The 288358-nt window shown below is 43.8% G+C and overlaps 3 protein-coding genes and 1 pseudogene across 7 annotated transcripts in view; 1 reads left to right on the top strand and 3 right to left on the bottom strand.

The window, feature by feature from the left end:
- The window catches only part of LOC143963465 (uncharacterized), a 106122-nt gene extending 91262 nt beyond the window's left edge, over positions 1-14860 (top strand). For all 4 annotated transcript variants that reach the window (XM_077473096.1, XM_077473097.1, XM_077473095.1 and 1 more), the window contains 3 exons: positions 652-804; positions 2129-2189; positions 10986-14860. In XM_077473096.1, the coding sequence (XP_077329222.1) occupies positions 652-804; positions 2129-2189; positions 10986-11431 (660 nt within the window). In that variant the 3' untranslated portion in view covers positions 11432-14860. The remainder of the gene's footprint in view (positions 1-651; positions 805-2128; positions 2190-10985) is intronic.
- Positions 14861-15924: 1064 nt separating this feature from the next.
- LOC143964360 (synaptotagmin-4-like) lies at positions 15925-116896 on the bottom strand. Of its 2 annotated transcripts, none has more exons than XM_077474077.1 (5): positions 91900-92807; positions 55685-56538; positions 32161-32323; positions 21288-21454; positions 15925-19180 (listed from the first exon to the last, which is right to left on the bottom strand). In XM_077474077.1, exons 1-5 carry the CDS (start codon positions 92066-92068, stop codon positions 19031-19033), a joined length of 1503 nt encoding a protein of 500 aa, XP_077330203.1. In that variant the 5' UTR covers positions 92069-92807; the 3' UTR covers positions 15925-19030. The 2 variants fall into 2 exon arrangements, with proteins under 2 accessions (XP_077330203.1, XP_077330204.1); XM_077474078.1 differs by lacking the exon at positions 91900-92807 and adding an exon at positions 116636-116896 and having other exon boundaries at positions 15926-19180.
- On the bottom strand, positions 63818-63907 carry LOC143964660 (U2 spliceosomal RNA; annotated as a pseudogene).
- A 34396-nt stretch (positions 116897-151292) lies between the features above and the next one.
- Positions 151293-260027, bottom strand: ARID3B (AT-rich interaction domain 3B). Its single transcript, XM_077470578.1, has 9 exons — positions 259934-260027; positions 249526-250068; positions 224137-224202; positions 217113-217185; positions 192214-192397; positions 190952-191196; positions 177754-178011; positions 172392-172478; positions 151293-157582 (listed from the first exon to the last, which is right to left on the bottom strand). The coding sequence occupies exons 1-9, from the start codon at positions 259967-259969 to the stop codon at positions 157431-157433; spliced, it is 1644 nt and encodes a 547-aa protein (XP_077326704.1). The 5' UTR covers positions 259970-260027; the 3' UTR covers positions 151293-157430.
- Positions 260028-288358: the final 28331 nt, after the last annotated feature.

Raw genomic sequence — 288358 nt, 5'->3', positions numbered from 1 at the left:
GGTTTGTCTAACATATCAGAGCTTCTTTACAGATGTGGTCAGCATACCTCCCAACTTTTTGAGATGGGAATGAGGGACACCTATCAGCAAAAAGTATGCAGGCATAGGACACACCCCTCACCACTCCCCCTTAAAGGAGAATTGTACAAAAAAAACATTTGTTAAACCCATAAATGCTTTTTTTTACCACTAATATTCCTTTATATTGGCTTTTGGAATTTACAAAGGCAGCAATTTAGAAATCAGATAGAAGGTTTAGCGCTGGAAAACACTTTGTGATAGATAAAAAGTGCATTTTATATACAACTATATAAATCAGATCAAAATGAGGGACAAATGAGGAGGGATGAGGGACAGAGGGACATTGCTCCAAATCAGGGACAGTCCCTCCAAATCAGGGACAGTTGAATGCTTGCATTCTTTATCCAGGTGAGCTGTCTGATCAGAAACTTTCTCAGATTCTACAGTCTCAGATGTTTTCCGATGTGTCTATTTTCTATAGAGAAAAGGAAACAAAACTATCCACCATGCATGTACCTAGAAGATCTCTTCGTATCTTGTTGGGGAGGAGGCAATATGAGGACAGGCAGATGTCTTTACTTTTGTTATATATTGTATGTATTTACAATCTTAGGATCTGATTTCTTTCAGAATGTGCTAAATTCTGTCAAAGCACACAAAGAGCATCAGGAGAATGTTGTCAAGGAGAAAAGGCAACAGGAAGAACAGCAAAACCTGCATGGAGAATCAGAGGAAAAAGATGTCAAGAAATTACAGACACAATTGAAAGAGCAACAGGAAAACGTACAATCCATCATTCTGTCTTTTTTTTTGTCTATACTATATTGTACTGTAGCATTAGGGTTTATTCACATATGTATTCGGCCAGGGCTGTCTTTAAGGCAGAGCAAAAGGGGTAGCTGCCCCGGGCCCAGTCATTGTTGTGGGGCCCAGAGCAGTTGCCCCTTGAGCCTACACTGCCTGAAAATAGTTGACAAGTGGATTCAGGAGGGCCCAAGAAAATGTTTGCCCAGGGTCCAGTCCATATTAAAGACAGCCTTGTATTCGGCCTTGTATACCATGAAGAGCTATGTGTCTATGTTTTTGTACTTGCAGCAAGGTGCTTGCAAGCAGCTCATATTGGGGAATGGAAGCACATGGCTGTAGGCGAGCGTGTACGGCAACCATGCATCTCACTGCAATTACAAAAACAAACACATGGCTTCTCACACTATGCAGGGCTGAAAGCCCTACTACTCCAAAAAAAATTCCTTGCAAAATATATTTCTCTATATACCTTATTTCCTTGTCCTTTGGGCAGCTTTTTAACTTCAACAGTTTAAACATTTAATATTTACCGTATTTATTGTTGTTTAACAAGCACTTTTTCTCCCCTGAAGAGGGAAAATCGTGGGTGCGTGTTATACACCGATCCCTACTGTCTCTGAGGGAAGTGGAGCGAGTGCCTCTGAATTACATAGAGCCGCAATCTTCTGTGTACCCGGTGCTCCGTCACTCAGCCACGCCTCCTGGCCCCACATTGGGCCACTGTTCTGTCTATGATATGAGCAGGGCCAGGAGGCGTGGCTTTGAGTGATGAAGCACCGGGTACCCAGTAGATCGCGGCTCTTCCCTCGCAGACAGCAGGGATAATCCAACACTGGTGAGGCTGCAATGATGGGAAAGGTGAGGCTGCAGACGGGCACTGAGCAGCATGCATTGTTGGACAATTTAATGGCTGCAGATGAGCACTGATCAGGCTGCATTGTTGGGCAATTTAATGGCTGCAGATGAGCACTGATCAGGCTGCATTGTTGGGCAATTTAATGGCTGCAGATGGGCACTGAGCAGGGTGCATTGATGAGCTGTGACCCTAATTTTGCTTCAAAGTTCTTTAATTAAAATGGAAGTTGTTTTCCTTAAACTACCTAAAATTGGGGTGCGTGTTATACGCCTGTGCGTGTTATAAACCGATAAATATGGTGAATCCTAGCAATATGTTTATTTTTCCTCCCTTTGTAAAATAATTATACTGCAATACTAGGAAGAGTACAATTTCTTTATTATCAAGATTAGTCAAAATTAACTTGTTAAATGAATTTGCATTAATATTTTATTATTTTTTCAGATATCCACAATGTCTTCTGAAATCAAAATGCTGCGAGAAAAAAATGAATCTCTAATGAAAGGTTTGTACAAGCCTCAGCTTTGCTGGGAAAACAAAAAAAGATGTAGGAGGCCGGGAGCAGACAAAATAGACTAGGGGCACGATCACATGAATCAGGAAGTGGTCAGTTTTGAGTATATATTGTGCTGCAAATAGTTATGTGTATGAATTTTAGTTCCAAAACACCCACCTTCAGATTCTGTTTTTACAATGGCATTTCTTTCAGAGCACTTCTCTTAAAACTCAATTCAACAAAAGCCTTCCCATAAGATTATACATTATATTATATTTTTATATTATTATTTAATATTATTATATTTCCCCCTTCATGACCAGGTAATTTTTACTATTCAGCATTGCACTACTTTAGGCTGGGTTCACACTAGTGCGAATTGGATGCAGGTTTTTACTGCATCCAATTCGCACAGCAGAAGATTGTGACTGGCTCTCTATGGAGCCGGTTTACATATCTCCACAGCAGCTCTGGTGCAATTTGCACAGGAGCCCTGTGCGTCTTTTTCTCAGTTTCAGGTACGAATTCAGCCAAAAATTCGTGTTGAAATAGGACCTGAAACGGTGAACGAGGATGCACCGGACTCCTGCTGTGAGCCCCTGCCTGCTCATATGTGAACACAGCCTAAAAGAGAAACTGCAGTCTGCTCACGTAATTTGTAATAACAACATCTTTGCCATTCTGAAGCTTCACTCTAACCACTTTGCATATTATTTTATATATATATTGTGATTCTGTACCTGCCACAAATGTTGCAGAAATCTCCCTCCACCAAGTCTGGCTGCATCCATTTTAAGCTGCTGCCTGTTCACTTCCTAAATTTAAACAAACACAGAGGCATGCCTCCAGCTCTGCAGCCCTGCAGCTCTGATTGGCCCTCTTATGACTCATCCCTCCTCCCTTCCAGGCAAACTCTCAGGGGAGTTAGAGAGAGATATGTGCATGATGTCATAAGCCTAGGCTTTTTACCAGACAAGAAACAGGAAGAGGGCTGCATAAGGTATTTGCTGGTAGAAAAAAATGTTTTACTATCCAAAGTTAAAACAACAACAACATTAATAATTAACAGACGGAAAGTTGAAAAAATTACTGAAGGTCTGCTTTAACCACTTGAGCTCTGGAATGTTTTACCCCCTTTCTGACCAGGCCATTTTTTGCGATATACAGCACTGTGTTACTTTAACTGACAATCGCGCTGTTGTACGTCACTGTACCCAAATACAATTTTTGTCTTTTTTCCCCACAAATAGAGCTTTCTCTGTGGTTTTAATTTTTGCGCTATAAATAAAAAAAGACCGGCAATTAAAAAAAAAATATATATATATATATTTTTTTTTTACTTTCTGCTATAAAACATACCCAATAAAAAATGTAAAAATTACAATTTCTTTATCATTTTATCTATTGTGCTACATATTTTTGGTAAAAAAATCCCATTAAGCATATATTGATTTGTTTGCGCAAAAGTTATAGCGTCTACAAACTGGAATATTTTTTTCTTCCTAGTAATGCCAGTGATCACCGACTTATATAGTTACATAGTTAGTCAGGTTGAAAAAAAACACAAGTCCATCAAGTTCAACCCAAAAAAAATAAAAAAAATACAATCTCATACAAACCTACACCCACCGTTGATCTAGAGGAAGGCAAAAAAACCCTCAGTAAAGCATGCTCCAATTTGCTACAACAGAGGGGAAAAATCCTTCCTGATCCCCCTCGATCAACTTTACCTATAAATGTTAATATCCAGTTATGTTATGTACATTTATGAAAGAATCCAGGCCTTTTTTAAAGCAATCAACCAAACTGGCCAGAACCACCTTTGGAGGGAATCTATTCCACATTTCCACAGCTCTTACTGTGAAGAAACCTTTCCGTATTTGGAGATTAAATCTTTTTTCCTCTAGACTTAAAGAGTGCCCCCTTGTCCTCTGTGATGACTTTAAAGTGAATAACTCAACACCAAGTTGACGATATGGACCACTTATGTATTTGTACATGCTGATCATATCCCCCTTTAAGCTCTTCTTCTCAAAAGGGAATAGATTCAGTTCCTCTAATCTTTCCTCATAGCTGAGCTCCTTCATGCCTCTTATCAGTTTGGTTACCCTTCCCTGCATTTCCTCCAGTTCCTTGATATCCTTTTTGAGAACTGGTGACCAAAACTGAACTGCATATTCCAGATGAGGTCTTACTAATGATTTGTACAGGGGCAAAATTACCGTATTTTTCGGACCGTAAGACGCACCTGACCATAAGGCGCACCTAGGTTTTAGAGGTTGAAAAAGGAAAAAAATATTCTGAACAAAATGGTGTACTAAAATATTTTTCAGTGCCCATGAAATGCAGAGTAAAACCATTACCATAGAAATGCAGAGTGACCATGCCATAGAAATGCAGAGTGACACCATTACCATAGAAATGCAGAGTGACCATGCCATAGAAATGCAGAGTGACACCATTAACATAGAAATGCAGATTGACCATTGCCTTACCCGATGTTATCCCATCGGCCTGCCTATTCCTCCTGTCCTTGGTCCACCCTCCTCCTCCTCCCCGGTCATCATTCCTGGGCTCCCCAAGGGACAGCTGGCACTTCTCCCTCCTCCATCAGGCCCATAATGGCCTGTTTTCTGTGTCGTCCGGCACCCACGGGGGATGGGAAGTCTGTCCCCACTCTCTCTTCCGGTGGTGACGGCGGAAGGCAATGCAATCCATGGCAGGGGGCGGTGCCGGCGGCGGGGGGTGGTGCCAGCGGGGGCGGTGCCTTTGGTATATTCGTACCATAAGACGCAGGGACATTTTCCCCCATATTTCTGTGGGAAAAAAGTGTGCCTTATGGTCCGAAAAATACGGTATATCTTTCTCTCTGGAGTCCATACCTCTTTAATACAAGAAAGGATTTTACAAGCTTTGGAAACCTCAGCTTGGCATTGCATGATATTATTTGAGCTTATGATCCACCAACAATTCTCCCAGTTGTACTCTCCCTAGTATGTATGATGCATGCATATTCTTAGCCCCCAAGTGCATAACTTTACATTTGTCTACATTAAACCTCATTTACCACTCAGTTTCCCAATTAGACAGAGCATTGAGGTTGGCTTATAAATTGGAGACATCTTGTAAGGACGTTATTCCACTGCATAGCTTGGTGTCATCTGCAAAGACTGAAATGTTACTTTTGATCCCAGACCCAATATCATTTATAAAGATATTAAAAAGTAAGGGTCCCAGCACTGAACCTTGGGGTACACCAATGATAACCTTAGACTATTCAGAGTAAGAATCATTAACCACTACTCTGTGAATTCGGTCTTTTAGCCAGTTTTCTGTCCATTTACAAACTGATATTCCCAAGCCTATAGACTTTACCTTACACATGTGCCGTGTGTGGGGGACTGTGTCAAACGATTTTGCAAAGTCCAGATATACCATGTCCACTGCCACCCCTCTGTACAAGGTTTTACTTACCTCCTCATAAAAAGAGGGACTGCGATATTGCAGTGGCCAAATCAGACACTAACTGACACTTTTTGGGGACCAGTGACACTAATACAGTGATTAGTGATAAAAAAAATAATATGCAATGTCACTGTACTAATGACACTGACTGAGAAGAAGTTAACATCTGGGGCGATCAAAGGGTTAAATGTGTGCCTAGGTTATGCTTACTCACTATTGGGGGAGGGGGGGGGGGTGCTTTGACTAGGCAAGGTCCTGCTTAGCAGAAACACAGGATCAATACCTTTCCATCTGACATAATGACAACCTGCCTTGTTTACATAGGCAGATTGTCATTATGCCTCTCCTGTGTAATCGGTGGATGCCGGCAGACATCGAGGCTGCGGTATCTGCTGCTGGGCTCCCACTGTGTATAATCACAGTGGCATCAGGTTGCTGGCAGCTTTCTTTTGGGGGTATTACCACTGTTTTTTTTTTAACCCATCCATAAAACAGTTTCATTTCTGGCACGTGTTGGAAATGTAACATTACCATTGGTTGTGCTCTCAACCAAACTGTCAAGCCAACCAATGGCTGGTGTCTAAACTGATCACATGTGCAGCATCATGGTAGTTGTCGATTAAACAGAGGCAAAGCTTCCTTGGCTGAAAACGATAGGGGGGTTTACTTTAACTTTAAATAAATGAAAAAACTGAACATTTTGAAAAAAATATATATATATTTTACTTTCTGCTATAAAGTACAAAATATCTAACTTCTTCATACGTTTAGGCCAATTATATTCTGCTACATGTCTTTGGTAAAGAGAAAAAAAAACTCCAATACATGTATATTGATTGGTTTGCATGGAAGTTATAGTGTCTACAAATGATGGTATTGTGTATATATACTGAAATTTTTATTTATTTTTATACTGGTAATAGCAGTGATCAGCAACCTATAGTGAGACTGTGATAGTGCGGTGGGCGGGAACTGACTAACACTGACATCACCAGTGATACTAATACAGTGATCAGTGCTAATACTATACACTGTCACTGTACTAATGACATTGGCTGGGAAAGGGGTTAACATCGAGGGGCAATCAAAGGGTTAACAGTGTGCCTAACAATGTGTAATGTTTGTAATGTGTACTGCTTTTACTAATGGTGAACTGATTTTTCTCTCTGCTTTGCATGGAGAAAAAAACAGCCACATCGCTGCTCCATGACAGAGCTCTGTGTTGTTAGTAAACACAGGGTTCTGTTTGCTAAGCCGATCAGCAGGCCATGGCCATAAGTCATTGGCTGGGACCAACTGTATGTAACCAAAAACATTTTTTTATCTATCCGTCTTTCACTTTCAAAGTAATACAATATAATCCAAATAAATTCACTCCCTTATGATAGAGAAAATATCTTACGCTATCTTACATAAATCGGTGTCATACATAACTATACTATAAAAAATCCAAATAAACATTAATAAAATTGTATAAAGAAAAATACAAAATAATAAAGAAACAAAGCTAAAATAAACACCCAGGGTTGTCCTTGTATGAAAATAATATATCTATAAAGTATACATATAAGGCCACTCTTTAAAAGTCCTGATGAACCCTGTGAAAATCTTCTCAATACTGTGCACACCACATCACATGTTCAAGTGTCCCCAGCTCCCAGTAGGACACTCACCAGATTACGTTGCCTCACATTCTCATGTTCAGCATAATGCGCTTTATCTCTTTATTAAATTCATTCCACCACCGGGACTCTCCAGATCAAGTTGTTCATATGCACAACAGCTATGACCATAAAAAAGGGAAAAACAAAGGAACTCCGAAAGTGTATATGTTAAAAACATCATTTATTTCTGATCTGCCTCAAATTACACTCACAAGTCACAAATCTTTATAGCCTTAATACTGTGTAAAGTCGCTACAATGACTGGATAGGCTTAAGCCGCGTACACACGAGCGGACTTTTCAACGTCCAAAGTCCGACGGACTGAGTCCGTCAGACTATTCGATCGTGTGTGGGCTGCAACGGACTTTTGACTCGCCAAAGTCCGAAGGACTTTAGAATATGGAACATGCTTCAAATTTTCCCGACGGAACTCCGCCGGACCCGGGTCCCTTCGAAAACTCCGTTCGTGTGTGTGCTATTCCGACGGACTAAAACCGACGCTAGGGCAGCTATTGGCTACTGGCTATGAACTTCCGTATTCGAATCCAGTCGTACGTCATCACGTTCGAATCCGTCGGAGTTTAGTGTGATTGTGTGTGGCCAAGTCCGCTCCGCCGAAAAGTCCGTCAGAACTCCATCGGAACTCCGGCAGAACTCCGACGGAACTCCTTCGGAAGTCTGTCGGACATAAGTCCTCTCGTGTGTACGGGGCTTTAGTCTATCTAGTCACTGTCCAAGGATTCCAGATGACTTCGTATCCCCGCACATAGTCTTGATGACAAAACTCATCGGGACGTGACTGTATGGCAAGCGGAAGTAACACAACACATTCTACTGGAAGTGATGATCCAGGAGTGGTGGTGGTGTGATGGAGCAGTGGTTGGGTCCAGTCACTGTTATTACTTTTTTTGTCCAGAAAAAGCTCATTTTGTGAGTTCCTGTTATTCTTTTCTCATCACCCCCCTGTCTGATGAGAGAACATTTACTGGATAGAGAATTCAGACTCTTAGTTATTCTAGCTGGCATACACAGAAGAGGCTTTTTCTAGTAAATCAGTATAGCAGCAATCAGTTTGTAGTTGCTTTTACTAGGAGGGATTTTACTTTGAAAAATTAAACACGAATGATAGGTTCACTTTAAACAAACTTATTCTAAGAATCTATGTAGGCTGCCATGCTGAACTAACCTATTGAAGATGTTAGTTGGTTTTTATACTAATTTAAGAGCTTCAAGTTAGTGACCCACAACAAATATGTAAACTAGAAGTTCAGACTTTTATTTCTGAATTTTCTAGCAGCATGCCTGTTTTAGGTCAGTGATTTAGAGCAGTATTTCTCAACCTTTTCTCAATCAAGGCACCTTTTAAAGTTATGGATAGTCTTGAGGCATCCCATTCTAAAATCTAAAATGTATTCTGATAGTTTTACATAATGCAGCAACATTAATACATGTATGAGTCCCAACGTTAAAGGTGATTTAGTCTTCCAAAGCAATTACACATTTGCAAACTGGTAATGACTATTGTTCTCTTCTCCCTCAATTTTTCTCCATCACTTAGCTGAGACCCCAAAGCTGATGGAGAGAGGCAAGGGCAGGTCAAATAAGGATAATATGAAGTGGTGTCACTAGGGTTGGTGCGAAAAAAAATGGTGTCACCCCCCACCAACTATAGTCCCCCCCTTAGTACAGAACCCCCTCCACTAACTACAGACCCCCCTCCCACAGTATAGATCCCCCCACTAAGTACAGACCACCCTCCATCAATATAGATCCCCCTGCCTCAGTATAAACCTCCCCCCTCAGTACAGACACTCCTTCAGTGCAGACCCCTCCATCTGTAAAGACACCTCCACCTCGGTGCAAACCCCCCATCTGTACAGACACCCCCACCTCAGTACAAACACCCCCACCTCTGTGCAGACCCCCCATCTATCAGTACACACACCCACACCTCAGTGCAGATCCCCCATCTATCAGTACACACACCCCCACCTCAGTGCAGACCCCCCAGCATTACAGACACCCCCTCAGTGCAGACCTCCCAGTGCAGACCCCATCAGTACAGACACCCCCCCAGCAGTACAGACCCCCCTCAGTTCTCAGTAACAGACCCCCCGTCAGTACAGACCCCCGGCAGTACAGACCCCCCCCTCAGTGCAGTCACACCCCGCGGTGCAGGCACCACCCTCTGTGCAGACAGACCCCCCAGTGCAGACCCCCCAGCAGTATAGACACTCCCCTAACAGACCTCAGTCAGAACAGAAGATACACACACAGCGATGTGCATCCCTTGAGCTGGGGCTCCTCCTCCTCTGTTGATGTAAACAGAGAGGAGGGGGAGGTGGCTTCATTCCACTCCACTGAGGGACACAGCCTCGGCGCGAGACACAGGGCAGCAGACAGTGTTAGCGGTGGTGCTACCCACTGGTGTCACCCCTCTGGCGGGTGTCACCGGGGTGCGACCCGCACCCGCCTAGCAACGCCACTGATAATATGCAGGAAACTGACATCCTCCTTATCGAATGATGATGTCATTGGTCATTAGGTGGTTGGCAGCTAGAAGGTTGTAATGGTGTACACAATGAAAACCTGTGGCTTTGGGTAACTAAAAGGCAGATTTCAACCACCCACCGCCTTGTATACAATTCTTGGGCAATTTTTAGGCATTTGCCAAGACACCCCTGAAGAAACCTCAAGGCAACCCAGGGTTCCTGGGCACCCGGTTGAAAAAGGCTGATTTAGCAAGCCAGTTGTTCTGGAAATGTTATAGCTTGGCAAATCCTATCCTTATACTGATTAGTGGCTCCAAATGAATATCTACTGCAGTAGAGAACAGACTCAAAAGAAGTGGAGTTCCACCCTCACAGTCTTTTATTGATAATAAAAAACATTTGGAGTGAATTTTTTTTTTTAACTTACCAGAAGTGCCTTGTTGCTAGGTGGTGACTCCTAATCTGCCACTTCCGGCTCTGCGGTGCTCATCACTTTCTCCCTCGCCTGTGCTCCTGGGAAATGTGAGTCATCATTTCCCAGGAGTCAGTGGGCAGGACCGTGTGAAAAATTTGCGTTATTTCCCAAGAGGAAATTATGCTATTTAATCTATCTATGCTGCCATAATGATGGGGCGGGACCTTCCTCCGTCGCTGCCTGTTGTTATAGCAACTTGCTAAACAATCGGTGCAACTGCTGTCGAAGCATCGCACATGGGCGTGATCAAGATGCAACTCTCGATTGGTTATCCAGGAAGAGGTTGCAATTGGGCTTCATATGCCCACACTCATCATGGCAACAGCCAGAAGAGGATCAGATAAATCGTAAGATTAAAAAATGATTACCATCCACTAGCATATACACATATAGTTTATGTGTGTTATTAATGCAGTGTGAGGGGATGCCTGGAAAAAAAATTTAAAACATTTTGGTGCCCGGAACTCCGCTTTAAGTATGTTTTTGTTCATAACAATGCTGATTATGATAATGTTGGTCTTTAAAAAGTACTAATACCATTTGATTGATAATTTGTGAGTAGAATAATATAATTTTGCCTAAAATGGATTTTGATGAAATTTATTAGTGTATTTGCACTTACATTGGTTAGGTCAATGTGTATTGGTATTATGAAAGTTTTCATTTCATTCATTAAATGGTCTGATGATATCGGTCATTTTCTTTGCAGCTAAGCTGCGTTTCCAGCAACAGGTTCAGCAGATAAGGAGCATATCCCAACCAGGAGGTGAAAAAGAGCCAAGAGATCCCATTGTACCACGCTTATCTAGAGATACCAATGCCTCTCATAAAGAGAATGAACTTGAATCAAGCAGCCAAGGATCATCAACACCAGTGGCTGGAACTCAAACCCCAGAGAGATCCTGGGCAGGTTCTCAACAAAGCTCCAGATCTCCAACTCCTATAAATACAAATAATGCAACATCACCACTGAGACTTCACTTTCCTGGAACTATGGGCAGGAACTGGAGGAATTCCATGGAGGGATCTTTACTGAGTCCAAGGAGTAATGCTGACAGTGAGGGTCCCATGACTCCAAGGGCTTCCACGCTGCTCTCTCCAAGGCCATATCAGCCTTGGAATAGTAAAACATTGCAAAAATTTGGAGAATCCTAACATCACATAGACAGTTAACTTATTCATAAACTCACACATTTTGCAATTTGAGAGATATGCTACAATTTATAACACAGATACCTATTTATTTATACAATTAACCTTAAAAGTTTCTTTTGTTTCCCAGTGTAGCTGAAATAATCCCCCAAAGACTTATTTATGTTAAACACTCTGAGCCAGGGACACAGTAATTAAATCCTGCATGCTATATAACAGTTAGTAAGGCACTAATAGGAAAAGTAAATGATGTGAAATTTGAATGTGTATATATATATTTACAGTGAGGCAGAGTGCAACTAGGTGGTCAGTGTTATGAACTATTTATGGCCATTCCTATGTAAGCCAATATTAGAAGCAAGCATCGTAACTGATCTAAGCATTGCATGTGAACACTGGGCAGTGTAGGGTTCTTACCCAAGGAAGTGTATGCATGTGCAAGAGCTGGAAGTGCCTTATATTGCTTACAGAGATTTTGCTACACATTGGAAAATGTTTTACATTTTGTGGAGAAAACACAATTATCTTCTTGTAAACCCTCACATATACCCAGTGAAGTGACTAGCCTCAGATGATACACAAAAATCTTCCTACATAAGTTTTGTGTTGTATATCTGCAGTCTTCTCCTTTCTACACCCTTTCAAAAGTGCAGAATGTTTTAAAAAATCTTTCTTCCTCTGCCAGCAGTACATAGATTAGGATGGACAAACTGCAGCTAAACTGTGTGGGAGCTGATTGGAGGAAAGGGACACACCCCTTTCCACATATACAAAGGAACATGCAGAGCTGTATTCTGGATAGACAAGCTGTGTGCTTATCTCCCCTCCCAGACACAAATTTTTAGCTCATGTTACCTCATGTGTCTGAGAACTTGTCAGAAGTGATTCATGCTGATAACAGAGAAATGACGCACCAGAGAGAAACAACACTTAGAGCTTTGGAGAGAGACAAGTAAACACTACAAATATATGTTCTTAGTTAAAATTTCATGAATGGGGTTTACAACCACTTTAGGAGAAGTTTTTTAACAGTTATTGAAGTTAGGGGAAAAGGAGACCTCTGCTACCCCTATCATATACCTATATATCTCTATGTACCTATCTATCGATAAGGATACCTGCCAGGTTGCCTACTTACAGTTTATTATAAAAAAAAACAATCAAACAACACAAAAATATATTAATCTGACAGCCAGTTGCAACATACATTTGCTCACTTGGCTAAGCCATATTAATGTATGGATGTTAGTAATAAGTTGAGTAATTTCCGCTAAACAGTTGGAAGCTCTCAATTTCACTCATTACAATATGCGTGAAAAAATATTTTTTCTTTATTTAGAAGGTGTGGGCTTTTTGCGGTGTATTTAGACTAGATTTTTTCACAAAGTGTTATGTACACAGTATTTGTGTTTTTGTGGTGTGTATTTGATTGTTAATTGTGTACTGATGATTTTTAATTTAACTTTTTAAACTGTTTGTTCTCCTTTCTGTAAAAAAAAAAAAAAAAAAAAATTTAAAAGAATAAGGTTAAGGAGGTTTCAAGACTAAGACAATGCCAGGATAGCTAAAAGCAACTTTCATGACCCTTAGGAGCCATTTAAAACCCATTGCACTCTGAAAAACCATCAAAATTAAATTTAATTTCACCTTCTTCATTGATCCCAATGCATGTCACCAATATTTCTTAGGGAGATGAAAATGTTCAGTTATGAAGGGGTTAACCTGCCAAATACCCCAAACATCAGCTTGTCAAAGAAACAATAGCAAATGCTACAATGGTAGTCAGCACTATGTCTCTAAGATCTCTAAGCCAGGAATCTGCATCTGACTGTAGATTGTTGCCTGATGCATCTGCCAACAGCTGAACCAAGAAATTATTCTCATTTCTTTTCAGAAGAGTGGGCAAGGGTTAGAAACTTCTAACTATTTTTTTTTTGTTGCTGCATATGCCATCCAGTCCCTTGATAGCTGCACCCTCAGTTTCTTGCCTAGGCATCAAAGAGACAAAAAGTAGGGGAAAATACCCTCAATGGGGGACAGAAATAAAAACCTGAAAGAAGTTAAAGGCTAAATGCAGTCAAAATCGCATACAGAAAAATCAGCACAAGGAACGCAACTTACAGTTGGTAGGAGGTGTACCTTGTGTTTATTCCTCTTCTGCTAGCGAAAATCTTTCTCTGTCATGCCCCCACCCCCCCCCCCCCCCCCCCCGCCGTAATCTTCTGGTGCAGTCGGGGATTAAATCAACAAAGGAGTTGACGAAAACGCGCTGTGACTTGGCAGCAACCAGGCTCATGTATACTGATCCAATTTGCTCCAGTGAAGGGAAAAAAAAAACCTTCCTGATCCCCCAAGAGTCAATTGGATTTTACCTGGATCAACTTTGCCTATAAATATTAGTATCCACTTATATTATGTGCATTTAGGAAAGAATCCAGGTCAGCTACTCATGAGAGGGAGTCTATTCCACATTTTCACAACTCTTACTGTGAAGAAGCCTTTCGGTATTTGAAGATTAAATATATTTTGCTCTATATGTAAAGATTGCCCCCTTGTCCTCTGTGATGACTTTAAGGTGAAAACTCTACACTTGCAGAACAATATGAGAGCAACGATTTTTCTGTTTGGCACAATATTGGTCACAGATTTACATATTATTTTTCACTGGTTTATTTCAAAGGCTGTATTTTATGTGGGTTGAATTTTCCACATAGTTAAAAGGCCTGGCTCACAGTCTCTGCTCTAATTCATCCTAAAAAAGTGTTCTATCGGAGTGAAGTCAGGACTTCAGTCAAGTTCCTCCACCCCAAACTCACTCATCCATGTATTTATGAGTCTTGCTTTGTGCATTGGTGCGCAGTCATGTTGAAGCAGGAAGGGACCATCCCCAAACTGTTCCCACAAAGTTGGGAGCATGAAATTGTCCAAAATGTCTTGGTATGCTGACGCCTTAAGAGTTCCATTCACCCAAACTAAGGGGCCAAGCCCAACCCCTAAAAAAACAACCCAGCACCATAATCCCCCTCCACCAAATCATTTCGACCATGCAAAAATCAAGGTCCATAAAGACATTAAGACATGGATGAATGAGTTTGGGGTGGAGGAACTTGACTGGCCTGCGCAGAGTCCTGATCTCAACTTCACAGAACACCTTTGGGATGAATTAGAGCGGAGTCTGCGAGTTTGGCATACTCCAACATAAGTGTCTGACCTCACAAATGGACTTCTGGTCAAACATTCTAATAGACATACTCCTAAACCATGTGGACAGCCTTCCCAGAAGAGTTGAAGCGTTTATAGCTGCAAAGGGTGGACCAACTCAATGTTGAACCCTACGGACCAAGACTGGGATGCCATTAACGTTCATGTGCATGTAATACTTTTGGTAATATAGTATATATACTGTGTGTGTGTGTGTGTGTGTGTGTATGTATGTATGTATGTGTGTATATATATATATATATATATATATATTACACACACACACACACACACACTATCTCACAAACGTGAGTACACCCCTCACATTTTTGTAAATATTTTCTTCTAACTTTTCATGTGACAACACCAAAGCAATGACACTTTGCTACAATGTAAAATAGTGAGTGTACAGCTTGTATAACAGTGTAACTCAACACACAGCCATTAATGTCTAAACCGCTGGCAACAAAAGTGAGTACACCCCTAAGTAAAAATGGGCCCAAAGTATCAATATTTTGTGTGGCCATCATTATTTTCCAGCACTGCCTTAACCTTCTTGGGCATGGAGTTCACCAGAGCTTCACAGGTTGCCACTGCCACTCCTCCATGACGATATCACAGAGCTGGTGGATGTTAGAGACCTTGTGCTCCTCCACCTTCCGTTTGAGGATGCCTTACAGATGCTCAATAGGGTTTAGGTCTGAAGACATGCTTGGCTTGTCCATCACCCTTAGCCTCTTTAGCAAGGCAGTGGTTGTCTTGGAGGTGTGTTTGGGGTCGTTATGTTGGAATACTGCCCTGCGGCCCAGACTCTCAAGGGAGGGGATCATGCTTTGCTTCAGTATGTCACAGTACATGTTGGCATTCATGGTTCCCTCAATGAACTGTAGCTCACCAGTGCCGGCAGCACTCATGCAGCCCCAGACCATGACACTCCCACCACCATGCTTGACTGTAGGCAAGACACACTTGTCTTTGTACTCCTCACCTGGTTTCTGCCATACACGCTTAACACCATCTGAACTAAATAAGTTTAACTTGGTACCATCAGACCACAGAACATGGTTCCAGTAATCTATGTCCCTAGTCTGCTTGTCTTCAGCAAACAGTTTTCAGGCTTTCTTGTGCATCATCTTTAGAAGAGGCTTCCTTCTGGGACGACAGCCATGCAGACCAATTTGCTGCAGTGTGTGGCATATGGTCTGCTATTTCCAAGCCTGTAGACTTTACCTTACACATGAGCCGTGTGAGGGAACTGGGTCAAACGCTTTTGCAAAATCCAAGTATACCACGGTTACAGCCACCCCTCTGTCCAAGGTTTTACTTACCTCCTCATAAAAAGAAATCAGGTTTGTTTGACAATTTCTGTCTTTCATGAGCTAATGCTGTCTTAAAATATTATGCATTAAGTGTATTATGCCATTATTTCACTGTTTGTTAAATGACTATGTCATTTTTTGCGATACGACACTGCTTTGCTTTAACAGACAATTGTGCGGTCCTGCGACACTGTACCCAAACAAAATTGATGTCTTTTTTTTTTCTCACAAATAGAGCTTTATTTTGGTGGTATTTTATAACCTCTGCGGTTTTTCTTTTGTTTTTTTGCACTATAAACACAAAAAGAGCAACAAATTTGAAAAAAAAAAAACAATATTTGTTATTTCTGCTATAATACATATCCCAAAAAATAAATAAGAACACTAAATTTATTCACCAGTTTAGACCAATATGTATTCTTATACATATTTTTGGTTAAAAAAAAGAAAAAAAATCGCAATAAGCGTATATTGATTGCATTGCATTTGCGCAAAAGTTATAGCGTCTACAAACTATGGGATGGATTTATGGACTTATTATTTTTCTTTTTACTGGTAATGGCGGCGATCTGTGATTTTTAGCAGGACTGCGAAATTGCGGTGGAAAATTTGACCCAAAGTGACACTTTTTGGGGACCAGTGACATTACAGTGATCAGTGCTAAAAAAACAAAAAAATACACTGATCAATGTATAAATGACACTGGAAGGGAAGAGGGGCGATCAAGGGGGTTAAACTGTGTACCCTGAGTGTGTTCTAACTGTGTGGGGGGTGGGCTTACTGGGACAACACAGAGATAGCTGTTCCTGACCACTAGGAACAGCCAATCCCAGTGCTGTCCCCTGTCAGAACGGGGATCCGCCTTGTTTACATAGGCAGATCCCCGTTCTGCCTCTCTTTACTGCAATCGTGGGTGGCTGGCCAGCATCGAATCTGCCGGACCCACAAGCTAGAGCCTGCACTCGCTGTATCTCATGCAAGGACCAAGGTACAGGTACGTCGGTTCATGCAGACGGGCCGCCCTGTATAGTGGCTGGTCCAGAAGTGGTTATAGAAGAAGTCCAGCCTCCTTCAGAAAAAATGAAAAGTCAGCAGCTACAAATACTGTAGCTGCTGACTTTTAATATTAGGACACTTACCTGTCCAGGGATCCCGCAATGTCAACATCCCAGACAATTTTTGCAGCGGGTGATGCTGCCGCCATTGCTTCTAAGGGAAACCAGCAGTGAAGCCTTGTGGGGGGGGGGGGGGGGTCGGGCAGATAAGCATAGCTCCCACATTTGGAGCTCTGCTTTAATAGAATATGCTGTCAAAAGGATCAAAATACTGTGCTGTATTTTGTATTTATCTCCTGTTCAAACGTATGAGACAGAAAGCTAAATAAAAATATAATCATAAACAGCATTCTACTGGTAGTGAGCAGTACAGGTACCCTAATGGAGCGAATGTATTAAACCATCGATAGGAAGAACTCTTTCCTTTATTCGCTGTAACTGGAATCTTTGTTTCATGTTTCTGATGTATTGTGGAAGCTTATAGAACTAATATACACAAGGCCCAATATTTTCAATAGGCTGAATGATCACGTTACAAGAAAAAAAAAAAAGACTATTAATTATGTAAATGGACACAATATTGTCCGTATTATGGCAGAACATGTCATATACAGAACAATTATATTTATAGCAATAGATTGTTACCCTAAAACAGTGCAGGGGGTCCCGTACTTACAAACATCCGACTTACAAACGACTCCTACTTACAAACGGATGGAGATAACAGGAAGTGAGAGGAAATCTACCCCTAGGAAGGGAAATTCTCTCCTGTTAAGCCCCATACACACTATCAGATTATCTGCTGAGTTTTTCATTCAGATTTACCAAAACCATATAATATGAGGACAAACCTTAGGAGTTTTAATGTGTATGCAATCAGGCAGGCCCTTCTACTACATGGGTTTGGTAAATCTGAAGGAAAAACTCAGCAGATAATCTGATAGTGTGTATGGGGCTTAAGAGTTAATATGGGAAAAAGGTGTCTCCACTGATGCTTTATCCAATACTTATTTCCCTAACAGCCCAAATTTTTCAAAATCCAATTATCATTGGGACAGAAAGTGAGGTGAAATCTTCTGTACAGGGGCACAGACAGCTAAACAAATGTTACAGGGGTGATAACCCTTCCCTATGTTATCCAAAAAGCTTAAAAATAGTTGATTTTTTGGGCTGGAGCTACACTTAAAAATGTACCTGTTCCGACTTACAAACCGATTCAACTTAAGAACAAACCTACAGTCCAATCTTGTTTGTAACCCAGGGACCTCCTGTATATAGTTTTACTGAGTTTAGTGCATAAAATATTTCTGTTATGTATATTTTTACATGATGGCTTTACAAATATACATGTTATATACAGTATATACAAATAAACGCAGGCACCAATTGTGAGCATAAGCACTTATGTAAAGCAAAGTCCCCAATTGGCGCATAGCCATTGGATGATGTTATGTTAAATTGATATTATTACATTATGTGATCCAAGAGGTTCGCCTAGAACAACATATCTGCAGGAATTGGTATTAGAATAGCTTAGTTATATATTCATAAATATAAATTCACAAGATTTCCTAAAGGAAAATACCAGAAAATAAGCATACTGTCTTATAGCTAGCAGCAAATTAAATTACTAAATACAACCAACTAACACTTTTAACTACATTTCTTGCAATGGGTGGGCATCACATTTGGGGTCCAGTACATGTCATCCTCATATTTTTGTGTCTATGTTGACTCTGTTTCCTTTATCATGCTCCTTATCAGCACAGCTTACTGGGAGCCCACATTGGCCCACATTAGAGCTGTGTCCTTCCTCTTAGTAATTCTAGTGCTGTAACATGCTGACTAGGAGAAGAATTTTAATAAGAGAATAAAAATACAGAATGCACCAGATGTTTTTTTTTTTTCACTTTTCTGAAAAGATTATGTAGCCAGTGTAGACCCAATAAAAATCTGTGAAGTTCTTCTTTAATGTCTCCACTCTTATGAATTGATGGATTCATCCATGTTATGGTCTCCAAAGTCCACTAGGATACATCTGCCTGCAGCACATGCCAGCGGGAACATTCCACAGGTGATTTGTTACACATCTCCTGCCAGTGAGCCATACCAGCCTCGGGTGACCCAGCACCAATTAATACACGTCCAAGAATTTGGGCACGATTATAAATTCGACCCTGGGAAAGTACAAAATTGGCAATTACATTTTATAAAAGGTTAAGAACACCATGTCTCTGCTTTTCATTCTTTCCTCAAGACTGTACATATTGAAGAGGAGGTGACCCCCTGACATTTTTTTTTGGGGGGAGGAGTGGGTACAGGCACCGAGCTCCCACTTCCTCCCTCCCTGCAATCTTCTGGGACACGTCACAGGTCCCGGATGATTACCCGGCCATTCACAGCATGCAGCATGGCTCGCACATGCGCAGTGCGCGCCAAGCTAGACGCCCACAGTTAGAATGCCGGCTCCTCGGTAAGGAGGGAGAGAGGGCTCCCTGCACCCGCATCTCTGGACCATGGGACAGATGAGTGTCTGATTATTAAAAGTCAGCAGCTACACTTTTTTATAGCTGCTGACTGTTAAATGGGTGGAACTCCGCTTTAAGATCATGCAAGATCTCCCTGTGGGAATTGAGGTCTTTAGAACTGTACGCAGTGTTCTAAATGAGGTCTAACTGAACATCTATATAGGGGAATCAGGAGGACAGAGGTTGGGATTCCACTATATTAGTTAGTTAGACCTCATTTAGAATACTGTGTCCAGTTCTGGAGACCTCACTTACAAAAAGATATTGATAAAATAGAAAAGGTGCCGAGAGAAACAACAGAAATTAGGCAAGTTTTGAGGGATAAAATATATCAAGAGAGATTGCAGGAACTCAATATGTAAAAACCTTATACAGTAATTTTTTTAACCAAATTAGTTGTTGCTTGGAACAGAGTTCCATCAGAGGTAGTAAGTCAATCTACAATAGGTACATTTAAACCTCAAACATAGCTCTATACTCAGACAAAAACAATGTATAAAGTAAAAAAAATCAAAAAGGGTCAGACTCAAAAAAATCACTTGGTCTCTTTTTTACACTTTTCTGAAACTCTTCTGTTTCAATGGGGTTGATTTACTAAAATAGGAGAGTGCAAAATCTGGTGCAACTCTGCATAGAAACCAATCAGCTTCCAGGATTTTTTTTGACAAAGCTTAATTGAACAAGCTGAAGTTAGCAGCTGCACCCAATTTTTCACCAGTTTTAGAAAATCAACCCCTGTGTAACATATGGAAAGCAGGAAGCTGCACACCGATGATGTTAGATCACATCCAACTTTATTAAAGCCGGACAAAGTACACTGCAGCCCCACCAACATGTGCTTGATCTGGGATCATGGGTGTGTGACTTAAGCTGGCCGGCCAAAGATGGTTCAAATCCCGGCCGGTTCAGCAAGGACCAGCTGAGATTCAAACCATGTATAGACAGGCTGACTGTACCCAAGTTAATCGAACAACTTGGGTACAACCAGCCTGTCGGATTTACATGTGATTATTGCTATCAGCTTTTATAGCCGCTAGCAGTAATCACTGTGTTCTCCCAGCTGGGACAGGATCGTAGTTGCAGGAAAGAAAAACGACAGACTAAAGAACATTGTAGAAATTCAGTTGAGGGCTTTCCACATGAGTGGCAGTTTCTACTGCCCTCCAGCGTGTTGGATCAGTTTTCAGAGGGCAGTAGAGTAGCAGCTGCCAAGCACTGAGGAGGTGATGCTGTCACTTCCCAGATGCCCATTTTTTATTTCATCCCAAAGGGGATTTTGCATACAAATACTGTGCCACAACCATGAGTCAACATAGCTGGCTCATGGTTGTACCACAGTCCCATTGACTTCAATGGGCGAGTCTGACAGATGCTGGCAACTGTCAAATTCTGCATGCTAAATTGAATTCGCTGTGGCTACAAAGCAAAGCATCACAACTGTGACATATGTGTATTACATTTCCTGGATGCAGTTTACACATTTAGGGGGGCAGTAAAAATGCAGATTAACTGCCCGTTTTTACCAATACATTGCCAACCAGGTGAAATGTCTCTTACTGCTATGTTTTTCACTAATTGATTTCTTTGGACCCTCAAAAATGCTAATTCAGCAAGACAAAAAATTTACATTAAAATATCAGCCACAAGGCTGCCAGGTTTAAAGTACTGTAAATGGACAGAGATATAATAGATAGAAATTGTGAATACCTTTGTTTAAAAACATTTACAAAAACCCTTCAAAGGATTGATCACCCACCTGCATAATTAGGAACTCCAGACACAGACTTTGACTCTGCATGGCTTCCAGAGGAGCATCAAAGAGGAACGGAGCATTCCACACAGGGGAGGAGCCTGACACTGTCCGGGTCTCCTTTATAGCTACTACCTCCTTGTCTTGGATCAGTCGTATGCTCACAAAGTGGTCTAGAGTTGGAGACAGATTACATGAGGAACAAAATGGAAAGTGAGGGTGGAGATGACAATTAAAGTGTATCTATGGTAAAAATGAAAAATTATTTATTAATTTCCACATTCTAATTAAATTTATTCCTAGCCTACCCCTGTTATTCTGAAAGAGCTTGAATTTTGTAAACTTGTGAGGATCCCCACACATTTACTTCCCTGAATTCTGTGACACATATTCACTATGCCGTGTGAGAAGGTATTGCTATGTCACAGAATTCACATAGGAGGAGTTTCAGGAGGCAACATGGAACCATGGGATATGTAGTCCTTAGAAATTGAAAGTATATCACAGAGAAGAATCTGAAAAGCATACTGGGAATGTAGGAAGGTGTGGAAAAAGATGGCCAGCAGACAGGCAGCACTCACAACTTGAAAAGAGATTTTTCAAGTTAGATAATATTGAATTGTCAAAATGAATGTTTGTATTGTTATTGCAATATTGATGTTTTAAAATTAAAGTATGTGCTGTAACCATAGAACTCTTTTAGGAAATGACTATTATTAGTACTATATGTTAGTAGTTAGTCACATTTAAGTAGACTTATTCTGTTAAAGCGTAAGTTCACACTATTTCTCCGCTTCCAATTTGCATGACAAGAGATTGTGACTGGGTCTCAATGGAGCCAGTTCGCACAGCTCTGGGACAGTGGCGGAGCGCATTGCATAGGAGTCCTGTGCATCTTCTGGTCTGTTTCAGGTCCAAATTCTGACAAAAATTCGGACCGAAATCAGACCTGAAACGGTGAACGGGGACGCATCGAACCCCTGCTGTGAGTCACGCCACATGGAGATGTGAACCCAGCCCTAAAAAAATAATAAATGCACAATTTTTGCAGGTAAAAAATTCGCATTTTTTTTCCTCTAATGAGCCTGCAGAGCATTGCACCCAGGATTTGCAGGTACAATGTCCAGCTCCTGTAGACTCTCAGCTTAGCTGTCTGCTCATACCTCATATGGGCAGAGATTTTCCTGAGAGCAGGAAGAATCAACTACTAGGACATTCACCAGTGCCCTTACAACTTATTGAAAACTACAAACCATCAGCCTCAATGGATGATGGTACTTGTAGGCATTAACCACTTCAATACCAGGCACTTTTACAGCCTTCCTGCCCAGGCCAATTTTCAGCTTTCAGTGCTGTCGCACTTTGAATGACAATTGCGTGGTCATGCAACACTGTACACAAAAGATTTTTTTTTATTTACAAATAGAGCTTTATTTGATGCCATTTGTTGATATTTTGCTTAACAAATGAAAAAAAAAGAGTGAAAGTTTTGAAAAAAAAAATTCTTAGCTTTTGTAAACTTTTGCAAAAGAGTAATTTTGTTCTTCACTGATGTGTGCAGCTGAGGCTGCACTGATGGGCACTGATGAGGCTGCGTTGATGGGCACTGATGATGCTGCACTGATGGGCACTGTTGGGGCTGCACTGATGATCAGGGCACTGATTATCAGTGTAAAGAATGTGCTGAGAGCCTTGCCGCTTATGGCACTCCTTTCCTCATACAGACACAGTGCGTGAGGAAAGAAATGCCAATGACTGGCAAGTCTGTTTACATGTGATCAGCTGTGATTGGACACAGCTGATCACATGGTGAAGGGCCGCTGTGATTGGCCCTTTACAGTGAACTGTGATCAGCTGTGTTCAAAGAACACTACGGTCACAGAGCGTGGCCAATGCTTGTCCCTGGGGTCAGGCAGGGGGCAGGGCTCTGGGAGAACATCCATGGACGCCCTCCCAGAACTAGAGATCCGAGCTAGTCTTTCATTTATAGTGTGGTATTAAAGTGGTTAATTCACAGGAAACTGATGTGGCCGTATGGGCGGAGTCACACATGGCCACGTTGTTTTTAAATTGTGACAGCAGGTTCAAGGGGAAGATCCCCAGCCCACTGTCACAGAAAGGGGGGTAACAGGGGGGGAGCTGCAGATGCTGGAACATGTTACATGTTCCACCGTAAGGCCCCTTTCACACCAGTGAACCGTCAGGTCCGCCTGTCCGTTTTTCGGGCAGACCCGATCAGACCACCCATTGTTTTCTATGGAGCAGCAGATGTCAGCGGATATGTGTCTGCTGACACCCGCCAGCATCTGATCCGCTAAAAACAGATGGATGGAGATACTTTCGCTCTTCGTCCAGTGTATCGGATGACAGTTAGATGGAAACGGACCACCAGTCCGTTTCCATACAACCGCCCCCCATAGAGAACAGTGACCTGTCATCCAGCTGATTAGCAGGGATCAGCAAAGAGATCCCCCCACTGAGCAGTAGGATACACTTGACAGATTCCGCTCCATCTGAAAGGGGCATAAAAACGGGTGGAACATGTTACATGTTCCAAAAGTGAACTTATCCTTTAAGATGTCTCCAACATTACACAACAACAAGTCCAATTGAATGAGACCAAGTCCTGGGAGATATATCATGACCGGGATAAATGACAACCTTCACAGACATTATTGGCTGCTATTATTAGCGACTGAAACAAATTTTATTATACCACGACCAAGCTGCACAAATGACCATTACAGTCACATTAAATGCAGCACTCAGAACTAAAGGCATTTTTTCCCATTTTGATTAGATTAATGGTGGGTTATAACCCCTGTCAGCTTGTTTTTTTTCCATCTGTGACCTATTGGGAACATTTCCCTACACTTCCTCTCCCATAGCCAAAACAAGGAGTGAGAAGAAAATCCCTCCAAAATGAGGGAATCCCTGATTGTCATCAGGGTCACCAAATCTAGTGTCCCCATTGAAAGATTTCCCCTCTGTGCCTGTTGAAGTGACAACTATGTAAACAGGATATAATAGTGTGGATCTCCCTAACAAGGACATAGACAGCAATAAAAACTTGACACGTTTTAATCCCTCTCAATGCGATCCAAATCAAAAAAATGTTTTGCCTTTAGACTGTAACCCTGCTGGCAGATTTCATTATCACCTGTAAACTAGATAAGCAGGATTGTCTTAACCACTTGACCACTGGGCACTTAAACACCCTTAATAACCAGACCAATTTTCAGCTTTCGGTGCTCTCACATTTTGAATGACAATTACTCAGTCATGCAACACTGGACCTATATGAAATTTTTGTCCTTTTTTTCACACAAATGGAGCTTTCTTTTGGTGGTATTTAATCACCGCTCGTTTTTTTTTTTTTTTGTGCTATAAAAGAAAAAATACAGAAAATTCTGTAAAAAAATGAATTTTTCTTTGTTTCGGTTATAAAATTTAGCAGATTGGTAATTTTTTCTTCATAAATTTTGGCCAAAATTTATACTACTACATATCTTTGGTAAAAATAAGTACAAATTGGTGGATATTATTTGGTCTTTGTGAAAGTTATAGAGTCCACAAGCTATGGTGCCAATATCTGAAAATTGATCACACCTGAAGTACTGATTGCCTATTTCAATTCTTGAGACCCTAACATGCCAGAAAAGTACAAATACCCCCCAAATGACCCCTTTTTGGAAATAAGACATCCCAAGGTATTTAGTAAGAGGCATGATGAGTTTTTTGAAGTTTAAATTTTTTCCCACAATTCTTTGCAAAATCAAGATTTTTTTTACTTTTTTTTTTTTTCACAAAATTTGGCATATTATCAGTTTATTTCTCACACACAACATATGCATACCACAAATTACACCCCAAAACACATTCTGCTATTACTCCCGAGTACGGCGATACCACATGTGTGAGACTTTTACACAGTGTGGCCACATACAGAGGTCTAACATGCAGGGAGCGCCATCAGGCGTTCTGGAGCACCCAGGACAATTCTGACATTTCTCTCCTACATGTAAAAATCATCATTTATTTGCTAGAAAATGACATAGAATCCTAAAAAATGATATATGCTTTTTTAGCAAAGACCCTGGAGAATACAATGGTGGTCGTTGCAACTTTTTATCTCGCACGGTATTTGCGCAGCAATTTTTTCGAATGCTTTTTTTTGGAAAAAAAAATGTTTTGTCCTTATAAAAAAATAAAAACACAGTAAAGTTAGCCCAATTTTTGCATAATGTGAAAGATGAAGTTAGACCGAGTAAATAGATACCTAACATGTCACTCTTTAAAATTTCACACGCTCGTGGAATGGCGCCAAAGGTCGCTACTTAAAAATCCCCATAGGCGACGATTACATTTTTTTTTACTGGTTATATTTTTTGAGTTACAGAGGAGGTCTAGGGCTAGAATTATTGCTCTCGCTCTAACGTTCACAGCGATACCTCACATGTGTGGTTTGAACACCATTTTCATATGTGGGCGGGACTTACATATGCGTTCGCTTCTGCATGCGAGCACATGGGGACAGGGCGCTTTAAACATTTTTTTTTTTTATTGTTCATTTTACTTTATTTATTTTAGTTTGACATTTTTTTCCCCAAAAATACATTTTTTGATCACTTTTATTCCCATTACAAGGAATGTAAACATCCCTTGTAATAGGAATATGGCATGACAGGACCTCTTTAGAGTGAGATATGGGGTCAATAAGACCCAGCATCTCACCTCTAAGCTGGGAAGCCTGAAAAAAAAAAGAAAAAAGAAAAGATTCTGGCTTTGATCGTATTGGCGAGTCGGTAGAAGCACCGGAGAGCGGCGGGAGGGAGGGATGTCTATGGCTAGGTATTGCTGGGTATCACCGACTATGGCTGGGTATCTCCGAGTATGGCTGGGTATCTCAGAGTATGGCGTTGCAGAGTATTGAGTTGCAGAGCATTGCAGGATATTGGCGGGTGTTGCAGAGCATTGCAGAGTGTTGCAGGGTATTGGCGGGTGTTGCAGACATTGCAGTGTTGCAGGGTATTGGCGGGTGTTGTAGAGCATTGCAGAGTGTTGCAGGGTATTGGCGGGTGTTGCAGAGCATTGCAGAGTGTTGCAGGGTATTGGTGGGTGTTGCAGAGCATTGCAGTGTTGCAGGGTATTGGTGGGTGTTGCAGAGCATTGCAGAGTGTTGCAGGGTATTGGCGGGTGTTGCAGAGCATTGCAGAGTGTTTCAGGGTATTGGCGGGTGTTGCAGAGCATTGCAGAGTGTTGCAGGGTATTGGCGGGTGTTGCAGAGCATTGCAGAGTGTTGCAGGGTATTGGCGGGTGTTGCAGAGTGTTGCAGGGTATTGGCGGGTGTTGCAGAGCATTGCAGAGTGTTGCAGGGTATTGGCGGGTGTTGCAGAGTGTTGCAGGGTATTGGCAGGTGTTGCAGAGCATTGCAGAGTGTTGCAGGGTATTGGCGGGTGTTGCAGAGTGTTGCAGAGTATTGGCGGGTGTTGCAGAGCATTGCAGAGTGTTGCAGGGTATTGGTGGGTGTTGCAGAGTGTTGCAGGGTATTGGCGGGTGTTGCAGAGTGTTGCAGAGTGTTGCAGGGTGTTGCAGGGTGTTGGCGGGTTTTGCAGAGCATTGCAGAGTGTTGCAGGATATTGGCGGGTGTTGCAGAGCATTGCAGAGTGTTGCAGGGTATTGGCGGGTGTTGCAGAGTGTTGCAGGGTATTGGTGGGTGTTGCAGAGCATTGCAGAGTGTTGCAGGGTATTGGCGGGTGTTGCAGAGTGTTGCCGGGTATTGGCGGGTGTTGCAGAGTATTGGCGGGTGTTGCAGAACATTGCAGAGTGTTGCAGAGTATTGGCGGGTGTTGTAGAGCATTGCAGAGTGTTGCAGGGTATTGGCGGGTGTTGCAGAGTGTTGCAGGGTATTGGCGGGTGTTGCAGAGCATTGCCGAGTGTTGCAGGGTATTGCAGAGTATTGCAGAGTAATGCAGAGTATTGCAGAGTATTGCAGAGTAATGCAGAGTATTGCAGAGTAATGCAGAGTATTGCAGAGTATTGCAGAGTAATGCAGAGTAATGCAGGGTATTGCAGAGTAATGGCAGGGAATTGAGGGGTTACATTTCGGTGAGCAGCGATGTGGGCACTGCAGATGCAGCCCCCAGCGCTGCTGACACCGATCTCTTCCCCCTCCGCTGTACCGATCGGTACAGAGAGGGGGAGGGAGGAACCGGCGTCATAACATGACGCCGGTTTGTTTACAAGTGATCACTCCGTCATTTGACGGAGCGATCACGTGGTAAACTACTGCGATGATCGGCCATTTACCGTGATCCGTGATGCTCACGTGATCCGTGATGGTCACGGATGCTCTCGAGTGCGCGCCCCAGGGGGCGCGCGAGAGCGGAATTCTGGGAGGACGTCATATGACGGCCTCCCAGAGTTAAACAACCACCCTGTAGCCGTCATTCGGCTATGGGCCGGTTGTTAAGTGGTTAAAGTTTAAACCATTTAAGTTCTCTAGGCCTGTATGTATTGTATGTGACTGCACATTCCCCCCACATTTGTCCCCTACTTGTACATCTATAAAAAAAAAAAAAAGAGAAATAAACATTTGTGTTTACAGAGCACACCTTCTCCTGTCTTATACGCATCTGTCCAAGATCCAGTAAAATATCACTCACTAGATCACCAAGCCGCTTGTCAAAGTATTCCCAATCAAGCCCATGCATGCGCTCTGCAATGCTATGAACTTCTGAGTACTAGATTGTATGGAATTGATAAATGTAGGGATCTGCTGCCCTCTACTGTCTGTAAGTGGCTCTTAAATTTCAGAGAGATTATTTATGTACATCACTTCCTGTTTTTGTGTGTCTGGGACAAAACCCTAGAAGGAGGAAGTAGATAGGCCTACATCTGCCCATAGCTTCTTGAATGTGTATCTAGACACTTGTGACAGACTTCAATCTTTCCAATTGTTATTATCTCACATGCTTAGTGTCACATAGCTTGGTCTGGGCTACTGTATGTCTGTAGTGATCACCTTCCTGTAGCGCTGATAATTTTTGCCTACTAATGTAATGTTGATGTTTTACAATGTAAGCCTATGGACAATTCTATAGCTTAGTATTTGGCGCCATCTAGCGGCCAAACACAGGTAGTGAACTGAAAAGAATATTGCTTTCACAGGGCACAAAGACTGAATACAGGAAGTGACTGTTATTTATTTTGGAAGGTTGACCTTTACCTAGGATGCTTGGTGACCTACTCATGGACACCCTCTTTGACAGTGCATGATGGGTAGGACATAAAAGGAGCCTGAGTGGCCATTTTAGGTCTCTTCTGAATGCATGGCCTGCCTGTGAGGAGGCCTCCCAGAAGAAGCGGCCTACAGCCATTGCAGAGCGCATCTCCAACCTTTTGTGTGAGTGACCTGACGGTGCCAGAGACAAATTGACCAGATTGGAGAGATCCAGAGACACTCGTTTGAGCATCGGAGGGCCGGGTTCACCCAGCATATCGGAAGCTACCGACCTTCTCAGGTCGGATACCAAGACCTGAAGGGGAGGAAGGATTCGAGAGTTGGAGAGATCAGGCCATGCAAGCTCTAGAAGACTGGAATGCGCCAAAGCTAGTGGGAAGACAGCGAATTAGTGAAAGCCTGTGGAGCCCAGTAGCCGATGTCATCAGAAACTTTAGAAGGGGAAAACCAGATTGTGAAGCCAAGGATTACATCAAAGCCCTTTATGCCGTTTATGGAAGAGTAGAAAAACTATCTGATCTGATGTATCAGTTTGAGCATACCCATCAGATCCTACACCAGATCATTTTGAAGAAGGGCATTGATCCCAGGGAGGTGGACAAAACCAGGTTGGACTGGGCTCTACAAGGAGCTAGGCCAAATCATCCCATTGCTCTCCGATTACTTCTGAAAGGCACCGAAAAGGCCCCTTCTTACTCAGAATTGATCCGGCTGGTGAGAGAAGAAGAGGCTATCCTAGACGAGAAGGATAAAGAGCCTCACAGGGACCATTATGAAGAAAGAGAAGGTTATAGCACAATTAGTACAGGTGGAAGAAAGTGATGAGGAATATGAGTGGGGGGAACACCTCAAGAGTCCTATTGTGCAGTCCACCCCAAGGGTTACCTTGGAACAAGCCATATTTCAACTGGCACAATCACAGGCTGATTTACAAAAAACCTTCTGTGGGTTTCAGCAGAAAGTTGATAAGGTGATGAAAACCCAAGCTGATATACAAAAGTCACTCTCGGAAGTGAAACACGCTGTATCCACCTCTACGGTTGGAAGGGACGTTACCCTTCCCCCAGCTCCGAAGTGCTATCAATGTGGGGAAAAGCAGAAAAGTAACAGCGCTCTCTGCAGGGACAACTCAATCTATACACCAGGTCCACTCACAGGTGCCTAGGCTCAATGTGTCCCAACACACTCCAATGCAACAATAGTAAGAAAAGCCAGCAACAATGTAATCCTTGAAGTGTCGTTTATTGGTACATCAGAGTGACAATAAAACAATAAAGCTGATGCGTTTCGGCAAAAGCCTTAGTCGTAGCTGAATCAATGTGGGGAAGTAGGACATTTTAGATAGTGTTTGGAAGAACACTAGAAGAACACGAAGAGCACCTGGAGAAGGTCCTGGAGAGACTTCACGATGGAGGCCTGAAACTCTCAATGGAAAAATGCCAATTCTACCAACCCTCAGTGAACTACTTGGGGCACATTGTGTCTGAAGGAGTGGCAACAGATCCCAAGAAGCCTGAAGCTGTCATTTCTTGGCCCAGACCTACAAATGTGACTGAACTTAGATCATTCCTAGGTTTCGGTTCATACTACAGGAGGTTCATAGAAGGGTTTGCTGAGATAGCTCACCCACTCACTGAGCATCTGAAGAACCAGGAAGAAGCTGGTACAGACACAGACAAGCATGGGAAGCTTGGAGAGGGACCTAGAAAGAAGAGTCCATTCAGGACCAGTGGACTCCACAATGTGAAGAAGCCTTCCGACAGCTGAAGTGGAGCCTTACCCCTGCTCTGGTCTTGGCCTATGCAGACCCCGCCAAACCCTACGAACTGCATGTGGATGCGAGCCAAGACGGGCTAGGTGGAGTGCTCTACCAAGAATCTGAGGCCCATTGCCTATGTGAGCAGAAGTCTAATTCCTGCTGAAAGGAATTACCCTACTCACAAACTTGAATTTCTGGCTTTGAAGTGGGCAGTGGTGGACAAGTTGAAAGATTATCTCTACGGAGCGGAGTTCGTGGTCAAGACGGACAACAACCCCCTCACATATTTACTCACCACCAGGGGCGGGCTGACAACTCATGGGGCCCCCGGGCAATAGGAGATTATGGGGCCCCTGGGCAATCAGACATTATGGGGCCACACAGTATACACAAACGCACACACACACAGTATGCACAGACATGTTTCTATTGGCTGAGAAGGTACTGGAGAGGTGGGGTAGCTATAATCTAAGGATTTTTAGACCAAAAGGATGTTGGTAAGGGACATTTCAGAGACAGATGTAAAAAAAAAAAAAAAAAAACACACAGATTTTTACATACTGTCCCTGGTTTTACTGAGGCTGGCAACCCTGATGGGGCCCCCAGAGTTTGTTCATCCTTCATCGCTGTTCTCACCGACACAAGGTACACGAATAAAACAAGTCACACATGCTATCTATGTGTCGGTGGTGCTGCTGAACCAATGCCGACTCCTGCCTGAATTCTCTCACTCTCACTGGTTCGGGAAGTGTCCTCCTCCTCTTCCCCAGTCTCTGTCTCTCTCTCTCCGCATGGGACCAGCCCGCACACTCCATCAACCCCCCCTGTCCTCCCAGAAGCCTCTCATGGGGCCCCCTACTGAATGGCCAGTCCGCTCCTGGTCCCCGCACATATACCCCCCTTACCTGAGGACAGGACGAAGACAGCGGAGAGCAGACAGAGCACAGAGCCCAGTGTCCAGCCACATTACAGGGAACACCCTCTTCAGGAGAGCCGTGCATGCCAAGCCCCGCCCCTCCTCTTCCCCCTGACCATCGAGATCCCTTCCCCAGCTCCACATCCCGATCCCCACAGGCAAACTAAAGCTTCCATGCTGCTCCCTCTCTGCTATGGGGGTGCAGGGTGGAAGTTTTAGTTTGCTAGCTGGAGGGACAGACAGGTCTTTTAAAAATCTGAATCTCTAGCGAGTGGCTGGAGATCTGGATTTTGACCCCCCCACCCCACCCTGAGCGGCTGCCTGACCTGCCTATTGCTAGCACCGGCCCTGGGTAAGTAATCATATTTGCTATTTTTTTTAAATAAAAAAGTTAAACCTTTACAATCACTTAAAATTTACAATGAAGAGCATTAAAAGGAAGCAGGCGGCAGTCTTCGACTATGTTCCAGTGTGTTGATTTTGTATGCTCTCAATTAATTTGATTAGATTACTGGTTAATTTCACTGGAGGGGAATCCCTTCTGTTCACAGAGGTTATGGGTGGAGGCACTGCCAACTTTATTATCAAACCCCTTCCCTTCCACTTAGCAAGGATTCTGGTTCTCTAATTTACATACATGCTCAATGCAATATCCTGTTAGGGGAGGGCCATTTGTTATAATGCCACACCCCCACCAAACAGAGAACGACATAAGATTGCAAAATTCATGCGTAGGCCCAGTCGGCAAGATTTTTTTCGACAGGCAGCTCTAGGCAGTGAAATGTCAGAAGATCAGGACAGATACTTATAAGACTGGGTGGGGTTGCTGTGGTATAATTGTAACTGCTCCTTTGATGCAGTTACACTTTAGCCCATACAAATATATAACAGTAATTAAAAATTTTGTGATCTCATTGCCCCTTCATTCGTGAATGCAGTTCTTAATAATGTGGCCTTTTACCTGGTGCTCCAGGAATACGCGTAAGTTTGCCCAAGCTTTCTGCCTTCTGTACCATCACTTTGATACGACTGGCCAGTGACTGATGCTGCAGGAGGACCAGTATCTGTCCTGGATATTTGAAGGTGGACGTAGGAGAGGAAAACACATCCATAGTGCTCAAACTCTGATCAAAGAAAAGGAAGTCACAGGCTTTTATTATTAAGTGAAGTAATCCCCCATCAAAATGGAAAACTGCAGAACAATGCAAAATATTGTTAATGTATCTTGAGTACAAACATCCAGCAGGCCTTTATACATTCCAGAAAAAAGTCAAATTCATCAACTAAACCCTTCCCTAGGTGAATTTTAAACTCAGATTTTACAACAGTAAGAGCCAGTTACAATTGTTTTGTTTTTGTAAAATGTACACCTTATCTTAATGTGCAAGAAAATTAAAGTTAATCAAAAAAAAAATTAAGGTTTTCATATTGGCTATATAAAATGTTACATAGTTGGTAAGGCTGAAAAAAACAAAACACCAGTCCATCCAGTTCAACCTGTGGTGTGTGAGTGTCCTTGTGTTTATGTCAACAGTACATTGTACAGTGCCTTGCGAAAGTATTCGGCCCCCTTGAACTTTTCAACCTTTTGCCACATTTCAGGTTTCAAACATAAAGATATAAAATTTTAATTTTTTGTGAAGAATCACCAACAAGTGGGACACAATTGTGAAGTGGAACGAAATCCATTGGATATTTTAAACTTTTTTAGCAAATAAAAAACTGAAAAGTGGTGCGTGCAAAATTATTCGGCCCCTTTACTTTCAGTGCAGCAAACTCACTCCAGAAGTTCGGCGAGGATCTCTGAATGATCCAGTGTTGTCCTAAATGACTGATGGTGATAAATAGAATGCACCTGTGTGTAATCAAGTCTCTGTATAAATGCACCTGCTCTGTGATAGTCTCAGGGTTCTGTTGAAAGCGCAGAGAGCATCATGAAAACCAAGGAACACACCAGGCAGGTCTGTAATACTGTTGTGGAGAAGTTTAAAGCCAGATTTGGATACAAAAAGATTTCCCAAGCTTTAAACATCCCAAGGAGCACTGTGCAAGCGATCATTTTGAAATGGAAGGAGTATCAGACCACTGCAAATCTATCAAGACCTGGCCGTCTCTCTAAACTTTCAGCTCAGACAAGGAGAAGACTGATCAGAGATGCAGCCAAGAGGCCCATGATCACTCTGGATGAACTGCAGAGAACTAAAGCTGAGGTGGGAGAGTCTGTCCATAGGACAACAATCAGTCGTACACTGCACAAATCTGGCCTTTATGGAAGAGTGGCAAGAAGAAAGCCATTTCTCAAAGATATCCATAAAAAGTCTCGTCTAAAAGTTTGCCACAAGCCACCTGGGAGACACACCAAACATGTGGAAGAAGGTGCTCTGGTCAGATGAAACCAAAATCGAACTTTTTGCCCACAATGCAAAACGATATGTTTGGCGTAAAAGCAACACAGCTCATCACCCTCAACACACCATCCCCACTGTCAAACATGGTGATGGCAGCATCATGGTTTGGGCCTGCTTTTCTTCAGCAGGGACAGGGAAGATGGTTAAAATTGAGGGGAAGATGGATGCAGCCAAATACAGGACCATTCTGGATGAAAACCTGTTGGAGTCTGCAAAAGACCTGCAACTGGGACGGAGATTTATCTTCCAACAAGACAATGATCCCAAACATATAGCAAAATCTACAAAGGAATGGTTCATAAATAAACGTATCCAGGTGTTAGAATGGCCAAGTCAAAGTCCAGACCTGAATCCAATCGAGAATCTGTGGAAAGAGCTGAAAACTGCTGTTCACAAACGCTCTCCATCCAACCTCACTGAGCTCGAGCTGTTTTGCAAGGAAGAATGGGCAAGAATTTCAGTCTCTCGATGTGCAAAACTGATAGAGACATACCCTAAGCGACTTGCAGCTGTAATCGCAGCAAAAGGTGGCTCTACAAAGTATTAACGCAAGGGGGCCAAATAATTTTGCACGCCCCACTTTTCATTTTTTTATTAGTTAAAAAAGTTTCAAAAATCCAATAGATTTCGTTCCACTTCACAATTGTGTCCCACTTGTTGGTGATTCTTCACAAAAAATTTAAATTTTATATCTTTATGTTTGAAGCCTGAAATGTGTCAAAAGGTTGAAAAGTTCAAGGGGGCCGAATACTTTCGCAAGGCACTGTATATCCCTGTATGTTGTGATTGGTAAAGTGCCCATTTAATAGTGATTGACGCTTCCTGTTGATACCACTGCTTGTGGAAGGGAATTCTGCATCCTTACAACTCTGACAGTAAAGAATCCTCTACGCAGTTTAAGGTTAAACCGCTTCTCTTCCAATTTCAGTGAATTGTCACGTGTCTTTTTAAACTCCCTTTCATTGAAACTTTTTTTCCCTATGCTAGGGTTACCAGTAAGGTATATGTACATCACTAGCATATCCCCTCTCAAGCGTCTTTTTTCCAGCAAGAATAAGTTCAATGCGTCTGGTCTTTCCCCATAGCTGAGATCCTCTAGTCCCTTTATTAGCTTTGTTGCCCTTCTCTAGACTCTCCAGTTCCAGAGCTTCCTTCTTGAGGACTGGTGCCCAGAACTGGACGGCATACTCAAGATACGGCCGGACCAGAGTCTTGTAGAGTGGGAGAATTGTCATTTTATCTCTGAAGTGAATTCCCTAATGCATGCCGATATTCTGCTGGCTTTGCATGTAGCAGCTTGGCATTATATGCCATTGCTGAACCTATCATCTACTAGGACCCCCCAGATCCTTTTTCATCCTAGATTCCCCCAGAGGTTCTCCCCTAGTGAGTAACTTATATTCATATTTTTAGCACCCAAATGCATTACTTTACATTTTTCAACATTAAACCAAATTTTTCATGTAGTTGCCCACCCCATTATTTTATTTAGGTCTTCTTGTAAGGTTTCCACATCCTGCACTGAGTTTATTGCCCTGCTTAATTCTGTATCAAGCAAATACTGAGATTGAACGGTTTATCCCATCCTCTATATAATTTACAAATAAATTAAACAGAATTGGTCCCAGGACAGATCCTTGGGGGACCCCACTTACCACAACGGACTATTCAGAGTAATCGCTATTTATCATCACCCCTAGGACCCGCTCCTGTTGCATAGTTTTCAGTCCAAGTACTCGCCCTATGATCCATGCAGATAGACCTCAGTTTGTAAAGTAAACATTTGTGGGGAACTGTATCAAATGCCTTTGCAAAATCCAGATACACCACATCAACAGTCCTACCTTTATTTAGATGGCAGCTCACTTCTTCATAGAACGTTAATAGATTGGCTGGCAAAAATTATTCTTCATGAATCTGTGCTGATTGCCTCTAATGATACCGTTTTCATTACTAAAATCTTGGATATAGTCCCTTATCATCCCCTCCAATAGCTTGCAGACTATTGATGTTAGGCTAACTCGCCTGTAGTTCCCGGGGATGTATCTCAGCCCTTTTTTAAATATTGGTACAACGTTGGCTTTTCTCCAATCAGCTGGTACCATCCCAGTCAGTAAACTGACCATACAATTAGGAACAATGGTCTAGCTATCATCTGACTGAGATCCTTAAAGACCCTCGGTGTAAGCAGCTGGTCCTGATGACTTATTTATGTAGGTTTTAAAGTCTATTTCTGAAACGGTCTTCTGTTAGCCATAAGAGTACATTTTGTGACGTGTTATTGCCATTACAGTCTTGGTTACTATATCCCCCCATTTCCTTTGTGAAAACTGAGAAGAATGCATTTAAAACTTTTGCCTTCTGCCTACACAAGTTGGGGTGGGTGTAAGGCGGGGAGGGGGAGGGGGTTGTTCAACAGTTATTTTTGCAATTTGTTAATGTGCATACAGTGTCTCAGGAACCAAATATAGGAAAATGTATATCTGTTGAAAAGGTGCCGCACACAGTGTTTGATGTACTCCAGTTCTATTATACATTATATTTTTCACTAGACCTAAAGATATGTGTCCTAATGAGGCAAGGTTATGCTCCCTACACAGCACCATGGCAACTATAAAATTTCTCACGTGGAATGTGAGGGGCCTGCGCGAGAAAATTAAGCGCTCGGCTGCCCTTGCATTCCTCAAAAAACAATGTGCTGACGTAGTGGTGCTGGTCAAGACACATGTTGAGGGCAGACTCCAAATGGCCCTTCGCCGCCCCTGGGTTGGGTGGGCATACCACTCCACCTACACGACTCATGCTAGGGGTGTCTCATTATTGATAGCCAAATCGGTACATGTTGAACTCTGTGAACTCCTAACTGATCCCAACTGCCGGTATGTATTTCTTCATGCTAAGCTCTACGGTGAAGCGTTCCTTCTCATGGCTTTCTACATACCTCCTCCCTTTAGTGTAACAGTGCTCCTAGATGGCTTTACCTTTATGTCCCGTAACCCCACGATACCGGCGATCTGGTTAGGTGACTTTAACACAACACTATGTCTGGCCTTGGATAGACTACAGACGTCGCAGGCAACAGTAGCAAGTGCTGATGCGACTAAATTCTCTAAACTCATCTACACCTTTCACCTTGTAGACACATGGAGGCACAACTTCCCATACACTCGAGCCTATTCCTGTTTCTCTCCTACTCACAACTCTATGTCCCGCATAGATTTCATTCTTGCATCCCACACCCTAGCTCCACGGATCCTGGAAACAGCGTTTTGCCCCAGGTTACTATCTGACCACAGTCCGTATTGGACCACCCTTAGCATCCCCATTGATAAACCACCAAGACCATGGCGATTGAACCCGTTCTGGCTCTCACTGCTTCCAGGGGATGATGGGCTCATCACCCAATGGAAGCAATACTTCTTGGAAAATGATCACACAGCATCTGTTGCTGCAATATGGAATTCATTTAAAATGTACGCCCGTACTACCCTGATCTCACACATAAACAAAATCAAAACAGATTCCGCTGGAGTGTTCGACAGGGCAATAGCGGAGCTAGTCTCCACTGAACGGGAATACGTGGCCAATCCCACCCCAGCGACAGCGGCCCAGCTTAAAATGCAGACTAGAGTGGTGACTCAACTCCAGTATACGAAAGCTCGTCAAAAGCTCTTCTTTACTAAGCAGAAACTCTTTGAATATGGTGAAAAGGCAGGCAAGCTCCTCGCTTACCTAGTGCATAGCTAAGACAGGCCCCCAGTTGTCATTACCCTATATGGCCCGGGGGGAGTCAGATCACGGACCCACGCAGTGTTACCTCTAAGTTCAGAGAGTTTTTTGCGGATCTATATAAAACAACAGTGACAGACCCGACAGACGTACAGACCACTTTCCTTCACAGCATTACCTTCCCCCAGTTGACGAAAGAACAAACAGATTCACTTGAGGCACCCCTTACCATGGAAGAAATAGACGCCGCGATCTCCAGCTTTGCTAGATCCAAATCCCCTGGATCTGATGGCCTCCCTGTTGAATTTGACTCCCAATTTATAGAATTACTAACTCCCAAACTGCTTGCACTATTTAATCACCTATTTGAAACCTTCACCCTGCCCCCCTCCATGCGGGAAGCGACAATAGTCCTCATCCCCAAACCTGGGAAGGACCCAGGCTACCCCCAATCCTATTGTCCTATTTCCCTACTGCAAGTAGATATAAAAATACTAGCTAAAGTACTGTCCCTTCGATTAAACCAAGTCATTCTGTCCCTCATACATGTAAATCAAGCAGGCTTTATGCCAGGCCGCAACACATCCTTTAATCTATGCAAACTGTATATTCACCTGCAGGCTACGCACGCAGAAGTTGAGTCACGGTTGGTGGTGACACTGGACACAGCAAAGGCGTTCGACTCGGTGGAATGGAGCTATCTCTGGAGCTGCTTGGAGGGATATGGCCTTGGACCACGTTTCATCAAGTGGGTTCAACTGCTGTATCAGGCGCCCATGGCCCGGGTGGTGGCCAATGGCCGGCCGTCTCGAATGTTTGGCCTCAGCAGAGGCACGAGACAAGGCTGCCCTCTTTCGCCACTATTATACGCCCTGGCCGCGGAACCCTTGGCCATGTCCATCCGAGCTAACCCGGAGATCAGGGGACTGAGCTATGGCGCCCTAACCGAAAAGATCAGCATGTATGCTGAGGACACACTGCTATACCTAGCGGACTCGGGCCCCTCTCTGCAGGCGGCTCTTCAGACAATCGAGAGATTTGGGACCTTTTCTGGGTTAAAAATCAATTGGGGGAAGTCCCAAATTCTTCCACTTGACAGCTTCCCAACGACTGAATTTGGGGACAGTCTGCCATTACAACGAGTCAGTGTCATTAAGTATCTGGGGGTGTGTGTCTCCAGATCACCGGCGGACTATACACATTTAAATTTAAGCCCTCTAATTTCCCACGTTCAATCCAAACTGCGGGCCTGGGCCCGTCTGCCGCTGGGGATTTGGGGTCAGATAAATCTTATTAAAATGGTCCTTTTACCTAAGATACTCTATATCCTCTGGCACTCCCCGGTGTACTTACCTCTGAAGCATTTTAAGTCCCTTGAGGCCCTGCTCAAACCCTTTGTGTGGGGAACCAACAGACACAAATTAGCTTGGCAGGCGCTTAAAAGCCCCACGGACCTAGGGGGCACTGCCCTTCTTGATTTTAATCTCTATTATATCGTGTCACATTTATCCCAACTGTATCATAGTGACAAGACGGACAAGGAGCGGTTTCTCCAACCGTTCTGCCTGAGATGGGCTTGACGCACTGGGGACTCAATTTACACACTGGCGATGGGCTCTAGCGGTGCGGGTCACGGGGACAACAGACAGACCTTGCTATACCATTACAGACGCATTTGGGACTTAGCTTCTGCCAAGCTAGGGATACCACTCTATAATGATTATACTCCATTGTGGTACAATAAAACTTTGTCGGAATTTCTAAGACTTCCCGATACAGACCTTTGGTTTACTTATGGTATTCTCTATATGCACCAATTGTTTGTCGACGGAACCTTTAAAACCTTTGCCACGCTTAGCGCAGAATTTTCACTTCCCAGATCCATGCTCTTTCGATTTCTACAGATGAGACATGCAGCTCGGGCTCAGTTTTTGGAATCAGCACCACAGTCTACCCCTAATGCACTCATGGCCATAATCAGAGCTCTGATCCCCGTAAATTAACCTCGTCCTTCTACGACATGCTTACTACCCCAGTTTCCACCAAATTGGCATACAAACTCAAACCTCGTTGGGAAAGGGTGATAGGCCCTCTGGAGGATGTGGAATGGGAGGAGTCTTTGGAATCCTGTAAAGCTGTCTCACCCAAACTCACTGACAGACTGACTCAAATTTATATTATCCACCAGGCATATCTCACCCCTCTGCGGGTTGCCAGATATAGAAGCTCTCAATCTACCCTCTGTCAGATGTGTGGGAAGGAGGTGGGTACATTCTTTCATTTAATATGGTCGTGTCCCAAAATACAAGGCCTCTGGGCGCAAGTTATCACCTTTCTACATGATCACATGGGCTCTCCGGTCACATTGGACCCAAAACAATGCTTACTTGGGGTGCTTCCGGATACCACAGACAAATACACAAACACATTCCTGCATGAGACATTGTTCTCAGTGCGGAAAGTTATTGCCCGGAATTGGATGCGTCTCATAACCTGGCGAAGTGGAAGGTGGAGGTCGATAATAATTTACCATATAAAAAGGTTATGTATATTAACAGAAAATGCCCGACCAAGTATGACAAAATATGGGATCGTTGGTAACGAGACCCCGACACCTGCATGTAAGAAACCTTGAATCTATGTTGCCAGATGAGTAGTTTGCCCCTCACTGGGAGTATAGCCAGAGGTATGGAAGACCCATATGGTTGGCACCGGTTATCACCCTATACCTACTCTTGTCCTCTTCTACATACGCTGTTACTCGAGATTCCGGTTTTGAAATTTCTGTACTTTACTCACTGTACACCCTTCTGATATCAGTGACACGTAGGATATATGTAATAATGTGTATACGCTTCTTGCCTGTTTTCCCCCAATTTTGGTTTTTATTTTATTTTTTTGTATGTATGTGTGTGTATGTGTGTATGTATGTATGTATGTATGTATGTATGTATGTATGTGTATGTGTATGTGTATGTGTATGTGTATATATATATATATATATATATATATATATATATATATATATATATATATATATATATATAAAGTTAGTTAGAAGGAGGGGGAGGGGGTGGAAGAAGTAAGGGGATAAAAAAGAAAAAATAATTATAAAGTAAATATAAAGATACTTGAGAGATGTACTTATAAGCTGTTGTGCCTTACCTCGCGATTGTACTTAGTGTACTCTTGGTGCTTGTAAATTTTTGTTTGTTATACCTCAATAAAAACTTTTGCTTTAAAAAAAAAAAAAACTTTTGCCTTCTCTTGTCTTTTGTAACCAAATTTCCTTCATCATCCTTTATGGGGCCAATATATTCTGGTCTCACTTTCTTACTGTTTATATATTTAAATTATTTCTTGGTGTTTATTTTTTACTCTGCTCCACTATTTGCCTTTCGTGGTCTATTTTAGCTGCCCTGAGTGTGCTCTTACACTTCTTATTGCATTATTTGTATTGTTGGAATGCTGACAATGACCCCTCAGCCTTGTATTGTTTTAAAGGCTTTTTCTTTTACTTTTAAGTGTGGCCACCCAGGATTTATTTTAGCTCTTTTAAACGTATTTTCTTTTGGAATGCACTGGCCAATACCTTTATATAGTATGCTCTTAAAGCGGAGTTCCACCCAAAAATGGAACTTCCACTTTTTGGAGTCCCCCCCCCCCCTCCAGTGTCACATTTGGCACCTTTCAGGGAGGAGGAGGGAGCAGATACCTGTCTAATCCAGGTATTTGCTCCCACTTCCGGGCATAGATAGCCACAGTATCCTTGGATATCTACACCATGTCCGGCGCCTCCTCCTTCCCCCTGCTGTCTTCTGGAAGACACACAGGTCCCAGAAGACAGCAGGGACCAGTGGAATCATGCATGCGCAGTAGGGAACCAGGCTGTGAAGCCGAAAGGCTTCACTTCCTAATTCCCTTACCGAAGATGGCAGCTCCTCCACCCTAGAGCCAAGGGACAGATCCGCTTCAGGTGTCGACATTGTGGGTGCCCTGGACAGGTAAGTGTCCATATTTTAAAAGTCAGCAGCTGCAGTATTGGTAGCTGCTGACTTAAAAAAAAAAAAAAAAACTTTGGCGGAACTCCACTTTAAAGCACTGTTAAATAGCAGTATTGTTAATTTCTTAATAACATTCCTGCAGATAGATTCCTTTCCAGCCAGTGCTGCCACCAATCATGTAGACTTCAAAATAAATAATGAAGAACAATTATTTTGCCATCTGTGTCCAATTGGGGAGATTTCCCTTCACTTCTCATACCATAGCCACAAAAAGAATAGAGAGAAAATTGTCACCAGGGTCACCAGAACTAGTGTCCCCATGGGAAGATTTCTCCTCCCTTCCTGTTCCGGTAACATCTCAAAATTTGGGATTTTTTCTTTTCACTTGTGGTAAACAAGACAAATAGAGCCTGTAAATCTCCCTAACAGGGACAAAATCAGAAATAAAAAAACATGACAGGTGTTCTAATCCCGCTCAACTCTCTATTCAAAATGTAAAAAAATGCCTTCAGTTATACTTTCAAATATCTGGATCAAGTCATCGGGATTTAGTTCTTTGAAAACTGTTTCATCTTTTCTGAATAATTTTTTTGTATAAAAGTGGTTTTGATTTTTTTTTTGTATAACTGAATAACAACAGAATTTTCTTTAAAAAAAAAAGAACAGACTCTTTATCAGGCTTTTATTTCTATGCTCCCAATGTTGTCACTAGGACAAGGCAAATTATGGAAAATGTCTCCATGACAGTTACAACTTTTCAGAGTGGGAAACGCTTGATCCTCCATCACACTGGGCAAGAAGTGAGGGGAAATCTCCCCTTGGTTACATAAACATTACTATAATATAATGGAACTTCATAAACAGTGAAAACAATGGGCAAACAAATGTACAAAAAAAAATGTGAAGAATTGAATAAACATTGTTCAAAAGTAAATCTTCCTTTATGCTTGTGGTCATTTGTCCAAAGGCTTATGCACACAGGCACTGAGGGGCTCCTACACTGAAGAATCCATAGTGCAAAGTACATAAATGTGTCCCTGCACCTGCAAAGCTTATATTTCTAGAAAGTTGCTTTTAGATTACAACCTATGAAATGCATAATATCTATGGGCATGTTGTGTGAAATTATGTTTTCTATTGTGCTCCGTTGTATTTATTTCCATAGATTGCGTAAATATAAAATGTGTCCTGAAGATGGCAGCATAACCTGCTGTCAGTAGCAGTATGCAGTATACATAATGTTTACAAGTCATACCCGTAAAACAGAATGCTATCCAATATCTAAATACATATACCTGCCCTGTTTTACTTTGCAAAAAATGTATAATTCTGTCCAGTCACTCTTCTGATTCATACAGCTCTGCTAACCATATAAAAATGGGTGACGCCACTATTTACAACTTGCATACTCATGCCCCGTCATTATCTTTAGCAAGCTTACTGAAAAGTAAATAAGCATCACTTGATTTGTAAAGGTCGTCCATAACCCCTTCTCTCTATCGCAGCCTATCTAACCCCCCTAATCCAGCTCCTAAGTGCCTGAAAATATATTAGACAGCTCTGTGTAATGTCTAATTTTAATAAAAAGATAGATCAATTATAATTGTTTAAATCCATACATAACTGAAATACCTGATAGGTTTTGATACGTTTGTCTGGAGTTCTGCTTACTGCTCACGTTCACATTGGGCTAAATTGACATGTCAAATCGCCGGCAAAGGCACCGTCCGAACTCGGTGCAATGTCGACTTTGCGGTGCCGCACGATTCCCAAAAGTAGTGCCTGCACTACTTTTGGCAACTTCGGGGGCTATTTGAATAGACATCTGTGCAGGAACCCGCACAGATGTCTGTCAAATTGCCCCCGAAGTTGGACTGCATTGCCGGTTCGAGATTGTGCAAGTTCAGCTGAATGTGAACCTCAATGTGAACCTTACTTCCAAAAGTATGAGACTAATGTAGCACCCTATAGTGTGCTACTAATGTGAGTGTAGATAAATGTATGTGTTGACTCATAGTTAACTTGTGAGTCTTAATTGGGTTATGGGTTTACTGCAGGTCAGGCTGGATGACTCACAGAGGCAGGCATCTGTTCCCTCCCCCTGGTTCTGGAAGTTTGGAGAAATTTCTAGCAGCTAGAGGGTAGAGGCCAAGAGGTTGATCTGCATACTTAGGGGAGCTTGGCCAATCCCTAGGCAGTGGGCCTGGCAGGGTGGCTGATCCAGCCCTTAAATATGGTCATAGAGTCATGCCAGCAGGGGAGTCGGTGGAAAATGGAAGTGCTGAGGAGGCACTAGTCCTAAGGGGCTTTTGCAATTTTATCTTTAAAAGACGGTCAGTGTCCAGAAAGGAAGACATGTCAAAATTGTGCATATATGGAAGAAGTTGTCCCTGGTTATTGTTTAAGTCAAACTGAGCATCCCATAATTCCTATTCCCCATCCAAGTGATTACCCTTAATAAAAAAAACAAGAAAAAAACAAGCTCAAAAGACTGTTCCTTGTGTCTGGAGAAAGTGTGGAAAATACGTGTTGCCTCACTGTGCAGGAGTGGGGAAATCAGTCATCTGCAACCCCCGCGGGGGTAGTGCTACATTCATTTTGAACACTGGGGCAAAGGGTGTGCAGGGTTGCCTATAGGGACCAATATAGTTTTAAATTACATTCTTTAGCCCTTTAAATATAAACCATTGAGAATTACTTTCTATTTTGTTTTGCTTAGCAAGCCAGATCTTTGCTAGTAAATTAAGTTGATTGTCATTCTGCACTTTTGTAAAGCTAATATGCATTTGCTTCTGCTCAACTGGCCTATCTAGAGCTGATAGAAAATGCTTGAGTACTACTTCAATGTGGTTCTAAAGTTTTATGCTGCGTACACACGATCGGAATATTGGCCAGCAAAAGACAGATGAGTGCTTTTCATCGGAAAATGTGACCGTGTGTATGCTCTATCGGAATTTAGCTGGCCGAATTCCCGCCAACAAAAATTTTAGAGTATCCTCTCAATTTTTCAGACGGAAAAGCATTCTATTGGAAATTCCGATCGTGTGTATGCAATTGCGACACGCAAAAACTCACGCATGCTCAGATTCAACTAGGAGATGGAAGCTATTGGCTACTGCAAATTGAATTTCCTTTTTCTAGTCTCGCCGAAGGGGTTAAAACACTTAACACTTCAGACACTAAAACACTAAAACACTTCAGACACTTCAAAAGCGCTGCCTTTTCATTGCAAACCGCCCCAAAGATGCTGCTTGCAGGACATTCTAACAACCCGCAAGTGCACCGCCCCAGTGTGAAAGCACTCGGACTTTCACATTCGGGCGGCTTGGGAGGCAGTTTTCAGGCACTTTATAGAAGATATTTCTAGTGTAAAATACCTGAAAACTGCCTCAGTATGAAAAAGGTCTAAAGGTTTTTTTATTACCATAACCTCTTCGCGTCCATGCTATAGCCGAAAGACAGCTACAGCGCAGGCCTAAATTGCCAGGAGGGTTTCCATGTACGTCCCTCCCATGCTCGCACTGCTTGCGCACCCCCTGTGGGGCGTGGGCTCTGATCAGAGTAGGGGGCCAATCCTGGCCCCTTTCCACGTGATCAGCTGTTAGCCAATGACAGCTGATCACGTGATGTAAACAGAAGCCTGTAATTGGCTTTTTTTCCCCCTCATGCTGATAGCGTGAGTAGAAAAAAAGAAAACAGATTACCGGCTTCTGTAAACGGGACATCGGTCCCGCACACAGAGTTACTTATGCCTCATCATTGCCCATAAGTACTGCTAAGCAGTGCCCACCAGTGCTGCCAATCAGTGCTGCCTATCAGTGTCATCTACCAGTGCCTATTAGTGCCCATCAGTGCCACCTCATCAGTGGCCATCAGTGCCGCCTCATCATTACCCATCAGTGCCACCTCATCAGTGCACATCAATAAAGGAGAAAAATTACCTGTTTTCAAAATGTTATAACTATGAAAAAAAATGTTGTTTGTTTGGCAAAAAATATAAACCATAGTAGTAATTAAATGCCACCAAAAGAAAGCTCTATTTATGTGAAAAAAAATGATAAAAATTTCATATGGGTTCAGTGTAGCATGTCCGTGCAATTGTCATTCAAAGAGCAACAGTGCTGAAAACTGAAAATTGGCCTGGGCAGGAAGGGAGTTTAAAGGAGTTGTAAAGTCTCAGTGTTTTGTACCCGAATACATTCTAAGCATTAAGGTGAAACACCTTCCATGCTGCAGCAGCCCTCCAGAGCCCCCCTTTTACTTACCTGAACCCGATCTTTCCATCGACAAGAATGAACATAGCAGCTCCAGCCGCTGTCTCGGGTCCTCATTGGATAGAGCACAAGTGCCCCCATGGAATGCGGCTCTTCGTGGGGCACTCAATGTAAGGAGGAGCCAGGAGTGCCACTGGGGGACCCCAGAAGAGGAGGATCTGGGCCACTCTGTGCAAAACCCTTGAACAGAGCAGGTAAGTAACATGTTTGTCATTAAAAAACAAAACAAAAACAAATATTTAGCATAACTTTAAGTGCCCAGTAAGCAAGTAGTTATTGCATTCTCTGCATTGGGGTAGAAAAAAACCTCCCTGCTAACTGTCCTATCCACTCGCATCCCTAAACACTTACCTGGTTCCTGCCACTGATGCAGTGCTGCCTCATCTCCAGCACCGCTCCTCTCTAGTATAGCGGAATACTATACTATTAAGAAATACTCAGGCAAACATACTTTTTACTGATTTAAAGATGAGGTACTGCCAAAGCTCTTTTGGCCATACTGTACTTCTGCTATGGATCACAGGAGTACAATAGTTTTTCACTCCTGTGACCCAGATTCAGCCAACAGCAGGCTAAAGCTCGCTGTCAACAGACATCACAGAGCCAGTTCAGGCTCTGCAGGGATCCTGACAATAACCCACTTTATAGACACCTATATCTGGAAGGGACCTTTTTTCAAGAGCACTGAGCCCAGTAAACTTGAAAAGAATGCTGCTCTAGTTAAAAAGGTGTCCAAACTGGCTGATCAGTCAGTTAATCATTAATTTTTTGTCTGAAGGTTTTCATTTGGCCTTTTTTAAGGTGCTAGGGTGTGTATAGATTTACAATTTAAGGTCTGCTGCTGAAATGAATAATGTTTTGTTTTCTTTATTATTTGGGTATGTATTTGTGGTTTGTTAGGTGGTAATAGGGAGGACAATCCCATGTTAGGGTCATAAAAGAAAAGACTAGTGTAGGGATTTGCTGTCCTGGGGTTATTGGGAAAAGATCCTGGAAGGAGGAAAGGGAGAGAGAGAGAAGGTCTCAGCTACATGTCCTCTCCCTGCTACTAATACAAGATCAGAAAAGACAATTATTCAAGTATTTCTATGTTCTAATAGGCAGCTGCCCATTGCTTTTGATTATATTGTTGAGTTCTTGTGACAAACACAGTAACTCTGTCCTATTACTATCTCACATGCCCAGTGCTAGATAACTAGGACTGCATTCCAGACTGATTGGGTAACAGTTGGAGGGTCACCTCATCACAGAAAATCATCAGGTCTATAATACAAAGACAGATGCTGCATCATTGCCAGGGGCCCCTGCAATATGACTTTTATGCAATATTCACCTGGAGTTCTCTATAAATAACTATATATACCCGGTATATGTGCACAATTCCACCAGTATTCCTAGCTGGCCCGTTGCTGATATCTGCTTGTACATTGAATGTATGTACTGCTATTATTCTTTTCTTATATAAAGCTTGCATTATTTCTATACTGGTGTGCGCCTATATGTTGGTTGTGATAGTTCTTCTGCTTCCAATTACTCTGATTTGATTACTGAATAATTTCAAAGGAAGCAAATCCCCCCCCTGTTCACAGAGGCCCTGTCCTGGCCAACTTTATTATCAAACCAACTCTCCCACTTAGGAAAGGCTCTGGTTCTCTTATTTACCTAGAGGTTTAGTGCAATATCATGTTTTGGGAGGGCCATTTCTCATTACCACCCCAAAAAGAGAGCTACACTAGAAAAGTGGGTTTATTAGATGGTCACCACTATCATTCAAATTTATATATTAATAAAGGGTTATTGTGACTTAAATTAACTTGTTCCTCTGGGGCTGCTTTGCTGGTTTTTCTGGTTTCTGATTCAGGTGACAAGCTGCCCGGTGTGACTGGGAAGATTTGGCTGAGAAATGTGGCTTTTGTTGAGTAGAACATCAATAAGCTGAACGATGGATTGTTGGTACAGCGTACGGCAGCAAACAGTTGGCCAAATAATGTATGCTTTCACCTTTATATACAATCCTGTCACTGGATAGCTTCAGTAGTTGCCTCAGGACTACCCGCTGAAATAACCTCAGGAATGTCTTGACTCCAGGTACCATAGGATCATCAGACCTGTTCCTCTGTCCACTTTTCCACTTTTTTTGCTTTATTTCCAATCACTCACCACTGCGAGTGGATAGCGGGTGGTAGGCTGTAATTTGGTCAGTGTAAGGTTACTTTGCTTAGGTCTACGGGTTGCAGGGAAAAAAAATACCTAGATTTCCCCATCAACACAGTCAGTGGGAACTATTGTGTTCTCCCGGTGAGGGGGGAGGCATCCCTGCCGGGAGAACACAGTGACTATTGCTACATGTCAGCTTTGTAAAAACGGGCTGGGACCAGGTAGGACGACCTTCTTTACAAGGGGTGTGCTGTGAGGGAAAGGGAGGGGGGCTGTTTGTGTACAGGGAGGGGCCAGAGCCTTGTGTGTTTACAGGTTTGTGTATGTGAGGGACTGCCATGTATACAGGTTTGTGTATGTGAGGGGCTGCCATATATACAGTTTTGTGTATGTGAGAGCAGTGGCGGCTGGTGCTCAAAATTTTTGGGGGGCCCCAAAAAATTAAAAAGAACATCAAATGCAGCCACTGTGCCCATCAAACACTGCCACTGTGCCCATCAAACGCAGCAACTGTGCCATCAAACGCAGCCACTGTGCCAAACGCTGTCACTGTATCCATCAAACGCAGCCACTGTGCCGATCAAAAACACAGCCACTGTGCCCAAACGCAGCCAGTGTGCCCATCAAATGCTGCCAGTGTACCCATCAAATGCTGACAGTGTGACCCCTGCCTGCCCGCCGTCTGCCCGGCACTTACCCTGTCTTTGTGGGGCATTGGGTGACGGCGACCAATGGGGTCCTTCATGCATCCCCTGCCATCCTCATTTCCCGTCCTCGCCTCCTGATAGGCGTCCAATAGTGGAGCCTGTTGTTTCAGCCAATCAGGTGACAGGTAACAGACCAGAGCACTTGATTGGCAGAGAGGTGGTTCAGTGTTATGAAAGCGAATATTCATTCACTTTTCTAACACAATTGGGTGTACTGCGAGTGCAGATTCGGTAGGATGGCCCAAGGGCAAGCCCTGGGGAATGTTGTTGGTCAGGCTCGGGGGAGGGGGGGCCCAGGCCTAAAGCTGTGTAAGGGTCAAAAAAAATTCTGATGGCTGCCCTGTTTACAGGATGAAAACCTCTCATATTGGAAATAACTTCTGCAACTGAGTACCTGGGTTGCCAACCGCCAGTAAATTTACTGATAGTTTGTAAAAAGCAACGATTTTCTTACAACTGCCAGTAAATATCGGGGCTCATAATTTCATATTTGTTGACTTTTTAAGTGGAAATCAAGCAAATTACTTTGTTATAAGTATTGTCAGTGTTTCCATATCATGCTTATACTGTTCAAATATTCACTGTGTTTGTTTTCAATAGGAGTTCTGTAATTTCTCAGGTTGCCAGTAAAAAAAGTGCTCCGCTAGTAAATGTTTTGTCAGTAAAAAATGCTGCAGGAGGTTGTCAACCCTGCTGAGTACCTGGAAGCACACGGAGGAGTTGTTGCATTGACACACAGATATACAAATAAAGTATTTGGCAGGCATCTAGCCCAACCTAGCAATGTCTGCATATGTATTATTTAACCTTTTGGTTATCAGAACCATAAACCATATAACCCTCTTAATCCCAGAACTTTTTTAATTCTAAGATGTCACAAATATACCTTTAAATGTTTGTATCCTACTCTAACTTATTTTTTATTTATTGCCGCTAATTAGAAAAAAATTGTCAAAATAAAAAAACAAAAGCATTTTCATCTCCATTCTTTTAACAAACACTTACCTGACTTGCGCATCCCCAGGAATAAGCCTGAAATATAACCCTAAAGGCTTTTTGATTGATATCACATAATTGTGATTTTTGTGAAAAGTAGCAGAATTGAAAAATGTAAAGTGATTGTAAAGGTTAATTTTTAATTTTTTTTTAAAATAGCAAACGTCATGCTTACCTGCCCAGGGCAAGGGTTTTGCATATAGCAGCCCTGTTCCTCCTTTTTTGGGGTCCCCTGGTGGTGCTCCTGCCCCCTCCTCCTCATCGAGTGCCCCTACAGAAAACTGCTTTCCTTGGGGGCACTTGTGCGGGCACGTTCCCGAGTCCTGCTGCTGCGTCCATTGACACATACAGCAGGACTAGGCCCCACCCCTGGCTCCCGTGTCACTGGATTTGATTGACAGCAGCGGGAGCCAATTCTTCCTGCTGTTATCAATCTGTCCAATGAGAACCAGAGACAGCGGCTGACAATGCTGTGCTTGTCCCCAGTTGCTGGAACGATCATGTTCAGGTAAGGAAAAGGGGAGCTCTGGGGGGGGCTGCTGCTGCACAGGAGGTTTTTCACCGTAATGAATAGAATGCATTAAGGTGAAAAAATCACAAGGGTTTACAACTCCTTTAAAGTAAGCAATTGAATTTTAATTAGGAGAGATTTTTTTTTTTTACTTTTAGGTGAATGCAGGAAAAAAGAATCTGTTTGCATAAACTTTTTTTTTTCAATTAACTTTTTCTAAATAAATGTTTTCAGGGAGAGTCTTGTTCTGCTCTGGCTTTGCAGCAAAAAAAAAAAAAAAAATATATATATATATATATATATTTCTCCTAGTGATCTATTGCTGGCTGTAATCAGTCAATTAATCACCATAACAATTTAAAAGCATTGTGTGCAGTATATAGTCCCTGATATGGAGTACTTCTATGGAGTGCTCTTTAGCAGGGTCCAAAACCCAGGAGCTGATCGATTCAATCTCTAGGTTTGCCTGTGCGCCCTTATGGACTGCAGATGTCACTGACAGCTAGGGGTTCCAGGGCTAAAGCCTACCAGGACTGCCCAAAGCTAATATGACCAGCTCTGTGACAAACAGAAACTGTCCCAGCACCATTTTAAAATGGCACCTGGGACCCAAATGGTTAAAGGAACCTCTCATGAGAAAAACATGGAGACTGCAATTGCCTGCCTCTAACAATGCTGGTATGGCTATGATGATCCTCTGTCTTTAGCACTTTGAAATCACTGATTAAAAATAAGCAAGCGTCCAAAGAAGTTGTAACTCATAATTTAATTACCCCTTACTCCACCTCCATATTACCTTCCAGCTTATGCTTATGGTTTAGGTCTTCGGCCCATAGTACAGTATCTCACAAAAATGTGTACACCCCTCACATTTGTGTAAATATTTTATTATTATTTCCATGTGACAACACTGAATAAATGACACTTTGCTACAATGTAAAGTAGTGAGTGTACAGCTTGTATAACAGTGTAAATTTGCTGTCCCCTCAAAATAACTCAACACGCAGCCATTAATGTCTAAACCACTGGCAACAAAAGTGAGTACACCCCTAAGTGAAAATGTCCAAAGTGGGTCCAAAGTGTCAATATTTTGTGTGGCCACCATTATTTTCCAGCACTGCCTTAACCCTCTTGAACATGGAGTTCACTAGAGCTTCACAGGTTGCCACTGGAGTCCTCTTCCACTCCTCCATGATGACATCACAGAGCTGGTGGATGTTAGAGACTTTGCGTTCTTCCACCTTCTGTTTGAGGATGCCCCACAGATGCTCATTAGGGTTTAGGTCTGGAGACATGCTTGGTCAGTCCATCACCTTTATCCTTTATCCTGGCATTCATGGTTCCCTCAATGAACTGTAGCTCTCAAGTGTTGGCAGCACTCGTGCAGCCCACCATGACACTCCCACCACCATGTTTGACTGTAGGCAAGACATGCTTGTCTTTGTACTCCTCACCTGGTTGCCGCCACACACGCTTGACACAATCTGAACCAAATAAGTTTATCTTGGTCTTGTCAGACCACAGGACATGGTTCCAGTAATCCATGCCCTTAGTCATGGTACTTGTTTTCAGCAAACTGTTTGCAGGCTTTCTTGTGTATCATCTTTAGAAGAAGCTTCCTTCTGGGACCACAGCCATGCAGATCAATTTGATCCAGTGTGCGTCGTATGGTCTGAGCACAGACAGGCTGCCCCCCCACCCCTTCAACCTCTGCAGCAATGCTGGCAGCACTCATTCGTCTATTTCCCAAAGACAACCTCTGGATATGATGCTGAGCACATGCACTCAACTTCTTTGGTCGACCATGGCAAGGCCTGTTTTGAGTGGAACCTGTCCCGGTTGTATACCCGCATATAGAAAAAAAAAAAAAACACACAAAAAAATAAAACCCCGTAAGGCAAAGGCTTAATGAGTATGCACCTCATACTAGCTCATTATGAAATACCTTAGAACGAGGAACCCGTATCGCATTGTGGGCCACGCAGAGGGAGCTGACATTTTGCCCTCTGCGTTTCTTCTGGGTTTGTGGCTCCGACGCTGAGAGTCGCCGGAGCCATGATGATGTCACTCCCAGGCATGCAGCCACTCACTTCAGGTTTAAGAGATATTCATTTTACCTACAGGTAAGTATACAACTGCTTTAAACCGCTGTATGGTTTTGGCCACCCTGCTGCAGCTCAGTTTCAGGGCCTTGGTAATCTTCTTATAGCCTAGGACATCCTTATGTAGAGCAACAATTCTTTTTTTCAGATCCTCAGAGAGTTCTTTGCCATGAGGTGCCATGTTGAACTTCCAGTGACCAGTATGAGAGAGTGAGAGCAATAACACCAAATTTAACACACCTGCTCCCCATTCACACCTGAGACCTTGTAAGAATAAAGCCACGTACACACGTAGCCGTCTGTCCGATGTACTTAGTCTGGCGGACTTCCCGCCAGACTGTCCGTCGGACTTTCCGAACGGGCTACTTGCCCACACACGGCACTTTTTCAGCGGACTAATACGGAGTACTAAGTCCGCCGTACTATCCGCCCTACTTTTGAAATGAACGGACTCGCCCACACATGCGGAGGAAAGTGCGCTCATTTCGAGCGCGCCTCCAGGTAGGCGGGGCCCGCAAAGGATACGTCGCTGGCCCCGCCGCCTGGTATGGACTTAAAGGGGAACCACCTACGCCGAAAAAAATCGGCGTGGGGTTCCCCCCAAAGTCCGCAACAGACCCTTGTCCGAGCACGCTACCCGGCCAGCCAGGAAAGGAGGGGCGAGCGCCCCCCCTCCTGAGCCGTACCAGGCCGCGTGCCCTCAACATGGGGGGTGCCTTGGGGAAGGGGGGCCGCGTGGCCCCCCACCCCAAAGCACCTTGTCCCCATGTTGATGAGGACAAGGGCCTCTTCCCGACAACCCTGGCCGTTGGTTGTCGGGGTCTGCGGGCGGGGGCTTATCGGAATCCGGGAGCCCCCTTCAATAAGGGGGCCCCCGGATACCGGCCCCCCACCCTATGTGAATGAGTATGGGGTACAATGTACCCCTACCCATTCACCTGTAAAATAAAGTACAAAAAAACACAACACACAAGATAAAATAATTTATTGCACAGCTCCGGGGGTCTTCCGTCTTCGGGGGTCTTCTCGCCGGACTCCTCCGCTATCTTCTTGTAGCTCTTTTACTAGCGAAGGAGCCCGGCATTCTTCTTCGTCGCCGCGGCCTCTTCTTCCGACTTCAGGGGTCTTGTACCCCTCTTCGGTTCTTCTGCCGGACCACCGCGCCTTCTTATAGCGCTTTTACAGGCGGCCGCCGCTTTTACAGGTGGCCGCCGCTGCCGCCGCCTTCCGTTCTTCTTCTTCTTCTTCTTCTCCTGGAGATGTTGACTCGACGTTCTCTCCGGCCGCAATGCCAGGGACAAGCTGCGCTGCGACTTATATAGGGACAAGGGGCGGTGTCACATGGGTTGATGTCACATGGGTTGGTGTCACATGGTGGCCCCGCCCCCTTACGATGTCACAGTCCTGGAGGATGCTGGGACTGTCGCCATGTGACATCAACCCATGTGACACCGCCCCTTGTCCCTATATAAGTCGCAGCGCAGCGCGTCCCTGGCATTGCAGCCGGAGAGAACGTCGAGTCAACATCTCCAGGAGAAGAAGAAGAAGAAGAAGAAGAACGGAAGGCGGCGGCGGCGACAGAAGACCGGGCCACCGCCTTTAAAAGAGCTATAAGAAGGCACGGTGGCCCGGCAGAAGAACCGAAGAGGGGGACAAGACCCCCGAAGTCGGAAGAAGAGGCCGCGGCGACGAAGAAGAATGCCGGGCTCCTCCGCTAGTAAAAGAGCTACAAGAAGATAGCGGAGGAGTCCGGCGAGAAGACCCCCGAAGACGGAAGATCCCCGGAGCTGTGCAATAAACTATTTTATCTTGTGTGTTGTGTTTTTTTTTTTTTGTACTTTATTTTACAGGTGAATGGGTAGGGGTACATTGTACCCCATACTCATTCACATAGGGTGGGGGGCCGGTATCCGGGGGCCCCCTTATTAAAGGGGGCTCCCGGATTCCGATAAGCCCCCCGCCCGCAGACCCCGACAACCAATGGCCAGGGTTGTCGGGAAGAGGCCCTTGTCCTCATCAACATGGGGACAAGGTGCTTTGGGGTGGGGGGGCCGCGCGGCCCCCCCTTCCCCAAGGCACCCCCCATGTTGAGGGCACGCTGCCTGGTACGGCTCAGGAGGGGGGGGGGCGCTCGCTCGCCCCTCCTTTCCTGGCCAGCCGGGTAGCGTGCTCGGACAAGGGTCTGTTGTGGACTTTGGGGGGACCCCCACGCCGATTTTTTTCGGTATTGGGGTTCCCCTTTAAGTCCATACCAGGCGGCGGGGCCAGCGATGTCTCCTTCGCGGGCCCCGCCTACCTGGAGACCCGCTCGAAATGAGCGGACTTTTCTCCGGGCGGGAAAAGTGCGTTAATTTCAAAAGTACGGCGGGCTGGCATACACACGGCCGGATTGTCCACCGAAATGCGAGTCCGGTGGGAAGATTGGAGTGTAAAACTACATTCTAAGTCCGCCGTACTTTCGGGTCAAAAAAGTATGCCGGAGGCTACACACGGGGGGATTGTTTGGCGGACTTGAGTTTGCCGGACTTTTCCACCCGGTTGTTTGATCGTGTGTACGCGGCATAACAAGTCACATGACACCGGGGAGGGAAAATGGCTAATTGGGCCCAATTTGGGCATTTTCACGAAGGGGTGTACTCACTTTTGTTGCCAGCGGTTTAGACATTAATAGCTGTGTGTTGAGTTATTTTGAGGGGACAGCAAATTTTCACTGTTATACAAGCTGTACACTCACTACTTTACATTGCAGCAAAGTATCATTTCTCTGTGTTGTCACATGAAAAGATATAATAAAATATTTACAAAAATGTGAGGGGTGTACTCACTTTTGTGAGATACTGTAGTTCCCTATATATAGCTCAACAGAAACGTATTTCTTATGCCGTGTGCACACGATCGGACTTTCTGGCAGAAAAAGACAGACGGAATCATTTCATCGGATATTATGATCGTGTGTGGTCTTCAGCAGACTTTTTTTTAATGAAAATTGTGACGGACCTAGAACTAGAACATGTTTTAAATCTTTCCGACAGAATCAATTACTGTCGAGAAAACCGTTCGTCTGTATGCTGTTCCGACGGACCAAAAACGACACAAGGGCAGCTATTGGCTACTGGCTATTGAAATTCCTTTTTCTAGTCCTGTCATACGTGTTTTACGTCACGCGTTCTAAACGATCAGACTTTGGTGTGTTTGTGTGTAGGCAAGTCTGTTTCAGCGGTTCTCCGTTGGAAAAATCAGAGTTTATTCTAAAGGAAAAAGCGGTCGTGTGTACACGGCATTACTGTTATCCGTTATTCTTCAACACTCCCACTTTCTTCATTGCTACTCTTACTATTCAAAATTGTGTTACTATTCATAATTTTGCTATGGAGCAAGTTTGGGCAAGTAACCAAGTATGTCTGGTAAATGTGAGATTTCTGATTTATAGTCTAGCTAGCACTTACCATGACTAATGTTCTACTAAACCAGCATGCTTACTATTACAGGTGTGTGTATATGCCTGCAGTGTTTAGTAGCTACACTGATGTATTTGTAGTTCACCCAGGTATTCAGCAGCATGTTAATTAATAAATGCTATACAAGAGATGGACTGACCTTCTTAAGCTTTGCCTTGGTAATTGACAGATCCCTTGTAAAATCAGATGCTGCTTGACAGTTGCAGTCGACCTGGGAACAGGGGAAAAGTACTTCACCAATGAAACCTTCCCTCTGAGTGTTCCGATCCCGTGAATATACTGCTAGCCTCAGGGTCCGTTCTTTCAGATTCTCCGGACTGTATCTGAAGAAAGCAAACTTTTGTCCTCTATCTGAATCTTCTGTTGGCCCATACTGTGGCTCCAGAAATCCAGGAAGAAGATAGGCTCTGACAAATGAGTCTTTCTTGCGATGCAATCTTTTTGGAAGATTGGAGAAGCCAGTTACAGTTAGAGTAAGAGCTTCTTCACTCAGTGAGTAATATAAGGTAAAGTGCACAAGTGGCTGAACCTTCTGCTTACCCCCTGTGAATCCATCAGGTTCAGTACAAGAGAATGGCATCTTCACCAAACTGGCACGATCACCCTCTGAAGTACCATCCCCAAAAACAGTGCTCCTGCGCTTCAAAACATGCTTGGTCTTTCTTGGTAGCTGGTAAAGACTGGGCAGAGAAGCTCTAACGTGAATAGATCTGTCAGATATAGAATTTTGGTCATGTTGAACTGCTTGTGCATCATCACCTTTGGGTGTAATGTTCCCATCCAGAGTCTTGTATTGATTGTATACTGACACTGAAATAGACCTTTCTGAGTTATTAGACAGCTCGAGGCTTTTACTGTCCTGCAGTACAGAGTCATTTTCATGATTGCTTGTAGATTGCTGCCTTCGTCTCTTGTGCCAACAGATGGCACAGCCCAACAGAAGACAGAAGCACAGCAGGGCCAGTCCAGCTCCCAGGAGTACCTGCAAATGGACTAAGCCAAAAAAAAAAGGAGTTTTTTTATAAAAGAAAACTTGATACAAGAACGGTATTTCAGATTTATTTTTTTGTCTACTGCCTTTTGCCTTTTTATGTATACATTAGCATTAGTTCTTTGGATTTTTAATCACTAACTTTCACTAGTTGCTTACTAAGGACTGCTACCATCAAATCTCAACATAAAAGAATTCAGAATTCTAAATAGACAGATGAGGAAAATGCTAGTAGTAGCAGACTTTTTTCTGCGCCTGAGGTTGTCTGTAGATGATGACCACAGCATGCAATTTAGAGAGCCGGTCACATGACTTGGATGCAGGGAAACCCGCATCCAATTCGCATCAGTGTGAACCCAGCACTAAAGAATTACAGTATTGCCAGGAGTTAGTGGGAGTTGGACTATTCAAATTGCTGGACATTTTGTGTAACTAAGTCTTTGTACTAAATAAAGAATAACTTGGTCAACGCATAGTAAATGAATTTGAAAATGCTCAAATAAATATTTCATAAAATGAAAATGTGGATAATTTAGCCAAATAGGGCAAAGTTAGGGACAACAGGTGCCATTGAGTGTCAAGCATGAACATAAAAAAAAATCAAAAAACTGCTATTGCGTGAGCCAAGGTCAGGGCTGGATTGGGAATAAAAACTAACCCTGGAAATATTTTCATACCAGCCCCATAGCATTATTATACCAGCCCAACAGCATAACATGACAGAGGCTGTGTGGACATGGTACAGGAGATATCAGAGGCTGTGCAGAGATGGTACAGGAGGAGGTCATAGGCTGTGCGGACATGGTATAGGAGGTGGTCATAGGCTGTGCGGCTATGGTATAGGAGGTTGTCATAGGCTGTGTGGACATGGTACAGGAGATGGTCATAGGTTGTGCGGACATGGTATAGGCTGTGCAGCCATGGTACAGGAGGTGGTCATAGGCTGTGTGGACATGGTACAGGAGGTGGTCATAGGTTGTGCGGACATGGTATAGGCTGTGCAGCCATGGTACAGGAGGTGGTCATAGGCTGTGCAGACATGGTACATAAGGTGGTCATCGGCTGTGTGGACATGGTACAGATGTCATAGACTATGTGGACATGGTGTAGGAGTTGGTCATAGGCTGTGTGGACAGGGTACAGGAGATGTCAGAGGCTGTGCGGATATAGTACAGCAGGTGATCGATCATAGCCTGTGCAGTCAAGATACAGGAGGTGGTCATAGGCTGTGTGGACATGGTACAGCAGGTGGTCATAGCCTGAGCAGTCATGGTACAGGAGGTGGTAATAGGCTGTGCAGACATGGTACAGGAGAGTAGCAGGAGGTGTAGGAGGCTGTGGAGGGGTCCAGTCTTAGTATTACCCAGCCATGATGTGGAGAGGTGCATGCCATCACCGAGACGAGTGTCTTACATTTAAAAATGGTGCTGCCTGGTGCCATTACTTCACTGCGCATGCGCCCGCCTGCCTGAAAATGTCCGAGAGTGTACAGGCTTTCCTGAGCACAACTAGCTTCAGAGCAGCACCTATAGCCATATTTTTATGGGAGCCGCTGCAGTCACAGCTCAAAGCAGCCCCAGGGCAGGCGACCTCCTGGCCTATTGGGAAAATTCCTGATATCCTGGTAGGCCAGTTTGGCCCTGGCCAAGGCCCATGAGAAGTAATGTAAACTCGTCTAAATAACAAAGACCTTAAAATTATATCTTTTTAGTAGTGGTCAGGATCATGTATTTCTTTATCTTTTTTTAAACTTTATTCATAAGATATGAATACTGTAGAAATACAATAAAAACAAAGCAACTCAAGGTTTCACATAAGAGATATACAATACAGTACAATCATCCAAATGAGAGAACTGTAAAACATATATCCAAAAACTAGTCATCTGAAAACATTGAAGTTGAGTATAAATTAAAAAAAAACACGCAAGCAATAGCTTGCGAGTAGAAGAGGAGAGAGTTGGGACTTTAAATGAAGCCAATCGTTTGCAAGACGACACATAAATGGTGGGTAAATAAACTGTTTAATGATTCACATACAAACAATGGTATCAAACAATGTCCTATTAACACTTGGCAAGACATCTAGAATGAGTAATAGCACTGATAAACAGTGATCAACATACAGATTACTAATATCGAATGACAAGACTGGTAAGATAGGTAATAACACTGGTACAAATATCATTGCTGGATAAAATCAAGGGACCACCAATGTCGGAAAGGATAGTCAATTATTGCGCGGTAATGCCTGCCTGATCACTGGCCTCAAAATTCCTGTATTAAGGAATAATCCATATATGCAATAAGACTGATGAATAGAAGATGTCTGGAAGCTCAATGCGTTTCATGGTTCTAGACCACTCATCAGGAGCAGACACGTCCTGTTTATATAATTTAAAGGATATAATAAATAAAAATGATTAGTGTAGGTACAGAAGGAGCAGATAAAACCCCCTGAAAGATCAAAGTACTCACTAGGATAAGCAAGATGGTGGTGGAAGGCCATGAGTGGTAGGCCATTCAAAGACATTGCAACCGGGAACTGAGGCGGGCGCCCCCGTCACAGCGTCAAACACAGGCACCCATCAAGGAGACACAAGACCACAAGGCACCCTAGAGATAAAGGTGGTGGGTGAACCATGGAAGAGAAATGTATGTGGATGGGTAGAAAGGGAGTTATTGATGTTGAGTTAGTGAATATGGTAAGTAAAGGCATATTAGGCAGATTTCTAAACTGGGTTCTAAGTGCTCCTTGCCTATCTGATTCTATGTTGAGAATATTACGTGTGGGTCATATACCTAGGTCACAGTGTGGTGCGGGCTGGTCAAGGGGGCAACCTATGCCCTAATGAGGGGTGAGTGGCAAGTACTTGTGGAAGAGAATAAGTGGGCACAATTGAGGGAGAGTCATGGGAGGGAGCAGAGTTTTGGGGTAAGAAGGAGAAGATAGAAAGAAGAGAAGAGGAAGAGAGGTGGTGGAGGGTGGGGAGAGGGGGCTGCAGGTCTGCTATTCTCCACAGGGTTCCAGAGAGAGAGAGACACAGAATTCAAAAGCACATTACAACAAAGGTACCCAAAAGTTTCCATCATGTTGAGATTAGATGACAGTTGAAAACTCCTGTAAATGTGTCTCTGTAGACTTAAAATATGACCATGGTATAAAGGTGGACCTGAATTTCTTCTCTAGTGTTTTTAAACATAACCGTTAAGTCTCCCTTTTGATAAATGTATCAATTTTAACCAAAATTGTTTAGTTGGATTGCCGGTTTTCTTCCATTGCAATGGCATGCATGGTCTCACCGCATTGAGGAGATGTATCAGTAAGGAGGCTTTACACTTGGAGATGGGCCTGTCTGTCATTTAAAGGAGGCACAAGACTGGGATGCTTCGCTTTTTGCATGAAAACCAGATATTGTTACATTTTAATAAAATTAATTGCCCGAGTCACCATTATTCTTTGCTAAAAAATTTATTCAAGTCTTTTCTGTAGAGTTCTATTAAGCTTTGAAATATGCAAACCTCAATGGTAGAGCAGCTGACAAATGTAATGAAAGGATCTAATAAAGTTACCAACCAGAAACCAGATGAGATTTTGGGGAAAGACCACAAAGTAGTGCTGTTTGTGGTAAAAGCATTAAAAATGGCACCAATGTGACAGACTTCAGCAAATATGAAATACAAAAGAAAAGAAAGGTGGCACAAACACATACCAAATGTGAAGGGGAAATGATACTTCTTACTGGTGTTATTGCACATTTTATTCTCCAAATCTAATATTAGACTCTCTTTCACATAAGCTAAAGTCATATGCTGCAAGTACTGAGCAAAAAGCTATAAGCAAGAGAGAGACTGGAAAGGGAAAATCTTTTTTTCATGGTACTCTTTGGCATACATCTGCATCTTTAACCCCTTCACACCTAAGAAAAACAGTAAGTAAAACAAATCTTGATGCCTAACCACAATTTTGCAACTTTTACATGTGTTAGTAAAATCGTACATATTATCACAACTACTTTGTGCATCCAGTGGAATGATAGCCTTTTTTTTCAGGACAAATTGGGCTTTCATTTGGTAGTAAATGGTAATTGATATCGCCTGATTTTTTTTTTTTAAAAAAAGGAACGTTTATTGAGCATACAAAATACATAGGATAACAGTAACACATATGGGGTGCAACATACACCAAATATACGGATATAAAACAGCTGCTAACAATACCACAGGCTGAAAAACACAAGGAGGGGGGGGTTCTTTGTTTACAGATTGCACGTTACATAAAAAACAAGGGGCAATATAGTGTGTTCAGATATGGGGGGAAAAGAGGAACTCAGAGGTTGGGAATCATATGCCGAGCCATAATACATTCTACTCAAAATAATTTGCAGAGAGAAGCAGGAAATCATTATTATGAGGGCGGGGAGCCCAACTACAACCACGGTGACAGCCGAACTCGCCGGGCCGAACCCGGATAGGTGTAAAGAGGCGTACAGACCACAGACTACACTAGTCGGTACATGAATCTGAGTCCCCCATCCATTTATCCCACAGCTTGGCAAACTTGCTCGGGCAGCCTCTATGCATATACAGCAGTTTTTTATAGGGGAGAGTGGCATTGACAGCCGCCTTCCATTGTCGGGCGGTGGGGGGCGCAGAGCGCAACCAGGTGCGGGCTATCTGCAGTCTGGCTAGGTATAGGGTCTCCTGTAGAAAAACGGTCGGGATTCTTGCCTCCTCGGATACGAGGAGAATCCCCAGCAAACATTGGCGGGGGCATAGCGTCAGAGGGGAGCCCATTTGGTCATGAAGGAAGTCAACAATTTGCTTCCAGTAAACCTGCAACTCAGGACAGGACCAAAGGAGATGGTAGAACGTGGCCTGAGGATCACCACATTTAGGACATGCTGGATCATAGCCAGGTCTAAACTTGGACAGCCGCCCAGGGGTCAGGTATGACCTATGTAGCATGTAGAGGTGTGTAAGTCTGTCAGAGAGTTTCGGGGAGACCAGCTTAGGGGTGTCAAGTGCAGTTTCCCAGTCCGCGTCCTCGATAACCCCCACGTCGGCCTCCCATCTAGCCTTAAGTCGGTAGGCGCGGGCAGTCGCCCCAGGCGTGAGCAGGTTGGTGTAAAAAAAAGAAATCAGTTTCTTAGGGTCATCACCTAGCACGGCTGTTGCTATCGGAGGTGTTTCAAGCCTGGGGATATGGGAGCCAAACTGAGAGCTGAGGGCATGGCGGAGTTGAAGATACCTAAAAAACATTCTATTAGGGAGGTTGAAGTCAGCTCTGAGGGCCTGGAAGGGTCTGACAGAGCCATTGGTAATAACCTGGGACAGAAAGATAACGCCCCCGGCTAGCCACACAGAGCGGTCGGGGATCGTAGAGAGTTCGGGAAGTAGGGGATTGTCCCAAAGGGGGGTGTGGGAGTGAAACCTAGGGGCCCCAGTAATGGACGTGGCCTGCTGCCAAATCAAACAGTGGTGGGACAACATGTCTCTCATCGGGACGGAAGGTCCCCCGGAGCCACGCATAAGGAGACGGAGCGGGTGTACGACCAGAGTGTAGTATGGGGAGCATACCAGTGAGGCATAGCGATCTTTGTCAATCTGATTGAAATAGTAGAAATGGGACAGTTGAGCGGCCAGATAATAATAGTGCAGGTCTGGTAGGGCGGTGCCGCCCAGGTGGGTAGGACATTTCAAAACACTCCATGAGAGCTTGTGTCGAGACGAACCCCAAACAAACGTGTTTAAGATGGCCTCCAAGGATTTGAAGGTTCTGAGAGGGATGCGCAGGGGAGCATGCCAAAACACATAGAGCAGCTTGGGGAGAAGAATCATTTTGACCAAGTTTACACGGCCCATCACCCCAAGGGGGAGACGGGACCAAATCTGGGTTTTATATCGCCTGATTTTTAAAAAAAAAATTTTTTACCATCAAAGGAAAACTGGCCCAAAATAGTGAAAAAAACTGTTTTTTTTTTTAAATGTAGCTGTGCTCTTGTTACTACCATAACCTACCCCTAAAGAACAACCGCAGTGATACCACCTATGTGTATGTTATTTGTTGTTTGTACGTGTAGTACAGTCCCAAAACAATAGTGCACATTTTGCTTTTTTTCTATCCTACCTAAAACACACTGACACTAATTTAAAAACTGACCATGACCTTTGACCCAAACACTAACCCTGGGACTGACCCAGATCAAACATTTATCTAGGTCTTTTTTTTTATTTTTATTGAAAAGCCTGTGGCGTGCAAAACACACCCAAAAACTTCCACCCGGTGCCAAAAAAAATGCACACACATAAAGAGTGAACACAAAAACGGGTTTACCACTGTCCTCCACGAGGAAGGACCTTACCCTGATCCCCCGGGGCGTTAGGCTTCAGATGGGGACTGAGGTACCATACTAGGTCCATCTGGCCAAAACCAGACGACCACCTTTCTCTGGAAAGTCTGCCTAAACAGACCCACCCAAGTACTCGGTTGGGGCTCCCCCGAAGGGAGACCCCCCAGAGAGAGAGGGCGAGCAAAGCCAAAAGGCCTATGTCCACCCCCTCCCAAGACTTTCAGGGTTGGCCCGAGGACCGACACCCTACTCATCACACGTGACAAAACGTGACAAACCAAACATAAAAAAACAAAAAAGTGACAAACAAGGGATAAATTAAAAGAAAGTGGGGAGAAAGAAGTGGGAGAGTGAGTGAAAGTGACCATTGTGAAATACAATGGCCGGTCCTCCGGCCAGGAATCAAAATTTCCCCTGGTCCTAGCCAAAAGGCCGGGCCCAAGAGGCAGGTGTGAAAAACGTGTGTTGTGGTGAAGTTACCATGGTGCCAAACGTCAAAGTGATTTCTCACAGTGAGTGTAAGGCACCCCTGAACTGCCACTTCAGAGGCACATCACCACAGGCTTTTCAAAAGCATCCCTGACCCACAGCCCCCACCCCAGGCAGGAAGGCATGAAGATCTGGGAGCTTAGTGAGAGCCCTTTGCCATCAGGCCCCACCCTCACTCCCATCACTCCTACCTAATTACATTCGGGAAGTACTGGCGTTCCCCCGGTGGGAGAAAGGGGAACCAGCATTCCCTCCCGAAAATCTGACCAGAACTAGAGCTGCCCCAATCCAGGCCAGAAGGCCAGGGTCCCGACCCTTCAGCGCCGACCAGTGGTTCTCCATCCCCATCAGAAGGCTTACCTTTCGGCTACGAACCGCTCCAGGTTACCTTCACGCCAGCAGGTTTTGCATAGCAACTGCCACCCCTGCTCCACCTCATCGTAGAGCAGGGATGGAAGCAAGCGCCACCTCCTGTCAACTGATAAGAACAGATACTACACTTGATCTTAGCCAAACGGCCAAGAAGAAGAACATTTATCTAGGTCTGGTGTAGGCACTGGTGCAGCAAGCTGCACACGAAGCCTCTTTTGCCAGCAATCGACTCCCTCGCCATCAGCAGAGCAGTGCAGGGAGAGGTCAGTGAGACACGCATTCCGATTTCAGAATTCCCCATGCCGCACCTGCACTGAGGGGGAGGCACTGTGCCCCACACGTTGTAAAAGATGGGAAACATTGTTTGGTTCTCTAACATTGCTGTAGCTGCGATCGTCAGCTTTTGTGATAGGAAAGAGATTGGGTGCAGTTCTGCTGGGGGGGGGGGCAGTCCCTGTTTCCAGGAGGAGGACTGTCATTGGCCACTGCTAAAGCCAATAACAGTCATGCTAGCCCCATCCACCATCTGAAGGTAGATGTTTCGCTTGGTTGCCACTAGCAATCTCAGTAAGAATGGATTTCACTGTGAGAAAACCACAATCAGGTGACAATTTGTGGAATTACCGTTGAGCTTCTGGGAACTTTGTTGAAATTATTCCTGAACTTTTGCATCACTTACTACTGAACCCCTGCACTCTGTGTCCCTTTAAGCCAGAGGCAGTATTCAGAGCAATGAAAATCACACCCAACTTTTCGTGTGGAGCAGAGCTCCGCACTTTTGCTCAGTTGCGGGGGCCCAACCTATGATCCTGCACACAGGCCGACTGCTTTTAGAAAATGCCCCTGACCTAAGCTTATCATCAAGCATCCATTCCAGATGCTTATGTCTGACATCACATACATCCCATACAAACAAGTGGGCTGGATGCGAGAGATGGATCAGCAGGATGAGTGTGCCAGAACAGGCAGATGTGTCTCATCTCTGTTTCCTTTCACCACTCTGGTACATAGATGAGAAGAGGGTACAGTGGTGGGGAAAATGAGCAGAAGAGGTTCAGAGGTGGGACAGATGAGCGGGGGGGGGGGTTCAGTGTTGGGTCAGATGAGCAGGGGGGTTCAGTATTGGGCCAGATGAGTAGGGGGGTTCAGTGTTGGGCCAGATGAGCAGGGGGTTTAGTGTTGGGCCAGATGAGCAGGGGGTCTAGTGTTGGGCCAGATGAGCAGGGGATTCTTTGGTGGGACAGAAAAGCAGGGGGGTAGAGCAGTGAGGCAGATGTGAAAGGCGGTGTATTGGTGAGACAGATGAGCAGGGGGTTACAGTGGTGGGACAGAAGAGCAAGGGGGTACAGTGGAGGGAGGGATGAGAAGGGGGTTCAGCAATGGGGCAGAAAATCAGGGGGGTACAGTGATGGGGCAGATGAGCAGGGGATTACAGTGGTAGGACAGATGAGCAGGGGGGGTTCAGTGTTGGACCAGATGAGCAGGGGGTTGCAGTGGTGGGAAAGATGAGTGGGGGGTTCAGTGTTGGGGCAGAGGACAAAGGAGGTACATTGGTGGGATAGATGAGCAGGGGGTTACAGTGGTGGGGCAGAAGAGCAGGGGGTACATTGATGTGCAGGAGGTACCGTGGTGGGGCAGATGAGCAGATGGTTTAGCAGTGAGACAGAAGAGCATTGGGGTACAGCAGTGGAGCAGATGTGCAGGGAGGTATAGTGGTGGGGCAGATGAGCAGGGGGGTACAGAGGTGGGGCAGATGTGCAGGTGGTTACAGTGGTGGGGCAGATGAGCAGGGGGGACAGTGATCTGAGGTGTGAAGGTGCATGAATCGGGGCTCATCGGAGGTGTGGAGTTGCAGGAATTGGGGCTGATCTGAGGCATGAGAGTACAGGATGTTAATTTCTCACTACAAAAGTAGTTTACAGCATTTACTTTATAAAAAATCATTTTCGTGATTGAGTGTGAAGTTGACATTTTTTTTGTTATAAAATCGGCATGCTCAATTTCTTTGAAAACATTTTTCGGCACACTGTGCTCAAAAGGTTGCCTACCCCTGATCTAGGTATTTATTTTTTATTTTTTTATTATTGTTGTTATTTTTTTTTCTCTCTGCAAGGATCGAGAAAGATACAATGTATCTTTCCTCTCCATTCACAGAGAGGGAAACACAGGGACGGGCTTCACAGTGATTGATCTCTGTGATAGCCAATCAGAGGTTATCACAGTAATCAGGTGGTGACCCAGAATCTAAATTTCTGGGTCCCAAACATTAGTACGGGACCCAAGTCTCTCAGTAAAACTCCGGTTTCTGTGTTGGATGAGCTCCCAGCACAAAGACAGATACATAGATATGCGCCCCCATGGAAGAAAAAGCCCAGTCCAGTGAGGCCGCATATCTGCATACTGTCGGCGTCAAGGGTTTAATTAGATACTCTTTTGGCTAGTTAAAGTGTATGTTACCCTAAATATTTTTTTCTATGTGTGTGTTTACATATGTTCACTTAATAAATCATAGTCTTTATCATTTTTATGTAATTCTTCCATCTGAAGTACCTTAATGGTCCTGCCACTCACCTTTCTTCCATGTTCTAAATTCACCACACAAATCACGGAATCTGATATGTGTTAGCATGGTCAGTTTTCATCATTTGGCTGGCCATTCAGAAGTGCAGGACACTGCACGAACACACAGCATGTCTGTATTAGGTAGTTTGCTCAGCCACCAGTTTGCCCAGCTAACCAATTATAGCCTTCTTCTGGCACACACCCCCTCCCAATCACAGTCTGCCTCTTAAACAAGCACCCTGTTCAAGCAGTGCCTGCAGACTATGGAATACAGGCACACTGTGTGTCTGCACAGTATTCTGTAATCCTCTCCCCCACTATCAGGAAAAAGATATGCATGACAGAACTTTTTAACCTTAAAAGGTAAGAAACTAAGAAAAACAGTAATGTGATTGCATAGTTCTAACTGTATTAGACAGTGTCCATAACATTGTATGTTCACAAATACAAAGGCCTTATTCACACAGGTGAGAAGATCAGGCATTTTCTTGGTGTTATTGAAGCTCACTGAATACACTTACAGCAGACCAGGGCTCAAGTCCCATGGGAACGCATGGGAATGGAGTTTCTGTACTTTTTCCACAACAGGAACTCAGTTCCCGTTACCAGCCGTGTCCTGCAAGACTTTGAAGTATGTGAGCTGTGTGGCAGGTGCTACACAAGCAGCCGCCGACACAGCTCGCAATAGTAAGTGGCGCACACCTGACCATTCAGGCTTTGCCAGTAGGGGGCCCCATGACAGCTTCCTCTTCGATCTACCTGTCAATCACAGCTAGCTGACGGGTAGATCAGGTCTCCGCTGCTAAGAGATTGTATTTAGTCAGACCTCTCGTGATGCGCTCCTCCGCGCCGGCCCCTCCTGATTTTCTGTCTCATCCCCCCCCCCAGTCTCCTGCATACTTGCTCTGTGTGTCCCGCTGAATCCCCCCTTCCTCTATCTTCAGTGCCATATGATGAGAGAACCCAGAGGAGGAGTACAGCTATTCTGCTCACAGGACATGCAGGGAAAGAGGTGAGCTGAGGGAGGAACATCAGTTTGGGATGGTAAGCTGAGCACAATACCTAGCAAAGTTTAATGCCAGGAGGGAAGTTTATGTGGAAATATGTGAAGGGTTGGAATAGCAGCGAGTGTGTGTTGGAGCCCTGCAGAGTTTGCAGCCCCCCAAACTAACATACATCTCCTAAGCAGGAACACATCACTATCTCCCCAACATTCTGTCCAGATAATGTGCAGTTAATTTATGACCTTTCCGTGTAACCCTGTGTTATCCAAACTCTGTTCAATGAAAAGTGTAAACTCACCACATAAACACTCTATCTACAAAATAACATTCCCCAATAAAGATCAGAACATGATGTTCACATTTGCATGGAAGCAAACTTGAATGAATGCTGATTATTCAGAGAATTACCGTATTTATGTTTATTGAGGATTGTTTTGTTTTGTTTTTTTATGTACTAACAGTTAAGCTTCATACACACAATACGAAAATTGGATGAAAAATACCACTTTTGAAGCTTTCGTACATATGAGCGTATCATTTTTATTTTTTTTGGTGGGCGAGTGGATCTTGGGTGGGAGTTCCCACACTTTTTTCCCCAGGACTTGACCCCTGCAGCAGGCTGTGTAGTACACATGTAAAATTTTAATCACTTTCATGTCACTTTGGTTTTGATCTGGTTGTTAACATTTGGCAATTGTTGGCAGCTCAAAATGCTTGACAAATGCCTTAATATATGTCAATAAAAGCATGCCTTAAATAGCATTTATGGTGTGTTTTGGATGCATTTGGCATGTGCTTTCAGGGTGTTAAGGACAGACTCCAGAAAAAAACAAGCATCTGGGAAATACAAGAGAACAATAATAGAGGAGTCAGGGCAGCAATTTTCTGTCTGTATTGTGGCAGCACACCAGTATTATAATAAATGCAGCTATGCTTATTCATGCAGTGGAGCAGCACCCTGAGCTGCGTGACCCCCTCTTTCACAGCTACAGTACAGTGATGCATACAGAAAAAGAAACCTTTGAGCAAGTTTTCAGGTGTGTATTTACTGGAGAATGGGAAAGCATTTCTTTCAAAAGAGAAGCCTAAACAAAGTGAGTTAAAAGGATTACCGATTATTTTCTTTTGTACATCACCACTATATTTCTTCCCATTTTCTTTTTTTTTATCTTCTTTAACATCAAACTAACACTTGTTCTTGTGAGAATTTGTATTGGTGCTTAAATTCTTAACTTTTAACTGTATACATTTATATTACTATGTATGGAAACAAAGATATCTATATCCAATTATAAGAATAGCTGTCATAACTAAGAATCTTTGGGCATCAGCCTTCCGAAACCAGGTATCCAACAGCTTCAAGTCAATTTTCCCTTTAAATGGTCATCCTTCAGGTACCAATATACCCAAAGACCTAAACATTTATAAACTAAACGTAAACCCCTATTACTGACTATCAAATGTGACCTAGTGTCGTGGTCAGAAGGTACTTTCACTTGGTTTAGCCACACTAGCACACTCAAAATGATCATACTCCCCAGACTGACATACCGCTTCCAAACCCCATATCAATGCTCTTACCTTCAGGATTCATCTGCAAACTATGGAACCAAAAATGGTCCAGAATGACCCTTTTCCATACTATACAATGCCAAATTTAAAGAAGGCATGTGACTCCCATAGCTCATTAGATATTAGGAAGCACCCCACCTAGCACAGCTGTTAGAGTGGTGTATTCCATCATCTTTTAAACAATGGTTCACCATAGAACAGAATTTCACTAACCTCTCCTATGAGGACTTGCATGTCTACATGCAGACTTAACCAGCCACCTCAAAAAAACACCTGCAAATAAACCCAACCTGGACAATATCCCAAAAACACTTCTCACACAAGATCTCCTCATAGCTCTTACCTCTCACCCCAATTTTGGGAACATCAGCCTTCACACCCATGCACCTAGATGTCCCTTTCCTGTCCACATCTTAAATGAGCATATCCAGGGTGTTGCACTTTGCCACTCAAAGTCAATGCACGACTTACACAGAACTCAAAGCCACATTTGGCTTCTCCATGGATAACTAGAAAGTATTCCAACTCAACTCACACTCTTTTCACAATTTACATCCATTATCAAGACAAGCTCAATACACATTGAGCCCAGCTACAGCCACTCCATTTGAAAAGTTGTGCCTGGAGCCAACTCCACTGAAACATACCCTATCTCTCGCCCAAAACAATTCTACAAAACACAAAGGCCCAGCCAATCATATATATATCTGGGAAAAAGACCTTGGCCGTACATTCATTCAAAACTAAATTAATATAATTCTACAGTTTGCAGAAGAATTATCAATATCTAATAAAATACAAGAGTCCAGGTGAAAACTGCTTACCTAAAATCTACTCTTAAAACTCCCCGCATTGTTGGCACTGTGAATACCACAAGGAATACTCCTAAACATATTTTGGGAAGGCCCCCTAATTCAGCACTACTGGCAATCATTTCAACAAGCCACAAAATGATATGTTCAATTGAACAATGACCCTCTGGGCCTTTAATTCCATATAAACCATCTTTACATTAGAGGTACAAAATCCATTGCTGATACATCTGCTGAACACTACAAAAGCATCTATTCCAGTGCTCTGGAAACAAACCTCCCCACCTGCTTTGTTTATCCAGAATCAATTAGATGATGCACATGGAGGCTATCACAGCCTCACACTACCACAGGAAGGAAAAAATGTAAGAAAACTTAGTATTATTGGAGGGACTTCCTATACTCTCCCATATTTCACATGGACGACATGGTCCCCCTCTACATACAGTATGCCTAAATTCATCCAAAGTTTTGAAATTGACACCCCATACTAATTTGAACCCTGGTGAGACATTTTTCCCATGCTCTCCCCCACTTTGCCCCTTCCCTAATTTGATCTACCCCCCCCCCCCCCCCCCACCTCCACACACACACACTCCTCTTCCTGACAAATGCTGTGGCTCTTCTTTGTAGAAAATACCTTAATCCTATCTTTGATTCATTTACTGCTGCTTACCTGATCATTTACGTTTGGCGTTATTCAGTCTGCAAACATGGAAGCTGTATATGTGATAATGCCTTTGTAAACCTCTATTTATAAAATTAAAAAATGTCAGTAAAGTGTAACTCTGGAAAACAAATTGTTACTTGTGATGTGTACAAACATGTTGCCTCTAATGTAAAATAAAATATAAAATGCAGCGTTATCAAAGCATACAATCTAATTTCATGTGAACCAACACTGAAAAGTCACATCATTTGCTAGAAATACACTACTATATATAATCTTATAATATTTGTTACAGTTCTTAACATAATATTCATGAAAGTCCTTAAAAGTGTTATAAAAATTCACATCCTTCATGTTCAAATTTGTTAATCGCCTGGAACTTAATGTGTCAAAACCAGGAGATCCTCTCAGTCATGTACCTATGAAAATCCTATGAATCCTATGAAAAACAGTGCATAAACTTCTAAAATCGCTGTGACCAATCAAAATGTGCTTCCCCACTCGTTTAGATACAGACTCACCTTTTTGTCCTAACCTAAACAAACTTATAATAGCTGGGTTGGACACGCAAGCATTTTTTGTAAAACATGGATCTAATCAGGACTCTTCCCCTTCTTGTAAGCACACACTCAGAGACAGGAAGATATAAATAACAACTATATATTATAAAACCATCCAACTAATTTATTTAAAAAACACAATAAAACTACATTACAAGTAAAATGTATTACAATCCATACACACATCCAGCCAAGCACCCTAAAGTGCTGGGTTCTAACAAGTGCATTTTCAATCTCTGCCTATCATATTGAGATAAGTGATTAGTAAGTTGCCCCTAATTAACGTATGTTTATCCCCGGGTTCGGGTCACTGATCTGTACTATAAAAATCATTTGTTTCATTTGAGCTACAATGTACAGCTAGGGTTGTACTTTGGGCAGTGCAACTACGAGAGCTGCATATCTCGTACACATAAGACATACTGTTTTTTATTCACTTGTGCTCTACCATTGCTCATTCATAGAACACCTTTTGTATTGTTTCATAGAGAAGAGCAAGGCAGACGGGACAACACCTCTGGATTTATATGCTAACTGACGTATAAAATTCCACAAGAGAAACAGTCTTTTGTTAAACTTGACTTCATGCAGGTGGTCCAGTGCTATCTTAGCACATTCACTGCCTCATAGTCAACATACATACAATTACCACTCAACATCATACTCACTGCCACCATACCCACATCACGCTGCATACACTCACACTCCTCCATGGCCACAGTGGAGCAACCCTAAATAAACCTATCATCCACCACATTAAAAACTCCCTTAGTTTATCCACCATATTCCAGTGACAAGCCTCAAGTCTAATTGAGCCGATGGAGGCTATTTAATGCAGGGAAGTTATCTCAGTCCTGCCACTCTGTCCGCCTCACCCTCAGAACCAGTCTACCATAATTTATAAGGTACTGCAATGCAGCAACACACTTCTTTCCCTACAATGACAACACTCCCTCATCATTCTGTATCTATGAAAACACTTCTTGCCTTGCGATGACAACACTCACTCACCATCTTGGATCTTTAAAAGAGCAGCATTGTCATCCTAGAACACTACTTCTTAACACATCATCCACCTTCATCTCTTATTTCTGTATCTCCATCTCCTTGCTATATAAATGTTGTAGGAAAAGGTGTAGCTGTGGTCATTATGCAAAACCTTGTACTTTTTACACTTTCCCTCAAACACTATTGTGTATTCAAAGTAAGTCAAAATTCAGTAACATCGCATAGTGAAAATCCATTTTACAAGGTAAAATGCAACATTAGAATCCCATTCGTTGCAAAAACTACAAAGCATATTAGTACAATTGAAAAAATACTTTTTGCTGCAAAAAAACATTGTTTTATTAAGTAAAGATTGCCAGATTGAATACAAGGGATGGTAGCAGAAAAAAAAAACTGGGTCATTTAAAAATAATGCCCTGGATGCTAAACTATCTTTTAGGTGACATGATGTAATTGGGAAACTTCTTCCTAACACTCCAAGCCTTCTATGTGCTTCCTACAGAGGGCCAGGAAACATTCCCCAGGTCATGGATTCCTCAAAGCTGTATCCCTCTGGTGCAAAAAATTCTGGAGATCACAAGCCAGATAGCAAGCAATTGTGCTGCGAGTTTGAAAATGACTCGCTAAGCAGTTGCTAGTGTAGCAATACCCAGGAAGGGGCTGCTTAAGTATGTTCGGTCCGTTACTCTGCCTCTCAACCCTAATAACAGCTTCAGCCCCCTCTGGCACCCCTGGCATTAGTGTAAGTGCAATGACCAATGAGAAACACACACGTAATTGTGAAACACAGAAATTGTCTTTAATATAGCTCTCAATTCCAGAGGCACACTTTAATGGTAAATAAAGCACAACATGACACTTTAAATTAGATTGGTTACCGTTTCTCAGATTGGCTCTATGAACCCAGGCAGGAGGAGAGCAGAGGAATGACTCCCTTTGTGTCAGGCCTCTCTCTACTGTCCCCTGACAGCACAGGCCCAACTTTACACACCTATATCAGCAAGTAATGGCTTAACTTTATCTATAAACTGTCCCACACACCCAATGCATATGCAGAGCCCTAAATATGTGTGTGCAGATCCCTATGGCACTAACAGCTTCAGTCTTTTTGAAGAAAAGATAAGCTTTGTGTCACAAATGTCACGTCTACCCCAATGCAGGCGGTCAGACACTATAGCTATGGGTGTAGTAGAAGTAGGGTGAGGTCAGGTTACAGAAAGCCCTGAATAAGAAAAAGCAGGAGGCTCAATGGGCATGGGCCGGACCTGTACAACTGATGCAGTGGTGATCGAGCCACATCTCTAAGAGCAGCGACTGTCTGAATCGCATCACCAGAAAGTCCGGAATAAGAAAAAAAAACAGGAAGTTCAATGGCCATTGGCTGGACTGGCATAACTGATGCAGTGGCCGACTGGGCCGCATCGACAGGTTTAGTGACTGCCTGAATCCCATCACTAGGTGTAGTGACTATCTGAACTGCATCACAAGGTGTAGCGACTCTCTGATTCGCATCACCAGGTGTAGCCACTGTCTGAATCACATCACCAGGTGTAGCAATTGTCTGAATCACATTAAACCAGGTGTAGCGACTATCTGAATCGCATCACCAGGTGTAGCGACTGTCTGAATCACATCACCAGGTGTAGCAACAGTGGAACTTGTGGACAGGTTAGCCTAGCTGTGCATCCAAGGGAGTTTAGCGACAGGCAAAGGTAGGGGTAATCCAGGGGACTTGACTTCTAAGGACTTAAAGGAAGTTTTCAAACAGGGCTTAAGGCTACAAGACAATGGATAAGCTTGGTTTCTAGGAGGAGAGGGTTCAAGCTGTGGCAATTAGCTGGAGAGGTGGACCTGTAGAGACTTCAATAGATTTGTCAGTGTCTTTTGTTATAAGAGTCATATAAAGGCACATGGTTATGTAAACTGTAGTCACATTTGGAAACGTTGTCATGATCAGGATCTAAATAGGACTGTAATAAAGGCACGTGACTGGTAGTGGCCACACAAGAGTTATACATGAGCAGCTGTTCAGTGATTTTAATGCAATTCTGGATGCAGGTCTGGGACCAGGAACCATTCTCCTCTGCAGCCCAGTCTATGAGCGGGTTGTGAATTTTAAGCCAGGGATATCCCAAGATAAGGGGATAAGCAGGAGATCAGGTAGAAGCCAATTTTCTCCCTGTGAAATTCCCCAATAGTCAGGGCAGGGCCGGATTAATAGCATCATGTGCTTGGTGCTGAGGATTTTGGTGGGCCTTTTATTGGGCACCCTTCTGCTTTCCAAGAGCCTGTGCTGGCATGCGCCTAAACTCAAAAGTGCACAGCCACACAGGCATAACACTAGGAAAGCCTGGCATTTGACTTGCCAAGTTTCTGTAAGGGCCATGCATTGGTGTGCACTCTGAGCTGAAAGAGTGCAGCTGCGCAGGCCTAACACTATGGAAGCCCCAGACTTCTTTAAGAGCCCTGTATTGGCATGCCCCCGGCTTCTGTTAGGACTGCTCATGCAGTGCCCATTAACAATCCCACCACTCTGCCCAGGCGGTGCATGTGGAATTCAGGGCCCATCAGGGGAGATCTCTTCCCGTTGACCCATTGCTTTCCATGTCATTTTTGGGTGGCTGGGCCTATATTGAGGTAGGGGCCTGGAGCTGCAGCTCCAATAGCCCCTACGTTAATCCAGCCCTGAGTCAGGGTAATAGGTACCGTACACAAGGTCACCAGACCCATGGACAAGGGAGAATTATCAACGGCCAAGACTGAGAAGGGTCTGTGCACCTTAGTCACCAGAATCTGTATACTGTATGCTAGGCCCCTCTCAATAAAATTGCTAGCAGCACCAGAATCAATGAAAGCTGAGAGGTGATAAGAAAACTTGGCAGAGCTATGTTGTGCAGGAACAAATAAGCCATCTCTGAGGAAACAGACACAGTATGATCTATAAAAGTAGACCCCACCCGCACTAGATTCTTGGCATTTCTTTTCTTATTAGTACAGTCATCGGCAACGTGGCCGTGGTTGCCACAATATAAGCAGAGCCCCCGAGTTCTCCTTCTAACCTTTTCCCCAGGGGATAAATGGGTAGCCCCAATTTGCATGGGCTCATCCACCTGGAGAGGTTGAGAGGGCTCAGGAAAAGAAGAATAGGTGGGCAGCGTACTGGGGGGGGGGGGGGGGCAAAGAAACAAACCTCTCTGTATGCCTTTCCCGTAAACGCTTGTTAATACGCATAGCTTCTTGCTTGGTTTCATTCAATGACTTCGGTTCAGGGTAGTAAACTGGGGAGTCTTTGATGGAATCTGATAAGCCTAACCTGAACTGGCTTCTTAGAGCTGGGTCATTCCACCTTGAGTCAGGTGCCCAGCAGCGGAAATCAGAACAGTATTGTTCAGCGGTGCGTTTAGCTTGACATAATGACCTACGGTTAGCTTCAGCTGAATGGGCACGGTCAGGATCATAATACAGTACACCTAATGCCGCGTACACACGACTGGACTTTCACGGACCAGGTCCGACTGTCCTCCCGATGGACTTTCTGAATGAACGGACTTGGACACACACAATCACACCAAAGTCTGACGGATTTGAACGTGATGATGTATGACTGGACTAGAATAAGGAAGTTCATAGCCAGTAGCCAATAGCTGCCCTAGCGTCTGTTTTTGTCCGTTGGACTAGCATACACACGAACGGATTTCTCGATAGGAACTGGGTCTGGCGGAGTTCTGGCCAAAAAATTTGATTCTATTTCTAAAGTCTGTCAGATTTTTGGACAGCAAAGTTCCGATGGAGCCCACACATGATCAAACTGTCCGACGGATTCGTTCCGTCGGACCTTTGCTGTCGAAAAGTCCAGTCATGTGTACGCGACATAACACTTTGAAAGAGGCTTCAACTGACCCTCTGACTAGGTCATCTACGGGGAAACTAAACACCCAAAACTGGGGACCCCCCTGCAAACGTGATAATCAGGCTGACCCACTGTGCTTCAGAACAAGAGGAGTGTGGCTTATGCCGCGTACACACGAGCGGACTGTATGGCGTACTTAGTCCGTCATACAATCCGACGGACAGTCCGTCATACTTTCGACTGAACGGACTTGACCACACACGGATGCACAAACAGTCTGTCGAAAGCTTGCGCGATGACGTGTACAGCACGTACGACGGGACTAGAAATAGGAAGTCGAATACATAGCAAAGCACCCTTCCGCCGTGTAAATCCTTTCTGGGCATGCGCCATTCTTAGTCCGTCGAACTAGCCTACTGACGAGCGGATTGTCCGCTGAAACCAAAGTACGACGGACAGAATTTCGAAAAATCCGAAATACTTAGTACGCCAGACTGCACGCTGAAAAAGTCAGCTGAAGCCCACACACGAGCGGACTGTCCGCTGAAATGTGTTTCGACGGACTAAGTACGCCATACAGTCCGCCTGTGTGTACGCGGCATTAAGCTTAAAGTATAGCATACAAATATTTTAAAAGTTGGAAAACACATGGGGGTCACCAGAAAAATGATTAGGCTAGTTAACTTTGGGCTCTGGCTCCCGCGTTACTGCTGGAGGTGTGTTTATATGCAAAGACAATTCCAGGACTTGGCATGTCAGTTTGCACATTTCCTCAGCAAATAATTCAGGAAATAGTCCAATATCCGATCCAATAATAGTTCAGGTAAAAGGCAGGCAGAGTTCAGGGAATAGTCCAATATCCGATCCAGGTCATACACAGGAAAATCCAGATTAACAAAGCAGAGCAGACAAACAAGGGGCTTGATCAGGAACAATGCAGGTATACTGTCTCTATAACAAGCAAGGGATAGAGTGTTTGGGTTGCTTATATCAGGTGACTGACCAGATCAATCACCTTCCAGGTGAACACAGACAGGGGAAATGCAACAGCCAACTGGATGCTGGAATAAGTAGCAGGATCACTGAGTGATCCTGACACTTTGGTGTCTTCAGCTAGCCACTTTTGTTGGTGTACTTTAACTCCTGGGTAGCAGGCCCAAACAACACGACTGGTCCAGATTATCAAGTGAAACAGGCAGGGTTTTGTTCAACAAGGTGAGAGGACAATGGTGTCTGTATACATTGTCCCAGAAATGGGTAGCCTTATCCTTTATCCCTGTGGTACTACAAGTGTCAGCAAAATGATGACCAGCAACGATTTCTGTATACAGAGTTCAAATAACTCTTTCTGTAGTGCAGCGTCTGTTCCCTGCAGATGGGAAAAAATTCCCTCTCACCCAATCCTGCGTTCAAGGCCCTAAGGAATGTCCTGGAACAGGCAGCCTCTTGGCATCCCAAATGGTCACCTCACACTGGAACGATTCACCGTTGGTTTAGGTGCGCCTCGATATGCACCTGGGGTCCCCCTGTCTGAGGCTGGATGTGCCGACTGGCGTTGGGGACCAGAATCGCACAGAGAGATTATCTGAGAGACAGCACCTCTCCCTCAGGTCTGGTCTCTTTACTCCCTCTTCGCTGACTGAACTTTTTTTTAGGACACAAAATGGAGTCTTTTACTTTCCTGTTAGCAGAGCATCCTGGGCTTTTTGTAGTTCCTTCCTGAATACCAGCCTATAGAACCACTTTGTGAGGGAACTGCATGTCCCAGAATCCATTGCAGCTGCTCCCTGCAGCTTAGTACAGTGTCTCTGATTGGCTGCTGTAACTGTGCCTTTAATTGGCGTATTTCTTCCTGCTAATATAAGCACAAGAAAGGCTACTGAATGCACAGCTCTGTGTGTGTCAGCTCATATTACAACAGACTCCGTCAGTGAACAGGGAGAAAGAGGGGGGGGGGTGAAAATCCCCCTTACAGCTCTCCCAAACAAACTGGAAAGCCTGTGTACATTGGTCCAGCCAGCTTGGTGGGGTTGTGGGTTATAAAGTGAGACACCCGCTACACTAGACTTGCCAGGCTTTACAAGTTTGGTGCAAAATTGCACCAAGTCTGCATTGCAAGACTCCAGATCTACTTTCTTTGCAAACATTCTGCAAGTCTGCTGCAAGTTCTGGTTCAGTTATGTTGTGCAATAGTCATCCCACAACATGGGGTCACTGACTTGCAAAGCTCTTGCTGTAAACTCACTACTGAAACTTTGCTCTTGCTAGAGACTTGCCATATAAATTTGCTGCAAATTGGAAAAGTGTCAACAAGAACTTGCGCGTCAAGTGCTCTGCAAGTGTACAACATGCCAGTGAAAATGTGCAGCAATTTAACAAGACTTACAATTTAACACTGCCACAAATACAGTCGGCAAAAAAGTATTTAGTCAGCCACCAATTGTGCAAGTTCTCCCACTTAAAAAGATGAGAGAGGCCTGTAATTGTCATCATAGGTATACCTCAACTATGAAAGACAAAATGTGGAAACAAATCCAGACAATCACATTGTCTGATTTTTGACAGAATTTATTTGCAAATTATGGTGGAAAATTAGTATCTGGTCATCTACAAACAAGCAAGATTTCTGGCTCTCACAGACCTGTATCTTCTTTGTTTAAGAGGCTCCTCTGTCCTCCACTTATTACCTGTATTAATGGTACCTGTTTGAACTTGTTATCAGTATAAAAGACACCTGTCCACAACGTCAAACAGTCACACTCCAAACTCCACTATTTTTTTTCTATTGAAAAAAGCCTATGGCGTGCAAAACACACCCCAAAAAACTTCCACCCGGTGCCAAAAAAAGTGGACACACATCAAGAGTGACACACAAAAACGTGCAACGGGTGTCTGCTGTCCTCCACAAGGAAGGACCTTTCCCTGATTCCCCGGGGCGTTAGGCTCCAGACGGGGACTGAGGTACCAGATTCATGGCCCATCCAGCCGAAGCCGGACGACCGCCTTTCTCCAGAAGGTATGCCAAAACAGACCCACCCAGGTACTAGGGAATAGGGACTCCCCCGAAGGGAGAACCCCCAAAGAGAGGGCAAACCAAGCCAGAAGGCCTATGTCCACCCTCCCACAAGACTTTCAGGATAGGTCCGAGGACTTACACCCTACTCATCAAACGTGCAGTGACAACACAAAACGTGACAAACCACACATATAAAATAAATACTCATTACCTGTATTAATTGCACCTGTTTGAACTTGTTATCAGTATAAAAGACACCTGTTCACAACCTCAAACAGTCACACTCCAAACTCCACTATGGTGAAGACCAAAGAGCCGTCGAAGGACACCAGAAACAAAATTGTAGACCTGCACCAGGCTGGGAAGACTGAATCTGCAATAGGCAAGCAGCTTGGTGTGAAGAAATCAACTGTGGGAGCAATAATTAGAAAATGGAAGACATACAAGACCACTGATAATCTCCCTCAATCTGGGGCTCCACGCAAGATCTCACCCCGTGAGGTCAAAATGATCACAGGAACAGTGAGCAAAAATCCCAGAACCACACAGGGGGGACCTAGTGAATGACCGGCAGAGAGCTGGGACCAACGTAACAAAGGCTACCATCAGTAACACACTACGCCGCCAGGGACTCAGATCCTGCAGTGCCAGACATGTCCCCCTGCTTAAGCCAGTACATGTCTGGGCCCATCTGAGGTTTGCATTTGAATGATCCCGAAGGGGATTAGGAGAATGTCATATGGTCAGATAAAATCAAAGTAAAACTGTTTGATAGAAACAACTCGTCATGTTTGGAGGAGAGAGAATGCAACCAAAGAACACCATACCTACTATGAAGCATGGGGGTGGAAACATCCTGCTTTGGGGCTGTTTCTCTGCAAAGGGAATAGGGATGGGCCTTTTGTTCCAAGTCGAACATGAGTTTGACTCGAACATTGGCTGTTCGCCAGTTTGTCGAACAGCGAACAATTTTGGGTGTTCCACGGCTTTCAAATTTGCTGCGAACACCCAAAATTGTTCGCTGTTCGACAAACTGGCGAACAGCCAATGTTCGAGTCAAACTCATGTTCGACTTGGAACAAAAAGCCCATCCCTATTCCCTTTGCAGAGAAACAGCCCCAAAGCAGGATGTTTCCACCCCCATGCTTCATACCTTTTTAAAGGTCTATGGGAGAAATCAAAAGTGCTAATTTTAAAGGCTTATATGCATGGTATTGCCATAAAAAGTGTTTGGGGACCTGGGTGGAGAAGAGCGGAGGAAGAAGAAGATGGAGAAGAACACCAAAGGAAGAACAGAAGAAAGAAGTTGGAAGAAGCTGAAAGAAGAAAAAAATAATAAAATACTTGTCAAAAACCGTCTCTTGTGTTTTTTAACCCTTTTGACACTTTTTTTGTGAAATGGTAGGGGTACATTTGTACTCCATTACCAATTCACATGGGGGGGTCGGATCTGGGGGTCCCCTTATTAAAGGGGGCTTCCAGATTCCGATAAGCCCCCTGCTCGCAGACCCCCACAACCACCGGGCAAGGGTTGAGGGGATGAAGCCCTTCTCCCCATCAACATGGGGACAAGGTGCTTTGGGGTGGGCCGCTACCCCAAAGCACCCTTCCAATGTTGAGGGCATGTGGTTTGGTATGGTTCAGGAGGGAGGCGCTCTCTCGTCCCCTCCCTTTTTTCCTGCGGCCTGCCAGGTTGCGTGCTGGGATAAGGGTCTAGTATGTATTTTAAGGGGGACCCCCACGCATTTTTATTTTTTATTTTGGTTCCCCTGTGGGGAAATTCCATGCCGTTTTTATCAATGAACTGTTATGTGTATTGTCGGACCGACAATTCATTATAGCCGGGAGTAGTTTTAAATTACTTTTTTCCTTTAGAAATGTCATTTTGCTGTCAGACGGTTCTAAACATGGGAAACATGCACCCCTTTACAGGCATACTTTAGACACCCCCCAGGTACAACATTTTAAGGAATATTACACTTTTATTGTTTCACTTTAAGCATCATTAAAATCACTGCTCTTGGAAAAACAGAAGTTTTTAAAACTTTTTTTTTTTGCATTGATACATGTCCCCTGGGACAGGACCCTGGTTACCAAACACTTTTTATGACAATACCATGCATATAAGCCTTTAAAATTAGCACCTTTGATTATTCATGTTTGTGTACCATAGACTTTAACGATGTTCGCGTGTTTGAACTAATTTTTTGAATGTTCGCATGCTCTGGATGCGAACCGAACAGGGGAGTGTTCGGCTCATCCTTAAAAGGGAACAGGACGACTGATCCATGTACATGAAAGAATGAATGGGGCCATGTATCATGAGATTTTGAGAGCAAACATCCTCCCTATCAGCAAGGCCATTGAAGATTAAACGTGGCTGGGTCTTTCAGCATGACAATGAGCAGGTGCGTTACATCAGAGGGGGGCGGGTCAGGTGACGGGTGGCCCCGCCCTCCTAATATAAGAAACGTCAGCGCTGGGATCACCGCAGTGTCTCCGCAGTGGAGACAGAAGACGGGTGCATGTATGGACAGCGCTGGACTGAAAATCACCCGTTGCTGGATCAGATCAGCCATCGCTGGACCCCGGAGAGATGATCATCCGTCGCTGGATAGCAAGAGTGGATTACCACCGCTGGAATCTTTTTTTTTTTTTAATAAAGGAATTTTTCAAAAGTGTGTTTGTCTTATTTAACCATTTTTACACTTTCTTTGTGAAATGGTAGGGGTACTTTTGTACCCCCTTACCATTTAAAATGGGGGGGGGACCGGGATCTGGCCCGCAGACCCCCACAACCACCAGCCAGGGTTGTGGGGATGAGGCCCTTGTCCACATCAACATCACAGACCCCCAAAGCATCCTCCCAATGTTTGATGCGGATTTCCCCTTAATATCCATACCAGACCTGAAGGGCCTGGTAATTGAATTTAGGGGAACCCCCACGCTTTTTTTTTATCAATGAATGAATTGTTGGCTAATACAGAGAACATTCATTGAGTGTTCTCTGTATTACGGGAGCCGATAATGGAAAGTGATTTTAAAAGACTTTTTTTCCTTGCGAAATGACACTTTGTGCAGGGAAAGTTCTAAGCACGGGAAACATGCGCCCCTTCACAGGCATACTATAGACACCCCCCGGTACGAAATTTAAAGGAATATTACACTTTTATTGTTTCACTTTAATCATTATTAAAATCACTGCTCCTGAAAAAACAACCGTTTTTAAAACTTTTTTTTGCATTGATCCATGTCCCCTGGGGCAGGACCCAGCTCCCCAAAAACTTTTTAGGACAGTAACTTGCATATTAACCTTTAAAATTAGCACTTTAGATTGTGAACGTTCGAGTCCCATAGACTTTAATAGGGTTCTAAAGTTCACACGAAGTTTAGGTCTGTTCGCAGGTTCTGGTGCAAACCGAACAGGGGGGTGTTCGGCTCATCCTTAGTGGCAAGTTATCCTTGAAATCTGGGAAGCACAATAGTGTGGATATTGTTTGGATCCATTTGAATAGCACATCTAACCTCTAAAGTCCACAAATTGATGAGCCCATATCAAACAATAATGGAAAATCTTCCTTTCCATATTTAGGCCTTGTTTTGAGAAAATGCTTCACTATGGATGTTAACAGAACAAATGCCTTATCAGCCACAATCACATAAGAGAAGGTAACACAAATAAATGCCTTCCATTTGCAATTTTAAACCTTCATTCTATTATCCTCTTTTCAATAGGAGAATTTCTGAAAACCTAGGAGTCAGCGACCTTAAAATTATAATTGCTATCCACAATTCCCATCAGCACAGTGGATACATTTTTATTGTAGTTCTTAAATTTGGAGCCACTATTTCAGGCCATTTGAATGTGAATGTGTTTGCCAACCAGCACTACAATACAGTGGCAAAAGCCGCAGCTATTTTCAGACTCTTTATTTCCATCCATAGTTCCTCTATTGGCCCTGGCATTACAGTACCCTTCAGCAGGCTTCAAACAAAATCACGTATTTTTGCAAAAGAAAAAAAAAGCAAATGCAATATTATATTACAATATTTTCTGACTTTCCATTCCTTTTCTGCTTTACTAAAAAAAATTTTTTTTCCATGGGCCTGTTGGAGAGAGATTGTAACACTTCTTGCTCTGAAGAGAAAGGAAAACATTCCAGCTCAGACAGCAATTGAACACAATAGATCCTCTTAGGCCCTGTGCACACGACCGGTTTTCCGCTGAAACTGTCTTGCGTACACACGATCACACCAAAGTCCAATCGCCAAGAATGTGGTGACGTACAACACATATGACAGGACTAGAATAAGGAAGTTCAATAGCCAGTAGCCAATAGCTTCCATCTCATACATTCTTCAGAGCATGCGCCGTTTTTGGTACGTCGGAACAGCATACAGACGAGCGGTTTTCCCCATAGGAATTGGTTCCGTTGGAAATATTTAGAACATGTTCTATTTCTAGGTCCATCAGAATTTTTGAAAAAAAAAGTTAGATGAAGCATATACACAATCGGAATATACGATGAAAAGCTTCCGTCAGATTTTTTTCTGTTGGACATTCTGCTTGTGTGTACGCGGCATTATACCTTATTTTAATCTATCAAACTTAATGGGTCTAGCCTAAGACCAGCTAGGAAAATAGGTGATAAATTAAAATGACTTACCTAAGCGTTAACAGGAGACAATCCTCTGGAGAATCCAGATGCCTCGTATTGGTTATGGATCATATCAACTGGAGTCTCAGGATCACCAAAGTATCAAAAGTTAACACTCTCATGTAGGCATAATAATAAAACTTCTGGGGATAACTGTGCAACTAATGGTACAGGGTATGAAAGTGCCCTTTGTTATTTCTCTGGGGCACAGTCCTATGCACCCAGCACTGCCACAGTACCCTTTTATTCTTCTGTTCAATCCAAAATCATTTTCAGCTGGGCCAAGCCAAGCATCAGCTGATATTATAGTGTAAGAATGAATAATATTCTCATAAAAAGATGATCGTGTATGTAAGCGAATTAAAAAAACAAATAGAGTGAAAATATAACAAAAAACACTACAGGAATCACTAAATTCACTTCCACTTTAAATTGTTTTATGAGGCCATTTTGAAAGTTTCATGTAGTACCTTTTAGCACAACCGTTTTGGATAGAGTAATAAAATATTAGAGCCCCTGTCAGGTTTGTACTGATATCTGAAAGAGGCAGGGTCGCCATCGAGGGGGGTCAGCCTATACAAATGTAAGTGGCTCGGGCATCCTGAGGTGCCCAGACGCCCAGGCCCCAGCCATGGCTGGAGTCCCCCCAGGCTGCTTTGGCTGTTGTGCGGAGCTACTTTCCAGGTTTGGCCTGGCCAATTCAACAAGGAAAGAAGGGGGTAGGCGGAGGCAGAGAGGAGACTCTGGAAATGTGATCTGTAGGCTGTAGCAATTTAAAAAAAAAACTTTCCCCAGCCAAGCAGACTAGTTCTTCACATTTGAGTGCTGGTGTAGTAAGTACATTACAGTCCCGGCCTCTTTTATATTAATCCGCCGGGCAGGTTGGGACTGTAATGTACTTGTCTGGCACAGGAAATTACTACACCGGCATCTGAAAGTGAGGAAATAGTCCGCTTGACTGGGGAAAGTTTTTTGCTGGATTGGGCCATCTTTGCTGAATATATGGGGATATGTCTTTTTACTAGATTTGGCTGTCTCTTTTGCTGAATATATGGGGATGTCTCTTTTCTGGATTGGCCCATCCCCTTGCTGAATATATGGGCATGTCTCTTTGCTGGATTGGGCCATCTATTTGCCACATATGTGGAGATGTCTCTCTGCTGAATTGGGCTGTTTCTTTGCTGAATATATGGGGATGTCTCTTTGCTGGATTGGGCCACATCTTTCCAGAACATATGGGGATACAAGCACTGATGACTTGAAATACACTTTTAATTTTCATACATTCAATTTCAAAAATAAAAGTAGGTGCACTGAAGGACTTGGTGGGCTAGCCAGTGGGCGGATTTGGTGGGAAGGCCAGTGGGCGAGCCCTAGGGAATGTTGGCAGTCAGTCCCTGAGGGTGTAAGCCTAAAGCCATGTAAGGTGCCCCAAAATTTATGATGGCTGCCCTGGAAAGAGAAGTAGAGTAAGAGAAGACTTTTTCTGTCTCAGATTTTCTTCTCTATGTTCTGTGTTCCATTCCTATTATGTGAGGCCTGTAAACCCTATGAATAAAGTTCTCTTCACACTTCTTACAGTGTGCAATTTGTGTGTGCAGGGGGGAAGCAGAAGAAATGTGCAAAGCTCCCACACTACTATTTAGAGAAAATATATTAATAGACCAGCTAATGTAAGGCAGCATTCTCATGCAAACAACATTATAATGTAGAAGTATCAGCCAAATGATCAAACAACCTGCAAAGGACAACTTGAGGATCAATTATTGATTACAATAGAAACTCTAAGAACAGTAAAGTACAAACAACTACTTGTATTTCCCTTGGGGCAACACCTCTCTCACAAGGAGGTAGACTGTTTCTGATAGTCCAGATGGCCAGCTGGAGGGTTCCTGGGGTCTGTTCCACAGGAAAGTGGCATGAAGAGCCTCTGGTATGGACCAGGGTTAATTTCGGTCGACTAAAACAACTAAAACATTTTAGTAGACTAAATGAATATTATTTTAGTCGACTAAAATACGACTAAAACTAAAACAACTCGTATTACAAAACCTTTCAAGCACAGGTGGCCTCTCACTTTGTGGCCGCCTTCAATGCAATACTGGAGGGTCATCACATGCCACAGGATCTTTTGCAGGCTAGCATCACCGTGATCCCCAAGCCGGAGAAGGATCCACTTCTCTGTGCGAGTTATAGGCCTATCTCGTTATTGAATTGTGACCTGAAGTTGTTCACCAAAATTTTGGCCACAAGGCTGGGGACAGTTCTACAGCGTATAGTCCCCCTGGACCAGGTGGGCTTTATACGCAATAGGGAGGCCCGAGACAACACGGTCAGGACAATAAATGTTATTGCTAGAGCCAAACAACTAAACACTCCATTCATCCTTTTGTCTACGGATGCCGAAAAGGCATTCGACAGGGTGAACTGGACTTTTCTCCTAGCTACTCTGAGACGCCTTGGGATGCTGGGCCCCATTCTGTCCTGGATCTCGGCGATTTACTCTACCCCTACAGCTTCGGTCAGGGTGAATGGGGTCACCTCAAAATCCTTTAATATACACAATGGAACAAGGCAGGGATGTCCGCTCTCCCCGCTTCTTTTCATACTCTCGTTGGAACCCCTATTGCAACATATTCGGCTTAACCCTGACATCAAGGGGCTAGAAACAAGCTCGTACCACCATAAAATCGCTGCGTATGCGGACGACCTTTTGTTCTATATTTCCGATCCACATACCTCTCTCCCGATTCTCCTATCGGAGATTCACCGATATGGCGATCTATCGGACTTCAAAATCAACCTTCAAAAATCAGAGGCACTTAATGTCTCCCTCCCTCCTAGCCACTGGAATCGCCTTAGTGGCAACTTTCCCTTTCGCAAGGCCCCCCAAGCAATCAAGTATTTAGGTACCAAAATTCCCTCGGATCCGAGACTTATCTACCAACTCAACTTTCAGCCTTTGCTACATAGTATTTCTCTGGATTTAGACAGATGGAGGAATCTGGCGGTTTCCTGGTTTGGTAGATGCAATGTCTTAAAGATGAATGTTATGCCACGCTTGCTTTACCTCTTACAGACATTGCCAGTGGGGATCCCGCATGGCTTCTTTGGCAAGATACGCTCGCTCTTTATAAAGTACGTCTGGCAGGGTGGGCCGGCGCGGCTTAAGGGTTCGCTACTACAGAGATTGAAACTTAGAGGGGGGGTTGGGCTCCCTGACCCTGCCCTGTATCACACAGCAGTCCATATGAATAGAGTTGTGGACTGGTGCAGACATTCGCCCCAAAAATTGTGGTTACGACTAGAGTCTATGTCGATTCCCCTGGCGGGGCTACCCTGGAGTGGGTCCCCTTTTTCCAGATTCTCCTCGCCGCACCCTTTAATCGAACCCACCATGAGAGCGCTCCACACATATTTCAGAATTGCGGGAACGGCCAGCTCCCCATCCCCGTTGACGCCCATAATAGGGCACCCGGACTTCCCACCAGGAGTATCGGACAGATCATTTAGACTCCAACCGGATCAGAGTTTGGTCAGGGCCTCTACTTTTCTCGACTCCTCGGGGTGGGTTGACCCGCCAAGCGTATATCCTGCCCTTAATACTTCAATTTTGGGGAAATGGAAGATTACACAACTTGCGCACTTCCTCCGATCACTCCCAGACAGCGGCTGCTTTCGCAGACAATTGACTCCCTTTGAGGGCTTATGCTCGGGAAAGGGGCCCATGAGGGGGTCTCTTTCCTACTCCTATAATATTTTACTCGCTCACGTGTCGCAAGCTGACCCTCCATACTTGATGAAGTGGGAACGGGATCTCCATACCACGTTCACGGAGGATCAAAAAAAACGTATTCTCCTGTTTGCGCACAAATCATCCCTGTGTAGCAAATATCAGGAGATGACCTACAAGATTCTGACGCGTTGGTACAGGACCCCGTCAGTTCTGGCGTCCATATTTCCAGGCCTTAGCCCCCTATGTTGGAGGTGTAACACCCACAATGGCACACTACTCCACATTTTCTGGGAGTGTCCAGATCTAGCACAGTTCTGGAGGCAGGTCTTGCAGATCATTCACAAAATCACAGATATCTCCTTACAGGATAATCCAGCAGCTATATTCTTAAACCTAACCCCAATGTCATGTAAGCAGTACAGCAAATCTTTGCTGAGGCATCTGCTGAGCGCGGCACAGGCTTGCATTCCCAGTGTATGGAAGCAACAGTCGCCACCTACGGTATCTTTGTGGTTAACCAGAGTGTGCGACATACAGCGGATGGAGCAACTTACAGCTGCCCTTGGGGACCGTGAGGAAGAACACAATGCATGTTGGACACACTGGGATATGTTCCGATACTCTGACGAATACAAATCTTACATCTGAGGGTCTGCTCATGGCCGGGGCTGCGGGCCCTAATGAAGTCTGTCCCCCTCCCACCCCTTCCCCTCTTGTGTACCCCCTGCTTCCTTTTTTTTTTTTTTTCTCTTCTTTCTCTATATTCCTTAACTCTATCTCTTTTTCTTCTCCTTATGCTAAAAATACCATTGGAATGCGGGAAATCTAGGGCATTACACCGCGATCCCAATCCAATGGACTAAGTACCACGTCGGGTACATTTTCTGAAATACAAGCTCACAAGTGATGACGAGTAGTGGCCTACCACAGGGGCACAGTACCGCCTTGATTTGCAAACGGTCTACCCCCCCCTTTTTTTTTTTTTTTTTCATGTCACACTCTACCATTTGACGCGGGCCCGGTAGAGGGGGGGGGACAGGGCCTGGATTTATTACAAAGAGTTATAAGGGGAGGGAAAAATGCATATGTCCGACTTCCGGTTGCCACATAGGGTTGATAGCCCTGTGAATATTGGTCTTATTAAGTATACACTACGGACGTCGATGATCTACTGTCTCTTTGGCTTGGCACCAAAAAAAAAAATGTTTTTCTTTTCTTTTCTGTTGGTGAACAATTTGTTATGTAACTGCATTATTTGTACCGCATTCCTTAAATAAAGATTTTAAAAAAAAAGAAAAAAAAAAAAAAACTAAAACAACTGAGATGACTAAAATACAACTAAATCTAAAATGGCATTTTAGTCAAAATACTAAAATGGGACTATAGCTAAACTGCCATTTTTGTGAAAAGATTAAGACTAAAACGAAATTGAAATTTGACTTCAAAATTAACATTGGTCTGTCTGTAGTGCATTGTTCATACCTCAATGCCATAATAAATAACATATTTGATTTTTTCACTCCAGCAGTATATAATGAGTTTGGAAATTGTAGAGAAATGTTAACTAATGCATTACAATTTAATTACCCCTTTTAGATTTATTGTCGACTAAAATGTACTGGAGATTTTAGTCGACTAAAACGTAGGACATTTTAGTCGACTAAAACGTACTGGAGATTTAGTCGACTAAATACGACTAAAACCAAAACAATTGCAGAAGAATAAATTGGGACTAAAACTAAAATGCCATTTTAGTCCTAAGACTAAGACTACAACTAAATCGAAATTAGCTTCCAAAATTAACACTGGTATGGACACCCTGGTAAATAGCTGTAAGTTCAGGACCACCCCACTGGAGACAGTTGAAGCAGTGTCCTCTGCTTTAACTGGGTCTTATTTCTGAAGCTACATGCTATTGTGCCCAATCCGGCTGCCTGCACACTAGATAAAGGAGGAGGAGGATGAGACACCTATTGACAGTTCTCATACCCAGTCACCTCTTTTTCATCAGGCACAGTCTCTCTGGGCTGACAAGTATGGGAGTCAAGGTAGCTTATATTCATTGGGGGTGTCCAGGAGCCCAGGGGCTTGTGGGCAAACAGAGGAGTGCCAGAGCCCATTGCATTTTGTGACAAGGAATTAAAGGACCCTGCACCCACAACTAAAGAAGGTGGGTGAAGGGGGACTCCACAAGATTCTTAACCCAAGGAGTATTCAGTACTCAAATTGCAACTTTTTCCCATTCTAGCACTGCACATCCTGCACCTCCACATCACCACACAAGCCCCCAACAGAAACCCACTAAAAGATACTGCATTGTGTCATGGGAAAAAGAGGCATCCCAAAAGCTGAATTGCAGGCATAGAAGTTTAGTTAGAATAAAGTTGCCAAGGAGGTCTTCACCTTAGTTTCTTAGTAATATCTTGCTGCTGTACTGCTATCTGTTATCAAAGTGAAATCTTGGTCATGTCTCCATACCTCTGGCTTGCTGCCGTGTCACCGCCGCTCCTCCATCATCCATTGACAAGACATGTGGCTGCAATAAGTGAATGGACACTTTGCTACACTGGGACATTTATCAGACCAAAAGGGAGCAGATGAGAGGGATTTGTTGTAAGGGTTAACATAAGTTTTCATGCTCCACTTTCACAACTGACCTTACATTTTGGTATTTATAGTAATCTCTGCTAATACAATACTAGTATTCACCTTGCTTGTGTACAGAACTATCCTCCAAATGAATGATGAATCTCACCTCTGCAGTAAACCCTGTATATGCCCTTGCTGTGCCAAAATGCTATGAATATTGGCCCACTGATTCCGCTGCAGTTTCTCTGTGCCCTCAGTTATGGGTGTTCAATGTGCCACACATTACTGATGACTACAGGGTCTAGACTAGAGTATAGGTCAGTGATGGCGAACCTTGGCACTCCAGATGTTTTAGAACTACATTTCCCATGATGCTCAGCTACACTGCAGAGTGCGTGAGCATCATGGTAAATCTAGTTCTAAAACATCTGGGGTGCCAAGGTTCGCCATCACTGGTATAGGTAATAGCTATACCAAACCCTAAATGTCTGCTGTATTTCTTTATCTTTGATAAGTGTGCTGGGAAGAATGTGTTACCTGTGTGATTTACAAGGAATTGGAGCACGTCCATGGAAAAAATAACAGCTTAATCTCTACTGGTTTACTGATAAGAGGGTTGAATCAAAAGCAAATATAGGAAATAAAAAGCAATAACAATTAAAGATCATGGGTGCAACTTATGATACAACTGTTTAAATGAAGAGATTATGATTCCTTATATATTCTATTACTTCGACTACAAATATTTGATTACCCCAGGATTATTTTTATACATACATATATTCTAAAAGCATAGATAAGAGCCTTTAGTCACAATCCATTATCTCTAAACTGATAAAACGCATGATTTATATGGAGTAACAACAGGGAACAATTCAGTGGTAGTTTCTCCTATATAGACAGCGGAAGGGAAAGATTGATTTACCTAGAACATATTTATATAGGTTACAAAAAATAATAAAGATGATGAATTAACTGCAAGGTATGTAAAGGACTGAGACTGTTTGGGTGTGTCAGGTACAAGAGTCATCTATTGCTACACATCTCACTGCATATTAAAGCACAAAGCAAGCTGAAGATAACATTAATATCCACAAACACTCATTAGGCAAGCTTTTTAGGTGATTAAACATTGCTCCTTCTCCCTTCATTGAGCAGAGACATTTATAGTTTGGAAATGACCTCGGTATCTGTCCCCTGCTTATGCTAATAGGCTGTTGATAGCTACATTTCCTCATCTCCTTCTCTCAGGCCTATATCCCCCTCTTGTCTGGCCTCTGCCGCAGATGTTCCATTTAAACTGTTTAATAGTAAATGATAGCCTGTAAGCACTTTTAACAGCGTAGTCTGCACTATAGTCTATACCAAGAATGTATGGTGGTAGAAATGTCAAAACTGATTTTAGACCTGTATTTTCAAAGGACAGTGTGCATCAATGGGGCTATAAGTAGAATTGGTTAAGTATGCAAATCATGAGAGCAATGAGGTATTAAATAGAAAGTACACTAAAAATAGAAGTGAAGAAGACTCTGTAAATAGGTAAATTAATGAAATGCCAGCATAGGCCATGTGTGCATAAAGATGATAAGTAAAAATACAACTACTGTGAGAATTCGCATATCAGCATTGCATAATTTATTATTGCACTACTAAATTATGTAATGTTGTATATCAAATTATGCAAATTTAACAATGCATTACAATGGCTAATGGCACCTCCATGGCAAAATAACTACAAGAAAAAATTATACAAGGATATGGTACAATACCAAGTCAGATACAGTACACATATCTTAGCCAAAATACAGACAGACATTCTATTCCACAATAAAATATACTTTTAGATTATCAAATAAGACAAAATATTCCACATTTGCTATGTATGTGTATTTTTTTAAAACAACAAAACAAGACAGAGTTTCTAAATGTGAGTAGCTGAAGCAAAAAGAACATAAATGGAGAAATAAAAAATTAGATGCAGAAGAAAAAATATGAATACAAGCTGAGTGGTTTAAAAAACAAACAAAAAGAAGAAAGTTCGACAAATGAGTAATAACACTTGGTGACAATGTGCATGCGGGAAAAGACAGGTGTATAATAAGGAGATCTGCACCTTCTTGATGTTTATTGAGGAGAACTTGGATCAGCAGCCAGATGAAGAGAAAGACCACCACACCTTCTATCATACCCTTGGAACAGAAGAAGACAACTGAGTGACACACAGCCCATGGGGATGTTTGCTCATCTGTCTCCTCCGCCATCCTGCACTCACTGTCCATCATCGTTTACTGCTCAGTAGCTGCAACTGATACAATTCTCAGAGAAATCCAACACATTCTTCATACTGTGGCTTTCTGAATGGATAAAATAACCTCTCTCAAAGGTTTTGACCTTCTTCTTTCGGGGTTAAAGACTTGTGACTGGTTATGGTGTTTGGAATAACACTTTAATTTAATTTATGCAAATACAAATTTTACCAGATCCGATGGAGAGGTCACCTTGTCAAAAACAGATAATGCCAATGGTAAAAGAGCCTTTCTGTCAAAGTCTAAAGTTCCTCCTCTTTCCACAGTCTGCATAATGTAGCCTGCTATGCCTGCTGCATGAGAGAAGGGGGGGTGGTGTTCAGGTGCCCTCCTTTTGCCAGTCTACTAAGCGCATTCTCACCCATCACAGAGCAAGTTTTTAATATTTGAATGGTGATCAATCTAAAGTATGCTTAGATCTTGGTCAGACGCAGATGTTCAAAGTAGTTAGCAGAGAAAAACCATCACCAAACTAGAACAGCCCTTGCTCTTCTTGTCCCCGCATCGCATTGTCAAAATGAATTTGTTTTTTTTCGAAGCAGTCAAGCAAATCCAAGCTCCTTTTAACCCATCAGCAGCCAGATGGCACTGCACACCATAACTCTTCTATTAAATAGTGAATGTGTCTTAGGATTGACGGGAATCGCTGAATTCATTGAAATTCTGCAAATCATTACTTTCATTTTTATAAATTAGTAGTAAAGTAGTATTTTCTGATAAGTTAACAAATAGCAATCACATATACAGTATCTCAAAAAAGTGAGTACACCCCTCACATTTTTGTAAATATTTTATTATATCTTTTCATGTGACAACACTAAAGAAATGACACTTTGCTACAATGTAAAGTAGTGAGTGTACAGCTTGTATAACAGTGTATGCCCTTGTACACACGGTCGGAGATTCAGACGGAATGTGTCCTATCGGACAGTTTTGTCGGATAATCCGACTGTGTGGAATATCCGTCGGACCAAATTTTCCAACTTGTTGGAAATATTTTCTGACAAACTGGTCCGATCGGACATACTCCGATCATGTGTAGAGAATTTTGATCGGATAAAGTGCCACGCATGCTCAGATCAAATTCCTACACCAAAGCTATTGGCTACTAGCGTGAACGTAGTCCCGCCGTAACAAAATAACGTCATCACGTTCTGAACGATCGGATTTTCCGACAACTTGGTCCGACCGTTTGTATGCAACAGTTTCGGACACAATCCGTCGGACAAAATCCGTCGGACAAAATCCAACGGATTTGGTTGGCAGAATGTCCGACCGTGTGTACAAGGGCTAAGTCTGCTGTCCCTTCAAAATAACTCAACACACAGCCATTAATGTCTAAACCACTGGCAACAAAAGTGAGTACACCCCTAAGTGAACATGTCCAAATTAGGCCCAATTAGCCATTTTCCGTCCCCGTTGTTATGTGATGCATTAGTGTTACAAGGTCTCAGGTGTGAATGGGGAGCAGGTGTGTTAAATTTGGGGTTACCGCTCTCACTCTCTCATCCTGGTCACTGAAAGTTCAACATGGCACCTCAAGGCAGATAACTCTCTGAGGATCTGAAAAAAAGAATTGTTGCTCTACATAAAGATGGCCTAGGTTAGAAGAAGACTGCCAAGACCCTGAAACTGAGCTACAGCATGGTGGCCAAGACCAGTTTAACAGGACAGGTTCCACTCCAACCAAGAAGTTTAGTGCACGTGCTTAGCATCATATCCAGATGATGTCTTTGGGAAATAGATGTACGAGTGCTGCCAGTATTTCTGCAGAGGTTGAAGGGGTGGGGGGTCAGCCTGTCAGTGCTCAGACCATACTCCGCAACTGCATCAAATTGGTCTGCTTGGCTGTCGTCCCAGAAGGAAGCCTCTTCTAATGATGATGCACAAAAAGCCTGCAAACAGTTTGCTGAAGACAAGCAGACTAGGGACATGGATTACTGGAACCATGACCTGTGGTCTGAGACCAAGATAAACTTATTTGGTTCAGATGGTGTCAATCATGTGTGGCGGCAACCAGGTGAGTAGTACAAAGACAAGTGTGTCTGCCGGCACTGGGGAGCTACAGTTCATTGAGGGAACCATGAATGTCAACATGTACTGTGATATATACTGAAGCAGAGCATCATCCCCTCCCTTCGGAGACTGAGATGCAGGGCAGTATTCCAACGTGATAACCGCCCCAAACACACCTCAAAGACTACCGCTGCCTTGCTAAAGAAGCTGAGGGTAAAGGTGATGGACTGGCCAAGCATGTTTCCAAACCTAAACCCTATTAAGCATCTGTGGGGCATGCTCAAACGGAAGGTGGAGGAGCCAAGGTCTCTAACATCCACCAGCTCCGTGATGTCATCATGGAGGAGTGGAAGAGGACTCCAGTGGCAACCTGTGAAGCTCTGGTGAACTCCAAGCCCAAGAGGGTAAAGGCAGTGCTTGAAAATATTGGTGATCACACAAAATATTAACTTTCTGTTCCCAATTTGGACATTTTTACTTAGGGGTGTACTCACTTTTGTTGCCAGCGGTTTAGACATTAATTCATGGCTGTGTGTTGAGTTATTTTGAGGGGACAGCAAATTTACACTGTTATACAAGCTGTACACTTATTAGTTTACATTGTAGCAAAGTGTAATTTCTTCAGTATTGTCACATGAAAAGATAGAATAAAATATTTACAAAAATGTGAGGGGTGTACTCACTTTTGTGAGATACAGTATTTCTTGTTTTAAGATATCTCTGTATCTGGGTTTTTGGGAAGAAGTTGGTCTTTCAACTTTAAATCCAGTTGAATATTTTCTCTCTGCCCACAAAGAAAGATATCACTAATGGCCAGGAACGAAGGTCTGTGTTATCAGTTCCACAATGTTGCATAGTATAAGTAAATATATGTACTGCTTGCATGGATATATTACAACATTTGTATATCAGGTCACTGGTACTTAAAAGCTTAACAGTAAAAATAACCTGTTTAACATGTGTTTAAGTGTTATTTGCTATAATGCTGCAGAGCTTTGTGATGTAATAAGCTATAATTAGCTTTTCATAGCCCATGTCAGGATCCCCAACTGTTGGTCCAGGTCCATATAGTCATCCTTTCTGGCTCACACTTGCAACACTGGACACAACTATGGCCTGTAAAGTTACAGAATAAAATAAAAAAAGATGTTCATCTAATCCTCTATATAGTATGCCAGTTCAAAGCATCTTATATGCACATCCTCTACCTCCTGTCTTCTAAGCAAAAAACAGAATGGACAATAGCCCTAATAGATACAGGTGCTTTGTACCACTTAAATGCATTCCTGAAGTGGTCTGGATCTCATATAATAAAAAAAAAAAAATTCAAAAAGTTTCTTGTGCACATGAAAATGTTAAATTAGGCAGTTTTGTTTTGCTGACAAAGTAATGCCTTTTCCTTTGGCTACAAACATGGATCATGAGCCTTTAATCATTTCATGGGTGTGAGTATTTTGCACTTGAGGGATTCTAGAGATTATTTACTATGTACTTTTATTATTTTACTTATGTCCTAAGAACAAGGTTCTTTAATACAGTGTACATTTGTACACATACCTTATCTTCCGTACAAGACTCCTCAAACGTTGTCAGTCCACCTCCAGTGCATAGTAATTTTTCTCTCAGACGGGAATGTGTAGTGTTAGGACTACTACTACAGCAGCCCAAGTACCGCAATAAAATCTGTTACTGCTTTCCAACCAAACACATCATACACACCATCATATGCATTCATAGAGATGTCTAAACAATTAATGTGATATTAAAGGCTCACTTTTTTTTTTTTTTTTTTTTTTACTAACAAAATGTCAATACATGTCATACTTACCTGCGCTGTGCAGTGGATTTGTACAGAGCAGCTCTGATCCTCCTCTTCTCGGGGGGCACCCAAGCAGACTGGTTCTGAAACCATGGCTCTGCATGTCCATTCACTCGCCCCCTCTCCCTCCTCATTAGCTTACTGGCTGTGATTGGCTCCTGCTGCTATCTCAGCCATTGAGGAGGGAGAGTCCCCAGAGAGCTGAAGCTCTCGTGTACATTGCTGGATCGAGATGGGGCTCAGGTAATTAGGTATTAGGTAATCAGGTATTAAGGGGGCTGCTACATAGAGAAGGTTTTCTTCCTTGATGCATAGAATGCATGACGGTGACAAACCTTGAGTCTTTAGAACCACTTCAAAGCAGAACTACACTGCATCTGAGCACCACAAACCAAAAATGCTATTTAATTCACTTTTAACATTCACAGCAAACTCACCTATCCATCCATGTCTCCATACTTTGTTTTGCTGAGAAATCATGCTGAAAAACATCTCTAGCCGTGGCCATTTTGAGTAATGGTACAGTGGTGTGAAAAAGTGTTTGCCCCCTTCCTCATTTCCTGTTCCTTTGCATGTTTGTCACACTTAAGTGTTTCGGAACATCAAACCAATTTAAACAAAAGTCAAGGACAACACAAGTAAACACAAAATGCAATTTGTAAATGAAGGTGTTTATTATTAAAGGTGAAAAAAAATCCAAACCATCATGGCCCTGTGTGAAAAAGTGATTGCCCCCTAAACCTAATAACTGGTTGGGCCACCCTTAGCAGCAACAACTGCAACCAAGCGTTTGCGATAACATGCAATGAGGCTTTTACAGCGTCCTGGAGGAATTTTGGCCCACTCATCTTTGCAGAATTGTCCTAATTCAGTTACATTAGAAGGTTTTCGAGCATGAACGGCCTTTTTAAGGTCATACCACAACATCTCAATAGGATTCAGGTCAGGACTTTGGCTAGGCCACTCCAAAGTCTTCATTTTGTTTTTCTTCAGCCATTCGGTGGTGGACTTGCTGGTGTGTTTAGGATCATTGTCCTGCTGCAGAACCCAAGTTCGTTTCAGCTTGAGTACACAAACAGATGGTCGGACATTCTCCTTCAGGATCTCTTGGTAGACAGCAGAATTCATAGTTACTTTTATCATGGCAAGTCTTCCAGGTCCTGAAGCAGCAAAACAGCCCCAGACCATCACACTACCACCACCATATTTTACTGTTGGTATAATGTTCTTTTTATGAAATGCAGTGTTCCTTCTACGCCAGATATACTTGGACACACACCTTCCAAAGAGTTCCACTTTTGTCTCATCGGTCCACAGAATGTTGTCCCAAAAGTCTTGGGGATCATCAAGATGTGTTGTGGAGAAATTGAGACGAGCTTTGATGTTCTTTTTGCTCAGCAGTGGTTTTCTCCTTGGAACTCTGCCATGCAGGCCATTTTTGCCCAGTCTTTTCCTGATGGTGGAGGCATGAACGCTGACCTTAACTGAGGCAAGTGAGGCCTGCAGTTCCTTGGACGTTGTTGTGGGGTCTTTTGTGACCTCTTGGATGAGTCGTCGCTGCGCTCTTGGGGTAATTTTGGGCGGCCTGCCACTCCTGGGAAGGTTCACCACTGTTCCATGTCTTCGCCATTTGTGGATAATGGCTCTCACTGTGGTTCGCTGGATTCCCAAAGCTTTGGAAATGGCTTTATAACCCTTACCAGACTGATAGATCTCAATTACTTTCTTTCTCAATTGTTCCTGAATTTCTTTGGGTCTCGGCATGATGTGTAGCTTTTAAGGGTCTTCTGGTGGACCTTACTGTGTCAAGCAGCTCCTATTTAAGTGATGCCTTGATTGTGAACAGGTGTGGCAATAATCAGGCCTGGGTGTGGCTAGAGAAATTTAACTTAGGTGTGGACAACCACAGTTATAGTATGTTTTAACAAGGGGGGCAATCACTTTTTCACACAGGGCCATGATGGTTTGGATTTTTTTTCACCTTTAATAATAAACACCTTCATTTACAAATTGCATTTTGTGTTTACTTGTGTTGTCCTTGACTATTGTTTAAATTGGTTTGATGTTCCGAAACACTTAAGTGTGACAAACATGCAAAGGAACAGGAAATGAGGAAGGGGGCAAACACTTTTTCACACCACTGTATATAGTTCATTGAACAGTTTCTTCCTGGAACCATCTGCCCTTAGCTCAGGTATGCAGGCAGGAGAGTGTGCATAGTTGAGAAAATCCCTCCTAAAGACTCCTGGGATGTATGACATTATTTGCATAGGCCTGGAGACCAGGAAGTAACTTAAAAAATGCAAAAAAGGTTTAAAATGTTCTAAAAAGAAAAAAAGTAAATACAATATACTTTCCTATTGCATGTAAAAATCTGGCAAGCTTGTAATTCACCTATCAATGATGGATGGTTCGAATCCCAGCCGGTTCCACAGGTACTGGCCAAAATTCGAACCATCTATGGGCAGGTTGTTTGTACCTAAGTCGATTCATCGATCGACTTGGGTACAAACAACCCACCCATAGATGGTTCGAATTTCTGACAGTACCTGTGGAACCGGCTGAGATTTGAACCATCCATGGCCTGCCTAATTCACCTATCATTGATTCAGTCAGCTACATGCCCAGTCCCAGCCAGGCCACCCCCTTTATATTTAGGAAGGGCTGAGTTTCTCATTGCCTGCAGAAAATCTCAACTCCCCCCTTTAGTAACTTTGATGATGATAGGGTGGCTCTTTAGACTCCATCCCTCCACCCTCTCCTTTGCTGTATGTGCAGGGGGACTGAGTTCCCCCACCGACGCTTGCAGGCATCTTGTCTAGCCAAGACTCCTCATGCACTCCAATCATTTCCAGGTTACCTACATCACCTGGGTTCCCTGTGCACATACATGTTCATTGTACATCTTTTCATCCTTGTGTTCCAGTGAGATCCAGTATCCTAGTCCTCCCAGACACCCCTGCACTTCTGTCTCCCTGTGAGTCCAGCACACCTGTACTGTAAGTGACTTCTGCTAGTACACCTGCCTTCCTTTATTGTACGCCTTTGTTCTTCCTTGGTCAGCTGTTACCTGCATGGGTGTGCTTCCCAAGCACAACGCAATTAAGCGTGCTAGCTGCAGGGAGGGTCCAGAATCATCAGACATTAATCATAACACATACTTTGCATTCAGTATAACTGCAGCTTCATGTTATATTCAGAAAAAATAACAAATACCATTATGTTCAGATGTTGCACAAAAACATTACCAACAATAGCTGATAAAGCGGATTTTCTGCAGGCGTGATGAATTCTGGGAAAAAACTACCAGTGAGATGGCCAGACTATGCAGCTGCACACACAAGATAATAGAGTGATTAAAGAGGAGGGGGAGAAACAATAAGGGGAAGGCTCTAAGATAAAAGAAGGAATAGTGATTAAAAATGTAGAAGATTAGCTGTGGAACAGAGGAGAATATAGGGGCTGATATCTATGATTGGGTTCTGAAGCAGACCATTGCACAAAGGAATCCGAAGGCCTTTGATAAATTAATGTATTCCAGCATTGTGTGTTTTTAGCAAAACAGTCCGCAATCAAGGAAACATAAGGGCACATGTACAACATCTTTTAGATACATACTCATTCTGTCACAGTTTATAAAAAAAAAAATACAATGATGTAAAACTATTTTTTATTTACCTGCATTAGCAAATCATAAGTGTCTAGGAGGCAAGTGAAGGGTTTACAGTGCCCTGAAAAATATTCATACCCCTTGAAATTTTACACAATTTGTCAAGTTACAACCAAAAACAAATGTATTTTATTGGAATTTTATGTGATAGACCAACACAATGTGGCACATAATTGTGAAGTGGAAGGAAAATTATGTAGTTTTCAATTTTGTTTACAAATAAAAATGTGAAAAGTGTGGTGAGAATTTGCATTTAGCCCCGAGTCCATACTTTGTAGAACCACCTTTTCGCTGCAAATACAGTTTGCCACAGATTCTCAATTGGATTTAGGTCTGGACTTTGACTGGACTATTCTAACACGTGAATATGCTTTGATCTAAACCATCCCATTGTAGCTGTATGTTTAGGGTCTTTGTCCTGCTGGAAGGTGAACCTCTGCCCCAGTCTCAAGTCTCTTGCAGACTCCAACATGTTTTCTACTAAGATTGCCCTGTATTTGGCTCCATCCATCTTCCCATCAACTCTGACCAGCTTCCCTTTCCCTGCTGAAGAAAAGCATCCCCACAACATGATGCTACCACCACCATGTTTCACAATGCAGATGGTGTGTACAGGGTTATGTACAATGTTAGTTGCCACTTTGGCAAATAACGCTTTTGCAACTTTCGCTTTGCTTTTGGGCCAAAAAGTAAAATGTTGGCCTCATCTGACCAAAGCACATTCTTCCATGTTTGCTGTGTCTCCCACATGGCTTCTCCTCCATGTTCCGTGAGATGTTCAAAAGCTTGGGATATTTTTTTATAGCCTAATCCTGTTTTAAACGTCTCCACAACTTTACCCTGATCTGTCTGGTGTGTTCCTTGGCCTTTAAGATGCTGTTTATTCACTAAGCTTCTCTAAAAAAAACTCAGAGGTCTTCACAGAACAACTGTATTGATACTGAGATTAAATTACACACAGGGGAACTCTATTTACTAATTAGATTGATTTCTGGGGGAAATTTGTTCTACTAGATTTTAGTTAAGGGTATCTGAGTAAAGGGGGCTGAATACAAATGCACACCACAGTTTTCAGATATTTGTAAAAAAAACAATTGAAAACCATTTATCATTTTATTTTGTGTCACTTTGTTTTGGTCTATTACATAAAAGCCCAATAAAATACATTTACATTTTTGGTTGTAACATGACAAAATATGGAAAATGTCAAGGGGTATGAATACTTTTTCAAGGCACTGTATCAATTAAAACTTTTTTTTTAAGCTTTGAAGTGCTAAATGGTTAGAATATCTGTCAGATTTTAACTGTGGTAAGATATGTACCTGATTCACAATCTTTTATTTGACTGAAAGTGATAAGAAAATCCTAAGCCGTCAACAGAACAGGAATACAGCGGAAATCTTCCAATGGGGGGCACCTGATCCAGTGACAACTGTGTTAGAGGGAATTTCCCCCTGACCTTCTGTTGTGTCTACAGTACACGCAGTGAAGGGACATTTCCCCAATGGGACACAGATGGGACATAAAACCTAATGGATTTTAACCTTTCTCTACTCTAAAATTAAAACGTTTAGGCTTTAGAAACATTTTATTTTTGAAACTCGGGAAAGATCCATTGCAGAATGTCTGTAAAAACTCCTTCGCTTAATTAATATGAATGTCAAAATATTGAACATGGTCTTCGTCATTAGGTTAAACTTAGTTTTTAGTAAGATTGACCAAATAAGCTTTATGCCTGGTTAACCAACTAAAATTAGCAATTTTTCACTCCATTATAGCATTTGCATTGTAATGCAGGTAATGGGGTGGTGATTATGCTTAAAGCGGAGCTCCACCCACAAAGGCAAAGCTCTGCTTGACTGCCCTTCCTCCCCCTCCGCTTGCTGTTTGGCACCTTTTGGGGGAGGGGGAAGCGGGTACCCACTTCTTAGTGAGTTTGCTGCAGCAAAGTGAGATGGAAGTTTGGCCCCCCTCCTTCTTCCCTCTGCGGTCAGCCTATTCACAAAGCGCAGCGCAATTCGTGCATAAGCAGTAGGAAACCAGCTGCCAGTTTCCCTTAGCTAAGATGGCGGCACCAGCACAGGAGGGCCAATTCAAGAATCGGCTGGGTTGAGGACAACGCTGGATTCCTGGACAGGTAAGTGCCCTAATAGTAAAAGTCAGCAGCTTCAGTATTTGCAGCTGCCAACTTTTATTTTATTTTTGGGGGGCAGGACTCCTCTTTAACACTAATAAAGCAAGCCACTTAGTTGAATGGTCTTATGGAAGATTTTGCCAAAATTTGGGTTTAGACCCAAATTTATAAAATGGGTCAGACTCATATACCCAGCCCTTAGCTTGTTTTTAAAGTCAATTAATGTCTTTGATACTTTGATACTTTTCCTACTGTATATTTAGGAATACCTGGCAGGTATATCTATTACGCTCATGTTTGTATGCAGTTGGGCCTTTAGTTGAATGTATTTGTGCTAGCCACATGGTTAAAAAATTGGAGACCTGGGACAAAGAATGCAATTATATTTGGATAATGTTAGTATTTTATTAGACACTACAAAATCCCTATCTGTCCCTCCAAACAAATACTACTCAACAATTTGGCAAGTGAAGTCGCCATACACAGTTAGAATTTTGGCTGATTCCTGCTGACTTGCTGAGCTTTGTCACACCCCCCATCTCAACACAATTTAATTATTTGATCAACTTTTATTGATGGTGCCTGTAAGAAATTGTCAGCCAAACAGTGAATTTATACAATCAGATGAAATTCAGAATCTGTTGGAGCAGTGCCTGCTGAATACAAAAGCTGGCAGTGAGGATTCCTCTATCCAGGTTATTTAACGTAGATGGGGGAATACATCGATTTAGGGTCCAGTCTTCTTTCCCAGGCTGCTGCATAGGAAGGGGAAGAAGTCCAGCCATTGCCTCCAAGGACCCTTGCCTGGGGGAGAGCAAAAAATGAAGGGGAGGTTTGGGACTGCGCATGCCTCCATCCCTATACAGTGGTGTGAAAAAGTGTTTGCCCCCTTCCTCATTTCCTGTTCCTTTGCATGTTTGTCACACTTAAGTGTTTCGGAACATCAAACCAATTTAAACAATAGTCAAGGACAACACAATTAAACACAAAATGCAATTTGTAAATGAAGGTGTTTATTATTAAAGGTGAAAAAAAATCCAAACCATCATGGCTCTGTGTGAAAAAGTGATTGCCCCCCTTGTTAAAACATACTATAACTGTGGTTGTCCACACCTGAGTTTAATTTCTCTAGCCACACCCAGGCCTGATTATTGCCACACCTGTTCACAATCAAGGCATCACTTAAATAGGAGCTGCTTGACACAGTAAGGTCCACCAGAAGATCCTTAAAAGCTACACATCATGCCGAGACCCAAAGAAATTCAGGAACAATTGAGAAAGAAAGTAATTGAGATCTATCAGTCTGGAAAGGGTTATAAAGCCATTTCCAAAGCTTTGGGAATCCAGCGAACCACAGTGAGAGCCATTATCCACAAATGGCGAAGACATGGAACAGTGGTGAACCTTCCCAGGAGTGGTCGGCCGCCCAAAATTACCCCAAGAGCGCAGCGACGACTCATCCAAGAGGTCACAAAAGACCCCACAACAACGTCCAAGGAACTGCAGGCCTCACTTACCTCAGTTAAGGTCAGCGTTCATGCCTCCACCATCAGGAAAAGACTGGGCAAAAATGGCCTGCATGGCAGAGTTCCAAGGAGAAAACCACTGCTGAGCAAAAAGAACATCAAAGCTCGTCTCAATTTCTCCACAACACATCTTGATGATCCCCAAGACTTTTGGGACAACATTCTGTGGACCGATGAGACAAAAGTGGAACTCTTTGGAAGGTGTGTGTCCAAGTATATCTGGCGTAGAAGGAACACTGCATTTCAGAAAAAGAACATTATACCAACAGTAAAATATGGTGGTGGTAGTGTGATGGTTTGGGGCTGTTTTTCTGCTTCAGGACCTGGAAGACTTGCCGTGATAAAAGGAACTATGAATTCTGCTGTCTACCAAGAGATCCTGAAGGAGAATGTCCGACCATCTGTTCGTGTACTCAAGCTGAAACGAACTTGGGTTCTGCAGCAGGACAATGATCCTAAACACACCAGCAAGTCCACCACCGAATGGCTGAAGAAAAACAAAATATAGACTTTGGAGTGGCCTAGCCAAAGTCCTGACCTGAATCCTATTGAGATGTTGTGGTATGACCTTAAAAAGGCCGTTCATGCTCGAAAACCCTCTAATGTAACTGAATTTGGACAATTCTGCAAAGATGAGTGGGCCAAAATTCCTCCAGGACGCTGTAAAAGCCTCATTGCACGTTATCGCAAACGCTTGGTTGCAGTTGTTGCTGCTAAGGGTGGCCCAACCAGTTATTAGGTTTAGGGGGCAATCACTTTTTCACACAGGGCCATGATGGTTTGGATTTTTTTTCACCTTTAATAATAGACACCTTCATTTACAAATTGCATTTTGTGTTTACTTGTGTTGTCCTTGACTATTGTTTAAATTGGTTTGATGTTCCGAAACACTTAAGTGTGACAAACATGCAAAGGAACAGGAAATGAGGAAGGGGGCAAACACTTTTTCACACCACTGTATGTATGAACAAAAAAGGGGGACAGAGCAGGGCTTTAAATAAAGCATGCAGTGATCCATGAGGGACCAAGACATGATGCAGTTATTGCATACCATAAAAATCAATAAGTAATGTCACAATAAAATTCATATATATACAAAAAGGAACATGATAATACTTGACAGTGGAAAGGGATTGAGCCTACACAAGCTGGGAACTTCCTATATTTTAAAGCTCATGAACTTCCTACATTTTAAAGCTCATGAACATATACAGTTGTACATATGGATAGTATTAATAACATAGTCGGTTGAAACATTGCATATACAAAAGCTCTAGGCGTTTCGCAAAGTATTAATATCCACTCTTCAGGAACAGCAATGTAATTATAACTGCCATATGAAAGTACAAAGTTTAGAGCTGGAAAACCCCCTCTCGGGGCATCTTTTCTGGGCTCTGGCAACATAAGGCACAGATGGAACCCCCACATGGCCACACAAGGGGTGGACAATTCTTCATGAAAGGGTGGTCCCTGAAGCACAATTGTAGATGTATGTCTGAATCCTAAAATAAAAAATATATTATTGGACCAAAGTAAACAAAAAAACAATATGAGATAGCAGGCAAAATAATATAACCAGCTACACATAAGATAAACCGACTGCTAGTGTCAGACCCAACTAAGTGGAGGCTGCGTTCTTCCATCCCTAATTGCATAGCAAAAAATGAAGGGGTGGTTTGGGACTTTAGATGAGGCCGAGACCTGGTATAGTCTCATGCCTTCATCCCTATATGTATAAACAAAAAAAGGGTGACAGAGCGTGACTTTAAATGAAGCACGCAGTCAGCCTATTGGGAGCGAATGGATACTAACGCGCTGTGCATCTACGTCACGTTATATGCATCATGCATGCGGCATAGTCTTTAGTGCCATCACTCTGTTAGCGCATTCCACGTGCGGCTCATGGGGGTTTATTTGGCGCTAAACTTCGGGCAGCTCTCCATTGGAGGGTTGGCGCCTCCCCCTTACTGAGCACACTAATGTGATGTTTGGCAGCATTTTGACACGTAGGCCCTTATAGGTCGCACTTGGAGCGGATTGCCCATTCTGTTCGTTCTTCCTGACATTATGGCTAAACATTTTATACTCCATGTCTCCATGACATACTCCATTTATATACCATGTCTTTACATGGTCAAGTACCAGGTAATATATATAGTTATATGATCACAGGTTTACGCTGTTGTTACCATTTAAGCATAGAATATTTGGCACAATTGCTAATTTTACATATTCACATTCCTCATAGAAGTCCTTCAAGACGTTTTTAGTTGCTATCTACAATTGTGCTTCAGGGACCACCCTTTCATGGAGAATTGTCCCCTCCTTGTGTGGCCATGTGGGGGTTCCATCTGCGCTTTATGTTGCCGCAGCTTCCGGAAAAGATACCCCTAGAGGGGGTTTTCCAGCTCTCAACTTTGCACTTTCATATGGCGATTATAATTACAGGCTGCTCCTGAAGAGTGGATATAAACACTTCATGAAACACGTAGAGATTTTTTATATGCAATGTTCTAACCAACTATGTTAATACTATTCATATGTACAACTGTATATGTTCATGAGTTTTAAAATTTTAATGCAATAGGAAGTTCTCAGGTTGTGTAGGCTCAATCCCTTTCCACTGTCATGTATTATCATGTTCCTTTTTGTATATAGGAATCTTATTGTGACATTACTTATTGATTTGTATGGATTTGTATGGTATGAAATAAATGCAGTGTCTTGACCCCTCATGGATGACTGCGTGCTTCATTTAAAGTACCGCTCTGTCCCCCTTTTTTTGCTTGCCTGGAGAAGAAAGCCATAGCCAATAACAGTGTTTTTTCTTCTAGCTGCCCACCTGGCCTCGATTGTCCTAACCTGGTCTGTGAGAGAGCTTTGAATAGACCTAACCTATTTTGTGGCAGGGATCAAAGATACTTAAAAGTAGCTGCTCATCTATGACTTAAGCCCAGGCATGTACTGGCCATCGGGACTACCGGAAGATTCCCGGTGGGCCGATGGCTCAGTGGGCCGGTCTGGTGCAGTCCTGGAGCCGCTCCTCTCTGATAGTGAGTGATCTCGATTTCACTCCTGTTAGGAGGAGCAGTTTCCGTGATATGCTGGAGAGAGCATTAGGCTTTCTGCTCCCTCCAGCCTGCAGGGGGAGATAGACACAGTCAGCAGACTTTCCTTCCTCTCTCCCCTATCACTTGTTATCACATGACTGGAGAGAGGAAGAAGAGAGGCTGCCATGCCTTTAGAACTGTGAGTACATGTGGGAGGGGGACACTCTGATGTAAGGAGCTGGTGATGGGACTCTGATGTAAGGAGCTGGTGATGGGACTCTGATGTAAGGGGGCTGCTGAAGGGAAGCTGATGTAAGGGGCTGGTGGTGGGACTCTGATGTAAGGAGCTGGTGGTGGGACTCTGATGTAAGGAGCTGGTGGTGGGACTCTGATGTAAGGAGCTGGTGGTGGGACTCTGATGTAAGGAGCTGGTGGTGGGACTCTGATGTAAGGAGCTGGTGGTGGGACTCTGATGTAAGGAGCTGGTGGTGGGACTCTGATGTAAGGAGCTGGTGGTGGGACTCTGATGTAAGGAGCTGGTGGTGGGACTCTGATGTAAGGAGCTGGTGGTGGGACTCTGATGTAAGGGGGCTGGTGATGGGACTCTGATGTAAGGGGGCTGCTGATGAGAATCTGATGTAAGGGGGCTGCTGATGAGAATCTGATGTAAGGGGCTGCTGATGGGACTCTGATGTAAGGGGGCTGCTGATGAGAATCTGATGTAAAGGGGCTGCTAATGAGAATCTGATGTAAGGGGCTGCTGATGGGACTCTTATGTAAAGGGACTGCTAATGAGGATCTGATGTAAAGTGGCTGCTAATGAGAATCTGATGTAAGGGGCTGCTGATGGGACTCTGATGTAAGGGGCTGCTGATGAGAATCTGATGTATGCGGGCTGGTGATGGGACTCTGATGTAAGGGGCTGGTGATGGGACTCTGATGTAAGGGGCTGGTGATAGGACTCTGATGTAAGGGGCTGGTGATGGGACTCTGATGTAAAGGGGGTGCTGATGAGAATCTGATGTAAAAGGGTGCTGATGGGACACTCAAAACTTAAGTGGGCCGGTCCGGATGACGTCCAGGGCCGAATTTCTGTCCCAATCCAGCCCTGCTTAAGCCTGTGGCAGAGGTGTAAAGATACTAAAAGATAATAGTCCATCTGGAAATAAGCTGTTCATTGAGAAGTCTACAGAGCAAAATCTATTTTTGCTTCTGTTTTTGGTAACCTGTACTCCTAAATTGTAAAAGAAGGATTGAAGGGTCAGAAGCCTGTCCATCTCATTGGTGGGTTGGTGAGTTCCTGGCTGCAACTACAGGCTCACTAGTAGGGAAAGTAGAAGAGCCCATTAATATCTAGTAGCTCCTGCTGGGATCTTTGCTAAAATGAATTAAAGTAAACCTCCCCCCCCCCCGCCCAAAAGTCTTTAATCAAGCAATAATTTTGTTTTTTTAGGAATGATATCACTAAATCCCTTAATAACTTTATGCTGATCCCTGAATTATAAGAACACACAATTGGGTTTTGTGAACAACGTAGTACTTGCCATTCATAAAATGTACATTTTTATTTAATGCTAGGAAAATTATTGCCATGAAGTGGAAACCTTCTACCTCCCCACCACCACTTATGAACAGGTGAGAAAGACAAATGGTTCAATACCTTATTAAAAACTCGGGTAATGGCTGCAATTTCAAAAGTGGGGCCCTGGGCTCAAGATCCTCCACTTAGGAATGATAGACCAAAAATCAAATATATTTGGTTCTAACGATAACTAGAGCCAAACCAAAACACAAAAGTTGGCCAAAAGTTGCCCAAAAAAAAGAAGAGGGTGGAAATTAGTTTTGGTGCTAGGCAACATGTGTTAGCAAATGTTTGGCCATGCCCTCTGAGGTTCATGAATCACTGGTTGAAAGATTGTGGCATAGAGTATCTCTTGGCTACATCTTAGGGTGTGGTAATGGTTGGTGCACATGTTGAATACTTATAATATTCAGACGTGATCAGATAAAGACAAATATTGTCTGTCGAGCTTTGCATGCATAGATGCATTGCCATGACCCAGGTCAGAGGATTTTATATTTGCAGAGATATCCCAGTGATTCAGTGTTTTGTAGCATTGGAATCTACATGGATTTTGTATGTTTAAAAAATTAAATAAATAAAAAATCAGTAATCTATCATTCATTTTTAAATTTTAGAGGTAAAAGCCATGTTTAACGTTAGATACCACAAGTGGCCTGCTATTACGTTAATTAGTCAATAAAATCAGCCAGTGATATCAGAAAGAAAAAAAGCCAGAGCTAGAGAGGCATCTGGTATTTTCAGTAGATTACAGAAAGTGCATCCTCCATATTTGTTTCTACAAATGCTTGCTCTGAAAATAAGCCAACCCTCTTGCTTTAATAACTTCTCAGTCACTTAAAAGGGATAATTATGAAGATCAGGAAGGTAAGGGAAAAGTCTGAAATCTGTATACTATTTCTTCTAGGTCAGTAACTCAGAATAATCAAATTACTCAAGTCAGAGATAGCAAAAAGATTGGCAGCCTCCACGTCTTCACAGGTCTACTCATGGGCAGAGTGAGAGAGCTGAGCTGCAAACAGTGTTTGATTGGAAGCATTGCTACTTGTGTGACAGGGAAGGATATGTTCTATGAATGTAACTTAACAGAACATAGACACTAAATATTTCTGCTCAAATGGTCCATCTGATAGACACGTGCAGAACGAAAGAAAATTAGTTTTGTTTAGTTTAGATTCGTTATTTACATCAATTTGTTTAGTTAAATTCATTTAATCCACTTAATTGGTTTTCGGAATTCGTTTTGTTTTTTTCGTGTTCGAATCGATTCAAATTTTCGAATTCAGATCGATTCAAAACGTTTTTGAATTCAAATAGGTTTCCAATTTGCAAGGAGAATAAAATAGAATTGAAAATAAAGGAATAGAAAAAAATAGAATAGAAAAGATTATAACAGAAAATAAAATAACATAATAGAATGGAATAGAATAGAATAGGAAGGACTAGAATAGAAAAAAGAATAGAATAGAAATAATATAACCATCTTCTGAAATTTGGATAGAATTAAAATAAAATGGAATAGAAATAATATATTTCCAAAATTAAAATAGAATCAATTGAAATTTGAATAAAATAGAAAAGAATAGAATAGAAAATATCACAATAGTATAGAAAAAGACAGAAGAATAGAATAGAATTCATATAACCAATTTTCTATTCTATTTTTAATTGTATTCTTTTTCTATGTGTTTATTCTATTCTATTATTTTCTATTATTTTTTTTCTATTCTATTTTATTTTCTATTCAAATTTATTCTGTTTGTACAATTTCAGGAGATGGTTATATTCTATTATTTTTTATTCTATTCAAATTGATTCTATTTGAATTTTGGGAAAGGATCCAAGGATCACATATGTCCATGGAGTACCCTGGTTTGAGCAGGATACCATAGGCCCTCTGATCTAAACCACAATTATCAGCTGCCTAAATGGGTTTTCGCTACTGGTCACTATTGTTTCCAAAATTTAAGAATTAAATTGTATACAATCCCAAGAACAGCAATTTTATATTTTGCAGCTTACGATTTATTAGATGTGGTGGCTTCATTAGATACATTTTTTTTAGGCTTTTTCCTTTTATTTTCAGCTACTGATCCTGCCAGTAACACACTTTTTAAAAAAACAAAAGGTTTTTATTTACCAAAAGTACATACATGTCAAGACCAAAACATAACACTTGGAATGCAATATATTCCCCGGATTGCATCCAGGTAGATAGTATGTAGGTAGTCATTAATGAAAATACATCTCTATGTAGTTCTTAAATTTTACATTTAGCACCACTTTTTTTTTTTTTTTTTTTTTTAAGAAACAGTGTATAGTATACTACGTTAAACATATTGTGCAGTTTCGCATATCATTAGGTATAAAGATCGAATAAAACACAAAATTAAAATTAAAATTAACATTCCAGGGGAACTCCCCTTTTAACCTTTAGCTCTTGTGCCATGTGCTGCTGCCATCAGGTCTCACCATTTTTTTTTTTTTTCCCCATTAAATGTCAGATTGTGCAGTTTCAGTTGATTTAATCCATTTACCCCATACTTTATTCAATTTCTTAGGGCAGCCTCTGGAGTCATATGTCATTTTATACATGGTGACATTGGCATTGACTAATCCTTTCCAAGCGTTCAATGTAAGGTGGTCTCTGCTAATCCAGTTAAGATCAATTAGCTTTCTAACATAATAGAACAGCCGCCTTAATAGTAGCCTTGTTACTCATAACCTCATCCTCTATAATTCCCAATAATCCCAGAAGTGGGCTACAAATGTTAGGCAGATCCAACGTGTCGGCTATGAATTGGGTCACCTGAGACCATAGTGGCCATATCCTATAGCATTCCCAGACCATATGTATAAAGGAACCTTCAACAGAGAAACATTTATGACAAGTGGGGTTGTCTCTCCTTCCCATTTTATATAGTCTAAGTGGGGTGTAATACGTTTGGTGTAAATATCTGAGTTGTATCATTTTGTCTCTGGCAGAAATAACCATGGGTAGATATGAAGCCACTACTTCCTCCCAGCCAGTAACAGACTTTCTGTCCTAAGGTGACATCACACACTGTGCTGTATCTATAGAGAAGCAGCGTTGTCACCCTAAGACAAGAAGTGTATTAGGACTACAGAACATAGTATAAGAATTGGCATCACACTGATTGAGCATGCAAGCAGGGTATACAAATAATATGGCCAAAAGAAAATTCCCCCAATATTATTACAAGACTGCAAACAAAACTCTAGCCCACAGAAACATTTACTACATGCCCACCTATTAAAGGATAAGTTCACCTTTTTTTTTCTAAATTCCAGCTCCCCTGTGTACCAATATAACATTCATGTACTTTTTTTGCAATAATATCAAAGCTTTCCATAAAATCTACAGACACGTAGGCACCTTACTGTACTTAATCCATGTTTCCAAATGTATCTATTGCTTCTGTCTTACATCCTTACAGACTGTAGGTCATGACACAGGAAGGAGTTGACCAGATGACCTCATTAGCACACACCCTGCTTCATCTACTCACCCATTCCCAGCTGCACATTTTTAAAATTAAATGCAATCCGTGATCACCCTTCTCACTAAATACACAATATCCAATCATTGTGTATGATCATCTTTATACAAGTACATAGGAGGGAGTGGACAGAAACACTCAGCTGTCAAGCCCCATTCACATCTCTGCATAGCGGGAACTCGCAATGCCACATGCGTTTTTTTTTTTTTAACAAGGTGGGGAGGTGTTTTGGTGCATTTTCCCTAATTACATATAGGCCAGCCCATCCACCAGAATGGGCTGCCCTACACACAGCAATCACTCTAAAGAAGATTTCAGAACTTTTTTTAGGAGCGGAGCATGGTGTGTTGAAAGTGAAATTGGTGTGGTAATAAAAGAACAGTGAGGCTCCATTCACATCTGTGCATTTCAGAAATGCGCTGCATCAAAAAATCGCAGTAAAACACACACCAAGCTCCTCTCTAAAAAAAAAGTTCTGAAGCTCCTTTGGGGCGATTGCTGTGTGACTCCTAGGTGAATGGGCTGCCTTATATGTGATGAGTGAAAATGCTCTAAAACACCCCCCCCAAAAGAAAAAAAAGAAAAAAAGCATGTGGGAGTGCAAGTTCCCGCTATGCCAAGATGTGAATGGGGCCTGATAGCTGAGTGTTTGTCCACTCCCTCCTATATACTTGTATAAATGTGGCCATACACTATGCAGTCTGATTGTATATTGTGTATTTAGTGAGAAGGGTGATCACTGATTGATTGCATTTCATTTAAAAAACGTGCAGCTGGTAATGGGTGGGTAGATGATGCAGGGTGTGTGCTAATGAGGTCAGCTGGTCAACTCCTTCCTTTGTCATAACCTATAGTCTGTAAGGATGCATTACAGAAGCAATAGATACATTTGGAAACATGGATTAAGAACAGTAACGTACGTGTCTGTAGATTTTATGGAAAGCTTTCATATTTTTACAAAAAAAGTACACGAATGCTATATTGGTACATAGGGAAACTGGCATTTAGAAAAAAAAATAAAACAGTAAAAGGCTGTATATCCTCTATGAAACTTGGTATTTTTACAGGCAACCATCCATGAAAGACTCTGGTATACTAATATGTATAGAAAAGTGGCAACACTGTGGAATGTTCAAGTGCTCCAAAATATTTAAATTGTTACTAAACCCAGGACCCTGCATTCACAATATCTGGTCTCCCACACTACACAGAACATGGAAATGCAATTATTTAAGTAAATATAAACTTCTAAATAACTTTTCTCATCAGCAGTTAGATCAGTATTGCGACTTCTACTTTTCGATTAATGGGCCAGTAACATAATGGGGTTAAAAACTAAAATGAGCCCTTTATAGTACAAAATGAGCAAATAATCGCTACTGTAAATATTACTTTCACAGTTCTACAGTAAAAAAAAAAATGAACCCCTTACAGTAGTGATCTTTTTTTTGTACTATAAAGGGCTAATTTTCGTTTTATTAACCCCATTATGTTACTAAACGAGACCTGGTTCACATCTATGTTTTTTTTTTTTGGTGATTTTAGCAGAAACGCACTACAGTTAAAGAGGAAGTAAAGCCTTACTAAAAATAAAAATAGACCCTGCAAGGCAAAGGCATAATGAGCTAGTATGCATAGCATACTAGCTCATTATGAATAACTTACCTGAGATGGAAGCCCCGAAGCGACCCTCGTCGTCCTCCGCTGACGCCGCCATGATACCCGGAGTGACTTCTGAGTATTGCGGTTCCGGCGCTGTGACTGGCTGGAGCTGCGAAGGCGTCACCCCCGCGCATGTGAGCAGGAGCCGCCACTAACGGCATGATTGCCGTTAGCAGTGGCATGCTTAGCGCGCCATAGACAGCATGCGCCGTAGATAGCGGTGCCTGTCATTTGCAAATATCTCCTAAACCGTGTAGGTTTAGGAGATATTTCTTGGACCTACAGGTAAGCCTTAATCTAGGCTTACCTGTAAATCAAAGTGGTCTGTTAAGGGTTTACAACCCCTTTAATTTACAGGGTTTGCTATGGGACAGTTTCACATCCATGCTTTTTTCAGCCGCTGAGTATTTGGAAAGAGTCAGGGACTTTTTTTTAATGCAAAACTGTGCTTTTTTGGTTCAAAATACTTCACTGGAGAAGCTGCAGAAAAACATGTAATGAGTTTTTGCAGCAATTTGTGTTTTTTAATCCGCCCAACAACAAATTGGCCAAAAAAAGCAAAAGCGCAAATCGCAGCAAAATCACATGTGCAAAAATCAAAACGCACAGCAAAAAGCACTGCAGAAACAGATCAAAAGCAAACTGCATAGGTGTGTACCAAGCCTTATGCTGGCCACACGGATACATTTTTAGACGAGAATATTCAGACAAAGAATCTTTGTACATTCGCTGAATGAATGTTGTTTGAAATTTTCACTTGTTTTTAAAATTCTGTTTTTAAAATGAATGTCATTTCTGAACGAAAACCCCATACACTGTCTGAAAGTTCTTGTCACTGTGGTTGAAAATGAACGTCGAATTGACCCCACTAACGTTTAGAAAATCGAACAAGCGTTCTTAAAAATTTTTTTTTTTTTTAAGGAAGACATTGTTTGTTTGTTTTTTAAATAAAAAATGTGATTTCTGATTCTGATGATATTTACCAGATTCACCCTTTTAATAGTATATACAGTATCTCTCTCCTCTAATAGTATAAACAGTATCTCTCTCCTCTAATAGTATATACAGTAGATCTCTTCTAATAGTATATACAGTACATCTCTTTTGTCTGTTATTCTCAGAGTGGATTTGGTATTTTGCTCCCTAACCATATAGTTGATTATTTACATTTACCACTGCATAGAGATATTTAAGAATAAATTGCATTTTTTTTAACTTTACATATTAACTAAATTATGCACCACACTTTATTTTTAAGGTTATTAACTGATTAATCGAAACAATAGATCGTCCAACTAATCGATTATGAAAATAATCGTTAGTTGCAGCACTAGTGTCCAGCCAAGCACTGGTTAAAGCTTGTAGGAGTTTTATGACTAACCTATGAGACTGCAATACCCACGACTCTTTTTCTGGACAGTACTGATTGGCCATGTGCTGATCACATGCAATCTCCCAGAAAAAAAAATACATCTCTAGGAACACACACCAACTGAGCATGTGCAGCCTGACTCTATAGACTCTGTTATCATGAAATTATTAGGAGTCAGTGGAAGGGGGGGATAAGAGAAGACAGGATCAAACAGCATCTTTACACAATGCAGAGGATTAACCCCTTAGGTTCCACATTGAGTATAACAAGCATGCTTTACTGCATATACAGACTGATTTTACTGTTATGGGCTTAGCAAAACCTTAATGAAAGAAGCTAAGGAGAATATTAAGAAGTGGAAGCACGCGGTCATACCCTTCCAAATACTCAAAGATAACTTCACCTTTCCCAACCATATGTTATTCTGCTACCAACACGCAATTTAGGGACTCTATCCCAATGCTTGAAGTCCCAATACTTGGAGACACCATCCTGGCTAAAGATCCAAAGAAACAAATCTCCCTTTTTACACTTATCTCTTGACGCCCATTGCTACGGCCACTGCCCATCAGCTGAGACCCCGATGGGAGACTGATCTGGGAACTGTATCAGATGGGAAATGGGAGGAGGCTCTTGCCAACTGCAAAGTTGCATCTCCCAAGTTATCTGACCACCTCACCCATCTATACATCCTTCACAGATCGTACCTAACGCCATACCGCGTCTCCAAGTACAGACCCAGACACAGCCCCAACTATCCCAGCTGTAGTCACCCCAACGCATCCTTCTACCACCTGCTCCGGACCTGCCCTTCTGTACAGGGCTTCTGCACTAAGGTGGTCTGGTTCCTCCATGACCGCATGGGGTCCCCACTGTCCCTTTGCCCTTGTCAGTGCATCCTGGGGCTCCTCTCACTCCCTGAAGGCGAAAAGTATATGAACATTTTCTTGCAAGAAACACTATTCCTTGCCAGGCTGCAGATCACCAAGATGTGGATGAGGGGACCCCCTCCTACACTACAACAATGGATCAGGGCAGTTAACAACACTCTTCCCTACAAAAAAATTGCTTTACATCCACAGGGCTTGCCCTAATAAATATAACAAAATATGGGACAGGTAGCTGGAGGACACCTCCACTTGTAACAAGGAGGTCTAGAAAGACCCCCCCCCCCCCCAGGTAATCCTACAGACCCCTTACGGGATCCTTCTCCCTTCTTTTTATGGTCTCTGCACTACCATGTTACCCACTGGGTTATGCTATGCAAAGTACTTCACTGACCTATGTTATGTCTTCATGTATATCAATTTGGATTGATTCGTAATTGTATTGCCTGCTGCACTAATAACCTGTATGTACATTTATTTCTCTATGCTCAATAAACGTTGTTTTGATCAAAAAGAAGTGGAAGCACAAGTAGAGGGAAAACAATTAAACAACAAATAAATGCAAGCACATGGGAGGTAATTTAAAGTCTACCCAAACACAAAAGGTAGGTACACTCCATGTGTTTCAGGGCCAGGGCACGTCGCAAGAATCAGAATACCTACTCCTCCATAACAAACGGAGGAGGTATTCAGTAGCCCACAAAAAGAGCTGGGAACAATGCTAACTAATACCATTTAGCAGAGGCAGACAGCATGGGAAGTTAATAGGTCAGCTTAGATTTCTGACAGGATCAACAGGTATTTTGTTTTTTGTTTCGATTATTCATTAGGTATACACAACACTTAAAATTCTAGATTTATCAGCCAAAAAAGGAGCAAACAAGAAAAGTTAATTCAGCATTTACATACATTTTAGGTACAAGTAAAGTGCATAAACATACACCTTCACTATCAAAATGCATGCCTATGTCACAGAACATTGGTTGGATCTTTAACTTGTCATCTTATGTATACAACTAGTAGATGTGTAATTAACAGAGCTAAATGGTGAATGAGTCAAATGAACGCCCCCCTTCCCCAATTACTTGTCAGAAATATTCCCATTTTTTACCTTGCACCTTTTCTTAAACACAGACTGTAAGGCGCTATTTGTGTAATGTTGCAATTTTCCATATCTAATTGTATTTAACAAACTCTTTTTACACAAATTATAAATGGCACTATATACATATTACTACGCACATAAAATAATATGTACATGCACAATATAATACTGACTTTATCTTCTACATTCAAAGTCTTACCTGCCCACAGAGGATGTGCAGAAGGTTCCTGGATGTTGGGGTCCATCATTAAACACAGAAGGCTAGAGGAAAAGACAAGAAAGGTACTACAGACAATTAGGACTGTTTCTGTAGTAAGATGATGATGGAAAAGTATGTAGGGACAGGGCATTGGAACCGGTCTGATAAGGATGGAGGGAGGAGTGGCCAGGATCTGTCACAGCAGCCTATGTCAACATTAAATAGCCTGTTTGCTGTACTTCACCTACGAGGAAAGGCATGTACAGTTGTGGAAAAGAATGGTAGTTACCTCACAAAAGGTTATCATCAAACATTTGAGTTATTAGTATTGGAAAATATTTGCAGTGAGATTCTTACATCAAAAACGTAACCTTGCAAATGCAAAATACCAAACAGATCATTTTAAAAGCACAAAATACTGACGACACAAATCCAACGATTTGATACAAAACACCAAGTCACTTCTCCAGTTGTAGATTAAAACAACAATATATATGACTGGCCATTTCTTAGAAGGGTGGTGCAATGAAATGAAAATAAAATTAGAAATAATGTATTTAAGAAAAAAAAAAAGACTACATCTGCGCCTTTTGAGAAAAATAAAATAAAAAAAGACTACTTCTGTGTAATTGTCGTTCTGCAAAATTCTGAAATCACTCAGTGACTAATAATGTAATTAGGAGAGTACAAAATTTGTGTAAAATGTATCTTTAAATCTGAACATAGTATGATCTATACTGCATACTTATAAATCTCCAGCTCAGCACAACGTAGTAATCATATATCAAACCTGAGGGGCCACTGGGAAAGTTGACAATCACTGTGGTAGTTGGTATTGCTACAGTGATAGCTGAGACCTTTTCGGGTCCTGTGCTGCCATTACAGAACACCTTGTATTTTTTTTCAGTGAATACAAGGGTTTCTGATTGGATAAGGTAGAGATTGTGACATGAATGCCTCTCTTCTTCATTCCATTCAGTCAGAGAATGGCTTGTATTCAATGAAAAAATGCAAATGACCCCTTGTTGTCAGCCTGCAGAGGTGAAGCCGCTCATACAGGACCAGGAAAACTTGGGCAGTCAGTTTACTAGCGCTGACCACTACAGTGAGTGTCAGCTTCTACACAAACAAATGGCAACCACCCCAACCTATAACTGGCCTTTGCAGCAAGGAGCACATAGGAGGGCGATGCATGTCAAATTGACCTTGTCAGTTCACATTAAAAACAAGTGAGAGTCCCCCAAATTGGAGCATAAATATAATAAAGGATAGATTAGGGCAGGTAGGCCTGGAGGGAGCCCACCCCTCCTTAAAAGGTACAGAGATGCACTGGACACCCAGCAAAAACACAATGGCAGCAAAGGTATCCAGTGCATCCTCTCACCAATTACCAACTGTACAAACAAATGGCAACCACCCCAGCCTATAACTGGCCTTTGCAGCAAGAAGAACATGGGAAGGCGACGCCTGTCAAAAAAACAAAAAAAAATTTACCAGCCAGCCTGCAACAAACTGAATGTCAAGTTCCCCAGTGGACCCTCAGGTAAGCTTTAACCTTAGGTTTTATAATACATGCCAGCCTGATTAAGAAATATTTTCAGTGTTTCTGCTTGTCTTGCAAACCACATGATCCTAAGGGCTCGTGCACACAGGATGTTTTTACAGCTGCTGTTAGGGGCATGTGTCACGTGCGCGCCCACCCCCCAAGCTGCCTGCGGTTCCCGATTCCCGGGTCCTGGCTCTCCTTGAGGCAGCTTCAGTTGTGACCTTCCTCCTGCAGTTGAGGTATGTGGGCACATTAGTGATTATGCACACTGTTGGGCATATTTTAAGGGGCACACTGATAGGTATATTTGTAATTTTCACAATGCTGGGCTTTTTTTGAAAGGGGCACGCTGATGGGTATATTTTTTATATGCACACTGATTTGCATGTTTTGTTAAGGTGCACCTTAACAAAATATGCCCATCAGTGTGCCCCTTAAAATAAAATGTGTCCATCAGAGTGTCCTTTAGCATAAAATAAGGGTCACGCTGATGGGCACCTTTTATGTTAAGGGGTACTCTGATGGACAAATTTAATTTTACGGGGCACGCTGATGGGTATATTTTTAATGTGCACATCGATGGGCATATTTTGTTAAGGGGCCCGCTGATGGGCACAACAAAATGTGCCCTACAAAATATGCCCATTGATGTGCACATTAAAAATATACCCACCAGCATGCCCCTTAAAATAAAATTTGTCCATCAGAGTGCCTCCTAACATAATAGGCGCCCATCAGTGTGACCCTTATTTCATGTTAAGGGGCACGCTGATGGGCATATTTTATTTTATATTAAAAGGGGCACTCTGATGGGCAAATTTTAAGTTAAGGGGCACATTTTGTTGTCCATCAGAGTGCCCCTTAATATAAAATGTGCCTATCAGCATGACCCTTATTTTATGTTAAGGGGCACCCTGATGTGCACATTTTATGTTAAGGGGGACTCTGATGGGTACATCTTATGTAAGGGGACACTGACAGGAATGTCAGGGAATGTCAGTGATGTAAATGGACACTGTGATGGGGACACCTGATGTAAAGGGGCACACTCATGGGCACATTTTATTTTAAGAGCAACACTGATGGGTACATTTTATATTAAAGGGGCACTTTGATGGGCAAATTTTAAGTTAAGGGGCACATTTTGTTGTGTCCATCAGAGTGCCCCTTAATATAAAATGTGCCCATCAGCGTGACCCTTAACATAAAATTTACCCATCAGCGTGACCCTTAACATAAAATTTACCCATCAGCGTGACCCTTATTTTATGTTAAGGGACACCCTGATGGGGACATCTGATGTATGGGGACACTCTGACAGGAAGGTCTGATGTAAAGGGGCACTGTGATGGGGACACCCGATGTAAAGGGGCACTGTGATGGGGACACCCGATGTGAAGGGGCACTGTGATGGGGACACCCGATGTAAAGGGGCACTGTGATGGGGACACCCGATGTAAAGGGACACTGTGATGGGAACACCCGTGGTAAAGGGACACTGTGATGGGGACACCCGATGTAAAGGGACACTGTGATGGGGACACCCGATGTAAAGGGACACTGTGATGGGGGCACCCGATGTAAAGGGACACTGTGATGGGGACACCCGATGCAAATGTAAAGCTATCCTAGTTCCAACTGTCCACATGTTTAATATTGTAACTGAAACTTGACAATAAATATTGTTGAAATGCTAAGGAAATTGTACATTTCTCATGTTTTTGATAGATATACAGTGACTACAATCTTTCTGAGTCATTGCACAGACTTGAGATTCGGACCTCGGCCCAAAGAAAATTTTGGCGACCGGACCTCCTTGAATTTTAATTCATTACCCCTGTTATATATCATAGCAATTACATTTCACACAAAATTGCAAACCCTTCGGCAGGTCATATAATAGACAGTATGCATGTCAATTGTGTATCTAGCTGTTTGGAGTAAAAGTGTGCTTGTGAGAAATGTAATTATATCTGCAGTATGAACAGCAACAGGCTGCAATTTGCTTTGTGTGTACCCCTGTCTGTTCCACCAGCATTCAATCAGTGCTTGCAATCGGTGGCTATTGGTTGATTTTTTATTCTGGAGGGGGTGAAGTCCCCTTTCACATTGGGGCGGGAGGAGCGTCGGCGGTAAAGCAGCGCTATTTTTATATACCGCCAGATTTGTGTCGGCCGCTAGTAGGGCTGTTTTACCCCCGCTAGCGGCCGAGAAAGGGTTAAAAACCACAGCAAAGTGCCTCTGCAGAGGTGCTTTGCTGGCGGTATAGCCACGCTGCCCCATTGAATGAACAGGAGCAGTGAAGGAGCTCCAAAGATGCTGCTAGCAGGACTTTTTTTACCGTCCTGCTAGCGCACCGCTCCAGTGTGAAAACCCTTCACATTGGAGAGACAGCAGCGGCTGTTTCAGGTCAATTTGCAGGCGCTATTATTAGCGCAATAGCGCATGCAAAACCACCCAGTGTGACAGGGGTCTAATGCTACGTACACACAATCGGAATTCTCGTTGGAAAAAACTCTGATGGTTTTCCCGTCGGAATTCCGACGGATTTTCCCTCAAACTGTCTTGCATGCACGTGGTCACACCAAATTCCGATGGTCAATAACACCGCGACATACAACATATTCGACAGCACTATAAAAGGGAAGTTTAATGCTTCCGAGCATGTGTTGAATTGTTTTCCGAGCATACATCGGAATTTTTCATTTCAGAATTGCATACACACGATTGAAAAATCATATAGAAAGGTTTTCCATCGGAAAAATTAAGAACAGGCTCTCAATCTAAAGACCGTCGCAAATGCTGACAGAAAAAGACAGATGGTAAAATCCGATGAATAGCTCCCATCAGACTGTTTCCATCGGAAATTCCGGCCATGTGTACGTGGCATTAGAGTACAATAGTGCGGCAGGAGAGATTCCTGCATGCACATCGCTTTTGTGGATGTGGGGATCTGTCAGTTGTTGGTTGGAAGAAAAAACTGTCCATGTATACCTTTCTTTCAAGCTACCTTAAAAGCAAGTGCACTGTTGCACAAAGTTCAACATACAAATAGCCCTTATTATAACAAAGTGTGAAATGGACTTTAAAAGGAAACTCCTAATTATTACATTCTAATATTTCAGAGAAAATGACGGCCAGGCAGCGCACCTATTGTGGCGGGAGGCCGTCATATGATGTCCTCCCGTTTAAACAGGGAATGCGCGCGATCGTGCGCTTGCATCCCCGTTCCTTCGGTGGCGGCGTGTCACGGAGACACCGCTCGCCACCGAGGGGGGGGGGGGTGAACAGCCATTGGGCATGGCTGTTTACCACGTGATCGGCCGTGATGAAGTCACGGCCGATCACAGATGGTTACACCCCCACTGTGCACGGAGCGTGCACTGAGTACCTATCACCGCAATCAGAGTACTCAAGTACTTGTCACCAGGCCATCAGAGAACCTGACACCGGGCCATCAGAGTACCCGAGTACCTGTCACCAGGCCATCAGAGTACCCCAGTATCTGTCACCAGGCCATCAGAGTACCCGAGTACCTGTCACCAGGCAATCAGAGTACTCAAGTACTTGTCACCAGGCTATCAGAGAACCTGACACCGGGCCATCAGAGTACCCGAGTACCTGTCACCAGGCCATCAGAGTACCCGAGTACCTGTCACCAGGCCATCAGAGTACTCAAGTACCTGTCACCAGCCCATCAGAGTACCAGAGTACCTATCTGCAGCCCATCAGAGCACCCGAGTACCTATTTGCAGCCCATGCCTCATAGAATATACGTTGGGGTGTTTGCTTTCCAAAATGGGGTCATTTTCTGGGTAATTTCACTGTCCAGGACCTTCAAAAGTGTGATAGGAATGAAATGAGATGTGTCTTTTATGCTCCTAGAACGCCTGAAGGTACTACTTCAATGTTCGGCCTCTCTATGTGACCAGGCTGTGTAAAAGTCATACTCGGGAGGAGTAGCAGAATGTGTTTTGGGGTGTAATCTTTGCTATATACATGCTATGTGTTACAAATATCTTCTAAATTGACAACTTTGTGTAAAAAAAAAAAAAAAAGCGGTTTCATTTTTTTCCACATTTTCCAAAAACTTCTGGAAAAAAATGAACCGTTCAAAAGACTCATTATGCCTCACAGATTATATGTTGGGGTGTTTGCTTTACAAAATGGGGTCATTTTATGGGCAATTCCATTGACCTGGTACTCCAGGGCCTTCAAAAGTGTAATAGGTGGCTGTGAAATGAGATGTCTAATTTTTGCTCTTGGAACGTCTGAAAGTGCCACTTCAATGTTGGGCCTCTGTATGTGGCCATGCTGTGTAAAAGTCTCACACATGTGGTATCGCCATACTCGGGAAGAGTAGCAGAATGTATTTTGGGGTGTAATTTGTTGTATGCATATGCTGTGTGTGAGAAATAACCTGATAATATGACAATTTTGTAAAAAACAATAATAATAAAAAAAAATTATAAATCTTCATTTTGCAAAGAATTGTGGGAAAAATTACAACTTAAAAAAACTCACCATGCTACTTACTTAATACCTTGGAATGTCTACTTTGTAAAAAGGGGTCATTTGGGGGGTATTTGTACTTTCCTGACTTTTTAGTGTCTCAAGAAATGAGACTCACCTGATGTACTGAAGGCCTGATCAGATGTGATCAATTTTCAGTGATTGGCACCATAGTTTGTAGACTGTATAACTTTCACAAAGAGCAAATAATATACACTAATGTGGGTTATTTTTTACCAAAGATATGTAGCAGTATAAATTTTGGCCAAGATTTATGAAGAAAAATTACTAATTAGCAAAATTTTATGACAAAAACAAAGAAAAAGGCATTTTTTTCACAAAATGTATGTGTTTATTTATGTATAGCACAAAAAATAAAAAACCCACTAGTGATTAAATACCACTAAAAGAAAGCTCTATTTGTGTGGAAAAAAGGACGAAAGTTTCATATGGGTACAGTGTTGCATGACTGAGTAATTGTCATTCAAACTGTGAGAGCGCTGAAAGCTGAAAATTGGTCTGGTCAGGAATTCTAGGCATTCTAGGGTTTACAACACCTTTTACACCACCTTGCCCCTATGCAAAACCAGAAAGCATTCTTTGCAGGTCCCCATTTTAGAGACTCAAAGGAAATGTTTCTAATGGATTTAATGGATTCAAATGATGATTTCTGAAGCTCAGAGAGAACCAGATTCAGATTTCACAGAGTCACTGGGGAACAAACAGGAGGAGCTACACGGGAGATCCCCTATTCAAAGGTTGCCAGCGGCCTTTAAAACAGAATAGAAAGAAACCAGACCCTTGTTAGTGCTGAGAGAGAAACACTGGTCCAGATCCAACTGCATAGGAGAGGAAACCTGGGATTCGTGTGATATGCTTTCCGTGTCCAATGATAGACTAAAGCGTTGATTTACTAAAAATGAAGAGTTCAAAGTCTGGTGCAGCTGTGCATGGTAGCCAATCAGTTAAGTTTTGACAGAAAAACCTGGAAGCTGATTGGTTTCTATGCTGCGCTGCACCACATTTTGCACTCTCCAGCTTTAGTAAATCAACCCCCTTGTGTCTAAAATCAGACATGTTGCTATTGTGTGGTGGTAAGGTCGCATATAGGCTCAAGGTAAGTCTCGGATAGTTGGTAATGGGTAAGAAAGGGATGGCTGGAGGCCTAGGCAAGCTGGTAATAGGAGGCGTTACCCCGGGTAGGCATTCATTATTTAAATTTGCCAGTGTCCAATCCTTCTGTAGGTGGCAGTATAACCCAAAGGTTAAAGACTTAGTGTTACTACATCAAACAATACACCAATTTCTGTACATTAAATAAATGTAATGCATCCTGCAATAGTAGTAAGACAGAGAATGGAGAAAAGAGAGTGGGTGGCACATTTGTGAGTAGCAGCTTCTGTTAACCTCTACAGCACCAGAAGATAGCTGCTCAGGGCAGCATCCAGCAGCTGTGGAGGAGCAACTACAGGAAGATTTTTATCAGAAGCAGCCACTTGGGGGTAGACGCACACCAATACACAAAAAAAACACTCAACCTCAGTTTTTGAAACAAACTCTACAGTTGCAGGCACTGTGAAGCAATTGATCTTCAATGTTCAAAAGAGGTCCAGTGAAGTTGTTTAAAGTGGAACTATACTTACCTTCAGCCCAGCAATCCAACTCCCCGTAGCTCCCCACGGCTTCCGGGTCTCAATGGTCGCTGTCATTGGCTGGGCCGGGATGACATCACTCCTGTGCATGCACAGGAGTTCTGTCAGCATCAGCATTGCCAAATTTGTGCAGTAAGCTATGCCTAATGTATGGCCAGCTTTGGAGGGAATCTGGTCCACTATAGTGAAAACAAATCAGCGAGGGGCATAGAAGACTTTTTCTGGCTAGCAGAGCTTAGCAGTTACATCATCATACCTGCTCGGATGAGCAGCTCTATTGTGATCTGTCTAAGGCCCCTTTCACACCGAGGTGGTTTTCAGGCGCTACAGCGCTAAAAATAGCGCCTGTATAGCACCTGAAAAAAAACGGCCCCTTTCACTCCAGTGTGTTGCGCTAGCAGGACGGTGAAAAAAAGTCCTGCTAGCAGCATCTTTGGAGCGGTGTATACACCGCTCCTACCCATTGAAATCAATGGGGCAGCGGCGCTTTGCGGGCGGTTTTAACCCTTGTTCAGCCGCTAGTGGGGGTTAAAACCACCCTGTTAGCGGCCGAATACCGCCGCTAAAAATAGCGCCGCTTTACCGCCGAAGCCGCTCCAGCCCCAGTGTGAAAGGGGCCTAAATCTGACTGGTGTTTGCGAGTACTTGCCCTTATCTAAATAAAATGTTGCCATGATTTACTACACTGTGGAGTTCCTTATGCCGCGTACACACGATCAGATTATCCGGCGGACTTGGTCAATCCGCCCGTGTGTGGGCTTTTTTTCCCCAAAAGTCCGGCGGACTTAGAAAGTAGTTTTGACTCAACAATTGTCCACCGGACTGCGAGTCCTCTGGACTTTTGAAATGAACAGACTTTCCCGCACACGGAGGAAAGTCCGTTCATTTTGAACGCGGCTCCAGGTAGCCGGGACTAGCGAAGGAAGTCAATGTCGCCGCTTCGGCAGCGAGATTGACACGTCGCTGGCACCGTCACCTGGTATGGACTTAAAGGGGAAGCCCTACGCCAAAAAAACTGCGTGGGGGTCCCCCCCAAGGTCCATATAAGACCCTTATCCGAGCACGTAGCCCAGCCGGTCAGGAAAGGGGGTGGGGATGAGCGAGCGCCCCCGCTCCTGAGCCGCATGCGGCCCCCCACCCCAAAGCACCTTGTCCCCATGTTGATGAGGACAAGGGCCTCTTCCCAAAAACCCTGGCCGTTGGTTGTCTGGGTCTGCGGGGGGGCTTATCGGAATCCGGGAGCCCCCTTTAATAAGGGGGCCCCCAGATACCACCCCCCATCTATGTGAATGAGTATGGGGTACAATGTACCCCTACCCATTCACCTGGTGAAAAAAAAAAAAAAGAAAAAAAAAACACAACAAAAGGATTTAGAATAATTTATTGCACAGCTCCGGTGGTCTTCTTCCGTCTTGGGGGGTCTTCTCGCCTGACTCCTCTGCTATCTTCTGCTCTTTTACTAGCTTTTTCACTAGTGGAGGAGCCCGGCTTTCTTCTTCATCGCCACCCGGGGGTCTTCTTCCGACTTCGGGGGTCTTGTCCCCCCCTCTTCGGTTCTTCTTGCCGGGCCTCAGCTTTCTTCCTTTAGCTCTTTTACTAGCGGGGGCCCAGTCTTCTGTTGCCGCCGCCTCTTCTTCCGACTTGGGGGGTCTTGTCCCCCTCTTCGATTCTTCTCGCCGGGCCTCCGCTCCTTCTTCCAGCTCTTTTACTGGCGGTGACCCGGTCTTCTGTCGCCACCTTCTCTTCATCTTCCTTGAGATGTTGACTCAACGCTGTCTCTGGCCGCAATGAAGACCCCCGGATCTGTGCAATAAATTATTTTAAACCCTGTGTTGTGTTTTATTTATTTTTTTCACAGGTGAATGGGTAGGGGTACATTGTACCCCATACTCATTCACATAGGGTGGGGGGGCGGTATCCGGGGGCCCCCTTATTAAAGGGGGCTCCCGGATTCTGATAAGCCCCTCACCCGCAGACCCTGACAACCAATGGCCAGGGTTGTCGGGAAGAGGCCCTTGTCCTCATCAACATGGCTCAGGGGGGGGGCTCGCTCGTCCCCACCCCCTTTCCTGACCGGCCGGGCTGCGTGCTCAGATAAGGGTCTTATATGGACCTTGGGGGGGGACCCCCACGCCGTTTTTTTGGCGTAGGGCTTCCCCTTTAAGTCCATACCAGGTGACGGGGTTAGCGACGTGTCAGTCTCGCCGCCAAAGGCGACATTGACTTCCTTCGCTGGTCCCAGCTAGTCCAGTTGTGCGCTTGTTTGGAAAGTCCAGCGGACTTTCCAGCGGTTTGTCTGCCAGACTAAGTGCGCCGGATAGTCCGATCGTGTGTACGCGGCATTGGAATTCCTGTGTGATGCTGAACTTTGCTGGAAATGACCACGTGGGAAAAGTGGTGAGGGAGAAATTCATAAGGGACCTGTGTGGTTTGCAATGCGCTGTTAAACCTTTTAAGCCTGGCACACACTACAAATTATTATTATTTTTTTTTTGTTTAACCTAGACCGATATAAACACGGGCCGGATGACTGTTTTTTTTTTGTTTTTTTTTTTAAACCGCCGGATGTCTCCCGACAAGTGTGTATGGGGCTTTAGGGGGTCCAAGCTTCTGCTAACCTGCCGTGTGTGTAGGTGCCCGAGCACTAAGGTTTTTGGCACTGATGAAGCACCTAAGTATTTATTGTGACACTGAAAATTCAGCTGTTTTTTCACATTCATTATTTTGTTGGATTACACTATTTGTATGTGTGTGTGTTTTTTTTGTATCTCTTTAGGATTTTTCATTGACTATTATTATTATACAGGATTTATATAGCGCCAACAGTTTGCGCAGCGCTTTACAACATGAGGGCAGACAGTACACTTACAATACAAATCAATACAGGAGGGACTAGAGGGTCCTTCTCGTTAGAGCTTATTACTTTTGTTGCTTCTTTTGGAGAAACAGTGCAACACACTTCCTGTATTGTAGTACAGAAGAAATTTCACTTCAGGCAGCCTTCACACCTGAGCGTTTTCAGCTCATAAAACACCCGAAAAAAAACACCTGAAAAAAACACCTGAAAAACATCCAACAAGCAAAATCCCATTAATTTTAGTGGCACCTGTTCACATCTGAGTGTTTTGTCACCTGACGCAAAATGCCTGAAAAACACCCTAGGTCCCTTTTACACTTGTGAGACTTGTCCTGTGGCTGGGGAGTGCAAAGTCACATGACAAGTCACACCCCAGGATTCCCAGTGAGTACCACTCATATCTGTGCGACTTCAAGTCGCACCGACTTTAAAGTAGTTCCTGTACAACTTTGGTCCAACTTTGATCCGAGTTGAGGTCATAGATGTCAAGTTTACACAGGTATTCCCTGAAATCGTGCAAAAAAAAAAAAAAAAAAATCTGAAAAATTGCTGTAAAATCATGCGACTTTCAAGTCGCAGCAGTGTGGAAGGGCCTTAAAGAGGGATTTCACTGTGAAAAAAATTATTAAAAGCCAGCAGCTACAAATACTGCAGCTGCTGACTTCTAATAAATGGACACTCACCTGTCCCAGGATCCAGCGATGTCGGCAGCCGAGGCCGATCGAAAGCTCGGCTCTTGGCTGCTGCCGCCGCCATTCTAGGTGAGGGAATCAGGAAGTGAAGCATTGCGGCTTCACTTCCCGGTTCCCTATTGCGCATGCACGAGTCACGCAGCGCAATAGGAATTGTCCGCGCTGTCTCTGGGACCCACGTGTGTTCCAGCAGACAGCGCGCAGGGACAGGAAGATGCATAGACTCCTGTGGGAGTCTATGCCCGGAAGTGGGTGCAAATACCTTAGACAGGTATCTGCACCCCCCTCCCCCCTGAAAGGTGCCAACTGTGGCCCCGGAGGGGGGGGGAGGGTTCCGATGAGCGGAAGTTCCACTTTAGGGTAGAACCCCGCTTTAAACTCAAAAAATAGCTTCTTTAGGGCAGATTACAGGTGTTTTTCTGCTTTTTTTTTTTTTTTGTATTAGTGACTTGTGCAAAATCACTGCAAAAATCCCTGTAAAAACGTGCAACTTTGAAACACTCAGGTGTGAATGCAGCCTTAACCTTTTGAGCTCTTTTGATGTGTCTATTAAATCCAAAGTCTGGAGAGGTTAACCAGATTGTTTCAGTTTTTTTTCAGTTAGCTCAGTACTTTTCTGTAAATAGTTGCTTGGGCCACTCAATCATTTCTGCATCCTCACGGGGTAGCTTCCAAATACTTCCACCTGTTTCTAGATTCTAGAACAACAAATGACATCAGGATGGCAAATGGGAGGAGCTTGGGGGAAATCCATTCCCTGATCTCCTCTGCTGACTGTCAGCTATCCAATACTATCACATAGTGGCAGGGCCAGATTATCATAGGAGCTATTGGAGCTGCAGCTCCAGCCCCCTACCTAGGGTTGTACCAGTACAGGTTTTAATTTTTTTTTATTAGCGAGTACCAAAACTTTTGGTTACTCAATGATGTTTAATATTGATACTTTGCGGTGCGATTTGCGTCAATACAAAATGAATGAGTGCAAATCACATTGCAAAGAATTACATGCAAATTGAACAGGCATGCGATTTCCCCCACTGCTCCGTTGTGAGAGTATAGAAAAGGAAACGCCATCGAGTAGCAGTTATAACTCACGGTCCACTTAAGGACCGAGCCTTTTTCTGAGATTTGTTGTTTACAAGTTAAAAACAGTTTTTTTCCCTAGAAAATGACTTAGAACGCCCCCCCCCCCAAACAGTATACATTTTTTTTTCTAACACCTTAGAGAATAAAATGGCGGTCATTGCAATACATTGTCACACCATATTTGCGCAACAGTCTTACAAGTGCACTTTTTTTTTGAAAAAATACACTTTGTTGAATTAAAAAAAAAAAAATAAGACAACAGTAAAGTTAGCCCAATTTTTTTTTTTTATATTGTGAAAGATAATGTTATGTTAAGTAAATTGATACCCAACATGTCACGCTTCAAAATTGTGCCCGCTTTTACCCTTAAAAATCTCCATAGGCGACATTTAAAAAATTCTACAGGTTACATATTTTGAGTTACAGAGGAGGTCTTGTGCTAGAATTATTGCTCTTGCTCTACCAATCGCTGCAATACCTCACATTTGTGGTTTAAATACCGTTTTCATATGCGGGCGCTACTCAAGTATGCATTTGCTTCTGCACGAGAGCTCGTCGGGCTGGGGCGCATTTAAAAATGTTTTTTTCTTATTTATTTGACCTTTTATTTTTACATTGTTCTTTAAAAAAAAAATTGTGTCCCTTTTATTCCTATTACAAGGAATGTAAAAATCCCTTGTAATAGAAAAAAAGCATGACAGGATCTCTTAAATATGAGATCTGGGGTCAAAAAGACCTCAGATCTCATATTTACACTAAAAGGCAATAAAAAATTAAATAAAAATGGGCCTTTAAGAGCTATGGCCAGAAGTGACGTTTTGACGTCGTTTCTGCCCTGCAATGATATGGAGACAGGTGAGGGCTATCTTCCCCTCACTAGTCTCCATGTCACACAAGGGACAACTTCAGATTGCCTCCACCGCTGCTGACAGCTCCGGTAAGCGACGGAGGGCACTGGAGCGTGGCGGGAGGGTGTGGCCCTCTCCCACTGCTGATAAAAAGTGAGCTTGTGCGGAATCCACAGAGACGACTTTTATCTTGAAGCGGACCAGCTGCTGAAGAAGAGGATACCGGGGTTATGGCAGCTAGCTGCTGCCGTAACAACGATATTCCTCTAGAAAGTACCAATGTATAACAACGGTGGCCGGTCCAGAAGTAGTTAAGTACATTTTCGGTCATGGCTGCAGGAAATGTTCACAGGCCTGGAGGAGAACCTCCAGGACCCCTGTGGGTATAGGGTGGAAGTGATGTCAGCTTGGGGGTTGATTGCCTATACATCTCCTCCAGCGGCTGTGATTTTCTATAGTCGGCGAGACCGGGACACTATGCAGATTTTGCATTAATCAGACACAGCATCACACAAAAGTGAGTACACCCATCACATTTTTGCAAATATTTTATTATATCTTTTCATGTGACTACACTGAAGAAATTACACTTTGCTATGTAAAGTAGTGAGTGTACAGCTTGTCTAACAGTGTAAATTTGCTGTCCCATGAAAATAGCTCAACACACAGCCATTAAAGAGGTTGTAAACCCTTGTGTTTTTCACCTCAATGCATCCTATGCATTAAGGTGAAAAAACTTCTGACACTGAGCAGCGCCCCCCCCCCCGTTATAATCACCTTAGCTCATTTATTCCCTCGGCAGAGACACACTGTACCTCTCTGCCCGGGGTTCTGTGTCTATGGACAAGTGGCAGTAGATTTACCCCCTTAATGCTGCATATTACAAATAGCATGACCCCCCCCGGGTGGACTCAGAAGCATGCCTGCAAGGTAAACCCCAGGGAGAACGCCTCTCCCAGGGGGTTTACCAACGCGAGGAGGAGCCGGGAGCACTGCCAGGGAACTCCAGAAGACGAGATTTGGGGCCACACTGTGCAAAACAAACTGCACAGTGGAAGAAAGTATGATATGATTGTTACCTAAAAAATAAAAAAATAAAAATAAATAAATAATTAAACGAGGGTTTAATGTCTAAACCACTGGCAACAAAAAGTGAGTACACCACTTAAGTGAAAATGTCCAAACTGGGTCCAATTAGCTATTTGCCTTTCCCGGTGTCATGTTATTCATTAGTGTTACAAGCTCTCCGGTGTGAATGGAGAACAGGTGTGTTAAATTTGGTGTTATTGCTCTCACTCTCTCATACTGGTCACTGGAAGTTCAACAAGGCACCTCACGGCAAATAACTCTCTGAGGATGTGAAAAAAAGAAATGTTGCTCCACATAAAGATGGACTAGGCTATAAGAAGATTGCCAAGACCCTGAAATTGAGCTGCAGCACGGTGGCTAAGAACATACAGTGGTTTAACAGGACAGGTTCCACTCAGAACAGGCCTCGCCATGGTTGACCAAAGTAGAGTGCACAAACTCAGCAAAATATTGGCAGGTTGTCTTTGGGAAATAGACGTATGAGTGCTGCCAACATTGCTGCAGAGGTTGAAGGAGTGGGGGGCCAGCCTGTCAGTGCTCAGAACATACGCCGTATGCTGCATCAAATTGGTCTGCATGGCTGTCGTCCGAGAAGGAAGCCTCTTCTAAAGGCGATGCACAAGAAAGCCTGCAAACAGTTTGCTGAAGACAAGCAGACTAAGGACATGGATTACTGGAACCATGTCCTGTGGTCTGATGAGACCAAGATAAACTTATTTGGTTCAGATGGTGTCAAGTGTGTGTGGTGGCAAACAGGAAAGGAGTACAAAGACAAGTGTGTCTTACCTACAGTCAAGCAGGGTGGTGGGAGTGTCATGGTCTGGGACTGCACGAGTGCTGCTGGCACTGGGGAGCTAAAGTTCATTCAGGAACCTGTGAATGCCCACATGTACTATGACATTCTGAAGCAGAGCACGATCAATCTCCTTTCCTTTGGAGACTGGGCCATAGGGCAGTATTCTAACATGATAACAACCCCAAACACACCTCCGAGACGACCACTGCCTTGCTAAAGAAGCTGGGGGGGAAAGGTGATGGACTGGCCAAGCAGGTCTCCAGACCTAAACCCTATGGAGCATCTGTGGGGCATCCTCAAAAACGGAAGGGGGAGGGGTGCAAGGTCTCTAACATCCACCAGTTCTGTGATGTCGTTGTGGAGGAGGACTCCAGTGGCAACCTGTGAAGCTCTGGTGTACTCCATGCCCAAGAGGGTTAAAGCGGAGGGCCGGTTATAAAAAAAAAAAAAAAAAAAAAAAAGTCAGCAGCTGCAAACACTGCAGCTGCTGACTTAATAAACACACTCACCTGTCCAGGGCGCCCGCGATGTCGGCCGCCCGAGGCCGACCCGTCCCTCGGCTCTCGGGTCCCGGCGCCGCCATCCCTTGTAAGGGAAACAGGCAGCGGAGCCTTACGGCTTCACTGCCCGTTTCCTACTGCGCATGCGCGAGTCCCGCAGCTACTGCGCATGCGCGAGTCCCGCAGCGCTTTCTGAATGGGACGCGCTGTGTTCTGGAACACACAGTTCCCAGAACACAGCGCGACTCATTACCCAGAAGACGTCGCGACGAAGAGAGAAGACAGAAGATCTCCGCGGAGGAGGAAGAGGAAGATTAGGATAAAGTGCCTAGCAACAGGCATTTCTGGTAAGTAAAAAAAAAAAAAAAAAATTTTTTCTTTTTTTTTTTAGATTTTTTGTCATTTTTAACATTTTTTTGTTTTTCAGGGTGGCCCTCCCCTTTAAGGTAGTGCTGGAAAATAATGGTGGCCACACAAAACATTGAGGGGTGTAATCACTTTTGTTGCCAACGGTTTGGACATTAATGGCTGTGTGTCAAGTTATTTTGAAGGGACAGCAAATGTACACTGTTATATAAGCTGTACACGCAGTACATTACATTGTAGCAATGTGTGATTTCTACAGTGTTGGCACATGAAAAGATATAATAAAATATTTACAAAAAATGGGGTGTACTCACTTTTGTGAGATACTGTATGTACTTAATGTGAGTTATAACACTTAATAAACTGCCCACTAGATGGTGCGTCCCTTTTTTTATACATATACACGCACACAGGAGTGGTGGGGGAAATCGCATTAGATTCAGATAGGAATTGCACCACAAAGTATTGGTTTCAGTATTGGGAGCCTTTCAAGAGTATTCGGTATCGGTGCATTCCTACCTCTACCTTAATATAGGCCCAAGTAGACAGACATGGTACACAGCTAGCTTACCACTAGCTGCCGCTACATTGTACTTTAGTTGTAGGGCAGCAGTGGAACCATGCCAGTGTGCCGAGTGCGTTCCTGCACCCAGCAAAGGTCTAGGACTATAACACTCACTTCCCTGGCAGGTGGAGTGAGAAAATGCTGCTGGTATTGCGACCTGTGAGGAACCAAGGTGCAAGTTAGCAGAAGCTGCTGAGACTTATTCCACTAATGCAGTACAAAGGGGCTTAATTAAATGCCATTGATCACCAATGTATCAGTGACAAGTGGCAGTAGATTTACCCCCCTCATGCTGCATATTACAAATAGCATGATTTACGCCCCCTGGGGGGGGGGGGGGGAATAATTCCCCATCTGAACAGCCAGTTCAGATGGGGAATATTAAAAAAAAACAAAGCAGAAACTGCCATCAATGTTGGGGGTTATTTTGACAGCTGGCATCTTTGCTAGGATTATTGCTTCTACTTACACCAATGCTGGTGATTATTATGGAAACTGCCTTTTATCCTGAGGGGTTATTACTTTTAAACAGGTATTGATGCTGGGGGGGATATAATTGAAAAAACTGGCAGACGTGCTGTGGCTTATTATTGCTACTGGCACTAATTCTGTGGGTTCTTATTGAATAAACTGGCACTGATGTTGGGAGGTTAATATTATAGAAACTGATATTTATGCTGGTGTCAATATTTTTAACCTGCAGATATACTGCAGCAGGGCGGTCCCTCGGGCTATAACCCCTCGCCCTGCTTCCTGCAGCTCAGATCGTTAAAAAGCAGTACAAACATAAATAGGAGGGGTGGTAGCTGTGTCTGTCAACGAACTTCAGAGAAAAGGGATTTTACAGTGAGTACAAAAATCATTTTCTCTTTCGTTCATTGACTGACACAGCTCCTTTAATTCTTGACCTTAGGGATATCCCCAAGCAGTGTCAAAAAAAAAAAAAAAACGAGGGGTAGAAACAACAAAACATAACTTCACCCACAACAAAAGGAACACTTCAACAGAGGAGTTGCCATCTTAAAAATTTTTTTAAATGGCCACCATCTAAACCTTCGGCCAACTTATGCATCAAAAGATGCATTCCCAACAAACTTGTAACTGAAAGAAAGTGTAAAATTGCAACCTTACACAGCCGCCTGTAAAACCTTGCGGCCAAAGCAAGCATCCGAAGATGCGCTTACGTCAACTTTGAAGAATTTAGTAAAAGTGTGAATGGACAACCAAGTCGCCACCGTACACGCCTGGGAGACAGACGCTTGATGTCGGAAAGCCCAGTAGGTTCCAATTGCCCTGGAGGAATGAGCTGTGACAAGAAAAGGGGACACCCGCCCTTTTAAGGCATAGGCCTGAACCACGGTCTGTCTGATGCACCGAGAAATCGCGGTCGAGGAGACCGCCAGACCTTTTTTCGGACCAGCCAGTGAGACAGAGTCTGACTTCCAGAAAGGAGCCGTAGCAGACAGATACACCCGTAGAGCCCGGACCATATCCAGGGAATGCAAGGCAAATTCTTTTGAGTGTGTCGGCTTAGGACATAGGAATGGTAACGCGATGTCCTCATTTAGATGAAATGCCGAAACCACCTTTGGAAGGAAAGAGGGCTGCAGACGTAGCACCGCCTTATCCTTGTGGATGACCACATAGGGAGTCACAAGGCCGCCAACTCAGAAACCCTCCTGGCAGATGTAATAGCCACTAGAAAGACTACTTTCTCAGAAAAAGTTAAAGGGGTTGTAAAGGTAAATGTTTTTTCACCTTAATGCATTCTATGCATTAAGGTGAAAAAACATCTGACAGTGCCTGCGCCCCCCAGTCCCCCCGTTTTACTTACCTCACCCCTCGAAAGTCCTGCGCTTGTCCTCGACTTCCTCTTCACCACTCAGCCTGGCTGTTGATTGGCTGGAGTGGATGGAGTGGATGGATGGAAAGCAGCGCTGCTGTCAATCACATCCACTGACGCGGAGCGCAGCGAGCGGCTATAGCTGGCTGTATCACGGGAGCGCGCCCACAGATGCTTCTCATCATGCGAGGGAGCTCGCATGAACGTGAGAAGCACCTGCGGGAGGAAGCAGAGACAGCCGCCAAGGGACCCCAGAAGAGCAGGTTCAGGGCCACTCTGTGCAAAACGAGCTGCACAGTGGAGGTAAGTATAACATGTTTTTTTATTTTTTTTTAAATAATTTAACTTTACAATCCCTTTAACAAGGGAATCTCCCTGATGTTTTCAAACGGCGGTTTCTGAAGCGCCAGATAGCACCAGATTCAGATCTCACGGAGGTAGCGGTGGTCGAACCGGAAGGACGCGTCAAACCCCTTGCACAAGTATTCACCAATGAGTGAGTCACCAAGGGACATTGGAAAAATACAGCCAAGGCTGAAATCTGCCGCTTGATAGTGCTTAAGGCAAGTTTCTGATCCATGCCTCGCTGCAAAAACAGCAGGATCCTGGAAACTGAGTATGTGGGCAGACGCCACCCCATCTCCTCACACATGGAGATGTAAGCCTCCCATGTACGATGGTAACTCTGTCGAGAAGACGACTTCCGTGCCCTCAGCATAGTGGAAATTACAGAGTCCAACAGACCTCGGTCCTTTAGGACCTGGTTTTCAACAGCAATGCCGTTAAAACCAGCGACGGTAAAGCAGGATGAAGTATCAGACCTTTGCGATAGAAGGTCTTTTCGCATCGGCAGCCCCCAAGGAACATCCGCCACCAGTCGTACTAGGTCGGCGTACCACAGACGTTGAGGCCAATCAGACTCACCGGAATGCCCTTGGCCTCCACTCTGCGCAGCAGATCTGGTAGAAGTTTGAGTGGGGGGGGGGGGGGGAGGCATAAATCAGCCGATAATGACCCCACGGACCCACCGTGTCTGACGCGCCCGCCCAGGGATCTCTTGACCTGGACACAAACCTCTGCACCTACCGATCCGAGAGGCCAAGAGGTCTACATCTGGTGTGTCCCACCAGATGTAGATTTAGTGATCTGGTGTGTCCCACCTTAGGCAAAGGAACTGGAATACATCCGGATGCAATGACCATTCCCCTGGGTTCAGCATCTGACGACTTAGTCTGCCTGCCAGTTTTCTACGCCTGGAATGTATATAGCCGAAAGGGCCGGCATGTGCCTCTCTGCCAACTGGAGGATATGAGCGACCTCCCGTGCTGTGGCCGAGCTTCTAGTTCCTCCTTGATGGTTGACATATGCCCCCGTCGTGGCAATGTCCGACTGGATCCTGACCGGACTCCCCTGTAGCCTCCTGGACCATGTGGAGAGGCACCGTCTGATTTCCCCAAGCTCGAGCACATTGATCAGCAGTTGGGATTCTTCCCGCTACCAGAGGCCCTGGGCTGACTGTACGCCCAAAACTCCCTCCCCACCGGTCGGGCTGGCGTCCGTTGTGATCACCGTCCAATGGAGAGGAAGAAACGATCTCCTGGACCTTCTGCAAGACTCGAGTGTGAAATTTAGTATATGGTTCAGCTTCAAATGTGGCTACCATGAGGCCCAGAACTGGCATGCAGAAGTGTGGCGACGACCACCTGTGGTTCACCAACAACTTCACCGCAGCTTGAAGAGTCTCTGCAGCTTGTCTGAAGGGAGAAAAACCTCTTGCTTCTGAGGAGTCCAACAGTAAGCCCAGGTACTCCAGGCGTTGGCGCCAACACCGACTTTTTTTTAGGTTCAGCACCCAAACTCCTGGAGAGTCTGTATGGTGATCGCTACATCCTCCATTAATTCTGAGGCGGAAGCTGCTCTCAGAAGGTCATCTAGGTAACTCATGATTGCAATCCCACGTTGCCTTAACAGAGCCAGAATTGGAGCTAACACTTCGATAAAGACTCCGGGTGCTGACGCCAGGCCAAAAGGGAGAGCCACAAACTGGTAGTACTCTTCCCTGACTGCAAAATCGCAGAAACATCTGATGCTTGATGCATATGGGTACATGCAAGTATGTCCTGGATATCCTGGGAGAAAACTGATTCCATTCTGAACCCTTGCACTTTCACAAAGCTGTTGAGGGCCTTCAAGTCCAGGATTGGACGTACCCCTTCCTTTTTGGGGACTACAAACAGATTGGATTAGAATCCCCGAAACCTTTCCAGCGTCGGTACAGATACCATCACCCTGCGCAGCAGCAGGTTCCATACTGCCTCGAACAGGGCTTCTCGATGGGCCAGAAGCAGAGGTAGGTTGGAGGGAAAAAATCTGTTTGTTGGACAAGAAAAACCTATCTTGTATCCCAATGAAACCAGTTTGCAAACCCATTGGTCGGACAGTAGGGAGGTCCACCGACTTGTAAACTCCCGAAGACGACCCCCCCACCCAAGAGTAGGGTGGGGGCAAACCTTCATGCGGTAACATTTTTGTTCGCAGACCTGTTTGGCTTGTGAAACCAGGGATGCTTCGGTCCTTCAACAGGTGCCTTGTCAGACTGGGAACGCTTACCTGCCAACCTGGGCGGGTGTAAAAGCCGTTTGAGCGGAAAAAGAGGGCCCTTGCCTATGGCATCACCCCTTACCTTTCCTGGACTGTGGGAGCAAGGTGCTCTTCTCACCGGTAACATTTTTAATAATGTCATCCAGCGAAGCTCCAAATAGCTTCTCACCTTGGAAGGGCAAATCAGCCAGTGCTTTTATTTTATTTATTTTTTAAATGCCTGGTCCGCAGACCAGCATTTCAGCCAAATCAGGCGCCATAGCACCACTGCTGATACTGATGCTCTAGAGAGTAGGGGGACCGTATCCAGAGCCGCATCACAGACATACTTAAAGCCATGCACCAACTAATCTGCCAGTTCTATGGAGACTGGGGGTGACTGTTGCTTCTCTAATTCATGATGTATCAACTTTCCCCATTCAGTAAGCACCTGCAACACCAAGGCTGTGGCCAGCACAGGTTATAACACTGACCCCACCACCGTAAACATGGACTGGGCCACTGCCTCGGCCCTCCTGTTGGTAGGGTCCTTGAAGGCAGGAGTCCCTTCTACCGGAATCGTGGTTACTTTATTTAACCTGGATACCCAGGGGTCAACGAACGGGGGAGATGCCCATTTTATTCAGGAGGCTCTCCTCAAAGGGGTAGCACACCGTCATTCTTCTTTGGACTCAAAAGGCCCATTGCGGACTTCCCCATTCCTTGTAGATGAACTTATCAAAATAAGTCAAATACGGAAACACCTTAGGCGTGTGGGCCGGTTTGTGGGACCCAAAAGGGACCGCCACCTCAGCAGAAGTTCCTGCTGCATCCTGTATCTTCAGGATATCCCGCACTGCAGTGATAAGTGCTCCAACTAGCGCTTCTTCCTGCGCTAACCCGGACACAGAGTCATGCTCACTGTCCGAACGGTCCTGGTCCGCATTCTCTGACACATCAGAACATGGGCCGCCAGTCACCTCGAGGCCCGAGTCCGAATTAGAGCTCTCCCCAGACGACGGGGGGGGGCAGGAGGGCGTTTTTTACCCCCTTGCACCCGCACGCTGCTTCCACCATGGAAGCAAAAGGTCTCCAGGACTGCCAAAGCATCCATAGGCACCGCATTTTTAGCAGGTGAGCCGGTTGCAATAATAGAGAAGTCTGGGGAAGAAGCTCCAGCTTCTGACGCCATGCTCACCCTCACTCGCCTGCCACAACTTAGGGACTTAAGGCAAGGTACACAAAATACTAGCTGCTCGCAGACTGAGGGGCCCCTCTGCAGGACTCACCACCCTGACTGAGTGCTGCGCTCTGCTACTGCTAACGGCTCTGCCCTGTGTCAGTCACAAAGCGCCCAGAGTAAAAAAATGCTCTGTTCTGAGGTACACAGACCCAACACTAGAGGTAAAAACATGCTGAAGCTACAAAGAAAATGGCCACCGGACATCCTAGTAAAAAATCCCCAAGAAAATGGATGCCGAACTTTCTAGAAAAACTGACAGCCATACACTGCATAAGATTACAGCAAAATGGCGGTGGCATAACCTCATGTAACAGCCCAAGCACCACAGTGAAGAAAAAAGGGCAAAAAAAAAAAAAAAAGACCCCAAAAGCCAGCGCAGCCCTCCACCAAAGCTCTGAGCCCTCCCCAGACGACTCCCGGCCAGGGACGTACACCGCACCTCATACCCAGTCACACGGGTGCCCCAGTAGGGGGGAGGAGGGAATGAGGGATAGGGAGAGAAGAAAGGGAGAGTGAGAGACTCCCTAGTCGGCCTCCCAGGGAATGCCCAGCTGCTCTATCCTGCCGAGGCAGGGAGAGCCATACTTACCCCTAATGTTTGGATTGCTGGACGCATTCCACCACAGACCCATCACCGAGCAGTGCGGGGTGGCTGCTGGCCATGGCACACTGCGACACGGACAGCAGTAGCCCGACATGTGTGCCCCGGAGCATATAGCTCATTGGCCTCCCCTGGAGCAGAAGGGGCATGTCGTGGCCGACCCAGCGCATAGCTTGGGACTTCTCACGCTCAATGGCCAGGCTGGGGAGACTACAAGGATCTATATCAGGGATATGCAATTAGTGGACCTCCAGCTGTTGCAAAACTACCAGTCCCATCATGCCTCTGCCTCTGGGTGTCATGTTTGTGGCTGTCAGAGTCTTGCAATGCCTCATGGGACTTGTAGTTCTGCAACAGCTGGAGGTCCACTAATTGCATATCCCTGATCTATATTATCCAGCCTGTCAACCAGCCCCGGCTGTTGATTGTAGATCACAGGATCAAAACAGTAGAAAAAATTCCCAGAACCAGTGGTCCCCCCTCAGGGAGCCAGGTCCTTCTACACTAGGCAGAAAAAAAAAACGGACCTGCAGGAAGCAGGGTGTGGGGTTATAGTCAGAGGGACCACTCCCTGGGCGGTGCTGTGCAGTCTTGATGTTTTTACATGTGTTACATATTCTGCCTAGTCCTCTCCTGAAGGTGGCGTGATAACCCTAAGGTCAAGAATTAAAGAAACTGTGTCCATCATTGAACGAAAGAAATATAGGTTTTATTATCTATAATGGTTACAAATAAGTACTCTCTCCAAGCCACCTATTGCTTGGAAGTATCAAGCTTATACACTACATTTCTGCCCCTCCTAGAAGTCCATAAAAAGTGCTAACATATCAGAAATAAAAAAAAATATTCTCAAGCTCACCAACAAAAACAATATTAGTGAAGAAAGATAAAAAATGGTGAAAAAAGAGGAAACTGCAGCACACACCACGATCAGCTTACGTAAAACACAATTTGAAATAGTACCACGCTACCTAATGCTGTAATCAGTGCAAACAAATATGTATACTAACACAGCGGGGGGGGAAAAAAAAAAAAGGATTATGTGAAACATACTGTGCGATCAGATCAGTCTTTCCACAGACAAATGGCAAAATTCCACAGAACAATTAAAAAAAAAAAATGAATCTACCAAATTGAATTTGACCGATGCTTTCCAAGTGTGAATGAGGAATCCATCACTACTAAGTACAACAAAGCCACTCCCCTTAAATAACAGACCTTAAATGATAAAGGTCTATAAACAAGTGTTCCCTTTAAAGCTGTGATCAGCTTAGGTAAGTAGATGCTATGCCGTTTCTTTTCTCCCTAGGAGCGGCTCCAAGTTTAGAGGAGCACATAAAAAGGTTATAAAAGGTAAACTCTCTGTATGTAACAAAAAAAAAAACAAACTATAAGCTTTCCTTTAACATTTAAAAACTCACTAAGTTAATAAAAGAAAACAGAGCATTAAGTCAAACCCCAAATCAGGGTGAAAGCCCGTTGTTCACTGCTCCACAGTTGATGGCTCCAATCGCTACTCAGGCCATGATGTGAAAAAAACACCTCAGCTCTGGACAGAGCTTTCTTTTGGTGGTATTTGATCACCTCTGGGTTTATTTTTTGTTAAAAAATAAAATAAGACAGAGTTTAAAAAAAATAAATACAAAACCATTTTATGTTTTGTGAATACATTTTGCAAACAGGTAATTTTTCTCCATTGATGTACGTTGATGAGGCAGCACTGATGGTACCATTAAATTAATAGGTACGATGACCGGCGGGTGTGGAGAGGCGACTCAGTGTAAATCTTGCGCCATGTATGCGTTCCTTGATCATCTGATCGAGGGCGAATACTGCTGTGCAAAATGTAAGCACGTTGTTTCCCTGGAAGCCCAGGTTCTGAATCTGGGGAAGCAACTGTCAGCACTGAGAGGACCCTCCACACTAAATGAGAGCCAGAAACGTACACGGCAGGTGCCAGCAAATAGGTGGGTGGAGACAAAGAGGTGCAGGCACTAGCAAAGAGTAGATGGGTGACAGTAAGGGAGGGTAGAGGGCCAAGTGCCAGGGAGGCCAATCCAGGGTTGGAGCATCCCAATAAGTACGCTTCATTGAGTGACATTGGCGATTCCAGTCAGGGACCAGCACTGCTGGAGCGGAGGGATTGTCCTAGTTGCCAGGGGAAGAACTCCTCCAGTGAGAGTGGGGGGAGGGAACAAAGGGAAAGGAAAGACAGATTCTGGTGGTAGGGGACTCAATTCTTAGAAGGACAGAGAGGGCAATCTGTAACAAAGACCTGAAGCGCCGAACTGTATGTTGTCTACCGGGTTCGGCACATCACGGATCTGGTGGACAGATTACTGGGAGGGGCTGGGGAAGACCCAGCTGTCATGGTGAACGTTGACACCAATGACAAAGTCAAAGGCAGATGGAGTGTCCTAACGAATGATTTTTAGCGACTTGGGAGCTAAATTGAGGAAAAGGACCTCCAAGGTAGTATTCTCAGGAATACTACCGGTACAGGAGGACTGGGATGACTTCTCAGTTGTTAACCGGTACTATAGAAGGGACAGGTCCAGAGATGGAGATAGTCAGCATGGAACATATTCCAGAGGGTAATATTAGGGGCATTAGTGGTAGGGTAATTAAAGCGCATAAACCCAAGGAAAGTATAGTAGCAAGTCCTAGTTGCAATCTCAGAACACCCAAGAGGATAGTATGTGACCGGTCAAAATATATTAATGCATTAAAATGTTTGTTCACCAATGCCAGAAGTGTGCCAATCAAAATAGGTGAGTCGGAAGCTCTGGTGCATCAGGAGAGCTATGATGTAATCAGTATTGCTGAAACTTGGCTTCATTCCTCACATGACTGGGCTATTAATATTCCTGGCTATGCATGCTTTCGGAAAGAGTAAAAAGGAAAGGTGGAGGGGTCTGTCTGTATATGAGAAGTGATCTCAAAGCGAGTGAGAAAGAGGACCTGGTGGACAGAGTGTGATGAGTCTGAAGCATTATGGGTGGAACTGCATACAGATGTGCGCAGTTCAAAGTTAATCATTGGAGTTTGTTATAGACCACCCAATGTTAATGAGGAGGTGGAGACTCAGCTCCTTGCACAGATAGAAAGGGCTGCAAGGGCTGGGACAGTGATAATAATGGGGTATTTTTACTACCCAGAAATTGACTGGAGTAATGGCACTGCTGGGACAGTTAAAGGGCAAAAATGTATAAACCTATTACAGGACAATTTTATGGTCCAGTTTATTGAGGCCCCAACTAGGAATGATGCTCTGTTGGACCTGGTAATCTCAAACCATGCAGAGCATATTACTAATCTTCAGATAAAAGAACACCTGGGTAGCAGTGACCATAACATGATTAAATTTGAGGTTAGCTGTAAGCAAAAAGCACATACGGGAAAGAAAAACACTTAAATTTCAAGAGAGCAAATTTTCCAAGGATGAGGGCTGCTCTCCAGGATCTAGACTGGGAGAGAATATTGGCATCAATGGGCACAGAACAGAAATGGGAATTCTTCAAAAAGACTGTTTGTGATCTCACTGCAAAGTATATTCCAATGGGCAATAAGTTTAAAAGGCTAAAAATAAAACCTTTGTGGCTCATGGCCAAAGTTAAAAAAGCTATAAACCATAAAAAAGAGCTTTTAAAAAATATAAAAATGAAGGAACGCTAGTGTCATTTAAATGTTACAAAGAATATAACAGAATATATAAAAATGAAATCAAGGATGTAAAAATTCAAAATGAAAGACAGATTGCAAAAGATAGGACAAACCCCAAAAAATTCTTCAAATATATTAATAGTAAAAAGGTTAAGTCTGAGCATGTAGGCCCTTTACAAAATCTGGAGTGGGTGACTGGGGACAAAGAGAAGGCTAATTTATTAAATACTTGCTTCAGTTCTGTGTATACAAAGGAGCATGGGGAACTCATGTCCATAATGGGGATGGTAGTGACACAGCCCCAAATCCACAATGGCTCCAAAGTGATATGGTCCAGAAATATTTGGACAGAATAAAGGTGGATAAAGCACCTGGACTCGATGGCATCCACCCACGGATCCTAAAAGAATCGAGCTCTGTAATTTCAAAGCCATTGTATCTCATTTTTAGGGACTCGTTAATGACAGGAATAGTACCACTGGATTGGCGCAGGACCAATGTGGTGCCTATATTTAAAAAGGGAACAAAGTCTTTACCAAGTAACTATAGACCTGTTAGTTTAACTTCTATAGTTGGGAAGATACTGGAGACTAGAGGTCGACCGATATGTTTTTTCTCTGGCCAATGCCGATATTTAGAAATCATGGCGGCCGATATATGATGCCGATTTTTTTGGCCCGATATGTTAGGCCGATTTTTTTTTCTTTTTTTTTATCCCCCCTTCATCTCATAAAATCTAACAGACACCTTTCCCACTGGGGCGTTTCTCAGGTGCTTTTGGGCTAAAAATAGCGCCTGTAAAGTGCCTGCATAACAGCTTCCCTGCAGTCTGTGTGAAAGACAGTGCTTTCACACTGAGGCGATGCGTTGGCAGAATGTAAAAAAAAAAAAAAAAAAAAAGTCCTGCAAGCAGCACATTTGGAGTGGTGTATGCCACTCCTGCCCATTGCTATTAATGGGCACCACTGCCAAAGCGCATGCAATGCGATTTGGCAGCGGTGCTTCACAGGCGCATTTAACCTCTTCCTCGGCCGCTAGCTGGGTTATATGCGCCCCACTAGCAGCCGAATAGCACCGCTATAATGATGGCAAATTGCCGCTAAAACTAGCCGCGCTTTATCATCAACACCTGCCCGCTCCAGTGTGAAAGCAGCTTTCATAAGTGATACAGAAAATTTCTTACATTTAAACAAACTTCCAATCAGTTTACTTGTATGTATGATTTAGATAAAAAAAAAAAAAAAAAAACCTATATATAAATAAATAAAAACAGGTAGTCAAAACTTTTGCACGAAAAAAAATGGGCCAACTTTACTGTTTTTTTTTTTTTTAATCAGTGTTTCCCCCCCCCCCCCCAAAAAATTGCGAAAGTGATGTTGAAAGACCTCGTCGCTGTCTCTGCTCACAATGACAGGGAAGCGGCGTGCAGCGACTTATATAGGTACATCACTGGATGATGTCCCTGCCCATTATGATGTCACAGTCCCAACATCCTCTTGGACCCTTGCTTGCGTGCTCGGATAAGGGTCTGGTATGGATCTGAGGGGGACCCTCACGCCATTTTTTCAGCCTAGGGAGTTCCCCTTAAAATCCATACCAGACCTAAGGCCCTGGTATGCTCTCGGAGGGGGAACCCATGCCGGTTTTTTTAAATTTGGCGTGGAGTTCCCCTTTGAGAGCTCATTCTCTGATTGGCCACGACAAGTCGCCTGGCCTGGGTCGTGTTGTAAGTCGCCCCAAGTCGTGTGCAAGTTGCCTCCAAAAGTCGTGTTGAAAGTCGTGTCGCCCCTGTGTGAACCGGCTCTTAGGCAACTTGCACTGACTTCTATTACAGAAGTCATTTCCAAGTCACGCTGGCCGATATATCGGTCGACCTCTACTGGAGACATTAATAAAAGACCACATAGACGAGTTCTTGCAGGAAAAAAATATTTTAAGCAACAGACAGCATGGATTCATGAAAGACAGAAGTTGCCAGACAAACCTGATTTCTTTTTATGAGGAGGTAAGTAAAACCTTGGACAGAGGGGTGGCGGTGGATGTGGTACTTGAATTTTGCAAAAGCGTTCGATACAGTTCCGCACACATGGCTCATGTGTAAGGTAAAGTCTACAGGTTTGGAAATATCAGTTTGTAAATGGATAGAAAACTGGCTAAAAGACAGACCATTCAGAGTAAGAATCATTAACCACTACTATCTGAATTCTAAGGTCATCAGTGGTGTACCCCAAGGTTCAGTGCTGGGACCCTTGCTTTTTTTTTTTATATCTATAAATTATATTGACTCTGGCATCAAAAGTAACATTTCCGTCTTTGCGGATGACACCAAGCTCTGCAGTAGAATAACATCCTTACATGATGTCTCCAATTTACAAGCCGACCTCAATGCTCTGTCTAATTGGGCGACTATGTGGCAGATGAGGTTTAATGTTGAGAAATGTAAACTTATGCACTTGCGGGCTAAGAATATGCATGCATCATACATTTTAGGGGGAATACAACTGGGGTGATCCATAATGGGAGAAGTATCTGGGGGTTTTGGTAGATCATAAGCTCAATAATAGCATGCAATGCCAAGCTGCGGTTTCCAAAGCAAGCAAAGTCCTTTCTTATATTGAGAGGCATGGACTCCAGAGAGATATAATTTTGCCCCTGTGCAAATCATTAGTAAGACCTTATCTGGAATATGCAGTTCAGTTTTGGGCACCAGTTCTCGAAAAGGATATCAGGGGAACTGGAGTAAGTGCAGAGAAGGGCAACCAAACCGAGAAGAGGCATGGAGGAGCTCCGCTATGAGGAAAGATTAGAGGAACTGAATTTATTCACCCTTGATAAGAGGAGATTAAGGGGGGATATGATCAACATGTACAAATATATAAGGGGTCCATATAGTGAACTTGGTGTCGAGTTATTCACTTTACAGTCAACAAAGAGGACAAGGGGGGCACTCTTTACGTCTAGAGGAAGACTTCATCTCCAAATACGGAAAGGTTTCTTCACAGTAAGAACTGTGAAAATGTGGAATAGACTCCCTGCAGAGGTGGTTCTGGCCAGCTCAGTGGATTGCTTTAAGAAGGGCCTGGATTATTTCCTAAGTGTACATAATATAACTGGGTACTAACATTTATAGGTAAAGTTGGTCCTGGGAAAATCCGATTGCCTCTCAGGGGATCAGGAAGGAATTTTTTTTTCCCCCTGCTTTAGCAAATTGGATCATGCTCTGCTGGGGTTTTTTTTGCCTTCCCCTGGATCAACTGTGGGTATAGAATTGGGTATATGGGATTGTATGATTTTTTAAATTTTTTTTTTGTGGTTGAACTACCGTATATACTCGAGTATAGGCCGACCCGAATATAAGCCGAGGCCCCCAATTTACCCCCAAAAAACTGGAAAAAATTATTGACTCGTGTATAAGCCGAGGGTGAGACATGCCTGTCCATCCCTGTGGGTCCATCCATCCCTGTGTGTGTGTCCATGCATCCGTGTGTGTGTGTGTGTGTGTGTGTGTGTGTGTGTGTGTGTGTGTGTGTGTGTGTGTGTGTGTGTGTGTGTGTGTGTGTGTGTGTGTGTGTGTGTGTGTGTGTGTGTGTGTGTCCGTGCAGCCTGCCTGCGTCCCGTCCAGCCTGCGTCCCGTCCCGGCCCGGCCCGAGCCGAGCCGAGCCTCCGTCCTTCAGCTCTTCGTCGGCGGCCATTCTAGGATTCAAAAGCCGCGCCTCCGTCGGTGATAGGCGGAACACTCAATTTCCCACTGACTGCTGTTCCGCCTATCGGATGTCCGTGATAGGCGGAACACTCAATTTCCCAGCAGCCTGTGTTCCGCCTATCACGGGCATCGTCTCATCCTCGTCCGTAGTACGAGGATGAGACGATGCCCGTGATAGGCGGAACACAGGCTGCTGGGAAATTCAGTGTTCCGCCTATCACAGGCGAAGGCGGAGCCGGAGGCGCGGCTTTTGAATTCTAGAATGGCCGCTGTCTGTCTGCTCGACACGCTGATCGAGCGGGCAGACAGCGATGACTCGAGTATAAGCCGAGGGGGGCACTTTCAGCCTCAAAAAAGAGGCTGAAAATCTCGGCTTATACTCGAGTATATACGGTAGATGGACTTGTGTCTTTTTTCAACCTATGCAACTATGTATTGACTTGGGTGGTCACAGCGCACGCCCTTCAGGGGGGTGTGGAGAGCCTGCAAAGGGGACGACATCAATAGACGTACTTTCGGCAAAGCAGATCCGCGCTGTAGCAGTCATTCGGCTATACCGCAGATCTGAAGAGGTTAAGAGACTGCTGCATTTACAGCTGGCATGCTCCACTTCTTAAACTTTTCATCCATTGGCTATAAAAGGGAAAACCTCTCAAAAGGAACAAAAATCGTGTCAGGATGTTCGCAATCAGCATACACCACCTGTTGCAACAGAGGGTGTAAGGGGAAAGCTTGAGCGGCCTGAAGAGGCCTCAGGGATCCCAAAGAGGACCAGGGGGCTCAGTAACCTATGCAAGAGGCCGCTTAAAGGAGGAATGAACCATCTTGATAAGGATCAAAATCCTCTGCGACTGAGAGGCAGACATCAACTGGATATCTTCTTGTCCAGATTGCTCAGAAGCAGACTCATCCACCAGGCCCTCCACAAAATCATGAGCTTTTAGCTCTCCACCATCGTCAACCCATTCCTACCCCAGGAGGTGAATCTGTCACGCTTCTTGCCACCCTGCGGTATGAAGGCAATCATTCCAGCAGTCCTGTGCTCTAACACGGCTAGGGCAAAGGACAGTTCATCCTTGGTGATAAAGGGCAAAGCAGCAACGTTGACTGTAGGCACAATACCAGACTGCCCGGAAGCCTCTGGTCTTTCAGGGGATACAAGGTTCATCAGGAACTACTGACTACATAGGTGTGTCCTTCCCTGTAGCGTTAGTCCCACTCCTCTTTTTTGAAGACATTTACTAGCCACAGAGTACCTGGGTGTAGTGTTAACACACTTCAGAAGGGAGACCCTTTAACAGGGCTCATCAAGCCCCTATGCAACAATCCTGCTAAGCCCCTTTAGCCTGCCAAGCAACATCTGGCAACTCAGGTGACCCGGGTAAGGAGAACTGAAGCGCTGCAAATGCCTGTCCCACAGCTGCCTCCTGGAAGCACCGCATGTTTGGCTTACACAGCTTAAATAATGTTCTGTGCATGCATGCACACACGCTGTCCCAGCGAACGGGCATGACTGTATTCACATATGACTCAAATTTTCATGCGCCCAGATAAAGGCTACAGTGCATGTGCGGTGAAGCCGCGTGCGACATGGCCGCAAAACTAATCACAGCAGCGCTTTTGCAAATGCACATGCGTCATAGCGACCCAAGGTAAAATGGCGCACCATTGTGCGCCATCATACAGGTAAAACAGCCAGGCAACACAAGCAAAAAGGTACACTTTGCAAAACTCCCTTTGTATATGGTCACCGCACACAGGTGTCCAGGCTCTAGCTAGCTTGACTGACTGTTAACACTGGTATACCCCGCAATAAATTAAAGGGGTATCATTTACCCGTCCAGCCACAGGGCAGCTTAGCAATCCAAGAGCCCAATCTTCACCCATCATGGCGACTTCCTGTCACTTGAGGACCTTCAAGGACAGGGTACTCTTTTCATGCTTAGGGTCCACTCCCTTGGACCAGTAACAGCACTATGCAGGAATGCCTTAGTGCTGCGGTGTCCAGGATTCCACTTTGCAAGGTCCAGCACCCGGAGACCTCATTACAGGCAAAACCCAGCAGGATTTTGAGTCTTCTTAACGAGGCTCGGGTACCATTTATCTAAGCATATAGAGCCATTGTAAAATTAATCCAATCAGTCAATCCCTTGATTCATTTAAGAACCATTTGCGGGACAAGAGACCTGCATCTCAGATAGCTCAAACAACTGTGCCATCCAAGTACTTCCTGTATGGGAGGGCTTATATATGGGATTACTTCCTGTCTAAGGACCTTTGGTCTACCAGTGTCCATTCACCTGGAGATGAAGTATAACCCAGTAGGTAATGAATACTAACCTGTGTCCCATGATGTATGGAAAAATAAAATTTTAGCCTTTAGTGCTACATTAAAGAGGTTTCAAACCTCTGAAAAACCCCCCCCCTGCAATATAAAGGCATAATTACAACGCATACTATTATGAAATACTTACCTTAGAACAATGCCCTGCAGTGCCACTCGCACTCCACTCCCACAGCTAACTTTCACCGGAGTTACTTTTGGGTTTGCGGGCTCTGGCGCAGTGATTGAACAGCGCTGTGATGACACGGCCCAGGAACTGAAGAAACGGCAAGAGCGGACCGTTTCTTCAGTGCGAATGCACCGATGACATCGGCAGCAGCACATGTATAGTGAATAAGAATTGATGCAATCTTGCAAAGCAACGCGTGTAGTCCAGGCAGGTGCAATGATAGAGGAGCTGGAAAAACTTTGAGCAGCGTTTTAGCATACCCAAGAACCCCTTAGTGACACTCTTGGAAAAGTGGACTAGGCAACCTGGAAGAATGTATAAAACTATCCAACTCCGTGGATCTTTCTAAATAGGGCACCACACTAGGCAGACTATGGTTCTGGACCTCTAGAGCACCTTGTACCTAATTATACATGCTGTATATGTGCCAAAGGAAGTGTCTACAGCAGGATTTAATGGAAAGAAGCACTACAAGTTAGCCCCACATCTTCTAAACAGGCAGGATCTGGGCATGTTACGACAAGGATCTGCTGAGGGGTCCATGGTTCCAGAAGTTGCATAAACAGCCACAGTGGCTATGGAGCAGCTGAGTGACAAAGAAACCATCCAGAGAAAGAGAAACCTTCCATAGAAGGGGGTACACTTATCCCAATGAGAAAAGATCACCTAAGGACATAAGCATTATTATTGCCCAACGGCATGCAGAATGGTGCTAGGCTATCAGCGTTCAACCACTCATGAGAAATGTGAATGATGCAGTTAATAATCCATAAAATGAACAGACAATACAGACCAAAATTGGGAGTGGAGGGGGCTTTATGAGCGGGTAGTCCTTTAGCTAAACAAAAGGAACCAAAGACCTATGGGTGCTGCTGTCAAAACTGAGGTGGGACTCCATCTGTAAAAACCCTCTCTAAGGATACTGAGGATGGCTGGGAATGGGAGGGGTTATATAGTGGGATTTCCCTGCAGCCTGTGACCCATATCCAAATCACCAAAAGGTAGCTGCATAGAACTTAAGTCATAATGATTTAAAGAAGCCCATGTCCTGTACCATCGGAAATTACATTTTGCTTCTTTGCAACCATGGGAGCAACACTGTAAATTCTCATTACCCCGTTCAAGTAATCTAAGCAAAGCTTGAAGTTTTAGGCATTCCCTTCCCAGTAAGGTCATCACAATTACTGGAGGGAACCCATTCTATTTAGCAAGATACTCACCTGTTAAGCGGGCTTGTACATCTATAGCTATGCTGAAGGTATAGTGCTTCTCTTATTGCAATACCAAAACTGATCATGTGACTATAGTAGACAGACACTCCTGTTTAGTACACTATTTGAGGAAGTTCCTTTGTAGGTCTTGGCTCAGAAACATGTAATTACCTGCCTTAAAATGTTGCTAAAATCTTGGCAATGTATTTTAGTCAAAACAAATATATTTGATAAAACACTCTTAACTTGTAGAAAGTATGAGGGAGTAGGCATGCCTTTGCGGTGGCACTTACAATGGTATGATCTGGCTTGTTACCGCAGTCCTGCAACAAAAAATGGGACTAATGGAGTTTTTAAAATATTTAAACAGTCTTTTTGCAAAACAGAAAAAAAAAAAAAACCTTTGCCCTATGCACCTGCCAGTTTTGCATGCCAAGAGTAGAACAGGTTGTCAAAGACAGTAACTTCTTTGCATATGTGCAAGATTACATTACCAAGGGCCATCTAATGGCCAAATAGAAGCTTCATGGGACCTGGAAGAAGCACTGGGGAAGATGGCTGAAGCCTAAACCATAAGTCCCCATTCACATGGTCATATTACAGCATGCACAGGTGTTCCATATGCACATTTAAATCTATTGGGACACAATTTGACATCCAAACACAAACTGTACAAGACATCATTCACTCAAAACCTTGCTAGCACATTTTTCAAACAATCTAGGTGGCAGGATGCAGTTTTTATGCAACTGGTTAATAAACAGCAAATAAATGAACAACACTACAAAGACTCAAGATTTTGTCTCTTTTAATAGTGACTTTACTGCAAAAATCATTACAAATTTCCTGAACAAATGTTATCTTTGTACCAGCGCCAAAAGTTATCTCCCCTTATTCCTAAAACAGTCTTTTCCCACCCAACCTTTCGTTTACCCGCCCAGTGCGTGCCTGGAATTCAGACTTTACTTCTAAGGCTGAAAATAGTGATTAAACACATACCCCCCCCCCATCCCCGAGGTTCTTTGGTTCAACAATAAAAAATAATACACACAGAAAAAAAAAAAATACACAAGACCACACAAATATTACAAAAAAAAAATATATATAATAATCCTATTTGAAAACCAGAGTGATGTCTCACTTCTCAACCTCTGGCACTTAAAAGATTGAAATATTTAAAACATTTTAAAAATAGAATTTTATTGAGGTAATGATCTAAGGTTTTTGTAAATCAAGCCTACCAGTTGATGGAAAAAAAATATTGGTCCAGGACTTGACTTGCTTTGCTCTGGATAATTTAAATCAATGTGTTTTTATTGTCTCCTGGTAGGCATCAATGCATCAGTTCTCTTGTATAAATTCAGTGTCTTATCTCTGTGATTGAGAGCTAAGATGGTTTATGAGGTATGTCAAAAAAGCACAAGTTACTCTCGGATGTCACACACTTCGCAAATAAAGATCTTCAGGTCTTTTTTTTTTTTTTTAACATGCTAATATCTCATGGACCCCAACAATGAAAATCTAGGTCAGTGTTTCCCAGACTTGGCATCAAGTTCCAGATTTGCCATCTTTTTCCCTAATGTGATTTTGTGAATTACCCCTTGTAGGTCCTACATCATGAAGACAGAAATGTCTGACAAGATGTAATTACCAGTGTTTTCAAATACCCACCTAAGGTTTCTGTTTAAATGGAAATGTTTAGTGGCTCTTTGCATATGTATAATATATTCGGAATAAGACTAAATAATGTATTTGCAAATATTGCATTTAACCATTATGTAGCCTATTCTGCCAGCAGATGGAGCTCTGAAAGTTTCTTTTTTTTTTTTAAAACATGGTTAGCCATTGCAGCTGTGCCCTTGTTTACTGAACTCCATCTCAAGATATAGTCAGAGAAATTACAACTCATCCCTTGTCAGAGGGCTTATCTGACCTTTTCAAAGAAAAACAAAACAAAAACAAAAACAAAAAAAAAACACACACACACTATAAGGCATTCAGACTGTGCAGTCTTTTTAGATAGCCTGCAGTGCTCCAGTAATCCTTTGCAATATATTAAATTTGTAAAAAAAAAAAAAAATTTAAAAAGTGTATAGGATTTAAAAAATAAAATATTAAAAAATAATGAAGTTAAAAAGCAACTTTAATAAAATGACCAAAAACCATTTGTGTTTCTAGTTCTGAAAAAGTAGGGAAGGGTGAAAAATGTTGTCATTTTATTTGCTGTCTGAGTACCATTGGGAAACGTTCCCTTCACTTCTTACCCGAGACAAAACAGGAACGTAAAAGGAAAGCTATTGTGAGGGAAATTCCCCTCTTAGTCGTTTCCAGAACAGATGTCGCCATTGGAGGCTTTCCCTTTACACCTTGTTCTGGGAACAACTGTATAAATTTGCATTTCCCTTCACCTAGTGGTCACCAATGTAATTAGTGCGATGAATCTTGCCAATGGGCACACAGACTGCAACAAAAAGAACTGACAGAGGGTCATATACTTCCTCACTATGTCCACAGCTTAAAGTTTTGCCGAGAGATAATTTGAAGTGATAGTCTTTTTTTTTTTTTCTTTAAAAATAACAAACCTGTTATACCTGCCTGCTCTGTGAAATAGTTTTGCAGAGCAGCCTGGATCCTCCTCTTTCTGGGTCCCTCTTCGGTGGTCCTAGCCCCTCCCCCCGTTGAGTGCCCCCACAGCAAGCAGCTTGCTATGGGGACACCCAAGCCGAGCTGCAGCTGTGTGTATCCATTCAGACACAGTGCTGCAGTTCGGCCCTGCTCCCTCTCTCCTCATTGGCTGACTGATTGACAGCAGCAGGCGCAAAAGGCATTGCAGCGATAGTTACTACACGGCGAAAGAAAGGAACTGATGTTACTCCCTCTGAGACCCCAGAAATAAATGAGGAGGATTTCATCACTTCTAGTTCTGTCTCTTTGTTTAGTGGCCAGGAAAGCAGGCGTTCATAGCAATTTGCGCAATACCATGTGACAAATTGCAACATCCATCAATTTATTCTATAGGGCCTAAAATAAAAAAAATAAAAATTATATATATATATATATATATATATATATATATATATATATATATATATATATATATATATATATATATATATATATATATATATATATATATATATATATAAATTATATATTTGGGGATTGTAATTTTTTTGTTAAAAAAATGTTTTTTTACATGCATGTGAGAATTGCCCTGGTATTGAAGTTGTTAAAGTGATACTAGAGTCTAATTTTTTTGGTATAAAAACAAATGTATATTTACCTGCTCTGTGCAGTGGTTTTGCACAGAGCAGACCAGATCTTCCTCCTCCCGGGCTTCTCTTTGGTGTCTACATGTGCCCATTCAGACAAGGATCCATGGCCCAGACGCCCCCCACCCATCTCACGGACTTTGACAGCATCGGAAACCAATGCCTCAGTCAATGAGGGAGAGTCCGGGACAGCAAAGTCTCTCGTGCAACATCACTGGATTGAGATGGGGCTTGGGTAAGCATTAGGGGGGTTGCTGCACACAGAAGGCTTTTTACCAAAATGCATAGAATGCAATAGGAAAAAAACCTTCTGCCTTTACAACCACTTTAAGTATACACTGACCGCTTTGCAGTACCTGAAGGAAAGCCTGAGAAACACTGCTCTAGGTTGTTTCCAAATTGAGTAACCACTTATGATTAAAAAATGTAAAGTTATTCAGTTAGCATGATAGACAATCTCTCTTACTAGATTCTGCAACTGGTGCTTCAAGTATTTTCAAGCAGAAAAAAATAAAAATAAAAAACAAAAAAACACATAAAACAAAACGTACATTTGAGGTTAATAAAACGTGTAATAAATGTACGAGTCCTGGAAACATAAGATTTTTCAACTCAACTAAATACAACCTGCTGGTGTTTGTCACTATTTTACATTCCTACAATTAGCAGCAGAAAACTGACATTTTGTACCTGTCATGGTTCATTGAGAATGTCCGGAATTTGACAGAAAAAATATTTGTCAAGCTAAAAAGGCAAATACCATGCCTACAGTGGACATGTTACTGATGGATTTATCTCTGGAACAAGGAATCAGTGACAATAATATGTCGTTAGTATGAACAGTAGACCCATTGGACTGGGAGGCCTTCATGTAAAGTCTTTGGGATAAATCCGCCACCAATGAATCTGCAGTTAAAACACATTTTCAAGTTATGTCAGAATGGAGAAGTGAGGAATTCAACTGAAAAGGGGGAACTCAAGTTTCTAGAAAAACAAAATATACAATCTAGAGGCGTTGTCTTATTTTCTAAAACCCTTTCTTACTTCACCTTTCTACAGCCTACAGGTGGTAGAGACTGCATGGTGTGGGATGCCCACTTGTTACCTTAATTTCAGTTTGAAAAGTGATTCTTGGCACTGGGGGTCAAAGTCCACCCATAGGCTCCTGTAGAATAACAGGCAATAATATGGATAGCTCAAATGGCACCCAGATTTTGTAATTGTGGAATACACATTCAGCAATTTGTTTTAATAGAAGGTTGTAAAACTAGCCAAATGCCGTAAAAAAAAAAAAAAGAATCCTTTCCAAAAAAAACTTTTCTTTTAACACGGGAAAGCTCAAAAGGGCTGAGTGATAACATTTTCTTAATACAAAGACTTCCCAAAATGAATGCACATTAGTGAAGTTAAAGCATGAGGAATATCTCAACTTGACTGACCTAGAAAAAATTATTTTATGTGCGCCTTTTGACAAGCATTTCCAAATCTCCTACACCCCAGCCTCTCTCTTTTTTTTTTTCTCTTTTTTTGCAACATCAATTAGTAGGTTAACAAAACACACAACAAATCAAGTAAAACAATCACAAATATGATTGAGTAATGCATTGTGCCTAGTCCAGGCACCAGAGATTGTCATTAAGATGGCGTCTGAGAATGTGCTTTCTAAACCCCCCCCCCTCCCCCCCACAGTGCGACATTGGACCATGCCGTGTTCTTACAAAAGCTGTGTATAGATGTAGTTTACCAACATACTACTACTATCAGCCTAAACCACCGATACACATTCAGGGCCCAAGATTTGGAAATCTAGCAAATATATCTATTACACAAAGAAAAGTTTTTTTATTTTTTTTTAAGTTTTCAATTTTGCGTCTTTTTATTACTTATTTTAGTAAGTTAACTTCTCTACACTGTAAATTCTCAAATTGTATATTTTTAGATCAAATAAACCAGCATGTATTTGCATGGTCTTCACCTAAATTAGTTAAATAAACCTATAAATAGAACTTGCATACTGGATTCCTGAGTTTTGGGACATTAATCTAGCAAACAGAAGGTTATATGAAATGTAAGCTCATTATGGGAAATTATGTTAGCATCCATTTTTAGATGTCACTGGACCTCGATATTAAATTTTCTATACTTCAATAACGCCTGCGCACCGAAAAAAAAAAATATATATATATAAACCTTACAAAGAAAATGCCTTTAATCTGGAACCAGAGCCCTGAATTCCCCTGTAGTCTGGCAGTCATTGAAACCAGCCTGACTGCCAGATTATAGGAGGTCTATATTCTGACTCTGGATGGAAATCTGCAGAAAACAGAGGTAGAAATAACAGACAGCAGCAATTGGCTAACAGTGGGAGAAGAGTCATAGAACTTTCCCAAACATTTGCCTTGCTCTTCCTATACTGTGTTCAGGCACAGATAGTTCCACGCCTGCTCACGAGCCTTAGGTGACAAATTTAATTTAAAGTAATTTGATCAAACAGAAATCTGTTTTCCTATCAATTTTGATTCTAGTGAAAAATGACCGTTCTGCTTTATATCAAAAAGTCACACCTCCTCTGTTCAGCAATTTTCATTTTGTAAAGAATAGCATGTTGGCCTTTATATTTTCTTCATGAAAAACACAACAGTGTTTCAGAACATTCTGATACTGAACAGATGTTACTAAACATGGTATCCGATGACTGCATCTGAGTTGAGTCTTGAGTCTTTAAGTAAACAGACACCTTAAGTTAGGTGTTAAAGCCTATTAAATTTAGAAGGCACAGCCTCTTCAAGGTAACACCTACCTTGGCTGAATTAAAAACGTTTCTGAAAGCAGAAGAAATCTCATTTTATATTTCACACAAGCAGGAGGCATAATATATTCTGTTTATGCAAGGGCAGTACCATTCAATGATTAGGATGGCCAACTGCAAAGGTATCCAAGTTTCTTTGTAGATAAAACAATTCCTCGAATATAAAAAAACATATTGAACATGAGGTATTTGCAACTCTATAGTGTCAAACCAATACCACATCACATCAGAAGATACCAGGTATTAAAACATATTCAGGATGATTCTTTAAAACTTACTTCTGATTACAAGATAGAACTAAGTGAAAAAACCCAACTCATCTTGGCTAAATGTCCTATAAAACATCTACTGTCATAAACACATCTTGAGGTTGTTTGACAGCCTGTAAGGAAGGAAACAGATCCTAGAAGGGATGAGGTGGCCTTGGTAGAAATGTCTTCATGTGCCACTTGCACATTTTAAGTCTCCAGCCTCCTTCCTGCCACCCACCATAAATGATGTAGATGGGGAAGCAGGTGTGAGATTAGCACCTCACAGAACTACAAGGAGAATGGGACAGCAAGGTCTGCTCAAAAACACCATACAGTAGGTAGGAGCTGAAGCTCAAAAGGGCAGGTTTGCAGCTGGGTCTTTCCCAGATCTTCTTCCTGCCCATCAGTGATATTGTGTAATGCTATCAAACATTGAGGTAAACTGGTTGTGTAACCTTTTATTAAGGTGAGGTAAATGGAGCTGAAGTCTTCCTGAAGCTGAGGTAGGTAAGGTTGTGTAACGCTTTCTTGCGGAGGAGGCAAGTAGTATCATGCTCATTCCCTCCTTTTCCCAATCTCTCCCTTGAGAACAAGGCTTCAGAGGGACCAGCTGGTGGAGGGTTCTGCACCTGGGGTACCTCGGGAGGAAGTGGGACTCTGGGATGCCTGCGAAGTATTGCTGCTGCTCCCTCCGCTTTGCCCAGTATATCCCGCAATTAAAGGAACAGGCTTCTGAGCATATAAAATGCCTACAAAAGAAACACAAGAGACCAGTTTAGGAAATGTCATACATGGCATTTTTAGATGATTAAAAGACACAAAATGAGCAGCATAGGTTTTGTAGCCTCAATAGCGAGTTAGGATCCAAAGTACATTAGGAGACACAATGAGGTAATAGAAATGGCTGCAACAAAATACACAAAATAGCGTAACCACTTGCTGACTGGCCACAGTACTTCTACTGTGGGAGGCTGGCACAGGCAGGCCGAATTATCTTCAGTGGATATAAAAAGTCTACACACCCCTGTTAAAATGTCAGGTTTCTGTGATGCAAAAAAATGAGACAAAGGTAAGTCATTTCAGAACTTTATCCACCTTTAATGTGACCTATAAACCATACAACTCAGTTGAACAAAGTGAAAATCTTTTAGGTGGAGGGAAGTAAAAATAAACTCTGACTTTGACTTTTTGGCTATGAGTCTAACAGTGTGGCACATATTGACTTGGCAATATTTGCCCACTCTTCTTTGCAAAAACACTCCAAATCTGTCAGATTACGAGGGCATCTCCTGTGCACAGCCCGCTTCAGAGCGCCCCACAGATTTTCAATTGGATTCAGGTCTGGGCACTGGCTGGGCCATTCCAAAACTAATATTCTTCTGGCAAAGCCATTCTTTGATAATTTGGATGTATGCTTTGGGTCGTTGTCATGCTAAAAGATGAAGTTCCTCTTCATGTTTAGCTTTCCAGCAGATGCCTGAAGGTTTTGTGCCAATATTGACTGGTATTTGGAACGGTTCATAAATTACCTCTACCTTGATTAAGGCCCCTGTTCCATTTTAAGAAAAACAGCCCCAAAAATGCCACCACCATGGTTCACTGTGGGTATGGGTGTTCTTTTGGTGCTGTGCAGTGTTGTTTTTGCATCAAACATATCTTTTGTAATTATGGCCAAAAAGTTTAACCTTGGTTTCATCAGACCATAACATTTTCCCACATGCTTTTGGAGACTTCAGATGCGTTTTTGCAAAATTTAACCGGGCTTGGATGTTTTTCTTTGTAAGAAAATACTTCTGTCTTGCCACTCTACCCCATAGCCCAGACATAAGAATATGGGAGACTGCTGTCACATGTACCACAGCCAGTACTTGCCAGATATTCCTGCAGCTCCTTTAATGTTGCTGTAAGCCTCTTGCCAGCCCCCCGACCAGTTTTCTTCTTGCCTTTTCATAAATTTTTGGAGGCACCTCCAGTTCTTTTTAATGTCACTTTTGTGCCATATTTTCGCCACTTGATAACGACTGTCTTCACTGTGTTCCATGGTATATGTAACGCCTTGGAAATTCTTTTGTACCCTTTTCCGGACTGATACCCATTAACAATGAGATCACTCTGATACTTTGGAAGCTCCCTGCGGACCATGGCCTTCATTGTAGGATGCGATTAAGAAAATGTCAAGACAGACCTAATAGAACAGCTGAACTTTATTTGGGGTTAATCAGAGGCACATTAAATGATGGCAAGTGTGTACTTGACAACTAAACAATAATAATCTCCTGCGCTCTGGTGTTTTGCTATATACGGGTGGTATGATCCACTCTCTGGTTTAAGGCAAAGTCTATGATCTTGCAGCCCTCCTCAGAACAATGGGTGTTCATACAACTAGAAGAAAAAGAAGGAGGGCGCACCGACCTAGTGCATTACCAATATAAAGGTTTTATAAAAAAATATATAAAAGCAATGGTACTATTTACAAACGAGCATATATACAGGCTTTTCTTATCAATCGAACTGCATCCCTTAGCACCTGCAGACAGAACCTGAGGACAGGCGGATCAGATGGTACCCCAAACGGTTGAACGGCTGACCCATTTCAGGGACGTACTCTTTTCTTGACCGCCTAGGCTCTGAAGAAAAGGGTACGCTCCTGAAACGCACCAGTCGTTTAACCATTTGGGGTACCATCTGATCCTCCTGTCATCAGGTCCTGTCTGCAGGTGCCAAGGGATGCAGGGGGCTACATTTTAGGCTGGCTCTCGAATCCAGGATTCGGCATCCATAGCCGCAGAATGTATGACTCGGTCCCACCCCTGAGTCATTGTATTTGATTGATATCAGCACAGCCATTGGCTCCTGCTCGGTCAATCTATCTAATCAAGAGCCAAGAACCCCGCTGGGTCAAGTTCCAGGGCTCAGATAAGTAAAACGGTGAGGCTAGGGGCCGGTCACTGCCAGGTGTATTTCACCTTAATGCATAGAATGCAAAGGTGAAAACACACAAAGGTTTACAACCCCTTTAATTCTGAAAAAAGCTACATACCCAGTTATAAAAAGGGTGTTGCACACTTAAGCAACCACATTATTTTCTTTTTTGATTTTTACTCCCCCACCCCCAAAGATTTTAGTTTGTTTTTCAATTGAGTTGTACAATTTATAAGTCACATTAAAAGGTGGAAAAAGCTCTGAAATCATCTATCTTTGTCGTTTTTCATATCATAGAAACAAGGGTGTGTAGACTTTTTTATAGCCACTGTACATGTACATCAACCAGCCTGCTGCAGGTTATGGGCTTGCATTGTGTTTGCGACCACTGTGTCCACCAGACAGTGGATTGCAGTTCCTGGTGATCGCTATGCAATCACATGATCACTATGTCAACAAAGCGGTTATGAACAAATTCATTCATGACAGCTGTGTTTCCTATGCTGTAATTGGCACACAGCAATCACATGGTACTTGGGCCAATCTCAGCACCCTGTACCATGTAATTAGCTGTAGCCAATCACTAGTAATTACAGCCGTCATGAATTTAACCCAGGAAAATTTTGCTGTTACGATGATGATCTTTGTAACAGTTAAAAAAAAAAAAAAATCCCTGATCACCCCCTTAGGGGGGGTACATTGTTACTGGTAATAAAAGTATGTGAAAAAAATTAAAATTTACAGGTTAATTCAAACTGTCACCACTGTTCCTGATCACTGCCACACCAGTCATAGGACAAACTTATTTTCCAATAACAAGAAATAATAAACTGCGCTCAGGAAAAAATTAAGGTTATTGAAAAAAATGATAAAATTAAATAAAAAGAAATAAAAAGAGGCTGCGGCGTTAAGTGGGATACACACTGGAATAAATATGGGAAAATTAGGAAAGCTGCGCCAATAGTCCTATTCAATAATAGGAAACAAAGTGAAATATCAACCAAAGTGTTAATAGCACCCACAAAAGGATGAATAATGAAGGCGCTGCGTTGCCCGTTCCCCATTGATAACGTCACCTATGACGAAACGCGTCTGGGAAGGTACGCTGTGACGCCACCACACTTTACGAAGGGAGGACGGGACGCTGTTTTGAATGCCGGCCGGCTGTCTACGTTCTGATTCGATGCGGTTTTAAAGTATTCTTATGCAAGTGTGATATTTATATCCATTAAAATTATGTGAATGGTTTTACGCTATGGAGGCATTTCTTTCTTTCCGGGTTTGACGTTGGAGATACACTCGATTGCCGACGTTTGAAGCTTTTTTAGTGCTGTGATGCTGCCATATACCTGTGTTAGTGGAAACATGATGCGAGAAGTATGATACGGCGCCTTCATTATTAAGTTTACATTCCTTTCCGGTTAAATACCAATAAGGCTATTAATTCATCTACATCTGGTAAGCGCATCATAAATCTGGTGACGGCACTGATCTGCAGTTCTGTTTGGATTCACCGCGGTGACTTGATAAGCACGAATATATTGGACTTTATTTTTTAGTTTCAGCTTTCTGCAAGCTGTTATATGCTATTTTCACATTCTGTTGGTGGTTTTATTAGCGTAATGTTAATGTTATTTTTTTGAGCAACACTTATTCATCCTTTGTGGGTGCTATTAACACTTTGGTTGTTATTTTCCAATAAGTTGACAAAAAATTACAACTTCATAAAACTTCCTATGCCTCCTACCGTCTACTTTCCAAAAAGGGGTAATTTTGGGGGGGGGGGGGGGGGGGATTTGCAACGTTCTAGCATTTTAGGAACATCCGAATTGATACATTCTCAAAAAATTAACAACAAATATAATTTTTTGTGACATATATACACAGACCACAGACGCTATAACTGACTCAAACCAAACCATACACTTATTGTTTGTTTTTTGCCAAAGACAGGTAGCAAAATACATTTTGGACTAAATTTATTGGATAGGTTTTATAACAAAGTAGAAAATATTGTTTTCCCCCCAAAATGTTTGGTCTTTTTTCATTTATATTGCAAACAATGAAGCGGTGAACCACTAAAATAAAGCTTTTTATGTAAAAAACAAAAAGGAGATGCAAATATTTAGTTGCATATAGTATTGTATGACCGCGCAATTGCCAGTTAAAGTAGCACAGTGCTGAACAGCTAAAAATTAATAAGGGGGGTAAAACCATCCGAAGCTCAAGTGGTTGTAGTTGATGAAAAACCAAGAAATACAAAAGCATTTCTAAACAATCATATTTCCAGGAGTTAATTCTACAATAACGTCTATTTTTTTTTCCACCCACATTCTGTCATTAGGCAAAAATTTTCAAAGAGCTGAGGTTTTGGGTAATTTCACATCATATGTAATTGTATAGATTTGAACTTTATCATGTTGCCCAACACCTGTGTCGTGCAACAAGATGTCCCATGTATGGAGGTTATGACATTTTTGTACAAAATCACTAAAACTCAATGAGCACAACAGTTATTGTTAAATTAGCATATGGTATCCGTCATAAGTAAAACCTTTTGCTTTTTTTTTTTTTTTTTAGTGGTCTCGTTTTTAACATGGCTAAATTTACAGTGATACGTTGCACATAAATGCACAGCCCTTTTGCAGTCATGCAGCAGTGCCATTAATTCTTAAGGCATTTCCGTGTATCTTGCCAACACACGCACATAAAAGCATGGCAGCAACTTATTCATTTTAGAGCAGTGTGATTTTTAAAAAAAGTTCAGGCAACCTGATTGGACATTGATTTTCTATGCTGATCCCTCTTTGAGCAACATATCGTATATCTATAAGTTTTGAATCCCTAATTGCATTAAAGAGAAAAAAAAAATCATCAGGCGCTTTTGCTTGAGCTGCACAGAACGCGTAGGAGCACGCTCCATTACATCTGCATTGGTATGAACTGAGCCATACATGCATCTCTGCAGATGCACTTGAACTCCCAATGCAGGCGAAGAATTTACAAAACTGTATACTAGTTAACCCCTTCTCAACCACCTTCCCAACCAGCCTAGAAGCGATTCAGTTTGCATTGTGTGCTATACAAGTATTTCATTCATTCACAGTTATACTGCGGCAGGATGGCTCCCCGTGGCTGTAGGTCGGCTCTTTAAGACGCTGTAGCAGGTGTGCCTGCAGCGTATCCCCGGTGGGCGTGATGACCGCCAGGAACCCACGATTGCTCATGACAGAGCAAGAACCGAGATTTGTGTATTTACACACACAGATCCCGGTTCTTGCTGTCAGAGGAGAGGGGAGAGCGAGCGTTACTACCAAGTAGGAACAACAATATCTCGCCTCCTCTAGTAAGCCACATCTAGGGAACACATTTAACCCCTTGATCCCCCCCCCTAGTGTTAACCCCTTTCCTGCCAGTGACATTTATACAGTAATCAGTGGCCATTTTTAGCTCTGATCACTGTATAAATATTACTGGGCCCAAATATGCCCGGGGCAATGTTGCAGTCCCAAAAAATAAAAATAATCGCAGACCACGGCCATTGCTAGCTTAAAAGAAATAATAGAAATGCTATAAATCTGCCATTTTATAGATGCTATAACAACTTTTGCACAAACCAATCAATATACACTTATTGCGATTTTTTTTAACCAAAAACATGTAGAATACATAGACGTAAACTGAAGACTTTTTTAAAAAAGTGTGGGGGATATTATAGCAAAAAGTACAAAATATTGTGTTATTTTCAAAACTGTCGCTTTTCTTATTTAGAATATAAAAATAAAAAGAGCAGAGGCGATCAAATACCACCAAAAGAAAGCTAGATTTCTGGGGAAAAAAAGGACATCAATTTTGTTTGGGTACAACGTCGCACAACCGCGCAATTGTCAGTTAAAGCGACAGTGCCCTATTGCAAAAAATGGCCTGGTCAGGAAGGGTGTAAATTCCTCCGGGGCTGAAATGATTAAAGTAGTTGAGGTATACGATTATCTTGTTACAGCATAGTAGCTGTCCTATAATTCCTAATTATGTGCCATCCCATGCACACTACAATGTGTTCTAGTATCAGCTACGGTTACAGTCCCATGCTGTCATAAGAATCCCAAATAGCATTTTTTATACTGAAAAATATGTCTAAGGATCTCAATCGCCTCTTAAAAAAAGGATTTTTATAACAGCTTTCCTGTAAAACCATTTTCTTGGAGTACATCATAGGACACAGAGCCTTATGCATTTACCTAGTGGGTTATAGCTACCTTCAAGTGTTGACACTGGCACACCCAATACAGGAAAGTTGACTCCCCTTTATAACCCTCCTGCTTCCAGGAGTACCTCAGTTTTTGTAGCCAAGCAATATACTTAAACCCCATAAAAGAGGGGCGGCACCTCTGTGTCCTATGATGTACTCCAAGAAAAGGATTTTACAGGTAAGCTGTTATAAAAGTTATATTTCCTTTATCGTACATCATAGGACACAGAGCCTTAAGTATTTAGTCGGATGTCCCATAGCAACGCTATGGGAGGGAGACACAACCCGTAGGGCACCCCCAGACCTTGATTATTTATACTACTGCCTGCAGCACACTGCGCCCAAAGGAGATATCCTCATTCCTTCTTACATCCACTTGGTAAAATTTTGTGACTGTATGGACCGAAGACCATGTTGCGGCCTTGCAGATCTGAGCAAAGGAGGCCTGGTGACGCACTTCCCAAGAAGCACTAACTGCTCTGGCAGAGTGCGCGTTAACTTGAATAGGGGGAATCTTACCCCTTAAATCATAAGTGTGAATTATAACTTGCCGAATCCACTTGGCAACAGTGGATTTCACGCTTTTTTTTTTTTGTTTTTTAAAGGACCTTCTGGCAGAAGGTCACTGATCTCCCTACATCAAAACAATGTAGTGATTTTTCTTCCCTGGAACATGGTTCTGGGAAAAACGATGGCAGGAAAATATCTTCATTCAGATGAAAGCCTGAAACCACTTTTGGCAAAAGGCCTGGACGAGGGTGTAACACCACTCTGTCCTCCTGAATAATCAAATATGGCTCTTTACAAGAAAGCAGGCAAATTCTGAAAGCCTCCTTGCTGAGGATATAGTAACCAAAAATATCAGCTTCCTAGTCAGACGGACTAAGGGAATATGCTGTAATGGTTCAAATGGCTGTTTTTTGTAACACTGACAAAACGAAATTCAAGTCACAAGGGCTTAAAAGGTGATTTAACTGGCGGATTAATCCGCATCGCCCCTTGCATAAAACCCCGGACTAAAGAATGCGTAGCGAGCGGTCTTTGAAATAAAACCGATAAGACTGAGACTTGGCCCTCAATAGTACTTAGGGCCAAATTCATCTCTACGCCCAATTGTAGGATTCTGCCTATATCTCCAAGGGTGCCAACCCTTGGATTCACACCAGGAAAAGTAAGCATTCCAAATTCTATAAAATACAGCTCTGGAAATTGGTTTCCTTGCATTTATTAAAGTTGAGATAACAGACCTGAAAAGCCCACGCTTCTGGAGAATGTGGGTTTCAATAGCAAAGCCATTAAATTTAGCGTTTGTAAATAGGATGGAATACCGGCCCCTGAGATACCAGGTCTGGCCTTAGTGGGAGAGACCAAGGACCCTCCACTGCCATCTTTACGATCTCTGCGTACCATGACCTTCTGGGCCATGCTGGTGCTACCAGAATTACAGGCTCTCTTTCCAGCTTGATCAAGCAAAGTTGTCGAGGCAGCAACTGAATCGGGGGAAAAGCGTAGATCAGTGAAAACTGATCCCACAGGGTTACCAGCGCATCTGTTCCATATGCGAGTGGATTCCTTGTTCTGGGCACAACGTTGACTAACTTCATGTTGAATCTGGACGCTAGAAGATGTCCAGAGTCCCCCATCTTTGGCACACAGCCCGAAACACTTCGGGGGTGAAGAGACCATTCCCCTGGGAATAACTACTGGCGACTTAGATAGTTCGCCTGCCAATTTTCTACTCCCGGAATGAAAACTGCCGATAGGGATGGGACATTCCTTTCTGCCCAAGTTAGGATATGGTTCATCTCTCTCTGAGCTAAGAGACTCTTGATGCCCCCTTGGTGATTGATATAGGCCACAGCCATGGCATTTTCTGATTGAATCCGGACTGGCAATTCTTTAACCTGAGAGGTCCAGGTTTTCAGAGCCAGATACACTGCCCGAATCTCTAGGATGTCAATGGGCAGGGCTCTTTCGAGTTTTGACCACTGTCCCCGGACAGTTGTCTCCTCTAGTATCACTCCCCAGCCAGGGGGCTGTCATTACTACTTCCCAGATTATTGGTCTGAAGGCTTTCCCCTTCAGCAAATTCTGGCTTCGTAACCACCAACTGAGGCTTTGAGACACTCTTGGAGACAGCCGCATTGGCAAGTCCAAAGCTTGGATCCTCTTGTTCCAAGCAGAGAGGATTCCGTCTTGCAACAGTCTTGAATGGAACTGGGCATAGGGGACGGCTTCGAATGAAGCTACCATCTTTCCTAACAACCTCATGCAAAGGTGAATTGAAGGATTTGCTTTTGACTTGACCATCCATACCAACTCTTGTATGGAGCTGATCTTTGCTGGAGGCAAGAACACCCTTTTCTGGGCTGCATCTATGATCAGGCCTAAGTAATCCAGCCTTCTTACTGGTTTTAAACAAGACTTCTCTAGTTTGAGGTTCCGAGACTTCCCAGGTAACTGGTTGTAATGCGTACGCTTTGCCTTAAGCAAGTCACTGACTGGTCTATTAATAGATCGCCTAGTTATGCCAACACTGTTATGCCCTGTGCCTTCAACCTGGCTAGAGGTGGGGGCCAGTATTTTTGTGAATACCCGTTTTGCTGTGGCTAGCCCGAAGGGTAAGGCCGCAAACTGAAAATGCCATTGTTCCACTTCCTAAATGTGGAATAAGCAGCGCTAAAAACTATAAAGCGTTCAATTTAAATAACACCAACAAAAAACATCCACTTCCTAAAGAAAGTTCATAACAATATGGCTGAAAGCGCTTTAACCCTCTTTTCATAGGGGTGAAAAGTAGAGATCTCTAGATTCCAATCCTCGGATTATCCCCTTTAAAAACTCCACATGTAAATTAGAGAAATAGCCTACAATAGTGTAATAACTTCACACACTACGGATTGGATTCACAGACATGGCAGTGTGGTGGAGGAGTGTTGCTGGAAAAGTTTTGTGGACTATCACCATGAGGGATTCACTGGTCACCATCTAATATGCATGTTATTATGAACTTTCTTTAGGAAGTGGACATATTTTGTTGGTGTTATTTAAATTGGACACTTTATTTTTGTCATCACGTGTTTCACAGAGTGGTTTCACTTATAGTTTATTTTGCTACATTTCACTGACACTTTTGTTACTTGTGTTAATTTATTATACTCACATAGTATTTAGCGCCGCTTATTCCACATTGTTTGTTAGGAATATTGTGTACTATTTTGTTTATTTAGAGTAGCAGCAAGAGTTTTTATAAGCGCAGTGGTGATGCACAGGTGTGAGGGCGAGAGTGTGTATTATTGATTTACATTGTTCCACTTCAAATCGCAGAAACCTTTGGTGAGCGGGCAATATAGGGACATGCAGATATGCGTCCCTGATGTCGATGGATGCCATAAGTTCTGACTTGTAGGGTGGAGGCCACTGAACTAATCGACTCCAATCGAAATTAGCAAATTTTTAGCAACCAATTTACATTTTTTTAGATCCAGAATGGGCCTGACATCTCCATTCGGTTTTGGTATAGTAAATAGGTTTGAATAGAAACCTAAACCTTGTTCTTCTGTGGGGATCTGTACGATTATCCCTTGAGTCAATAATCGGTCTAATGCTTGAAACAGGGATGGTCTTTTCCCTGGATCCTTGGGAACGTTTGATTTCAGAAAGTGAGATGGTGGAAACTCCCGAAACTCTAGTTTGTATCCTAGAGTCACTGTGGAGAAAGCCCATCTGTCCTGAGTTTCCCTCTGTCAGACTTCTGCGAAATGCAGAAGTCTTCCCCCCACCTTGGTGAGGGGAGACGCCTCCTCATGAAGAGGTCTTAGTATTCTGCTTTGTAGTCTTGCGGCTCTAGGTCATCCTTTGAGCCTGGACCTGACCCTGAGATTTTCCTGTGGAATCGGGCGGTGGAAGTCGTGGCCACTGCCTAGAGGCGGATGCACTTGGCGCAGGAGAGAAAGTCAGTTTAAATGAAGGACGTTTATACTTTTTTTTGACTGGCAAGAGTCCTTTTTCCACTGGAAATTGTCTGAATGTATTTATTCAAATCATCGCCAAATAGTCGCTCCCCATGAAATGGGAAACTAGACCGTAGGTTTTTCCAGGGTGCTTCGGCAGACCAACCCTTTAGCCAAAGGGTCCTACGCATGTGTACTAGCACAAGTGCAAGGCGAGACGCCTGGTGAATAGAATCCTTTATAGCATCTATGGCAAAACATAATGCTTTTGGTAAATTGGCCAACTCACTAGCCTGTTGTGCAGGAAGCTTGTTAAGGGCCTCTGTGAACTGGTCTTTTAAGGACTGACAGATGCCTATAGCTGCAATTGCAGGCTGAGCAACAGTACCTGCTAAAGAAAAAGAGGATTTTAACAGGAATGACAACTTTTTATCCGTTGGATCCTTTAGCATTTGTGCACTGTCCACGTTAAACTTTTATTCACACTGGAAATCTCAGCATCTACTGATGGAACTTTCCATTTTTTGGTGAATTTTTCCTCCATAGGATAGAGAATTGAGAATCTCTTTGGAGGGAGAAAATGCTTATCCGGATGATCCCATTCAGGATAAATAAGCTTCTCTAGTAATGTGTGGACTGGAAATGCATGCACTGGTTGTGAAGGTTTCAAGCAAACTAAAGAAGAAACCAGACTTTCAGCTGTTAGGGGTAGCATGAAAGTACCATGTCCACAAGGATTTGTACCTCAGATTGTGAAGCTGAAACTTCAACTGTCGTTTCCTCCGCAGAGGAGTAATCTGTTTGTTTTTCCCAATCGTTTGAGGGCAATACCTCATCCTGTCCCCACTGTTCCCCTGGTGAGGGGTTTGGAGTGGGAGAGAGGGATCTAGCACGCTTTTTATCCCCTTTAATGAAGGACGCGATTAAAGCCGCTAATCTTCCTTTCAAGCTCTGCGGGGCAGAGGAAAATGCATCTTCAGTCAAGTATACAGGGGCTGAAGTATGAGAAGCAGTTGCACCACCAATTGCTTCCAATGACTCACCCTGGCTTGCCATGTCAGGTATCTCCAGAGAGGATGACAATGTGGAGGCATGTGTGGAGTTCTTAGAGCCTGGCGTGGTTTTGGTGCCTTAGCAGTAAACCTTGAAGCTATAGTGCAAAGCACAAAAAGCAAAGGTACTCTTAGAACTGTTCCATTTGAACAATAGTAGGAAAAACAGTGGTAGCATAGAATGGGCTAATGCTAAACAATACGTTTTTTTCCCTGAACTGCAAATGCCTGTGTAAACCCCTCACATGCACCAGCGCTTCTGTGTCCTGTGGCAGCCTTGCTTCAACTGCTCTGACAGACACTGTCTCATCAGCTTTAAGCTTTTCAGGTGTGAGCCTGATTGTCTATGTGCCAAGCCCTTTCCAGTGCTTTAGCAAGAGTCATCTCAGAGGGACGGCGGGGGAAAGGGATTTACACAGCCGTTTTTCAGCTTTTCAGATTTATGGTTCTTTAAACATAACATGTATCCCTATCCACTCAGTTTCCCCATTTAGGGGGAGAGGAGATCCCCCCTCCCCCCCTCCAGCTGCCCAGACACGCTGCAATAGCATAGATTTAAACAGGGTATATACACTATTACTCCCTCTAGAGGAGTTTTTAAGGCATTTTGCAATATAATCGAAAGAAAAGTCATAGGTGGACTTTGCAGTTCCTTTGCTTTCCTCTTACCTTTTCCTCGCTGCAGGATACTGCTGTAAACAGACAGATTCAAACTTCACCCATCACGGCGGGCAGCATGGTTAAACCTTCAAACACTGGGGCCCTTTTAATAGGGGTTCCACTCCTTTGTACCATGTATAGCACCCCTCAGGACAGCTTTAGGGAATGTAGCAAGACCAAAAAGAGTCCTGCTTCTTAGGGTCCAGCCCTCAAAGAGGAGCATTACAGGCAAAACCTTGTTCATCTATGCAAGGCCCGGGTACCATCCTGGAGTCGCAGTGGCGGGATAGATCCGGTTGTGGAGGCTTTTTAAATCCATCTTGGATCCCTCCTGGAGCTCCGCAGAGTATATCTTCACTCCTGCCAACACCTTTAGACACTGGTGAAAAAAACTGAGGTACTCCTGGGAGGGAGGGGGGGGAGGTTATATAGGGGAGTCAACTGTCCCAAAGCTTATAAATAGTACTGGGTTGTGGACAGGTCCCTCTCACATTGTGTGCACATTTCCTGTGTCTGTAGGAGCACTTGAAAAGTCTGCATCTTCCATGATACAATTTCTGCAAGCCTGAAGGAGGAGTCCTGTGTAGCTGGCAATTTGTGCATTGACTGCATGTATTAAGGATGCAGAAACAGTGGGCAATTTTAGACAATCATAGGTAGGGTATGGACAGGATTATGTGCATGGCTGCACTGGGATAAACCCTGTATTTTATGAAATCTCCTTATGTACAAAAAGGAATCTACTTTTGTGATTTCATTATGCACCAGATGGGGGAAAAAAAAAAAAGGTACATTTCCCTCCTTTAGTGGATTTGAAATCAAATTAGTTCCCTATTCAGTAGGATTGAACTCTGCCTTTACTGTCGGGGCAGCACTGCTTGGGTGGGGGATTGCATGTGCTGCCATTCAAGTGTAAGGGGCATGGCTGGGTATAGGGAGAGAATGCAGAATGCTAATGCATCACCCACGCCATGATTACATTGGTGTTGCCTAGGAAGAACTACCAGGTGACCAGATATTACACTGGGACAGGATGCGGCAGTGACAAGTTATCTTCACAGAAAACTGAGGCCTATGAGCAGGTTTAGGTTCACGTACACAATTTTTTTCTGAACACAGGAAAAGAAATAAAAAAGTTTTACTATACATGCCCCATGCAGCCCTGTATTTTGTGCTGTCTGGAGTTTTGCTTTATTACATTTTCTACAGGGGGGTAGAATGGAAGCCCTAGCATGGCCCTCATGCTTTAACACTTTGAATCACTGAGCATGTAGGCTGACTTGCCTTATCTGTTTAGTTGTTTTGAATCTGTGCACTGAAGAAAGCAGCTAGGTAAATTAGAGGTCAGCAATGGCAGATTATATTTCTTCTGTGATAACTTTCCTTTATGCTAGGCACCTAAAGAGCTCATGCACCACTATCAAAGAAAGTGGAGTAACCAATGCTATAATTTACTGCTATGCTATATTTCAATTCTTCTTTGCAGGTTTTAGGCTTGTAAAGAAAAACCTTGGTTCGAGAGCGTTGTGCAAGACTTGTATATCAAGTCAAAATTTATTAAAAAATGTTGCTTCATTGTTTAATACATTTTGACCCGATATACAAGTAGCGTCATGTCACAAGAGAAGAGAAGTGCCTCTAAGTAAAGCAATACAGTTACATTTAATGAAGGTACAACATTTAGAAACTCCCACGTTTAAATTATTAAAACAGGCACATCTAAGTATGCAGCTATCTGGGGTTAAGCTGTTTATAGACCATCCTCCTCACCGCCATAAACGTCATCCCTTCCACTCTGCGCTCCACGAGCATTTCAATCAAGCTTCAGATCGCTCAACAGCAAGGTAGTCTTCCATGATTGCAGACTTACAGCGGGTAAGAGCCAGCGGTGTGGTGGACGATCTATGTGGAGAGCATTACTCCAGATGCCTGCATACTTAGACGTGCCTTTTAAATATCAACCATGTGAGTTGCTAAATGTTGTACCTTCATTAAATGTAACCATTTTGCTACACTTTAGAGGCGCCTCTCCTCTTTTATACTCTGTAGCTCCTGCTGGATATTGCTTCTAATCCCCTTGTGGAGGACATTTGTGGATGGACATTTTAGGCTGGGTTCACACCTATGCGAATTGGATGTGGCTTACATCGCGCACCCAATTTGCAGAACATTTTAAAATATGTTAATTTCAATGTGTCTGGTTCACATATGTGCGTTGCATCTGCACAGAAAAAAAATGTGCATTTTCTAGGTAGTGCAGTGAGAATTGCAGGCACATTATCTTCATTGGGAACGCATATGATTCGCAGCTGTGTTCCGTTCTGAACAAGCATTCTCTCCCCCTCATCACTACACTTCCCCCCTCTCCCTGCTCAGCTGATCTGTAGCTACAATGGAGAGGAACTGCTGAATGAAGGAATTTCCTCTTCGCACAGAGAACGGAGCTGCAATTTACACGTGGAACCCAGCCTTATGGTTACACAACCTATCACATTGCTATAATCTTTTGAAGGGCTTATGAATAAATGGTTGTGGAACAAATCATTTGAGTTTCCATTATTTCTTTCAGGGAATTTCGCTTTGATATACAAGTACTTTGGATTACAAGCATGTTTCCGGAACAAATTATGCTCGCAATCCAAGGTTTTACTTTAAGTACAAAAACATTTAAAAGTATCCTGTTTTTATACTGCCCCCCACCCCACAATAGGCTGCATATTACCTGTATACATAGTGCCATTAATTTCAATGGACATGTTGATACTACCAGAGCCCAGATTGAGAGCCATGTCCTGCCGATCCTGAGTTGCTGAAAAAGCAAGAGACATCAATACATAAATCAATGGTGTGATGTGAAAGGCAGACTTGTACAGCATATTTTTATATTCTTGATAACTTTAACAAACTTGCACCTTAGTTAAAGTGGTTTTGCCACCAAAAAATAAATAAGTGTTTAAAAATCTTTAAAAAAAAAAAAAAAAAAAAGAATTTTTACTCACCTCTAAATACCTGTTGCTAGGGGGTCCCTCGTAGTCTGCCTTCTTCCTTGCCCGGGCTGATGACATCACTTCCCCTCGCGCAGCACAGTCATCTGGGACCTGTTCCAGATGACTGTGCGGCATATCACGGCGCCCTGTGCCGCTCGCGCGGTGGGTGCCCGGCTGTGGCTTCACAGTACGAATGACGGCGCCGTGAGCGGAGCGGGGAACAATGGGGGGGCTTTGTTCCCCCGCATCGCTGGACCCTGGGACAGATAAGTGTCCGATTATTAAAAGTCAGTAGCTGCAGTATTTGTAGCTGCTGACTTTACTTTTTTTATTTTTTTTTTTTTTTTTTTTTTTAGGGGCACCCCACTTTAAGGTTACCTGCCGTGGGAGATGCCCCCACCAACTTCTTAGCTACACAGATGTTATTCTCTTGCTTCAATATGTTCAGACACCAACCAGGAAGAGGTATGCAGACAACACTTGCTGCATGCTTAAAGTATCAAACCCAGACTATGAAAAACTCATTACATGCTATATAACACTGTGTGCATATTCACAAAGCCACTAAAGCATTTGTTTTGTGTAGAGTGAAATATACCTGGTTGATCCTGCCTTCAGCTGTCCCTTCCATCTTCTCTATGTGCTCAACCACAGCCTTAGATCATGTAGAGCAGCTGGTGTTCTCTATCAAGTATGCTCCAGTTTTAGTTTCCCTCTTCATGTGTTCCTGTTTTCTTTAATCTGTACAGCCCACATGACTATATAGTCACATGTATATGCAGTGGTATATGACACTACCCTCCCCATCTGCTCCATGTCCTCCTATTGTAAATGCTATAGGGGTGGAATATAGTATGCTGAATGATTACAAATCACTAACACACAAAATGCTTAGCTTTAATATAGATTATATATATCCAATGTAATTGCTAAAAACTGTAAAGTTAAAAAAAAGCCTTTTATGCAGATGCCACCTGAACAAAATCAAAACTAGTGTCAGTCATCTTCGACTCTGCCTACACCATATAAAATACAAAAACAACACATTTTGTGTTCAATAAAGATTGGGAGGTGTAAAACTGTTATTTGATAAGTATAATCCAATTTAAAAGGACTCTTCAAACTTTTTTTTAGTCATGTGACTGGTACAGCACCAATCAGGGCTGGCCAGACTCATACTGTAGAGAGCATACATCAGCAGAGTAATATAAGCCCCTCTCAAGGATCTTTCCCTGCAGATGCCTAAGAACAGGGAAAGGTCATGTGACCACACAACAGTGCTGCAAGAATAAGGTACTTAAAGGATTAAGAAAAACAAAATAAAGTGGCATGATATATACGATTTAGGTCAATGAATTAGGCCCCTTTCACACAATCGGTTCCACCTGTCCGTTGGGCCACCCATTGACTTCTATGGGCAGGCAAATGTCAGATACGTGTTCTCTGACACCCGCCTGCCATCTGATCCGCTTAAAACAGACAGATGCCGATACGGTCACCATCCATCCAGCAGGTCGGGTGGGATCAGATTAAAACGAACAGGCTGTTTTCACCCAATCTCCACATTGAGGATTGAGGGGCTCCAACAGGTCTGTCTCAGCACAGTGAGCGGAGACAGACCAGTCATCCACCTCTGCTGAGCTAGCAGAGTCTGCCCAACAGATCCGCCCTGTGTGAAAGGGGCCTTATGGCAATTAACGCTTGTGTTTACTATCACTTTAGGCTCTATTCACACTTGTAGTATGCAACTTTTATAAGACTTTGGCTTTGACCAGCCATAATGGACAACTGTTGCATTGTATAAAATTCAGACACGGGTTGCAGTTACATGAATGGTAATCATTGGAAAACATGGGGAACTACGTGCCATGCAACTTTGATGTGCAAAGTTGCATGGCAAGTCACACAAGTGTGAATGGAACTTTACATTTTGATCATCTCAAAAAGCTCTACATCTTCTGGTTGTTGCGCAAATAGCTCCAAACATGATGCCAGAAGTAGAAGGAAAACCTGAGTAAAAAATGCTATGTAATGCTTTTAAGACCTACCTCAAAGGCTAGAGCGAACATTTAGTGTGGTGGTGATGCTCTTCTGTGTCCCCACTCTACATATATGGATGGCTCCTCTAAAAGCTATTGAGAGGTACTTTGTCATGATGCATTCTGCTCTGAAATCTTTCCCATACTATACACTCAATTTAGCTTTACAAAAGAATAAGGTCCTTTGTTTTCAAGCACATGACTATATTTTAAACCTCATTGGACTAAGCTGGAATAAACTTTTGAAAATAAAGGTTACACTAGAGTATAAGCCCTGGGAATTCAGCCTGGTGTGTCAAGCTTACAGATGTCTCAAAAAGTCTGATAGTCAAGAAAACACAAAATAGATGAACTTGGAGAATCAAAACACTCCCATTTAAAGAGGAAGTAAACTCTACCACTCTGATGCTTCTTTTCATTTACCGTATATACTCGAGTATAGGCCGACCCGAATATAAGCCGAGGCCCCCAATTTACCCCCAAAAAAACTGGCAAACTTATTGACTCGTGTATAAGCCGAGGGTGAGACATGCCTGTCCATCCCTGTGTGTCCGTCCATCCCTGTGTGTGTGTCCGTCCATCCCTGTGTGTGTGTGTCCGTCCATCCCTGTGTGTGTGTGTCCGTCCATCCCTGTGTGTGTGTGTCCGTCCATCCCTGTGTGTGTGTGTCCGTCCATCCCTGTGTGTGTGTGTCCGTCCATCCCTGTGTGTGTGTGTCCGTCCATCCCTGTGTGTGTGTGTCCGTCCATCCCTGTGTGTCCGTCCATCCATCCCTGTGTGTGTGTGTGTCCATCCATCCATCCATCCCTGTGTGTGTGTGTCTCCATCCATCCATCCATCCCTGTGTGTGTGTCTCCATCCATCCATCCCTGTGTGTGTGTGTCTCCATCCATCCATCCCTGTGTGTGTGTGTGTGTGTGTGTGTGTGTGTGTGTGTGTGTGTGTGTGTGTGTGTGTGTGTGTGTGTGTGTGTGTGTGTGTGTGTGTGTGTGTGTGTGTGTGTGTGTGTGTGTCCAGCCTACCTGTGTCCCGAGCCTTTGTCCCGAGCCTCCGTCCCGTGCCTTGCCTCCTTGCCTCCGTCCCGTGCCGTGCCTTGCATCCGTCCCGTGTCGTGCCTTGCCTTGCCCCCGTCCCGTCCCGTGCCGTGCCGTGCCTTGCCTCCGTCCCGTGCCCTCTTCGTCGGCGGCCATTGTAAAATTCAAAAGCTGCGCCGCCGCCTTCGCCTGTGATAGGCGGAACACTGAATTTCCCAGCAGCCTGTGTTCCGCCTATCACAGACGTCGTATCATCCTCGTCCGTAGTACGAGGATGATACGATGTCCGTGATAGGCGGAACACAGGCTGCTGGGAAATTCAGTGTTCCGCCTATCACAGGCGAAGGCGGAGCCGGAGGCGCGGCTTTTGAATAGAATGGCCGCTGTCTGTCTGCTCGACACGCTGATCGAGCGGGCAGACAGCGATGACTCGAGTATAAGCCGAGGGGGGCACTTTCAGCCTCAAAAAAGAGGCTGAAAATCTCGGCTTATACTCGAGTATATACGGTAGTCCATTATAATAATTATCAAACTATAGCCACTGTAATCCAGCCCAAAACGCATATTACTTACTGTTTAAAGACACTTTAAAAAACTTGTTTCCCGGGGTTAGGCAGCGCCATCTTAAGTATTTTTTTCTGAGTCCATAGTGGAGTGCATTTCCGCCCTTACATTGAGCACTTCCTGTACTGTTAACCAAGCCTCCTTCTCAAACCAAGGTTTCCATGGGAACCCTGCTTCCCTGTTCATAGCGGACTTGTTTTATTTCATAGTATGTGCCGATTGTCTGTTTGCCTGTGTCAGTCTTATCAGCTTCAGCTGATAAGACTGCAATAATGGCCAGGTTTACATTGCATGTATTGTCACATGGTGTGTAGGAGGAAGCTCGTAATGATTCTACAGCCTCCTGGGATATCAGTGTTGTGCCGTAGGAAGTCCTGATAACAGATAGATAAGCACATAGAGTGTGTGCCGTAGATCAGGGGAGATCTGGGCATGCTCAGTGATGTAATTCTAAAGAACGAAAAGGATTACAATACTAAGTAAGGAGATATCTACAAGCAGTGTTCATTAGGGTTTTTTGATGCTGATTTACATGGGACAAACTTGTGGGGGAGAGTTTACAACCACTTTAAAACATATGTACATAGATGGTTCTCCACCAGAATGGTTGTGAAAGTCGCATTCTTGGTTTTATAAATAGAGCCCATTTATTATTATACAAGATTTCCCCATAGTGTATTTTACAAAGGGGGGAAAAAAAAAAGAAAAAAAAAATTTTTGTTGCAGTATTTTACAGAGAAAAACTGGATATCAGAACTGAATGTTGAGAGAAGAATGGAATTCATTAAACAAAATTATACTCACCTAGGTGGATCAGCATTGGTCCGATGCTGCACCTGTCCCATGCTGGCTCGAAGATAAAGAACAGAGCGATTAAACACCACTGATCGCTCAGCTCTCTGTCTTCAGCTTGCAAAGAGCTGGTGACTATTGATCACAGACTCTCTGCTCTGCCCCTCCAGCATTCACTAGAGCACTGATGTGGAGGGGGCAGAAGCAGCTGTCTCAGGATCTCAGCAGAACTGTAAGAGGCTGAGCCAGCTGCCAGTCTAGGCATCTGGGTGGATCTTTAACATTTGGTCAGGATCCCTTTACAGTATGGACTGGCTCTGATGTCAGCTGACTGCAGGCTTTAGCCCACTGTTGGCTGAAAACGGGTCACGGGAGTGCAGAACAAAACAGCGCACTCCTGCGATCCATAGGAGAAATAGAGCCCCAAAAAACTTTGGTTATTCTTCAAGAAAAAAATCTTTTCAATACTTGCACATATTACTTACTCCATGAGGAGTTAGACTAGGTAAAAGCACTGTGATGTTAGTGTCAATGTCAGCCACACATTTGTGAAGATTAGCCATAAACTGACCTTTTATGCCAAGCGATTATCAAATACTTTTAAAATTCTTGCAATAGGCCAAGAATTTCTTGGGGTATTACAATGCATGAGATCAGGAATTACTTACCCTTCCCATTAATCTTTAGTTTCATAGGTATCTGTCGTGCCATGCTTAAAAGATTGTGTTGGAAGGCTTGCTGCATGAGCCTTTGCTGCTCTTCCATTGGTGTACGTGCTATTCGCTTTTCAAGGGGTTCGCCTGTCTCCAGCCTTTCCTTCAGCTGCTCTATTGAAATTGATCGCAGCCCTAAAGGGGTGTGTTGTGCATTTATGGGCCCAGCAGCTACTGCCATGCGATTAGGTAACATGCCTGCAGGACTGTCACCTATTAAAAAAAAAAACATAAAAAAAAGGTAAGCACAGTTGGTCGTGTAAAGCTTAAAAAAAGGTTATAAAAAAATCACACAAACCGCAAAACTACAAATTTCCCTGTCATAGTTCAAAAAAAGCAATGCAAGTAAAAGGAATGTGATGTGAGCTGTCAGTTAAGACTAGATCATAAGGATTTTTTTTTATTGAAACCCCTGCTAACGACGCATTCATTCTTAACCCTGCTTAAAGTAAATGTATTTTGGAATAAAGGTGTAAAACCGTGGAAGAAAAAAAAAAAAAAATCTGACAGGGTTTTATTTTTTAGTGTCTCTTCTGAAGATTCTCCTCTTCATGTTCTGATGACAGTGGTCACCAAGTCAACAAAAACACTATAGTACAAGTTTATACCACTTTTTTTGTCAATAGAGGAGAAAGGGAATTCCCTTAATTTCAATATGTACAACTAGCTGAGCTACAACTACAATGTGTTCCCCACAAAAGTAGCAGAGAAAAAATATGATTTTTGTACTTACCGTAAAATCCTTTTCTCTGAAGTTCACTGACAGACACAGCTCCATTAGTCTTGACCGTTGGGTTATTACGCCACCTTCAGAAGAGGACTAGGCAGAACATGTAACACGTGAAAAACAGAACTTTACAGTTCCGCCCAGGGGCCGGGCCCTCTTGTAATATCCCCTCAGCCTGCCTCCTGCAGCTCAGTACGTCAACAAGCAGTATAAGGTAAACCAATAGGAGGGGAGGGTGCTGTGTCAGTCAGTGAACTTCAGAGAAAAAGGATTTTACGGCGAGTACAAAAATCCTATTTTCTCTTTCGTTCACTGACTGACACAGCTCCATTAGTCTTGACCATAGGGGATGTCCCCAAGAAGTGTCATAACGAGGGGTGGAAACAGCATAAAAACTTCCCCCACAACCACAAGTGGTCCCTAACAGGGGAGTCACCATCTTAACTAGCCACATCAGAATTTGCGGTCAACAAATGCAACAGTGAATACTCAAAGTAACTATTTTTAAAACAGAGGAAAAAGTGCAGAATTGCAACATTACACGGCCGCCTGCAAAACCTTGCGGCCAAAGCAGGCATCAGATGATGCGCTTACATCCACTTTGTAGAATTTGGTAAAAGTGTGAACGGCTGATATTTGCCCCTTAATGGTGCTTAAAGCCAATTTCTGGTGTACTCCTCGCTGTCGAAACAGCAGGATCCTGGAAACGGAATTGGTGCGCGGACGCCACCCTCTCTCATACATGTAGGCTTTCCAGGTACGATGGTATATCTTCCGAGAAGATTTTCATGCCCTCAGCATAGTTGAAATCACCGAGTCCAAAAGACCCCGGTTCCTTAGCACCTGGCTCTCAACAGCCATGGCGTTAAAACAAGCGATGGCAAGGCAGGATGGAGAATCGGACCTTGACACAGAAGGTCCTCTCATAACGGTAGTCACCAGGGAGCGTCGGCAAACAGGCGTACTAGGTCAGCGTACCAGGGGCGCAGAGGCCAATCTGGGGCAATCAGTATTACTGGAATCCCCTCGGCCTCCACTCTGCGGAGTAGACGTGGTAGAAGTTTTAGCGGAGGAAAGGCGTAGATCAGCCGGGACTAACCCCTGTGAGCCACCAGCATGTCTGACGCGTCTGCCCAAGGATCTCGTCCTGGATACGAATCTCGGTACCATCTGATTGAGACGGGAGGCCAGATCATCCATGTCTGGTGTGCCCCACCGCAGGCACAGTAGCCTGAACATCTCCGGATGCAACGCCCATTCTCCTGAGTCCAGCATCTGGCAACTTAGGTAGTCCGCCTGCCAGTTTTCTACTCCCGGGATGTAAATGGCAGACGCTCTGCCCACTAAAGGATGTGAGCGGCCTCCCGTGCTGCAGCCGAGCTTCGTGTTCCTCCTTGATGGTTGACATATGCCACCGCCGTGGTGTTGTCCGACTGGATCCTGATCGGATGTCCTCAAAGTCTCATTGATCATGTGGAGAGGCATAGCCTGATCACTCGGAGCTCGAGCACATTGATCGGCAACTCGAATTCCTCCTCCAACCAGAGGCCCTGGGTCGACTGTACTCCCAGTAACCAAGCCCAGCCGGTCAGGCTGGCGTCCGTTCTCACTGTCCAATGCAGAGGTAGGAACGACTTCCTGGATCGAAGTGCTGAAGACCTCAGCCACCAGAGCACACCCGACTGGCTCACCCGAATCTGCCAATCCAGGGATAAGGGAGATTTGTCCTATTTTGTCAATATCTCCTTCTGCAGGACTCTGGTGGTGTCGAAGGAGGCCACCATGAGGCCCAGAACTCGCATGCAGAAGCGCAGCGACGATCACCTGCAGTTCATCAATAGTTTTACCGCAGCTCTGAGAGTCTGCAGTTTGTCTGAAGGGAGAAAAACTCACTTCCATGGAGTCCAGTAGTCAGCCTAGGTACTCCAAGTGCTGAGTCGGTATGAGCACCGACTTTTATAGGTTCAACAGCCACCCAAATTCCTGCAGGGTTTGCATGGTGATCGCCACATCCTCCTTTAATTCTGAGGTGGAAGATGCTCTCAGAAGGAGATAGTCTAGGTAACCTATGATTGTGATCCTGCAACAATGACAAAATTGGAGCCAATACCTTGGTAAAGACTCGAGGTGCTGATGCTAAGCCAAAAGGGAGAGCCACAAACTGGTAGCGGGCTTCCCCAACTGAAAATCGCAGAAACCTCTGATGCCTGAGGCATATGGGTAATGTGCAGGTACGCATCCTGGATGTCCAAAGACGCCAAGGAGTCCCCTTGATTGAGTGCCGAGACTACTGAGCGAACTGATTCCATTCTGAACCTCTGTACTTTTATAAAGCAATTGAGGGCTTTCAGGTCCAAGATTGGATGTACCTCTTTTTTGCGGACTACAAACAGATTGGAGTAGAACCCCTGGAACCCTTTCGACTCTGGAACAGGCACTATCACCCCGCGGCTTAGTAGGTCCCTTACCGCCCCCAATAGGGCCTCCCAATGAGGCGGGAGTAAGAGTATGCTGGAGGGGAAGAATCTGTTTGGTGGCCAAGAGAGGAACTCTTGTAGCCAGAGGAAATCAGTTCGCAGACCCATTTGTCGGAACAGCCGAGAGGTCCACCGGGCTGCAAACTCCTGAAGGCGACCCCCCACCCGAGAGACGGGCAGGGGCAAACCTTCAAGCCAAATCAGGCACCGCAGCCCCACTGCTGACACTGAGGCCCCGGACAGCAAGGAAAGCGTATCCAGGGCCACGTCACAAACAAACATACTCAAGACCGTGCACTAACTGGTCTGCTAGTTCCACGCAGACGGGAGTAGCCTGCTGCTTCCCCAAAATCGCGATGCAAAAGCTTTGCCCATCCAGTAAGTGTCTGCGACACAAGTGCTGTAGCCAGTACTGGTCGTATTGCTGACCCCACAACCGTAAACAAGGAAAGGGCCTCGGCCTTCCCATCAGTAGGATTCTTAAATGCAGGAATCCCCTCTACCAGGATTGTGGTTACTTTGTTTAACCTGGATACTGGGGGGTCCACGACCGGAGGAGCCGACCATTTTTTAAGAGGCTCTCCTCAAAGGGGTAGCACACCGTCAATGTTTTAGGGACCGAGAAGGTCCGTTGCGGGCTTCTTCATTCCTTGTATACGAACTTAGGCGTATGGGTCGGCTTACGGGACCCAAAAGGGACCGCTACTTAAGCAGACGAACCTGCTGTATCATGAATTTTCAGGGTATCGCGCACAGCTGTGGTAAGTGCTCCAATTAGTGCTTTGTCTTGCGCGGACCCAGACGGGGACACATCCTCACTGTCCAATCGGTCCTGGTCAGCATCATCTGAAGCAACAGAGCAGGGGCCGCCAGTCTCAGCAGGACCAGAGTCTGCATCAGAGCTCTCCCCAGAGGACAGGGTGGAGGCGCCCTGGCAACGTACGTTTCAAGGACCACCGACAAAGCATCCAAAGACACTGCACTGTTTGCAGACAAGCCGGTTGCAATTGCAGGGAGTTCTGGGGAAGAAACACCAGTTTCTGAAGCCATGCTGACCCACCCTGTCTGCTACCCTTGGGGACTTAGGACAGGTGCACAGTCCCACCGTCCTAGCTGCTGCAGACTGAGGGGTGCCCACCACAGGACTCACGACGAGTGCTGCGCCGTTCAGTTACAGGCGTCTGCGTCCAGCATCAGCTTCCAGATGTCCTGAGCAAAAAAACACGCCATTCTGAGCAGCAGAGACCAGCACAGAGGAGAAAAGCCACGCTGGGCTACAACAAAATGGCTACCCTGTATAAAGGACATAAAATCACAAGGAAAGTGGCCGCCGAGCTACAGAAAAATGGCCCCTGACCATGCTTTCCACTGAGGCACACCAAAAACGGCCAACAAACTGTACACAGTAAAAAAGGATAGAGAAAATGGCGGCAGAACAGCACTCATGGTGATCAGCACATGCAGAACTCCAGACACCTAGCGGGGAGACCACAGACACCCAGCGCAGCCCCTAATCTAAGGTGAGAGACCCCCAGGGGACCCCTGGCTACAGGTACACACACTGCTCAGCAGCCCATGATGTAGCATCCCCCATTGGGGGGGGGGGATAGGGAGAGAAGAGAGGGAGGACAGTGACCCCCTAATCGACCTCCCAGGGAATGTCCAGCTGCTCAATCCCGCCGAGGCAGGGAGAGCTGTACTTACCATCTGGACGAGCTGGGGACATCCCATCACAGACCCGCTCTCCGAGCAGTACGGTGTGGCTGCTGGCCACGGCACACTGTGACAAGGACATCAGTAGTCTGGCCATGTGTGCCCCGGAGCTCACTGGCCGCCCCTGGAGCCTGAGGGGCATGTTGTGGCCGACCTAGCACGTAGCTTGGGTCTGCACAAGCTCGATGGCCAGGCTGGGGAGACTACAAGGATCTAACCCAGTGGGCTGTTGATAGCAGATCACAGGATCTTAAAATCTTGCACAAAAGGCAAACATTCAGCAAATAATCCCAGGACCGATGGTCCTGCACGGAGCCTAGGTCCAACTCCTTTACTAGGCAGAAAAAAAAAACTGAGCTGCAGGCGGCAGGCTGAGGGGTTATTACCAGAGGGACCGCCCCCTGGGTGGAATTGTAAAGTTCTACTTTTTTCACATGTGTTACAATGTTCTGCCTAGTCCTCTCCTGAAGGTGGCATAATAACCCTACGGTCAAGACTAATGGAGCTGTGTCAGTCAGTGAGCGAACAAGAAAAAGCTGATTATTACTCTTTTTAACCACTTGCCGACCACCCCATGTAAATATTACTGCAGGGTGGTGGCTCCTAGAGGATTTCCTAGATTTCCTCTTCCGGGTCTGGGGCACACACACGCGCCTCCAGCGAACCAATCCCGATGTGATTGGAGCCAATCAGCGGGTCCCGCAGACTCAATGTCCGCCAGGACACGCCAATCATTCATGAGAGGCACAGAACGGTGCTCTGCTAGTAGGGGAGACAGAGATAATGCCGTTTCTGCTAAACAGGAACACAAATCTGACTCCTCACAGTTAAACCACCCCCCCAGTTAGAAAGCACCCCCTAGGAGCACATAGATTGCCCCGGATGTTAACCCCTTACCTGCCAGTGTCATTAGTACAGTGACAGTGCATATTTTTTTAAGCACCGATCGCTGTATTGGTGTTACTGGTCCCCCCTAGTGTCTGATTTATCCACCTCAATGTCACAGTCACGCTACAAGTCAAAAATAAAATTATTCCATTAAAAATATGCCATCATTTGCGCATGCTATAACTTTTGCGCCAACCAATCAATATACGCTTATTGGGATTAATTTACCAAAAACATGTAGAAGAATACCAATTGTCCTAAACTGATGAAGAAATTTGATTTGACTTTTTTTTTTTATTGCGTGTGTTCTATAGCAGAAAGTAAAAAATAGTATTTTTTTCAAAATTGTTTTTTTTTTTTTGTTTATAGCTCAAAAAAATAAAAGAAACGGCAAACGAATCAAATACCATCAAAAGAAAGCTCTATTTGTGGAAACAAATAGGATTTTTATAACCGCTTACCTGCAAAATCCTTTTTTTGGAGCATATCACGGGACACAGGGCCATAGTAGTTACTATGTGGGTTATAGGCCACCTTCAGGTGATCGACACTGGCACACCCTGGGTTCACACCTATGCATTTTTAGTGCTTTTCGCATTTTGCAGATTTGCACTACAGTCCATCTAACATGGTTTCCTATGGAGGTGTGAATCCAGCCTAGAGACAGGAAATCCACTCCCTATATAACCCCTCTCACTACTGGGAGTACCTCAGTTTTGTAGCAAAGCAGACAGACCTCTGTGTCCCATGATGTACTCCAAGAAAAGGATTTTACAGGCAAGCCGTTATAATGTGGGATGTCCCAGAGCAATACCAACTGAGGGGAGGGAGACAACAAAAGTAGGGCATCATGAGACCAGGACTTATACTGCTACCTACAGCACACTACGCCCAAAGGCAATATCCTCACGCCTTCTTACATCCACCTGATAGAATCTGGTAAATGTATGGACTGAAAACTAAGTTGTAGCCTTGCAGATTTGAGCCATGGAAGCTTGGTGATGCACTGCCCACAAAGCACTAACAGCCCTAGTGGAGTGCGCTTTGATTTGAGAGGGTGGAATCTACCTCTTCAAACCATAAGCTTGAGCAATTACTTGCCAAATCCAGTTAGACATAGTAGATTTCAATGCTGCCTGTCCTTTTTTAGGACCTTCAGGCAAAACAAACAAAACATCAGTTTTTCGAGTATGAGCAGTCGCCTTCAAGTAGACTGACTGCTCAGTCTAGAGAATGTGGCGACTTCTCTTCCGTAGAACAGGGTTCTGGAAAAAACAAAGGTAAAACAATATCCTGGTTTAAATGAAAACCTGACACTAACTTCGGGAGAAAGTTAGGCTCTTTACAAGAAAGAGCAGCCAACTCTGATAGCCATATCTTCTGCAAGAAGGGTATCAGAAAAATGAGTTTCCTTGTCAAAAGGACCAAGGGAATATGCCGTATCGGCTCAAAAGGTTTTTATAATGCAATAGAACCAAATTCAAGTCCCAAGGGTTCACGGTTGACCTAACAGGAGGCTTAAGCGGCGTTATCCCTTGAATAAAGCTGCTGACCAAAGCATGCGAAGAAAGTAGTTATTGAAATACAGATAAGGCCGAGACCTTTGTTAGTACTCAAGGCCAGCTTCATTTCTAAACCCATCTGCAGAAAGTCAAGGATTCTAACTATGACATACTCAATGGGGTGCCAATCCCTGGATTCACACCAGGAGACATATGCCTTCCTGACTTTATAATATATGATTCTTGAGGCTGGCTTCCTTGCATTAATCAAGGTAGATACCACTGAACCTGATATAGCCCACGCTTCTTCAGAATGTGGGTCTCAATAGCCATACCATTAAATTTAGCATTTGTAAAGTAGGATGGAATACCAGACCCTGCGAGAGAAGTTCTGGACGTGGTGGTAGGGTCCATGGGTCCACTACCGCCATCCTTATGATATCTGCATAACAGAATCTTCTGGGCCATGCTGGGGCCACAAGAATCACAGACTTCCCTTCCGGCTTGATCCTGTGAAGAAGTCATGGAAGCAGCAGAATAGGAGGGAATGAATAAATCAGTGAGAACTAATTTCACAGGGACACCAAGGCATCAGTTCCGCACACTAGCAGATCCCTTGTTCTTGACACAAAGTTGTTGATCTTTTTGTTGAAACTGGAGGCAAACAGATCCACATCTGGGATCTCCCATCTTTGGCATATTGTCAGAAAGATATCGGGGTGAAGGGACCATTCTCCCAGGAACAACTGTTGGTGACTCAAGTAGTCCGCCTGCCAATTTTCTTTTCCTGGAAAGAAGACTGCCGATAGGCAAGGTACATTGTTTTATGCCCAAGCTAGTATGTGATTCACCTCTCACTGGACCACACGACATCTTGTGCCCCCTTGGCGATATAAGCCACTGTTGTGGCATTGTCAAATTGGATCCCGACAGGACAATTCTGTAACGTGAACGTCCAGGCCCTCAGGGCCAAGCGAGCTGCCCGAATTTCTAGAATGTTGATGGCAGATTCTTTCAACCGCCAACTGAGGCTCCAGCGCACCCTTGGAGACAGACACATTGGGAAATCTAGAGCTTGTTCCAAGCAGATAGTATACAGTTTTGCAGCAGCCTCGAATGAAACTGAGCATAAGGAACGGCCTTGAATGAAGCCACCATCTTTCCCAGCAACCTCATGCAAAGTTGAATAGAAGGATTCTTCTTTGCCTTGACCACTTGAATCAGTTCCTTTATGGCACTGATCTTTTCCTGGGGCAAGAATATCCCTTTCTGGGCTGTATCTATGATCAGACCCAAGTATTCTAATCTCTCTAATGGTTTTAAGGAAGATTTCTCTAGGTTGAGAACCCAACCTAGGTATTCCAGGTAGTTGACTGTGGTGATCACAGACCCCTTGACACTTTTCCAGTCTCGGGGGCCGGTCCTTTGGTTGGGTTGGGGGTACGGGACCCTGGCGACCAATGCGCATGCGTGATGTGCCTTCCCTCTCATGCGTACGCGCTGCCACCAATGTATCTGCTGGTGGCGGCTGCGCGTGTGCGCGCTGTGATGTTTGCCTCGCGCATGCGCATAAGCTACCACCGTTTGGTCCTGTGCCCCTTCCCATCCATCTCCTCGTTTCGGCGGCGTCCGAACGTCTGAGGTCGCTGCGCCGTATGACGCGGCGCCGCCTCACCTGGGAAGCAGCCACCCCGTACATACACCTCTGCTGACACTTTTCGGCGGAGTGTGAGTTAGGGGGAGTGGAGGGGCGGGAGATTCATATTGGGCAACCATTCAGCACTCACACCCGCCCCCTCTAGGGACAGTTTCTGTCATAACACACCTGGTTGAGCCATTATATAAACCTGACATCCATCAGCATTTAGCTGCTGCATGTCCAGATTGTGTATCAAAACTAGACTGAACGCTTCTGAACTGTACGAATACAAGTGTTTTCCTTTTTATTACATGATACTTACAATTCTAGCTTCCACTAACTACATCTCTTATTTGTAGTATTAAACTGCCTTATTGCAGTTAATCATTAGACAACCCATATATGTATTGGTGTAGGAATATAGTTTGAAGATTTGGTACCAATATACAATTTATTTTACCCTTGAGCCAATTTCAATCACACTTTTAGATGACATATCTTATTGCATTTCTATTCATTCTCTCCGGGAGACTGATACTACACTATACATTATACCGATCTTGAACTCCCGTCCCTCCTATTTATTGCTTCTCGAGGACTCCTCGGCCCATTGCACTTGGTTGGCCTTTATAATTTTTTTTTAAATAACTTTTTTTTGTGTGCGTTTCAGCTCTATACATTGAAGTGTTCTGCAACTTATTCTCACTCATCTGTCGGTAAGAACGATGGAGACTGGACCGATGGAGTGATACCTATTGCACTTTGGCTATTTAAGATCCGTCTGTGAGACAGAGATTGTACACCAATTTGTCCATACTGTAAGTGTTTCTCGTTATTGTTTTTGAATGTTCACCATATATGGTGCTGCCACCACATTATGCATTTATCTTATATACTTGACGTTGACTAATTGATACTTATGTATTTTTATATTAGATTATACAGTATCTCCAAAAAAGACCTCGAAGGAACTATACAAATAAACAAAGTTCCAAAACATGTCGGGTATTCTATGTATAATGTTCGATTGTGGTCTCGTACTTTAGAGTCCCCTACATCATGATCTAAAGATTTATCTGTATGAATTGCCCAACATATTGCTTTTAATGTGTTCATTTTTATATTATCCTAATAAAATGTATTACTTTTGTACTACTGTTGTACTTGCTGCACATATCTAGGACCCCATCTAGTCCCTTGGGAATTTTCTCCTCTTTGTTCTGGATTTTTGTTGGGATGAGGTGGGAGGTCTTGGGTGCTATATGCTATTGCTAGACTTCTTTTCTCTTCTAAAGTGGTGATCGTACTTGGGTCTAAGTGCGCTACCAACTGGTCTATCAAGAGCAGATCGTCTAGGTAAGCTATAATCGTTATACCTTGGCCCCTTAATCTGGCTAGAGGAGGGGCCAGGACCTTTGTAAACAATCGAGGTGCAGTAGCTAGACTGAAAGGCAGAGCTACAAACTGAAAATTAAGATTTTCTACCTCAAAACGCAAATGTTTCTGGTAAGCGGGGAAAATATGCACATGGGAGGTATGCATCCTTGACGTCGAATGATGCCAGAAGTTCTCCCCCTTGTAGGGTGGAGACTACTGATCGGATTGACTCCATGCGAAAAGAGCTGACATTCAAAAAACAGTTTAGATCTTTGAGATCTAGAATGGGTCTGACATCCCCATTTGGTTTTGGTACCGTGAAAAGGTTTGAATAAAACCCCAATCCCTGCTCTTCCTTGGGGACCACTGCGATCACTTTTTGAGAAAAAGGATGGTCTAATGCTTGAGAGACTTTTTCTCTGGATCCCTGGGAACATTTGATCTGAGAAAACAAGGAGACAGGAATTTACGGAACTCTAGTTTGTACCCTAAGTTATTGAGGAAGTCACCCATTTGTCAAGACACCCTTCCTGCCAGATCCTTGAGAACTGCCAAAGTCTTCCCCCCACTCAAGTATTTTGTCTTGTAGGTTTCCTCCCCCAGGACATCTTTTGTCCCTTTGGTTGACCCTGAGGTTTACCTCTTGAACTTGACAGCGGAGGCCGTCGTGACTGCCTGGAGACAGACGCCCCTGGCACTGGAGAAGGAGGTTTTTTTAAATGACATACATTTATCCCTCTTCCTAACTGGCAAAAGGGTACCTTTTCCACTTGAAATTTTATGGATGCATTTTGTGAAAAGGAAAACTAGCCAGGAGATTTTTGCATGGAGCTTCGGCTGACAAATTTTTCAACCATAAGATTCTACACATATGTACCAGCCCAAGCGCAAGGCCTGGAGAATAGAATATATCAGAGTCTATTGCAAAACATAAAGCCCCTGGTAGCTTGGCTAAATCCTGGGCCTGCTGATCAGGAACCTTGAGCACCTGTTTAAACTGGTCTCTCAAGGACTGACATACACCACTTGCTGCCGCTGCAGGCTGAGTCACTGAACCTGCCAGAGAAAAAAAGTGTTTTTAAATAGGAATTCCAACTTCTTATACATTGGATCGCTAAGCATTTGAGCATTGTCTACCGGACAAGTCAAACTTTTATTCACAGAGGATATAGCAGTGTCAATTGCTGGTATCTCCCACTTCTTAGTGAATTTTTCCTCCATAGGATAAAGTGTTGAAAACTTTTTAGGAGGGAAAAAATGCTTATCTGGGTGATCCCACTGAAAATACATAAGCTTTTCCAGCAATGAATGGACAGGAAAGGTATGCACAGCTTGAGGAGGCTTTAGCGAACTCAAACAAGAAGTGGGCTTATTAAGCGACTCAGTTAAGGGTAGCATAAATGTGGAACAGACCATCTCAGTAAGAGATTGCACTATCAATCTTTCAGATTGTGAAGCTGATCCTTCCGCATTTGACCCCTCAGAAGAGGAGTCATCAGCCCCTTCACGATCCCGAGAGAAAATAGTCTTCTCCCGACCCTAGTTCCTCAGTTTGAGGGTCCTGGGTAATGGACGGGGACCTGTTCCACACTGGCATGTGATTAAAGCTGCTAACCTTTCTTCCAAACCTAACATAGCTAAGGAAAAAAAACTTTATAGACAGGGGCTGCAGTGTTGGAAACAGTTACAACATTTGCCAGCCCTGATGGCTCACTCTGACCAGCCACCTCAGATATCTCAGGGGAGGATGCCACTACAGAGATGAGTTTAGGCGAATAGGAGAGTTGACAAAACCGCCGCACAGAGGCAGTGGGGAACAGAGCGGCATCCGCCAACCGTTCTGGCTACCCTCTCAATCCAGGGAGAGCTTCTGTCCAGGATTGCATGTGCTCCATGTGCTTTATACAGCTTTTATGCATGACAACATTTACTTTTAAAGGAGACAATTCATAAGAGAATTTAAAATTCCTTAGAAATCTCCACTTACCTTGCCCGCCGCAGGGATTATGTGGTAAACAATCAGACCCAATCTACAGCCCTCACAGTGGGCTCCATTAAAAAAACCTTCAGGAACCGGGCCCCTTTTTATCGGGGGAGCCACACTCCTGGACCAATAAAGCATCCAGCCAGAAAAACTTTATGGCTGAAAAAAAACAAACAAAGTACTGGATCCTGTGGTCCAGCTCTCTAAAAAGAGAAGCGTTACTGGCTAAACCTCGTTTCTTCTGTCACGAGGCCTGGGTAACATTCAATTCAGCATAAAAAGACACTTTGAATGGATCCGGTCGCATTGCTTGCCCCAGCAAGGAATATTCCAGTGGAGCTCAGCACATCTTTACTCGTGACCAACACCTAACACACTGGTGAAAAAACTAAGGTACTCCCAGTAGTGGGAAGGGTTATATAGGGAGTGGACTTCCTGTCTTAGGGTGTGCCAGTGTCCATCACCTGAAGGTGGCCCATAACCCACATAGTAACTACTATGACTGTGTACCATGATGTACGATAAAGAAAAAGACAATTTTATTTGGGTACAGCATTGCACGACCGCAGTGCCGAATCGGAAAAAATGGCCTGGTCATGAAGGGGGGGAGGTTAACCTTCCAGAGCAGAAGTGGTTAAAGAGAAAAAATATATATTTTATTGTATGTTAAAAATGTCAGGATAACAAAGTTTGCTATATACATGTGCTATTATTCTATAGACACCAGGGGGAGCTGCAGGACAAAACAGGATATTTGGGCAACAGACTTCACAAAACATGCAAGCAGGTTTTTATGCAACAGACAGCTAAAAAAAAAATTTCCATTTTCCACAGCAGACATCTGACCTTTCTTCAGTGGCGTTGATTGTGTCATACGAGAAGTTGGGTGCACTCCAAGCATGGGCACAGGAAGTTTTGGAGCCCCCAGAAGTGTGTTGGGCCCTCCTGGAGTGGGGGAATAGTTAAAGGAAGAAGTACCATAACTTGGGCGCCTTCCTTCTCGTCTATTTCCATCTATAGCAGCTTGCAACTCAGCAGGAGAGCTAAGAGACTTCTTTTCACACTCGTAGAGATAAAGGTACTTCATATATCTGTAAGATGCAAGAAGGATGCACCAAAATGAAAAATCACTTCCCCTTCACCTGTGAACACAAACATCTCACACATCCAGATCACAACTAGTTTCCCATACAGGGCAGACAGAGGGATAAATGATTGTGCACACAAACAGTGACAGAAAGACAGGCTAAAAAGGGGTTGTAAAGGTTCGTTTTTTATTTTGTTTATTTTTTTCCAACAACAAACGAGTGCCCCGTTGGAGACCCACATTGCAATAGGTCACCTAAGCATGTGCGCTTCTGAGTCCATCCACAGACAGCAGGACTCACCCCGGTCATTGGATTTGATCAACAGCAGTGGGAGCTAATGGCTGCGCTGCTATCAATCTATCTAATGAGGACCCGAGACAGCGGCTGGAGCTGCTGGGCTCGTCCCCGTCGATGGAATGATTGGGTTCAGGTAAGTAAAAGGGGGGATCTGGGGGGCTGCTGTACTACGGAAGGTTTTTCACCTTAAAAAGGGGTTGTAAACCCTTGTGTTTCTTTTCATTAAGGTGAAAAACCTGTCATGCAGCAGCCCCCCAGACCCCCTGTTTTACTTACCTGAACCAGTTCTCTCGCCCCGCTCTAGCCTGTGTCTCGTGTCCCGATTGGATAGATAGCAGCGCAGCCATTGGCTCCCACTGCTGTCAATCAAATCCAATGACGTGGGGCCGAGGTCCTGCTGTCTGAATCAATAGACGCAGCAGCAGGACACGGGAGCACGCTCGCACGGGTGTCCCAAAGGAGATCGCTTCTCCAAAAACAAAAGAAGAAAACAAGGGTTTAGTAAACCCTTAATAAATAGAATGCATTAAAGTGAAAAACCACGAGGGTTTACAACCCCTTTAAAACTGAGAAGACATAACACCTTGGTTCCAATATGGAAGAGTCGTTTTATACAATGGTAGGAAACAAAAAATGGAATACTATAAACAAAAACAAATAATGAACATTATATTAAAAGGTAAAATTCATAAGAACAATATTATACTGGGAGCAAGTACTCACTGTGTGCGCAAGGTGAAGGCAGCGCTTGTAATGGAAGTTGGTAGGTTCAGGCCCTTTGTGATCTCCCTCCAGATTTTCTTATTGATTACCTCTACAAGCCCCCCCTTCTCAGTTACAAGCTTGTAGAGCATATAGAGGTCCAGTAGCTGTTTGGCCATAATGGGAATGCGGCTGATAGGTGTGCCTGGATGAAAGCAAAAAATGGGCAATATGAACATTTTTTGAAAGTAACATCTTAAGGAGCACAAAAAAAATAAAAAATAAAAAAATAATAAAAAGGGACACGTAAAAGTTATAGGTTTTCTGCTTTGCAGGCAAAAAACTGACTTTTTTTTTAAGCTAAAAATAGGAACGTTTGGGCATCAAGAGAAAAGTGTCATATGATACGGTTATCTCAGGGGTTGACAAATTTGCTTGGAATCTAGGAGCCAGCTAAAAAAGTTAGGAGCCAGGTCCGTGACGGCGATCTGGACCTGTCCCTGGCCTGACATGGAGACGAGTGAGGGGAAGATAGCCCCCAGCCCCCCACCTGTCTCCAAGTCATTGCCCATAGCTCTTAGAGGGACATTTTTAAATTGCATTTTAGTGTAAATATGAGATGTGAGGTCTCTCTGACCCCAGATCTCATATATAAAAGAGGACCTGTCATGCTTTTTTCTATTACAAGGGATTTTTACATTCCTTGTAATAGGAATAAAAGTGACACACATTTTTATTTTTTTTTAAAAGAACAGTGAAAAAAATAAAAATAAAAGTTAAAATAAGAAAAAAAAATTGTTTTAAATGCGCCCTGTCTTGCCAAGCTTGCGTGCAGAAGCGAACGCATATATGAAAGCGGTGTTCAAACCACACATGTGAGGTATCGCTGCGATCGGTAGAGTAAGAGCAATAATTCTAGCCCCAGACCTCCTCTGACTCAAAACGTGCAACCTGAAGAATTTTTTAAACGTCGCCTATGGAGATTTTAAAGGGTAAAAGTTTATATAAGTATATATATATATATATTTTTTTTTTTTTTTTTTTTTTTTTTTTTGTTTAGGGGTTCTAAGTAAAGGGATGGAGAAAGACTGGCCATTAGCATTGTTGGTTGTAATTCCAACGGCCACCACAAGAGGGCGCCAGATTCCAGAAGGAACCATAGGATCACAGAAGGCCTCAAAGCCGGGGGCTCAATTACCGGCCGCCTGCGGCGCGGCCCGACGCGATCGCGCGGGGGGGGGGGGGTCCACGGAGACGGGATACCCCCCAGCTATGCTGCCCCAGGCGCAAGGTTGCTGATTCTAGTCGCCAATGCGACCTGGCGACCAGGTTTTGTCGAGCACTGGGTTATCTGTTATATAAAAAACCTTTATCTGTTATATCTAATCTTTTAACATGAATCTTTGCTTTGCCCATGCTGGCTAAAGCAGTAGGTTTGTGGCTGTTAATAATATTAAAGGGGTCGTAAAGGCAAAAGTTTTTTTTTAATCTTAACGCATTCTATGTATTTAGATTTAAAAAAAAAAACTTGTGTGCAGCAGCCGCCTCAGCCCCCCTAATACTTACTTACACTAAGAATTAGCCCCACCACCTTTTGTCCAGCGACGCTGCACAAGTGTCTCGTCAGGCTGGGACATCCCTCGCCCCAATTGGCTGGGACATTACTACCCCCCCCCCCCATTGGCGGGGACAGCAGTACGTTGCCATTGGTTCCCACTGCTATTAAAATCAGTCAGCCAATCAGGGGAAGGGTTTGGGAGCTGTAACTTGGCTCAGGTGCACCTCCCCCAAGCTGCTTGCTGTGGGGGTGCTTTAAAAATAACAGACTTTACACTTTTAAACCTTCAATTTTTTTTGAGCACCAGCAGCAGATTTATTAACAGGTATGCAGTTCATTTTTTTTAATTTTTTTTCTGCCTTCTCCAGACTGATTAGAGACTGCACTGTCCAGTTAAATCTTGTTGTGAAGACCAGAAGTTCAGAGAAGCAGCACAGAGAGCAAAAGCCATTACAATTGAGACTGCAAACTTTAAATACTGGGGTAAGAATTTTTAAAAACTAGTTTACTGGGAAAATGTTAATTTTATTGTACTCAATGTGTTAGCTAAAAAAAAAAATGCTGAGTTTTTAAAGTGGTTCTAAAGCCTTAAAGTGTTTTATTTTTATTTTTTTTTTTTTTTAACTGAATGTTCTCCTCTTCATTAGGGTAAAAAAAAAAAAAATCTTCTGCAGCAACCATTGGCTCCTGCTGCTGTCACTCAAAATCTGTGACGGGGGTGCCAAGCCCCACTGTCCCTATAGAACTAGGCAAGGCGGTTCGAGAGCTAGCCTGCATGAGTGCCTCCATAGAAAGTGGCTTTTTGTATGGGGGCACTCACTGAAGAGGAGCAGCCAGGATCGCCGGCGGGGGACCCCAGAAGAGAAGGCTCAGGGCTGTGCAAAACCATTGTACAGAGCAGGCAAGTATGGGAAGTTTGCCATTTTAAGACCAGAAAAAAAAAAAAGCTTTAATATCACTTTAACCACTTGAGACCCGCGCTATAGCCGAATGACGGCTACAGCGCGGATCTCCTTTGCCGGGACTACGTCTATTGACGTAGTCCCGTGCACGAGCGGCCTGCGCGACCCCTGAGGGGCACACGCGGCGCGCTCTGTGATCGGCGAGTCTACGAGACTCGCCTGATCACCGATCCGTGCAAGGGGTCGATCCCGACCCCTTATCACGTGATCAGCTGTCAGCCAATGACAGCTGATCATGTGATATAACGGAGCCGGCAATCGGCTATTATTCCTCCTCGCGCTGACAGCGCGAGGAGGAAAAAAAAAGCCGATCACCGCCCACCTGCCAGTGCCCACCTGCCCCCTGCTTTGCCACAAATAAAAAATGTGTCCCCCCTGTCAGTGCCACCCAGCAGTGCCCACAGTGCCACCCAGCAGTGCCCACAATCTGCCTCAACAAAGGTGCTGCACCCCAGTGCCACATATGCGTGCCCAGCAGTGCCGCCCATCAGTGCCACCCATCAGTGCCCATCAGTCCCATCTATCAGTGGTACCTATCAGTGCCCCTTAGTGCCACCCATCCGTGCCAGTCTTTGCCCACCAGTGCAGCCCACCAGTGCAGCCTATCAGTGCCGCCTCATCAGCGCACTTCAATGAAGGAGAAAAATTACCTGTTTGCAAAATTTTTACAAACTATTAAACATGATTTATTTTTTTTTGCATCTTTTTTTGTTTGTTTAGCAAAAAATAAAACTCCCAGCTGTGATTAAATACCACCAAAAGAAAGCTCTATTTGTGGGAAAAAAATGATAAAAATGTAATTTGGGTACAGTGTTGTATGCCCGCGCAATTGTCATTCAAAGTGCATCAGCGCTGAAAGCTGAAAATTGGTCTGGGACTGAGGGGGGTTTAAGTGCCCAGTAAGCAACTGGTTAATGACAGTCCCTCCAGTAGTACATACATTCACCACTGTTCAGATGCCAACAGCAAACACAGACAGTACTGCTGAGTATGAGGGAGAATGTGACTTCTTCCAGCCCATGAGTGGGTGCTTAGGTCCTAACCCGCTTTCTGCTCCTCACGCCTTTGGGCATAATTCAGCAGGAAGACGGGAAGATATGCATGCACAGCTGCTAAGGCCAGAATTAAAAAAGCTGTAACACTGGCCTGCATCAATGCACAGGTCCACGTTAAAGCATTTTATTCCAGTTTTCCATAGGTAAACACCGCAATAACAGTTTATCACTCATCTCACTGTAAGTGCCGGGGTCACTTCGGAACCACTCACTGAAAATGCACTCTAGGTAGCTTATTCTATACATTTCATGACAGTGGATTGGCTCTAGTGTTAAAGGCACTATATACACACACGCACACACACGAGGGAGTTCAATAACTGTATAAAGGAAAATATGACCGACCTTACCTTTTGCTTGATAATCAACTCATCACAGACTAGAAAGAGGGTGCAGAATTACCTTGCAAATTACATTCATCAAGTGCATATTGCACTTATGTATGCCACTCCCAAAAACATTGATCAGTACACCAATAGTGACCAGAAAGGGGATGGTCTTGCCCCCTTACAGTGCCCACTACTTCAAAGCAAGCTTTCCTTTTTTTTTTTTTTTTTTAAAGCTTTACTTTTAAGCCTTAGTTTAAAGGAAACAAAAATCAGCACAAGGGACGTCATCACCAGTGTCATGTGTCGCTTGTGTTGCTGTCTCATGGGTTAGTAGAAATCTTCCTCCTACAAGGAGGAAGCTAAATAAGCTATGACACGCACTTATCGAGAGTGCCCAACTATGCCCGCCTTTGCTACCTCCACTTCAAATCTATAGATACTATAGCTTCCAGGAAAAGAAAAAAAAAAATTCCCTAAAATGAGAGGATCTACAAGATGACAGAAATGTCCACCTCCATTCATAAATTATGTTTTATTCAAAGAAGTGATAGTACTGCTTCTATGGAGGACGACTTGAGCAGAAAGTGTGGGCATAGTCCAGCTATGTGTATTTCATAGTTCCTTCAGCTCTATTAACCCCTGCCACAAAAGAAGAAGTGGAGGGGGTGGGGGATTAGAATCAGAGGAGAAAAAAAATTCAACTAAACCCGGAGACAGCAGCACAGAGCACACATCACACTAATAGTAAGAAATGTCCTGCTGATTTTTAGACTTTAAAAATATTCAAATAATTCATATTGCTAAAAAAAAATTAAAAATAAAATTAAAAAAAAAAGTTATTCGTTCTGAAAATGTATTACAAAACCCACCATGTACTCACTTTATAGATTATGTGATCACTGTAAAATGCTGTGTCCCTTGTACAATCCCATTTCCCTCCACCACTGACCAAAGGCTGGACAAATTGGTGTATGGCCTTGTAAAAAGAAAACTTCAGATCTGCTGAACTGAATAAGGACCTATCCTTGGGTCTATAAATTACCAACTATCTCCAGAGACATTCCATACAATGAATCGACCTAACCAAACATAATGTCAGCCAAGCACAGAATCACTCTGCAAATTCTTGTCTGCTCCATGTAGCCGTCTAAAAATACGACTGCTTATTGCTTAGCCTTAAACGTATATACTGACATCTGTCACAAAGAAGCCACTTGCAAATTCCCATTCATTTTATTGGTATCTGCAGCCATCACATGCTATGAACCCCAGAAGTCCCTTGTGTAAGGAAGCCATCTGACCCCAATGGCACTAATCATGGGGAGTGTCCTATGACAGTCATCCATCACAAAGGTGACAGCATCTAATTCCTGTAGCCAAGATGGGAGGGCTAACAGTTTCATGGACTGCCTTCTGTCTTCTCTGTCCCTCATTATTTTCAGACATGGGGCTGGTGGGGGAAGGGAGGGTGTGTGACAATCACAGCTGTGGCTTGGCGTCACTAGGTATATTCAGCTTGCTGCTGTCTGTGTACTTTGTACTGTACACTTATACATGACCAGCACCGAGGGTATTAATTAAGGTAGTAAACAATGTTCAACTGTTATATTAAACGCGCACACAAACTCTCCTTTAGACACCATAACTTATGGAAGTGTTTGTGCTGATGGAATGTCAAGGCTCAGCATACTTGAAGCATTGTGTGCTCTTACAATAATATCAGACAGGAAATAGGACAGATTTATTACAATACCAGCATACCTGCATAATAATAGCGGCATACCATTGCACTAAAAACAGTAAGGGAATTTTTTGATGATTTCAGACTGCAAAACACTGAATTAAATGGATATGCTGATGTGAAGACGGCCACATTTGCACTGCAAACATGAAAGCATATCTCTCCAACAATAAGATTTGATCACTGATAAAAGCATCAGAGTCTCTAAATAAGACAGTCATCAAATAGCTTAGCAAAATAAGCAACTTCCTTAATGGACAGCAAGTCACTTAAGTAATCTGCAATCTATGTGCTGTACAAATTGCTGTCATCTTTTTTTTCTGAAAGTCTTGCCCAATGTAATATACTGCATGGCAAGGGGAAAAAAAAAAATATCAAGATAATGACATACACCAAGTCAGCCCATGGAACATTGAAAGGAAATCTATGTTGTGGGGAATACAGAGGATGCCATCCTTCTGAAAATGTTATATATTAGGCAGCCCTTGGTATCAATGACCAGAAACAGCTAGCAAATTTGCAGGAAGTCAGAGCAACTGATCGGAATACTTTGAATACTTGCTCTGAGTCAGTGATTAAAGTGACTGTAAGGGCCGGTTCACACTGCAGGCGAGGCGAGGCGACTCCGACTTGCCTCGCCGCGACCTGCCGCGACCTCAGCGGCAACTTGCAGATGACTTCTGTATAGAAGTCAATGCAAGTCGCCCCGAGGTCGCCCAAAAGTAGTACAGGAACCTTTTTTCTGAGTCGGAGCGACTCGAGTCGCTCCTCTCAGAACGGTTCCATTGTACAGAACGGGGGCGACTTGCGAGAGCGAGGCGAGGCGAGTCGTGTCGCCTCGCATCGCCCGCTGTGTGAACCGGCTCTTAAAGGCAGTTTTTTCTATAAAAATTAACATCTCATATCATATTTACCTGCTCTGTGCAAAACCATCTGCACAAAGCAGGTAAGTATGATATGAGAGTTTTTTTTTTTTTAAATAAACACCTCCTCTTCTCAGGTCCCTCCTCGGCTCTCCTGACCCCGACCTCCTGTTGAGTGCCCCCACAGCAAGCAGTTTGATATGGGAGCACTCGGGCTGAGCCACAGCTCCCTGTGTCCAGACACTGAGCTGCGGTTCTGCCCCTCCCCCTCTCTGCTGATTGATTGACTTTAAAAGCAGTGGGAGCCAATGGAGCGGCTGCTGTGTCTCAGCCAATCCCACATGGCCATCGCTGGATAGAGGGGGCTCAGGTAATTATTAGGAGGAATGCTGCACACAGAAGGTTTTTTATCCTAATGCACAGAATGCATTAGGATGATAAAAAAAAAAAAAAAACCTTCTGACTTTACAACCACTTTAAACTATCTACAGCCGCAAAACAACTAAATAGACAAGATGAGCTGGCCATACACTAGATTTTGTTCAGCCCCCAGGGCAAAAAGGAGACATCTAACAAATGTCAGATGGATGAATCCCCCGCCGGGCTTTTATACTCCAAAAACCGCTTGCAGCAGCTGTCAGAACACCCAAACAGGGCTTGCAGCCGATTATATGCAGATGTTTTGACAACTTTCAGATCACCACCTTTGGCAAAACTCAATGGAGTAATCGACTTGTCAAGCCAGCAGGGCCACTGCTAAAATGTCATAAATAATTAATATACAATTAGCACAACCTTTTTATCACAGACCAACTATTAAGCTAAAATCTTCAGTTGCTGCCAAAAAAAAAAAAAAAAAACACAATTAGTGCAGTGCTACTGTAACTTTCAATTATTCTTTATATAGTGCAACTAATAAAAACATTAAAACAAGTAGGTTAAATCATATAAACTCTGAAGTGTAAAAATACATGCAATGAAAATATATAAAGTGCAGTGTGTGTCCGTAAACTAACTTGTCCATTGATCTGCTCCAATGAGCCATAAATTCAAAACAGAAATCTCATCAGCCAAGTGTTAATCCATTGTGATGTAGGGGAGGCTGGGCTCACACTAGAGCAAATTGGATGCAGGATTTTATTTTACTTCCTTTGTTCCAAGCCAACAAGATGTCTTGTTGTAAAGGCCTCAAATGGAACCGGGCATAGGGCACTAACTTAGATACCATCCTCCCTAGAACACTCATACAGAGCCGAATAGAGGGTTGTCTGGTGCCCCTTATCTGAAGCATCTGATCCTTCAGGGCACAGATCCTTATGGGTGGCAAGAATACTCTTGCTTGGACCAGGTTTAGAAGCAGCCCTAAATATCTTAGACTTTGAGCTGGTCTCAAGGCTGACTTGTTGGTATTTATGATCCAGCCTAAGCCTTTCAAATACACCTCACTGTGTATATTATGCCCTGTTCTAGAGCCTGTACTGAGTGATCACTGAGCAGGTGGTCATCCAGATACCCGAGCACCAGGATCCCTTGGGCCCTTAAAAGACCCAGTACTGGTGCTAGGACCATTGTGAACACCCGGGGATCTGTAGCAAGCCCAAAGGTTAGAGCCAAACTAAAAAGGACGTTCATCCACTGCAAAACGTAGGAGCCTCTGATGAGGTTGAAAGATAGGTACGTGCAAGTACACGTCCTTTATATCGATGGAGGCTAAAAAGTCTCCCCTCTGGAGTGAGGTTACTACTGAGCAGTCAGACTCAATCTGAAAGGATTTGATTAATAGATACTTGTTCAGGGACCTTAGGTCCAAAATGGGCCTTGTGTCCCCATTTGGTTTCTAAACCATAAACAGGTTTGAGTAAAACCCTGTGCCCCTTTCAGATACTGGAACCTCTACAAAGCACTAGATGATGCAAGTGCCTGAAGCAATAAGTTTGTTTTTGGAGGATCGGAGGTAACGCTGCATTTTAGAAACCTCTGAGGGGGCACCACCTCGCAACTCCAGCTTATAACTGCAAGATAAGATTGAGGTGACCCATTCATCCTGAATTGTTGTTTTGCCAAATGTCCGCAAAGTGCAGCAGCCTTCCCCCACCCGATGGAGTGGGGGCGTCACCTCAAAAGAAGGGCTTGGTGCTGCGTTTAGAAGAATTTTGTACCCAGGGGCTTTTCTGGCACTGGCCTTGTGGCTTGCCCCAGGCCCTAGCGCCCTGTTGGCGGTGGAACTGCCCTGATGCTGAGATGTTTGAGGAAGCAGTCCCTAGGTTTTTAAACAAGGGAAGTTTGGTGCTTTTCGTCACAGGAAGTCCGGAAATCTTTTGGATATATTTGTCCAAGTGATCACCGCATAAACATTTCCCATGAAACAGGAAACCTGCCAATAACTTTTTACAAGGATGCTTGGCTGACCAGTTCTTAAGCCAAAAAAGTCTGCGCATATGTACAGACAAGAGACCCAGATGAGAAACCTGCTGTATTGAATCCTTTAAAGCAAAAAACAGCGCACAAGGAATATCTAATATCCACTTACTTTCAGGCAGATCATCCTCCTGGTTAGGCCTATCCGGCCGATTGACTTGAGCCTTTACGGACTGGCAAATACCAATTGCTGCAACAGCTGGCTGAATAGTCGAACTGGCCAAAGGAAGCCTTTAATAAGAACTCCAATTTCTTGTCAACAGGGTCTTTCAAGCCCTGTGCGTTATCTACCGGACAAGTTCATTTCTTGTTTAAAGGAAGAGACTGCTGCATCTACGGCTAGCATGCTTCATTTTTTAAGGAACTTTTCATCCATGGGATATAAAAGGGAAAAACTTTTAGGGAGGCAAAAAAGTCCTGTCAGGATGTTCCCAATCAGAATACACTGCCTGTTCCAACAGGGGGTGTAAAGGGAAAGTCTGTGCGACCTGAAAAGGTCTCAGATGCCAAAGAGGACAATGGAGGCTCAGTCACCTCTGCAAGAGGCAACTTAAAGGTAGAACAAAGCATTTCGGTCAGAGTCAGGATCAAAAACCTCTGCGACATAGGGCAGACATCGATTGGATATCTTTTTGTCTAGATTGCTCAGAAGCAGACTCATCTGCCGGGCACCCCACCGAATCCTGAGCTTTAAGCTACTCCCCATCCTCAACCTATTCCTGCTCCAGACTAGGAGACTCCGGGGATCCCTGCGTGATCAACTCCGGGGATCCATATAAAAATTTCTCAGACAATCCTATGGCTTCAATTCATTGAGTTGCTGGTCTGGAATAATTGCAGATCAGGTTTTCTGACTCTGCTTGGTGCAGGACAGTATATAAGAATTTAAGTAAATTTAAAGTTTGTAAAGCCAAATTTTCTTTTTTTAGTTTTACAGAGTACAAAAGCTTTGTGTGCACAACTGGGGACATTTCCCTTCACTTCCTGTCCCAGAGATGCAAAAGGATATTAGAAGAAAGTGAGGTTAATTTCCCTTTTAGACAGCTGTCTCTAAACATCCCTTTGGGAGATCCCTCTTCATGTTATGTTCTGGAGAGAACAATCTTGGATTTCTCCTCACTTTCCTTTCTCGGTGACTGGTGGTGTGGTCACCACTCACCAGTACATATAGTAGGGTGGATTACCACCAATTGAGATGCAAACAGCAATAAAATCTCCTGTCTAACTTCCTTCCCTAGTCTACCCAAAACACAAAAATATTGACACAATAAGAGACACTTTAAAGTGGTATTAAATATTCATTTTTTTTTATTTTTTTTTAAACAAACATGTCATTACTTACCTGCTTTGTGCAGTGGTTATGCACAGAGCAGCCCCGATCCTCCTCTCGGGTCCCCCACTGGCACTTCTGACTCCTCTCCCTTCACCACTGTCCCCAATAGCAAGCCATTTGCTATGGGGGCACTGGTGTATGCTTGCTCCCGAGTCCTGTGTGCCCCTGCTCTCTACTCATTGGCTGTGATTGACAGCCATGGGAGACAATGGCTCCCGCTGCTGTCTCAGCCAAAGAGAAGGAGTCCTGGGAGGAGAGGGAGGCGCAGGCCTAGGAACCAAACAAAGATGACCCCATCAGTCTGCTGCCCCCCCTTCATCACCAATAGTCTGGCAGGAGGAGGTGACCAAGCAATAAAGAAAAACTGCAAAAGAGATGGTGACTAACCTAGATATGATGTCTGGAAGGGCTGAGCAAATTCCAGGACAAGCTGGGCAAAGTTACAATTAGTTTGGCAGGTAAAAAAGCCCATATATGGGCTTGTTATGCGCAATTATCTGTTTGTTTGGATCTGTAACACATACAAACCTGTAGTCTGACTTATTTGCATAAGGGACACAATGTACTGAAGATAAAATATGACAACCAGTAAACCATCATTCGCTGAATGAAAAGTAACCATGATAGTCTGTCTCTCAGGAAAGTTTTTTTTATTTTAAAATTTTATTTTTCATTTCCAGCTACATGCTAATAAATCTCGTTACCAATATGAGAAAAAAAATATTTATTCAACTTGACATTCCACTGAATCAGGAAAGGTGGTTTTGAAGGCACATGCCACTTCAAGATATTTTTTTTTTTTTTTTTTTTTAGGCCAACTTTTTTGCTTATATGAGCTGTACATTTATGACAAGCCTTGGAAACAAAACACAAAAACATAGATGAATCTGTCAGAAAGGACTGCTTTAAGATCATGGGCATATGACGTTTGTCTCTGATACACCCATAGCTACAGAATGAGTGGTGTTCATAAGGACCTGAATCCACATATTCAAGTTTCAAATTTCCTCTACATAAATATAATCTACATAAAGGAAGCATGCCTGCTACTACTCCACCACCGGTGTTTCATGATAGACTCCTTTCAATTCCCAGGAAGGAAATCAGACTTCAGATGCATATCACACCAAACAGGAGCTAATGGCTTCATTAATCACATTCAAACAACAGATTGCACCCCCTACCAACAATTCACCCACTCCTGTCTGCTTCGACTGGTATTTCTCCCCTCCCCCAGCACAAACAGCTTCCTCAATAAACGATAGTGACAAGTCCTCCAAAGCTTATCAGATTTCAAGATCTGTAAAACAGGGAGAGGTCCTGGCAGCAGTGTCCAGCAAGCAAAACAGATTTTAGAGTTCATTAAGAGCCAGACACCAACTTTGTAACTTAAAGGTAGTGCCATGCAATAAGCAATAATCAGTGCATCATATCTATTAGGTTTGAATCTATCATAGCCAAACCTGTAGAAAAACACTCACTGGTTGCTTATTCCCAACATACTGCACTGATATCTTGATAAATTAAGCTCCACAGCTATAGAAATATCAAATAAGAGCACAGCTTGCTCTACAAAAAAACAAAAAAAAAAAACAAAGTGGTGTACACCAAGTCACACAAATGAAAAGGGTAAAACTAACTTTTTATGGGAAAAAAAAGCCTACAAAAAACAAAAAAAAAACCCACAAAATTAGAAAAGTTGCTGTGGGTGTTATAAGGATAAAACATAACAGTTATACAAAATGAGAAATCACTAAGAAAATGTTGTTCTAAATCTACAAAAAGGAGGAAGGACTACAGAAAAACAGAGCAAAGAGGATGGTACATTTATACCCAATAAACTGTAAAATATAAGGTATGAGACAATGCAATAAGTTTAAGGAATAATACAGACACCCTAACATTAGTCACAGTCAATATAGTTGTATCTGAAAATTTCACTGAATAATTGAGTACAAAAACAAACTAGGCAACAATGGTGTAAAAACACAAGATGTTTTAAGGAACGGAAAATACCCAGGCTACGTCTGCATGGTATATCCTGTCATAAAAACCCACATCTATTATGCATTCCATAGGCTGCACCAAACTACGCATTCCATTGTGGGACACACAAAGCTAAACCTTCAGAAGGCAGACAATTTACTCAAAGGGTTTGAGAACATTTATACAATAATTGTGTGAATATTCACTTCATTTATTCAAACATCTGAAAAGCAAATTCCTAATCACTTTAAATACTCAATCATATGCAGATGCTGTTCACTTGAATGTACAATGAAATAAATGTGAATATTCATGCAATTTATTATGCAAGGATTCTCAACTCCATCAGTAAATCAGCTTGTACAAGTAGAAAAAGTATAATCTTGGAGGGCTAAAATAAAAAATAAAGTCAGACCATTGGAGGAGCAAACATCTTCATTTTCTTTCTTGTCCATTGAGGCCTCAAACACAAAAGGCGTTTTTGCAGCTGATTTTAGCAGCAAACTTTTTTTGCAGCTTAAAAATGCCTCTGTATGTAATTCTATGTGTCCATGCACACACACACAGGCTTTTAGAAGCTTTAAGTGGCATCGACATTTTCAAGCTGTAAAAAACAAAACAAACAAACAAAAAAAACTAGGGCCAGCGCGTTCTGAGCACAGGAGTTAGAGCTGTAAAAATGTCTGAAGCTGGTAAAGGCAGCTAAACATGACTTAACTCTGGACACAGCTGTGTTAAGCCTCATTAAGCATTTTTTTTTTTATGCCAATCAAATGGATCTCTATGAGAAACCATTGATTTGAATAGAAGTTGCACCACAAGTCGGATCATGATGATCCGACTTGCGGTGCGGCTTGTACACTGGGGATCTTGCCAAAATGGAAAAAAAAAAAAAAAAATTTGAGCATTCTAGACCCTTCGGTCTGGTATGGATATAAGGGGAACCCCCATGTCAAAAAAAAAATTGGCATGGGGTCCCCCCAAAATCCATACCAGACTCTTATCCGAGCATGCAGCTTGGCAGGCAAGGAAAGGGGGGGGGGGGGAAGACGAGTGAGCGCCCCCCCCCCCCCACCCTGATGGGGACAAGTGCCTCTTCCTAACAACCCTCTGCGGGTAGGGGCTTATCAGAATCTGGATGCCCCCTTTAACAAGGAATCCCCCAGTTAACGACCCCCCCCCCACCCTATGTGAATGAGTATGGGGTACCCATTCACCCAAAAAAAGTGTCAAATAAAAACAGGTTTTTGATAAAGTAATTAAAGCAGCTCTGGTGTCTCTCCACTGTCTTCTCCCTCTGATGTTGTCTCAACACTCTCCTGCTGTAATGCTGGGTCTGCCTTGTCTCATTACTTATATAGCCTTGGGGTGGGGCCACCCACTCAGTGACATCATCCAGAGGCCCCCATCCCTCTTAATGTCACAGCCTGGGGCATGATGGATGGTGATGTCACAAGGGGGTGGGGCCTGTGTGCTGGTTTTAATTTTGACACTTTTTTGGGTGAATGGGCAAGTCTACAACATACCCCATACTCATTCACATAGGGTGGGGGGCAGCATCTGGAGGCATACAGATTCCGATAAGCACCCCCGGCAGACCCCGTCAACCACTGGCCAGGGTTGTTGGAAGAGGCCCTTGTCCCCATCAACATGGGAGCAAGGTGCTTTGGGGTGAGGGGGGTGCAGGGCCCCTCTGCCCCAAAGCACCCACGACCCCATGTTGAGGGCATGTGGCCTGGTATGGTCCGCGGAGGGAGCATGCTCAGATAAAGGGTCTGGGTTCCCCTTAAAACTCATTGGTGTGGTATGCTCTTGGGGGGTGGGGGCCCCACGTCGTTTTTATTCTACATTTTGGCGAGGGGTCCCCTTCAAGATCCTCATCACACAAGCCGCACCGCAAGTCGGATCATCATGGTGCGACTTCTATTCAAATGAATGGGCTCTCATAGGGAACCAATGATTTTGAATAGAGGCAAAAAAAGCCACTAAAAGCTAGTGTTGCTAAATGTGCAACACCACCAATGCAAAAGGCTTTACGTGCACTTTCCTGGCATTGGTAGTGGCTTTGGAGCTAATTTTTTCTAACTTCCTGCGTGCATAAGACCTGAGGGACACAGGAATTTTGAAAGTTGGAACATCCAAAAGCAGTATAACCAAGGACTGGGTAGCAGCCACTGATGGATCCAAGATAAAACCAGTGGCCTATCTGCAACAACCATAAAGATCAATGCTCAAATCTGAACCAGAAGAGGTGAAATTCCCAACAGTACAGAGGAACTGCTACCGACCCAGATGTTGTCGCAGAGGATTAACCTGCAAGAAATACCCCCTGCCAAAATAGACAGCAGTGGGAAGACAACCGCCCCATACTGCCAAAGCAACATCGAGATACAGCATGAAGAACACTCTCCATAATGACTATAACCAAAGAAAACTCTGCACTTACATGAAAAAAGAAAGAAAACTGGGCAGCTGTGCTCAGTATTTGTCAGAATACAACAAATACAATCTGAATAAAAAATGAGTCGAGCTGTCCCTTTAAAAAACATATCAAGTGACAAATTCATGAGAAACCACAGCAAAATTTGCATCTAAATATGCAACATGTATGTTAAAATAACTGCAAAATCATATACAAAACGTAATACATACATCAGATGTACAATCTCCTTAGGTATATCAAAGAATTCATGCATACGTATAGATTTGTAGTGAATACAACCGTGCAACAAATTATATAAAGTGCAACCCTTATAAATAGTGCAATAAAAATAAAAAAAAAGTCCACATATCATGAAAATAAGCCATGAGAACAAAACCTACAAAACATGAGGTCCTGAGCGTTTGACAAAAAAAAGAAGCTGTCTCAAAGATGTCCCCAGGCCCTTAAAAGCGCCTTCAAAGATGCAGACCAAATTCAAATATTGCATAGACAATCTAAGGCACATAGGCAGAAATAAATTGGATAATATGATACCATAAGGCCCCATGTACACAGGACGCTGCTAAACTTACATTCAGAGGTAGTTGGACACTTTTATCAACCGCCCCTGAACTCAACGTTATCCTATGTGACCTCATGATTAATGCTACATCACCCTGCGACTGACATTACATACACATATAGGGAACCCTGAATTGTTGCTGGCACTACCCTCTGACTCTGCATCCCGATATCACCCTTTATTTCTGCCACTATAAAATAGTGTAAATAAAAATGCGGCGCTACCTAAAAGTGCTTATACATATACAATGAGTAGTAATAACAAAAATATAGTGCAAATGAGATACTATCCCACTATATGATAAATACAGCATATATAGTGCAAAAAATAAATCTGCATAAATAATCCAAATGCAAAAAAACGTCCAAAAAAATTATATATGAAGTGAAAATACGTGAAAAAATCAATCCAGTGATTAAATATAAAATAATCAATATTAACAAGTGATTGTCCACAAAAACGTGCACTGATGGCTAAAAAACTTGCAAAAATAAAGTTCATGCAGAAAGTGTAGAAATCATTTCCAAAAGTGACAATCCACTGCAAACTTCAGTGCTTATTATGTGCACCACCTATTTCCCCCAGCCTCTCACCTCCAATATCTGGTAAATAGGCGTTGTGTATAATTACAATAGCTGCTGGCTCCTTATTCATCCAGTCTCACTGCTCCACCGCTGTCAGTGTCTCACTGTATGACTATGCAGTACATGCCCTCCCAATTACTCCAGGATGTTCAACAGGTATATGATGGAAGAAGACAGAGGGGCTTTCATGTGTAGTAATTAATGGCTATTTTATTATATTTAGAAGGTAAAATCCACACTTACATAGAAACAAACAGCAGAGTATGCAGCAGACGCGGACTTCTATCCCTAGGGAAGGAATTTGGTGTCGGACCTACCACTTCCGGTTACGGCCGAAACCGGAAGTCCGCGTCTGCTGCATACTCTGCTGTTTGTTTCTATGCAAGTGTGGATTTTACCTTCTAAATACATGTACTGCATAGTCATACAGTGAGACACTGACAGCGGTGGAGCAGTGAGACTGGATGAATAAGGAGCCAGCAGCTATTGTAATTATACACAACGCCTATTTACCAGATATTGGAGGTGAGAGGCTGGGGGAAATAGGTGGTGCACATAATAAGCACTGAAGTTTGCAGTGGATTGTCACTTTTGGAAATGATTTCTACACTTTCTGCATGAACTTTATTTTTGCAAGTTTTTTAGCCATCAGTGCACGTTTTTGTGGACAATCACTTGTTAATATTGATTATTTTATATTTAATCACTGGATTGATTTTTTTCACGTATTTTCACTTCATATATAATTTTTTTGGACGTTTTTTTGCATTTGGATTATTTATGCAGATTTATTTTTTGCACTATATATGCTGTATTTATCATATAGTGGGATAGTATCTCATTTGCACTATATTTTTGTTATTACTACTCATTGTATATGTATAAGCACTTTTAGGTAGCGCCGCATTTTTATTTACACTATTTTATACACTTACTTTCGGTGCTGAGATCACTGTTTTTATGCTGGCTGCTTCCTGTGTATAAAATTTTGTACTCATTTAGTCTTCCTATGAACCATTAGGTGGAGCGCATTAGTATTCCTTTATACATTATTTCTGCCACTGTCACTCAATTTTATCTATCTTGTTGGTATATCGGGCACCTAAACATTGAATTCTCCCGGGCTCTCTGTGAACGCGCTTTATGCTCCATCCTCGTTCTATGACATCACTTCCAGATCCTCCCAGCCGCTTCCTCGCCCAGTCTTTTCTAGCTGCTGGTATCTGTGTTACAGATCTGACAGAATTTCGTCCAGACGAGTTCACCGGTTGGAGTTTGGCTTTTCATGTAACTGGAGAGAACTTGGCAATATCTATCCGTATTTGGAAGAAATCTTTCCTTTAAGTTTGGGAATCCATTATCTGGGAGTTCCATTTACCTGCTGTCATCATTAAAAGTGTGCGCGACCCTTGGAATATATGTTCTTTTGGGTCAAAATCAGCTGGTAAGCCCACATCTATAGAGGTGGTGGTATCGTCACACGGGTGGCTGCATATTGCATCTCTATAATTGGATGGTCCGTTTGATTGTCTTCCTTTTTTGAAAGGACTTTTCACATTCCATATTTTTTTTTCCACTCTCTTTCGCATGTCATTGTATTTGGGTACATAGAATTATACTGTATATATTGAAATGGTATGATGTTCTTAATCGAAGATACACACTTGATGGTATGCTAATCAATACGATATATGGTATATGAATCACTGTAGTTCTATGTAATTTTTGCACATATTTGTGATATTTGTTGATAGACGAGCTCACATTATTCACTTTCTCAGTGCTACACTTTGTGCAACTTCCTCACTATTTGAACAAGATATCCATTTTGTTGTGTTAGCTGCTCTCTGATATTTTGACAGCGCAGTGTTTTTTGATTATGTGACCATGTACAGTCTCGTTTATTGCAGTTTTTAGGCATTTGCATTTAACAGAGTTTCTTTGAAAACAAAAATATGGGTTTACACGTTGAAGATTTCCAAGTTTCAGATGCCCAAAACGCAACTAAACGTGGCTAAAACACGGCACCAACGTTTAAACGCGTTTTCATTTATAAGCATTTTTTAAAAGGTACCCTATATTTTTGACCTGAAGAGACAAAATATGATGGAAAACGATAAAAAAAAAAAAGGTTTAAAAATGTTTTAATTGTTGGTTCATAGACCATATATAGCCCTTGATACACCACTAGCATTGCTGCATCCAAATTGTAATTGGAATTTGACCCATATGTTCAGATTTGACCAAGATGACCCCACCATTGAGCTTGACCCCCGACTTAATATATTATAAAAAAAAAGGAAACATTTAAATTTGCAGGAAATAGACAAAATATATTTTTTAAAGTAATTAAAAAACAAAAATACCATATACAGCTGAAAAAAATCCAATATATCATTATAAATATTTTTTAAAAATTGCCAAAAAAGTTATAAATGATAAAAAAAAATTGAACATTTAAAATTTGCATAAGAGACAAAATATTTTTTTTTCCAAAAAATTACGGAAAAACAAAAATACATCTGTACATCTATAGAGAATATATATATATATATATATTTTCCAACTCACATACCTGATCGTCCCCAAAAGACGTTCCTCTAGTGACACTCTTCCTCATGTTGGTGTCCATGCGTGTCAGACTGGGTCATACTTTTTCTAGTAGAAGGTCAAATGTGGCAATGGACATGCGTGTGAAATTTAAAAAAAATTGTCGGGGTAGGTATGCAGCTGTACATACATGTTGCAAAAATATCCTACCGACATTCTCTGCGCAATCAATGGATGGGTTCAATAGCAACGAACTCCGACTCTGGACCTCGCACACAAGTTTCTACATCGTTCTAGCCTCATCAAGAGCAACGTCAGGAGCATTTCCTCACATATGCTCATAATGGGATCCATTGCAAAAAAAAAAGCACAGAAATAGAGGCAAATACAAGTCTACAGCTCCTCACTCTGGTCAAAATGGCTGAATTAGTTAATAACAATGTTTTTTGAGCTTGGGGAGGGTCTTAATGAGGTTATCTTAAGCGCTTCTAGATGCAAACGTGGTAAAACGCTGCTAAACACAGCATGCAAACACGGGAAAAGAGGGCATTTCTAAAAGCCGGTTTCAATTTCGTTCAGAGGAGTTTGCCCCAGCGTGCCGTGTACATGGAGCCTTAATCGCTAGCTTATTAAAAGCAACAAATGTCTACCCAAAACATTATAGCAAGCAGGCCATAGACCCTGCAAATTTTCACGGTTCCCCCATCAGACCGTGCAGACAGGGAAACCACTCCTGTGGAGACACTGTATTCTCCCGGTGGAACCTGTCAGGCGAAGACAATGGATTGCTAGCAGCTATAGCAGCAATGTCACTAGAACCCGATAAAGTAAAACAATGCAGGGCCTCTTTACCTGATCAAGAACATGGGACATTAGCCAGAAAGCCAAGACTCCTCATCTAAATAGGGAAAGAGCAGGGGAAAAAAACTTTCCATAGAGAGCAAATCAGCCACAGGAGGAGGACCTAACTCCAAATCATCTGAACTCACAAGGATCCCTGGACGCATGCCATGTGCTTAGAGAAGGGTGAGCAAACACCAAGTCCTCCAGTGATTTTTTTTCTTATCACTGTGCAGCAGATAAGCACATCCAAAAGCACAAACTGAGTCAAAAAAATCTACAGGATGAAGTCTGGAAAGCAAAACCAGTGCCTCTAAAAGGGAACCATGTGGTGAAAGTAACATCCTCACAGTCATCCAGCATAAGGAGCAGGTCATTCGCCCTTCACAGAGAGAATTTCCCATGTTTTCCTGTGAGAGAAGGTCTTGCAGCATCAAGATGATATCCAACAGTCTAAAGCCTGGTACACACGAACAGTTTTTTTTTCCGTTCAACCCAGCGGGCTGAAAAAAAAAACAAAGAAAAAACACACACACACACACAAGAGCTCAGGAGGAGCCACTGTACTAAATATCCAATGTTAGTACAGCGATCTCCTCCGCTGGGCTATTGTATTCGGACAGGGGGACCCATAGGTCTGTGCCACTGGCTGAGAGCGCTCATCGGGTGCCGATCGACAGACCTTTTTCGGTCATGCCTCTCCTGCAATCCCAATGTGAAAGCCCGAGTGCATTTCCGGCATGTGCCAGAAATGTGCTCGCATTGGTTGTGCTCTCAACCAAACTGTCAAACCATCCAATGGCTGGTGTCATAACGGATCACATGTGCAGCATGGCAGTTGTAGATCAAACAGAGGCAAAGATGGCAGCTTCCTGGACTGAAAATAACAGGGGGGGGGTTTACTTACACTTTAACCACCTGTCTACCATGGTACATTTTTAAATGGTGTGGAAGACAAGTGGTTAAATCAAGCGTCATGCTGGCTGTAAGAGCTGGCTGTAAGGGCTGATGTATGGCTTTTAGATAAAAAAAGGCTCTGGAGCCATCTGATTTCTTTTATGGGGTTTAGAAGTGATGGGCTCTTCAGGAGAAAGACCCATTTACACTAGGTTCACACTTGTGCAGGTGGTTCCCGTTGTAACTCCGCACTCGCAACCACCCGTACAGTAAAAACGCAGGAGATGCATGCAGGTGCTAATGGCATGCCACACGTGCTGGAAAATGCACCCCGCTCACAGTGTGTGGGTTGCGATTCCAGAAATAGTGCAGGGACATTTTCCCTGCATTTCAAGTGGCACAGCAGCCCATTCAAAAGAATGGGCTGCCATGTTCACGCAAAACACGGCTCACTGAGTCGCATAGGTGTGAACCGCGGCTTAAAAAGGAAGGTCACCTAGGAGTCCTACAATTATAATGAAAGAAAAAAGCATTAGGGCAGACATGAGGTCCATTGCGTCAACTACCAGTCCCCTTGAAGGACAAAGGGTAAGGACCCCGTTAGTGGAGGAAGCACTGGAAACTGGTCCCAACAGATTAGCTCAGTAGGTCCCGCTGGGAAGTGGGAATACTGAAGATCAGCATTATCCAAGCATACAGAAGTTCCCTGAGATTCCCAGAGGATCAGAGGGAGTCGCTCATTCTTAGGCGAGGCCCAGAACCTTTCAGTCCACATAGAAGTACTCAAAAAGCGGGTGCAGTAACAGGGCTCTAAAACAGCAAGCCAAAACAACCTCTTGCATATCAGAGTTCACTAAAGGAGTCTGGGGTGACCCAAAGTCTAAAAAAAAAAAAGGCAGAGGACAATACCTCCTAAACAGAGCGCCTTGGGAAAAAAAAATATCAAAGCCATCAACTAGTAAGTCAAATTACAAGGTGTGACAATTTGATTACAGGAAAGTACTCTAAATATATTTTTAAAATAATGTTTGTGCAGGAGAATTGTCAGGCCAGAGGTCCAGTCTCTTCCTTTGAACAGATTCCCATAACCCTTTCAGAATTTCCAACTCCATGTAAATGTTAGCTGACTGTTGTACTACGTTCTATGAACTCACAGTGAACTATGCCCTTGTGATATAAAAAAAAATAAAAAAATAAAAAAGACACAGCATGAGCGTACAAGGGTTCACACTCTGGCTACATTTGCATCCGTCCTTTGCGTTTTTGGCTGCCCACTTCCTGCGTCATCATAGACATCTTCACGCCTATAAAAACCACTTAATTTCTTCATAGAATGTTCACCATAAGCCTGTTGTAATAGAGCCACTGTTTCACTCACACACTTGCCAATTTTCATGCAAAATTTGATGTCAATTCATTGCTCCAGATGTCTGTCACCCATTTTTTTGCCTATAGCACAACGCACACACGTTACTACTTCTGCTAATCTGTAAAGACTGGGTCAACTTGTCTGCGACCCACATGAGTGCAAGTTAGAACATGTCTGAACACGCACGAGTGCGAATGCAGTGCGACTCACCACCATATTGCTACGCCGCAGGCATTATGGGAATTAAATAGTCACACCTCGTATACTGCTTTACATGGCACTTCGCTGTCCAGGAGAGTTTACTATGGCTTTTATCTCTCAGCCTCAACCATTACTACATTTTTAGAATGGTGCCCAATAGTAACTGAGGTAACTCCAGGAAGCTTCAACTTGATCGGTGTTATTCACCAACGAAGCTCTCAGAGACCAGGTCCAGTCAGACTATGCCATGACTCTGGAAACAAATCGCTCTGCAGCAGAACACAAAGATCTGAAAAAGCACCACAATGCAAGACCCAGTGCTCAAATGTCACAATCCAGGCTCTCGCTCCCTACATCCTTAGGCCTACTCATGACGATAGTCTACAGAACAGATCACACCAGAAACTATGCCACAACTGTGGACCTGGAGAGGGTGCTCTGCGGCCAACAGTGCTCCGTGTTCCCCAAAAGAAGCCATTGTTTACCAAACAGGTAGGGACTTGACATGCATCAGTGACCATTTCAAGCATATGGATACTTTGGCCAGTATTACTATCTTTATACTAACCTGTTTATATTTTATGCACCTATGTAAATAAATGTATATTTTTTAAGTAAAATACTGTAATTTTCTATATATTAGGCACTGCTATAATCCCTATCCAATCCCCCTTCTTTGTACTAGTGCTCAAAGGTGTGGAACATGCCAAAATGCAGAGCCCAGCACCCAAAGATCGCAGGGTTTATATGGGGGGGGGGGGGTGAACTCACTTTTTTTTACTGGTCTTCCAGTGTACAAACCCTTTGTAAGCAGTAGTATATACCCTGACTGCTCCAGAATTTGTGTCCCACAATGGTCTTGAAAGAAATGATCCTCTCTCAACAAAATATATAAACCAAACTGAAAAAAAAAAAATAAAAAATAAAAAAAATAAAACACACATTAACCCAAATCTATTACCCAAAAATGAGGGTAAGACCTTCCCATCCCCCATAGCTGTGTGACCCACTGCTGCTTTTTGTGTAATTTGCCAAATAGAATGAAGTAATAAAATGTTTCTAAGGTGGTGACAGTGATTAACCACTTCCCACCCAGCCAATGCATATATACGGCCGGGTGGGAGCCGTCTACTCCTGATAGGACGTTCAGGAACGTCCTTCAGAAGTAGCGGGATTGCCCGCGCAGCGGCGCGATCCCGATGTGCTCGTGTCATCCGGACACGGCACATCTCAGATCGGCAGGAGGGCTCTGTGACTGGCCCTCCTGATCACATGACGGCCGTGTCCAATCACGGCCGTCATGTGATGTAAACAAACAGCCGGTTGCTAGGCAATCGGCTCTCCTCACACGGAAGTCATCGCTGAGGAGAGGAGAGCAGATCGCTGCAGCCGGCTGATGATCAGTGAGTATGAGCTGTTTTTTACAGCTTTTTACTCACTGATCATCAGTCTAGTGTCAACACACCACACAGTACAAACAGTCCCCGCATATGTCCCCAAAACATACATGTCCCCAAATAATAAAAACACATGTCCCCCACATATGTCCCACTAAAATGTCCCAATGATTATCTGCACACATATGTACATGATCATTTGCGTACATATGTCCCTGATCACACAAACCAATTATTATACACTTAACGGAATTTTTTTTACCAAAAACATGTAGCAGAATACATTTTGGCTTAAATTTATGACAAAATTTGATTTTATAGGATTTCTTTTCAAATAGAAGAAAATATTTTTTTCCAAATTTCCGCTTTTTTTGCGCTTATATCGCAAAAAAAAAAACGATAACACCAAAATAAAGCTCTATTTGTGCGAACAAAATAACAATTTCATTTGGGTACAGTGTAGCATGAGCGCGCAATTGTCACTGAAAGCGCTAGAGCGATGAAAGCTGAAAATTGGGCTGGGAAGGAAGGGGGCGAAAGTGCCCTGTATTGTAGTGGTTAAGTTGCAGGCATATTGTAATTACCCATCCCAGAGCCCATTCAGACCTTTACTGTGCGTATTTTCTTAATGCATGTTAACCCAAACATAAGGTCCTAAGCGTTTGATAGAAAAAAAAAGGCCAAGCCTCAAAGGATGTCCCCTGGGCCTTTAAAATGCCATCACGGAGATCCAGCCCAAATTCAGATCTTGCATGGACAATCTAAGGCATACAGGAGGAAACAAATACATTGGATAATGTGATACCATTAAAATCATCCATTTAATTGTTCAAGAGATAATCTTGTTGCCATAAACAATGCGTTTTTAGCTACAATAATAATTTAAAAGTATGGGATTTTGGACTGTACTTGGTGACATCAGAGAGCGGACTTCAGACCGCTCTCTGCTGAAAATGGGCAACAGGAGCGCAAAACAAATTGCACTTCTGTGACCCATAGTAGAGGCACAGGCTGGACTTCTCCTTTAAAGTAGATATTTTTATCCTTCAACATGCCACTCTTACTAGAAAATAGCTGGAATATCAGTGGATTACAAAGAAGAAAAAAAATTAATAAATAAAAAAACACAACAGGGTATTTATAACACGTTAACTATCCCTGTTCACACCTCTGACAATATGTGAAATGCTTTCATTATTCACTTGTTAGAGGGAGCTAGAGGAAAGAAAAAAAAAAAAAACTATGAATTTAGCACATTTTGCATGGCACTTATATTTTATGTATGCATTTATATTTGTTTTTAATTATTTTTGAGATTATAGGTATAGGGATTATTTTTACTAGCAAATACTAGAGAATGACCATCAGGGACAGTGGAAACAGATAGAAGAGGAGGAAAATGACCAGAGAGATCAGGGGCATGGATGGAAGTGGAGGAAAAATGTTCACATGGAGATGGAGAATGTTGTGTGGATAGAAATAAAAGGAAGATAACAGAGGAGCAAGGGCATGGATGGAAATGGAGGCTTAGGATCCAGAGGAGAGAAGAGTGGGCATCAATGGAGTAGAAATGATCCAGAGAGGGCAGGATAGCAGACATGGAAGGAAATGGGAAAAAAAATATCAATAGATGAATATTTTGAGTGCATGAGTACTATTTGATGTAGTGCATACTTTTGAAACCCCAAGTGCATTAAGCTGTCCAGTAGGAAGAAATAGCCCTACATCTTAAAGAAGCATTTTGAATAAATGAAAGATAAGACAAGACAGTCAGATTGAAAAGAAATGATAGAAAGAAAGTAAAGGTTCAGTGTCATAAATCACTACCTCACCTTTCTTTTGCATAAAAACAAACAGGTCATCGAGGAATTCTTTCCTCTTTGGGTCACTGTCGAGTTCATAAAGCTGCAATATAAAAAAATAAAAACACATTAGATAAAATGTGATACACGCTGAAAACTAACATGCACAATATCTGTAAATTGACACCTTAACAGCCCATTCATTAAATACAATCCAGGTGCATCCAAACAAGAAGGTATGCAAACTCTTAGGGTACTTTCACACTGAGGTGCTGCGGTAAAGCACCTGTTTTTAGCTGCACTTTTCGGCTGCTAGCGGGGCACTTTTAATCGCCTCTAGTGGCCCAAAAGGCTGCAGTGGCGCTTTGTCAGCGATTCGGCAGCGCTGCCCATTGATTTAAATGGGCAGGGGGCACTTTAGGGGCGGTGTATACACCGCTCCTAAAGCGCCTCAAAGATGCTGCTTGCTGGACTTTTTTTTTGCATCCTGCCAGCGCAGCGCTCTAGTGTGAAAGCCCATGGGCTTTCACGCTGGAGTGACAGGAGAGGCGCTTTACAGGCGCTATAGCGCCTCAGTGTGAAAGTAGCCTTACGGAGAATTTAAAAACAGCCAGAGTAGAAAAGTCTGTCCCCTGCCCACATGCCATAAAGTACCCGTGCTCCCTGAGTGGAAGTTAGTCTCTCCACAGATGACCAACACAACCCTTGCAGAGTCATACCTGCAATCAGAAAGGTCATGCTTCCTGTAAATCGAAGAGCTCTACCTCTGACTCAAACCCCTCACATGAACGCGCGCTCTCTCCGTCTGAACACAGCATTTGATGACTCCAGCGATGGGGAGGTAAACACCAACAGCTGGGCCTCTCTTAGCAACCTCCTGGGAGTTTTTCCAGTCAGGGTTCATGAGGTACATAAATTGCATACACCTATGTGCCAAGGGCATTAGGGTGCTTTCCCACTGCCAGGCAGCAGGTAGGCTGCAACGCGGATGCAGTGTACTGTGCTTTTTTTGCATGGGTCACACGCCGTTTCCCATAGACTGTCCCATATTTTTTTTGGTGCGCTTTCAAAAAAACATGCCAAAAATGTGGGACATAACAGAAGTCTATGAGAGACCCCCAGTAACCTGCAAGAAAAACCACAGGTAAACTGTGTTGCACACGATGTGGCCAAACTGCAGTGAGAAACGGTCTTTACTCAACTTTAGTCAAAGCAGCATGGTTTGATTTTTATCTATAGACACCTAAGAGGTCACCTTTACAAAAAAAACTGCTCAACTATTATAACTAGATATAAGACGCTAATAAATTGACCAATGTTCAGTGCTTTTTTTTTTTTTTTTTTTAATACTAGCAGCCAAGATGTATGACAAGAGAGACTGTATCCATCCCATGTCAAAATCTCATCCTTCGCCGGCAACCATTTCTTTACAAAAATTGTATATAACACAGATGTGCATGCATAGCTCAGTTTAAAGAATATCAGGAGAGGATGGAAGTGCTGCCGACCAGGGGGAAACACAGCAATTGCATTCCTAGGGGAGAGAACTTTGCAAGGTAGGTGTGCATATTTGGACATTATGACAAAAATCTTCTGAAGGCACCAGACACCAAAAGTTTATTTCAGCTTTAAGAGCTAGTGTACGTGGAATTCTGTAATCACACAGGTTTCATCAGGTCAGAATAAAATCAGTGACTTCACTTTTAATCCTCCCTTCAAATCAATATAACAGTATGGCAAATGCTTGTGTCCACTGATCCTTAAAAATGGACCATATAAGAACTTTAGGTCTAAAACAAAAAGGTGTATAAATCAACAACGTTGCTTTAGTTTCTGAAGAACGGAGGACTGTTACTATGCACATTGGTGCAGCTAAATCAGATACCCAATACTTGAACTTCAAAAAAAATTGTTTCTTTTTTACCTATTTAGCCATGTGATCTGACGTGTTTGACTCACTCATTCGAAATCAGACATTAAATTTGTATGTTCCCATTTTAGACCTCAGGGTAAAAAGAGTAAATATTAAGTTTATGTCTGGGCAACATAAAAATGTGATATTTGTACTTAAAATAAACTCTTAGGAGTTAATTGAGGGACATAGCAATTCAGATACAGTTGGGTTATACTGCAGCCTACATGATAATTGGACACTGGCAAAGATAAAAAAAATGTGAGTCAGCAAGTAGAACTCATCCTGCTCTGAGCAAGCCAAGTTAATGAACTCTAAGAAATGGATTTGGCGCCAATTACACAAATCCCATTTTATTTCTTGTTCACAGAGAGACAAGAATTCAGTCAGAACATCCAAAAACAGTCCAACTGATGGAAGGGGAACAGCAAAACATTAACAGACTCTCACAAAAAAAACAAACAGACAGAACAGAGGACTGCCTGCATCTCAGCTGTCACAAGAACCTTATTTTTTGAAGCTGCCATTAAAGGGGGCCCTAGTAAAACTTAGAACAACATGTGAACAAACGACCAAGTGGCAGCTTTGCAAATAGGAGAATCTGCTTCTTGGGGGGTTTTTTACATCAATCTACTGGTTCAGTAGAGAGTGCGCCTTGACACAAAAAGTTGGAACCTGATCCATACAGCGGAGGTCCGTCCAGCACTGTAAAAATTAAAGACCAGCAGCTACACATACGGCAGCTGCTGGCTTTTACTAATAGGATACTTACCTGTCCTGGAGTCCAGCGATGTCGGCACCACAGCTTATGTTTCCATCAGCTGTCTGGTGCATGCCTCCACCACTGCGGGTAAGGGAACCCAGCAGAGTAGCCTTACGGCTTCACATCGGGAACCCTACAGCGCATGCGCGAGGCTCAGCTCTCCTACTGGCCTGGCGACAAGGAAGGAGGGCGCCGTACCGTGACGTCAATATCTGCAGCTGTGGCTCCTGGAAGTGGGTACAGGATACACGCCATAGACCGGTATCCTGTTCTCCTCCCCCCGAAAGGTGCCAATTGTGGCACCGGAGGAGGGGGTGACAACAAATGAGCAGAAGTTCCATTTTTCAGTGGAACTCCATTTTAAGGCCCCTTTCACACTGGGGAACTGGCAGCGGTAAAACGCCATTATTTTAGGCCCCGCGCTTTACCTTCGTATTTGCGAGGGTTTTCGACCGCCAGCAGGGAGGTTTTAATCCCCATTACCGTCCAAAAAAGGGTTAAAATGACCCACAAAGAACTGCTGCAGCGGCGCTTTGGTCGCGGTGCCCATTCAGTTCAATGGGCAAGAGCAGTGTATAAGATGCTGCTTGTAGGAGTTTAACGTTCTGCCAGCGCACCTCTCCAGTGTGAAAGCCCTCGGGCTCTCACACTGGAGAAACAGAGGCACTTTGCAGACACTATTTTTACAGCTGCAGCGCCTGTAAAGTGCCTCAGTGTGAGAGGGGTCTAAGAGCACGAGCTTGAATAATGTTTTTTATAAACCACAGAGAAATGGTGAAACAAGAAGCTGGTCCTGGTATAAGGACCATTAGGTTTGCCAAAGAGTCAGTCTAATAGGAGCAGTGGCTGCAAAGTTAACTTGTGCAACACAAACTACTTCCAGGCAATGGAGGAATGTCTTCTGATGAACTGGCGTTGAGGCGAAAGGTTGAGACTAAAAAATTCTGGGCCTCAACATCACCTTGTCCTGACGCAAGTCCAGAAAGGGCTCATAACAGGATAAGGTTGCCAGCTCAGACATTCATCTCACAGAGGTTATGGCATTCAAAAATGCAACCTTGTGAGTGAGAGTGGAAAGGAGACTATCCCTGACCAGTCCAATTGGCAGTCTTCAAAGTGTCAAAAGACCACTTCAGATATCAGCGAGTCACGGGGGGGGGGGGGGAAATATAATTCACATCTTTCGCTGCTGTCCCTCAGAAAACTGCTTCAGACAAGCCATTAAAGCTACACAAAGCAGGTTAGTAGGCTGGCCCTTGGGACAGAAATGTGATCTGAACGTTTCTGCCAGAAGTCTAATCAGGTCAGAATATCACATCCACCTGGGTCAGTCCAAAAGGAAAAATCTCCAGAACCCATCTTGACCCTGCAATGCAGTCGGGGAAAGAGTTTTAGGGGAGGAAAGGTGTAGATCAGGTTGTATTGATCCCACAGACACCAGAGAACTCCTGTAACTAAACAAACTTGCCCGGTTTCTTGTTGAACCCGAAAGTCAGGAGGGTTCACCTCCAGCAATCCCCACCTGCGACAAAGGTCCTAGATCACCTCTGGGTGTAGGGAACACTCTACTAAGTCTAGGCGAAGCCAGTTGAGGAAGTGTGCTTGCCAGTACTCCACACCTGAGATATAAGCTGCGGACAAAGGAATTCAAAGTTCTTGCCCAGCACAAGATCCATTCTACCTCCCTTGCCATGGCAAGACGTCTAGTTTCAATTATCCCTCATGGCATTGGTGTTATCCGACCGAATTTGCATCAAAAGATGCCCCCAATGGGCTGTCCAACATTGCTGAGTCAGAATGTTGATTGGGAGATAGACTCCTAATTTCCAATCTTCCAAGATATTAGAGGGAAGGATTTCCATACATATTTCTCTGATAGTCACTCAGACTGAATGCTGCTCTCCCTATATACAGCTATGCTGGTTTCTGACATCTGTTGAATAGCTCCACTTTTTCATACAATGCAACTGCCACTTTTTTAAAATTCTCATGAAAAGGACGACTGTCTTTGGTGTCCGACGAATTGGTCTATCCAAGCATTGGAATGACCTGTCCCAGAATGACAGGATATTGTGTTGTGGGGGTCTGGAATGAAACTGGGCAAAATTACCTCGTCTTGAATGTGGTCATGCAGACGCAAAAAGACATATGCCTTCTGAAATTAATAGTTTGAGTTTGGGAGGTGAAAGTTTAAGATTTTCTTGGGAAAAACCATGACTTGAGTCGTGTTTAGTATAAGACCCTGCTATTCCAAGCCCTGAGTCTGCTTTAGCGCTGAAGTGCCGATTCTAAATGTTTAGGATCAAGCCAAAACTCTGTAAAAGTCTGGAATTTGGGGCTATGTTGTCAATCAGAATCTGCGCCAACTGTTCCCTCAACATGAGGTTGTTCCACAATAGGAATGTGGAGGGAGAACACAAAGGCTAACACAGAAGTCAATTACTGGTGATCAACTGAGGTGAAAAAGATGGGCAAGATGGCAGGGTCACAAACTAAAAGTGCTGGGGATAAAGTGAATGACTCACTGTTGTGCTTGAAAAAATGGGGACATGGAGGTATGCATCCTTAATATTCACAAAGACCCGAAAGTCTTCCTGAAGGAAGACCATGACAGGCCTGATGAATTCCATCAGCAGGTTCATTGTAGGGCTGAAACAACTAATTGATTAATCGACAACTAATCAATTATGAAATTAATCAATTACCATTTTCATAATCGATTAATCGGCCAGTAACATAATGAGGTTAAAAAAAAAAAAAAAACTAAAATGAGCCCTTTATAGTACAAAAAGAGCAAATAATCGCTACTGTAAATATTACTTTCACTGTTCTACAGTAAAAAAAAAAAAAAAAAAAAAAAATGAACCCCTTATAGTAGTGTTTATCTGATTTTCTCTACTATAAAAGGGCTAATTTTAGCTTTTTTAACCCCATTATGTTACTAAGCGTCTTATGCCTTGTGCACACGGTCGGACATTCCGACAACAAAAACCATCTGATTTTTTCCGATGGATTTTGTCCTAAACTGGTGTTGCATACACACGGTCGGAGAAAGTTGTCGGAAAATGTGATCGTTTGGAACGCGATGACGTTTCATTTCCACTGCACTTTTCCGTCGGAATTTCCGACCGTGTGTACAGGGCATTAGACCTGGTTCACATCTATGTGTTTATTGGTGCTTTTTGCAGAAATGCACTACAGTTCATTTACATGGTTTCCTATGGGACACGTTCACATGTAAAAGGGTCAGGGAATTTTAAAACAGAAAATGGTGCTTTATTGGTTCAATATACTTCAATGGAGAAGCTGCATAAAAGCATGTAATGCGTTTTTGCACCAATTTGTGTTTTTTAATCTGCCCAAAAAAAAAAAAAAAGAAAATTGCAGTAAAATCACGTGCGCAAAAATCAAAAAACGTACCGCAAAAAGCACTGCAGAAACAGATCAAAAGCAAACTGCATAGGTGTGTACCGAGTCTTATGCTGGCCACACAGATCCATTTTCAGACAAAAAATCTTTGTACATTCGTTGAATGAAAGAATTTTGTTTGAAATTTTAACTTGTTTTTAACATTCTGTTTTTAAAATGAATGTAATTTATGAACGAAAAGCACATCCACTGTCTGAAAATTCGTTTGACAAAGTTTTCTATTTCCAAATTTTCCCGTCACTGTGGTTAAAAATGAATGTCAATTTTACCTACTTTTTAATTTATTTTTAAAGGTTATTAACCGATTAATCGAAACAATAAATCGACCATCCAATCGATTATGAAAATAATAGTTAGTTGCAGCCCTAGTTCATTGTAAAGCAATACTGCTCCTTTTACCATTTATGAATTTGAAGTGTAAATACAGGATAAAACCAAATTGCCTATAATAAAGTTTACATAGCTCCATAAGGGAACACGCATAAGTAACAAAATGTACACACCAAGACGATCTTTTGTACCTGTTGATCCTGCCTGTCTACATCCAAACGACTTGATTTCTATGAGGGCAGACAAATGCAGAACAGCGTTGTGACCCTTTTACTGCATGCTACAGCAGATTGTAGAGATTTGGTGAGTATGTTAGCCGACATAGCTGGGCCTAGCTTCCACTGTTCTATTAAAACTATGCCACAGTGTTCACACAATCTCTTAACAAGCAAAAGAAAAGGTATTTAAAAGTGAATTCTGTTTAGGGTGTTAGGTCAGTGTAGTGCTCTGCAAGCACTCCAATGGCATAGCTTTGAAGTACAAACTTTACTTTTATAAATGAAATGGACAGGAGAGTCAGCATGTGAGAAGAGAAACGGTTTCAGTAGAAGCCCAATGTAAATCAATGAAGGACCTAGATGATCTTGTTATTAATTTTCACTGTGAACAATTAATAATACCTTTGCAAAATCTCTTGAGGTTTCCCTGGAACGGCCATCCGCATCTTCACCCCAGGAAGTGTTCTCCTTTAGAAAGGGGAGGAAAAAAAATAATAAAAATGAAAAACATGGATTGGCACATTGGCAAGTGGTAATAAAATACAAAAAGAAGCCAAGGTGAAAAGATATATTAAGGTTCGTGTTAGCATAGCTGCTATGAATGATCAGATTTCTTTGGAATAAATGCAATCGTATTACCTAAAAAGCATTCCAAAGGCCTCAAACAGTCAAATTATTCACAACTTCTTTTGTCAATTTAAAATTAGCAACTCAAAGACATAAGGTATATGCATACTTTTTAAGGGGCACAACTGAACTGCAAAAATAAACAGTCTAGAAGACAGTTTATCTCTACTAATTGAAATCATTGTACACTTTGCTAAGCAGCAAAAAAATTAGAACACCAAAGTCTATGACTGAAAACATTTGATCAGAAATGTACAAATAGCCATGGGATGAGGTTTAAGCCTGGTACAAGCTATAGGTCTTATTTTTTTGTTTTCCCTGTAACCTAGCAGGCTGAAGGAAGGAGGAAAAAACAAAAACAAAAAAAAAACAAAAAAAAAAAACTGACAGATCGCTGTACTAACACAAGCGATGCAAGTACAGAAACATCCCCCGCTGCGCTATTATGTTCCGACAGGGGGACCACTCCCCCCCCCCCCCCAAAAAAAAAAACACACCCCCCAAATTTTGCTATAAAACATATCCAAAAAATAAAAATATTCTGCAAATGTGTTTACACACATCACATGGAATAAGGGTTAAATTATGAAGTAACCAAATAAACACAGCTGCAGAGTCGTACTGGATCACCATTAGCACGTGTCAGCTGTAAAAAAGGTGTCGTTTAGCACTTGAATTGTGAATTTTTAAAGCAACACAAGGCAATTACAAAGCCAAATAGTGTATAGGTATGCTTTTATCCCATAAGTTTCATTTGGACAAGTTCACATTTGGAGAAAAGCAAATAATGCCTTCAATGCAGAGTGTACACAGACAACTGCTATTGTGGGTATTGAGAATACAGCCTTCTGTAGAAAAGTCAGAAAAGTGCTCTGAATGATATTGGTAGGCCATTTTAGGGGAACAGGTGCAAACATATTCCAGGATGATAATGACCCTTAGACACTAACGGCCCATACATGCGATTTGAAAATTGTATAAAAAAAAAACTGCTGTCGAAGCGATCGTACAATAAATCGGATCATGACCGTTACTCTGATATTATCCTATTGGACGAGCATGACTTTTCTCATACGATACCAGCATAGTGGAGGAGAGCAAAAAAAATCCCAAGAAATTAAGTATGTAAACAGTAAAAAAGGAGGACAGACCATTTTGGCCCAATAAAGAATGAGGAAGGACATCTGGTTGCAAGGGATGGGGAGATGGCAAAAGGTATTGAATTCATTCTTCTACTCAGTCTTCACGAGGGAATCGAGGGGCTTCAGTAACCAAAACTGCAGTGTTTATCCTCATGACACATCACAGGAAGCACCTCCATGGTTATTAGACTTGGGAAACTTAACATTAATAAATCACCGGGACCAGATGGCTTGCACCGGAGGGTACTTGGGGAACTCTGTAAAAATTAGGAACAATGGTCTGGCAATTACTTGACTGTCCACTGACTGAAATGGTACCAGCTGATTGGAGAAAAGCCAATGAAGCACCAATATTTAAAAAGGGCCCAAAATACATCCCTGGGAATCACAGACCAGTTAGCCTATGTAAACTCTTGGAAGGGGTGATAAGGGACAATACAAGACTTTAGTAATGAGAATGGTATCATTAGCAGTAATCAGCATGGATTCATGAAGAATCGTTCTTGCCAAATCAATCTACTAACTTTCTATGAGGAGGGGAGCTGCCAGCTAGATAAATGAAGGCCTGTAGACGTGGCGTATCTGTATTTTGCAAAAGCATTTGACACAGTTCCCCATAAACGTTTACTGTACAAAATAATACTTAAAATAAGGTCCGTTGGCATAGACCATAGAGCAAGTACATGGATTGAAAACTGGCTACAAGAGCGAGTTCAGAGGGTGGTGATAAATGGGGAGTACTCGGAATGGTCAGGGGTGTGTATTGGGGTCCCCCCAGGGTTCTGTGCTGGGACCAATCCTATTTACCTTGTTCATAAACGACCTGAAGGATGGGGTAAACAGTTCAAGCTCTGTATTTGCAGACAATACCAAGATAAGCAGGGCAATAAATTCTCCACAGGATGTGGAAACCTTGCAAAAATATCTTAACAATTTAATGCGGTGGGCAACTACATGGAAAATTAGGTTCAATGTAGAAAAATGTAAAAATGCATTTGGGTGGCAAAAATATGAATGCAATCTATACACTGGGGGGAGAACCTCTGGGGGAATCTAGGATGGAAAAGGACCTGGGGGTCCTAGTAGATGATAGGTTCAGTAATTTTAGTCACAGACAAAAAAGAAAACATATGTTTAAAACTGAGAAAATGTACCATTTTAAAGGAAAAAAAAAAAAAAAGGTAATTTTGAAATTGATGGCAGCAATTGCTCAAAATTCGGACAAGGCAACAAAAAGCTGGCAAAATAAGGCTAGTTGCACACAGACATAAATTACAGAGGTTTATTTATACTCTGGATCTTTTCGACAAGAACCAGAGTAAAATCTTTAAAAAAGACTTTGCATAAAATGCAAGTAAAGGCGTGTAAGTGTATACAAGCGTAAAGCTTCACCTAAAAATAGTAAAAATGTTTCTGAAATTGTTTAATAATGTTCCTCAATGTAAAATTGAAAAGACTTTAAGACCCCTTACACACTGCCAGCATTTTTCAGGTGCTACAGCGCTAATAGCACCTGTATAGTGCCTGAAAAAAAGTGGCTCCTTTCACTCCAGTATGAAAGCCCTAGGGCTTTCGCACTGGAGTGGTGCGCTGGCAGGGCATCACAAAGTCCTGCCAGGAGCTTCTTTGGAGCGGTGAACTCACCGATGCCCCCATTGAAAGCAATGGGGCAGCGCTGCGATACTGCTGACAAAATACCACGCCGGCAGCATTTTGTGGGCGGATTTAACCCCCTTTCGACTGCTAGCGGGGGGGTTAAAACCACACCGCCAGCAGCCACGTCGATGAGACGGTGCTAACAATAGCACCGCTTTACCACCAACGACCCACCCCCCGCGGCTCGGTGTGAAAGCCATCTTAATATATCAGACAGTACACAATATCAAGATTCTGAGAATCTGGAGAAATCTGTGTGCAGGGGACAAGGTCAAAACACAATACTGGAAGGCCGCTTTCTTCTGGCCTTCAGATGGCACTGCATTAAAAACCAGGCATGATTCAGTAATGATCACCACTGTATGGGCTTAGGAATCCTTCCAAAAACGCAAGGTAAAGCTCTATCGTGTGCAGAGGAAGATATATCTGAACATTATCCAAAAAGGCCGCCGTCTTCTCAGGGCCAAAGCTCATTTAAAATGGTCTGTTGTATAGTGGAAATCTGTTCGGTGGTCAGACTAATCAAAATATTACATTCTTTTTGGGTGCATCCTGCCTGGCTTTTTATCAGCACTCACTTCAAACGCTACTCCTAACTCATTAATAGAAAAACACAATTATTCCAAAGATAATCTGCTCCAGGACCATCACTTATGTTAAAAGAACAGTCCACGCTGATGGTAAATTATGCATTAAGGCTACTTTCACACTGGGGCAGGGGGGTGGGGTGAGTTGGCAGTAAAGCAATGCTAATGTTAGAGCTGCTTTATCCCTGTAACAGTAGCGTTTTTTGGCCGCTAGGTGGGCGCTATTACCCCTGCTAGCAGCCGAATAAAGGGTTTAAAGCGCCACTGTGCTTTGGCAGTGGTGCCCATTGATTCCAATGGCAGGGCGGTGGACCTCCCGCACCGCCCGTAAGACTGCAGCACTTTTTCTAACATACTGTGTGAAAGCACTCAGGCTCTCACACTGGGGCATGCAGGGGAGGCGTTTTTCAAGCGTTATTTAAAATAAAATAAAAAAAAATTGATTAATACGTTTTCCCCAATGTCTTTGTGAATGATGGTTTCTGATCACTGTAAGTCAGATCATAGACGATTAGAATTTACTGCCACTAATTAGTGTTGATGGGGGAATCCTTCCCACAGCGCTATTGGGGGGTGCTGGGAGCTTTACTACCCGGGAGAACACAATGATTACAGCTAGCGACTGCAGCCACTGGCAGTATTCGCATGCCAGAAATCCAAAAAGCTTGTTGTACAGAAGTCAAAACCCCCGGCCTGCTATCACAAGGAGGCGCCGGATCGGCAAAGAGGCTGCAGGAGTGGGAACATGTTGAACCTTAAAAATGGGTAGAACGTCCAACATGTTATCAAAAGGTGAGCTTATGGTTCAATTGTTATACTATGCATTAACATTGCTGTTTAAATTGCACTATTTTTTTAGATTATGATGCCTTGAAGTCCTTCTGCGGAAACGGGGTTGTTTTTCTTTTTGCGAAAGAGGGCAGCAAGTTGAGCTTGAACCCCACATGCACAAAAGTGACATCTTCTCCGCAGCTGCTGCAGAGATATGTGAACCGGCTCCATTGAGAGCCGGTCACTATCTCCCGTCATGCAAATTGGTGCCGGTCCCAGGCCGAAGATGGGCAAGCAGAGCCCGGGATACATAGCGGGGGGGGGGGCAAGTGCAAGGAAAATTCAGGCAGCAACCCTGGCGCCAGGTCGAAAGGCACCCGGTTTTTTTTTTTTTTGAGCCTTGGTATAGAGGCATTAGGGGAGTACAAGGCTTCTATCCAATCCACAGTTGCGCTGTACTTTAACCACTTAAGGACAGCCATATTGCCAATGTACGTCATTACAATGGCACCGGCAGGCACAAGCACGTACATGTACGCGCTTGCCTTCCAGCGGGTGGGGGGTCCGATCGGACCCCCTCCCGCTGGATACGGCGGTCCGTTTCGCTTCAGGAGCGATCCGGGATGAGGGGATGGCCGTTGGTTTCTGGCCATCCCCTCTCCATCACTCCTGGCGAATGAGAAGCTTCCTCCCACTGTGTATTGTATACACAGGCAGGGAGGAAGTGATGTCATTCTCCTCGGGGCGGTCTTTTTGACCGGACTACGAGGAGAAGACAAAGTAAGTGTGCACCAACACTACACTGACATGGAGGTACACACAGGCACACAAACCCCTCCCCCCCCCCCCAGTCACAGTGTCACTGATTGCAGTGATCATTTATTTACTGATCACTGCATTCAGTGTCAGTTGTAAAAGTAAAAACTGTCAGGGCAGTTAGTGTTAGGTCCAGGGTAGCCCCCTACCACCCCCCAATAAAGGTTTAACCCCCCCGATTGCCCCTAGAGTTAACCCTTTCACCCCCTTTTGCCAGTGTCACTAAGCGATCGTTTTTCTGATCGCTGCATTAGTGTCACTAGTGTCGCTAGGTAGCTATTTAAGTTCACCGCCAGGCTTTTATAGCGCTAGGTACCCCCATATACTACCCAATAATGGTTTTAACCCCCTGATTGCCCCTAGTTAACCCTTTCACCAGCGATCACAGTATAAGTGCCACTGGTGACGCCGGTTAGCCAGTTATTTAGGTTCCCCGTCAGGTTTTTATATAGCGCCAGGGACCCCCATATACTACCTAATAAAAATTTGAACCCCCTGATTGCCCCTAGTTAACCCTTTCACCAGTGATCACCGTATAAGTGTTACGGGTGACTCTGGTTAGTTTGCTTTTTATAGCATCAGGGCACCCACCATTCATTACCCAATAAAGGTTTAACCCCCTGATCACCCGGCGGGTGATATCAATTAGGTTTTAGGGTCAGGGTCTGCGTCGCCCCAGGCAGCGCTAGGTTAGTGCCAGTACCGCTAACACCCACACCCCGTAGTGGTATAGAATCTGAACAGATCAATATCTGATCAGATCTATACTAGCATCCCCAGCAGTTTAGGGTTCCAAAAAAAAACGCATTGTTAGCGGGATCAGGACAGATACCTGCTGGCACCTGCGTTTTGCCCCTCTGCCCAGCCCGCCCAAGTGCAGTATCGATCGATCACTGTCACTTACAAAACACTAAACACATAACTGCAGCGATAGCAGAGTCAGGCCTGATCCCTGTGATCGCTAACAGTTTTTTTTGGTAGCATTTTATATTTAAATCCAGAAGGCAGTGCTTGGTTTTCGGGGTCCCGTACGTGGCTAGGCTCCCAAAAAGTCCCCCACATGTGGTATCCCCGTACTCGGGAGAAGCAGCAGAATTTATTTTGGGGTGCAATTTGACTTATGCCCTTAGCATGTGTGAGCAATATATCATTTAGTGACAACTTTGTGCAAAAAAAAAAAAAATTGTAAAATTCCTGCAACTTGTGGCAAAATATAAAATATTTCATGGGCTCAACATGCCTCTCAGTAAATAGCTTGGGGTGTCTACTTTCCAAAATGGGGTCATTTCGGGGGGGGTTTTGCTATTTTGGCATTTTATGGCCTTCGAAACTGATAGGTAGTGAGGAGTGAAATCAAAAATTTGTACCCTTAGAAATCCTGAAGGCAGTGATTGGTTTTCGGGGTGCCGTACGCAGCTAGACTCCCAAAAAGTCCCACATATGTGGTATCCCCGTACTCAGGAGAAGCGGCAGAATATATTTTGTTGTGCAATTCCACATGTAACTATGGCATGTGTGAGCAATATATCATTTAGTGACAACTTTTTGTAAACTTTTTATTTTTATTTTTTGTGTCATTATTCAATCACTTGGGACAACAACAAAAAAATATTCAATGGGCTCAACATGCCTCTCCACAACTTCCTTGGGGTGTCTACTTTCCAAAATGGGGTCATTTGAGGGGGGTTGTACTGCCCTGCCATTTTAGCACCTCAAGAAATGAGTTAGGCAGTCAAATTAAAAGCTGTGTAAATTCCAGAAAATGTACTCTAGTTTGTAGACGCTATAACTTTTGCGCAAACCAATAAATATACGCTTATTGACATTTTTTTACTAAAGACATGCGGCTGAATAAATTTTGCCCTAAATGTATGACTAAAATTGAGTTTATTCGATTTTTCTTATAACAAAAAGTAGAAAATATTTTTTTCTCGAAATTTTCTGTCTTTTTCCATTTATATCGCAAAAAATAAAAATCGCAGAGGCAATCAAATACCATCAAAAGAAAGCTATTTTTGGAAAGCAAAGGACGCAAATTTCGTTTGGGTACAACATTGCATGACCGCGCAATTACCAGTTAAAGCAGTGCAGTGCGAAATTGTAAAAAGACCTCTGGTCCTTAGGCTGTTAATTGGTCCGGGGCTGAAGTGGTTAAAAGTGAAAGCTTTCGAAGCATAGCGCCACTTGATATTTGTTAACGATTGTATTTTAGATGTGGGGACACAATGTTAAAGTTATGAGCAGCTGCTTCCTATTTCTTATAAGTAGTAGTGCATAGGATTCTACAATGCTTCTATCCATTTTAAGAAATGCTCCCTATACCCCCATTTAGATAAAGACAAAGGGCATATACTGCCATGAAAACTATACCAAATGCCTTTAACATATCAATTGCAAGCAATAGTATTTCTGGTTCAGGAGTGAGGGCAGAAACTTTCAACAAACTTTAAAAAAAAAAAAGAGGAAGCATTAAAGTGGTTGTAAACCCTTACATATACTCAGTTAAGTGACTGGTCTCGGGTGATACACAGATGAAACAAATCCTCCTACATACGTTGTACCTGATTATCTACAGCCATCTTTCCCCTACATCCAAAGTGTAGAATTTACACAGGAACCCTAAGCTATTAGCAGCAGGGGGCAGAGATCTAAGGTTACATCGGTGAGGGGAGCTCCGAGAGCTGATTGGAGGGGAGACACTCCCCTCCACACAGGAATAGAGCCGAGCTGTGCCATCCCCATTACCATTTTTTCTCTTGGTGTCAGAAATTACTCATGCTAGAATATAGCAGAGGAATGGGACAGCAGACTGAAATGACACTTAGTGCTCTGGAGATAAGTACACACTATAGGGATACACTTTGTTCATATTGCATGCCTGAGGTTTACAACCACTTTAAGGGGACTAGCTATGTTGGGGAATTAAGCGATTGGCTGTGAAAACTCATCTTTAATCAATTCAATTTTCCTGCTCAGCAAGTTGAGCCAGAAAGTGTCGGCCAGCATTATAAAGGCGCCCTACAAACAAGTGAGCATTTCCAGATTGAATGGTACAGGGATGGATCCGATTCTACTTTTAGTTAATGGAAAACTATTTTTTGGACACAAATTTGTTCACAAACCACAATAGCTTAAGGCCTCATGTACACTGCTGCTGGTAAGCAAACGTTTAGGAGCAGTTGGGCATTTTTTTCAACTGCTCCTGAACTCTCCTCTGTGTTATCTCATCAGTACATGTACACAGGGTCCTTTACAGTCCTTTCTAGGCAGTTGAGTTTAGAGGCTTTTTGGGATGCAAAAAAATGGGTTCAGAAGCCGAGTTTAGAGGCATTTCAAGCAGGAACTTGCATTTAGCCACATTTCATTTACAGACATTTTTCATTTTTGGCCATCTTGAAAAAAGAAAATATCTTTAAAAAAAAAAAAAACATAAAAAGCTTCTAAACGCAAAACTCAGCTAAAACACAGTTTTAAAAAGCAGCAAAACGGACGTTTTAAACATGGGTTACTATCTCAAGTTGAATCGTTCAGGAGAGGTTGTGAAAACATTCCGTGTACATGAAGCCTAACATACAACTGAATCTTACACTGGACACAAAAATAATTAGGACATTGTATAAAACTGATCGGTATCCAGTCTAAAGATGACAGAAGCTGTTAAATTAGCATTCCCATTATATCATTGAGTTGCTGCCAGACTTGAGAAGGGATCAGCTTTAAATTACAGCTTCTAATCCCCTTTTAGCTCTAGTGGCAGTCAATGGACTGCAGTCTTTACTAAACATTTTGTTCAGCATTCACAAGAGAGGCACTTCCCTCCAGCCATTAACAAATAATTTTATTAGCCTGCTGAAAGAGATGGGGGATGGGATGGCCGTACCAGCTTTTGGTGCTTGTTTATTGCCTAGGGGAGATGGAAAATCCATTCTTACATCCCCTCGATAACTCTGAATTCCAGTGTGGAACAAAGACTGAACGCTGCCTCGCTGCATATCTTGTATTACCTCAGTGTGTTTACTATGTGTATGTGGCTGCCTGTAAACTGTACACTTGTATACATATGTGAAAATGCTGACCTCACCATCACAACACATTGACTTACTGAACAACATGGGTTCTAGATTTAGTCAATTCAAAAAGCAGGTCAATAGTCTCTAGATGAAACAAGTATAAGGCTGGGATCACACCTATGCATTTTTAGTGCTTTTTGCAGATTTGCACTACAGAATGTGTTCCATAGGAAACCATGGTAAACAGACTAGCGCAACTCTGCAAAATGCAAAAAGCACTAAAACTGCATAGGTGTGAATCCAGCCTAAGAAGTGAATAATGAGTAAATGAAGTATAGATGCAAAGGCATCCACTTCTAAAACCATTTGCTACACTCATCAGGGATTTTTCACACCAGCACATATGCATGAACACATGTTCACTGACAATAGACACTCAAGTTTATTTAAAGACTTAATTTGAGCTTAAAATGACACTAAAGTCTGGTTTAAAAAAAACAAAATCTATTAAACCTTTTACCCCCTGGCTAATTCTAACATTTTTGTCATGCATGTAAAAATCTGCATTTTTTGCTAGAAAATTACTTAAATCCGTAAACATTTTTTGAAAACCTAAACCTTTGAGAATAAAATGGTTGTTACTGCAGTTTTTTTTTTTTTAGGTCTCTTAATATTTGCACAGCCATTTATACAACTCAGATTTTTTAGGAAAAAGTGATCGCTCACATATGTGGCGCGATCACCATTTACACATGTATGCTGGACTTATGATCCTAGGTGGGACAAGTCGATCTGAGCAGAAGTGGGTACCCGCACGCCAACATTTTTTTAATGTGGTAGAGCGAGGGGAACACTTCTGCTTTAAAGTCTGCAGCTGCTGAAGCAGGTAGGCCTTTAATATGCTGACAAATCATGATAAAATGTGTCAATTCTAAAGCGTCACCACCTAACTAGGTTAAACAGATGCTGTCATTTTACCCATGCAGATCCCCAAAGCACTTACACTAAGCTTGCCAGGGCTCCCTCATATCTCCTGCCTTTGTTGCAGCCTTCAACAACACTGGAGCTTTCAGGTATGGGGAAGCATGTGACCTACTCTCCGTGACAGTCCTTGGGTCTAGAAACCAACTGCTTACTGGAGGTAGTGAGGTCACCTCTCCCCACAGTCATGGACACTGCGATTTTTTTGGGGACAGCTGTACTGGAGGGCAGGAGCTGCAAAAGAGCGTTGGTAAAGTAAAAGTGGAGAGGTGGGGTTCCCTTTACAAAGTCACTTGTACTGTACCCTGCACTGGTAAGGCGACAATGTCTCTTACCAGACACTCAACTCCAAGTACATGGCAATGGTTTTACCTACTAAAAAAATAGTTTAAAAGCAGAAGGAGAAGTTCTGCTTTAAGCACTCCCCCCTTCTTATGCCACATTTGGCATATAACTTTTTGGGGAAGGAGCGGGTACCTACTTAGTTTTTACAAGTACCCTACCTGTTCCCACTTCTGCTCAGACCGACTAGGTGATCCGAGCAGAAGTTCTCTTCCGCCTCCCTCCCAGCAAACTTCAGGGACATGTCACAGGTTCCAGAAGTTTGCCCGACCATAAAGGAGGCGCAGCAGGACTCGAACATTCACACTGTGCACCCTGGGAGGGAGAGAATCAGCTGTTCGCATCGCTGGATAATGGGACAGGTGAGTTTGTGTTTATTAAAAGTCAGCAAAAAAAAAAAAAAAAAAAGCGGTGTATCAGTATACTATATTATATATACATACATATAAACACACACACACACACACACACACACAATATATTGATACACCACCAAATTAAAGCGACAAAAAAAATAAATAAATATATATATATATATATATATATATATATATATATATATATATATATATATATATATATATATATATAGCTCCAGTTACCTTACAAATCATGCGCCTTTCATCTTGGAGACTCAAATGGTGCCAAATTCCCAGAACTGTGCAGCCATCTACTAAGCTAAATGATGGTGTTTGACACAATGAATGTGTGATAATGGAGAATAAACAAGTAACTGAGGAGTCAAGCTGTGAGACAGATAGGCCTTCATTACACCATGTCAAAAAGAGGTGTGAAGACATAACTGCAGGAACCCTCAGACAATGGCACAAGACTAAATACAATTTCTGTTGAGTGAACCCCAGCTGGCTGTAATTTCAACCAGCAAAGCCAACAATATACATAATTTCAAACTGTGATATTCAACAGTGAGCAAATTAATAAACGTTACTTACAAAACAAACCACTTTCTGAAGTACAGCATAAGATCACGGTGTTCATTTGTTCTCTATATTTATGAAATGTGTGCATAAATACAATTTTCCACTTGGTAAGAAAACTAAAAGCTGGGAAAGACATTTAAGTTAAAAGTTTTTTTAAATTTTAAAATTTTTTTATTAATACAGGGATGGCAAATTGGTTGCATATTTTACCAATTAAATTTTTTATACTAATTCCCCTATAGAAAACAACACTCATTTATTAGGTGAACAGCTAAAAAAAAAAAAAAAAAAAAAAAAAAAAAATGTACCATCTGAAATAACATGTGGTCGGGTCTAACTCAAAGCAACCAATATGGGTTGCTGAAGTAACTGCATGACCTGAGAAATCATTCCAACCAGGACTTACAGTAAAGCACATATGTACATCATGCATTTACAGTTTCTGATATCCAAGCTCACTTTTTACATGTTTGCAGAGAAACTGCACATCAAGAGAAGAGGAGATGTTAATAGTAATTAAGAGTGATGAAGACAAAGATGGGATTACAACCTTACCACCTGGCCCATCTACTTATCTCAGATGTCTGGAAATTTCCCAGCCCTCCGTTAAATCACCTTCAATCCTGTGCCCGGGAAGGAAGTTCACTTATGTTTGTATAAATTATTATTTAAAAGGGTACTTATATAGCGCCGTCAAATTACACAGCGCTTTACATATACACTGTAAATTCACATCAGTCCCTACCCTCAAGAAGTTTACAATCCAAGGTGTCCCATAACTCCATACACATTAGATTTTCTGCAGATTTTTGTCTTCAGACTTGCCAAAACCATATAATATGAGGTCAAACCTTAAGAGCTTCAATTTGCATGTAATCAGGCAGGCCCTTGCACTACGTGGTTGTGGTAAATCAAAGAGACGAAGTAGCGCGATCGGTGTGGCCAGGTTATAAAGCTGATGCACTGCTGCCATGGCTTCAGGTCATGTGACTTAGAACCAAAATGCTAACAGGTCTGCTATTTAACCACTTGCTTACTGGGCACTTAAACCCCCCTCAGTCCCAGACCAATTTTCAGCTTTCAGCGCTGTCGCACTTTGAATGACAATTGCGCGGTCATACAACACTGTACCCAAATGAAATTTTTATCATTTTTTTCCCACAAATAGAGCTTTCTTTTGGTGGTATTTAGTTACAGCTCGGAGTTTTATTTTTTGCTAAACAAACAAAAAAAGATGCAAAAAAAATAAAAAATCATGTTTTAATAGTTTGTTATACAATTTTGCAAACGGGTCATTTTTCTCCTTCATTGAAGTGCGCTGATTAGGCGGCACTGATGGCTGCATTGGTGGGCACTGATGGGCTGCACTGGTGGGCACTGATGGGCTGCACTGGTGGGCACTGATGGGCTGCACTGGTGGGCACTGATAGGCTGCACTGGTGGGCACTGATGGGCATAGTTAAGGCGGCACTAATAGGCACAGATAAGGCGGCACCGATCGGCACAGATAAGGCGGCACTGATGGGCAAAGATGGGCACAGATAAGATGGCATGGATGGGTGGCACGGATGGGCACTGATAGGTACCACTGATAGATGGGACTGATGGGCACTGATAGGTGGCACTGATAGGTGGCTCTGATAGGTGGCACTGCTGGGCACTGATGGGCGGCACTGCTGGGCACTGATGGGCGGCACTGGGGTGCAGCACCTTTAAGGAAGATTGTGGGCACTGTGGGTGGCACTGTTGGTGGCACTGCTGGATGGCACTGTGGGTGGCATTGTGGGTGGCGCTGTGGGCACTATGGGCACTGCTGGGTGGCACTGATGGGGGGCACTTTCATTCAGGATGGCACTGCGGTGGGCAGGTGGGCACTGGCAGGAGGCAGTAGGTCAGCTGTATTGCTGGCCGTGATCGGGACTGATGTCCCGATCACGGCCGCCGGTGATCGGCTTTTTTTTTCTCTCCTCGCGCTGTCAGCGCGAGGAGGAATAATAGCCGATTACCGGCTCCGTTCTGTCACATGATCAGCTGTCATTGGCTGACAGCTGATCACGTGATAAGGGGTCGGGATCGACCCCTTGCACGGATCGGTGATCAGGCGAGTCTCGTGGACTCGCCGATCACAGAGCGCGCCCCTCAGGGGGCGCGCAGGCCGCTCGTAACCGGGACGACGTCAATAGACGTAGTCCCGGAAAAGTAGATCCGCGCTAATGCCGTCATTTGGCAATAGCGCGGATCTGAAGTGGTTAAAGCCATGTAAATTTCTCTCGATTCTTCTGCACCAACCCTAGCTAATAAAATCCTTAAAAGTTTGGGTACCCACAACTAAACCAAACATGTCTTTCACTAGTTTCAGAGAACATTGGACATTGCCAGTGAAAATGCTTTGTGCAAGAAGAGTGTGCATTGTAGAGCCCTGTAAAAAAAAAAAAAAATTTTTTTATATATTATATTATATTATATTATATTATATTATATTATATTATATTATATTATATTATATTTATATATATATATATATATATATATATATATATATATATATATATATATATATATATATATATATATATATACACATATACACACACACACAGGTTTCCCCTTAATCTGTACATGCTTTCACTCCCAGGGATGTGCACATCCTGTAAATTCTCTGTATGAGCTTCCTGCAGACATGTACACGCTCCAGAAGATGAACATTTTACTGCAGGGTCTATGGCAGAACGTGCAAACATACTGTATTGGCATACATACTTGCAGTCCAATTCAGAATACACAGGAAAAGGCGACTATGCTGAAACTAAACTTACTAAAGAGTTGTCACTGTATTACAGGAAGAATAGATAACGTGCTGCTATGATTGAAATAAAGCCAGAACAACCTTTTGACATGCTTGGGTTTAGATACAATTTAAACTGCTGCAAAATTCAAGCAAATTTGTTAAGGGTCAATGTGAATTTCTAGACCAATCCTGTCATTTGAAAAGAGTAGGGAATGGTTAAAACGTCTGCCAGTTTCATTTATTTTGTTTTTCTGTTCATTTGGTGAATTATTTCCTTTTAAAGAGGAGCCACTGACACAGTTATCAGTAACACAAGCACCCACTGGAAGACTTACCCCTCCAACTCTGTTGTGGTGACAACCATAAAATATTGGATGGGTTGAAATTTAAACGCCACACTGCTGCTAAGGGGTCCAGATACAACTTTATTTCATTAAAGGTCAGGGGAACAATTCAAGAAATAGCCAAGCATTTCGGGGGTCTGAGTGGCTGCCAAACAAGCTGCCGATTAGGACTGTACTTTCAAATCACACTGGAATAAATACCATTGTAGGTCCAGTTCATTAATGGTTTGTTTACTTTGTAGCCAATCAAGCACTGATCAAGGGGGCACTTAGACCCCGAAAATATGTTGGCCATTTCTTGAATTTTACCCCTAAACTTTAATGGAATAAAGTTGCATCTGGAACTCTTAGCAGGGGTGTGGCACTTAAATTCCAACCCTTCTTACATTACACCACGAGCCAAGGAGACTGTGAAAATCCTCTGGGGTGTAGAAGCCGCCTGTCCAGGAACCAGATAATTTACACCAACATTAATACCTTAAAGCAGAGTTACAACCCGATTTTTTTCCCCATTAACAGACTCCTTTTAACCTAAAAAGAAACATTTGGAGGAATTTTTTTTGTATATATACCAGAATCACCCTATTGCTATGTAGTCCACCTAATCTGCCACTTCCTGGTCCGCATCACTTACTCCCTCGCCGGAGTCTGTGCGCAGTATTGTGATAAAAAAAAAAAAAAAAAAAAAAAAACTGGTTATTTCTTGACAGGAAATTATGTAATTTAAGGCGGATCACAGCGCCATTTTTAAGAAGGCAAGAAAGCCCTTTGTTGCCATAACAACAGGGCAGAACCTTCCTCCATCACCGCCCATTATGGCAACTTTAGAAACAAAACAGCGCTATGGCTGCCGGTGAATGGCACATGCGCAAGACGAGAGGTGCATGCTGGTTACCCAGCATGCACCTCTCCTACGCTTATCCAAGAAGAGTTAGTGATTGGGCTTCACATGCCCACAATCATGATGGCAAAGGCCACAACAGGACGGAAAAACTTGAGTAGTAATTTAATATTTTAGCACATGCTTTTTTTAAATTGTAAAATCGTTTCTATTTAAGAATAAATTATGCACAAATCATTAAAAAAATATGTAAATAAAAATGTGGCCTGAACACCGCTTTAAGGCCACTTAAACACTGAGGCACTACAGGCGTTTCAGCGATAAAAAGCCTGTAAAGCACCTGTCACTCCAGTGGGAAAGCCTGAATGCTTTCACACTGGAGTGGTGTGCTTGCGGGATTAAAAAAAATAAAAAAATAAAAAAAGTCTTGCTAGCAGCATTTTTGGGGTGGTGCATACACCGCTCCTAAAACGTTCTGCCCATTGAATATCAATGGGTAGCGATGCCGAAGAGCGGGGGGGGGGGTTTAAAAGAGCACCGCTAGCGGAGGCAAAGCGCTGCTTAAACCTAGTTAAAACGTTACTAAAACTAGCAGAGCCTTACTGCTACCGAGTAAAAGTGCCCTAAGATAACAATAACAGTAAAATAAACTCACGTATCCAGCGCTCTTTCCACTTTCCATAAAATATTGGATTTCCCATTAATTTCTGTCCAGTAACAATTCTTATCAGGAAAAACAGCGCGAATCAAAACAGTAGGAACGCGGGCAGCGATATATACCCATCAGGGGTCCTAAACTTTACTCAATCTAAAACTAAAAGTTTCTGATTTGCTGCAGTTTTCTTTTATCCATCAAAGCTTCCAAAAGTTAAAATGTACACTCAGTCGCAGACTCTCTCCCCTCCTCCAAAACAATTCATAACATCACTGGAGTGTTAATACGATAGTAAAATGCCATGCAAATGGCACACATGTAACATGGATACCTATTAAAATGTAATAGCTGCAAAACTTGGTAAAAACAGACACCAACATGTAAATGAACACATCAACAAGTACCTAATGCAGTGTCATGGTACATGGACTGAAACACAATGGACACACCAGTCACTCAATACAGACTCGCTGCAGTTAATCAGTCTTTTGAGAAGTGCCTTTTTTAGGATCAGAGGTCACGCTCTCTGTTGGCTCTTCATTTGTCCTACATTCATATCCCCTCCCCCAGACACCAAAACATAATTTACTGACATCTTTATGTCTTTATCACAGAGTCAAAAGATAAAATGCTTTTAACAAGGTGCCATTATTTCACGATGGAAAAAAAAAAAAAAATAATAAAATTGTTAAAATGCTTTGCTAATAAATTATAAAAAGAAGAACTGCTCACTCAAAATGATAAACCAATACAGTAGTAAAACTGGAACCTATACAATTCCCACTTTGAATATCCCAGAGCCAACACCGATTCTAAATACAAATAGCCCTGGGGGGAAAAAAAAAAAGGGCGGCTGTTTAACCACTTTTCACCAAAAGGCATTTTTCTCTTTTTTTGCACACGTTAAAAACCTGCATATTTTTTTGCTAGAAAAATACTTTGAAACCTCAAATATATATTTTCTGAAAGCAGAGGCCCTTTACAAAATATGGAGCAGCTGCACTTTTTTTATGTAGTATGTAATTTGAACAACTGTTGATCAAATGCTTACTTTTAGGGGAAACAAAAAAAAAAAAAAAAATCACTAAAATGCATTTTTGTGCAAGCACCACCTAAATTTTTGATAAAGGATGGGGTTGCATCACTAAGCAGATAGCAAACATCTCAAGCCTTTAAATTGTGCGTACAATTGCAAAAAGCGATGGTACCTAAAATTGTCCATAGGTGACACTTTAAAGTGGGAGTAAACTCCATTGTATGATTTTTACCTATAGGCAAGCCTACAATAAATAAGGTTTACCTATAGATACTGTAAATATCTCCTAAGCGTGCATTTACTTTAGATGCAGCCGATAAAGTCACCAGCAATGCACTCTGAAGGAATAGCATAGCCGTGCCATAAACAGCAACTCCCGTGTGCATGCACGGGAGTGACATCAGCGCCAACCAGATAGCCGAAAGCCCACAAACCCGGAAAGAAGATCATGTGAAGATGGAAGCACCATCAGCAGTGACAGCGCTGTGCTAGTATGCAACACAAACTGACCGCCCCCTCCCTTTTTTTTGGATGCAGTTTACTACAGCTTTAAAAGCCTTTATAGGTTATCAGTTTTGAGTTAACCAGGCCTTAGAATTATTGACCTGACTCAACATATCTCACATGCATGGTGCAATTTGGAAAGAAAAGGACTTTAGAGTGGGCACAAAAAAAATCTGTTTTAAGCACCAATACAGTAACCAGGTAAATGCAAATTACATATAAATAAAATGATTCAGTATGCCTCACTGAAAATTATTCTCTCCTCCGCCTTCCATCTTAAAGCAACCTTGACAACAGTAGGGGAGCATGTGTTGCTGAAGAGCAGGCCTGTTACTTTGCCCTGTATAGCTAATGCACGTTTTTTGACAACATGCCCCATAGGGATTAGACTCCTTTCACACTGGGGTGGTGCAGTAAAGCGTCGCTAGTTTTAGGGGCGCTTTTCAGCTGCTAGCCGGGCAATTTTAACTCCTGCTAGCGGCCAAAGAAAGTGTCAATAGCGCCCGTGTTGCATTCATTTCATTGGGCAGCGCGTTTTGGGAGCGGTGCCCAAAGATGCTGCTTGCAGGACACTTCCCCCCCATCTTGCAAGCGCACCGCCCCAGTGCTTAAGAGGAGTTTTTCAGGCGCTATTTTTAGCTCTAAAAAGCCTGAAAAGCACCCCAGTGTGAAAGGGGTCTTATAGTTGCAAAAATCATACACCAAGATGTACAGTGTTCTTTAGAGACATGTAAATGTGACTGAAGTTAAAAGAAATGTGAGAGGTTCGATCTTCACTACAAGCACACACAAGCTCCTCTCAGAATAGTACTAGCGGTGGACTCTACACACTGATCAATTTCATTATCTCAAAACCATGAAGGAATCTAATCAAAAGTACAATACAAACCTAAACTTATGAAAAAAATAAATACACACACACACACACACACACGTGTATATAGAGAAAATAGATCTAATAGATAGAGAGAAAATTATATATATATTATATATATATTCTCTCTATCACTGTGTATAGTCAACCTTCAACATGCAAGAAGGTCATCTGATTCATAAAGAAGTAAAACCAGATTCTATTAAAATATGAAGAACAGTATGTGCTTTGGTGGCCAGTTGGTCAGGCTAAACTGGTCTTGTGATCCATTTAATGAGTCTGGGGGTTGCATACACAACATGTGGTAGCATGTAAAATGAGGAGGAGCAAATACTTAAGTGCAAGATTTAACTCTTCAGACTACACCTTATCAAAACAAAGGAACCAATGATTCACATTCTAAGAGATAGCATAATAGCCTTATCTTTAAATTAGAATAATTACAGAAAAATTCATCAATGTACGACAAAAGTTTTTAGGAGTAACTCCACATGACTAATATGACCAAGGCACGCAAGAATGAAAAGATTAAAATCCGGTAGTTTATTTACAATGCTAAAAACGTTTTAAGGGCACATGTCGACACGTTTGTTTCCTGCGCTTAAAGGACAAGGCACTTAAAAAAATGTGAATTTTATTTAACTTTTTTAATGTCCAGTAAAAAAAAAAAATACACCTTTTTCCTTAGAACCCTGCAAAGCATTGCACCCGCAATAAGATTGTGAGTGCAATGTCAGGATACTGCAGACACTTAGTACTACTGCCTGTACACACACCAGAGTACTCACAGTTCATTGAAAACCACAAGCTGTCTGCTAGGGTGGCAGACAGTGTAGTTCATTCATTCACAGATCTGTGTGAATGAATGACCTGACTATGGGGGCAGAAGATCTCCCACCCGCTGTCACAAAGGGAGATGGGGGAGTGCAGCCTTTAAAACACAGGTCAGCAAGTCGCACTGACATAAGTCCAGTAGTACACATGGCAGTCCAGAGGCTGAATTTGACCTGCTCTGCTGTGTTTCTTCGGAGCAACACCACCTATTAAACAGGAACTACAGTCTGCTCACATCATTTGTAATAAAAACATCTTTGGCATTCTGAACCAACAACTTTGCGCATATATATATATATATATATATATATATATATATATACATATACACACTTTGATTCTGTACTTGCCAAATATGCTGCAGAAATCTCCCTCCACCGAGTCTGCAGCCATTTTAACTGTGGGCAACTGAAGCTGCTGCCTGTTCACTTACTGGATTTAGGCAGACACACCTCCAGCTCTGCAGCTTTCATTGGCCCACTTATGACTCATCCCTTCCTGGCAAACTCTCCAGCTCTGTGCATGATGTCATGTCTTGGCTAATGACCAGACAGGAAGTGGGCTGTATAAGGTATTTACTGGCAGAAAAAAATGTTTTACTATTCGAAGTAAAAATGAGGGCAGAGGATTTAATAGAGGAAAAGTTGAAAAAAAAATTACTGAAGGTCCACTTTAAGGTGTATTTGAACTATGGTATGGTATAGTAAATCTAGGAAATCCCTGCAAATTAAAGGAAATCGCCCATATTCAGGATGTATAGTTAAAGTGAGATCCCCGCACCTGCTGTCACACTTCAAAACCTGTGAAGCTCCGCCCACACAGCCTCATTCATTTAGAGTTCTGTGAATGAACTACCAGTACCGTCCTGCACTGCGGCAACAGCTTGTAGTTCTCAACAAACAGGGAGGGCACTCGTGTGCACTCTCATGGTTTATTGATCTTCTTTGACCTTAGTAAATGTCTGCCCATATGGGAGATACGGGCAAACAGCTGTACTGACAGCTTACAGGAGCCTGACATTGCACCCGCAATCTGCTGATCACAGGTACAATGCTTTACAGGGTGCTAAAAAAAATAAATGCACTTTTTTTTACCTGTACAAAATGTGAATTTATTTTATTTCATTTTTAAATCAAACTTATCCTTTGACTTTTTTTGTAATATTTTTTATTATAAGTAAAAGAGCAGCATAAATTTAGTGTGATATTTGACACGGTTTTTGACAAACTAACCCATTAATATCTGGTTGGATGGATGTAGTAACAATTCTCAATCAATTCTCAAGGTGCTCATCAGATATTTTGGTTCTAATTTTGACCTTTGTGTGCTTCATCCTTAAAAATAGTTGCTCACAAATACAGGTGATGATATGAATAGGGTGTGCAGTGGGATATTTTTCTTTGGGAAAAAAAATGCCTTATACACATCCAGTAAAGAGACGCTCTTTTTTTTTTTTTGTAAACACATTTTTACGGAATAAATAAATAAAAATAAACCACACATTTTTAAAGCAGAGCTCCACACAAAAGGGGGAAGCTTTGCCCCCCCCCCCCTCCCCCTTCAATGCCACATTTGGCACCTTTCTGGGGGGGGGGAGTGGGTACCTACTTTTGACAGGTACCCGATCCCACTCCCAACTGACGGCAAAGTCAGCAGGCAGTTCGGCCCCCCTTCTTCCCGTCTCACCATTCAAAAAGCACAGTGCACTTCGTGCATGCGGAGTAGGGAACCAGCTGTGAAGTCACAAGGCCTGTTGGTTTCCCTTAGTGGAGATGGCAGTGGCCAGCACCTGACTGAAAATCAGCTGGGGTGAAGACACTGCTGGATTCGTGGACAGGTAAGTTCCTAATATTAAAAGTCAGCAGCTACAGTATTTGTAGCTAATTACTTTTTCTGAAGAAGCCTAGAGCTCTGCTTTAAGTAAGTTTTTCATTGTGTTGGGCTGTATTCATAGCCAACCCTAAAGAAATTTTGGCAATTTAAAAAGGCTGCGAAACAAAAGTTCCCATAGCTTGCATCAGTAAAGAATTTAGAGACATGTATGTCTCTAATATACAAACCCACAACTACTGCCAATCCTGCTATGAAAGTGTACCAAAGAGACCTCTTAAAATATTCTCAGATTCCATAATACAGGACCACATTAAAGCACCACCCAAACCCTGTATGTATCAAGCTGCACTAAAACACAGCTGAATAAAACTGCCACCAGGGGCTTACAGAGTTCATATATGCCTATCCAATTACCCTCAGAGAGCACGTGCACACCTTTTGCAAGAATCATCTTCCCCCCTCTAGGACTGCTGGTATCAACTGTACAAAATTATCAAAACTTGCATTACCTGGGGAAGACAATTCCACCCAGAAAGAAGTAGGCATATGTGCGTGCACAGGATTTATGTAAGCAGTAGGGCAGCCAAGATGGCGAATTTAGGGCAACCACCACATAAGTAGAAAGACCGGGGGTAAGGAAATGAGTGCCCAAAAAGCATCTGAAAGGCTCCCTAAAGCTGATATCCATGTTTGCTTTCACTTGAACTAAGACCTTCTTGTCTCACACCCAGAAAAAAATAGCATTGAACCGAGTGGTGCCCAGCCACTCTTAGGCAGCTTTGTATTCTATCAATGAATACAAAGCTTCCTCCAATTGATTTGGAGATCGTGACATCAGCCTGCCTCAACAGCTCAGCTAATTGGAAAAAGCTTTGTATTCATTAATAGAATACAAAGCTGCCTATGAATGGCTAAGCACCACACAGCCCAAACTTTCTAACCATGACATCTCCAGTTTCCAACTGCTGGATTGTCAAGACGACAGAATAAGAATTCCCAGGCCATTGGAGCTTTAAAGCGAATGTAAAGTCAAATTCATGTGGTGTTGTATTGACGGTACTTTCCATATGTGATATATGTAGGCCCTACTTCATTTCATTCATAGCAGTTGAACAACAAATCACTCTGCTTTGTGGAGGAAGAACAGAGGATAATGGCCTTTGACTTTACAATCCGGAAAATCCAGAAAAAAAAAAAAAAAAATCTAACTTGAACTGCCTGAGTTGCAATTATCACTTGTGAGGCCATTCGTGTAAAAAAATAAAATTACAGTCAGGATCTTGTATTTCCCACATTTCCAACAAAACACAAAGGCAGCAAGATCCAAGCATAAGCATTAAACACTTCAAAGCTAGTTTATTCTGCCTATCGTTTCTCCCTCCCACCTCAAACATGGTAATGACATTTTTAAATAAAACCTTTCCTTTTTCACTACAAAGCCTATTTTTGACCCAGTGATGTCATCTTTCTGTAAAAATCACAGCACCAGTACTCCATGAGACCTCAGCACAGTGAGCCTTGATGGGTGGGTAGGAGTCTGGAGAAGTGGGCATTTATAGGCAGACTGTACTTGCATGCATATCTAAACAAATGAAAAGGGTGAGTCGAGGACAAAAAAGGCTGGGGAGGAAAGGACTAAAAAAATGCCAGGCATCCTCTGGCCAAGAAATGAGGTGCACTGACTTTCTGCAGTTTCTGATGCTCAAAGTGTGCAGTGAAATTAGAGTAAGCAGTTTCAATACACAAAAAAATCCTGTAAAATTGTGCAAGACTGAAAGAAAGGCTGAAGGCCAGCTTTAGGATAGCTGAAAATCTAAGTTCAAAATGGTTTGAAAAAAAAAATACACATCTGGGGGGCCTTTGGGTGTTTTAAAGTCTAAGTTTAGTAAAGACAAAAAAATAATAATCAGCAAAAGGGACAGTCCTTACAATCAGTTTGCAGTGTCCCTTGTGCTGACAGCCACGGATTTAGTTGAAATTTTCCACCCTCTGAAAGACCGAATGAAAAATGATCTATAAAATGGAGGATGGGAGGGCCACCTCCTCAATTCACAGATCATTTTTCATTTATGAAAGCTATAGTACAGGAGAAGGGCAGACATAGTCAACACTACTGATGAGTGCCTGCGACAGGTCCCTTGGCTATATTAATGTAAATGTGAACCTTGCTAATGATAAAATAATTTTTTCAACAGATAAAATTAAGCCTACCGTATATACTCGAGTATAAGCCGAGATTTTCAGCCTCTTTTTTGAGGCTGAAAGTGCCCCCCTCGGCTTATACTCGAGTCATCGCTGTCTGCCCGCTCGAACAGCGTGTCGAGCAGACAGACAGCGGCCATTCTATTCAAAAGCCGCGCCTCCGGCTCCGCCTTCGCCTGTGATAGGCGGAACACTGAATTTCCCAGCAGCCTGTGTTCCGCCTATCACGGACATCGTATCATCCTCGTACTACGGACGAGGATGATACGACGTCTGTGATAGGCGGAACACAGGCTGCTGGGAAATTCAGTGTTCCGCCTATCACAGGCGAAGGCGGCGGCGCAGCTTTTGAATTTTACAATGGCCGCCGACGAAGAGGGCACGGGACGGGACGGGACGGGGGCAAGGCACGACACGGCACGGGACGGAGGCAAGGAGGCAAGGTAAATCCCCCCTTCCTTGTGTGCTGTGTGTTTTTCAGTCCTTTGCTCACAAAGAAATGATCTTTTCAGAACAAGCCAGAGAGTTTCAGAGGAACATTAATAATTCATATGCCTACAGAATGCGGCTGCTTGCTCTTATCAGCAGATAATTCTGGCCAGAACAATCCCTGATTACATGTGTTTATTGTGCCCTCGAATGCCTTCCATAACCCTGTGTACATAAAGATTCATTATTCTTCACCGGCACTATGGCTCACCCTATAGGGCATCATAACACCATAAAGAAAGTAGGATCATCCCAAATAGGGATCTGTAGTCCCTTTAAAGCCCAACTCCATGAAACAAATTGCTGGTTATTAGGAGGCTCGGGACAAAGGTAGGCTGGACACACACACACACACACACACACACACACACACACACACACACACACATGGATGGAGACACACACAGGGATGGATGGATGGAGACACACACACACAGGGATGGATGGATGGATGGATGGAGACACACACACACAGGGATGGATGGAGACACACACACACAGGGATGGATGGATGGATGGATGGAGACACACACACACAGGGATGGATGGATGGATGGACACACACACACACAGGGATGGATGGACGGACACACAGGGATGGACGGACACACAGGGATGGACGGACACACAGGGATGGACGGACACACAGGGATGGACGGACACACAGGGATGGACGGACACACACACAGGGATGGACAGGCATGTCTCACCCTCGGCTTATACACGAGTCAATAAGTTTGCCAGTTTTTTTGGGGGTAAATTGGGGGCCTCGGCTTATATTCGGGTCGGCCTATACTCGAGTATATACGGTATATCGATTGTGTCTCCCCCCCCCAAACTTGCCTTTACAGTTTGTCTAGCTTCACAACTGCAGGCAACATGATTTCACAGCAATGCATGGGCCTACTGGTGGGAGTGCCCACTGTTGGGGCATGTGTGTCATAGGAAATAACGTTGCCACCGAGCTTCTGCATTTTCATGGCAACAGAACACAATCGGTCCTGGTGGAAAAATGTCACTTCCCCCTGAAGGGTAATGCGCCATCAGTCAAGGCAGGAGAGGGCATGGCTGTGTATGGACCATGGAAGATACAATCGTGCTGTGCTCTTGCACAGCGTGCCTGTATGTTTAGTGGGACAACAGCAAAACAAACTGACCACGCTAGCGTGGAGGGGCTGCCATGCTAATGTGGTCAGTTTACTTGGAGCAGCAGCACAGGCCAGATCACCCAGGGAAATGGGTACATTAGCAGGCAGAAAAATATTACTAACATGACAGATCACATTGAAAAAGCCAGTAAAAAATTTTTTAGGTTTACAAAACATTTTTACCCCTGCAAACACAGGGAGATTACAGCTCCAGGGGGAGATTAGAGGAAGAAAACTGAACCTGCAGCGATCAGCACATGGGACAATTTGCATTAATTGTACATAAAGTACCTGTGCAATATTTTTTAATAGAATGTTTTGACTCAACTTAGGCTTTAAACAATTTATTCAAAGCTGCAGCTCCTCTTACCGGCTTAACATGGTCTTCCAAACTTTGCTTGGGGTGTTTAGATGTAGAAGGGTTCAAATTTTCTTCCTTTGGCTCCTCTTTCACAGTCGGGTGTCTCTGACTGGTGTTCCCTTGTGGATTGGGAACAACTATTCCCTGTTGCTCTCGCTGAAGCTGAAGGTACTTCTGTGCAAGCGTGGATGGCTGCCCTGCTCTGACATCATCTTCTACACTAAACGAATCTCCATCACTGTCTTCATCCTCCATCTCTTCATCTTCATCGGGTTCACTGGCACTCTGTGGAGAGGCCATGGGCGGGCGGGCTTTCATAGATGACACTGTGGCAGAGCCTGCCATGGATTTTAAGAAATGTTGCGAAGCCATCTGTTGGGCATACAGTCTTTGAGTTTCTCTAATTTGTCTCTCCCGCTCTTCCATGCTTCGAGCGGCTTGCTGCTGCTGCTTTTGTAGTTGTTCCATCACAGCTTCCAATTTCATGCCCTGCTTGTGCATTTGGGCACTGCCCGAAAGAGCTGCGTTTAATCCACTAGGGATAAGAGAGGGCTAAAAGCAAACCAAAAAATTATGAATTAAAAAAAATGTAATAAAATGAATAAAAAAATTAATTAAAACAGTTTATTAGTAGTTTGTGTTTGGTTCCAGATTGGTCTGGATGGAAACTCCAACTGGAGGAAAGTAGATAGATCAATATGACCTTTAAGGGTTAGTTCACCTAATTCTACATGCATGGCAGGATTTGATTGTACATTAAAATTCTATCCTATTTTTAACAATGATCCTCACTTTTGAAGCTGCTTCTTCAAAGCAATAAAAGCTGATATTATGTTTTTTTTCAAGCCATTAAAAGGTGAACTAACCCTTTAGTTGTACGTTCATAGAATGATCTTGATGATCACATTTATTTTCCTGGACAGAAAATTAAAGGACACTTCTATTGCATATTAAATTGCTCCGTGTAAGGTCACCATTAGATTGGTAGTAGACTGACCACAGTAACAAATGTAAATGAAAGGTACAAACAGGTGGCAATATGTTGGTACGAAAACAAACACCGCACCCGTACAGCATTATTATGCATCCTTTATTAAGTCGTATATGGGGAGGGTGTGTGTGTATGGATGTATGGATGGATGTGTCATGTAGACAGATGGGAAGATGTAATGGACACATGAAAACCAGACACATATACACTGAAAAGCAAATGACATCCCATGTATATATACACACACTCTGGAAATCAGATTCAGACTATATTAGACACAGAAGAAACATTTTTTTTACTTCAAAATTTATAAAATGTAGCTACTATGTTACAAAACAAACATATGGGTGTATAAAAACAAAACAAACAAAAAAAATGTAAAACCCCTGGGCCGCACACTCTGGATCAAAAAATACCAAACTAAATAAATTAAATAGTGAGAGACAGAGATATATATAGCTATGAGGGGTGTACTCACAAAAGTGAGTACACCCCTCACATTTTTGTAAAGATTTTATTATATCTTTTCATATGACAACACTGAAGAAATGACACTTTGCTACAACGTAAAGTAGTGAGTGTACAGCTTGTATAACAGTGTAAATTTGATGTAGCCTCAAAATAACTAATTCAGCCATTAATGTCTAAACTACTGGCAACAAAACCCCTAAGTGAAAATGTCCACATTGGGAACAATTAGCCATTTTCCCTCCCCGATGTTACGTGACTCGTTAGTGTTACAAGGTCTCAGGTGTGAATGGGGAGGTGTGTTAAATTTGGTGTTATCGTTCTCACTCTCATATACTGGTCACTGGAAGTTCAACATGTCACCTCATGGCAAAGAGCTCTGAAAAAAAGAATTGGTCTACAATAAAGATGGCCTAGGCTATAAGAAGATTAACAAGACTCAGGAACTGAGCTGCAGCACAGTGGCCTAGACCATACAGAGCTTTAAAGCGGGATTCCACCCTAAAGTGGAACCTCCGCTGATTGGATCCCTCCCCCCCTCCGGTGTCACAATTGACACCTTTCAGGGGGGAGGGGGGTGGAGATACCTGTCAAAGACAGGTATTTACACCCACTTCCGGGCATAGACTCCCGTGGGAGTCTACGCCATTTCCTGCCCTGACACACGGGTCCCAGTGACAGCGCAGAGATTTCCTATTGCGCGGCGTGACTCGCGTATGCGCAGTAGGGAACCGGGAAGTGAAGCCGATTCGCTTCACTTCCTGATTCCCTCACCTAGAATGGTTGCGGCAGCAGCCGAGCGATCGATCGGCCTCGGCATCGCTGGAACCCAGGACAGGTGAGAGTGTCCATTTATTAAAAGTCAGCAGCTGTAGTATTTATAGCTGCTGGCTTTTAATATTTTTTTTTTTGGTGGAATCCCTCTTTAAAGCGGAGGTCCACCCTAAAGTGGACCTTCCGCTCATCGGAACCCTCCCCCCCTCCGGTGCCACAATCGGCACCTTTCAGGGGGGAGGGGGGTGCAGTTACCTGGATAATCCAGGTAACTGCACCCACTTCCGGGATAGCTCTGCGGAAAGGGGCGTAACTTACGCCCCTTTCCACAAGTGCCCGCCCCTTCCCGCAAGTGCCCCGCTGCCTGCTGGGAAACACACAGATCCCAGAGGCAGCGGGGAGCGTCCTTATTGCGCAGCGCGATTCGCGCATGCGCAGTAGGGAACTGGGAAATGAAGCCGAAAGGCTCCATTTCCTGATTCCCATACCCAAGATGGCGGCGGCAGGACCCGACAGACGACCTAGAGATCGGCTTCGGGTGCCGACATCGCGGGCGCGCTGGACAGGTAAGTGTCACTATTTTAAAAGTCAGCAGCTGCAGTATTTGTAGTTGCTGGCTTTTAAAAAAATAAAAAAATGCGGAGTCCCGGTGGACTCCCGCTTTAACAGGTCAGGTTCCACTCAGAACAGGCCTCGCCATGGTCGACCAAAGAAGTTGAGTGCATGTGCTCAGCGTAATATCCAGAGGTTGTCTTTGGGAAATAGACGTATGAGTGCTGCCAGCATTGCTGCAGAGGTTGAGGGGGATCCGCCTGTCAGCGTTCAGACTATACGCCGCACATTGCATCAAATTGGTCTGCATGGCTGTTTTCCCAGAAGGAAGCCTCTTCTAAAGATGATGCACAAAAAACCCCACAACCAGTTTATTGAAGACAAGCAGGTTAAGGACATGGATTACTGGAACCATGTCCTGTGATCTGATGAGACCAAGATAAACTTATTTTGTTCAGATGGTGTCAAGCGTGTGTAGTGGCAAACAGGTGAGGAGTACAAAGACAAGTGTGTCTTGCCTACAGTCAAGCATGGTGGTAGGAGTGTCATGGTCTGGGGCTGCATGAGTGCTGTCAGCACTGGGGAGCTACAATTCATTGAGGGAATCAGAGCATGATACCCTTCAGAGACTGGGCCGCATTCAAATATAACCCCAAACACACCTCCAAGACCACCACTGCCTTGCTAAAGAAGCTGAGGGTAAAGGTGATGGACTGGCCAAGTATGTCTCCAGACCTAAATCCTATTGAGCATCTGTGGGGCATCCTCAAAACAGAAGGTAGAGGAGCACAAGGTCTCCAACATTCACCACCTCCATGATATCATGGAGGAGTGGAAGGAAAAATGCAGTGGAAGCTGTGAAGCTCCGGTGAACTCCATGCCCAAGAGGGTTAAGACAGTGCTGGAAAATGATGGTGGCCACACAAAATATTGACACTTTGGGACCAGTTTGGACATTATCACTCAGGGGTGTACTCACTTTTGTTGTTATACAACAGGGATCTGCAATTAGCGGACCTCCAGCTGTTGCAAAACTACAAGTCCCATGGGACTTGTAGTTCTGCAACAGCTGGAGGTCCGCTAATTGCATATCCCTGTTATACAAGCTGTACACTCACTACTTTACATTGTAGCAAAGTGTAATTTCTTCAGTGTTACATGAAAAGCTATAATAAAATATTTAAAAAAATGTGAGGGGTGTACTCACTTTTGTGAGATACTGTATACAGCAGCCCATAGGAAGACCAAATGTCTAGTATTGAAACAAGAAATATATAAATTCCATACCACGCTCATGAATCACAACTGTGTCTGTCAAATGATAAGACCATAAAACCACCAAATTCTTCAATCCAAGTAGAGCTGCAACTAACGATTATTTTCATAATCGATTAGTTGGCCGATTATTGTTTCGATTAATAACCTTAAAAAAAAGTGTGGTGTATAATTTAGTTAATATGTAAGGTTAAAAAAAAAAAAAAAAAAAGGCAATTTATTGTTAAATATCAATAACCAACTATATTGTTAGGGAGCAAAATCCCTAATCCATCGAGAATAACAGACAGAAGAGATATACTGTATATACTATTCAAGGAGCAATATACTGTATATACACTATTCAAGGAGATATATATACACTAGTAGAGGATATATACACTGTAATACTATTAGGCTGCTTTCACACTGGGGCGGTATTCAGGCGTTACAGCGCTAAAAATAGCGCCTGTGTAACGCCTGAAAAAAAACCGGCCCCTTTAACTTCAGTGTGAAAGCCGGAGGGCTTTCACACTGGAGCGATGCGCTGGCAGGACGGTGAAAAAAGTCCTGCTAGCCGCATCTTTGCAGCGGTGAAGGAGCGGTGTATTCACCGCTCCTAAACCGCTCCTACCCATTGAAATCAATGGGACACCGCGGCAATACCGCCGGCAAAGCGCCGATACAGCGGCGCTTTGCGGGCGGGTTTAACCCCTTTTCGGCCGCTAGCGGGGGTTAAAACCACCCCGCTAGCGCCCGCACACCGCCGCTAAAACGACGGTAAAGCGCCGCTAAAAAAAGCGGCACTTTACCGCCGACGCCGCTCCCGCTGCAGTGTGAAAGCAGCCTTAGAGACTCAGATATTTATTTATTTTTTCATTTAAAGAAAGAAAAAAAGTTGAAGATCATTTTGAGAATTTTCAAACAGAACTGTAATCTATTATATGCTGGCGAAACAAAAACAATGTCTTCTTTCAAAAAAAAATAAAAATAAAAAATAATATGTAATTAAGAACGTTCGTTCAATATTTTAATCGTTAGTGGGGTCAAATCAAATTTGTTTTCAACCACAGTGACAGGTAAATTTAGAAAACTTCTTAATCAAAGGAATTTTTAGATAGTGTATTTGGTTTTCGTTCCGAAATTACATTGATTTTAAAAACAGAATGTTAAAAGCAAGCGAAAATTTTCAAATAACGTTCTTTCACTCAGCGAATGTACAAAGATTTTTCGTCTGAATATTCTCGTCTGAAAATTGATCCGTGTGGCCAGGCCCATCATAAGGCTTGGTGCACACCAATGCAGTTTGCTTTTGATCTGTTTCTGCAGTGCTTTTTGCATTTTTTTTTTGACCAATTTGTTGTTGGGCAGATAAAAAACAAAACAAAAAAAAAAACAAACACACATTGCTGCAAAAACCCATTACATGCTTTTCTGCAGTTTCTCCATTAAAGTATATTGAGCCGAAAAAGCACCGTTTTGCATGGAAAAAAGTCCCTGACCAAATACGCAGCGGCTGAAAAAAAAAAAAGCCAGATGTGAACGTGTCCCATAGGAAACCATGTAAATGAACTGTAGTGCGTTTCTGCAAAAAATAACCTAAAAAAGCATATAGATGTGAACCAGGCCCAAGATGTTTAGTGAAATAATGGGGTTAAAAAACTAAAATTAACAATTTATAGTACAAAAAATTGAAAATTGCTACTGTAAGGGGTTCATTTTTTTACTGTGGAACAGTGAAAGTGATGTTTACAGTATCGATTATGTGCTCTTTTTGTACTATAAAGGGCTAATATTAGTTTTTTTAACCCCATTGTTACAGGCCGATTAATCGATTATGAAAATAGTAATCAGTTTCATAATTGATTCGTTGTTTTAGCCCTAAATCCAAGAGGAATATTCTTAATTGCTGTGAGGAATAAGTGCCATCTTCCACTGGTAATTTAGTCAAACATCCTACTCACCAGACCACTGTGACAACCATTACAGGTAGTCAAATGAGCATTGGTAAATGCGAAGATGTGTCCTCTAGGACACGTCATCAGGGGTGACCGTTCACATGAACCCTGATGACAGACGTTACTGACGAAACGCATCGCTTAATGCGTGACACGTGACTTCCACCATCTGGAGCGCAGGTGGAACGCAATCGGCGTGCCTGCTCGTTTTTATGGGCTGATCTGCGTTTACTGAACTGTAAGTGCTACAGGTTTTTATGGAATAAATTTGTTACATATTACACTACGAGGAGTCTTCTCTTCTCCTTTTGATTTAGGTTAACACCATTGTTGGCAGACTTACCGTTTGTGGACCATATTATACTGGAGGACACTTCTTCCCATTTGCTCATGCTCATTTGACTACCAGTAATGGGCGATACGGTGGTCTGGATAAATTACTTAGGATGTTTGCCTTTATTACCAGTGGAAGATGGCACCTATTCCTCACAGCAATTAAGAATATTGCACTTTCACTTGGATTGAAGAATTTGGTGGTGGTTTTATGGACTTTATTATTATTTGATACACATTGTGATTCATGAGCGTGGTATGGAATTTATTAGATTCTTGTTTATATATCGATCAGCCATAATATTATGATCGTTAACAGGTAAAGTGAATAATAATGATTATCTCATTACAATGGCATATGAAAGTGGGTGGGATATATTAGGCAGCAAGTGAACATGTTGTCCCTGAAGTTAATGTGTTGGAAAGCATAATAAATGGGCAAGCATAAACATATGACCGACTTTGACAAGGGGCAAATTGTAATGACTAGGTCAGAGCAACTCCAAAACTGCAGGTCTTGTGGGATGTCCGTGGTCTGTAGTAGTCAGGATCTACCAAAAGTGGTCCAGGGAAGGAAAACTGGCAACAGGGTCATGAGCAGCCAAGGCTCATTGATGCACCTGGGGAGCAAAGACTGGCCAATAAAGTACGATCGCATAAAAGCGCTACTGTAGGTCAAATTGCTGAAACGGTCAATGCTGGCTCTGATAAAAAGGTGTCAGAACACACAGAGCATCGCAGTTTGCTGCATATGGGGTAGTGTAAATGCAGACTGGTCAGGGTGGCAATGCTGCCAAATGTGCTTACAATAGGCACATGTGAGCAGCAGAACCGGACCACAGAGCAATGGAAGAAGGCGGCCTTGTCTCATGAATTCAAGAATGGTTTGAGAAACACTAGGAGTTTGAGGTGTTGATTTGGCCCCCAAATTATCAAATTTTCAAAAAAAAAAGTCCACCACAAGACAAGGCAAAATGACTTGTCTCCTACCTGGAGCGGTTCACACCACCGCAACGTCACGCGTGGAAAAAAAGAATAGCGTGCAATTTTTTTCCCAGCGCAGTGTAAGACAGCCTGCCACAGCCAATAGAACTTAAAATATTTGCAAAGTCGCCGCCCCCCTCTCTCTTTCCACTGGCCGTATGCATATATGCGGCCTTATGAAAACACTTCTGTGCTGAGAGTGCATGCCCTGCCATTGACTAGAAATCTGATGCAAACGTGTGATAGGAAGCTTTCTGATCATGCAACTGTCACATGACCCAAAATGCCCACCTCTGCCTCCCACCATTTAGAAGCTCTTAAAGCGATATTATAATCTTGTTTTTTTTGTGATGTTTAAAAATAGCAAACAGATCATATTTACCTGCTCTGAGCAGTGGTTGTGCACAAAGCAGCGCAGATCCTCCTCTTCTCAGGTCTCTTCCTCCTGCAAGCAGCTTAATAAGGGGGCAGCAGAGCCATAGAGCCGAAGCTCGACTTTGTCCCCTCTCCCAATTAGCTCACCGACATTGACAGCAGTGGGAGCCAATGGCGCAGTCTCAGTGAATGAGGAAGGAGAGTTATAGACAGCCGAGGCTCTTGTGCAACATCGCTGGATTGAGATGGGGCTGCTGCACAAAGAAGGGTTTTTATCTTAATGCATATAATGCACTAAGAAAAAAAAAAACCTAGTGCCTTTAGAACCGCTTTAAAGGGCCGGGGAGGAGTTAAATAAAGAGGTCGCTTACCTGCTCTGTGGAATGGTTTTGCACAGAGTGACCCAGATCCTCCTCTTCTTGGGTCCCCCGCTGACAATCTTGGCCGATCCTCTTCTCCTTAGGCCACCACAGAAAACTGCTTCCGGGGGGGGGGGGGGGGTGGGTGCAGGTGTGCTGCTGAGCTGGGCTGCGTGCATCTATCGACACAGCTCGCAGGAATTTATTGACAGTGGCAACAGCCAATGGCTCCAGCTGCTGACTCTGCGAGCAGAGAGAGCCGCAGCAGCAGACGGGCACTGTGCTGGATGGAGATGGGACTTGGGTAAGTATGGGGGGGGGGCGCGAGGGGGAGCTATAAACACTGGGACATTTTTTACCTTAATGCATTCCGGGGGAAAAAAAAAAAGTCCAGGCTTTAGAACCACTTTAATGAAATGCCACTGCAATATTTCAATAAAGTTTGTCTAAAAAAAGAAAAAAAAAAAAAAAAAAAAGTGAACCCCGTCCCCAGCGTAGGGGGGGAGGTGCGCCCCCATCCCCAGCGTAGGGGGGGGGTGCGCCCCCCCCGTCCCCAGCGCAGGGGGGGGAGGTGCGCCCCCCCCGTCCCCAGCGCAGGGGGGGGAGGTGCGCCCCCCCCGTCCCCAGCGCAGGGGGGGGAGGTGCGCCCCCCCCGTCCCCAGCGTAGGGGGGGGAGGTGCGCCCCCCCCGTCCCCAGCGTAGGGGGGGGAGGTGCGCCCCCCCGTCCCCAGCGTGGGGGGGGAGGTGCGCCCCCAGCGTAGGGGGGGGGGTGCGCCCCCCCCGTACCCAGCGTAGGGGGGGAGGTGCGCCCCCCCCGTCCCCAGCGTAGGGGGGGAGGTGCGTCCTCCCCGTCCCCAGCGTAGGGGGGGAGGTGCGTCCTCCCCGTCCCCAGCGTAGGGGGGGAGGTGCGTCCTCCCCGTCCCCAGCGTAGGGGGGGAGGTGCGTCCTCCCCGTCCCCAGCGTAGGGGGGGAGGTGCGTCCTCCCCGTCCCCAGCGTAGGGGGGGAGGTGCGTCCTCCCCGTCCCCAGCGTAGGGGGGAGGTGCGTCCTCCCCGTCCCCAGCGTAGGGGGGAGGTGCGTCCTCCCCGTCCCCAGCGTAGGGGGGAGGTGCGTCCTCCCCGTCCCCAGCGTAGGGGGGAGGTGCGTCCTCCCCGTCCCCAGCGTAGGGGGGAGGTGCGTCCTCCCATCCCCAGCGTAGGGGGGAGGTGCGTCCTCCCATCCCCAGCGTAGGGGGGAGGTGCGTCCTCCCATCCCCAGCGTAGGGGGGAGGTGCGTCCTCCCATCCCCAGCGTAGGGGGGAGGTGCGTCCTCCCATCCCCATCCCCAGCGTAGGGGGGAAAGGTGCGCCCCCCCCCCCGTCCCCAGCGTAGGGGGGGGAGGTGCGCCCCCCCCCCGTCCCCAGCGTAGGGGGGGGAGGTGCGCCCCCCCCCCGTCCCCAGCGTAGGGGGGGGAGGTGCGCCCCGTCCCCTTCCCCAGCGTAGGGGGGGGAGGTGCGCCCCGTCCCCTTCCCCAGCGTAGGGGGGGGGAGGTGCGCCCCGTCCCCGTCCCCAGCGTAGGGGGGGAGGTGCGCCCCCCGTCCCCAGCGTAGGGGGGGAGGTGCGCCCCCCGTCCCCAGCGTAGGGGGGGAGGTGCGCCCCCCGTCCCCAGCGTAGGGGGGGAGGTGCGCCCCCCGTCCCCAGCGTAGGGGGGGAGGTGCGCCCCCCGTCCCCAGCGTAGGGGGGGAGGTGCGCCCCCCGTCCCCAGCGTAGGGGGGAGGTGCGCCCCCCCTGTCCCCAGCGTAGGGGGGAGGTGCGCCCCCCGTCCCCAGCGTAGGGGGGAGGTGCGCCCCCCCGTCCCCAGCGTAGGGGGGAGGTGCGCCCCCCCCGTCCCCAGCGTAGGGGGGCTCCACCCCATCCCCAGCTTAGGGGGGCTCCCCCCCGTCCCCAGCTTAGGGGGGCTCCCCCCCGTCCATAGTGCCAGCGTAGGGGGAGCACACCCCCCCCCCCAGCCATAATGTTGGTAGTAGGAGTTGGCTTGACTAATCAATGTGCTGTACAGGACACAGACCTCCTATGTAATGATAGGGAAGGTCCCGGATCTGTGTAGGGAAGGCACACAGGAAGGTCCTCATATACACGTATAATGTGCCCAGAGAAGGGAGTGACTGAAAGAGGATGCTCCGGGCCGGTTATGGCAGGCTCTCCCCGGGGTACAGAGCAGTGTGAGGGGGCGGTTAGTCCGGTCACCAGTCTGCAATGGACGGCAGACAGCCGGGTGCAGGTTGATAAAGGTGCGGTGCGTTTGTAGTCAGTGAGTGACCCCCCCTCCCCTCCTCCACACCGACCCTCGCCCTGTGCCACAAGCGCCCACGAGACACGTCTCTGTCCTCACCATGGACTCTCTCCCGAGGCCGGCCTTCTCCACCATTCCGTCTGCCTGCGGGCCGCTCTCTCCTGTAACCACTCCGCCGCCCGCCCCAAACTCCCCCTCCCCAAACTCCCCCTCCGTTTCCGTCTCACTACAGCCTGGAGGCACGGCTAGGCCCCTCCCGATACAGTAAACGAAGCGATTCGCGTGACGTCACGCCGCACGACCTTTCTCGCGGTATTACGTACTATGAAAAGCGTCACGCGTGCGGAGCCAGACGGCCATCTTGGTGCACCCAGAGCATAGGCTGTGGTTTATGCGTGTGTTTTTTTTTTTTTTGTTTTTTTTTTTGCAAGTGACACGAAAAGTAGTCTGGAAGCGATCGTAAAATGATAGAGTAGGCCCTGTAGACGTAACAGGGCAGGAAACCAGATTGCTGCAAGGCGATGGAGGAGCTGTTACTATTTAAAGGGGTGGTCCACCCTAAAAAAAAAAATCATAAAAAGGCTTCAAAAAAATTTCACCAGAAATGGCTGTTGCTAGGCTGATCGTCCTAATTTGCCACTTCCTATTCCGCGGTGATCTTCGGTCTTCTCCTTGTCACGTTGTCTTCTGGTGAATGGGTTGCGGTGTGTTGTGGGAACTGTGTGTGTCCCAGAACACAGCGCGCCCCGTTTACAAAGCGCCACATGACTCGCGCATGTGCATGAGGAAACAGGCAGTGAAGCCGCAAGGCTACATTGCCTGTTTCCCTTACTTTGAATGGAGGCGCCAAGGGACAGGTTGGGCTCAGGCGGCCAGCATCGCGGGCACCCTAGAAAGGTAAGTGCTTATTAAAAGTCAGCAGCTAAAGTGTTTGTAGCTGCTGACTTTTACTCTTTTTTTTTTTTTTTCGCTGGCCCACCACTTTAATAGCATATTTCACTAGTGCATTTTTTCTGCATCAAAAATGCATGGAAAGTAGGTTATATTGTTTCCAATTGAATAGTTCACACCAGTGCTTGAAGTTCCAGTTCCATAAAAAAAAGTACACTGGAACACACCAGAATGCATCAAAAAGTGCACTAGAATGAGAGTGCCGCTTAAAAAATAAAAATAAATTAGAAGTCACCTGCCACAAATACTGAAGCTGCTGACTTTTAATAATCGGACAAGCCCCACTCGTCTCTCTCCTCTCTCTCTCATTGTAACTGTGGGCGCCCGGCTGTGGCTTCACATGCGCCTTGACTGGCCGGGCAATGATCTGGGACCTGTGACGTGTCCAAGATGATTGCCGAGAGGGAGGGGGGAGAGGCGATCTCCCTTCCAGTGCCGCAGTGCGCCGGGAGGAAGTGGGAGCTGGGACCCTCTAAAAAGAGAGTATCCACCCCCCAAAAAATGACATGCCAAATGTGGCATGTCAGGGGGGTCACCTTCCCTTAAAGCTGAAGTTCAATTTTTGGGTGGAACTCCGCTTTAAGAAAAAAAGGGGGGGATGCACTGGACTGCATCAAAAACGCACTGGAATTCATCAAAAACAAGCATGCAGAAAAGTATCTGGAATGCATCCAGACTGCGTTTCTATGGTGTGTACTGGCCCTTCAAGGGTTAGGTCACCCATACCAAAAAACTGCCAACACAGATAAGGGATGTCCGCAGATGAAAACAAACTTTGCAGCTTTGACTAAAGTTGAATAATGCCCTTGCTATAGGTGTAGGCCATTTACATAACTTAAGCCTGACTGGAAAACCAGGATGTTGCTGAGTACGTTGCTAAGAGACACCTAGCTGTAACTGCATATCTCCAAACTGTCCCTGATTTCAAGGGATACTCCCTGATTGGAACAAAGTTCCTCTGTCCCTATTTCCTCATTTGTTCCTCATTTTGGTCTGATCTACAGTGGATATATAAAGTCTACACACCCCTGTTAAAATGTCAGATATCTGTGATGTAAAAAAAAATGAGACAAAGATAAATCATTTTAGAACTTTCTTTATCGTACATCACAGGACACAGAGCCATAGTAATAATTATGTGGGTTATAGGGCACCTTTAGGTGATGGACACTGGCAAACCCTAAGACAGGAAGTTCACTCCCTATATAACCCCTCCCATTACTGGGATTACCTCAGTTTTTACGCTAGTGTCTAAGGTGTTAGTCACAAGTTAAGATGTGCTATGCTGAGCTCCACTGGAGTAATTTTTTCTGGGGCAAGCTATGCAACCGGATCCATTCAAAGTGTCTCTTTAGGCCAAATTGGATGGTACCTGGGCCTTGTGGCACAAGAAATGAGGTTTAGCCCGTAACGCTTCTCTTTTTGAGAGCTGGACCCTGGGATCCAGTGCTTTTTTTTTTCAGCCATAAAGCTTCTTGACAGGGTGCTATACGGGTATAAGGGAGTGGAACCCCAATAAAAAGGCACCCCAGTCCTTGAAAGTTTTTTAATGGAGCCCACCGTGAGGGGTGAAGATTGGGTATGTTTGGTTTTACCACAGAATCCTATGGCAGCATAAGGTAAGTGGAGATTCCTAAGGAATTTTACATTTTCTTATGCATTTTCTCCTTTAAAGTAAATGTTGTCATGCCTAAAAGTCACCATCGGGGGCTGTAAAGAGCAACCTGGTTCATGCTTCCTATATCTCACTTTGCGTCAGCAGAACCTGCTGGCTTCCTCCAGCCAAGCAGTCCCAAGCCTATGGTAAGATGATGGAGGTTTTTTTTTTCAAAAACGCCCCCCACCTGGACAGGGGTTTCTCTCCCCTCTCCAGGAATAGGCAGAGGGAGTCCAAGATGGTTGGCGGTATGCCAATCCGCTCGCTCTTTCACCGCTTAACGGCGGCTTTCCTTAATTCCTCCTGCTCTCCTCCACCCTCTGCCCCACATGCTGATCCAGTTGTATTAGAGGCCCACGTGGGAATCAGTCTTTATTTAAAAGAGGGGGGGCACAGTGGGAAGACGGAGGGGGGGCATGGCTTAGCGTGGCGCTGATGTGCCTCAACGTCCACACCGCAGGGCTGTAAAAAGCTATAAGAGCTCCATTTGCCAGGCTGCATTTGCTTACGGAGGGACACAGGAGCAAGCGGGGGCATGTGAGTGGGGTGACACAGGCATTCATAAGGCATGTTTACTTAGAATCAGACTGAGCATTAATAGCAGCGGCAGTGGCTGGATTATTGCTCAGCAGTGGATGCGTTTTTTCTGGCATTACCGCTGCGTTTGTGCTTAGGACTATTCCTGGCAGAAGGGGAGGCGACACCCCAAAAAGGGGCCCAAGGGTATCACCCTCAAGCTCTGAGGACCCTAGTCTCACCTCTACAATACCATCCTCCCATGAAAGACCTGGAGTGGCTGGTCAGGGTGAGCCATCGGTCCGTCAAGGGTTGCAATTGTTTTCAACATTTCAGGGCCTCTCTATGTTACTGAGGAAGTTTTCTCCCCAGCCTTGGTGGGATTGGAAGAAAGGTTAGCTGCTTTAATTTCATCTGCCCAGAATAGGAGAAAACGTGATAGGTCCCCTTCTACTGCCCATGACCCTCAAACAGAGGAACAGTGGGCAGGAGAAGATGAATTCCCCTCAGGTGACCATGAAGAGGCTGATGGTTCCTCTTCTGAGGGATCAATTGTGGAAGAACCTTCTTCAAGTTTCATCTTACTGAGATGGTCTGCTCCACATTTAAGCTACCCTTAATGGAGTCGGCTGGAAGGCCCACTTCTTTTTGGGTTTGCCAAAAACCTCCTCATCCTTTCCTGTCCAATCTTTGCTGGAACAGCTTATGTATTCTGAGTGGGTTCACCAAGATAAGCATTTTTGTCCTCCCAAAAAGTTCTCAGTACTTGATCCTATGGAGGAAAAATTCACTAAAAGGTGGAATATACCAGCAATTGACGTGGCTATATCCTCTGTGAATAAAAGTTTGACTTGTCTGGTTGACAACGCTCAAATGCTTAGGGATCCAACCAATGAGAAATTGGAATTTCTGTTAAAAAACACATTTTATTTGGCAGGTTCCATGACTCAACCTGCAGTGGCGGCAATTGGTGTATGTCAATCCTTGAGGGACCAGTTGAGATAGGTGCTCAAGGTTATCCCTGATCAGCAGGGTCATGATTTAGCCGATCTGCCAGGGGCATTATGTTTTGCACTTGACACTATGAGAGATTCTATTCTTCAGGCCTCACGCCTTATGCTAAGGCTGGTGCATATGCGTAGAATCTTATGGTTGAAAAATTGGTCAGCCAAAGCGCCATGCAAAAAACTCCTGGCTGTTTTTTTCCTTTCCGCAGTGAATGGCTGTTTGGGGATGATTTTGGACAAATACATCCAAAAAAGTGGAAAAATACCCTTTTGCCAGTTAAGAGAAGGAGTAAACGTCCCTCATTTAAACGGGCTCCTTCTCCAGGGCCAGGGGCATCAGCCTCCAGGCAGTCGCAACGGCATCCACCGTCATGTTCAAGATATAAACCCCAGGGACAAAAGAAGTCCTGGGGAAGGAAACCTACAAGACAGAATGCTAAAGCCTCTTCCCCCCACTCGCTCGAGTGGGGGGAAGACTTCTGCAGTTCTCATGAGTCTGGCAGGAAGAGATTCGAAACAGATGGGTGCACTCCACAATAACTCTAGGTTCCAAACTAGAGTTCCGAGAGTTCACATCTCCTCGTTTTCTCAGCCAAAGATCCAGAGAAAAAGAAGACTCTCTTTCAAGTATTAGACTGACTTTTGTCTCAAAAAGTGATCATGGTGGTCCCCATGAAAGAGCAGGGGTTGGGGTTTGATTCAAACCTTTTCACGGTACCAAATAGAGATGTCAGACCCATTCTAGATCTCTAAGATCGAAACTCGCTCCTTTCACATCGAATCAATCCGATCAGTTGTCTCCATCCTACAAGGAGGACAACTTCTGTCGTCAATTGACATCAAGGATGCATACCTGCATGTACCTATTTTCCCCACACATCAGACATATCTATGTTTCGAGGTAGAAAAGCTCCTTTTTCAGTTTGTAGCCTTGCCTTTTGGTCTAGCTACTGCACCCCCGTGTATTTACAAAAGTTCTGTCCCTTCCTTTGGCCAGATTAAGGGCTCAAGGTATAACAATTATAGCATACCTAGACGACCTGCTCTTGATAGACCAGTTGCTAGCCCGCTAGACCAAAGCATGGTCAACACAGCAAACTATCTGGAATACCTAGGTTGGATCCTCAACCTAGAGAAATCTTCTTTAAAACCATTAAGAAGTCTAGAGTACTTGCGTCTGATCATAGATGCAGTCCAGAAAAGGGTGTTTTTTGCCCCAGGAAAAGATCAGTGCCATAGAGGAGCTGGTTCAGGTGGTCAGGGCGAAGATGGATCCTTCTATTCGCCTTTGCATGAGGTTGTTGGGAAAGATGGTGGCTTCATTCGAAGCTGGTCCCTATGCTCAGTTTCATTTGAGACTGCTGCAAAACAGTATCGTATCTGCTTGGAACAAGAAGGTTCAAGCTCTACATTTTCCAATGTGTCTGTCTCCAAAGATGTGCCAGAGCCTCAATTGGCGGTGGATAACCAAAAATCTGCAGAAAGGGAAATCCTTCATACCAGTTACCTAGAAGGTGGTAACAACAGATACCAGCCTTTCAGGTTGCAGAGCAGTCCTGGAAGAGGCGGATGTCCAAGGGAAATGGTCCAGAAACAAAAGGACCTTGCCCATCAACATTCTAGAGATTTGGGCAGCGCGCTTGGCCCTGAGGGCCTAGACATTCAGGTTGCGGAATTTTCCTGTCGGGATCCAATCTGACAATGTCGCAGCAGTGGCCTATATCATTTACCAAGGGGGCACCAGAAGTCATGCAGCCCAGGGAGAGCTGAATCATATCCCAGCTTGGGCAGAAATGCATGTGCTGTGCATATCGCCAATTTTCATTCCAGGGATAGAGAATTGGCAGGCAGACTACTTGAGTCACCAGCAGTTGTTCCCGGGGAATGGTCCCTTCACCCCAACATCTTCCTGGCTATATGTCAAAGATGGGGGTCCCGGATGTAGATCTGTTTGCACCCAGGTTCAACTTTGTGTCAAGAACAAGGGATCCACTCGCATGCGGAATGGATGCCTTTGTGACCCAGTGGGATCGATTCAAACTAATTTATGCATTCCCTCCTATTCCGCTGCTACCACAAATTCTTTGCAGGATCAATAAGGAAAGGAAGTCGGTAATTCTTGTGGCCCAGAAGATCTTGGTATGCAGAGATTGCAAGGGTGGCAGTAGGGGACCCATGGCCCTACCACTACATCCAGACCTGCTCTCACAGGGACCAGTATTCCATCCTACCTTACAAACGTTAAATTTAATGGTTTGGCTATTGAAACTCACATTCTGAAGAATCATGGGCTTTCAGGGTCAGTGATATCTACCTTGATTAATGCAAGAAAGCCAGCTTCCAGTCATTTATTATAGAGTCTGGAAGATATATGTTTCCTGGTGTGAATCCAGGGGTTGGCATCTTAGAAAGTATGTCACAGGTAGAATGCTTGCCTTTTCTGCAAGTAGGGTTAGAGATGAAGCCGGCCTTGAGTATCATCAAAGGCCAGGTCTCGGCCTTATTGATATTGTTCTAACGACCACTTGTTTCGCATTCCCTGGTCCGTAGTTTTATACAAGGGGTAACATGGCTTAATCCGCCAGTTAGGTCACCCTTGAAACCTTGGGACTTGAATTTAGTTCTGTCGGTATTACAAAAACAGCATTTTGAGCCGATACGACATACTCCCTTGATCCTTTTGACAAGAAAGTTAGTTTTTCTGCTTGACATTTCTTCTGCAAGAATGGTATCAGAGTTGGCTGCTCTTTCTTGTAAAGAGCGTATTTCATTATTCACAAGGATAAGGCGGTATTGCATCCTCATCCTAGCTTTCTGCCAAAGGTAGTGTCAGGTTTTCATCTAAACCAGGATATTGTTCTACCTTAATTTTTTCCAGAACCCTGTTCTACAGAATAAAAGTTCCTACTTTCTCTTGATGTAGTGAGAGTAGTCAAAGTCTACTTGAAGGGGACTGCTCAGAATCGAAAAACTGATGTTTTGTTTGTGTTGCCTGAAGGTCTACTATTTCTAAGTGGATTCAGCAAGTAATTGTTCAAGCTTATGGTTTGCGGAGGAAGATTCCACCCTTTCAAATCAGGGCTGTTAGTACTTCATGGGCAGTGCATCACCAAGCCTCCATGGCTCCAATCTGCAAGGCCGCAACTTGGTCTTCAGTCCATACATTCACCAGATTCTATCAGGTGGATGTAAAAAGGCATGAGAATATTGCCTTTGGGCACAGTGTGATGCAGGCAGCAGTATAGGTCCTCAGGTCTGATGGCGCCCTACTTTTGTTTGTGTCTCCTTCCCCTAAGATAGCATTGCTCTGGTACATCCCACATAGTTATTACTATGGCTTTGTGTCCTGTGATGTACGATAAAGAAAATAGGATTTTTATAACAGCTTACCTGTAAAATAATTTTCTTGGAGTATATCATGGGACACAGAGGTCCCTCCCATCTTTGGATACATGTATATTGCTTTGCTACAAAAACTGAGGTACTTTCAGTAATGGGAGGGGTTTTATAGGGAGTGAAGTGTCCAGTGGGTGTGACAGCGTCCATCAATCAAAATGATTTACAGGTAAGCAGTTATAAAAATCCATTTTTTTCCAATGTAAACATCCCTTGTAATAGAAAAAAAACATGACAGAGCCTCTTAAATATGAGATCTGGGGTCAAAAGGACATGAGATCTCATATTTACACTTAAATGCAAAAAAGAAAAAAGAAAAATTAGTCATTTAAAAAAATGGCCCTTTAACCACTTGCCGACCGCCGCACGCCGATGTACGTCGGCAGAATGGCACGGGCAGGCATAAGGGCTTACATGTACGTCCTTGCCTGCCCGCCGGTCGGGGGCCCGATCGGGCCCCCGCCCGGTGCCTGCGGCGGTCGGTATTCGTTCGGGAGCGATCCCGGACGAGGGGACGGCCATTCATTCATGGCCACCCCCTCGCGATCGCTCCCGGCGAATGAAAATGTCCGGTGACATCACTTCCTCTCCTGTAATGTAAACACAGGAGAGGAAGTGATGTATTCTCTCCTCCGTGTCGGTAGTTTTCGTTCCGGCACCGAGGAGAGAGGTTCGGTGAGTTGCACCAACACACCCCACATACAGTAGAACATGCCAGGCACACTCACACCCCCCCTTTACCCCCCGATCACCCCCCAATTACCCCTGCCCCCCAGTCACAGTGACACCAATTGCTTTTTTTTTTTTTTTGCATTGGTGTCATTTGTGACTGTAGTAACTGTTAGGGCAGTTAGGGTTAGCCCCCTTTAGTTCTAATGTGCCCCCCTAACCCCCCCAATAAAGGTTTAACCCCATGATCACCCCCCGTCGCCAGTGTCACTAAGGCTGGGTTCACATTGCAGCGGTTTATGAGAACGAATGTGATTCGCACCGCACTGCAGTGCAAATCACATCCGATCTCTGTGCGATTCGAGTTCAGCCATACAGATAGTATGGCTGAATTCGTGTCGCACCCGCCGTACCCGCCGCAAATTCGCACGGGACCCTTTTTTTGGCCCGCAGCAGAATCGGATCGCATGGGTGTTCACACCATGCGATCCGAGTTTGCAGATCGCACTGCGATATGCGAACTGATCTGGGGGTGTCATTAACATTTCACTGACACTCCCAGCAGTTCGCATAGGGCAGTGTGAACTGCTGCCGGGAGGCATGCGATGCGGGAACCCGCCGCGGATTCATGGCGTTCCCGCATCGCTCCAGTGTGAACCCAGCCTAATAAGCGATAGTTTTTCTGATCGCTGTATTAGTGTCACAGGTGACGCTAGTTAGGCAGGTAGGTATTTAGGTTCGCCGCAGCTTTTTATAGCGCCAGGGACCCCCATATACTACCGCATAAAGCCCCCTGATTGCCCCCTAGTTAACCCTTTCACCAGTGATCACCATAAAACTGTTACAGGTGACGCTGGTTGGTTAGTTATTTTTTTATAGTTTCAGGGCACCCGCCATTTATTACCTAATAAAGGTTTAACCCCCTGATCACCCGGCGGGTGTCATTTGTGACTGTAATAACTGTTAGGGCAGTTAGGGTTAGCCCCCTTTAGTTCTAAGGTACCCCCCTAACCCCCCCAATAAAGGTTTAACCCCGTGATCACCCCCCGTCGCCAGTGTCACTAAGGCTGGGTTCACATTGCAGCGGTTTATGAGAACAGATGTGATTCGCACCGCACTGCAGTGCAAATCACATCCGATCTCTGTGCGATTCGAGTTCAGCCATACAGATAGTATGGCTGAATTCGTGTCGCACCCGCTGCACCCGCCGCAAACTCGCACGGGACCCTTTTTTTGGTCCGCAGCAGAATCGGATCGCATGGGTGTTCACACCATGCGATCCGAGTTTGCAGATCGCACTGCGATATGCGAACTGATCTGGGGGTGTCATTAACATTTCACTGACACTCCCAGCAGTTCGCATAGGGCAGTGTGAACTGCCGCCGGGAGGCATGTGATGCGGGAACCCGCCACGGATTCGTGGCGTTCCCGCATCGCTCCAGTGTGAACCCAGCCTAATAAGCAATCGTTTTTCTGATCACTGTATTAGTGTCACAGGTGACGCTAGTTAGGCAGGTAGGTATTTAGGTTCGCCGCAGCTTTTTATAGCGCCAGGGACCCCCATATACTACCGCATAAAGCCCCCTGATTGCCCCCTAGTTAACCCTTTCACCAGTGATCACCATATAACTGTTACAGGTGACGCTGGTTGGTTAGTTATTTTTTTTATAGTTTCAGGGCACCCGCCATTTATTACCTAGTCTCACTAGTGTACCCCTAAATTTAGGGGTGTCTACTTTCCAAAATGGGGTCATTTGGGGGGGGGTTTGTGCCATCTTGGCATTTTATGGCCTTCAAAACTGTAACGCCCTTAGAAAGCCTGAAGGCGGTGCTTGGTTTTCGGGGCCCCGTATGCGGCTAGGCTCCCAAAAAGTCCCACATATGTGGTATCCCCGTACTCAGGAGAAGCAGCAGAATTTATTTTGGGGTGTCATTTCACATATGCCCATGGCATGCGTGAGCAATATATCATTTAGTGACAACTTTGTGAAAAAAAAAAAAAAAAAAAAGTTTGTAATTTTCCCGCAACTTGTGGCAAAATATAAAATATTCTATGGACTCAACATGCCTCTCAGCAAATAGCTTGGGGTGTCTACTTTCTAAAATGGGGTCATTTGTGGGGGTTTTGTGCCATCTTGGCATTTTATGGCCTTCAAAACTGTAATAGGTAGTGAGGAGTGAAGTCAAATATTTACGCCCTTAGAAAACCTGAAGGCGGTTCTTGGCTTTCGGGGCCCCGTACGCGGCTAGGCTCCCAAAAAGTCCCACATATGTGGTATCCCCGTACTCAGGAGAAGCAGCAGAATTTATTTTGGGGTGTCATTTCACATATGCCCATAGCATGTGTGAGCAATATATCATTTAGTGACAACTTTGTGAAAAAAAAATAAAAAAAAATTAAAGTTTGTAATTTTCCCGCAACTTGTGGCAAAATATAAAATATTCCATGGACTCAAAATGCCTCTCAGCAAATAGCTTGGGGTGTCTACTTTCTAAAATGGGGTCATTTGTGGGGGTTTTGTGCCATCTTGGCATTTTATGGCCTTCAAAACTGTAATAGGTAGTGAGAAGTGAAATCAAAAATTTACGCCCTTAGAAAGCCTGAAGGCGGTGCTTGGATTTCGGGGCCCCGTACGCGGCTAGGCTCCCAAAAAGTCCCACATATGTGGTATCCCCGTACTCAGGAGAAGCAGCAGAATTTATTTTGGGGTGTCATTTCACATATGCCCATAGCATGTGTGAGCAATATATCATTTAGTGACAACTTTGTGTAAAAAAAAAAAAAAATTTTTTTTTTGTCATTATTCAATCGCTTGAGGCAAAAAAATTAAATATTCAATGGGCTCAACATGCCACTTATCAATTTCCTTAGGGTGTCTACTTTCCAAAATGGGGTCATTTGGGGGGTTTTGTACTGCCCTGCCATTTTAGCACCTCAAGAAATGAGATAGGCAGTCGTAAACTAAAAGCTGCGTAAATTCCAGAAAACATACCTTAGTTTGTAGATGTGACAACTTTTGCGCAAACCAATAAATATACAATTATTGACTTTTTTTTTTACCAAAGACATGTGGCTGAATACATTTTGGCCTAAATGTATGACTAAAATTGAGTTTATTGGATTTTTCTAATAACAAAAAGTAGAAAATATCATTTTTTTTCAAAATTTGCGGTCTTTTTACGTTTATATCGCAAAAAATAAAAATCGCAGAGGCAATCAAATACCATCAAAAGAAAGCTCTATTTGTGGGAAGAAAAGGACGCAAATTTTGTTTGGGTACAACATTGCATGACCACGCAATTACCAGTTAAAGCAGCGCAGTGCCAAATTGTAAAAAGACCTCTGGTCATTTACCAGCAAAATGGTCCGGTCTGAAGGTGGTTAAGAGCTATGGGCAGAAGTGACATTTTGACATCATTTGTGCCCTGCATTGTTATGGAGACGGGTGGGGGTTATCTTCCCCTCACTCGTCTCCATGCCCAGCAAGGGTGAAGATCTGATCACCTTCAGCCACTGTCGATGGCTCATTGTTAAAAGGTATCAGTCAGGAGAAGGGTACAAAAGAATTTCCAAGGCATTAGATATACCATGGAACACAGTGAAGCCAGTTATCATCAAGTTAAGAAAATATGGCACAACAGTGACATTACCAAGAACTGGACGTCTCTCCAAAATTGATGAAAATACGAGAAGAAATCTGGTCAGGGAGGCTGCCAAGAGGCCTACAGCAACATTAATGGAGCTACGGGAATATCTGTCAAGTATTGGCTGTGTGGTACATGCAACAACAATCTCCCATATTCTTCATATGTCTGGGCTATATATAGGGTAGAATAGCAAGACGGAAGCCTTTTTTTAGGAAGAAGAAGATCCAAGCCCAGCTAAATTTTGCAAAAACACATCTGAAGTCTCTCAAAAGCTTGTAGGAAAATATGTTATGGTCTGATAAAACCAAGGCTGAACTTTTTGCCCATAATTCCAAAAGAAAGATTTGGCGCAAAAAACAACACTGCACATAACCAAAAGAACAGCATACCCACAGTGAAGCATGTTGGTGGCAGCTTTTCTTCAGCTGGAACAGGGGCCTTAGTCAAGATAGATGGAATTATGAACAGTTACAAATGCCAGTCAATATTGGCACAAAACCTTCAGGCTTCTGCTAGAAAGCTGAACATAAAGGGAAACTTCACCTTTTAGCATGACAACGACCCAAAGCATACATCCAAATCAACAAACGAATGGCTTCACCAGAAGAAGAATAACGTTTTGGAATGGCCCAGCCAGAGGCCAGACATGAATCAGATTGAAAATCTCTGGGGTGATGTGAAGAGGGCTGTACACAGGAGATGCCCTTGCAATCCAACAGATTTGGAGTGTTTTTGCAAAGAAGAGTGGGCAAATACTGCCAAGTTAGGGTGTTCCATGCTGATAGATTCATACCCAAAAAAACTGAGCGCTGTAATAAAACCAAAAGGTGTTTCAACAAAGTATTAGTGTAAGGGTGTGTACACTTATGCAACCATATTATTTTATTTTTTTATTTTTACTTCCCTCCACCTAAACAATTTTAGTTTATTGTTCAACTGAGTTGTACAGTTTATAGGTCACATTAAAGGTGGAGAAAAATCTGAAATTATTTATCTTTGTCTCATTTTTTTACATCACAGAAACCTGACATTTTAACAGGGGTGTAGACTTTTTATATCCACTCTATATAGTTGTACATAAAATGCACATTTTATCTTTCAAAAAGTGTTTCCCAGTGCTAAACCTTTTATCCAATTTCTAACGTGCTGCATTTGTGTCAGGTCACCTTGAGGCGAGGTGACAGGTGCACACCGTAGGATGAGAAGTGCACCGCAAGGTTGTGGACCCTACCGCTGACTGCTGCAGATGTGGGACAGATCCCACTGGGGTTAGAGCGTAGGATTCCCTGGGGCGTGGAGACTAAGAGCCAGCAGGTGTTCACCAGCGCCTCTGGTGGTGAGGATGGACTTGGCTGCAACTGGCTCCAGGTCGCGAACCCCAGGGTCCCCCAGCTCACACCCAAAGTAGGCAACAGGAGGATAGGGATGGTGAAGGACAAAGCCAAGGTCGGGGCCACAAGCAGACAAGAATAGTCGGGAACACGCCAAAAGGTCAGGATCACAGGCAAACAGGGATAGTCAAAACACGCCAAAGTCGGTAATGGAAAACAGTAGAAGAGCACACGGCAGGAAACTAACACACAAAGGAATACACAATGGTTGATCAGCCCTGATGGCCTGCAGTGCACAGGTTAATATAGGGCTCCCTGATAGGGCCTGGGGTGGAGCCATGCTTAGAGGAGAGGTTATAAAAACCACCAGGTGGAAGTGGCTGGCCTCTTAAGCCGCGTACACACGGGGCGGACTGTCTGGCCAACTTAGTCCGTCAGACAATCCGACGGACAGTCCGTCATACTTTCGAATGAACGGACTTGACCACACACACCACTTTTTGAGCGGACTAATACGGCGTACTAAGTCCGCCATACTATCCGCCCTACTTTTGAAATGAACGGACTCGCCCACACACGCGGAGGAAAGTCCGCTGATTTTGAGCGCGTCTCCAGGTAGGCGGGGCCCGCGAAGGAGACGTCGCTGGCCCCGCCGCCTGGTATGGACTTAAAGGGGAACCCCAACGCCAAAAAAAATCGGCGTGGGGGTCCCCCCCAAGTCCACAACAGACCCTTGTCCGAGCACGCTACCCGGCCGGCCAGGAAAAGGGGGGGCCCCCCTCCTGAGCCGTACCAGGCCACGTGCCCTCAACATGGGGGGTGCCTTGGGGAAGGGGGGGCCGCGCGGCCCCCCACCCCAAAGCACCTTGTCCCCATGTTGATGAGGACAAGGGCCTCTTCCCGACAACCCTGGCCGTTGGTTGTCGGGGTCTGCGGGCGGGGGGCTTATCGGAATCCGGGAGCCCCCTTTAATAAGGGGGCCCCCGGATACCGGCCCCCCACCCTATGTGAATGAGTATGGGGTACAATGTACCCCTACCCATTCACCTGTAAAATAAAAGTACAAAAAAAACACAACACACGAGATAAAATACTTTATTGCACAGCTCCGGGGGTCTTCCGCCTTCGGGGGTCTTCTCGCCGGACTCCTCCGCTATCTTCTTGTAGCTCTTCCTGCCAAATTAGGGGAGGGGTTAATTGTTCACAGGTGTATAAAGGTAGTTATACAAACTCCCCCTTGAGCTTGCTCCCTGATTGTGGCTTGCATGTGGATTTTGTGGACACAAGTGGATTTTTTGAACTAAAGTGGAGAGTTAATAACCAGGAGTTGAAAACAGGAGTTAAGACAGGAGTCTCTAACCTCTATCCTACCTCCATCCTCCCCTCCATTTTAAAGATCCCACTGCAAGGGGCAACCAGACAGCTTTCCAGAAACGTCAGGCTGACAGCAAGCCAGATTCACCGGAACCAGAGTGTTTAAAGGGGACAACCGCAGCCAGGTAAGCTTGCACCTCCACTCCCCCCCCCCCCCCCCAGTGATTGTTCCAGGGACTCCGTCCGACCGCCTACGGGGGTCAGGAAGGAATTTTTGCCCCACTGGTGCGTTTGGCTGCTACTGTCAGGGGGTTTTTCGCCTTCCTCTGGAACAACCATAGGTTAGCATACCCCTACCTCCGGCCTCCTTTCCATTTTTTACGCTATCCTAGGACGACTATTCCAGATCACAGCCAGACTTCTTTTTCTGAGCGGAGACCTCCACCTTAAGTAAATGTAGCGGGAACAGCCAGCAACCGAATACAACAACTCCTTCCGCATCCATATAGGCATCCCCTGATCAACTTGCGCGCTAATAGCCTCAAGCACGGCGGCAAGTCTGATACCTAGCCCCACCTCAGGATCAATACCCTGATCAGGATCATCATCTTAGGCCCATAGTACCATCAACAGCATCCACAAACCATGTGCTACTTCAAATACTCAGCTGAAGTTCTGCACAGACTAAGGAACATCAACACCACATTGCCATCTTCCATACAAAAAATACTTCAAAGAGAACAACTATTAAAAACCGGACGACAACCAGCTCCCAACCACAGGAAGACATCTACTCGACCACTACAATTAGATTGCGCCTTGATTAACGCCAGGTCTGCAGTCAAACATAGACTGGAAGTACACGACTTCATCATCGAGAACAATGTAGACTGCCTCTTCATCACCGAAAGCTGGTTAACCTCTGACTGCAACACCATCCTCACCGAATTGGTGCTGGAAAACTACAGGATCCTAACCGAACACCGGATAGGGAAAAAAGGAGGAGGCCTAGCAGTGATCTTTAAAGGTCACCTGGATCTCACTAAACCATCATCTCAGAACCCAGTTCCTTTTATGGAAACCCTGATGCTACATCTTCAACCAACACCCCATGACACCACTCATATTCTACTGTGCTACAGACCACCGGGACCAAAGTCCAATCTTCTTTCACCCCTCACGGAATCCTTTGCAATGCACACCCTAAAATTCAAAAATTTCCTGGCACTCGGAGATTTCAACCTTTGGGCAAACGAGCCTAAAGACCCCATCGCGACTGCCTGCATCAATCAACTAGAAGAACTGGGTCTACAGCAACTGATAAAGAATCCCACGCATGGGTCAGGACACACCCTGGACCTCATTTTCAAACAGAACATCGACGTCAACATACTCGACAACATAACTCTGCCATGGACGGATCACCACGCCATCAAATTCAAAATCACTACCAACATCACCAACGCAAAACGGAAACCTGTAACAACGCACTGGACCAGATCGCATAAAAAACTTTACTCCGAAGCCTTCAAAACCACTCTGTCCAAAAAGATATCTACAATAACCTTAAACCACTCTACGGAGGAAACACTCAACTCCCTGAACAAGGCATTACTGCAATCAGCAGACTCGGTAGCACCAAAACGCAGGGCACTCATCAGGAAGAAAAATGCTGGATGGTTTAATAGCTCCCTCTCCGTACTAAAGCAAGAACGCAGAAGAGCGGAAAGAACATGGAGAAGAAATCCCACCGAGGAAAACCTATTTAACTACAAAGGTCTGACAGAGAATTATCGGAAAGCAATCTTCAAAGCCAAAAAGGACCACTTCTCATATACAATCTCAACGGCCACAAACCAACCACGGGAACTGTTTAAACTGGTTAATCAATCAATGAATCCGGTGTGCCTAGAACCCCCAGAAAGCGAATCCCAGGATTACTGTGACAATCTGTCGGATTTTTTCATCGATAAAGTCAAAACCATCAGGGAAACAATTTGTCAGAAGAAAACATCCAACCTCAGCCAGCAAATACATAAAGAGGATGTCTGCACCAACATACCGCAACCGCCAAAATTTTCACTATCCCCAATTACCGTAGACACCGCAAAAAACATCATTAATAAACTGCGTGACAGTACCTCACCTATTGACATCATCCCCACAAAACTACTGAAAGAATGCTCCGACATCGTGGCTCCAACCATAACCCACCTCATAAACCGATCATTCCCCGAAGGGATTGTTCCCAGCATCCTCAAACAAGGCATCGTCAAACCTCTACTTAAGAAACCAAACCTGGACCCTCAGGATCCAAACAAACGTAGGCCGATTACAAGCCTCAACACCATTTCTAAGATCATAGAGAAAGCTGTAGTACATCAGTGTCATGAAAATCTCACGAAGAGATTGTCCTCCAGGTCTTCTGATGTACGATCGTCGCGGGTACGCACGATCGTACGAACGCCCTTACGTTCGTACACAGGTGCGCGTGCGCGGGCACGCGCACGGTCGCGTGCGTGCGTCCGTATTGGCGCCAAACGGCCTATTTAAACCAGCCTCTTGCCAACAGTCTTTGCTGTCTGCTCAACAGCGTTATACCAGTGAGACCTGATCTGTGTTGTTTGTTCCTGTTTGACCCGGCCTGCCTGTGACCCATCTGCTATCCGCCTGCACCCGACCTCGGCTTGTTGTGACTATTCTCCTGCCTGTTCCCTTGTACTTCGTTCCTGCCTGGTATCCGATTCGGCTTGCTCTGACCATCCGTCTGCTAGAAGGGTAACGTGCTTATATACTGAACTGTTCATCTGCTATAAGTGCCTGCTCATATTGAACTACCTATCTGCTGCAATAACCTGCTATACTGGACTGTTCATCTGCTATAAGTGCCTGCTCATATTGAACTACCTATCTGCTGCAATAACCTGCTATACTGGACTGTTCATCTGCTATAAGTGCCTGCTCATATTGAACTACCTATCTGCTGCAATAACCTGCTATACTGAACTGTTCATCTGCCATAAGTGCTTGCTCATATTGAACTACCTGTCTGCTGCAAGTCACCTGCTTATACTGGATTGTATTATCTGCTACAAGTGATCTGCTAGTATTACACTATCCATCTGCTTCTAGTACCTGCTTATATTGACTGTTATCTGCTGCAAGCACTTGTGTGTATTACCCTGTTCACCTGCTACTAGTGACCTGCTTCCCTGCACTGTTTATCTCCAAGTTACCTGCTCCATTGAACTGTGTATCTGCTATAAACTACCTGCTGGTCCCTTCACTGTGATCACCTGCTCCACTGATCCTCGCCTACCCATCCTACCCATCTGTTGATCCTGCCAGGCACCTGTACCCCTCCTTACTCCTGTGTTCCCTGTTGTATTGCCAGGAAACCGGTAGTGGGAGTCGTAAAGGAGGCCTCTCTCCGCAATCCGGGCTCGCTACTAGAAGGTACGTGACAATCAGCTACAACTTCACCTGGATACTCACAAACTCCTGGACCTGCTGCAATCAGGCTTCCGCCCGGGTCATGGAACAGAAACAGCTCTCCTCAAGATTTGGGATGACGCCCTCGAAGCAGCAGATGACGGAGAGCAGTGTCTCCTCGTACTGCTAGACCTAAGTGCAGCGTTTGATACAGTAGATCACAATACTCTACTCGTCCGCCTCACAGAAGTAGCCGGAGTCCAAGACATAGATCTCCAATGGTTCACGTCCTTCCTAGGAAATCGGTCACAGACAGTGAAACTAGGAAACTTCCTCTCCGAAACTCGGGCAGTCACCTGCGGAGTCCCTCAAGGCTCTCCGTTGTCACCCGTTCTCTTCAACATTTACATTCGCCCACTCCTTCAAATCATCAGATGCTCAGATCTCTGCTTCCACTCTTACTCTGACGACACGCAACTTTATTTCCGGATCAATGGAAAAAAAGATCACCAACAACAACTTGAAAACTGCCTCAAATCAATAGAGGACTGGATGACCACCAACTCCCTCCAGCTGAACCAATCAAAGACAGAGCTTCTTATCTTTCACCCAAATCATAAGCCCGCAACCAAAACCTCCTGGTCTCCACCAACCGTCTTTGGGCAGACTATCTCCCCAAAGACCAAAGCGAAGAGTCTCGGGGTTATTTTAGACGCACAAATGTCAATGGATGCGCAAATAGGATCTGTAGTCAGTCGATCTCACCATCTGCTGCGCATGCTTCACAGACTCATCCCTTTTATCCCAAAGAATGACAAAGCAGTGGTAGTTGGAACAATCATTAATTCACGACTGGACTACGCAAACTCGCTTTACATAGGATTACCACAATATCAACTTGCGCGATTACAACTGATCCAAAACACGGCGGCAAGGCTGATAACAGGAAAAAAACCCTGGGAATCCATTTCTCCTTCACTGAGGAGCTTACATTGGCTAACCGTAAAAAATCGGATCACGTTCAAGACCCTTTGCCTCACCCACAAATGCGTGCATAGAGAAGCTCCGCAATACCTAATGGAGAAAATAAATCATTACACACCAAACCGCAGTCTTCGATCAGCCAACAAAAACCTCCTCCTCGTGCCCAAAGCCCGGTATAAATCCAAGGGTGATCGGAGATTCGCTGTCCAAGGGCCTCGGCTATGGAATGCTCTACCAATCAACATCCGCCTGGAAGAAAATCACCTGGCTTTTAGGAAAAAACTCAAGACCTTCCTCTTTTAGCAGATGATCAAAGCTCGCCACAGCGCCTAGAGGCGATTCAGTTCGCATTGTGCGCTATACAAGTATTTCATTCATTCATTCATTCATCATTCTTTTGCTAGCGGAGGAGTCCGGCTTTCTTCCTCGCCGCCGGCCTCTTCTCCCGTATGTTGTGTTTTTTTTTGTACTTTTATTTTACAGGTGAATGGGTAGGGGTACATTGTACCCCATACTCATTCACATAGGGTGGGGGGCCGGTATCCGGGGGCCCCCTTATTAAAGGGGGCTCCCGGATTCCGATAAGCCCCCCGCCCGCAGACCCCGACAACCAACGGCCAGGGTTGTTGGGAAGAGGCCCTTGTCCTCATCAACATGGGGACATCAACATGGGGACAAGGTGCTTTGGGGTGGGGGGGCCGCGCAGCCCCCCCTTCCCCAAGGCACCCCCCCATGTTGAGGGCACGCGGCCTGGTACGGCTCAGGAGGGGGGCGCTCGCTCGCCCCCCTTTCCTGGCCGGCCGGGTAGCATGCTCGGACAAGGGTCTGTTGTGGACTTGGGGGGGGACCCCCACGCCGATTTTTTTTCGGCGTTGGGGTTCCCCTTTAAGTCCATACCAGGCGGCGGGGCCAGCGACGTCTCCTTCGCAGGCCCCGCCTACCTGGAGACCCGCTCGAAATGAGCGGACTTTTCTCCGGGCGGGACACACACGGGCGGATTGTCCGCCGAAATGCGAGTCCGACGGACAGTATTACGGAAATTCCGAAATACTTAGTCCGCCAGACTGCACGCTGAAAAAGTCCGCTGAAGCCCACACACGAGCGGACTGTCCGCTGAAATGTGTTTCGGCGGACTAAGTAGGCCAGACAGTCCACCCGTGTGTACGCGGCTTTAGTCTGAAGACATGAGGGGAGGTAAGCAAACACAGGAAGATCACTGCATAGCTATGACAGTTCCCTCCCTCTTACGAGGCCTCCCCCTCCCCTGCCTGGGTCCAGGCTTAAAGGGAAACTCCAGATGGAACCTCCTTAACAGTCAAGGAGCAAAGACCTCAGATGCAGTGATCCAAGACCTCTCCTCAGGACCCAACCCTTTCCAAAGTACGAGGTATTGAAGAATGCCTTTACGGAGCCGGGAATCCAAAACTTGACTAACCTCGTATTTTAGATTATCCTCAGAGACCGAAACAGAGGTAGGGAGAGGACGAGAGGACTTGAGGACTAAAGGCTTTTTAGGAATGGGTAAGGGCATGAGAAGATCAGGAGTCTGAGCAGGGACCCCCACACCCTTAAAGATGAGCTGGGCATCCATGACAGGACCACCAGACTGGGCAGAGGTCAGTGGATCCCTGAGGTCATGTTGGTTAGAAAGTGACATGTCACAAGAGTCAAGCTGGGTAGCTGCAACACAAACAGAATGCAGTGAACCCTGAGAAAAAGATTGAAAACCCCTCCTGGCCGAATGAGGTATTCTATCCAAAGGATGGATTGAGCCTCTTAAACGGGTTTGAACGGACATAGTAGCAGTAGGGTGAGGCCAGGTCTCCGAAGGTGCTAAACAATAAGCAGGAAGCTCATTGGGCATGGGCTGGACTGGCATAACTGGTGCAGAGGTCAACTGAATAGTATTGTCAGGTGTAGCGACCATCTCAATCGCATCACAGGGCATAGCAACTGTGGAACTTGCAGACAAGTTAGTCTGGCTGTGCGTCCGAGGGAAATTAGGGACAGGCAAAGGTAAATGGTTATGCGAACTGGAGTGAATGATCGACTCAGGTTCATAGGTGGGCCCCTCATCCAGAATAACACATGACCTAGAGAGTGCATCAGTCCGACTATTGCAGGACGCATCCCAGAGATCGCTATATACAGCGGGAAGAGCAGAAGATACTGGGATAGTGGTAACAGGAAATTTCTCCTTTGGGGTACCCTTGAGTAGGCAGGAAGAGGAACAGGAGGAACCCCAAGCCAGGATCTGACTGGGAGACCAGTCAACGTGTGGAGAATGGAGCCGAAACCAAGGAAGACCTTCCAGATGTATTAGCCCTGAGCGTTTTTCCAGACGAAGAGAACAAGTATCACGGAAATGACCTTTGGCCCCACAATAGAGGCATAGGCCCAGAGTTCTGCGCCTAGCACGTTCTTCGGGAGATAACTTTGACCGGCCCAACTGCATAGGTTCCTCAGCAGGCAGGGGGTGCTCCTTGGATCGAAGAGAAGGGACTGGAGGCTCAGGCTGCCTAAAGAACGGGGAGTGCTGGCGTCTTTTTTCCAGGGCCCTCTCCTGAAAGCGAATATCGATCTGGTTACACAAGGTGATGACACTGTCCAGATCAGCAGGAAGGGATCTTCCTGCTAATTCATCCTTCACTCTATCAGAGAGGCCATGTAAAAAGGTTGCAACTAGGGCCTCATTATTCCAGCTCAATTCAGCTGTGAGGATACAGAACTGAAGAGCATACTGTCCCACAGAAGCGGACTCTTGACGGAGACGTAAAAGAGCGCTAGCCGCTGAGGAGACACGACCTGGTTCCTCGAAGATATTCAGAAAAAGTTTCAAGAAATCAGACAGGCTAGAAACCACTGGATCATTCAGTTCCCACAGAGGGGCGGCCCAGGCTAACGCTTCGCCGGACAGGAGGGATATGATATATGCGACTTTTGCCCATTCGGACAGGAAGTTTTGGGGCAGAAGTTCAAAATGAATTGTGCACTGGCTAAGGAATCCCCTGCAAGCCTTGGAGTCCCCAGAGAAACGGACCGGAGCTGGTAGTTGTAAAGAATGTGTGGCTGCGACTGATGCGATAGGTGCAGCGGCAGATAGCGGTTGAGGTTGTTGAACAGGGGGTCCTAATGAGGCCTGAACCTGTTCAAAACGGGATGCCAAATCCTGAAGAAATCGCATCACCTGGGTCTGATGCGATTCTTGGGTCTCAAGTCTGCGAACTAAGCTCTGCAATGGATTATCTGCAGGAAGCGGCACGTCAGCCGGGTCCATGGCTGATCAAACTGTTAGGTCACGTTGAGGCAAGGTGACAGGTGCACACCGTAGGATCAGGAGTGCACTGCAAGGTTGTGGACCCTACGGCTGACTGCTGCAGACGGGGGACAGATCCCACTGGGGTTAGAGCGTAAGATTCCCTGGGGCGCAGAGACTAAGAGCCAGCAGGTGTTCACCAGCGCCTCTGGTGGTGAGGATGGACTTGGCTGCAACTGGCTCCAGGTCGCGACCCCCAGGGTCCCCCAGCTCACACCCACAGTAGGCAACAGGAGGATAGGGATGGTGAGGGACAAAGCCAAGGTCGGGCCACAAGCAGACAAGAATAGTCGGGAACACGCCAAAAGGTCAGGATCACAGGCAAACAGGGATAGTCAAAACATGCCAAAGTCGGTAACGGAAAACAGTAGAAGAGCACACGGCAGGAAACAGAAAACTAACACACAAAGGAATACACAATGGTTGATCAGCCCTGATGGCCTGCAGTGCACAGGTTAATATAGGGCTCCCTGATAGGGCCTGGGGTGGAGCCATGCTTAGAGGAGAGGTTATAAAAACCACCAGGTGGAAGTGGCTGGCCTCTTAGTCTGAAGACATGAGGGGAGGTAAGCAAACACAGGAAGATCACTGCATAGCCATGACAATTTGTAAATTTCAAATGCTGGTATAAAGGAATAGTAGTGGGTAAAAAAAAAGCACCTGTGGGTTTCAACTAATTTTTTTTGTATAATTCTCCTTTAAGGGGCGTGACATGGGTGTGCCCTATGCCTACATACTTTTGCTAATAGGTGCCCCTCATTCCCATCTCAAAACATTGAGAGGTATGTTACTGATAACCTTCACCATCACATTGTTGGGGTCATCAAAATCACCACTTTGTTATGCTAAGGTTACATAATAAGATTATACTTACACTCCCTGCGCTCTTTTGTTCTTTGCATGTCTGTTCGATCCATCCCATGATCTTTTGGCAGGAGCTGCAGGATTATTATCTTTCCTTACCCAAAGACTTTACCTATGGACCCGTGTTCATTGCTTCGATTTGAAGCTCATGCAGTATTAATGTGCAGGTATGTGTGTTTCTCAATACATGTACCCAGTGGCATGAGGAATTCACCCCTCTTGTTACACTATTTTGACAATTTATAAAAATCTTTTGTATTGGTAGTCCTCAGTACTAGGTTTTGTCAGGGCCCAGCCCTTCCTTCTCAAAGCTGACCTCTCAGCTGTCAGCTAATTGCCAGCTCCTATCTCTGAACAGTGATTTACCTGTTGATGATATCCTGCTCATCAGTCCTGCCTACTTAACCCGTCCAGTCCAGATGATCTCTGCCCTCACCTTGGTCACATCTCTAGAGACGTGCTCCTGTGTTCCTGTTAAAGACTTGCTTGACTGACATTCCTTCTGGCGCCAGATCCTGCTTGCTATTCTACAACGCTCATCTCTGGCTCACTGATGTTTTGGCTTGTCTGACTATCTGTTCCGGTTCCTGAACACTGGCTTAGTTTTGACTTAAGTTTACTCTGTTTACCTTTTTATTATTATTATTATTATTATTATTATTATTATTAAGCAAGTGTGATTTAACTGTAATTCTGTCTCAGTCTGATTCATGGTTTCTGACAGTAGGCAAAAGCCATGAATTCAGAAGATGCAGTCTATCCACTTGCATATTTTTTCCAGATTGGATGAGCAGGATCAGTTTGCCATGCTCGCATGGCTCACCTGGAATCTCCCACTGTGGCTTCTCTGGTACAACCTATGTTGCAGGCCATCCCTGCTGCTGCTCCAGTCTTTGTGCAGGCACCCACCTCGAGTATTACCACTATAAGAGGTATGTCTGGTTCCGCTCCACTTCCTCAGGGATTTGAGGGCAATCCGGTCCAATATAGAGAGTTTCTTAACCAGGTATATATACTTTGAGATGCTGCCCCAGGCGTTTCCCACGGACAGAAGCAAAGTAGGTTTCGTGATATCTTTGCTTTCTGAGAGAGCCTTGGCCTAGGCCAACCCACTATGAGAGACGCAAAAACCTGTTGTCTTGAGTTACCATGAGATTGTGACTTCTTTTAAAAGGGTATTTGAAGTGCCTCATGTCCATCAAACAGAGTTCAAGAACTGTTGATCATGTTTGCTATCCTCATTGACTCCAGACTCAGAGAAATATTTCCTTTTATGGAGCGCTTGCCTTCAAACTTTGCAGTCCCACCTTTGCCTCCCTCACCTCCCATGCCTCCTGGTACTAAGTCGGTCTGTGAAGATGAGCCCATGCACTTTGGATTCACGCATTCTCTGCGGATGAGAGAACCCTTAGGAGGAAGGAGAGATTGTGCCTTTATTGTAGCCAGGCAAGTCATTTTTTGAAGTCTTGTCCTACCTGTCCAGGTAACACCCGAACATTGAGGTCCTGTCATGGACAGACCTAAGGTGGTGTTGTTTCATCCCCAGCTATTCAGAAGGATAAGCCCCTAGTTTTGGTTACCCTTTCTTGGGCTGAGTTGTCCGTCGAGATACAGGCTGTAATCGACTCTGGGTGTCACGTACCTTACAGCGGAGTCAGACTGCTGAGGGTGGCCTCTCGCATGGTTCCGGTCTCCACGCCCCTGGAGATGGGAACAGGGAGCGTGAGGACAACGAAAGGGTGCAGGTGCCTGCAGGTGGAAGTTGAAGACCTTGGAGACGCTGGGTCCTCACGGGAGAAGAGGTGTAGACTGGTCACGGAGGTAGGCAGCGGAAGTTCAGCAGGTGTGCAGGAAGCACTACGTGTCTGTAACAGGCAAGGTCGGCAACTGGCGGGCAATGCGGTACAAGTACAGGAGGCAGGTGCGTAGTCAAGGACGAGCAAGGGTCTGGTAACGTGCTAGCAAATGAGGTACGGAATCAGGAAGCAAGCCAAAGTCGAAAGTCCAAGCCGAGGTCAGAGGTAGTCCAGGAGATCTTAACACGAGGTATCCAAGGAATGGGTATCAGGAACAAGGTCACAGGAACAAGGATCACAGGAACAAGGTCACAGGAACAAGGATCACAGGAGCAAGGTCACAGGAACAAGGATCACAGGAACAAGGTCACAGGAGCAACGATCAGGTCTTTCAGGAGTAGCTGAAGACGATCCAGCACTGGTGTCAGGCCAAGATCCTGTTTATATAGAGGGAAGTGAGCCAGGATTGGTGGAGGAGGCCGTCCGTGCGTGACTACGTACACACGTTTAGTTTGCGCGGGTGCCTCCGTGTGTTCGGATTGGCGTACGTCCACGTGTTCGGATTAGCATACGTCCGTTCGTCCCGGAACTCGTACGTCTCTTACGGGGACACCGCGCATGGCGCCTGGAACGAAGGGGAACTGCTGCTATACGGGGACGGGCATACGTACGGTGAGTTCCCTGACAGTGCCCCCCCCTTAAGGGCAGCCTCCGGGTGCCCCTTTGAACTGACCTTTGAGAGTGATGAAAAGCCCGTATAAGCCTCTGGGCATGAAGATTTGCTTCGGGTTCCCAGGAATTTTCTTCAGGACCAAAGCCTTTCCACTTAATCAAATATTGGTTTTGTCCTTGACGCTTCCTGTAGTCCAGAATGGCTTCGATCTCGAATTCCTCCTCCCCATCTATCAATATAGCTTCTGGAGAGCCTAACTCCCGATCTGGAAAAGAATTAGGTACATCAGGTTTAAGTAGAGAAGTATGAAATACAGGATGGATTTTGAATGAGCCGGGAAGTTCCAGTTCATAGGCCACTGAATTAATTTTCTTCTTAATTGGAAAAGGTCCCAAATATCTGGGTCCCAATTTTTTAGAGGGACACGCCAGTTTCAGGTTTGCGGTTGAAAGCCACACACGATCTCCGATTTTTAAATCCAATTCTCCCCTTCTTTTCCTGTCAAAATTTTTTTTATCGTCCTCCTGTGCCTTGAAGAGGGTTTCTTTAAGTACCTGATTGTTGGTAACAAAGAAATTCAGCCTATCCTGGACGGCTGGTACAGGAGAATCCAGTAGGGATGTTGGCAGGAAGGAGGGATGAAAACCATAGTTAGAATAGAATGGTGACTGGTTTGTGGCAGAGTGAGTAGAGTTATTGAATGCAAATTCTGCCAAGGGTAGTAATGAGGCCCAATCTTCCTGAGAAAAAGAAGTAAAACAACGTAAATATTGTTCCAACGTTTGATTAATGCGTTCGGTCTGCCCGTTTGTTTGGGGATGGTAAGCTGAAGAGAAATTTAACTTGATACCCAGAGCTTCACACAATGATTTCCAAAATTTTGACGTAAACTGGACTCCACGATCAGAGACAATATCACCGGGAATTCCATGGAGTCTAACAATTTCTCTAATGAATACTCTGGCTGTCTCGGTTTCAGATGGAGTTCCCTTCATGGGGATGAAGTGTGCCATTTTGGAAAAGCGATCCACCACCACGAAGATAGAGGAGAATCCTTCAGAGGGAGGAAGCTCAACAATAAAGTCCATTGCGATCTTATCCCATGGTCTTTCAGGGATAGGTAATGGCCTCAACAATCCCCAGGCTTTATTTTTGCTATTTTTATTCCGGAGACAGGTTGAACAAGAGCTAACATAGTTTCTGCAGTCTTTTGCGAGGTTTGGCCACCAGAAATGCCTTTGAACTAAATTTATAGTCGTGACAAGCCTGTAGAACGGAGGTGCGAAGGTTTTGAGGGATGAATAGTTTACTCCCTCACCAGAGGAGACCATCTTTTTCTTGGAGGTTAATATCTGGAGGGATTAATGCACCACGAGATGACTGCCGAACCTGTGATAGAAAACTGGTTTGTGTTAATAAAAAGTTCCCAGCTTGCAAAATAGTGTCTGGAGGGGATGAGGCTTCAGTTTCAGAGAACATACGGGATAATGCGTCAGGTTTACTGTGCTTGGATCCTGGTCTGTAGGTTATATGGAAGTTAAAACGGGAGAAGAAAAGAGCCCATCTTGCTTGCCGGGGCCTGAGACGCTTGGCTGTTCTGAGGTATTCCAAATTTTTATGATCTGTAAAGATCAATATTGGATGTGTTGCCCCCTCCAGAAGATATCGCCATTCTTCTAAAGCCAATTTGATTGCCAGAAGTTCCCGATCTCCCACATCGTAGTTCCTTTCTGACGTATTTAGTTTTTTGGAAAAGAACGCTACAGGATGCATTAATAATTTAAGCCCTTGGCGTTGGGACAGAATGGCACCTACAGCGTTCTCTGAAGAATCCACTTCCAGAGTGTAAGGTAGAGCAGGGTCAGGGTGTTTGAGTATTGGGGCCGATGTAAATAGTCCTTTTAGTTTATCGAACGCAGCTTGCGCCTCGATGGACCATTGAAAACGGTTTTGTTTGCTGGTGAGTTGCGTGATGGGGGCTATAACACTGGAAAAGTTTTTGATAAACTTCCTGTAAAAATGAGAGAATCCAATGAAGCGCTGTACCCCTTTTTTGTCAGTTGGAGGTGGCCAGGATAAAATAGCTGAAACCTTTTGAGGATCCATCTCTATTCCCTCTGTTGATATCACCAGACCAAGGAAGTGAATAGTCTGACGTTCGAACTCGCACTTCTCGGCCTTGGCGTAGAGCCCATTTTGCCTCAATCTCAGGAGAACTTGTTTTACATGGTCACGATGGGTTTCTAGAGAGTTTGAAAATACCAAAATGTCATCCAAATAAACAATTACAAACAAATCCAAAAAGTCCCTGAAAATATCATTAACAAAATGTTGAAAAGTAGCTGGTGCGTTGCAGAGTCCGAAGGGCATGACCAGATACTCAAAGTGGCCAAACGTGTCCGAAAAGCCGTTTTCCATTCATCTCCCTTACGGATTCTGATTAGGTTATAGGCCCCTCGTAAATCCAGCTTTGTAAATATTTTGGCTGATCGAAGTCTCTGGAATAATTCTGGAATCAATGGAAGGGGATAGCGATTCTTAATCGTCACTTTATTCAAATCCCTGTAATCGACACATGGGCGGAGCGAATGGTCTTTTTTTTCAACGAAGAATATTCCAGCACCGGCTGGAGAAGAGGAATGTCGGATAAATCCTTTCTTGAGGTTCTCATCGATGTATTCTTTGAGGACCAGAAGTTCAGGTTCCGATAGGGGAAATATCCTCCCGAACGGAATTTCGGCTCCAGGCAATAACTCGATTGGGCAATCGTAGACCCGATGAGCAGGGAGCATGTCCGCCTTTCGTTTGTCAAACACGTCTAGGAAATTATGGTATGTGGTTGGGACCAATCTCTGGAGCTCAGATGTAGGGCCTGAACAGGCAATGACCGGGACCAGGTGGTTTGAGATTTTGATACAATTTTGGAGGCAGTAAGTGGACCGAAACACTACCTCACCGGTTATCCAGTTT

Source organism: Lithobates pipiens, unplaced genomic scaffold (assembly GCF_037356315.1).
Source record: "Lithobates pipiens isolate NorthernLeopardFrog02 unplaced genomic scaffold, aLitPip1_a1.2 Scaffold_8, whole genome shotgun sequence".
NCBI lineage: Eukaryota > Metazoa > Chordata > Amphibia > Anura > Ranidae > Lithobates > Lithobates pipiens.
Note: the sequence above shows the minus strand (reverse complement) of the source record. Positions and strands in the feature narration are given on the sequence as shown.

Coding starts and splice junctions, on each gene's coding strand:
- LOC143964360 (XM_077474077.1), bottom strand. CDS start 92,068: ATGATGGACAGTGAGTGCAGGATGGCGGAGGAGACAGATGAGCAAACA. Junction 56,539..91,899: donor CCTCAATAAACATCAAGAAG/GTGCAGATCTCC, acceptor TTTTTGGCTTAG/TCCATTTGCAGGTACTCCTG. Junction 21,455..32,160: donor GCGTATTCCTGGAGCACCAG/GTAAAAGGCCAC, acceptor CTCCAACTCTAG/ACCACTTTGTGAGCATACGA.
- ARID3B (XM_077470578.1), bottom strand. CDS start 259,969: ATGGTGGAGAAGGCCGGCCTCGGGAGAGAGTCCATG. Junction 250,069..259,933: donor GCCTCGGGAGAGAGTCCATG/GTGAGGACAGAG, acceptor GTTTGCTTTTAG/CCCTCTCTTATCCCTAGTGG. Junction 217,186..224,136: donor CCTCAAGAGATTTTGCAAAG/GTATTATTAATT, acceptor TTTATATTGCAG/CTTTATGAACTCGACAGTGA.